The sequence below is a fragment of the Oreochromis aureus genome, linkage group 17, assembly GCF_013358895.1.
Source record: "Oreochromis aureus strain Israel breed Guangdong linkage group 17, ZZ_aureus, whole genome shotgun sequence".
Classification (NCBI taxonomy): Eukaryota; Metazoa; Chordata; class Actinopteri; order Cichliformes; family Cichlidae; genus Oreochromis; species Oreochromis aureus.
In genome coordinates, this window is record NC_052958.1 from 14,143,199 (window position 1) to 14,412,896 (window position 269,698).

Genomic DNA, 269,698 nt, shown 5'->3' on the forward strand with positions numbered 1-269,698 from the left:
TCGTTCTGCCCCTGCTGCGTTCAAACTATCCTACTCTAACAGTGTTAGGTTAATGCAGTGTTAAAGAGTCGGAGTTAACGTTTGGTAAAACTTTGTACTATGGTGCTCATTTTCTATTTGTTTATTACATAGTTGTCATACAATTATAATGCCCTACTAAGCATAATCATGTTGCATGCACACCCTCTGGGCCAGGGAATAAATAGAAACTTCACCATTGAGCCAGAAACAGTCAGAGACTGAAATTAGAGTTCTTAATGCTTGTAGTTTAGTTGCATAAAAATAGGCTGTGGGTTGTTGTTTTTTAAGCGCTATTAAAGGAAATATCTACTCTCAAGGTTCCTCCACCTTATAAGGCCCAGACGGAGCAAAGCATGGTAACACTGTATTCTATGAAGGAAAACTCTTATTTAATGGCCAAATAGAGTAAGCAATTAATATGGGATTGATAGTGAGTTTAATAAAGAATGAATATGCAACTAATAAGCAATGAGGTAATGGTGAATATGTTGATCTTAATATTTTAGATCAACATATTCAACATTATAAAAACAGTTTAAAACATAGCTCAGCGTTTGTGTCTTCTTCCATAACTTTTGACAAATGCTCACAGACCAAAGAACAACGTCAGTGTGTTTTGTTTGTTCATGGCAGTTTGCGTTTCGCATTTTTAAGCTACTGACAGTAATGAGCTTTAGACGTAGGCACAGGAAGTCTGATAATGAGGCGAGAAGAAAGATGTGTGCAAAGAAACTCACACCTGACACTTAGAAAGATTGAAACCTTTTCAGTCGGATACCTTTTATTATTGTGAGTATTTCAGCAGCTTTGACAGACAAAATACAACTTATTATTTTTTGTTTTGTTATTTATTTTTTGTTTTCCTTTTTTAAGATAGTTTTCCAAAAAAAAAAAAAAAAGGCTAGGAAAAATGGGCCAAAATAAAGCAGATGTAAAGTAAAACATTCCTCTTTATGAAGACATCTCTGTTAAAAATCTAATTTCAAGTCTGAATCGCTCATTCGTGGAAGCAACTAGCTTTGTTTCAGGAAACCAAACAAACCAAAACATTGTTTTAAATTAAAAAGAACAAAAAACATTCTGAAATGAAGTGGGCCAGGCTAGAGCACAGGCTACGATAAATGCACCTTTAGACCGATTTAATGTTCCGACTCCACAGACGCCAAGAACTATCCTTTTGTGCTGTGCCGAAGCATGTGCTGTTAGAAAAGTCACTCCCCCTAAAGTAGCCGCACAAGCATGAGGCATGGGCACATGAACAGATATAGTCTTTGTGCGTCCACGGAAAAAAAATAAAATAAAATTACATTAGATGGCAGATTAGAAAATTCACATAAAGACACACACACGCATACCTAAGTAATCAGGCAGCTTTAAGGTGCCCTAATTTTCCTCTTTTCTCAGAGTGGACGTTTATTTCCACTGTCTCTACTCGTCGGCTCAACTTTTCTCTCACAGTTCTGATTGTTGTATTTACATTGCCCCAGTTTTAAAAGTGCAGCACATGTTAAGGAGCTATTTACACATAATTAAAAAAAAAATAAAATAAATGGGAATGGGTGCGGGCGGGGAGGAACAGACTGGTGTCAAAGCCATGGAAATTCACACTTTACTTGTAAAGAAATGCTTGTTCTCACTGAGAGACACACTCATTCAACTGAATCACTGCAAAATCATTCAAAGTTCTGTAGAAAATAGTTATGTGTTCACATTCTTGTACAATATACACTGTACACGCTGTGAGGACGAGCAGGAACATGATTCGTCGCTCCCCTCTGAATATGAAAGCGCTGGATTACAAATCGAATTTCAGCGCAGTGCAAAGTAAGACATTCCTCTGAAGATACGACATTCAGCGGTTCCTCGTGCCTACAGGTCTGAGTGAAGCTCACTGAAGAAAAGCTGGGATGCTTGTTTTTAATTGAAACTTGAACAACAGAAGCAGGTTTCTGGGAATGGTTTTCTGTAGGCACGACCAAAGTTAGAAATCTCGTCCTCTTGCTGTCTCACAGAAACACACACACAGACACAAACACACACAGGTGCGCTTTTTATCCTTCTTAGCGCTGCAAACGTGTGAACTGTCCACAATCCAGAGTGGAAAACATAAAACAGACGACAAGTGTGTAAAAATGTGTTTTCTCAGGGTCTTCAAAGACTCAGGATTGTTTCATTTGTATAAGTCTGAAGTCACGCGGTGGCTCGTGAAAAGGGAGCCGCTGTAGTTTTAAAAAAACAAAACAAAACAAAAAAAAAAAAAACATCTTTTCCTTCTTATTTTGCGAGACTTGTAGGGTCTTAGAGAGTGGCGGTCTAGCTGGTGCTGACTTTGAGGTTCTTCAGTCGGTGAAGCAGCGAGTCCTTCTCCATCTGAGCCTCAGCCAGCGCCATCTTCGCCCGGGAAAGCTCCACCTTTAAACACTCATTCTCTTCGATCAGCATCTGAAAGAAGAAATAAACAAACATCACAATCTGCCCCACATACAGAATATGGAACATTTCATCCTTCATTGACCACCGACATTCTCAGCAGTTCAGTTGCTGTTAATCAGCCAGCTCCAACCGTTCCAGTCTCAGTTTCCCTACAGGTATGAAGTCATTCAGGTGTCTCGCGTGTCTCATCGGTAGGCTTAATATTATACCCCCCCAGGGAATGCTGCTTATATGAAGACTTAAGAGAAATACTACTTGTTTGGAAAGTTGGGCTGAACAGAAAACATAACGACTGCAGCAAGTTTTACCACAAAGAGGAAGAAGAACAAGCAACAGCTACAGTGAACAGTTTCAGGGGCTTTTCATGTCTGATTCCACTGAACTATAGTGTGGCTTTTGCACATAATGACTTCTGTCTTTTAGCCGTGACCAAAAAACCAGATGAGACAATAGGTCTTAGCTGCCTACAGTATGATGCAAAAGTCTTGAGTCATTCCTCATTTCTTTACATTTTGCTTGCAAAGAGACAGATTTTGTGGTAATATTTCAAAGCGGTCTTGAGCAATAGAAGCAATGCACAGAGACCATTTAAAATTGTACATTTAGACTCTTTGTTACTAGCATCTAGTTTCAAAAACACAATTTGTTCATAAACAGTAGTTTTGCACCTACAAGGTGATCCCCAGAGAGCTATTAGCTAAAAGCTCAGTGTATCTGAGCATAGTGTGCAGTGTGTCTTTAAAAAAATTTGAGGAACCTGAAAACGTGGAGGACAAAAGGGAAGAAAAAAAAAAAAGCTATCTATCTATATATGAAAGTCATCATCTCCTTAAGAAATAGGAAAATATCCAGTCAAGACCTGAAACAGGACCTGAGAGATGCATCTGACCCTTCAGCTGATCCATCTACTGTTCACTGAAGCTTCATCAGAAATGGTCTCACCATCCAATATCTGTATCTGGAAAGCACCTGATTGACAGTGGGTTCATTATGACAATGATCCCAAACACACAATAAAAGCATACCAGGACAGAAAAACACTATCATTCAGAGACTGGCCTCCCCAGAGCCTGGACCTCACCATTACTTAAGCAGTATGGGATCATCTTGACAAAGAACGAAACAAAAGGCAGCCAATATCCAAGGAAGAGCTTTGAATGTCCTTCAAGAATCCTGGAGAACTATTTGTGAAGACTACTTAAAGAAATTACAAGAAAGTTTGCTTAAGAGAGTTCAGGCTGTGCTGAAGAATAAAGGTGGTCAATAAATTGCTGCACCTAATTTACATTTTTCCAGCAAAATAAATGCAGAGAGGCTCAAGACTTTTAAAGAGTATTGTAATTCCAAACAGACCCTCACCGTGGGCTCAAGTTTAAAAGGTAATTTAGCTATTTTGGTGGCAATGACAATAAGTATTGAGTAGATTTTAGATCTGGCTGAAAATGCAAAGCTTTTCCTAAGTTTCTAAATATCACTCCCACTGTGAAAGAAACTGAAGCCAAACAGAACTGGAATAGCTTTACCAAAGCAAAACCTGGCACAACATGCTTCAGCCTCCAGAATGGTCAGAAAGAAACAACATTCTCATTTGGAGCTGTTTGTAGGAGAAAATGATGATGCAGAAGAAGAAGAACAAAAACATGAACATCAACACTGTTTGCACATGTGGTGTTTGTTTGGTTTTTTTTGCTTCTACGCTCTCTTTCCACTGTGTTTTGCTGTCTTTCTCACCATCTCCTTGTCAGATGGAGGGGGGCTGGTAGGCGGAGCTTGAGTCTGCGTCGCCTTTGAAACACCACAGATGCCGCCCACAGTCTCAGGGACTGGACTCAGAGAGCTGTCAGTCGCTGAGGCCGCTTTCTTGGGTTTGGCCTCTCCTGCTCTGTCCACTGTGAGGAGGAAGAGAGAGGGAAAAGGAGGGAGTTTGGATGTGTGGATGCAGCGAGCGTGGACTTTAAAAAGGCATTTAATAGGTCATCTTATATAACTGCAGTGAATCAGCACTAGAGTGGAGGTGGAAATATCTGGCAGATGAAAACGCGTGCACGTTTGGCACCTCCTATAGAGAAAGACCCATCGTCTCTTCTGTGTATGATGAGGCTGTCGATGTGCAGCGTGATGGGCGAGGGCTCTGAGTCGGGATTATCACGAGGGTCATCATCCTGTAGGAGACACAGCACATGTTGTTGGGATGGAGTGTACCAGAGAAAGAACGAGGGAGACGTTTAGTCCACATCCATTTTCTCAAATCAGTTCCACAGCAAGGCTCTTTGACCATGAAAGAACCAAACAGAGAGTAGAAAGGCCTTTTCTTTCTGTGTCATTAAACCTTTAGTTCAAATCCAAATGCCAATTAGGCCACAGTTCAAAATATTTAACTTGGTAACAAGAAGTTGCTTCAGTCTGCGGCAGTGAGTTATAGGCTCCATTAGTAGAACTGGATTTGAAGCAATGAGACAAATTTCTCTCTGAAACAGTTCTGTTAGTGTTCTGCAACAGTAACCTCGGGGTAAAACACAAACTTTGCAAAGTACGAAACTGAAATAAGTCTTTTCACCTTTAAATCAATGTGTGTGTCCCTGACGCTGATCTCCATGGGCAGCACTTGTGAGGCCGAGTCATCCTCCAGGAAAAGGGCAAGGTTGCGGAGCGAGGACATCATGAAGCTTGCCGTGTAATCGTGAAGCTGCAGCTGGAGGAAGCCGTTACGTTCAGCCAACGGGGAGTGGGCGGCGGCCCAGGGCCCGCTTTCCAGCCGAGCCCGGACCGCCGGACTGTGAAGGCCCTGGATGGATGCAGAGCTGGTCTCGCCGCCAGCTGGGAAGGAAGAGACATAAGCTGTTAACATCAATGTCACATTTGTGAAGCGTGGACAAGCGATAAGTCAGCTTAAATACACCCGACATTAAAATCCACCCAACATGAAATAAGGCTGGCGTGGCTTTTGAAAGTGCGCAGGAATCTGACAGGAAGCAAATCCCACTTCTTGTCTAATTCAAGATTTGGACCGTTTTAATCTCTCTGTGTAATCAGGTCAAACCATCAGCTGATATTAGCTGACTGCAAACTTTTATCTCGAGATGTTTTTGAACCAACTATGAACACTGGTCTCAAATTTATGTCAGAGAAAAAAAGTCAGATGGTGCCAAAATCTCTGTTTTTTCCTTTTTTATTCCCTTTTCTCAACATCAGTGTAGTCACTTTATTAGGTACACCTTTCTAGTACTTGGTTAGACCCACTTTTGGCTTCAGAAACAACTTAACTCTTCATGGCACAGATTCAACGAGGTGCAGGAAACATTCCTCTGAGATTTTGGTTCATACTGACATGACAGCATCAAACAGCTGCTGCGGATTTATCAAGTGGATGGAAGTAGGAGCTATTTGAGTAAAGGACACTCATTTTCATGCTCAAGAAACCAGTTTAAAATGAGTTTTGTGACATTGCATGTTGTCCTGCTGCAAGCAGTCATCAAACAGTCGGTACACTATGGGCAGACATAGTCGGCAACAACACTCAGGAAGGCTTTAGTGTTTAAATGATGCTCGGTTAATACTAAGGGGTCCAAAATGCACCAAGAAACTATTCCCCAAACAATTACTCTACCAGCAGCTGCTTGAACCGTTGATACAAGGCAGGATGGATCCATGCTTTCTTGCTGTTTATGCCAATTCTGACCCTGCCATCCAAATGCTGGAGCAGAAATCAAGAATCATCAGACTCTTTGGGTGCTACCATTCATGTGGATGTCACTTACCACCCACCAAAACACTACAGCTGACCAAGCACACCATGTCACAATGCAGAAAAAGAATGAGACAAAGAGCTTTGAGCACTGACCCTCAAATCTCCCTCAGTCAAATCTGAGCATCAGTGCTTTCCATGGAGGCGTCATCCCACAAACTACATCATGAAAAGGATCCACTGCTAACACCCACCAGGTGGGACTATACAATATTAGGCAGATTGTTTTAATGCTGTAGCTGAGCAGTGCGTTTAACACATTAATAAAGTTTAATATGCTTACATTGTTGTCACAGTGAAGTTTAAGGACGTTCCTTACTTCTTAAAATGTGTCAAAAACATCTCGAGGTCATCACAGTTACTTCTTCTAAATAAAGGGTGAATTTTAATATCAGGTTTACACAAGCTCAAAGTAAGAGGTGGGATGAATGAAAAGACAGAGGAAGAATAATATCAGAAAGAGGAGTGGGAGACAGAGTTGAACAAAAAGTTAAAAAGAAAGAAAGAAAAGAAGCCGGAAGGATTTAAGAAGAAGGTGGGCTGAAGGAGACCTTTTACAGTCCCATCGGCTCTTTGCAGCTGTAATGTTTAATTATTTCCAAAGACTGGGGACTCGAGGGTTTGGTGGAAAATCCAAGTAAAAGTTTTCATTTAGTAATTTTTTATTCTTTATATGAATAAGACACCCAGCAAATCTAAGCTCCAAGGAGCTGAAAAGAAAAAGGTTTGCTGGTGTACTAATGAAAAAAAAGAGTTTCACCCCTGAATGACTTGAATATGACTACAGGAACTATAAAATGTGACTGTAAGAATCCTATTTTTCTTTTTTTTTTTGCTGTTTTTTTTGAGAAACAGAAGTAAAGAAGACAAAAACAAATGAGAAGAGAGAGAAAGAAGACACACGTGAAGTGAGAAAAGTCTCAAGGAGTTGTTTTACGTTAACGTCAGCAAACAAAAGGGGGACGTTCACTGGGCAAGCGCACGAATACAGACAAGTTTTTGAACAGGTGAGAGAGTCGCAATAGGAACACTTAGCAAGGCATGAAAATGGCCACTTAAAGAAATCACTCTTTTTATTATGACAGCGAGAAGTGCGTCACTTCCCTTTCAAACGCTCTCTGAAGGACAGTCAGGAGAAGGTTAATACTGTAGGGCAACTGCACGCCTAGCAAAAACACTCAAAGACACACACATACGCCGAATTCTGTCAGCTTTTCCTCAGATAAAATTGCATATTCTCTCAATCCTGAGCAGCCAGGGTTGAGGCAAAGCGAGGGAAGATGGGAGTGGGTGAGGAGAGAGAGTGAGGGAGCCAGCAGCCAAGAACTGAATGACTGTGATAAGACAGGGAGGAGGGGGGGTGGCCTACAGAGGGAGAGAGATGAAGGAAAGGAAAGGTGAAGGAAAGGGAGGGGTGAATGACAGAGGATTAGTAGGAAGATGGAGTAGGACCTGGAGGGAAGAGTAAAAAGGAAGGTGGAGGGAAACAAAGAAGGAAGAGGGGAGGAGGAGGAGGTAGGATAGCTTTTGTGAGATAGGAGAAGGAGAGGAGGCGAGGGGTAAAGCTGGCATTTCTCTCATTGTCTGAATCACTGGACTGAAACTGCAAAGTCTGCTGCAGTGGAGAGATGAGGTAGTAGGAGGGAAAAAGAAAAAAAAAAAAACAGGGGAAGATGGAGAGAGAGAGGGCAAATTAGGTGGAAGAGGAAGGATGGGAGGATTTGGGGTTAAAGCTGTCGGCACAAAAAGTAGCTGTTACCCTAAATATGGCACGAATGTGTGTAGATTTGAAGGTTGCAGGCCTAATGTTGCAAATAATGGGACCACTCACTCCATTACGGTCACATTTAGCCTCTGTTAAGTGCCACACACCCACACACACATACACAATACCACATCAGCACCCCCTGCTGCTGCTAAAAAAAGGAGCAAACACACACTCCTCATGCGTTGCAACACACGCCGTCTGCATCTGCAGCGCATGCCACTGAGCAAGTCCTGCAAACCATAACACACACACACACAAACACACACACAAACACACACACAGATGGAAAAAGAGGCACCAATGCAAGCATGCACGCTAGGCTACAGATGGTGCATTAACACACAGCAGTTACCTTGGCTGCTTTGTGCAGGTATTGGTACTGAACACACCATACCTGTGGGGAGTTATGGAGGGTAAATGAAAAAGGTGAAGGGGGTGGTGGTAGTGGTGGGCTGTTAGTGTGCAAGTGTGTGTGTGCACTTGAGAAGATTAGTGGATTCAGACTCAGGCTGCATTCATCACCGATCATTTTTCTGTGTTCTCATTAATCGCTATATTGGGTCAAAAAGGGCGAGGGGGGGGCACATCGGGATATGCCATGAAATGTCTGGCTTTGTCCCAGAAACTCCACCAAGGATGGCAATTCATTCTCAAATCTGAGAAGCACTCAAAGCCTTAAATGATCAATAAATCACTGCTGTAACTGAGAACAAACGTCTTTTTCCCCCCCCACACTCTCTATATATCACCTTCCTGCTTTCACTGGCATCTGCTGAGAGAGAAACATGATGTCCTGATTCACCCCATCATTTCAAATGTGAACAACGTTATTTTTTTTTTTAATCTCAGGAGGTGTTGCCTCAGTATCCTGACGGTCTGTTCCAGGACCTTTATCACGTGTTCCTTCCTCTCTCTGTCCTAATGATTTCTCTTACTCTCTAATGTCAAACACTCCACCTCCTCAAAAAAAATGAAAAAATGGATAAAAAGCCACAAAAAAAAAAAAGCTGTAGCTGGATTGAGTCTAAATCCACTAACAAACACAGGTGCACACAATTTTATGTATTAGCACTGGTTTTGCTAATTATCAACTCTTAATGTGGCAATATTCATGTGATAGTTTGGCATTTGTAACATTTAAATAAAAAACACTCAAAAATAATTAGAGCTCACATGAAAAGCTGTTTGTCTCATGCTCATTCTCAGATAAAACTTTAAAACATGCGCGTAGCCGACTTGCATTTCTTACCCAGGCTGCGGTTGCTGAGGTACTGTCTGAGGCTGACATTTCCCAGCTGGCTGGGTGTGACCTGGCCCACCTCCAGAGCCACGGCTGTGCTCTCGCCCATGGCCTCCATGCCCACACACACCGACTGCACCTTCAACACCAGCACTGACACCTGGAGGTGAGGAATACATATTTAAAAAAATCGAATAAGCTGTGCAAGCTGGCTTTTAATTGTTCATCCCAAAACCACTCTCTGTTTCTTACTGTGTCTTTGGTGGGCTCGTCAATGCTCTGTGATGCTGCGCTGGCAGAGTCGGGGGACTCTCCTCCCTCGTGCTCCTGACCAGTCCGCGCCTCGATGGCGCTCTCTGCGGTGCTTTGTTCACTGATGACGTCTTTGAAGCCTGAGATGGACACGTCGTCTGCAAAGTACATAAAGGAATACAAATGTGACTCACACAGACAAGTAAACACATTTATGATCATGATAAAGAGAAACATACACCCTGTGTTCAACTCTAAGGTTTTACATAACACATAATAAAAAGGATCTGTTATAAACTAAGTGTATGTCATGATTCAATAGCTTGCAGAACCACCTACAAGAGCAATAACTTGAACTCACTTTTTCTGTCCAACTTAATCAGCGTCTCAAAGTCCTTAAGAAGGAATTTTGGCAACTCATTTTTAACAACACTGCTACTTTAGTTCCTTGAAGTTTGCAGGCATTTGTTAATGCACAGCTCAGTCAGGTTGAGGCCACTGCAGCACCTTTATTCTTTTCTTTTTCAGCAATTCTGTTGTAAATTAGCTACTTTGCCTGGAATCATCATCTTGTAGCATGACCCAAGCTTTAGCTGGACTCAATGACTGCAAAAGGTGCCCATGTCCTGTGGTTGCAAAACAAGCCCAAATCGTCACCCAGCAGTTGTGCTGATATGCTGTGTCAGGCTTTCTCCAAATATAGGGCGGTGAATCATGTCCAAACACCTCCACTCTGGTCTCATCTGTCCAAAGGACATTGTTGCAGAAGTCTTGTGCTTTGTTCAGATGCAACTTTTACAAACCTAAGCTGTGCTGCCATGTTCTTTTTAGAGAGAAGAGGCTTTGTCCTGACAACCTTTCCAAACAAGCCGTACTTGTTCAGTCTTTTTTCTAGCTGTGCTGTCATGAACTTTAAATTTTAAGACATGAACTGAGGCCTGTAGTGTCTGAGATGTAGCTCTTGGGTTTTTACAGTTATCTGAGCATTGCAGGGTCTGAACTTCTGGTGAATTTGTTACATCATCCACTCCTGGGAAGATTGGCAACTGTGTTGAATGTTTCCCACTTGTAAATAGTCACTCAGTGTAAGACGATGGACTTCAGACTGTGTGAAAAAATGCCCATAACCCTTCCCAGTTTGCCAAAACCTCTGCTTTTACAAGGGTGGTCACACTTACTGATGAGCAGTTAATCAAGTGCATCTGATTAGCAGCACCTGCCTACTATTTACCCTCTTAATTCCTATGGAAGCAGTAAGGCTGTAGTTATTTTTTCCACACGCAGCTTCTGCATTGTTGGCCTAAATTTTGTTGATGCAGTATAGTATATCATGTTTTGTATTCATTAGTGTAACTTTTTTCTTTCTCATGTAATCCAGTTCACCCAATGCACAACCAGCACAATGCTGCCACCTTATGGCCAAACAGCAAGCTGCAACTACATCTACACAAATCATTAAATCTTGATCCCTGCGGAGATATTCTCTACTCCATGAAGCACATAAGAAGTCCAAAGGTCAGGATAAAATGGTTGAGCTTAGTGCAACTAAACGATATTTTTACCTCTATCCAGCAGGCTGTAAGTGTCTCCATCCTCCATCAGGGAGCTATCTATGGAGATGTTGTCCAGGGACTGCAGAGAGGGGCTCTTCTTCATATTTTTATAGGACACAGAGAAACTGGACTGGGAGCGATCCCGCATCAAACGACCACTACAACACACACATACACGGGCGCATGAGGAAGTGTGACAGTAGTGACCATAATCACTCCGATCACTCTGTTTCTGCTTGAGGTATAATTTTAATGCATGCAATTAATTCTAAGTTATGACAGACTGAGTAACAATGACATAAAAAAGGAGTCCAGTGAAACTATTTCATCACATCTGATAGGAGTTTGTTTTATGCCGACACTAGCCGACACCACAGTGCTCTCTCTGAGCTGACAGAGCCTACTCGACAAGTCATGAATTAAATATCGCTTCATTCCTTTGTGTAGTGTTGTTTAAGGTCATGTAAGAACCAAGTGTGCTATCCTCGCCAGAGCGCCAGAAATAATCTCAAGGAAAATTCAGATCAGACAAAAAAATAAAGCTGCTCCCGACAGACTGAGAACACAAGGCTGGGGGGGGGGAGACTGTCACAAAGGAAGAGCTTCCCATTTCATCTCTACCATGAAGGGTTAACAAATAGACAGCAAACAGAGGGGCGAAAAAAAAATTAAGACATACAGACATGCTCTCATGCAAATGCATGCCCACAGGGATGCACATATACACATTTGCATTTGAACTCATCCACAGACTACAAGCACAAGGACACACACAGGGTACATGTACACCCTCATTAGCACAGCTAGTCACAGATCCAGTGGCTTACATGTTGGACATGGAATAAAGGGAGGTGGATCTGCTGGAGTTTGAGCAGCTGAGGAGATCAGAAACCACAGACAAACTTCCTTTCCTTGATAGAGAGAAAACACACACACATACGCACACCTCGCATGGGTCAAAGCAAAGGTCAAGAGGCAGAAAAGGGAGTGAATGAGTTAAGACACAGAACATCCAAATGTCGACAGACGGCAGATGAGAAAACACATGTAAGAAAAGACACAGCAGCTCGTGGCCGGCCAACATTCAGAGAGTGAGACAGGTGATGTGAGAAGACTGAACATTCAGACTGACGAGCACTCATGTGGGAATTCGACACACAGCTCTTGTGTTCAGGAATAGACGTGAAATTAGTGAGAAAGACTCATGTAGGTCAATGATAGCGAGGCACAGAGGGCTTTCTGAAAAAGCTGTCTGGGTCATTTAACAAAAGTCTGACAACTGTGACATGTGACAGCACCGCAACGCTTTTTAAACAGGGTGCAAATCATCTACTAGAAAATATGTTTGCTGGTTTACTTATAAAATCTAATAGATATTTGGTTTTTTGACATGATGTTTGCAGCTAAGGGTGCACTCAGCACTTAGTATAGTTGTCGTGTACTGTGCCTAAACACTCCTGCTCCCCATATTTTAATCCATTGCTCTTTTCTTTCTCTCTTATAAAAGGCATAACTAGTTTCATATGACGGTCACCTAAGTAACCATTTTAAACTTTTACATACATCTAAAATAAAGTTGAGCAAAAAAGGGATTGTGTAGCCTTTTTCCTACATAAATGACTTGATCAGTTCATTAATTAATAACCCTGCTGTCAATTAATTTTCTGTCACCTAAATCAAGTCATCAGCTGAACATTTCTGGACTACTTATTGAAGGCTGAACTAGTCTGGAAGTGGTTTAAGTGTTACATTTCAAGCTTTAAAGATCATATGGAAATTAAGATTTCAGCTTCAAACATTAAGATTGTTTGAGTTTGTTTTTCTCCCCCAATTACACATTTGATTACTCTTCCTCGTCTCACCCAAACTGATCAGTGCAGATAGCTGCCCATCCCTGAGCCTGGTTCTGCTGAAGGTTTCTTCCTGTTAAAAGGGAGTTTTTCCCTCCTACTGTCACCAAAGTGCTTACTCATGGGGGCCTTGAGGCAACTGCTGCTGTTATTTGGGCGTTGTATGAATAAAACTGAATCAAAACTTTTTAGAACTCCACCCATAAAAAACAAACATATCCCAATTTAAAGTTGCCTGTTGTCACTTTCAAGGGCCTCTTTTTGCGAGATGCTGCACTGCTTCTAGTCTCTCCGTTATATTTGGATTACTCCATGGAAGTCATGATCTGATCTACAAATGCATATTTGCAATTTCACCGTTTCCTCCCTGGTGACGAGAGCTCCGTTTCCAGCTACAAGCGCACTCTTCAGCACAAAAGAGAACCAAGTATCCAAACTGAAGGAAGCACTTCGAGACAGTAACACAACCGGGAGCATCCTTTTCTTAATAAAGAGTCCTGCTGTAACATCTTGACGCCTGAGAGAGAATGTCTTAAACTGTCCAGCCCTGTTCGTAACATTTGGCTCCCTGCAAAGTTACATTTAGGTTGCAGGGTCACTTTTAATAAATGAGAACCAGGGCAAATCTCAAATGCACATGAACGAGTAGTCAGGTCTACCAGGGAGTGATCCAAACGCAGCAGGAGTGATGAAAGTAATAGCACAAGGAGACAACCTTTCAGGGGATATGTTGTTTTGTTTTTGGTTTTTTTATGGGTGTGATTCAAGCGCTTGTATGGTATTAAATTTGGGCTTTAGACCTTGGTTGCATAAAACAAGCATCTGTACAACATTAGTTAGGATGCTGACATTGTAATGGCCACTTTAACAGGCTTTCCCGACAGGAAAGGATTCTACAAAGATTAACTGGTTAATCAAAAAAATCATCAGCAGACTAACATTATTAAAATTATGCTTTGTTGAATCCTTAATAATTTTTTTTTTGTTTATCTCTTGGTGTTCAGCACTGACTTAATATGCTTACACAGCCTGTACTGCGAGCATCTGATTCCTGGGAGAGCGATTCCTCTTCTGCAAATTTGTGATACTGAAGTGTATAAACAAAACTAATTACTGGCTTATCTCAGCGGAGTCTAAATGGTGAATCAGCACACTTCTGCCTTAACGTATCAGTAATGACTCTGTTGTAGAAACTAACAGCATTCGTGAGACAAACTGAATACCTGGATATTGACTGAGGCATCTTTGCAGCCTTGTCTTTGTCGCTCCAGTCTTTGCTGCTGAGTGGATCAGGCAGATGGTCACATGGTTGGCTTTTGGAGTCTAACCTAGATCCCATATCATCACCTCCAGACAGCCCATCCATCAGCACCTCGCCACCTTCATCTGAACTCCCCCTCCCAGTCCTTTTAGCTGGAGTCCTCTCCTCCGCTGAGGTTTTGTGGTTCAAGTCGGGATGTGTAGTTGAAGTGGAAGCGGGAACGAGAGGTGCAGGAACCTGCATGGGTCCTCCCTCTAAGCCATCGCCACAAAGCAGCTGGTCTACAGTGCAAGATTGCTTGGCTCCTCCACCTTCTGAGCCAGATCCTTCATTGCCTTTCTCTCCCCCGTCTCTCGCATCACTCGCAGGCTCCAGAGTTCCTCGGCTCTCTGAGGGCGACAGCTCCGAGCCTGGAGGAGATCCTGAACCCTCGGGCTGCGGAATGGGCTTCAGGAGCAGGGACACCTCTGCGCTTTTGAGCAGGAGGCCCAAGCAGACGGTGAACGGCTGGCGATCTGCCGGATGGTGGGAAGGATCCTTGCGGTCTCTCTTGGAGCTCATCTTCTCCAGATCCTGCTGTAGTGTCTGCTGCAGGGATTTGATGGTGCGCTGAAGCTGCATCAGAAACACATACTGCCGATGGCTCACCTAAACACATGCACAGAATAAAGGCGTTACTAAAGATGTATAAATGTGTTAATGCTGTGAAGCTTTTTTCGGGAGGTTGTTAACTATCAAAGGTTTATTGTTTAACTTCTTAACTTTCCTGTCTCTTTTCAGTCTGTGATGTTTATTCTTTTTATCCCTGAGCATGAACAGTCAGGTCAGATCAGAACTGTTACCATTACCAATTAAGTACAGATTTTCCTTCCTTTTTAGGTTTCAAACCAATCAAAGATATTGAATAAAAAAAGCAAATTAGATACGAAAGCCTTTATGAAAAAATACCTGAGCGCTCAGATGCTTCTGCACATGCACCAACACATGCACATCTGCATCCTTATCTGATGGCAAAGAGGAGGATGAGGAGGGCAGACTGTCTAGTGAGAGGGGTTTATGAAGGCCATTACTGGCTGGCAGTGCTGAATTGCTATTGTGAGATGATGATGTCGTTGCATCAGTGCTGTAATACTCCTTTAATAATCGCTTCCTCTGTAAACGTGCAACAGCCTCCGCTGACGAGCTTCTGGACAGTCCTGGTCCAGCAGCACTCCTCAGCTTCTCCTGATGCTGGACGAGCTTTGCTGGCTGACACGCCCACACAGTTAGAGGGAAGGAGTCCACAAAGGGCTGCGGCCGCCCTTTACCTCCGCGGGTTCCTTCATAGTCCACCCAAAACTGGGCAAAGTGCAGCGCCCAAAAGTCAGTGGCAGCAGGCATCTTGAGGGCGTCCGTGCCCATCGTGGGCACCACCAGGCCCCGATAAATGTCGTGCAACTTGGTGTCCTGTTCGTGAGCGTGGCGCTGGAAGACGGGATGGAGGATGGGTAAAGAGGATGAGGAGCGAGGGAAAGAGGAAAAAGATGAAGAGAAGAAGGGTTCCTCTTCAAAGGCCTGCAGAAGGGCCTCAAGGTGGGATCGCGTGCAGTTGGCTGGGTGTCGGGTATTAGTGGCTGCCATTTCTGAAGTCTGAATTGAGATGGAGCGAGGCAGGTCAGCAGGCGAAGAAGAGTCCTGATCAGTGGGAATCACGAGCTAGTGGAGAAATAATAATAATTTTTTTTTTTTTAAAAGGCATGAATCCAAGAAAATACAGTCCAAGCTTCAAACCAGGAAACGGCATATGTCTCTGCAGTCCTTCTTACCTTCAGCATGAGGCCGTCAACCCTGATGTCAACATGCTCGTCTGGTTTTTGAGAGTCAGTGAGCTTGTAGATCTCCATGAACTGCTCCAGACTCTGCATGAGGTCGAGGGCAAAGAGGTTGAGCCACACCAGGCTGCGAGGATCCAGGACCAGCTGCAGGGCATTGAGCTGAGCGTAAAGGTTTGGACACGGAACTGGAGGAGCAGAAACATGATGGAAAAGGTGGAAAGGTTACATAATATTTAGAAACACGTAGCAGAAAGTAATAAGACATTATACGTATTAAAAGAAGAAGAAGGAAGGAATGGTACTTAATTTGCTGAATGTTATTTTCTTGGCTGCACACTCAAAGTCAGAAAAGTAAAAAACCTTTAGTGGCTTTCATAATGTGTCCTAATAGAGCTTGTGAGAAATCCATAAATGAATTAATTGGGTGATCCCTCATCCAGAGCACTGAGTGTAATTCAGAAAAATCAATGTTCTCTCAGCCACACAGCAGTCAGTGACTAACCCCACAGCTCACTGATTGGACTAAATGGACTCGAAAGTGTGATGGGAGATAGAAAACCTCCCATGAAGCAGAGCCCCGGGTTTAGAAAAATTGTTATTTACACAGCGTATGATCAACTCATTTTTTGTGAGGTCAGAAAATAAATGTATCTTGAGTATTAAGGCACAAAAGTCTTACTAGGGTAGTCTTTTCCATCAGGAAAATAGTATTCTGTGAACTCTACATGGATGGCTGGCATCTCTGATGGAAGGTACAAGGACTTCTTATTACAGGAGATCATGGTCTTGGGGCTGGAGCGGCTCTGGTCTGCTGTTGAGACCTGAAAAATGAAAATTAAAGGTAGTTGAGAAAATGTATACAGCCTTAGTGACTTCCTGCAGAAAAAGTCTGCTACAGTACTGAACCTGATAGATGCTGAAGTCAGCCATCCTGAGAACAATTGAGCTGGACATGAGCTGAGTCTTGGGAGTCTGAGGTGCAGGAGGACTGAAGGAAGCGCTGGAAGACGTGTTTATCTTACCTGGAGGGAAAAGAAGAAGGTATGTGAAGGTAAAACGAGAGGAAATGACTAAAAACACAACAGCAGAGAGGGCGAACAGTGTCACCACTCAGTTCTCCAATGAGAAACTTCTGTGCCTAGACAAAGGTGTGTATCACCGCACCAAGCTGTGCGCAAACACACCGCGGTACCTGGCTCCAGGCACCAGCAGCACTGCGCTGGAGGCCGTGCGTGTGGGCTCCAATCTAGTAGTGAGGAGTGTGCCTCACTAAGCCCTACTGCTCCTCCTCCCGCTCCTTCCTGACTTCCTAGAGAGCCATACACATCGTCCCTAAGGGACACTGGAGGACAGAAAACCCACAGGGGTGATGTGCTGTGGGTACAACAAAAATGCACCTTACACCTGTGTGTGAGCGTGTGTGCTTTTACCATGCTTTGGGGAACTGTGCATGTGGCTCGGGCCTTGCTGGTCTCGAACTGTGCTCTTTAACATCTCCACGTTGGTCCTGAATTCATCCAGGAGGCTCCGTGCCCAGCTCTCTCTCGTTTTAGTGGCGTCGCTGTAGTGCATCCAGTGAGCGCAGCTGTCACCTATGAAGATCAAAACACAATAGATAAATTCTCCGTTTGTTTTAAGTAAACCATGTTTGGTTTGTTTGACATATTACTGATCTCAACAGCTGAATTCATACCTGCTCTGTGGAAAGGGTAGTAATCCAAAGTAATGGAGCTGAAGGAAAGCTGCATGGCTCCACCTGTTATCCTTTTATTGACAACTATACACCAGAAGGAAAAAACAAAAGAGACCTTAAGTTGAATACAATCATGCTTGTCATTTGTGTGCTTAATAAAGTAAATGCGTAAGGCTGCACATGCGTTACCTTTGTCCTTAGCATGGATATCGTCGCAGATGTGCAGGTCTAGGTGTGTGATCTGGAGATGGTGCGATGTCTCACACACATCATAGGCGCTGAACAGCTTGGCCATGGTTGCACTCTGGTCGGCGGCCGAGGACGCCTGTTGTGTGCGCACCTGTTGGGCTGAAGGGGGCGGCGATGACACCTGGAGAACACAGAACGTTTTAAGTGTTGACGCTTTGCCCATGTTATAAATGCTCTGATAGATCATCCTATTCTTGTCACTGATGAGGTTTTCAGTTCATTTCCTACAAGAGTGAGTCATGAAGATTGATGAGTCCAATAAAAAAGCGGTGAAGTACTCAGTATTTCCACCAGGTGGCATATAAGACCGATTTACAGGAAACCGATTCATTACTGTACAGTAAAGCTGCTGAGATATAGGAAGGTGTGAATTTGAGTGGGTGATGGCTGTCTGTACATTTTGTGTCTTTGTGTGTGTGTGTGTAGAAAGCAGGAAAGTAGGACACTGACTGAAAGATGCTAAAAAGCAACAGTGAAAGACATACTGTTGGCACAAATAGGGCATCAGATGTGATTTTGACAAGCACAAGGACTAAATATTACACCATGGCTCATTCACACAGGGCGCAATTAGAGCATGAACAGGAAGAGGAGGAGGAAATGGTAAAAATGGAAAAATGGGGAGGGAGAGATAATTATAATGGTTTATAAAGCACGGAAAAGAACGTAAGAAAATATGACAACCGTCCTCTATGTGTGGAAAAAGTCACCGACTGGTACCTGGTCTTCTGTGGCCATGCTTTTCCTCTGCTGTGCAGACTTCTCCATAGCCTCACTGAGGGACTTGGCATACTGCACCATAGCTTTGAGCTGAGAGTCTGTCAGCACCCACAGCAGGTCATCCAAGATCAGAATCAGCTTGGAAGCCACCACGTTACAGTCTTTGATCTGAATCACACAGAAGAGTTGCTATAAACAAGCAATATGCAGGTGGAGGTTCGCCAAGAGTTTCCAGGAATGTAACATGACACAAAAGCAAACACACCGAATTGACAAGAACATTTATCAGATTTTTTAAAAACCAAACAGAATACAGGTTTTGCAGTTTAAGGAGCATCTGTATCTTTGTTTTTGTCCAATAGGAATTCAGCAGGCCAATTACTTTTGCTCAGCACACTAAAATGCCCTTTGTGCTGAAGAAACTGCATACTGGTTGCCATTTTGGCTGAAATAAACACCAGCTGTTTAATGAAGCACTGCTATTGGCCCTGCAGCCTGTGAGGCCACACAGAGGGGTCATTGTTCGCAGTGGACAGGCCGATGTTGCTTAGAGTCTGGGTTTCAAGCCTGCGCCATCAAATGTCATAGCATGAATATCTGAAAGGGCACATGCGCGGTTTCTAACCCGTCTCTTGAGAGTGACTCGGATCTTGGACTGGTTGGTGATGAGGCGGATGGGGGCGCTCAACATCTCGTGCTCGGCGCTCTGGATGGCGTCGGCCTCGATTCGGATCATCTGCCAGCTGATCTCTTTAAATGTCAGAATCTGAGCGAAACAAAAAAGGGAGGTAAATGAGAACGTTGTGTGTCAAACTACCCTTATTTTGTTTAAAACTAACAAATACCGACCTCTCCTCTCTGGGGGTCCTGAATGCGAGTAAATCGCAAGTCACTGATACTCCAGCTGGTGTTGACGCTGTAAACCTGCAGCTGGGAGAGCTCAAAAGAGGCGTTAAAGGCCTTGGCACTGATCCGGATGATAATGGAGTTGATTGATAAGGATATGCCCTCTACCACCTTCTCAGCAAAACCATATTCACTGTAAGATGGACAGAAAGAGGGAGGGGGGAGCAATAGATCATTACTAGCCTGTCAGTCATCTGCATCTTTGTACAAACAAACACATTATCTAAATAACCCCCATGTTTTCTATTCATTAATTTTTAAAGATAAGCTTTATTGATCGCTCATAGCTGTACAACAGGCAAAGTAAATATTAGTCTTATCTCTGAACTTTGATTTGTGACTTTTATGATCAGAAATAAACTCCCATCCCATTGTTAACTTATAAAAATGACCCTTTTTTATACTAGAGGTTGAGTAATTAATATTTGCTAGAGAGGGAGGGTTCAGCTGCCCCTCAGAGTCATTTATGGTGGTGTATAGTGACACAACAGAACTGTTTTGAGTTAAAAAAATCATTTTAAAAATATCTATTTTTAATTAGTTTTGATACTTTTTTGGCATTACTGGTCAGCACTATGTGTATGGTACCTTCATTTACATTGAAAAGGCAAAAATAAAACAAAAACTGGACTGTTGAACAGTTTGAAAGCACTTCATTGCTGCCTACACTGCTCAGCCAACTCATCCCAATGAGCATAATAGAAAGAACCAAAGAGCCCACCTCTGTCCTGATGCTGTTGCAATGGGAGACGGGCCATTGGGTGGACGAGGCTCATCGCAGGTACTCATCTCCATCACCACTTTATCCAAGGTCTGAAAGAACAGGCAAGTCAAAGATGAGAATATCATAGACATAGTAGCTCATCTGGCTCATTATCAACCACAGTTCAGAAGTATATTGGTTGTCTTGTCACGTCTTATCACTAATTGGTTGTACTGCACAATCTAATGAGAATGAAAATCCATTGAGAAAGACATAAGACAAAATTGAGCATGTTTTGAGTGAAGACCATTAGGTGGTCGTTTATTTCAGTTTAGTTAAATTTTGAGCAGCACTATAGGCTGAGTGATTCTGTGATAAAGGTTTGGTAAGCTTAACCATGAGCCCAACAATCCTCTGGCTGCATGAGCTAAAATATGCAAAATAAGCAAACAGCCTTACTTTTATATAGTCTTTGTCAACGTATTAAAATTTGCCAACCAAACAAACATCAGGAAGCAGTGGTGTGTATTTTATCAGAACAGAGATGTGAATGAAGTGCTGTTTTCGTACTTTGATGCCAGACCTGAATGTGTTAAATCTCGCCCTTGACAAAAAACAAACATAGTATGATATGAAAAAGCTCAAATTAACACTAAAACTAATGAACCACGAAGAGGAAATGCACAATAGAAAACACAAAAATGTTTCCTAGAGACCGAAAAGGTCACAACGCCCAGAGCTGAAGGCGTCTAAAGGTTTTGTGTAGGCAGGTGTACTGTGTGTTCTTGTTGCTGGTTTTCAGCGGCCCGTGTTCTGGGAATTGAAGCTACCTGGAGACTGGGAGTCTATAAACCCGACACCTGTGGCCTGCTCATTGAGGCGGAGGTCAGAGAAACACTGGCAGCCAGTGGAACAGACATAAACGAGCTTTCGGAAAAGTTCAGCACCAACATGAAGGCCAATTAACCGCATACTGAAGATAAAACAGGCTCAAGACGGGAACTAGAGGCTCTCGTACGTCATATGTGCAAGTGCGTCAAAGGAAAGCTTCAGCAGTGCTTTAGGAAGCTTACTAACACATTTTGTTTGCCATTTCCTGCTCTTAACCTTCTAATAAAGTGTATCATATATCCTGGACATTCACTTATTGATTTTAATCACAACAAGATTGTGTAAAAAAAACAAAAGTGGCACATCAACTTACCAAAGAGATCGGGTGAGTCTTCAACTTGGTCCATGGTATCTGTGGGTGAAAGCAGAGCAGCGTGTCAGCTTTGCAGCATTGCATGCTACACAGAACTCTAATCTTTACGTCACTCATTCAGATTTTTGGTTCACTGAAATGAAAAATGCAATTTCAATCAACAGGATGTACAAATCCAATTAAATACAACTAAACTGAAGTTAAAACAGCGAGCAGAGTAGAAAGGACAAAAACGTAATCAATGAGTAGCATAGACTGACTGGCAGCTCATTCATCCATCTCCAGAGCGCCATTAATCCTCGACATGCAGCCTCCTGATTCAAGTCAAATTCAGTAAAAAGAGAAAAAGGAGCAAAATATAGCAAAAGAGATTAAATGCTTATGTTCGGTTTCAGGGTTTTGTTTTTTTTGTCACAGAGCGACTCCTTTTTGGGAGACGTCATAAATCAAGTAATGGGAAATGCTCGGGATTTGTGCCTCCAATTCAATTAAATCCATTTCATTTACCTTCCCTCTGGTTTTCACAAAGACATCAGGTGGTTATAGCTCATCTTTTAAGCCACTGAGGCAGAAACATCTACTACAGTATATGAAGTTACAAATGAGTCTTTGCCCATCTAGATATCGATTGTGTAACTTTACTCAACAGGACCATTCAATGAAGCAACCTATATTTACTCTAATTTGTGTATTGCGGCCTTTTAAAGGGAAGAGGTGAATGTGTGAGGCTTACTGTCTCCGTAACAGGAAGATGCAAAGAACAGATGGGGATCTAACAAGTGAGGAAGTGAGATATGAATCTGCTTTCTGTTTTATTTAAAAAGCCAGTTTAATAGCAAACGCAAAAATACCCAGTGAGCTACGTTAAGGCTGTAGTGAAGGTTTCAATTCACCAGCTCCATTGTTCACTCAGAAATCATATTCCCCTTACACTGACCGTAACTGACGTGGCTTTTAGTGTAAAGACAAGGGAACATCGGTACATTGCATTTACAGCTGATCAGACATCAAAGTGGCAACCTTAAAGCGAATCGAAACAAGAAAAAAAGGCTTGAAAAATTATGCTATGAGCTGAGGGTTCGGCTTTGTGAGGATAAGAGGAGAAGGTAGTCGGGTGGGGGAGGAAAGGCAGAGGTGGAAAATGGACCTTGGCCTGAATAAAAGTCCAGTCATGAAGAAAATTATACAGCTCCATTCACCGTTTCCAGGGTGTGTCAGAGGCTGCTCTCAGTCATGATACTTGGCTGATCACCATGACCAGAGTGTCAGACAGCTCCAGCAGAGAGTGCTTATGTAGTGCAAAGAGTCACTAGAGGTTACCAGTGTGCCTTCAACACTGGTATGACATGTTTTTAAGGCACACTGTTTGTATATACACAGAGTGTGTTTATGGAGTATTCTAGGTATCCTTGACTTGAGTGCAAAATCTGCTTTGCACATCTATTTAAATATGACTTATTAAAAAAGCACCACTGGAACCAGCATCATAACCCATGTCTCATTTTACAAATCAAATCTAATTTCCCCAAACCCAGTGTTCCCAGTCCTAATGTTCTCTATAAAAGCGTAAGGGTTGTTTCAATCTGAAGCCAAAGCTCTTCCCTAAAAGTCATCGTTTCCAGTAAATAGGTGACAAATTGAACAACCCTGAGTCTCACCCTGATGGCAGCCTTGTTGCATTCCACACGATTGATGGCCAGCCAGGTGGGCAGGTCCAGCAGGCTCTGGAGCACCTCCTCATCGAGCTCCAGGTTGGTGAGCTGGCCCTCCCCTTTCAGTGTGCTCAGGTTGATTTTGTCTGGCGACAGGTTCTTAGCAAACCTACGGGACGCAGAAGAGAAGAGTCCAGCTTTGAGTCCAGATATATTTATAGAAACAGGCTGTAAACAAACCGACAGGCCAGCCAAGCAAATCCCAAGAGTAGTGCTTACGGTGTATTGAATGTCGATTACAACACATAGACACAGACACAGACACACAAGCTTGTGGTTTTAAAAACAGTTTTAAATACAGAATAAATTATACTTAGAAACACTAAAAAAGCCCATAATTTAAGGTTGAGTTTAACATCCCAGGAACAGGAATGGAAAGATATATATCATAAAACCAAAGCTAGTGTCTGGAAAAGGTGTTTTCTACTTAACTGAAGCTGTATTTGTATTGCTTATACACTGCTCAATCTACTGATGATAAGCTCATAAACAGATGCTGAAAAAGAACAGGGGTCAGTCTAACACAGTAATATGTGTAATTAACACTGGACAAAGTGTACCCAGGCCTCACAGTCTCATACAATAAGGTGCACATTTATAAGTATTTGGCAGTGATTTTTATAACCTCTTTGCCATGCTGTATGCTGTATTGAATCAGTGAGTCCCTGTTTGCTTTTACACAAAGTAAAGACACTTAATCACACAAACTTGATGTCCATGACCTAAGTGTTTTCTGCTTCCATTCACAGTTTGAGTATTGGTTAATAGTTAGCAGAGTAGCCAAACACTGAGTGGATCATTGACGCAGGTATCTCCATAGACCAATTCAGTACAACCTCCTTTAAAAGCTACTGTGATTTTATTGATTTCACATTCTTTATTTTGGCGTCAAGAGCTTCATGGCCTTCCCTGTACATTCCCAATTTTGGTCTGCATCACGTTTGAAGAATGCAGTGAAACCATGATAAAGCCCCACAAAAGCATTAGATCCTGGTCTGAAATTCATTTGAAATGGTAAAAAAGAATAAATAAATGAAACCTGACTCATTGTTTTTAAACACATAAACAGGACATGAAGGTTTAATCTAGTTACTTCTCTAATCTCTTCTACTCCAGTGGGTCAGAGCTCAGATTTTCACAGCCAATACACACTGGTCGCCCTGCAATAACATGCCATTATCAAGGCTGCAACATCAGGAAAATGGAGATTTAGTGATTTACTATCCTGCTAACCAGCATGTAGACTGTGACGAAAGTGTGTAACTGCACTCATGACAAAAAACACATTTTCTATGCAAGACCGAAACAAAGGCAACAGTAGAGCTTAACAAATGCAATGAATGATACTTTTTTATTTGCCCTTCTAAAAAGCATACTCTAGATTTGCAAAGACTAAACCAAGGGAACCTTTAGTGGCTTCTAAAACAGTATCATATCCATAAAAGTGTCCGCCACAGTTTGGGGCGTCATAGCTAATACTATGAGGTCCAAAACTGGATCCCTGTGGAACACCTTTACTAATAGCATTATTATTAAACAGAAATTATTAAACAGAAACACCAGAAATAGATTTTCTTTCTGAGTTACAACAGAAAATAAATAAATAAATAAATAAATAAATAAATAGATAACTAAAAACCAAAAAACGTTTAACTGAGGGTAAACCAACTGAGCATAGATTCTACCAGAATGCCATGATCCACTGAATAGCACGATATTATCCTAACATTTGTATATCAACACTGTTCAGTGAAGATACGTGCAGACTTACTTATGTTATTGTGGTATGATCTAAATTGTAATTGGTGTGATTGTTCTTTGTATTTATTGTCAATTTCACAAACAAATATTAACACATTTTGTTTTGAATCACTGTCACTCAGACTCCTGTTAATAGTTATTTTATATAAATAATATTCCTGGTTGGGATCAGGTTAAAAAAGATTATTACTGAAACTGTTTAGCACTAGAATAATACATCTATTGCTTTTTCAGCCCACCATAGTGCTTACTTAGTGGTATTTTTCTAGTGAGGTCAGCAGAGGTGCCCGTCCTGAAATAACATTCGGTGTGGACGGCAAAGCTACCATTAAATCAGGTCAACACTAAACCCAACCAACACTGGAAACACTTGTTTTGATAGAGCCACCTCCTAATTCAAAGCAAGCTAATAAAATAACACAATCCATACGTCTATGCTCAAGACATAGATATGTGACATCATATGTGACTCTACGAAGAAGCACAGCAACACTTGAGGAAAGGTTGACTACAGCAGAAAGGGGTGGATTCACTTGTGAGTTGTAGATTGATATGTGAATACACGTAAAACACCCTTAACCTCTGGGCAACAGCTTTCAATCATGAGGCCACTGCACAGGTCGCCTGGTGAGAGGCGATCCTGTCTCCAAACGACCACGGTCCAACCTGGACTAACTGCAATCACTCTCAGGCAGATTGGTTTGGAAACCATTGCCATCTAAAATATAAATACAGATTTGCACGATGCTGGAATCAATCTGAGCGAGTCAGATTGGCAAACAAATGCCCGTTTCAAATCTATGAGGTTCTTGCTCTGAATGCAAGTAGTTAACGTGAAAATTTCTGTGCATGTAGATGCCAACAGATTTGCCATTTCCACGATTTTATTACAGTTTATCTTCGTATTATTGCAAATAGATTGCATGTAACTGCCAACTCAACCTCATTCAATTTCAAACTGTTAAAAGACTGATGGTAGAGTTGCTCCATGTTATTGCAGCTTTTTTGCCGTCGTCACACACCAAGGTACATTCAAAGATGGCAACTGGCTGAGTTTGTTCGCAGACCTTGTTGCCGTCCTTGTAGCATCAATTTCAAAGGTCGCTCGATTGCACATAGCTGCAATAATTTTGGTCATGTGCAGTCTTCAACTACTGTTTTCCATAGTGTGAGTTCGGCATCCGCAGGTAACTGATTGTTGAATCAGTTTTTCAAAACAATAGTAAATGCTGAAAAATATAACAAGAGACCAAAAATCAGGTTAGCCTAGCAAGAAGTATAAGAGTCAATTAAAAACCTGAAAGCAACTTCTTAAAGTCACAATGGTAAAGAAAGTCATGGAGAGCTCATGAGAGTCACGAAGAGCTCAAAAACTTGCACTCTCGGCTTTCCCAAAGTGATGCTGTATGATTATGCAACCATTAAGAAACTGGATAGTCATAAGAAGACAAAAGGTTTTTGTTTTTGTTCAGATGGTCTGTCTGGACCCAAACTATCAGGACACTCTGTCCAGTGATCACTGCTTTGTGATTCGGCAGCTCATGTTTGTGATGATTCAGTCAGTCAAAATCCAGTTCCTTTACACCCAACACCTTCTCCTGGCAGCACTGGATTCTTCTCGTATTCGCCATCCGTGTGAATTATTCAGCTGTGGAAGCACAAACTGAGCCTCGGCACAGCAGAATGAGTCCAAAAAATAAATGAATTAAAACTCTTACAAGCAAAACACAAACAATACAATGCACACATGGGCATACACATAGAAACAGTTTGTGTTTGAGAGATCGAGCGTCTTAGCCTTGTGACCAGTGAAATATTCATTTCTGCTGCTGATCAAGTATCAGCCAGCGAGCCAGCTAGTTTCCCCTCACTCTTTTGCACCTTATCTGGTATATCATCCTCAGTCGGGGCTTCCTCTTGCCTTCTTTCAACTCCATAAATAAATCATTACTGTGAGCAAATAAAATGCTGTTAATCAGCTGTCTAATATCAAGGCTACTAAAGCTAAATTAAGCAGGTAGATCCCAGTCAACAGCAAGAGGTAGAGGGTATTATGTTCACACACACTGTCATCTTTCCCTTTCATCTCTCCACACTAGAGTTCAGCCATTATTGCAGTCAGCAGGTTCCAGCTCACCAGACCAGATCCAGGCCCATAAAGAGATTAGAGCAGGCTAATGGCTGCAGGCGGGGGTATCTGCCTCTCGAAAGGACACAATTAACCACTCAGCACAGCGCTAATTCCTGCAAAACTTAACCAGTTTCACATGACCCATTTGAAACGATTAGTAGCTGTCATGCCAAAAGATACATAAAGACTGACGCCACTTTTAAAAGCCTTAAAGCATTTAAAATTAATATTTTTTTTAATATTAAAATGTGATCAAATGAAAGTGGCTGCACTACAGTGACTCTTGTACCATCTACCCCTCGGCTTTCCATTTGTAGTTTCTGCTCTCGTGCAGTCATGTTTGTCTCCCTCTCTCCTGCCATTCAGAATCTTACCCAAAGCTAATCTCACCTTCTGCTTCAAGGTTCACATTTAAGCAACATGCATCACTAAATTTTTCATCCTTCTTTTTCCATCTGCATGACTTTGTTGTTGTTCAGTAAACACCTGTTGCTAATAACTTCGCTATTTGAGTCATTTTGCTCAAACTCAGCTAATGATGTCTCCAACAGTACGCGGATCTTGCAACTTCCCCCACAACCACAAACCAAGAGCAGGCATTTGGCCCGCCACTCTGTATGCTTATGTCTGCGGATCTGGTCGATGGATACAGGTTTTTCCTACTCTCTGACGATGCATTTGAGGCGCACCCTGATGACATCAGTGCCAGAAAGAGAGGAGCTTGAGGGAAGATGGCCAGAATGACTCAGAGGACTACCAACTCTATTTTTGCTTTTGGTTTTTTTAGCAACAAAGACTGTGGTGACATAAAATGAGAAACAAAGAGACAAACAGAAAGAGGATAAAACAGGAAACAGAGGCGGCATCTTCAGGGCATTCCTGTGCAACCTAGAATTGCAGTTTACGGGAAGAGAAAGGGAAGTTCCTACATTTTTTGCTTGGCTCAACAAGAAAAATGGTGAACGTGAGCTTTAAATAGCCCTCTAAATCCTTCACTGGCCCATTCAGTGTAAACAGAAGAGCGGGTTGAGCCTGCTGGACTGATAACGCCTTTCATTAGGGTCAGTATTCCTCAACAGATAACCAGGCGCTGGATGTAATTAGAGCCCAATTAGGACAATAAGATGCTTCTGGTGAATGTGACTTGCTGGGATAATTTGACAAGTCACACATTAAATCACACTAAAGTGTTTCTCAAAGCCATCGGCTGGCACTATTAAAAGGAGGGCAGTAATCTGACTTAATTTAATGTAAAAGCTTCCCTAATATTGCATCAAGTATGAAAATATATTTTTAAAGCCATGCCAAAGATACGCTTTCAGGTCAGAGGAGTGCAGTGTGGGTTTGTGCAGCACACACAGGATCCTCTTCTTAATCAGTCGCTGTGGTCTCCAATCTTTACCCAATATTCACATTATATAGAGCCTTCCTGAGGATATTGCCTCTTACTGCCTGGCTTTAATAATTCGAGCTTGATTAAAGCTTGGAGTCATTAACGGTATCTGAAGGCTACAAGCCACGGTCTGTCGCATCTCATCGTCTTCTTTTATCTGTTCTGGGTCACAAAATTCTGATAGCAAAGGTTAACAGAAATGATTAAGCATTAGGCATCAGTCACTTGGCCTTAGCTAGCTGGATGACAACCTATATGATATGATAACCTGCAATTTACCGTATCAATATTTTTTAAAAACAAATGGCCCAAATTTGATTTACTAGAATACAAATAATTAATGACCTGATAATCAAAAGCTTTCGTTACAGTCCTGCATTTGGTTGTATTTGTTTTGGGGTGGCCTAACTAAGTATTAGGGATTGGATGAGGAGCTTCTACATCATGATGGATCTGATTGGAGCGTGAAAAGGAGGCAGATGAGGCGGTTTAAGCATCTAATCACAATGATTCTTTGGTGCATTCCTTTGTAGGTTTTCCAGCAGGGAGGGAGGAGACTCAAAGCTTACTGGAAAGACTGGCTTTCCAAGAGTGTCTCGGGATTCCCCAACAGGAACTGGAAATCATCTCTGGGGTGATGTTTGTGTGAAATACCCTGCTCAATCAGCTACACTGCAACTACAGAGGGATAATGATATTATTATCTAAAGGGGAAAATCTTTATCAATTCTTTACCAATTCTGTTTTCAAAGGCAGCTAGACTACAAGGTTTTAAGGATCACAGCATGTCTCATTATTGCAGTGTGCAAACATGACGCAGAGCGTAAAGCTGCACTGCTTTGAGTTTGACGTCAGTGTTTTGCAATGACCAACTGTCAAAAAGACATGCAAGTACTTAGAGAAGGAAGTGTTCAGCATGTTTCTCGATTCCCAATCGAAACCGCAACTTGACCTCAGTGAACGAAAATGGCTTAGTGAACGTAAATGTCTTGGCAAGAAAAAAGGCTAAAACAAAATAAGCATTTTCATTTGTTTTCACTCCTATTATATAAATCTTCAGAGATTTTGAAATCATTTGCAATATCTGATTAATATTTACACTTATCAAAAACTTTAGAATTCAACTCATTAACATCAACTAATCGCATGGTAGCAACTCACTGCACTTTGGCATGCAAAAGATCATGATGGCCTACTAAAATTCAAACAAGAGCTTCAGAATGGGGAATAAAGGTGATGTCAGTGACTTTGAACGTGGTGTGTTTGTTTGCGTCAGACAGGCTGGTCTTGGTGCAAATCAAACTGCAAAGTCAACCTGAGTATTGTTCCCTTTATGACTACATCACAAAGCACAGGTCATCTCAAACTGGTTTCATGAAAATGACAATGAGTTCACTGTACTCAAATGAGCTCCACAGTCCCCAGATCTCAAACCAAAAGAGCACCTTTGGAACAGATCATGGATGTACAGTCAAAAAAAAAAAAAATCAGCAACATTTGTGTGATGCGATCATGACAACATGGACCAAAATCTCTGAGGAATGTTTCCAGCACCTTGTTGACTCTATGCCACAAAGAATCAAGGCAGTTCTGAAGACAACACCTTGGGTCCTACCTATTACTAGCAAGTGTGCCTAAAAAAGTGGGTGATGAGTGTATGTTCCCAGTAAGGCTTCGAGCATGCTACCAGTTGGACTTTTATTGCACGCCTGGAATTTTTGCCTGCTCTTCCTTTTTGAATTTGACATCAGGAGGTAGACCCTTTAATCCCACATACACAAACTCCTACTAAACGCCTCCACGCAAACACAACACAATGAAGGCAACCTGAAAAAGTTAGGCGAGTTTGTGTTGGCACAGCACGGCTTTGTGGAATATTTACGGCCCCGTGGAGGCAGCGAAAAGGTTAGCGTGAAGGAGAAAACAATCCACCAGCCCAGTTACACGGCAGCAGAGGATGCCAAGGCCCGGAGGGACCCTGGCCAAATGTCGCTCTATTGCACTCGCTGCACAAACACAACCTACACACTAAGCACTTCACAGCTACACACTGATGAGACACCCAAAGCGAGGTACTTAGTCATGACTCAGGCCCTAATAGCCTTCCCACCAGCAGAGGGAATAGTGGAGTGCATCACTATGGTGCATTATTACACAGCTACAGCAGAGGATGGGAAGATACTCGTGGTGATAAACACAGCAGAAGAAATGAATCCATTTCTCCCACTGCAATAGGCACTAAAACTCCAATGTATACTAGCGCACACATTTGTAAACAGAAGTTATAATCCACTGAGTTCAATTTCAGCTACCTAAATAAACCATCTTCTCTTTCCTGATTGAAAATGTATTAGATCAGATTCTTGGGGAATCCAAGTCATGATTCTAGATTCTCCGGATGTAAATTTTGCTGCTTACAATAAGTGGTAATGCTATATGACAGCCCTATGACATTCATAAGCATCCATTTAACTCAGTGATAATGATGTTATGACAGGAAGAGGTCAAAACACAGCAAAAAATATATAAAAAGTTGTTAAATGTGTCAAATCATATGCTTCTTTGAGGAGGACTGAATTCAAGACATGGAAACAAAGAAATCACAGACATTTTTTGATAGCTGGACAGACAAAAACAAGCCATTCAAAAACAAAACCTTGAGTTCTGGTATATTCTTTTGCCTGTTTTTTTGCTATTCTTGGATATTTATTTGTATACTTAGTTAGGACAATAAACTAATAATGTCAAAGTCAGAATCAGATTAAGAGACTAAAGGTAGAAAATGGATAAAGAAAGTGAGGACATTTTTAAAAGGGTCACAAAAGGGTTAAAAGAATCAAATGTGCTAAGAAATGAAGAAGCACCAAAAGGAGGAAGACAAGAAATAAGGAAATGAACGCTCATTCATTAACTGGAACACCTGTAATTAAGCTCCTTTCCCAGCTCCATAATATTCCTTTATATGAGAATGTGACCTTTCACCTCACTGAGACAGCCTCTTTCAGGAGAAACATGGCGTCCCTACATCTGTATTTGTGTGTGTAACTGGATCTTGCCGCGTCTGGCTCTGAGCCAGTGTCGTGTCGATATCCAAAGCGCTCCGTAACGCAGACGAGCAAACACCTTGTTGTCAAATCACCCCCGGGGGCTACCTGAGTTCGACCTTCTGTGAAACACTTTATCGACTAAACACTTTCACATTAGGGCAAAACAGTGACGCCGGCAGCTCAGCCAGTGCTCTCTCAGCATTCACGAACTCATTCTTGGGCATGAAAAGTTAAACACAAAGCTTCTTCTAACAGATCGCATCGTGAAAACTGGGCTCTTTCAACTAGTTTAATATGTCATGCATGCCTCAGTGCACTTGTCCTGCCCAGAGGAGGAACGGTCACTGCAGACGTCTTGATCAGTGAACTGTGAAGATATGATGCTGGCTCACCGTGACAGTCCTAGTCACAGACAGTATTTGAGAGAGGAATGTCCTCTGCAACAGTTAAGCTGTTGACAACCACAACATAAACTGCAGCTTTAAGCACACAGATAATGATGGTGATAAAGCAGAGAGAGAGCCTATGCAAAATCACAGCCTGCTGTAGCCAAACTCGTGCAGTAGAGCATTTAGGGCCATCCTGCTCTGGTATTCTGACACCGGCACCTCGATCGTGACATCACCAAATTAAAAGATGCAGGACTGGTCGACTGTCTTCTTCCGCTCAGCAACAGACCAATCAGGCCAGGACAAAAAAAAAAAAAAAAAAAAAAAAAAGGATGGCAAGCCAAAAGACATATGACATCACGCCTCCTCCAGTCATTTCCTGTCAAAGTAGATGCTAATTTTTTGCTGACAGCATGCACAGTCATGTGTACATGCTCTTATCTCAACAACACCACGTATGAGGATGCTGAAGGACGTGCCACTAATAAGTAGTGTGCAGCAGATCATTTTAATTTTTAACTGCAGCACTGTGCAAGAACATCAAGGGCACAGCAATAACAAATGCTGATATAATCCACACTGTCACAAATTCATCAGAGTTTCAACAAAGGTTTCTATCAGTAAGGAAAATCACCTCACTGCTTTTTCTTTCTTTCCAAGAACCAGTCCACCTGCATGCTTATAGGGTTTTCATGACTTACTCATCAGTGATCTGGATTAGAAATGTGACAGCTGAACGCTACTACATCATTACTATTCCATGACGTTTGGAGAGGCATTAAAGGGCAACATAGATATAATATGGTGGGGTGTTTAACAGTGACGCAAAATGCTGTTAAATATATTGAATTAGGAGGCAGGATAATATATTTCACTTTCTAAATGACCTTATCTTGTGTAATAGGACGTTGAGGCTCCATGTACACGAAGTATGATGCCTGATGGGGAGCACAAAGGCGAAAAGTGCCAGATAAAAGGGGTTTAAACCCATGTAAACAAACCTGTACCCTGCACCTGTCTTCCCATTACTATACTGACTGTATGCCCACTAGCTACCTGCTAGGCAGTCGCTGAAGGTTAAGCTACCTTGAGGTGAACGCTGAGATTGTTGATTTTAACAATCTAACTCAACCACACGACTGGTTCAACCTGACTTAGCAAGTGTCTGGAGGATTAGCAGCTCGCGTGGTGCTAGCACACTTAGCTGGGTAGCCACGTCTCAGGTCCTGTGAGGGTTACCAACTCAAAAACGCACAGTGACAGTCAACGGAGGAACGTGTTAAATTACAGGACATCCTTCATCTATGTGCGGCAAGCGTAAACTAATTAAAGTGAGGTTTTTGTGGTTGCTAGCTAACGCCTGTGACAGCTTGATCCATCCGTCGTCGCTTTATTTCCACTCCCTGTCTGCTAGCGTTAACCTCGGCTCATCACTGACCTGGAGAGATGCTTCAGGATCTGCTTCTTGATGAGCCCCGCCATGGTTGCGCAAATCCGATATCCGAGCCTCCGCCGCCGGGTGTCACAGCTAGCTGGCTAGCCTAACCGCTAGCTTTTCCCACTCGAGGTTTAAACTCACAGCTCACAGCCTGATCCCTTCGTCCGTGTTCATGTTAGCGGCGTTCCCGCTTTATTCTCTGGGAGATGAGGGACGAGATGGGCGGAGAGACGGCATTTCGGACGTCCGAGTGACAGACGAGCTCGGAGACAAAGCATATCGCGTTAGGCCATTTCACGCAAGTATACCGACAGAGATCTGAAACGGTCCGGATCACTGCAATATCTCACACCGTACACCTGGACGGAGCGGCGTCTGTTGTCACGGCGTCTGGGCGGGGACTAATGCGGGGTTCACAGTCTGCTAGGAAATTACGCACAGCGGGTAAGTCCCAGTGTTACAAGTGTTAACGTTTTACAGTATATAAAAATGTCTTCTTTATGATTTTATAATTTGAATAATCTGAAATAGGGCTTGTTAAACTATATTAAAAGTATATGCTGATCAAGCCAACACTTCAATCTCGAACAATAAACGTTTTGGACGTACTTTCACTGTCATATCTACATTTTCTAAAATGTAACTTTATTCTGAAAATCTATTTTACGATAGTTTTTATAAAACAAACAAGTATTATCTATTTATTTTGTTGTTATTCTGTTTTATTCTGTTTTTTTCTTTCAGAATTTTTAAAGGCATGATCTATTTGTAAGGAAGATGTAATTTCAATTCATGTCTTTAAAATTAAAAATTCATTTTAATGAAAGTGGTTTATCCATTTATTTATTCAATTTCATTTTTTCAATTAACGTCGAAGATATAAATGAAGACATTTATCAAATTACTTTATTTTGATTACAAAACTAAACTAAAAACAGAACACAGAAAAAACAGGTTAAAGGGTGGAGAGCAGAGAAACGGCGGACAAGACGTAACAGGGGTGACATCACACTAGTGAGAGCTTTTCCATTCATTAGATGAAAAGAAGTCCTCCAACCTCATTTCCAGTTATCCATACTCCGTTTAAGACCATTATAATCCTGTTAAGGTGTAAAAATTTCTAATATAGATTAACTAAAAGTAGGCCTAATAACCATAACAATAACCACTAATAGTCATTTTAGAAATTGAATGTATAATCCAGGAGCTTTTTAACTTTTACATGGACACCTGTATTAACCTTTGGGTTTGGTAACAAGAGCATGCAAAACTTTTTAAATGAAATAAAGATTTTCGTGATAAATTAACCTTTTCCTCATTTTGCATAATTTATACCACGTTACATCTGTCCACTGTTTGAATTTAGCTATTTATATTCATATTTAAGAGACAGCTACAAAACTTATCAACCAGCTATAAAGGCACTATTGGGTCCTCTAGATGACGAAATATCATTTTCACTTTTATTAACTTTCTCTTTTTTTTAACTTTATAATTAAAAACGTCAGACCATTAAACAGCATTGCTTTTTAGTAGAAGTAGAGGACTGAAAGTGCCGAACTGGCCTGCCTGCAGTCCACAGCTTTAAATAGCTGAAAACATTTAAGCATCATGCAACAAAAAAAAAAAAAATGCAAAAAGAAGACAATGCAAATGTAAAAAGTGACACTGTGACTTGTTTTAACAGTCTTAATAGTCTAAACTTGTTGCACATTTGAGTTTAATACACAATTATTATTCAGTACAGTTTAAAGGAACAAATCAAGGTGTGAACTGGATCACTTCTAAGCTCTCCCTCTGGAATAAAACAGGGGAGTAACTCATTCCACTTTTTAAGTTTATAGTTTTTTTTCCACATATACATGTTAACATTTTTATCATCTTCTGCCTTAGTATTTCCCTTTTCCTTCCTTTTATTGGTAATTTTGTTGTACTTTTCTATATGCAAAATTGTTATGTTGCACATCTCTGCTGAATAAAACATTTAGGGAAACATAGACAGTTGCATTTAATGAAATTTAATTTAATTTAATACGAACGTCAATAATTTCATCAATCTTCTGTACGTGCAGTGCTCTCATGTATAGAACAATGCTTGTTTTCCTGTGTATCTGCTGCAAGTAATGAAGAAGGTGGTTTTGACAAGAGCGCCGCATCCAGCCAAGAAGATGCGCCGAAGAAAAGCCAAAAGAGCAGCCACAACGGAGCGAGTGCCCCCGGACCTCAGCGGTCGCCACGGTCAGGCAGCTGCCTGAGTCTTCTTGTGATCAATAATTTCATCAGTCTTCTGTACGTGCAGTGCTCTCATGTATAGAACAATGCTTGTTCTCCTGTGTATCTGCTGCAAGTAATGAAGAAGGTGGTTTTGACTTTAAACGCTCTCTTAGCGACATCTAGTGTTCAAACCGAGGATGTGACCATTTCGTCGTTTTTTACGTCTTTTTTAAAGAAAAGGGGCAGAAAAGGACTAATATTCTGTCTCAGAACGTTTTCTTTGTGTGGTTTAAAGAACAAAATACAGAAATAAAATAAAAGTCTATCAGTAAAGATGCAGATTAGAAAGCCCTAAAGAATAAAATGACAACATTATTAAAAATATATAATGAATGAATACTTAACGATGCCACAAAGATCACTAAGACCACTGAACTGTTGGCACTGAAATTAAACTTCAAACGTAATCTCCAGACTTAGCACACAATAGTGAGGGGATTTTGGTGCCACAACTGTGATTCATTCACCTTTATAATGCGTTTACTGACTGTGACAGTTGCACACGGACTCTGTGACTTTTCTGATGTCTCTCCTCTGCGTGAACGTGTACAGTACGTGATTTGCTGCCGTGCCAAAACTTCAGCTGCCACGTATGAAAGGAGGAGCAAACTGGAAGGGAAGAAAGTGCCCCTCCCTGCGCTGCTCTGCTTCACTGAGCTGTGTGCAGAAAGTTTGCATCAGCAGAAAGAAAGAAAGAAAAACAGCATTAGGGGAAATTTGTAAGAATAATAACAGAGACAAAAGTGTGTGGATGACACACAGACTGACACTTTGAAAAATCTTTTCTTCTTCTCTCCCCTTCACGTGATTAAAAAGTCACAGTTTTTCTGCAAATGATGAGAGTATGACACACCTATATAAATCTCTGTCACACCTGATGCAAAGATAAAAACATGCCAGATATAAACATCTACTGTAAGTGCAGCAGCCCACAGTAGTTAGCAATGCTTCCTAGTGTTTTATGTCACCGGACAAGACCCATTCAGAGCCTGGAGTTGGGCATGGGACAACCCCCATCCGCATACCTCAGCGCAAAAGCCCCCCGGGGAAAGACACGAAGCGCTCACTGATACGCTGCTGGTCCAGTCAGTGGGACTGGACTGAAAAGCCTCTCCATCCACGACTGCAAAACCAGCAGCCCTCTCTCTCTCACACACACACACGTCTCAAAGCTCCCGCTAACCATGACTGCGAAAAAGCCAAAGAATAGCGACAAGAGCGCCGCATCCAGCCAAGAAGATGCGCCGAAGAAAAGCCAAAAGAGCAGCCACAACGGAGCGAGTGCCCCCGGACCTCAGGGGTCGCCACGGTCAGGCAGCTGCCTGAGTCTTCTTGTGACCACGGTGTTTTATATGGCGTTAATAGGTGCTGCAGGATTCGCTGCTTTTCACGTACAACAAGTGCTGGATGAAGTCCGCCAGACGAACGCAAAACACGAGGAGAGCGCACGGCAAAGCGCAGAACTGAGCGGCAAAGTGGAAAGTGTCGTTCAACAGGTAGGTAGGAAAGAATACGAATCAATGGAAAGAAGCAGTAAACGCCACTTTTCATTGTTCCAGGTATTTTCCAGGACTGTAAAAGGAAGCATCACCTTATAATAAACCCGTATGCACTTATATAGACGTGGATAACGTGGTTGTACTTCATGTACTCTAGGAGTCTGTGTTTGTGAGCTCTAAAATGTGAGCGAGTGATAAAATTTCAGACCCACTCAATAATAATTATGAATAATTATGAATTTCTTTATCGCGGGTTTCTTTGAATGAGAACAAGTCGTTTCTGATTGCAAAGTTAGACAGGGCAGATTAGGATGGATTTACAAGGTCAGTCATCAATGCAGAGATTCAGCTTTCTCTTGCTTCACAAAGAACATGAGGTGGCACTATAAGCAGCGACATACAATATCTTTTCCAGAACTCAGCCCTGCTAAAAATTCAAATTCATACGTAGGCTGTTAAAAGTGGAGACTGAGACCCCTTTAAAGTCTTGTTTCATATATCATTTCTTCTTGTGCTTGATCTTAATGATACCAAAAAGAGAGAGGAGACAGGCTTCATCTCAGGCACTTAAAAGCAGTCCACTGCAAACCTTCTGTTTGCTAGGATTGATAAATCAGAAGCAAACTATGTAAAAAGGATGTGAGGCCTTTAGAAACGAGGGACTGCACTGAGCCCCAGTATAAGATTATTTTACACTGTGACGCTCTGATACAGTTCGGGAATAACAATACTGACAAACTGAAAAATTCAACCTTGTAGAGATTTCGTTTTTATACTTTGAATTTGAGCTTCATTTGCACTGTTGTAGACTGTGAAATCTAATAACATCTATATGCAAGAAAAGAGTTTGAGTACAATTTGTCTTTGTGTTTCCAATGTTCTTTGTAAAGGTGGAGTCTCTCAGGGGTGTTGTGGATGGGCTGGAGTCATCTCTGGGGATCACACGGGTGGAGCTGGAGGGGGCCATCAGTCGAATGAAGAGAGGCGAGGTGGAGACGAGGAGAGTGGAGGAGGCCCTTCAGAGGCTCCAGAATGATATACTCAGGGACCTTTCGGAGGGTATCAAGGAAGTGAAAGAGGCTCGAGAGAAAGACTTCTCCTCTCTGGAGAAGACTATTGAGGAGCGCCTGGCTGAGGCCAGTCAGTCCATTAAAGCCAGCGTGGCAGAGTTCACTGAAGCTCAGAGTGAGGCGCAGAGCCAGCTGGCTGATCTTAAAGCCCGCCTGGGTGACATCGAAGACCCCGCTCTCATCAAACAAGAGCTGTCGGCCATTGTTGATGCTGTAGCTGAAATTAAAACAGCCAAAGATGCAGCTGACTTGTCAGGTGATTCCCTCAGACAGCAGATCAGTGCAGTGAGGGAAGAGCTCCAGACTCGCAACCGAGAGGTGGCCTCAGTGTCTCAGGAAATTGAGACAGTGAGAAAAGTAATGCAAGACACCACTGGGAATCTGAGGGAGACTCTGTCTTCAACCGAGGCTTCGCTTCAGGCTCTGAAGGACAAGGCTGTGATGCTAGAGAGTGGCATGGAGCAGTTTGTCGGTTCTGTTCGTAATGTGGAGGAGCAAGTGAATGAAGCAGCTACGCAGGCCCTGCTGAGAACTGATGACCTTGCAGCCAGAGTCAAAGCATCGGAGGAGAACGTAGTCTCAATGTCTGCGTCAGTGTCAGACATCAACTCCAAAGTACAATCGCTGTTTGACAAACATGATGCACATGAGAGCAGTTTGGCTGCACAGGGGAAAGCTGTGGAGGACATTAAAAGTAATTTGGAGCAAGAACTGGAGGCAGTGAAGAGCAGTTTGGAGGATCTCCAGTCTAGTATAGCTGCTCTAGAAGGAGACAAGACAGAGTTACCTTCAGCAGACTCCAGCCTGGGTGAGCAGGTGGAGGACCTGGAGAAGAGGCTCACTGCGTTGGAGGACAACAGCAGCAGGATGAAGCCCGAGCAGCTGGAGAACTTAAGAGACATGGTAGCTGGATTGGAAAGCAAAGCAGCCAAGCTAGAAGGCCACGATCAGGCTATCGCTGCCCTGCAGGAAGCCCTGCAGAAGACCACAGAGTCACTGGCAGGCCTGTCTGAACAGCCCGACATCACGGAGGAGTAGTTAGCAATGTCCCATCGGGATGTCAGAACATCCAACAACAGGGTCAATAATGAATCCAAACGGGTGACAAGCTTTTCCTAGTTTTAAAAAGAAAGGTTTTTCAGAGTTGATGGTTGATGCCGTGAGGTTGCGCACTAGAAAAGAACAAACACGTGGACAGTTAGGGCAGGAGTGAGAGGGGCAGAGATGGACTGCTGATCTGTGAATCCACACTCATTCTGCACTGTACTTTTCTATTATTATTTTTTTTTCAAACTCACCGTTTTTGTGCCAGTTGGCTGTTTTTAATCTTTCTAGTGGATCAATAAGCCCGTTTTGAGCTCCCCGTTTTTATTCACTTTGTTTTTTGTTTTTTTAAGAATTAAAAAAAAAAACCTTGTTAACTCAAAACTGTGAAGAATTATTTCTGGGTGTGAACTTCATGATAAAATGATTTCTTACTTTGGTTCATTACATCATGGGTGATGTATTGACAGGAAGGGCGGGAATGAAAAAATAAGAGAGGTGATTTACCCAGTGGCTGATGGGGAGAGGGGAAAAATCATAATCCGTCTTCGCTACATTATTTATAACTTCAGCATCGTGTTATTAATAATATGTGACAAGGCTGTGGAGTCCAGGCAACGATTTTTCACCTCTTAATGAGTAAATACCAGATGCTCTTTATACAAGTGAAAAATAGTTTTGCCTCTTTACCAAGTGTTCCATAGAAAGGTGCTTCCTTCGGCAACAGCTAAAGCTGTGGTTGGGTGACCACTTCATTGGAATACTTCAAAGACATCTATGGACATCCATCCATCCATTCCCTTTTCCCTTTCAGGGTCACAGGGGGCACTGGAGCCTATCCCAGCTGTCATAGGGTGAGAGGCAGGGTACACCCTGGACAGGTCGTCAGTCTGTTCGCTCACATTCACACCTATGGGCAATTTTAGATTAATCAATTAACCTATCCCCACAAACTGCATGTCTTTGGATGGTGGGAGGAAGCCGGAGCACGCGGAGGGAACCCACGTAAACACGGGGAACATGAAAACAGGCAGCACGGCCGTTTTCAATGCTCCAAGCATTAAAAAAGGATCATATTTTTGTTTCATCGACTGCCAAACTAATCAGACACAACATTAAAACCATTGGCACTGAAGTACTGATCATCGCTTTATAAAATCTTTTTAATTTGGGAAACTTTTTTCTGGCATTCATGAGACACACTAGTAGTGCAGTACTCACACAAAATTCTTGTACATTGGGCTATCTAGATCACTTATACTACTACAGAATAAGCCATGAAAGTGGTTGATTAACAGTTCAATCCTCTCCTTATTTACTGGCTTTGCATCATGTCAATTAGAGTAGCTATTCCTTTAAACCTGATGTTGGTAGGTTAAAGGGAAAAAGAAAGGGATCTAAAATGTTTCAAAGGATGAACCGAGGGCGTGCGAAGCAAGTCCAAAATCACAATATGGCATTGGAAATGAGCATAACTGGTGCGCTTTGACTCTTAAAAGGTAGCTTTAACACTGGAAAACAATGAAAGAGCATGCTTAAACATGAACGCAAGTGGAGAAACATAATGGCACCATGAAAAAGGTAGAAAGAAAAAGGGAAAACAATCAATTGCTGCTTTTCTTTACATTTAGTTTCTACAGAAAATGTATGGTGTGCGTGATGTAGTAATGGTGTTTAGACTTGTAATTTAAGTGTTATATTAATGGGAGGCTGGACTGGAGAGGGTTAAAAACTGTAGCAATTATTAGTTGATTGACAGTTAAAACTATAAAGAGAAAGCGCAAATAAATGCATAGAGAAGAATGACACAGCTTCTAAGGCCTCCGATTTCCACAGAACTTTAACTGATCGAGCATCTGTGAGATAAACCGAACGAGCATCCTGCAGGTCACTGGAGCCAGAGGTCCCACAGAGGTCCTTTGTCTAGCTTTGACAAGTCAGAGCTTTTCTGGTTTGAAGAGGGGGATCTAAACAATATGTGGCAGGTGGTTTTATTGTCGTGGCTACTTGCAATCGGTGATTGTGCCAGGGCTGGTCAGAACCATAACTGGAGCTATAACTCAGTAATTCACATTTACCCTGCAGACATGAGAGAGATTCTGCAGAGCTCTGCTGGAACGCGAATAGGCACATTCCTCAAAATGTCAAGCTACTGTATCCCCTAAAGCTAGCATTGTGTGGCCCATACTGAATAATATCAGGGAGATTATATAAGGAGGAGGAGGAGGCGTCGCACATGGCATGAAACCCGATGGAAATGTGTGAGAGAACTGTGCAGGTAAAAAAGAGAGCTGTGAAAGGGAAACTTCTGGTGGGGCAAAGCCAGCAAACTTTTAACGCAGTTGTATTTGTTTTACTGGGGATTCTTGACCTGGTAAGTAATGAAACTGACATATTTAGATGGAGCCAGGCAAAGAAAAACAATAATGCAATCAAATCTTCATCCTCGAGGTCCAGATCATATTACCCCATTTAGAAAAGCTGACGGACTCGGATCATAGTAGGGCAATGTGCTTCAAGGATGTTCAGATGCTCACATTTATTTTATTCGTAATAAAAAACAGATTTATTTCGGTATTTGTTCTTGTTCTAAAACAGCAGTATGACAGGTAATCGGGCGAAACCGATGAACAGAAGCCGGTCTCGGTTTGTTTTTCATGTTGGCTTGTGTATCTCTCCAATATCTGTTATATCAGCTATCTCATTGACCTGTTTGCTTGTAACGCTCAAATCTCCCTCGACTGCAGTGAGGTTACTTAATGTCTGTCGAAGCTCAGCGATCTCTCTCTCTCTTTCCATGAGATCTTTTGCTAATCGTCCTATCCGAAGAATCAGGTCTGACACCTGGGGCTCAAACGCGCCAAAGTCTCTCCTAATATTAGCCACCTTTGGTTTAAGGTCGCTGGCGAAGGTCACCGTTCTTATCAGGCGAGCCCGGCCGCTCTCTAGCTCCACCAAGCGCTCCGAGATCTCCTTGTCGGTGTTGGCGAGTTCAGGGATGCGTCTGCGGAGCTGCTCTATGGCCTGAGAATTGCGTTCAGATGCGGATCGGAGGTTGGAAACTCGATCGATGCTGCTGGCCAGCACATCCCCGATGCGTTTCACCATGCTGTGCTCCACCTGAGCAGCCTGGTCTTCAAGCTCGCCCACCTGAGTCAGCAGAGACTCCACCTCAGAGTGCAGGCCATCCATCCTGCGCACATCTGTCCTCACTGACGACACCTAGATGGGAAAAAGAAATGTTTGAAACAGCACTAAGAAAGCTTTTTCTGTAAGGGCTTGGCAACAAAAAAGCATGTTCACCAATGCAAAAGGTTCTTTTTGCTTTTTGAAAGGTAACATAAAAACTAAAGACTAAATACTTACACAGTGCTGTGCGATAATGCAAATTTGGGTATCAACTGAACCAAAATAAATACACGTCCAGTACTGCGGATACCAATACTGCTACTTTTAACCTATAAAGGGACGCAACATATATCGGAGAGTGTGTTATCGTTTATGAGATAAATTATCATCAACCTGCAAATTCTGAAGACATTTTAATGATCACTAAATCACATTTTTACTTTCAACAATAAATAAATAGTACAGTAAAGCAAACCTATCAACTTTTCATCTATTTTTAAACTTAGAGACCTTGAATGTAAATGTGGTGTAGTTGAGGTATAGTTTTTCACCCCTCACCCCCCAAAAAAGTATTTAACTGAATTCAGTGGGCTACATACTGAACTACAATATTGATTGCTCTAGTATTAATCCGATACCAATACCAGAGTTGCTATCAATATGATTAATATCTACCCTACATACGCTTGTCCTGAGAATTAGCTTGCATTCTAGAAAAAGAAAAGGTGCGACATCAATAACATCATCAATAACCTTGCTGGTGAAGTCCTTTGTGATGGTCGATGTCCGTCCTTCGATCTGACCCACAGCTTCTCTCAGTGAAGTCAGGCTGCTCTGAAGCTGAGCCCTCTTCTCAGTCAAGCCAGTAGCCCACTCCTTAAGCCGAGCTACATCCTGCTCCAAACCCTCCAGCTGAGACTTCAGAGCCCCACGCTGACCCCCGAGACTCTCTAGCATCAGCTGCACGCTCTCACACTGAAACAGGAGGTACAGGACATGTTTTTTCCCCAATGAAAAAAACACCTCAGGACAGAAGACGATTCACCGAGAGGAAAAAACAAACAAATCAGACATTGTTCTGTAAAAAAAAAAAAGATTGTTTTATTAAATAAGCTTAGTGATACAACAGGTGACACCAGAACAAGATGGAAATGTGACATTCAAATATGTGGATTATCTTGATATTTGCAAAGCTTCTTCTGTTTAAAATCTAATCTAACACTTAGAAATGTTATTGACGCTGTTCATTATTGCTTGTTTCCAACTGATCAGGGAATCTTTTGCCGTTTAAACAACAAAAACACGCAAAGAAAATGGCCAACAATGACGTCCTTGCATCAAAGGTGGTGCTATGAAACTGCTTTGTTCTCAATCAAATCTTTAAAACCTAAAAAAAAATCCAGTTTACATTTGAATAAAATAGAGAAAAACTGAGAAGACTGAACAAAGACTGGCACATTTAATGCTGTAAAACTGTATCAGTGCATATGGATACCTTGAGAGTAGTCGGGCATATTTAATGAAATGGTGCACAAAGGTAAATGTATCCAACTTCTGTAATACAGTGCAGTGTTTTCATGAGCTCATGTTGACATCAGGCTAGTTTTCTGACATTAAAGTGAGGTACAAAGTTTACAGAGATAATACTAAACTCAACTTAAGGGGTTTACAGCGTACAGTTAAACAGGACATTCCTACTAATTTTTCCTAGTGGACAAAAAAAACAATGACATCATTCAGCGAGGTCATCAAGAAAAGGCTCGGTCAATTTATCCTCTTCATCTTTCTCCCACTCCTCCTCCTCCTCGTTCCATCCCACTTCCTCCAGAGCGTCAGAGTTCATTTGGCTGTCAACCCCACTTTCCCTCAACACCATGGTGAGTTCACGGACTGCCTCTTTAACCACGGACAACTCATTTTTCATCTTCATGATGCTGTTTTGAGCCTGCAGGGTATCCAGCTCCTGTCTGATCTCGAGGATTTCATTTGTTGCTTTCAGCATGCTGTCCTCAGTGCCGAACACCTGCAAAGTCACCTCCTCCAGCCTCTTCTCCATTCCGCTCAGATCTCCACCCAGTTTGAGGATGGAGCGCACCGCCTCCTCTACCTCTGGCAGATGCTCTTCGCAGGCCCTCGCACGGGGAATGTGCTCCTGGAGCTGAGAGCTCAGCTCGGCCTCTCTCTTGTTCAGGATGCCGATCTGCTCCTCCAGCTTGTGGATCTGCTTGGTGTTCCAGTCCAGCTGATCCTGCGCTCGCTTGACGTCATCCTCCTCCGTGCGCTCCAGAGCTCGGGCATTCCTCTTTGTGCTGTCCTTGAGCTCCTCCAGCCTCTCCGCCAGCGAACGGATTCTCCGGTCGGCTTCATTCACCCGCTCTGTGGCTCCAGCATGAGCGTCCCTGGACTCGGCCTTGAGGGAGGTGAGATCGGAGTTGATGGCTGCCAGACTCTCTTGCCACGTCTCGGTCACGTTGAGGAAGTGGGCGTTGACCTTCTCCAGATCACGGGAGGCAGAGCTTTCATCAGCCTGTATTGTAGTGACAGCAGCATGGAGGGTGGAGATGTCCTGCTGGAGTTTTGTCACCAGGGAGATGGTGGAGAGCGCATCCTGTAGGCCATCCTCAGAGGCGGCAAGCTGCAGCCGCAACACAAAACAGGAGTGCTGTTTCTGTGGGAGCTCTATGATCCTCAGTATTCACATAATACACAAAGTGCTGCAGTGATAACTCAACTTTAAAAGAACGAAATTCATGAAGTTTTTTTTCTCTCTTTCTGTAATTTAAAGGTACTTTTTTGTAATTATTCCTGTAGTTATCTAAATCTTTCAACACCAGGGGGCAGTATTTGACAGTGGGTGTAGTTCTATATTTTCAGAAGTGCCCATAATTGTAAATAACAAGTCACTCCTAATGCCTTGCTTTGGTAAATAAAGGCTTGCTGCACCATCTTGTGGTTCAAATCAGTATCACATGAGAATACAGGTCCTGACTCAAATTCAGGTGACATCTTTTAAACAAAGAAAAATCAAAGCAGTTGTTTCTGTTCTATCTGTCATTGACTTTGGGAAGGTTTTAAGGTGTTTTTAAAACATAGGAATTTACAAAAGGTATAGCAGGATCCTTTCTGACTTGATGCTTAAAGTGCGTTGCATATGTTTGAGGTGAGAAAAAATTCAGAATTTCTCAAGAAATGCAAACACTAAGCAAGTTTCACTCTACAAAAAATGTAACAGTAGTTTTTCCCCTCCCTTGAGGTTAAACAAAAAATATATACATATATATATATACATATGTACATACATACATACATACAATAAAATATAATAAGAAGACACTTTTTCCTTGCTAAACTTAAATTCAAATGGGCTGAAATGCAATAATCTCAAGTGGAATTTAGGTGAGCAGCCTAATACAATACAATCATTGTTAAGTTTATTTGTTTTGCCCAAAGAACTAAATTCTATGTTGAAATACAGAACATCTGGTACCCATAGAGTCCAGTTAAAAACAAGGTAATGTTTTATAATACAGCGTGCGGTTAAAATGCAGTTCCCCTCAAATAAAATCTATTTTATCCCAAATTATGATGTATTAATATTTACCTACAAATACCTACTAGATACAGTAGAATAAGGGGCAACAGTTCAAGTTTTTACAGGAGCCAAGAAATAATTACACTGTAACTAATTTTCAGTAATGCATAACTTCCTTAAACCTTAAAATTACTTAAAACTGAGTTATTATTTCCTGTAAAATACATGAAGTGCTGTCCTACTTAAACTTACCTACACATAGTACTTACAGTATAATAACTTCTTCTAATTACATCTTCTGTAAAATACATGTTAACATACAAGCTATAAACGAATTAAAATTACTTATGGGCTATTTAAAATTACTTTGACGCAACTTAAAATGACTTAAAACTGAATTATTTCTTCTTTCCTGTCAAATACCTGGAGTTAGCACTACTTAAAAGTAGTTACGCTGATACTTACAGTATAATTATTTCTTCTTGCCTAAAAAATATTAATTTTTACATCCTTATTCCACTGTATCTAGCAGTAAATATTTATAGATACATAATTACATTGTAATTTTAGATAAAATACACTTAAACTCAATTTCATTCTAGGGGAATTACACTCTTTGTCGTCGGCTTTATTGTAAAAACCGTAAATATTTAAAGATCGCGAAGTATTTGACATTCACACCCAACAAAATAAGCTTTTGCAGATTCATGGTCCAAACACGCTGAGGATCTGCTCCACAGTCAATCAAACGTACCTTTTTGGAAACTCTGACAATCTCCTCCTCCATGTCGAACAGACTGGAGGTTTTTCCGTGTAGAGATCTGTATTTTTCCTCAATCTGGGAAAACTTCTCATTCTGCTGCAGCACCAACCTGAAAGCCAGAAAAACTTCAGAGAGAAGTCCACTGAGGTTCTGAAGAAAGCGTTAATACTAATATGTGGACTTACCAGCTCAGAGCCCCACAAGCTGCGAGCGACAACAAGCACATTACACTTCTAATGTCCAGGCCCGAGGACGTTTTGCTCGCTCCTGTCTTGTCTCCTGCTTCAGTCTTCACTTTCTGCGTTTCTTCTTTCCCGTTTGAGCCTTCTGATGGTTCATCGCTTTGCTTCTGTGCCTGCGTCTTCCTCCTCTGCTTTAGTTCAGTAGGCATTTTAGCGCACTAATAAACCGCTGGTTATCTTTTTATAGCCTATTTAGAGAGTTAAACGGGATTACCAGAGCTTGTTACCTTGCACAGAAAAACAGGACTCCTGTTTTAGAGAGAAGTTCATAATGTAGAAATCAACTTCAAAAACGCAAAAATAACGGACTGAGTGTGCGTGTGTTACCGCTTTAAAAGGACTTTTTCTTTACCCCTGTTCCTTGGAAAAATGCGCCCTTCAAGGGCTGCCTCGTAAGCTCGTAAATATTAACACTGTAATGTTTAGCTAGTTAAGAGCACCAGAGCTTTTAGTTGTTTAAACGCTATAAACATAATTAAAGAGAAAACATTTTACTCCAGTACTTGATTATTTGTTCGTGACGAAACCTTTAAATTAAGCAACCTTTCGCCAGGTTTAGCAGTGTTGTTTGATTGTGCATCAAATTTCCGACAATGACCGCACGACTATCAACGCAACAACCGGCCACGTAAGCGGTTGCCAGGATTTGCTCGATTTGGAAGATAACTCTGATATAATTTTACATTTTCACTGATTATTTAAGATATTTATCAAACAGACGAGATCGCGTTTCTGCTTTTTAAAGCGAGAACTGCTGCTTTTATCTGGTTTATACTATTGACTTTTAATGAAGTGATATTTGCCCAATAAAACACGCAAAGGTCTTGAGCCACCCTTTATTCTTTTATATTTTTATAGAGAAAAATGGGAAATGGATGCATTAATTGCATGAATTGTCCTTAATATAAATATGTAAGAAAAATCGTGTATGTTTCTGTTCTGTGTCCTGTTTGTTTGTTTGTATATGTGTCTTTCTGGCTGCTGTTACAACCAAATTTCCCCTTGTGGGACAATTAAAGGATTATTCTATTCTATTCTATGAAACACTGAAATTTACAAAAGATACGAAAGTACAGTAGGTAAGGGAAAATTGAGTTTATATAATTCTGATGGCTTCAGTGAACAGTGGATGGGTCAATAGAAGGGCCAGATGCATCTCTCAGGTCCTCAAATTTTTTTAGGGCACACTGCACACTGTGATGAGAAAAGTTTTTGCCAATAGCTCTTTGGGAATCATCTTGTTAATGCAAAAATATTTTATTCTGTCAAACTGTGCTATTATTGGCATTTTCATAGATTCAGAACAAGAGGCTGGGTTTTTGGATGTTTAAGAGTTTTGCACAGTACTGTGAATAAGATGTCTTAAAAAGAAAAAAAAAAATCCCACTTAAATCTAAAAAAAAAAAAAAGAAGTTTGCAGGCACACGGACCACGGACACATTTGCACAAATAATGAAGACAGTAAAAGTTTAAGCACAAACCATTTATTTGGCATATTCCCAAAAATCTTACTTACATTTTGAGTGTCAAAAATGGTCAAAATCTATCTGTAGTTTTTTATTAATGAAAAAGCCCTATACAAGATTGTATGTAGCAGTTCACAGCAGACTATAGAGTTTTAATAAACAAGTTTCTTAATCCATCTCATATTCAAGATGTGTTGACATATTTATTTTGAGGGCTACAAGGGCCATGCAGCTTATACAAGCTTCTACATGTAACAATATAGAACAGCAGAGACACAATCTTACAGGACATATATGCCGACTTAGGGGCAAAAACTAGAGTGCAACCAAGCAAAAGCTGCCACACACAAATTTCCAACACATGTGCAAAAGATACCTAGACTGATCCAACAAGAAGGTGTGCAAATCAAAGATCTCCTGACTAAGGCATTTACTGATGGGAATTAAAAAAACAAAACCCAAAACCCAAAACAAGAAAAATATATTTGACCATTTAAGAATGCACAGCTTTGACTTCTTTTAATGTTTCATATTTGAACATGTCAAATCAAACTCCTGGGATGTTCCAGCTTCTCAGAAATTACTCTGTAATATTATGACGGCGTCCGGGCTTTAATTAGTCCCTTTGACTTTGCACAATGATAAAGGACAGAAAAAAGGTTAAAGCACAAGCTTTAGTCTGAACAGATATCAAATCTAACATCTCACTCAAGCACTACCTGTAGTCCTACTGTGTTTAGAAACAATAGCATATATAAAGTTAACACCTTTTATGATGGCAGTTAAAGTAACAGAAAAAAAAAAACAAGACGGTTTTAAAGGGATCATTCACACTGTTCTTTTAAAGTGGAAACAAGACCTGAAAGCTACATAAAAGGTCTCAGCACATCAAGAAATCCTTCAAGTCTTAGTACGGCCCTTGGATCGCCTCTCTAAGTGTACAATTTAGAGATTTACCAAGATGATTAGGCATTTATTTCAAGAACATAAAAAAACCCAAACAATAATCTAACAAAAATGACTTCTTAAAATGATGACTGAATTCTTCATAGCATCTAATTCTACGCAACTGGCGCTTTTATAAAGCTCATTTGTTGTTTTAAAGAAATATTTATATCTCATAATAATTGTTTTTTTAACTCCCTAAAACTTTGGCATATCACATTGCTTTTTTATAAGTATTTCTGCATGACTTCCAAAACAACAACAACAACAACAAAAAATTGCGACTCACAGGATAATGACACTTATGTGCTAGTGATGCATCAGTTTACATAACTTACAGTACACTTACTAAAAGTATATCTGTTGCCCCAAGGCCTCTGTTTTAAATCAGCTTTTGGTCCTGCCTTTGGAAGAGCAAATGTAAGTGCACTTTGGGGACAGAAAGGACACTTTCAACCCTGCATGAAGGGGCACAAAAAACCAAAAAGCACAAAAACAACACTACAAAGTGCACATGATGAGTGAGAGTGAGTTACTAAATTAAGTACTTCGAGAGGTAAAGGAATCGAACGGAAAGCCCTCCTAGCTTCTCAGACTGCTACATACAGCATTTCTATATATGTTAAACCCCAAAGCTCAAAGCAAACCTAACATAACGCAGACTGAATATTCTTCATAGCTGTATATACACAAATATCTTCCTTCAAGGTGTTTGCAGGGGGAAAATAATTCCACTGAAAAATATTGTGCTCTGCTCATCTTGATTTGATCCCAATGACTATGACTATGTATATACATCATCTAATAAAAAAACTAGATATAGATATACAATATACAAGTAAATTCTGCAGACTTGCTCATAGCATTGATTTATATTTTCCTCCCAACTCTCCCACGATGAGCACCCACTAGAAATGTCATCTAACTGTCAAACAGAAGATACCTATGGACGGTGAATCCGACATGTTCACTTAGGAACTGTAGTGATCCTGAAAAAAAGAAATAAAAAAAGCACCATGAGAAGTCGTCATTATTGATGAACTTGTATCATACGCTGGAATATATCTGACTGACCTGAATCGAGCTAACTACGCCGCTGGCCATGACTGAAAGTTTTCCTGCAACTGAGCGCACTCCGTGTTTGAGCTGTGACATGTCGGGAGCGCTGGGGAGTACGTTGCTCAGACGGTACGAACTCGCTGTGGACACGAGATAAAAAGTCAAGCAGACAGAGAGACAAAAAGCTCAAGGACTCATGGAGAAGCCACTCGTATCTACAGTCATGTGAAAAAGACAGTTTTCACAGGACTCTCTGCAGCCCTGTGTAAAACAAAGTACAGTAGCCTGCTGAGCACATTTAGCACCAATAACTCGAAGCAATAATTTCCTGTATGATCTTACAAGTTGTGGAGCAATTGTGGCCTGCTCGTTAAAGCAATGCTGTGATGTGATAGCCTCACATTCGACTCTACAATACTTTGGTATACAGAGGAGTTCATGGGGGTCTCAGTGACTGCCCAAACATCCCTACTTTGGGTTTTATCTGTCTGAAGGACATTGTTCCAAAAGTCTTGTGGTTTGTTCAGATGCAACTTTGCAATCCTAAGCTGGCAATCCTTCCAAACAAACTATACTTGTTCAGTCATGACCATTAACATTTAACATGCCAACATGCTGAGGCCCGTAGAGTCAGAGATACAGAAACTAAAAAAAAAAAAATGCTACAAGTCCTGAATGGTCTGACCTTCTAGTGACTTCCACTCCTGATAAGATCAGTAACCATCTTGAATGTTTTCCACTTGTGAATAATTGTCCTCACTGTAGAATGATGGACTTCAGATTGTTTGAAAATGGCCTTATAACCCTTCGTAGATTGATGGGCAGCAACAATTGCTGATGTCTTTCACCCTAAATGCTCCAGAGCAGGAAAACAAAGCATCTGCTTTCACAGAGGTGTTCACACTTGCTTAAAATAATTTAATCAAATGCATTTGATTAGCAGCACCTGGCGGCTACTTACTGCTTCCACAGGCAATAAAAAGGTAAGTGTGTATTTAATGTTTTGAGTCTTGTGAAACCTGCTTTTTCACATGATCATATGAAAGAATTTACAGTATTTAGGATATTTCCTCTTGGGTAGAAACAACAAGGGCTGAGACCAGTTCGACCAGTATGCACAGTTGGACTGGTTAATCACTCTGGAGCTAGTGCAAAACTTCAGTGTATCTGAGATAAATACTCACAATTTCAGCACAGCTTCACAATAAATTCAAAAGTCAGACTTGTTTTTATAATTTCAGGGGCATAATATTTTATATTACAACCTGTATCACAGTTCAATACTTATTATGTAATTATTCTAGCAGATGTTCAAGGGTCATCGGACAGGCTGCTTTTAGGTGGAAACCTTCATTCTACCCAACAGTCTAACACCAAGTAGGATAGGCCAAAATTCTCTTTTCAATGTGATCACCACCTAACTAAGCCTCGAACAAGCATCCAACATGTGCAGTTTCTCTCTTATGATACAGTTTTACCAGCCGCCATTAATCAGTGACCCGAAGTCCCCAATAAAATTAATAACAGCTTAATTTGTGGCGCGTTTGTCTACTGATTGCTGAAAAAATGACCCGAATTTTGGAAGATGTATCAGAAGAGTGCACAGTTAACAGATTGTTAAATCCAACTTTAAAGAATCACACAAGTGAGCATCTTATTAAAAAAACCCAAAACAATCATACTAAGATGTTCCTCCATGCGGCTCAACATATAAGTGCTAAGAAAAGAAGAGACAGTCATGTCTTACCAGTCTGCTTCTTTGGATCATCAAACAGGTCGGCTGAACTTATGGATGCACTCCCAGAAAATCTCTCCAGTCGGGTTTTGGCTTCATACTGAACAACAGAAAATTTTGAAAATTTCAACCAAGTTTTATGTCCATTTAAATTAAAAGACCTTCAGGAACTAATGTTCAGGCTTATCTCAAGTTTCATGGAACAAATACAAACAGTTTTTAAATGTGATTTCCCAGTCCAGTATTTACCAAATGAAATCAAAGAAAAAGCACAGTTTAGAATGTGTGTCCACATTGTGCTTGTATACCTCAGAGTTGTCTTGTTTTCCAAAGTACATATCAGACGAGATGGCTTTTACATCATCTCCAAACTTTTTCCGAGCTTCTCCCGTGTCCGAGAGTGCTGCTGCTTCTGGTTTCCTTCTGGTTGTGGGCCTGATAACAAGTACCAACAGAAAAAATAATAATATGACAACAGGAAGAAGTACTTTAAGCACAAATCGTGTATTTTAAAAGAACACGCTGAATTAAATTACACCAAACATATTTAAGACTGAAGAGTCTTAACTTTGTGTAAAAAGTATCTTAAGCTACAATTAAAAGACACTGGTGACCACCAGCACTACACATCAGCCAGCTAGCAGACGCACTTATGCTATTATTTTGAAAATCCTACTTTGTCTTGTTCTCGAGTTATCGCATTCACAAACTTGGGTGTCACCCCACCCCATCAGCTTTTTGCGGCTGAGGTGTAAAAAAAAATTGTGCCATTACTAAACTGCAATTATAATATTTCATAACTTGTTGTTGTTTTTACTTTTGTTGTTTATATTTTAATCATTTTAAGCAAACATTTAGAAAAACCTTCTGGTTCCAGGACTGTATGTTGTTTTTCTTCAACATACATGACCTTAAATTAAATTTTTTCAGGGTCTAGACTGTTTACAAAATAAACACATCACAACAGCTGCTAATGGATTGTAACTATATTACTTACTCATTTCTTTCTGTAAATTAGTAATTTTATTTGATAAAATAATCAGATTTATTCTAGAAAGCCCTTATCTTAACTTGTTGTTAATTTATTTGTTTTTTTTAATTAAAATTTGCTTTGAATCGTTAAACAGAACCATAAAAACATGTAGAAAGCTTCAGTTTTGTGTTTAAGCAACTAACCTGTCATCAAATGAAGTTATAGTGGAGGACAAGAAAAAGTCTGGCTCTGGTTTCTTGCTCTCTTTCATCCAGCCTCTTCCATCATCTCCATCGCCCCACCGTGAAGAGAAACTGTCTGAGGTTTCACTTTGGTCCTCAAAGCGAGTCAGAACCCTGAAGAAAGAAGCCAACGAGAACGATATAAGGTGGAAAAAAAGAGAGATAATGGACTTTACTAGTATGCTGATACTAAGATACCCAAATTCACACAGTCAGCACATTGTTAAGCATGCAAATGTTAGATTTATAGACTCCCATTCATCATGCTACAGTGTCAGGGAAGTAACTTGAAAATGACTCTGAACATAAAGAAATATTAGAAACAGAAAGAACAAAGAGCTCTGCAATACATAGTTCAATATCAACACAGTCTGAATCGAAAAAATGAACTCTGCCAATTTGTTCATAATAATTATTCATAATAATAATTAATTACTCCTATTTAAAAAGGCTACGGATGTTCACAACAAATGCTCACTTCAGGTTTCCCCAACTCTTAACCATTAAGAGCTACTACATTTTTCACATACCATATATATTTTTGTACCATACTCAGTTTTATTTATGTTACTATATGTTTTAATCAAACTGCAGCAATAATTTTGTAATTTTTTGAAGAAAAAAAACAAACATCTATCTGACCTATCACATCGACCCTCTGCATGTCCTCCTTCACTACATCTATAAACCTCTTTTTTGGTCTTCCTCTTTTTCTTCCTGCCTGGCAACTCCATAGTCAACACCCTTTGTCCAATATATCCACATGTTCAAATCATCTGAGCATTGCCTCTCTAACTGAACTGTCCCTGTGATGTACTCATTTCTAATCGTGTCCAACCTGCTCACTCCCAATGAAGACCTTGACATCTTCAGCTTGGCTTCCTGTCTTTTGTCAGTGCCAACATCTCCAAACCATACATCAAAGCAGGTCTCACTATCATTTGGTAAACCTTCCATTTCACACTTGGTGTCACAAATCATTACTGAGACTTATCTCCATCCACTCCACCCTGCCTGCACTCTCTTCTTCTTGTTATACCCGTCTCTGTCTTACTCACAAGGAAAAAACCCCTGTAATATTATTAACACAGTATCAAGATTTCATTTTGTTTATATATCATCAATATCAACTTTATCTGACCTAGAGCTGAAGGACCCTTCATCGTCATCTTCATCAATAAATCGCCGTCCTTTGGTGGTCTTTGTTCCAATTGGATTGTCCTGCTGGATGGTGTGCATGTCTGACATCACAGAGTGAGAAACTCCACTACAGAGAAGAGCCAAGAAAGAGTAAAAATGAGAATAAGACACATTAAAATGGTAAAAAAATATTCTTAAATCTACTAGAGGTTTGTCCCCCCTCACTCCCAATTTGTCTTACCTCCTCATGCCCAGACCCATGCCCAGTCTCTCAGCTTGTTCCTTCTTTTTCCCCTCTAGTCCTTTCAGCTTCTGCTCTTCGATTTTCCTCTGCTGCTCAAAATCTTTGTAGGCCAGCCGCATGGATGGAGCACTGAGGAGAAAAGTAGGTAAGTTTAGAAACAGATGAGCCAAATGTGGTCCATATTTTAAGTAATAATCATGATTTAGCCCCTTTCTCCTGAGGTAAAGAGAAGAAAGAGCCATGGATTTCATCTTGCCATAGAGGACACAAAGTTACAGTCTCTTTCTGATTAATTGATTACAACAAGAAAGATGGAATGAAAAAGAAATAAAAAGCTATTGGTATTCTTACATGGACTCCTCAGTTGTAACGTTCTTCTTGGCACCAGCAAAGCTCTCCTCTTTCTCTCTGATTTTGTCAGCAGCCTGCGCCTTCTTCTCGAGCTCTGAGAAGCTCTGGCTGCTAACCTTCTGAGCGCCCAGACCGCCCTTCTTTGAGGCCAGCTGCACACAAACATACACATTACAATGAATGCACAGTCACAACGTACCAAATAAAACAGATAACGGAGCTGTGGTAGAAGCTTATATTCTGAGATAACATTCAGAATCTCCAGGATTAAAAACATATTTTAAAAGAAGAAAATTTAGAAAACAAAAAACAACCTCTCATAACACTATACTATAACCTCTTATAAATGGGTCTGTGTGGCAGCAGGGCAGTGCAAACTGCAGGGACATGTGGGACGGGACCCTAATTCATTATTTAAAACAAACGTGTAAAGATCATTTATTTTATTGGCAGTAAATGGTGCCTACTGTTGTTGTGATTAACCTTATTTACCTGTTCTTGTGTCCCCTCAGGTCAATCATGTGATGTGTGTGTATGCAGTGACAGTGTTGGGTTTTGCGTAGTGCAGCAGTGAGGCAGTTACTGCTGCACTGCCTCACTCGGGTGTAAATGTGGCCCTCCCTATGTGGCTGAGGTGTGTAGTACGATCAGGCTGACCCAAGCTTGTAAAGTATAACAACGTGACTGCTTTTCTATTTGTCTTAAAATTGATCTCAGACACTACTTGAGTTTTTTCTCTGAATACTACCCTCCTCCCTTAAGCTAAGTAATTGTTTTATTGTACCCATTATGACACCAATATAAAACTTTATACATACTGTTTTCTTGGCACCTGCTGGCTTCTTCTTAAGAAGAGAAGAGGGCTCTGAGAAAACAACAGACAGACACAACAATATTTAGACAGACCTTTATGGGCATTTAGGTAGAGTTAACTAATCATGCACAGTATTGACTCAAACCTGGGTTTGCTTTAGGGGAAACACTGAGCATTTCCACACTGGGACCCTCCTCTGAGTTACCTGAAGTTTAAACATGTGATGAGCCACAAAACTATTTTAATATAAAACTGGAGTGAGTCAGTATAAATCAGATTATTAAGCAATGACACAAAGATACCATTACGGTCTTCATCTTTTTCTGGCTCTGAAAGCTTCTCTGATGCGGAGGAGCTCAGACTCATTTTGGCCATGTTCAGATTTTCAGGAACAGCCTGGCCAAGACACAGACACACGTAGTGAAATTAATAATCGCTGTGTCAAGCTGTGCAGCATATCTGTGAATAGTTGTGGACAAAATCCCACTTGAAGAAAGCACACACTCATACCTCTGTATGCAGACTGAAGAAATCCACCTGCTTGTCGCCTGGGGATGTTGGAGACAGAGGAGCCTGACTGTCCAGCCACAGCTGTGGAGAACAAGAGCAGTAAAATGATTCAATTATATGAGTGTTTATTATAAGTGTGATAAGCATATGGATGGTACCCAGGAAGCCAGTGTTTAATTAATTTAATCTCTCAGCCCCAGGTTGGTTTCTCCCCGCCCCCCTTGAGGAGAAACCTTGAGGTGTTTTCAGACTATAACCCAGCCTGTCAGTGTTACCTCAGTGCCATGGCGTCTGGTTGCTTGTGTGGCCAAAGTCTTTATCTTCTCTCTGTACAGCTGTGCAGCCCGGCTGTTGTACTTGGCATTGGCGGCATTGGCTCTGCAGCCATGTTGATTGAAAAATGCAATCTGACACCGAGAGGTCAAATTAGAAACAGGAAAGCAAACAGGTAAAATCACGTGTGTGTCACACACTGCTGGAGTTTTAACCTGATGATAGTGTGCTGGTATTTTACTTACTGCGCTGGCGTTGCCTCCGACTTGCATACATCTTAGCTGGAACCACGACCAATTAAAATCCAGCTCGGTGGACCTGTGTGGCAAAACAGGATCATGGTTTGAAGAATGTGTGTTTGAACAAAGAAAACGTACACCTGAGGTTACAAAATCATATCCACTCCCATGCATTCTCCTTACTTGAGCTGCCTTTGTTCCACTTATACTTCACTGTATCTGAAGTGTGTCTTTATTCTTTTTTATTTGTTTTGCATGCTTAAGTCTTTTATTTTTATCCAACATTACAATAAATCTCTTGAGAGAGCTTGTTATGTCGAATTAATGTACTGTATCCAGGATTACTGCTCATAGTTTACACATTTGCCCAACAAGTGAAAGATCCCTGGTTCGAGTCCAGGAGGAGAAATAAATCCCTTTGGGGTGGGGTCAGGAAGGGCATCCGGCATAAAAATCTGCCAAGTCAAATATGCGAAGCTACCTGCTGTGGTGAATGCTTGCAAATAAGGGAGCAGCCTACAGTACCTTTACTATTACATTACACACTTTTAGTGTAGTAATTTGAAATGACAGTTTAATTTTTTTTATAGTTTTTTTATTGCTTATCTTTTTTAAATTTTACTTTTATTACACAGGTAACACAGATCCTATGCCTTAACAATAAGAACACCAGTCATGCTTAGTTACCCTACAAAGGCCTGTTTTTGGCTGAGGATATACTTCTGAGCTGTTGAGGTCATATTGGACTACATCTTTGCAGTTTGGGTTATAAAAGGTAGAGTGAATTTGATCTTCAAAACACTGTGCATATCTTATCTTCTTTTCATTTCTATGACTGCTGTTGTCTTGTATTTTAAAAAAAGGGTTTAATACTATCCTAACGAGCTAATATTTTCACATCCTAATTTCTTTTACTGCAAAAAACAAAAACTTTTTATTAAACTCAATTTAATTAAAAAAAAAAAAAAAATCACAGCAACAGCTGAGTCAAGGACTTTTGTTTGCAAAAACCGAAAAATAATCATTCACACCCACTTTCACTTCAAAGAGGTGGCTACAGCGAATCATCTGCCTCCATCTCACCCTATCCCAGGGATCCTCTTATGTCACACCAACACCTTCTCTGTTTTCTTTCTCTTTTCCTCCCGTTGGGCAGCTTCATCTTCAGCATCCGCTGCATATCTTCAAACTATCTCAGCCTCGCCTCTCTAATTTTGTCTCCAAACCGCTCAGCCTGAACCATCCCTCTGATGTACTCTTTTCTAGTCTTGCATATCCTGATAACTCCCAATGAAAATCTGGAAGCTCTGCCCCCTGTCTTTTTGTTACTAACAAACACAACCCTCCCATTGAACACACTTCTGAACTGTTGTTTACTCTTGCTTTATTATTTTGTAAGGGGTGCTTGTGGTTCATAAGGAAGAGGAGGTTGTCCGCAAACTGGCTCCTCTAGTCTGCATGTTAAAGTAAACTTGAACCCCAAGATCCCGATGCTTCTATTGGAGTGTGTGATGTGCCTGATGTTAGATTAAAAGCACTTCTATATTTTCTACTGTATTTGAGAGCTTTCTTACAACAAGCCTCATTCAGGCATTTGCATAAGCACCAGTCCATTTACCTCCAACTCCAAGGAAAATATATAATTCCTGACTTACCTAATAAATGAAAGGTGCACTCCCAGAGACCTGTGAGTCCCAGAGCAATCTATACAGACAAAAACCCCATAGGTGATGCTAGCCCAGCTGGGGTTCTTAGCTGCGCAGTCAAAGCAAACCTGAGGGACAGAGAGCAAGAATAGAGGATTGTCTCATTATACAAACACACGAGATGTTCATCTCATTTCTATTTTAAGACCATAAATCCACAATCAACAAAAGAGACGGATCATTCTACAACTGGAGAAGACTATTTTTTAAAATATAGATAATTTAAAGATATTTTTATTTGCTGTAAGTAATAAAAACAAATAATAAACCATCACAAATATTGATATGTTCAGTTCAAGCATCAAAGGCGCACTTTTTATTTGTTGCATACTAAGTTTGATGCAACCTTGTAACCAATATGGCAGAAAAACAGAAAAAAATGATATTTTCAAAATAGTGTTTAATAAATTCTTGACTAAGTGAATGAACTCATATTGAATACTCAGTTTCAGATGAGAGTTAGTTTAATCACTTTAAACAACTTTACCCTGTACTACAAACTTTTTACAAAAGCAACAGATTAAACCCTTATGAATGAAAAAACAACAACAAAGCATTTATGATCATTTTAGTAAAAATTATATGGTAACCTGGTTAAAATAAGCGTAACAGGATTTTACAAGTTAACATGGCTGAAATATAGTACTTTTATTTGCAGTTATGACACAAATGTGACAAATACTCAGGACCACAGCAGTGTTGTTTAATAATATTTCATGATTTTGACATGTTTGTTTTATATGCATGTTAAACAGGTTGCAAATCATAGCTATTATTAGTGTTTTCCCAGAAAAATATGCTATCTAGGGATAAATGTAGTCATATAAATAAAGGATACTTTGAACCTTTGGTATTTAATATGAGTAACAGTGTTGTATTGGTTAGAGTGATGCACTCAATGCACTAGTCAGAAAAAAATTTGGAAAAAATACAAAATATGTCAGAGGACTGACCTTTGGTCTACCCATGGTGTTGGCACATGTAAAACATGACATGTCATCTTACTGTTTTATCTCTTCCTTTTCAAGGCGAATTAGGTCGTACATGTGTTGTTGGACACAATTTACAGAGCATAATGTTCTTTAAAATATGCTGATGTTAACTAAATGTTTAAAACACATGTGGATCTGGAAGAAGTGGATTTCTAAGCTGGAAATTTATTTATATTTAACATGCGATTTGCTTATAAGGAAATTATCAGGACGTGTTTTACAAAATATTTCATAACCACATTTTCAACTACTGGATTCACATTTTGTCTCAGGACAATATTTGGTATTGTAGTATTTTATGCATGGATTCTTTTCAAATTAACGCAGTTGTAGGATGGTCCTCAGGTGGAGGCCAAGAGCATGATGAGTGTCCGACTACACGAAGCAACAGCTGTGAGGATAAACAGGAGACTGTGCTACTGACTCAAACAGCTGTTGGTGAAGTGGCGTTAATTTCGCAATGAGATCAGCAGATAATAGCTACAGCAGCGAGTCGCAAACAGTTCTTTGTCCCTGAAGATGTCTGTTCTGTCTTCTTACACGATCCCGAGTCGAAAAAAGGCCTTAGAAACTGAGCTTTAAACAAACACGGCTGATGTGAACTGTCAAAATGTAGCTTGCTAGCTAGCTGTCACCCCTCTTGCTAACGTCACGTCACATCAGGTTACAGTTTCTAAGTTTTCTGATATTATGCTTCTGCACGTTTTAAAACACGTTTTTTTTTTTTAAACCCGACTTCTTCTAAATATGACACACGTCGGACAGCTGTTAAATTGGTCGCAAACTGAAGCCAGCTGTGGCGTTTCCATAAAGTGCGACGTGTCAGATATTTAGTTCAGCGGACTTCCTTGTACACCCGTCTTTCTGGTATTTATTTAAGTCTCACCTTATTCGTAGGGATGGAACGAAGTCGCTTGAAAATAGCAGAAATGTCCTGCTTGCTAGGTTCTGCCATTTTTCTACCTGTTGGTGTCTGGCGGTTAAAGGAACAGCATCAAAAGCAGACCCGTGTTTTTCCCCAATAATAACTGAACCCGACACGTCAGTAAGAGAACACCATGGGCGGACGCTGATTGGTTGGAAATGATCCGTGGTCGTGTTATTGTCGCAAAGGCTTCTGGGCAATGTAGTTTTAGATCATATAAGCGATAGCTTACGTATCTCCGCACATTTCTGTGTGACCGCAGCCAAAACATTAAACACAACCTTGAACAATATAGCTTTAATAACGTGTCTTGAAATAAAATACAATAAAACTAAATAAAAAATACTAATTAAAATAAAATATGATAAAATAGTTCAATAAGGTAAAAAAAAAAAAAATGCATGAAAGATGGATCATTTGAACCGAAAAAGAAATAAAGCTCAATAGATAAAATCTAATCTAATTATTGTTATTTTGGAATGTAGTAGGTTATTTCCTGTCTTTTGTGGCATCCGTTTTTATTATTATCATTATCACTAATGATAAGGAGAGAATGCTAGGAGTAAAGTGAAATGGAGACAGATTATCAGCTCTGGCAACCCCTACAGGGAACATCAAGGTGTATATATGTATGTGTATATCTATCTATCTGTGTATATATATATATATATATATATATATATATATATATATATATATATATATATATATATATATATATAGATAGAGATATATATATATATATATATATATATAGATAGAGATATATCTCTATCTATATCTCTCTCTATATATATCTATATATACAGATAGATGGATATTTTATCCATATCTCTATGTGTGTTAGATGTTTTATATTGATTCTTATGAGGGAATGCAATAACATTTTTTAGATTGTTATCGAGTTGCTCTGTGGTGCATTGCTTAAAAGGTTATATGTGAAAGGTCACATGTAACCCAGATTACTTGAGTTTCCCCAAGTGTGAGAAGAGACACCCAGACTCAGGGGGTCCCAAGCTAGTGTATTAGTACCTAGGTTTAGGACCCAATAGTCCTAAACCTAGAAAAATGGGAGGGTAGCCAGCTAAGTCCTGTGCCAAATGAGATATGTAGATCTATCTGCTGTGATGACAACTTGGGAAATAAGGGAGCAGCTCAAGTTACCTTTTACTTTATCTGATTTATTGTACAGACATTAAGTTTTCTTTAAAACCAAACTAAGCAATGCAGTGACTCGGGGCTATGTGGCTTTTTAAAAACAAACAAAAAACAAACACCCATTTCCCATTAAAACAATGTCCAATACTTTGAAAGTTTATAACATATCAACATGTGTGTGTCAAAAAAACATCTCTGAAAAGAGATGTGATCTGTGGATGCATGTTTATTGGAGACCCAAAATGATTATCATACCAGCTGAAACACCAGGGAATACACCAGTATCAAGACTATTTAATGGAGAGAAAAAAAAAAAAAAAAAAAAAAAACAGACTATAAATAGAAACCTGCAGTGTGTGGGAAAACTGCATCCAGTCTAGTTTGTCTTGGATGGATTTGATGTCAAACCTTAAAAACAAAACAGATTTATCACAGTATCCGACTGCATATTCCAGTTTGTTGGGATTTGTTCAACTTTGTTGTATTGTTTAAATTCTGTCTTGTAGAATAGCATAAGGCTACAACATAAAACTTATTTAACAGTCATACGGTGCCTAGTAAGGATATAGCCCCTCAAAGAAAAAAACTACATAAAAAATAAATTACAGCAACAGAATAAAGTTAGATGCAGCTCAAACTTTAACTTTATTTTAAATAAATAAAGTACAATATGGTCAAATCTGTAACTGTTTGTGTTACCTATTGAAACAGACTCAGTTCTGAGTGTCTTTAAATCCAATAAAGTTCAGTGACCTTCAGTGAAAATATAAGAAGAAAAATCTGTATATTTTCCCAGCAAATTCATTTATTGTGATGTTGGACAACAATTACAAACCTTTCTGTGCAAGTATAGCTGTTGCTGCATTTTGCTAGCAACACTCGAACATCTTTCCTCACTGATGTACAAAAAAAATTTCTTCCTCTTCTGCTGTAGCCTGAAGGCATCAAAAGTAATAGTTATTTAATTGGTGCACTTATGAATGTTCTTTATGAAAAATGTGCAGCTCATATTTGCAAACTGTGCATTAAGGCTGTAATAGCAATGTCATAGGTCCCAAAGAAAATTAATTTTTCACAAAGCATTTTGTGATTAAAGCAACTCATATGGCCCTCTGAAGGAAAAATATAAATCATATTTACAGATATAGCAGTAACGGTCGATGGATGTTTGCCATAAACATTCAGTTAATGTACAAACCGATTCTCCATCACAACATTTCGGCATCAGAACAACAAAAGCACTTGTAGCATCATAAATTAATAATTTCCTGCACATCATCCAATCAGAATGTTTGATTTGTTCTAATATTATTAATGTATATGCATGTATGCAATACGATACTCATTTGTGGTTTTATTGCTAGAACATGAAATCTCGCTTAAACAGTAATAAAATTCTCCCATAAGCTGGCATGTGACAAGAAGTGAGAACTGAACTTAGAATATTCAAGTGAGAAACTTTCAGTGTTGCATGAAAAATATCTACAATCATCAGAAAGGTGTGTGACAAAGGGAGCGGGGTCAGTGGATGCAGTAAAAGTGAACAATCCATGAGTGAAAACGAATACATTCAGCTGCAGTGACTAAAGGAAGTCTACCCATGAATAAAGGTGAACTGAGGATCTTTATCATTCCTTTGAAAAACTAAATATAATAACAACCACAACAACGGGAAAAATCAAAACCCTGAAAGAAATGAGAGAATATAAACGCTAATTTAAAATGAAGTTCATAAATTTCACAATTCAGGCCAAATAATAAAAAACACCTATGGACTGGATTCTTTCAGCAGAAATACAAGTACTGGTTATAAAAAAGGTTCAATTCCCTTGATGAATTAAAAACTGGCTTGCATATCAAGGCTGTGTTTCGCATGCAAGACTATTTGTCAGATCGTAATCCCAGTTATTTTTTTTTTAATGATCTAAATTCACACATTTTCAGTCTTATCTAATATGTACTTGAATAGCTATTTCTGTAACAGCATAAATGGGATTCTAAGTAACATCTTACACCAACAGCAAGTCTTCTCGGATCTTCCTGAAATCTTCTGGAGACTTTTAGTTAGTTTCCAACAGTGTCCACGCGTAAGAAGTGACTAAAGTGGTCCTCTAAGCTCTACAAACCCTTCTCTTCTGTCCTCCACCAACTCCAATCCAGTCATCACAAACAAGGAATAGAGGGATGGAAAAAAGAGCCTGTCAAGTTTCATAAAACACATTCTTCATTCTTCACATTTGTTTCATCAGTGGCGATTCATTACTGGATGTCTTCCACATAGTTAGCAGGATAGAGGCCTATTTTTCCATCCTTGAGCCTGCCTTTGCACCAGCCCTGATCATCTTCTTCACCTATTTTGGTAAATTCATCACCTGGAAATGGGGAGAGAGAAATCTTACTCTTCATTCATACAATAGAGAGATAGACCGACATCTCTCTCTCTAATTTGAAAGTTTAAAAAAAAAAAAAAAAAAAAGAAGAAGAAGAAAAAAAAATGAACAGTCCGTTTACAGCAGCAGCGTCAAATATGCAGCTCTAAAGTGTTTGAGCAGATCCAAAGTCACCAGAATGCAATCTAATAAAGGGGAAGCACCTTTAGGATGTGGTTAAAAAAAAAAAAAAAAAAAAAAAAAAAAAAAAAAAAAAAAAAAAAGTTGCATCATGGAAGTATGCATCTCCAGCAACTATATAAATATGGAACCAAATCTTTGAGGGCCGTTTCCAGCACCTTGTTGAATCAATGCCATGAAGAATTAAGTCAGCCCTGAAGACAAAGGGAGGTCAAACTCAGTACTAGTAAAATGTACCCTAATGAAGTGGTCATAGGTGTACATTACTGAAATCATAATCTCCTTGATAAATGATTGCTTGAGGCCAAACTGAGATGTACATGGCCCTTTTTAGTCATGTACCTGCTTTGAAGCTCAGTTCATCCTGCTCCTGTCCCTCATAGTCGTAGAGAGCTTTGACAGGCACCGATACAACAGGAGAGGCCGGCTCTTCCTCGAATGGATTACCCTCACCATTGGTGGAGAAAGGGTTACCAGCTGTGTCCTCATCCGACCAGTCTGGAGTCTTCTCCGTACTGCTTGCACTGGACAGACAGACCAACCACATAGTAAAAACCTGGCATTTTGCCTCACACGTCAAAGAAAAATCATCAAGGCAGGTGGAAAGAGTTTGGTTAGGGAAGAAAAAAAAAAAAGAAAAGAAAAAAAGAGGAAAATAAAACAAATACAGTACAGTGGAAACCCAAAAGCACAAAAATACAACTCCAAATCCAGAAAAGACTATCCTTTTGGGTCAGTCTAAACAGCTGCAAGACTAAAAAGCAAGCATTTGGTTGAGGCAGGATAAAGGATTTAAAATTTGCTTAGATGTCACTAGAACAAGAACTTGAAGTCTATGGAGAAAAGAGAAGAAAAAAAAAAAAAAAAAAAAAAAAAAAAGTGCACACAATTGAGGGCAAGGCAAACGAAAAAGAAACCATCAACATGACATGTAAGAAAAAAAACAAAAACCGAAGCACAACAAGATGAAGCAAGACAAATCACAGTTCTCAACGCATGATTGGAGTTTTAACTCTGACCAGGAGAGGGAGCCACCTAAACATCAGAAGGAACTTGGCAGGCAAAGCTGAAAAAACAAAACCAAGTCAACAAAAATAATTTACAGTCAGACCAGTTTATGGTTTCAAAGCTATTTTTGGATCCCTCCACCCATTAGGTACAACTGTTATTCACAAATGAATAAAAGTTGATACACAAAACTCTTACTCATTTTGTTTTAAAGAGCCTTTTAATTGTCAGCTGGCACAAAAAAAGAAAAAAAAAAAAAAAAAAAAGACCAATTTCAACCTAATATCCAGATCTGACTGTAAGAGAGAAACAATGCATTTCCACAGCAGAAGCATGCGCCTCCATGCGCATACACTTAATGTTCTGCAAGACATGAAACTGTTAGGGATGAAGAACAGACACAGGCTTTGTGTGCAATGCCATTCAATGACCATGCAGAGCCACAACAACATGACACCTGAGGAAGAAGAGAAGAAGTAGTGGGAAAAACAAAGTAACCAAGAAAAAGAAAAGGCATGAGACGCGACACCAACGACGCTCCACGTAGCAAAGATAGAAACAGAAAATGCCGCAGGTGAGTGTTTCCGGTTCACCAACGTTTTTATTTCCTCTTTATTCACAACGGTGTTGTTGACTGTGATCTCCTGCTCCACGGCAGTCTCCTCCACTTCATCGTCATCTTCTTCAAACGGGTTCGTGCCCGCAGGTGCAGCTTTTGGTACAGTCAGGCTGACAACATGGGACACAGTGAGAGATTGTTGTTGACAAGCATGCACACAGAATCACACCTGGGATTTAAAAAAAAGTTTTGCATAAAAGGAAGCAGAAGATTGGATCATCGACCCATTCGACATTTTGGTCCAAAAGGAAACTAAAGGGTTATTCCTGTGATGGACTGACAGCCTATCCATGGTGTACCGAGCTTCTTGCTCAGTGACAGCTGGGATGGGATTTAAGATAATAGGCAGCTAAGAAAATGGTTGGGCGAATGAACATGTGTCCAGTGAGGTAACAACTTCAAATTCATCAGTACATCACACAAGTTAAAATTGTCCTATCAGCCTTTCACTAAACCCCTCAACCCAACAGTGAGATCCAAACAAAACAAAGCTGCTCTTGCACAACATCATGGATTTCCCAGCAGGTTCCAGTAGTGTGCATGTAACTATAATGAGCTCTTACAGTCAGACTCCATAATCTTTTACGCCATTCTCTAGAATGAAATGAGTTTAGACATGAGCTTAAGTATCCAACCCCAAACAAGGCCAGACATAGTCACAGACCTTCTAGTGAAGTAAATATTCAAAATTATGTTAAACAAAAGTCTTTGCACAGTCTTCTGTACAACTCTTTGCTCCAAGTCCCTGCAACAATGTGGGCTTTTACTCTATTTTAAAAAAAGAAAAGATGCTTTGCAGTGTGGGAAAATACTGACAGCACTCAAGAAACTTTTTCTGCAAGACTTCCCATCACTGAATCGCGTTTTCCGCCACCTAAAAAAAGGACACGCCTGTGCACCTGCTTTTTCAGCAGGGCTGTCTGATCGGCACAGGTTTCCCGGTCATGGGCTACATTTTCTAAAGCCTGAAAATAGAGTGTAGAAGTCTACATGACACACAGGCAAGCTCGAAAGGTTATTTTAGAATTTAATCATGTCATAGAATTAGTCAGCTGAAGGTTAGAGATTTCTGCCTCCGTTTCACATTTAGCAACAGCAAGAGAGGTGGGGCTATAACTGAAGGTTTAAAAACAGCTGGAAGACCCAGTCATTTTTATATTTATTTAAAAGAGTGACATCAACAAAGCATGAAACTAAACAGACAGAAAAAGAGCATTCTAGTGCGACTTGTTTTCACTAATAAGTGCTGCATGTCATAATTATCACAAAGCTACCAAAAACATCAATGAGCCCCTCCCTGAGCCCTTAATTGCCAGCTGTGGGTTGTTTAGGTGTAAAAACCCTGTGAAGAAGTCACATGAGGGTTGTTTACTTCCTATGATTGTGATTGTGTTTCAAGGAGCAAAAAATCTGAATAAGGCCTTCACCTGTGTCAGGAAACAGGACTCCTACTCCCTGTTTGTAGAAACATTTACAGAAGCAGTTATCAGTTGGCCCCAAGTACAGAAATGTGAACGCCTTTGTTTGCATAGTCATGCTATGCTCTCCGAGTTAAGCCTGTGGCATTATTACAGCAAACACTTCTGCAGTGGGAGTCTGGTACAGTGTAACTTAGCTGACTGAAACCATCCAAAGTTGACCTCATAATCATGAATAAAAGACTTTTGACATTGCTCTAAGCAAGCTCTGAGTTTTAAAATCAGTTTGATTCATGTTTGACACTTCAAATCAAGGACAAAAAGAAAAAACAACAACACAGGGAAAGAATAGACAAATCTGACACTGACTCAAAAACAAGTTTCACCATTATCCAATTATCCAATTTGTGACTACAGATAGAGATCAGACTTGAAACACGTACCCATGCTCACTAATGTTCAAAAAGAACCAACAATAAGCAGCATATACAGTTCGGGGGAGTGGCAGCAAGTGCAATGGTAGTGGTCAGAGGTCAAATACTTTCCATGCTTGGCATTCCCTCAATCAGCTCCTCTACACACTCCTCCACAAGTTTTAAATGCACACATCTTCCTGCTTGTTAAGAGCAAACAACAGCAGGTGTTTGCACATTAAATTGAGAGATCATTACAAAGCTACAAAGGAATGTGAAGAGTTGAGGCCTCCCAAAACACACAGGCCCATAAAAATCAATCACACACACACACACACACACAAATCATTTAACCAAGTTTTTATAGAGCGTATCTAAATTAGCCTTTTGTCATCATTTCCATGACTTGTCAAGTCCACAGTACTGTTGCCACGACACCCTTAACAAATCTCTAAGGACAATTACATTCCCATCTTATCGCCTTCAAAAGATTACCTCATGTTATTAAAAACCGCCAATCAGACATTTAACTTTGATAGAAGCCTTAAATCCATTATGCATTTTATTAGATCAATGGAGGATTAACTCACTTACCACAAACTGAAAGATAAGAGGGTTTGGGTTGATATTTTGCTTAAATCTTAAAACCAGTCTGTTAATTACAGTATTAGTTGACATAACAGCTTAGCCCACTTGCTTTAAGTACAAATGTCTGACTAATCGGGCCTTTTTTTCCAACTTGTCACTACCAATATGAATGCCTATAAAGCATGTGCGTGTGTAATATTTCCACAGTACTTTTGGCATGCTTTCAGGTATGCACCAGCAGACTTCAGTCTCTTGAGGATAACTTTATCCCAACAATCTGTATCAAAATGTTTACGGTTGCCATGGGGACGGCTGCACAACTGAACATCATTCCTGGAGCTTCCCTCATGCAAAGTTTACAGGCATTCCTTAAGAGTAGGATGCCATGCACAGGGTGCAGCAGCATCTTTGATGTGGTGAGTTTGGATACATGTGTGTATTAAAACAGATGTTCTATTCTCTGCATGTTTGACAAAGACAGTGAATCAATGAGTTGTCAGACATCTACCTGTTGCTGGTTTTGGCAGGCTGAACAGGCTGGTCTGACCCAGCTGGACTGATGCCCGTCAATGTGATGCCCTCTGATGGCTTCTTCTTTTCTCGTCTGCTCAAGGTTCGGTTGAGGTCTACGGACCATTCCTGTTACACATTTAAAAATTACCTATTAAAAATTAACCATACAACTGTGCCAAACTTAGCCAAGTGAAAAGAGTGAATCAACAAGCCCATCAGCTGGTACAGAGAGAACATAAGCACAGCATCTTAAAACACACAGCCCCAGAGTCCCTGATCAGTTCAGCGTTTCTCAAGCTGACCCACTCATTCTCAATTTTAAAACTGTGCATACATGTCCGTTTATATTGGAGTGTGTAAAGAATACACAGATATGTACAGCATCCATATCCCGTTGAAAGAGAAACAGCACCAACAAATTTTCCCCTCAACCAAAGAGAGGAAGGTTAGTCACATTACATAATTTTATTGTCCCTTAGATGGATGCATAGATAACAGAGCAAGCATAACCTCAGACCTCCAATTGTTTCTCTGACCCCTCTGATTTATAACTTAAAACTTAAGTCTTTCAAGACACAGCATCATGTGACACTGCAGAGTTCAGAGTTCACATGAACTGCAGTAATGCCTCAGAGGCTGAAATGTGGGGTCAGAGTCCAAAAGTTAGAAAGATGAAAGATAAATTACAGCAATTCTGATATCGAGGAAAAGTAAATGTCAGGAAGCTTGAACCTTTGACTGGCACTGATAGTATTCATATATTGTCTGCATATACCACATGAAGTTTTGTCTCAATTAAAGTTTTACTAAGGCAACTTGAGTCAAAGGCACACACAGAATGAGAGAGGGTTAGTGGGAATAAATAGTCTCCCCATGGCTGCTGTGAGAGAGTAGCCCTCTCATGCAGAACTCACTACAATGGACCATCTCTTAGAGGGACGGGGACGAGGACGAGACCATTCCAAATTCTGTCAAATATGCGGAAAGGAAAGCAGGGGTACAACAGGTTTAATGCAGATAACACTATGCAACCCTGAATCATGTTGCTGAAATGGCTGCATAAGCAAAAAAAAAATAAAAAATTCCATCTTGCAGAGAAATGAAGACGGTGATGTTGTATTCAGTTTACTTAAATGTGCCATGGATAGCAGTTCTCAGTTGTGTGGGATTTAATCAGAGGGGAGATATGTTCCTCTTTACAAAAAAACCCCACTTCCAAAAATAGGGACTGTTCAGACATAAAAAGTGGAAGAAGTTGCCTTCACTGGAACAACTATCCCTTCAAGAGTATGCAAAAACACTATAAATTGTATCAGTGGAAGCGCATGCAGCGCTTTACGCGCCCATTTCTTATGTCACCTCCTATTGGCAAAAGAACATGAATTACATCCCTGATGAGGACCGATTTACTTCCACCTCTGGCGTCTCAATGGCAAGAGTGACAGAAGGCTATAACTCCTGCTTGGGCCAAACGCTTTACTGCCCTTGAAACTTTTTCATTCAGACGTTTTCCATTTCTGACCTGTGGTGCTTACAGCTGCACCTCAAGAGTACCCGCAGCTCTTAAGATACGCTTCCTAAAGTACTTTAATCCATTCTTAAATTACCCTACTGAATAATATATAACAGCTATTAGTGTATATCACCATCTCATCAAGTCTGCAACAACAACCCACTCTTCAGAGTGACAGGAGTCAAACAGAGCGCCCGGTTCGGATGTAAAAACTATTTGGAAACCTCTAGCCATTGCTCTCAGAGCTCAACCCTTCCCCTAGCCGATTTACACTCATGCATTAAGTAAGTGTGGTCTTTAGTACATTACCTCAAACTGGGGCCAGTTCATTGGCATTCCAGGACCATGATTGGACCGGAACCATTTTAGGTCCTCTTCAGGATCGGTGCCAGAGATTGTGTCTTCCAGTGTGTGGTAAACTCCCTGATATCTACAATGACAAAGGGCAAGGAATACACTTTAAGCGCAACTATTCAAAGCTCCAACTTCTCCCACATCTGTGTCTTTCTGAAAGGGATGTTGTGTCATTTCTGACCTGTGATTGGTTGAGAGGTCCAGGTGCTGCTTAACCTCCAGCAGCACCTCTTTGAAAAATTCAATGCGCTTCTCTTCAAACTGCTGGCACTGCTCGAACACTTGCTCCATGTTTTCCATGTACTGAGGGGTCAATTTGTCAAGCTCATCAATGGATTTGTCATAACGTTCTTTAGTCTGAAAGGTAAGACGGGAAAGAATGATAAATCACATTTAACAAACAAACAAACAAAAAAAAAAAACCCCAAACAAACAAAAACTGACATGGATTCCCACATTCAGCTAAGAAAGGAAAAGGGGGGGGGGGGGACAAAACAAAATGTCTTCCCAGTTACAAGCCTCCCTCTTAGTGTCTTGCCACAGGAAACTGTACCTTCTGGACCTCTTGCTGACACTTTTCCACCTTTTCCTGGAGTTTCTTTTGGGCTTCAGGGTTATTGTTGCTCTCGAGTTTGCTGTTAGTCTCCCTGCTGGCTGCAAGCTTCTCTTCTTTACAGGCAGTGTGGTAGGCCTTCTTCAAAGTCTCTACCTGCAGGTTTGATGGTTAAAGTAAAATTAAGGAAATGACACAAGTCATGTGTAACCAGGTAACTTCAAACAGTGTGAGGAAGTGTGGAAAGAGTTGTTAAGACTGGTATCTGAAGATATAACCACCTCTTTTCACACAAATTAAGGCTGGGTAAACTTTCAGTGAAGTATCTAAGCAAACAACATTTGTTATGCTTTCCAAAATGTTCAAGTGGCTGCCTTCACATTTATGTGAAACTGATGACCGTACTTGTTCACCGAAAAAGCAGAACTTTTTAATGTCATTTGTAATCATTACGCTAGATGGCTCAAAACAACAGGAGCCAACCCTGATTTTTAAGTTGCTATAACAGACATTTGTGTGTTTTGCCTTTTCTGAATAGAAAACAAAATATTTAATGTCCACAAAAACAAAACAAGGAGGCTCGGGCCTATGAATAAAATACTTCATAGTCAGTTTAGAAGGCAGGTCCGATACTGACACACTACCCACTTCACCCATGTCAGCTAGCCAGTTAATTACCCTCATTTTCTCTCTGCCATTCATCGCTTGTCCTTGCCCATCTGGTCAATCAATAAATCTCCATCACAAAACAGTTTTGCTCAATGACAGGCCAGGATGTCACCATCTCCTGTGACATCATACTCACAGGAAGTAGTGGGTGGGAGCCTGAAGGTTGCAACATGCCCTGTCATAAATATGCCCAGGAAGAAAGGAAGGGGAGGGGGGAAGGCAGGTTCCGACAAGTAAACAGACTGCTAAAATAAAAGCAGCAGTAGGAAATACATTGACCTCATTTTCAGCCAAAGGAGTCTCCCTCTGTGCCCTCGCCATTTCCTTTCCTATGCCTGGCAGTAACCTTCAAAATCAACACTAACCAGATACAAGTGTGCTTGTGCTCTGGTGTTGTTTAAGACATTGGTAGTCAAGGAAAGAAAGAGCAAACAATGAGTCAGTAAAATGTATTCATGAGAACTGAGGGGTAAAATTCATAGCTGTGATCAGCAAGATGATAAATGGCTTCCTTGTGCTTTAGATAAGATGGCAAACTGGAAAGCTTGCCAAGCACCAAACAGTTTATTAACATGTGCTAACTGTATCAGAATTGTGCAACCAAAGTCCTGAAGCAGACAAAAGTCACGGGGGGGGGGGGGACTCACTCGATTTAATCAACTGAATTTTAAGACAACGAAATCCACCTAGTGCATTTCATTGTGTGACCCACAGACCATAGAAAGTGAATGACATTATCAAATTAAAGTGGAAATGAGCAAAATAATAGCCATCACTTTCAGTTGAGAAATTTAACTCTGCCCTATCCCACTTCAAAGAAGCACAGTTGAAGAAACTACCAATGAGGGATACTGCTGAATGCCATATGAGTCATAAGAAAGACTGTCCTTCCTCAGCAACAAAGGTGTGTTGACACCCTGTTTTGATCATCTGACATGCAACCATGGTTGCATATAAAAACCAAAAAGTTACAAATGAACTTCACAAGAGAAATGACGTTCTATGACTGCTGAGATCATCTTGAGATAAATATAGCCGTTTTTAAAATTGAGTAATTAAGTACTTCCACCTCTTGAGATAGTCACCCTTAAAATTTCCTTTTTGTGACATTCCTTGTTTGGTAGCTTGTTAGCCTGTCTTTTCAGGCTACAAACCACACAACTAGAGGATGACATTTTAATGAGAACAAAGTAATGTGTGTGCCAGACTAAAATTTGTAGAGGGCCCAATTTTGATTTGCAGTCCTCAAGTGTGAGGCCTGACCTAAATGTTTAGTTCAAGAGTTCAGCTGACGCTGCTCATGATTTATTAAAGCTAAATTACACTTTTCCTAACTCACATCAAATGTCCTGAGCTCATGAGAAGTTTGAAATTCACACCTCTTTGAGTTTCTTGGCCCAGGGTTTTTGAGCCTTGCGGAAGCCATCTTCAGCCTCTTTAGTCTCTTTGAAGCCACCGATCATCTGTTTGTGGAAGGACTCTCTCTGCCAGTTCTTCAGCTTCTCATAGTCTTCTCCCATCAATGCTGCTTTCACCTCCATGTGAAGCTCGCTCACCTTCTCTGCCTCAGTACACAGAGCAGCCCACGCTCGCTCCAATGTACCATATTGAGGTCCTGACGGCAGAGTTATTAGTTAGTCTTGAGAAAATTCACGCTTAGATTCAACTTGAGCTCAAATTTCCCATTGTTGATGATGAATCAGCACATTGTTCTGGGTGATAAATACATTAGAAAGATTAAGACGCTACAATAAATGTAATTTATTGTAGGCTTTTCACCCAAAGAGCCTTAAGGCAACTGAACCGGCACTGTATAAACTACCCTCAATTTACCTAAGACAAAGCAAAATCTTTATGTATATATAAAAAAAAATTAACTATGTACAATTTAATCTTACCTTTCTCTACAAGTTGCCGCCAGCGCTTCCCCCATTCTGTGAGCTGCTGTGCATAGGCCTTTTCAATACGTGCCCGCTCATGAATGCAGTTCATGAGATCTGTGCAGAGCCGACTACCATCGTCTACCCGTTTCACGGTGCGCTTGTAGTTTCCAACCTGCAAACCAGAAAATAAAACTTGATGGATATACAGAAAAAAAAAAAAAAAAAAAAAAAAAAAACTACAGTGCTTGTTTTCTATTAAAGGGCATTCTTTTGGAGAGCAGTTACACCCCTCCCAAGAATGATTTAGAGCATCATTTTATTATAACTGATCCTCAATCGTTTGCTTGACTTGAGCCATTTAAAAAAAATAAAAAAAATAAAAAAAGTGTAAATAACCAAGTTACAAACTGTATAACAGAGGAAAGATTTAATGCATCTCACCTCCCAGAAGCTGTCACTGGAGACATCAATCATGGAGTCATCATAGGTGCCTGACATGGCTGCTGCCCAAAGCTACACTTATTGTGTAGGTCCTAGGGAAAACACATGCCAAAATTAAAAGTCAGAATATCCATGTTATGAGCACAAACCACACTCCATTTAAAAAAAGGTTCAAGGCTTTTTACAATCAGTCTAGTTCACATGTTATTACAGTAACCTTCTCTTTCACAAATGTGTTGGGGGAGACAAGCTGATGTTCATAAACAAAGGAGGAAGGGAAACATTTTAAACTCGATCTCAAATTTGTCTTCCCTCCTTGCATCACAAACCACCAGCTGAAAGAAAACAGCATGAAGTCAACATCACTGTTCTGTCACAAAATTCCAGAGACTACAGCTGTGTTCAGACGCAGATAAGACGGTGAAACATAAAAGGTTCAGAAGAGCAGTTCAGACAGATGCAGAGTGTGTGATCTGGTTTGATAATCTTGGCCAGCAGGTGGGTCCCCCACCAGCACATATGACAAGTTGAAACCACAGCGGCTACTCACAGAACACTGAGTCTCTATTATCGCAGAAAGAGAAACCATCAAGAGGCACACAGCGGGCAGCTTCCGTTTCCTCCAGACTAGTACGACAGTCTGTGCTCTGTTACTCCTTCAGTCCTCGCATCCAGCATTTCAAACTCAAAAGCCTCAAAAAACAGGCAGTTTATTCTTCCCTTCACTCCTCTCTGCTAAATTTCTCACTCCTCTCCTTCCTCTCATCCTCATCAGCTTGGAGGCCCTTTTCATTCTAGTATCTCATATACATTTTCAGATCAGAGTTTAATCTAACAGATGTCAGCTGACAGTTTGCAAGTATCAACAGGATGCAAATGCTTCTCAAAAGGGCACTTCAAAGTGTATTTGAACTTTCACCCAACACAGTCTGTGTTCAGTTGCACTGTGTAAGAGCAGAAGTAATTTGAAGTTTTTAATAATGCTCAGACGCTGCGGTAGTTTATATTCTCTAGATTACCCCGTAAAGTCAAATGTGGCTTCCAATGTGTGTCTGCAATAAAAACATAGCAAATTAAAGCTTTCGTTTTTTAAGATCTGTGTGTTTTAAAAAAACAAAACAAAAACACTTTTAGATGCATTCACACCCACATTGAGTTTAGGGGATTTATCAAAGTCTTGCAAAACTCCTCCAGTAGTCACTTTTACTTTTTTAAAACTTATAAATCTAACAATTCTCACCCCCAACTGAGAGCTGTCCACTTCCGACTGGATCACACAAGGTTCAGTTTAGTGCCAAGTATGAACACACTGGGCCCCTTTCAGCTGAGCGAGACAGTGAGAAGATGAGGCCCACTGCTCTGTGGGTCTGTTCATCAATGGTCAGTGGCCCATGGCCTTCAGGGCAGGACTTGGACAGAGGGTAGTATTGTGGTGTCCACAGGCCAGGGAGGCAAATGAACAATTTTCTCTTAAACTGTGAAGTTATGTCGGTCTAACAGCCAATACACACACTCAGAAGAAACCATTTATAGATTTATTTTTTTCCCCCTTTTAAAAAAAAAAAAAAAAAAAAAAAAAGCAGACCTTTAATTTTCTCATAAATGACAGCTTTAATAAGCTGTAGTTGTAGAGCATTTTGTCTGCATCAAAATGTTATAGTCCAGTTATAACACCACTCCTAACTCCATACATCAGTTTATTATTGTTAAAGGGGTTACTTCTCTAAATCAGAGCACCATTTCAATTTCTCCCTACTGTCATTTACACAGTTAAAAAGACTGATTGTTAATGTTAGCCATAAGTTCAAAATAATCGCATCAGTATATGTGCATGTAAGCTACACACACACACACACACACACACACACACACTAGCTAGAGAATCTGAGAAAACAAAAATATTGAGTTAAAAATGGGTGAAATAGATCCCTTTTAAGTTAACAAACAAACACCACACACCCTGTTCAGTCATCATACACTTTTGAACCAGTGATGGGTGGAGAAGGGGAAAGTAACCTTGAGCTCTAACATAACAGACTTGACTGATTAGATGTGAGCAACACATAGTACAAAATTCACAAGTTTTTTGTAGACCATCCTTCACAAGCAATCATGTAAGAGGTATAGATGATCAAAATCTCAAAAGAGACAAGCCAGAAGAGTCGTAAATGATGAGCATGTGATCATTAAACCTCAAACAGACACCTCTTCATAACAAAATTAATTAGAGCCAATTTCCAAGCATTAACGGGCATATGCAATCCTCTCGTCCTGTCCCTCCTACCAGCTGTTCCAAACAGTGGACTACACAACACAAGCTCCCGCAAAGCAGCCCCCCCGTGGCACACACGCGCGCGCACACACGGACACAGTGCCTGGTTCTGCAAAGTGAAGTCAATACACAAGTGCTATGAAAAACCACACTTACCTGCTTTCTTTCTAGTAGTGAAAAGACGTGTGCTTGTGTGGGTGACGGGAAGAGAAAAAACACAAAAACAAAACGCCCAAACAAAAACAAAGGTGATGTCACAGGGGCAAGGATATTTGAAACCAGCAAGAAAATTCAATAGAAACCTCCAATAACATCGTAATGACCTAATATGAGTAAACCAATAACAACCGTAGTAATACACATACACGTTTCTGTTTTGCTACTCGGGGGGGGGATGAAACTGAGAATATGACTTTGTCTTTACAAGATACATAAACATCAACACTTTGAGATATGCTCATGTGCTTGGGGATATGAAAACTCAGTTTTCAAAACTCAGCAGGTGATTGTTCTAGTAGCTACATTCAAAATGAACAACGATTAATAGAACAATCTGTTACACAGTTAAAAGAAACTTAAATCGCCACAAAGACTGAATTCCTATGAATTCCTTTATAGGAAAACCTCTGCACACCCTTGGATCTGAAGGACATTGTGTGGACTGTGTTAAACAATTGAACACAGCTTGAGCCAGAACTGTAAACAATGGTGTTGACTAAGCTGGGGTCTGAAGTCCACTCAGTCTGTCACTGTAGCAGAACGCTGGAAATTTCAACACTGTGCTGCTATGCACAAGCAAAAAACACTTAAATATGTGGAAACTAAAGTCCAGTGTTTATCGTTTAAGTTTGAATTGAATAAAAATGACATCAGTGTCTTTCTAAATGTATGATTTAATCAAGACTATAGACTGCCTTAGATTACAGGCTTAGAAATTGCATAATCACTGAAGTCTGATAAGTGTATGTACTAACCGCAGTGGAATTTAATTGCTGACAATAGCCTTAAGATAGAAGTGAACAAATACATTCCTCAGTGCCTGACTGAGCCATGGCATGTTAAGTAAATTCCCACACTGTCACTACTCGATCCCATTTCGCAAAAACACACCAGAGGGCTGTTCTACAAATTGAGTTCAACACAGCCAGGCTTTTTTCGAGTTAGCTGGACAGACAAAACCCAAAACCCCAGACAGACATAACAGTATCTTGATAGCAGTTATCAACTTTCTTTGCCAGCCATGGCTCTCCGGGTACCCACATGAAAGGGTGAGTTTGACACATCATTTCACTTTTTTGCCACATCAAAGACTCAAGTCCTACACCGCATGAGTGCTGCATACTTCCAAAGAAAGGGGCAAATATACCAACACAAAAGATCAATGCTACATAAAATCAAGAATCTTTGAATTAAAAAAAAATAATAATAAAAAAAATTCCAGGATCGTTTTTCCAGGTTCACAAAGAACCCTCTGGTGCGTGTTTATGTACACAAGTACATAACTAGGGCAATAAGTCTTTAACTTTGATTGAAGTCTATGCATTCTCTTTTTTGGGCTATTTGTTAAAGAAAATGTATTTTATGCTTAAGCAAAGGAAGTCCCATCATAATGAAAATATAATCCTATTGATTTAATTTTGCTTTCAGGAAAGACCAAAACCTTGCTTGAGGATGCATTGGGAGGGTTTGGTACCAACAGTTCTGTATGCAAGAAAAACCAGGCCAATGTGCTGTACAGTTTGCACTATGACAACTTTACAGTTTCCTTTGATGCTACAGTTTTGCAGGTTGGAGATCTTATATTAATAATCATAATTCTATAATAAGCTGCATGTTACTGAAGTCTGAGTCAGATAAAGTGGAAATTACAGCAGACTTTACACTGGAAAAGGTTATGTGGTCAGCATAAGTTGCTATGGCGCTCTTCCCAGGTTAAAACATAACCACCTTCATTACACTGAAAAACTTGACATCGCTTGCTAACCCATTAATCTTGCTTTGCAATACACTTGTCAGCCTGTCTGTTTGGAAAGTAGTATTAGTGGTTTCTTTTGTGAATGGTTTGAAAAGCGGACTACAAATAGGGTGAGCACAGCCCAATGACGCATAGTTTACTTCTGCTTAAGTGCTGAAACAAACAGTAAAACAGCACAGGTTGAGCATATGAAGGACAGATGTTATTCAAAATTACTGGATGCATTCACAGACCACCACATGAAGACGAGGCAGAAGACGAGACTTGTCTACCACTGTGTTCAGCATTTTTCCAGTCTTTATTGTAGCTGGATTTGTTTTCCAGCATGGTGCTTTCCATGATAATGTCATTAGTTTCCAGCTGTGCTGATTTATAATTTCTCCTCATTGGGCATAACAAAATGTAAAAATGTGACATTTTGTCATTATGTAAGACACAGGGATAACTGATAAATGCTGTGCACTCCCTCATAAAAACAGGACATCGACCAGTGCTGATGAATGGCAAAAGATGACCATTTTATTAAAAGCACATGAACACTGACTGTAGTATGCTGGCAAGAAGTGAGAAAGCCTGAGTCACGTCTGTAAAAAGACATGAGTTCCCAGTGACTTCTGCAAATGGTGGGAAAGATTCCTAAGCAAAACACACCCTTTACCAAGTGCATATTCCTTTCCATAAGCTACCAGCAGACTGACTTCTCATTGCATGTTTATGTTCCTCAGTGCCCTGCAGACTGTCACAGATACTAATGAGTGAAGCAGAAAAGCAGGAAACAACAGGACATACGCACCACAGCAATGAGCGCATATATACAGCTGACAGGCACACACATGCCTAAAGCAGTCTTTATATCAGTGGTTGAGAAATTTAATCAGAACACCAGATGATGCAAAGCAAGTGGTTTGATGAGGATTTGTGATACGATGGCCATTTTCCTTCTGTAAAACAACATTTAATAGTGAAACACATATTCATGTGACACAATCTCATTCTGCCTCCATCTAAATGCATTCAGTAACTGGAGGTATCCTGAGGGCTTCTGTGTCAGTTTTTGTTGCCTGATAAATACATGTTAGTTTGGATATCTGCCAGTGTAAGCAAGAACCCACAACTTATACGGGTTGCCTAAATAAAAAGGCACATCCACATTTGCTATATTTTTTCCTCAGATTATAAGATTTGCAAGAATTTTTGAATGGGTCAGTAATGACTTCAGGATTAATATTTAACTGCCTGCAAACCATAAGAGGTAAAAGAACCAGGAAACTGATTAGCTGTGAAGCTCTGATACTTATTTTTATCTTTAGACTAAATGTTTGAGTAACTTTAACCATTTTCATACATGACATACACAAAACAATGCAAATAATGAAATATATGCTGAAAGCTAATCACATGGAAGTTACTTATCAGAGCAGGGGTGATTTTTTTTTTTTTTTTTTTTTTTGCATGTGCATGTTTCCACTTCACTTTATTGTAGTACAAAGCAGCTGCAATCTCTGTGGTGGAGAGTGCAGCTAAGCTGATCTATCCCCTCAATATTGCACTTTCACTGCAGGGCATTGTTTAATACCAACTGTGCTAAAGGAGGAGGAAAAAAAAGAAAAAAAACAAAACTTGCGCACTCGTGCACACAGGAGCAGTAGTATCCACAAAAAAAAAAAAAAAAAAAAAATTTATCACAGGCCATGACCTTTAATATCTATCACTCTCAGTCAACTCTGCCCTCCTTTCCTCACATGAGCTCAACAGCTGCTCTTAAAGGAATATGGCCTTTCCAGAACCGCATCCGCAGCCCTTATAGAGATCACTGGTAGAACTTTAAACTATAGTTAAGAAGCCCCAGATCTCTAGACAATGAAACCGCTGGTCCGTCAACACCCTGTTAACTGTAGCCTCGACATCACTGATCAGTGCCCCTGTTGCTCCGTGGACAGGGAAAAACAATGGCATTTGTTCCACAATTTCAGGCACTTTCCACAGGGTATGCCAGCAGCATGCAGAGAAACATAATGGAGGGAAATCCAGTATTACATGAAAGGGAAAGAGGAGATTGTTACATCATCACCAGGCATGTTTTCCTGTGGAAGCCCCAGTCTTGCATTATGAGCAGTATGCAAAGTCTTCAGCAAGGACCCGCAAACAAGTAATCTACCAACTGTTACAAATCCATTTCTTATCCTTATTTTTTGTTTTTAAGTGCATTGGCATAAAAGAAGCAATACTTATTTTCTGTAATTTACATACTGTTATAATGGCAAATGCTCATGCAGTGGGTTGTTTTTCTTGCTTCTGGCTATACATCATGTCAGAGAGTGGATATCACTAATACAGTAGACTCAGGCACCACCCAGGTGTTCATAGAAGCCCCAAATCTTCTGTTTGCAAGGGGCAGCCAAAGAGAAGAAGGGTGGTATAAAGGGAGAGAGAAAGAACTTTTTTTTTTTTTTTTTTAAACTGTAATAAGAAGGCCCAATCTAAAATAAATAAGGATTATGTTGAACTGTGAATTAGGTGTGGGCGATTATTCCAATTTCAAACTCAATTATCTACCAGTTACGAACACAACATCCAAATTCACTGCTTGACTCAAGAGGACAAAAACAAAGCCTTCAGTCAAAAAACACCAATGTAAAAGTCCAGGTTTTGTCACTGAACTTGCTTGATTGACTTGTTTATCATTTGAATTACATTCAAAATAGAAACAGAATCTCTGGTAAAAAGACATGTTTTAAGTTCAGTATGTTGAAGCTGGTTAACTGTTAATTTACTTTGATTACAGTATTAGGCAAAAGAGAAACCTTACTATGAACAATGGGAGTCCAAGAATAAATGGAATGGAGCTGAAAATTAAAATTTAAAAAGGCCTACTTTAACTTGAATCTTTAGAAGCTTTAAAAGTTCCTGAAATTTACAATGACTACAATCATTTAGCAAGGTTTGTTTCTGGCTCAATATTTATCTTTCCAGGTTGGCTACAGACTTAAGTGTAACTGGCTTATGCGACAGTAATTCATAGACTACTAAGCAAGGTAACACAGATGTTAGGCCCAAGTAAATGCAAATGCTACTTAGAAAAAAAAAAAAGAAGTTACTTTTCTTTAACCAACCCTGGAAAGCCCAAATATCTTTGGTGGCCACCAAAACATCTTATTTAGATGGAAAACAGCTGCACAAAACACCCATCATGATTTCAAGGAACACAAGAGTAATTTAATCTGTAAGTTAGGGCAACTATCCTAAAAGCCAAATATAATAAGAGTTATAAAAATAAGAATATATTTATTGCAGCCTGTGAACTCTGGCCTTGTTGCTTCATAACTTCACTCTCTTGCAACTGTGAAAACAAGGGGGAGTTTGGTTATGAGATGAACTCAGTAGCATATAAAGAACAGTTTATTTTTTTTATTCTAGTTCTAGTAAAGATAGTCTCATCAAGTGTTGTAGGCCCATAGTCATTTAACTTCTTCGTGGGAATACACCAACAACAGTCCCTCAAAATGCAGTGCAGTGTCCTCAGCCTGAATTGGAACACCCATTCTAAGTTTAGCTTGGTTATGTGAGGGTCCAATCATTTTGGATGTCCCCCCTCCCCCCCATAAAAAAAGGAACCAGGTGCATTTTCACTACTGCTTTACCCTGACAACAAAACTACACATACAAAACACAAGGACCTCAAATCTCCGCCTTGGTATCTATCTCTAAATTCTCCTGCTACATGATGACTGATAACTTCCACTCATTCAAGGCAAATGTCATGACCACTAAGTGTTTTGTTATAGTCCGTCCCCAAAGCTCTGAGCAATATAGACACAGATTCTCGGGATATGTGCAGCACAGGAGTGAAGGAGAGCTGAACTTGGCAGCCAGATGACACTGCAGCAAACTGAGTAGAGCAGAGCAAGAGGGCATGTGTCAGAGCTCAGACAAACATACCAATCCATTAGTTTCCACGGAAAATGTTAAAATTATGTAATGCTGCGAGCGCAGTATGCAGAACGATACGACAAGCTAGGAGGTTATCTTTACTTGCGAAACCTGCCCCGCCCTTTACCACTTCAGCTCCAGACTCGCATTACAAAAACGTGAGAACAGTTGAGGTGAAACATCTTAAAGCAGCTGCCCGACTCTGCTTTATAACAATAACATCAAATCCCACATTAATCACGGTGACATTTAGTACATTACCACTTAACCGTGCTGGCTTAAGTCTTACTACAGGTCCCCGGAATATCCAAGTTAGTGCAACCGTGACAATAGTCAGTGGTGAACTAGTTCAACTTCACTTTTACACGCCATGGCACACCTGAAACCACTTCAGCGCTACCATTATCTGACCTTTCCCACGACTAAATACCGGTTCTCGGGTTTGTAAAGCCAACTTCCTTCCAGTGCGAAATAATAAAGTTAGCCTTCAGTTAGCTCCAACATTAGCGAATTAGCCACAGCCCCTTCACTTAAAAAGTTAGTAAAAGAGCACAACGTAAAAGTATCTATGTAAACTTACCTTAAACTGGTTTACTCCTCTTGAGGATTTATGTTCTAATGAAGAGTTACTGGTCCCAGTGGTGCCAATTTACAAATCTTTTCGCCGTTTTTCTGCTCAGCAGCGGCACCATGGATCGACTGATTGAAACAGCCGTGTCAGTTATAAGCAGACGACCCTGCACATCCGGTCAAGATTTTCACAATAAGACTGGGAGGACAGGCGATGACGTATATATAACGCCAAGCAAAGAGTCTGACAGAGATCATGGAGCTGAGGGAGACTTAATCCAGTGTGTTTCTACTTTATGCTTGAATTAAATTACAGACTTTATTAAGCAAACAGCTCATGTGAGATCTTTAAAACAATTAAATAATGAAATACATAACAAAAAAGTCCTTTTTTTGTTTTCCATAAATAATGTTTGAATTTACAGCTTTTGCTTGAAAATATTTGTGCTCATATGTTTGCAACTTTTAACAAAAACAAGGTATAAAGTCGGGGTTTTTTTTTTTTACCATGGCAAATAAAATAGGTATGTAAACAAATTTTATGGTTGTAGCATATTCAAAACAAAGTTGCTATACCATAAAATAACACCAAATGGTAAATGGCCTGTATTTATATAGCGCTTTACTAGTCCCTAAGAACCCCAAAGCGCTTTAGGCATCCAGTTATTCACACACAGGTGATGGCAAGCTACGTTGTAGCCACAACTGCCCTGGGGCGCACTGACAGAGGTGAGGCTGCCAGACACTGGCGCCACCGGGCCCTTTGACCACCACCAGTAGGCAACGGGTGAAGTGTCTTACCCAAGGACACAACGACCGAGACTGTCCAAGCCGGGATCGAACCGGCAACTTTCCGATTATAAGGCGAACTCCCAACTCTAGAGCCACGATCGCCCACAAAATGCAAATACATAATAATAAATATTAGATTTAAACAGCACACTATATCATGGTATTTACATAAAATAATGCAAGAGACTGTCATCCAACCACAGTTCCAGTGATCAGCCACTTTCAAAATCTTCATATAAAGTATGTCTTCAGATTAAAGAGAGTCACTGTAAGTAAATCATGGTCATGGTGGTAATGTATTCTATTTCTCTCTCTCTCTTTCTCATTATATATGTATATGCAGGATTTTTCATTTATGTATATATTTTTTTAATGATTTACTCCAAAAATATTTTTATACAGGTTTAAAATACATTTTAATGAATGAAATGGCAAAAAGAAAAAAAGAAAAAGAAAAGACACCTTACCTTAACTGTATGTTGTGAACCAATAGGACGAGTCAACCCTCAAAGGCTTATTTTAAGCCGGAAAAAAATTACTTGTGGCCTCATTATAGTATTGCACTTGTAATCTGAAGAAACTAATCTGGAAAAAAAATGTTTAGCACAGATGAACTCTGTTTAGGCAACATAAGTGGTGCATTTGTTTCTCGATAGTCTCGGTGTCACACACTTTATTTTGAAATCACATGACTTCCGATGTTGGACAAGGTAAGACAGATTTTCTTATGCAAACGAGCGAGACGTGCATTCTGACGTCACATTCCCCAGAAAACTTTTTTGGATTACTATTTATGAAAAATTAGTAGTTCCCACTGTGAGGTCTGTGGCGCTCCAGACCATGTCATATCTGAAAACAATAGATACTGAGGTACAAAGAGCCAATAATATAGCAAATCTACTGCTGTTTGGGGTAATATTTGGGGGGACTCTAATTAAATCTTACCAGATACGAGAAACTGGGTGCTGCTGGCCTCTGTTCCTATGTATCGCTGCTGACGATATCCGTGTTTTCTTTTTTAAATGAAAATGAATCAGCTACAGAATGGCACAAATTCGCCTCTAAAAATCTGAACGTACTCTGTGGAATCGGTGGAGGCATGTTTATTTCCCCCTCTTACAAATATTTATTCAGATAATGAATGCGTGAGAAAATATTGTCAATGAAAGATAATTTTAAAAAATAAACAACCACAGATGGCTTTTCAGAAATAGCAAGTTATAACCGCCTTGTGCTTCCACCAAAATAACTCACGTAAAGCCCATTGACTAATTCTGTAACTTAAGCTAAGATATGATTAACAGAGTTGCGCAATGGTTACTTTCCAATGAACAGTAATTTCTTTCACACCAGCTGATGACATATGATATGCAAATAAACTGACTGCTCTTATTGTTGAAGGGTCAATACACACAAATTGACAAACTGCAACCATAACTGTTTATCAGCGCATCAACAGTACGGATATTTTATTGAAATATAAAAGCAAAAAACAAAAAACATATAAAGGAAACCATAGAGAGTTTCTGTTCATGTATTGTTCACAAAAGTTTATAAAGGGGTTGAAGACAAGCAGCCATGGGAACCTAACCTTCCAGTAAATTTGGTTTCTAAATTTAAATTTGGTTTGTAAAAACAGAGCGTTTACTTTGGGGACTTCAGTCAGAAATCACAGACCACAGCATGTACAGCTTACACCACTTGACAACCTGCTGATAACCAAGAAACAGTACCATGCAGAGACCTGCTTTGCTGCTGTGGCAACAGTAAGAACATATAGGTCATAGGCTTTTTGAAGGCTTGACCTCTGATTATTCTCCAGACTACACATTTATTTTCAACAAAGACTACAACCCTCCCGCCCTAACAGTAACCCGACAGCTTTTTATTTAAACAGAATGAATTTAGTAAAGTAAAGAAAGCAGCACTTTGTTACACAGCTTGTTATTTCAAATCATGACTCGGCACACATAATGCAACTAAAATAAAGCAGCATTTAATTACACAGAAAACAGCACATTGGACACTGTGTCAGGGCAGAGCTGAATCATACTGTTTCAACCTTGTTTAATCGTAATTTGATTGCAAACATGTTTCTCTAAACCCTCTCCTGTCTTTTCATTGCTTTTTGGAGAAAATGACCATGGATAATACTCCTGATCGTTGACTTAGAAGTGGAAGTAGTCATAAATGACTTAAGCAGAACTTTTGAAAACCTTTTCAAGTAACAACTTCTGTAATTCATTTTAATACATCTTATGTCATTTCACAGGCAAAGTCATTAGTGAATTCATGGAAAAAGTAAAAAATTACATAAAAAAATGTTAGCAGCAGCCCAAAACAGAATCAGTAAGGTAAGAGGGAGTTTTGTAACTTTATTTTAAAAGACCAAGATTTATTTCTCAGCGTGTTGCCAATATCATTTAGCCAAAAATCCAGTTATCAGAAAGATGGACGATAACTCTTCATCAGTGTTTCTGTTTTTTAGTAGTTGAAGGAAATGAGCAGGCAATAAGAAAACACCTCAACACATATAATTAGCATTTAAATTTTCAGCAGATGAGACTTGAAATGAACGATGAGACATACTTTTTAAAGCACATGTAAAGAAATAAAGTGCAAGAGGAATACAATCATCAAAACCCCGCAAAACATACTGATAATCAACGTACAAAAATCATTAAACTCTGTTAACATTTAGTACTGCTAATTCTGCCTATCAACTGCCTTTTAATAAATTAAATCTTTAAATCACTTCTATTTGATAACTTTATACCACTTCATTACCATACAGTGTATGTTCTCATTAGCACCGGTGTGGAAGGTCAAGTTAAAGTGTCAGCAATCCGGTGTCATGCATAGTAATCCTTCATGTTCATCTCCGAAGATTTCATCAGCACTTGTCTTAAGTGTGGAAACCGCTGCTGTATGTGATATTTGACCTACTTGATTTGACCTCAAACCTGTCAGAGCACTGTCAGTTCCACTTATTTTGTTTTACATTCATATAAACAGTGACAAACACAAGCTTTTCAACCTTCTGAATATGAGCACATAGCTGATTTTTCTCCATTGAGCAGCAGTGCCGTTGCTCCCTGTGCCGCAGTCAGTGAAATGTGGACGGAGGGAGCATCTGTCCAATGTGCTAAAAAAAAGAAGTCCAAGTGGTTCCCCACAGAAGGTCCCTGGAGTGTTGTACAGGAAGTCAATTTGAGGGAAAAATTATCGCTTCACTTCCAGGTGGCGGCAGTGGGGCGAACGCCTGCACTCCCCTTGGTGCCCTTTGACCCCAGCGACTGACCCGAACGGCTCCGCAGGTCACGCTCAGCATTCTCGCTCTGCGCCTGCTCTTCGTCATACCTGATGACACAAAAACAGTGGATGTTCACTGAATGTGTAAGCAAAGGGATTTCCTGAAACAACACCCCCTATTGTGCTCAACAGCTGTATTTGAAACTCCATGCAGCATCCCTCTGGCAGCTCAGCTGGAAGAGCAGATAACTGTAGTGAGTGTTTAGTTAAAATCCATGTGTTCAAAACTGGTGTGATTACCTTCTTGACTTTGGTTTATTAGGTATTATTATGTTTGACAATCCCAGACATTGGTATTGTTTTTGTTTTTTTGTTGTTGTTTTTTACAGATAACTGCAGAGCAGAGAAGAGGGCAGAAAGTCAGACACAGCAACAGAATAAAGAAGCTGCTCAGTTTTCAAAATAAAAGACCCTGTACAGAGTAAACCCCCACTTCTAAAATGTTCTTGTGAAATTTGTAATGAAAAACGGAAAAGTGGAAGAAATTCAGACATATAGCTGGTGTTTTCCACCGGTTAACAGGAATTAATGGGAAGAAATTATTTTTTGAGTGGGCTTGATGCAGGGGCGGATCTAGAGAAATTTTCTTAGGGTGGCATGAGGGTGGCAAAGAAATCAAATGGGGTGGCAAATTCAAAGCCTTTTTTTCCCCCCAAACACATATGCAGGTGGTTACATATGGTTAAAATGATTCAAATGCAGTAAGTATACACGTTTTCATATAAATATAGTCTATAACTTAATTATTGTCTGTAGCCCACATAATTACACACTTTTTAGTTGCATAAAACATGTGAGTTTTGATGTTATGTACTGTATAGCCTGTATAATAAATAAATATGTAGCCCAATAAGTATGAAATCCAGAAAGCTACACAACATGGGGCGGTTCATTAACAAACACAAGTCTAACTTAAGTTTCACACTGTTTTTTGTTAGAAAACAATCACATTGTTACAGCTTAAATTACACAAAATGTCAGTAATCTGCACTGTCATGAACAAAATTTAAACCTAATTTTTCATGATTTGTTGGATTAACCCACTGAGGTCTGAAATACAACCGCCATTTTTGACTCCTTTTGAGTTTACGTTTGTATTTCACCCTCAAATTGTTTCATTTGATTTTTTTCCCCTTGCCTTGTTTGGTATCATTCTTTTCAGCTCAACTGAATTTAGCTGTTTTTTTCACTGACATACTGCATTAGTATTACTGATCTGAAATCACACAAAGAACTTAAAATCCTAGTAGTATTTTTTACTGTAAAAAAACCACAGACATGTTGAGTAAATTTTTATAACTTGAAATGCAAATATAAATTGTACTTTTTGTAAACATATACAACTATTTATCTAAAAATGCAGCCAATACACCTGCCGTTTTTTTTCATTTTGTACAACCATTTAAAAATATTACTAAAACTAAAATGAGAGAACACTCAGGTGTCGCAATAAGATGCCCCACAAATGATGTGTGCCATTAAAAAAAAAGTTTGTCCACCAAAAGACAGAGGAGAACAGCACAGGGATAAACCTGCAGGCCTGACAGCAGCAGGTGTATCACTCCGCTGGTTTTCTACTTAGTGACAGTGTTTACATTGCAAATGTGCCTTTGTGACGTTCATTAGTGGCCTCACTGACACACAAAACAAAACTACTACACAACAGAACAACTACACAAGACAACACAACACACTAAGTATACACTCCACACTAAACGTCACAAATCTCCCACATCTAAAAACTCTCTCTCTCTCTCTCTCTTTCTCACTCGCTCGCTCTGTCTTGCTGCTGTTACCGTCACTCCCAAAACTCTCCCTCTCCTAAACAACCAAATCCCACGTGTTGACTTTTTTTTTTTTTTAATTGGTCGACATGGTGCATTTTTCCACCGATAGCAAAGAGGTGGCTTTTTTTTTTTTTTTGTTTACTGTTTTCGCTGTCCTTAGAAAACGCTTAAAACCCACACACACAAAAAAACGTGGCGACAGTATTTAGTAAAAAGCATGGCTTATATATATTATCATAACTCTGGATTTACTGGCCTGTAATTAAAATTTAAAAACTTTGAACTCCGAACTTTCAATATGGGCTGAAACAGAGACTCAGCGTGGCTGCAGCTTGTTGCTATGTCAGCTTAAATCAGTCATGTGATTTGGAGGTGTAGCGTGTCCGTGGACCCCACAGGGTTAATAACACTCACCTTCCTTCCATTTCCAGAATGTAACATCCAACCAAATGTGTAAAATCCGAAATTCCCATGGTGTTGTTCAAAATGTGCTCTGGCACAATCATAAGCATCGCTTGCTACTGAAAACAAGAAAAAAGCCGGTCCTGCTATGGGCTGAACCATTTGTTAATGGTGGAGGGGGGGAACACTATGCAATATATTCAGTTTTAGCATTTATATTCACTGTTGACTGTAACTACGCTCAAACTGTTAATGCTATCTTATTTTAATAAACAACACTGTCATATGCAAAACTGGGGTGGCACTTGGGGTGGCAAGGGATCATTTTAGGGTGGCAGTTGCCACCCCATGCCACCCTTCTAGATCCGCCCCTGCTTGATGTCGTGGTGTGTCAGGAGTAGTAATCCTTAAATATTCCACTACAAAAGTATAAACTATAGGCTTATTGCAGTAAACAGTGTCTTGACTAGTTAATAATAAAAAAAAGGCTTCCTTCAAGCAAGACTTGAACCAGTTACGGAAGAATTTTCAAGTAGCCCACTAAAGTCCTGCATCAGGGCTCGCAAAATCGCTAGCCCGACGTCCCGGGGCTAGCGAATTTTCCAGTCGGGCTACCAAAATCTATCTCAGCCCTGCCCGTCGGGCTATCATAGGAAGGAAAAATATATGTCATTGCTTTTGCATTCTTTCGGAAATGTTACTGAGTAATTGTGTCATTGGCATCGGGAACCACTGTCAATATGTGACATATTGAAATCGAGTTTGAATTTGCGCTTGTTTTTTGCTTTCACTTTTCGATCACGCGAACTGTGTATAGAGAGCGGCAGTACTGATTGGTGAGTGACGATTAATTGCGCACCAATTCCTCTGACATCGTCTTATCACTCATTAGCTTACTATTCAAACCTGACAAGTGAACTCTCCCGCAGCAAGCTTAAACGTGAGAGGTTGATCGCGCAGAGAATCGCTGAGCGTTATGTGAGTGCGTGTGTAAAAGCAGCAGGATATATATTTTAGTTCTGCTGAGCCAAATAAGACAAGTCAGGGTGAAGAAGTGACAACCAAAGAAAAGCTTACCACAAAACACAAAAGTTATGACAAATCAGACTATGAGGGAAAAAGAAAGTGAAGCTTTATGGTTTCATGGACAAAAGAATTTCTGTGGCTGGAATATGACAAGCTAAATAACCAGAGGTGCACATAAGTGGTCCGCAGGTGCGCATTCGCTGTCAAAATAAAAAACGCGCACCAGATAAGAAGTTGCAACGCGCGTTTGCGTACATAAGATTTGAAAATCTTATCTACAGACATTTGTTTAGAACTCTTAAAGATGAAGAAGCAAGCTCCTTTAAGCAATTACTTTGGTGTTCCTCCACCTCCAAAGAAATGTCAGAAGGAGTCCGAACCGCAAAAGAAGCGCGTATTATCGGAAAAGTGGTTGCAGCAGGTGAGCTGGCTTCAGACAAATGATGAACGCACAGAGATGTGGTGCAGAATATGCCGTGAAAATCCCACTCTAGCGGACAAAAAACAGTGCCTTTTATATGTACGCAAACGCACGTAGCAACTTCTTATCTGGTGCGCGTCTTTTATTTTGACAGCAATGCGCACCAGCGGACCACTTATGTGCACCCCTGTAAATAACATAATGTTCTGCCGGGTGTGTTCTTGGTTTCCCTCGATTTCTGAGTCGACAAGCGCCTTTGTTACTGGGACCAGTAATTTTAAGAAAGACCCGCATTAGAACCCATGAGAAATGCAAGAAATGCATTATTGCTCAGTCTGCAATAGCTTTCCCAGAACAAACACCAATTGCAAATAACATACTAAAAATAAACCTGAAAAATCTGTTTAGAACAGCTTACTATGTTGCAAAGAGTGAACTACCATTGGCAAAATTTAGCAGTCTTTGCAAACTTAAAAAAATGTCCTAGATCTTGGTTCCACTTATCTCTTACCCGTGACTTCAGTGGAAATTTCAAATTCAGGATCTGACACAGACTGATTCATGTTCTACACAGTTCTTACAAGGTCATAGAAATTTCTGTTCAATTAGAACCAAGTATTTGAGTTGATGATTGTAATGTTGTAATTTGTGCTTCAACAATTTTTTGATTAATGTTTTGTTTCCGTTACAATATTATACTTTAATGTATAATATTGTAATGGAAACAAAAGAGGAAAAAAAAACATCAATCAAAAAATTGCTCTCTTTTTTTATTCGGGCTACTTAAATTTATTTTGGGCTACCACAAACTGAAGAGTGCCTGCCCGAAGGGCTACCAGGGATTTTGAAATTTTGCGAGCCCTGTGCATGATACCAACTGAGCTAACGAAGGCAAAGCCGGCGCTTTTGCAATGCCCCACTGAAGGAGTCGCACTACAGCAACATCTTAGCATGATTATATGATAAGCACGATTCCGCAAAAAGTTAAGTACATAAGTAGTTAAAAACACAGCAGTGGAACTGAAAAGAAGATTTCAGACCTTTGCTAACATCTTCCTTGGAGCTGGATTTGAACCAGCGACTAAGGATAGCCAAGGATACGCAGTCAACCTAATCCACTACCTAAGGTTATGACGTGGTATCCATGTTATGGTCCTCTGCTCTACCAAGTGAGCTATCGAAGGAAGACAGGAACAGTCCTTTAATGACTGATGATATCCATATCTGTATGACGTGGCATCCACTCTACAGTCCTCTGCTCTACGAGCTGAGCTATTGAAGGAAGCCGCGCACACACAGCTCATTAGGACGGCCTATTTTATCCACAAACACTGGTCATCAAACAAGTCGCTTAAAGATAATTTAGTCTTTTTATTACAAGTTCAGAAGATTACACTTTAGTTATTTATTTATTTACACTATTTATTACAGTTACATATATATATTTGTTGCAACAACACACGACAGTTAGTTACAACATAGATTAAAAGTAGTATTACTGGTATTTTCCTATATTTCAGCCTCTAATTAATATACTGAGCACCACACACTATTAAAAGTCTCTGGTTTGAGTCAGATATAAGCTTAAAACTCAAGTAAGAAAGTTACTTAGAAAGTAAAATCCAATGTAGATGGATATATATCAGAACCACTTTAGGAAATTATCTTATTCTTAGAGCCAGATTTGGACCAGCAACCTAAGGATGCCAGTATCCGCTTTCCACGCTACCAACTGAGCTACTGAAAGAACCCACACCTAACAGACCAACTGGACCAGTTCAACTACAACAACAAGGTATGCCATAACAATCACAGGAGAAATGCTCATGGATCCATTCTACCGGCTGAACCATCAAAAGTTATGACCAACATTCATAATTGACTACAAAGTCAGAAGACAACATATGTGTTAATTATATGTTTTAACTACACATAACAAGTAGTTAATGAGTATAAACTATGGGCTCAATGCAGCATACAGTATGTTGACTAGTTAAGCAGCACCAAACAGTTATTCCAGTGGAGTTTTGCTTATGTAATGGGATTCAAGGGTGCAAATACATTCTGTTAAATAAATATTTAACATCACAGAGTGAAATATGGAGTTAGCATACATATAAACATCTATGTAGATCTCCATCAGTTAAATAAACAGCCAGATTTAAACCAGTGACCCAAGGTTTCCCATGTTACCCTTTACAGTCCGGCGCTTTACCAAGTGAGCTATCGAAGGAAGACAGCCTGGAGCAGTTCCACTAGAGCAACATGTTTACATGATTATATGATCAGCACAATTCTCTAAAAAGGGCAGTAGTTAAAAGAGCTCTATTAAGCAGAAAATGAACTGATCAGTCCTCCGACAAAGAGGAGTTCACTAACGCCTCCCTTCAAGCTGGAGTTGAACCAGCGACTAAGGATAGCCACGGATACAACGCCAACCCAATCCTCTATCTAAGGTCATCATGACGTGGTATCCATGTTATGGTCCTCTGCTCTACCAGCTGAGCTATTGAAGGAAAGCACACACACGGAGCTCATTAGGACGACCTATTTTATCCACAAAACACTGGTTATCAAACTGGTCGCTTAAAAAAATTCAGTCTTTTATTACAAGTTCAGAAGATTATACTTCAGTTATGTATTTATTTACACTACAGTTATATATATATATATATATATCTATATCTATATATATATAGATATAGATATATATTGCAACCACACACGACAATTAGTTACAGCATAGTATTACTGGTATTTTCCTATATTTAGAAGTGGTCAGCCTTTAATTAATAAATTGAGCACCACACACTATTAGAAGCCTTTGGTTTGAGTCAGATATGAGCTAAAAACTTGAGTAAGAAAGTAGAATCCAATGTAGACGGACAGTCCTCTATGGAAAGAGAGGATTTCACTAACATCTTCCTTCAAGCTGGAGTTGAACCAGCGACTAAGGATAGCCACGGATACGTCGTCAACCTAATCCACTACCTAAGGTTATGACGCAGTACCCATGTTATGGTCCTCTGCTCTACCAACTGAGCTATCGAAGGAAGACAGGAACAGTCCTTTAATGACTGATGATATCCATATCTGTATGAAGTGGCATCCACTCTACAGTCCTCTGCTCTACCAGCTGAGCTATTGAAGGAAGCCACACACACAGCTCATTAGGACGGCCTATTTTATCCACAAAACACTGGTCATCAAACAAGTCGCTTAAAGATAATTTAGTCTTTTTATTACAAGTTCAGAAGATTATACTTTAGTTATTTATTTATTTACACTATTTATTACAGTTACATATATATATTTGTTGCAACAACACACGACAGTTAGTTACAACATAGATTAAAAGTAGTATTACTGGTTTTTCCTATATTTCAGCCTCTAATTAATATACTGAGCACCACACACTATTAAAAGTCTCTGGTTTGAGTCAGATATAAGCTTAAAACTCAAGTAAGAAAGTTACTTAGAAAGTAAAATCCAATGTAGATGGATATATATCAGAACCACTTTAGGAAATTATCTTATTCTTAGAGCCAGATTTGGACCAGCAACCTAAGGATGCCAGTATCCGTTTCCACGCTACCAACTGAGCTACTGAAAGAACCCGCACCTAACAGACCAACTGGACCAGTTCAACTACAACAACAAGGTATGCCATAACAATCACAGGAGAAATGCTCATGGATCCATTCTACCGGCTGAACCATCAAAAGTTATGACCAACATTCATAATTGACTACAAAGTCAGAAGACAACATATGTGTTAATTATATGTTTTAACTACACATAACAAGTAGTTAATGAGTATAAACTATGGGCTCAATGCAGCATACAGTATGTTGACTAGTTAAGCAGCACCAAACAGTTATTCCAGTGGAGTTTTGCTTATGTAATGGGATTCAAGGGTGCAAATACATTCTGTTAAATAAATATTTAACATCACAGAGTGAAATATGGAGTTAGCATACATATAAACATCTATGTAGATCTCCATCAGTTAAATAAACAGCCAGATTTAAACCAGTGACCCAAGGTTTCCCATGTTACCCTTTACAGTCCGGGCGCTTTACCAAGTGAGCTATCGAAGGAAGACAGCCTGGAGCAGTTCCACTAGAGCAACATCTTTAAATGATTATATGATCAGCACAATTCTGTAAAAGGGCAGTAGTTAAAAGAGCTCTATTAAGCAGAAAATGAACTGATAGTCCTCCAAGAAAGAGGATTTCACTAACACCTCCCTTCAAGCTGGAGTTGAACCAGCGACTAAGGATAGCCACGGATACGACGCCAACCCAATCCTCTATCTAAGGTCATCATGACGTGGTATCCATGTTATGGTCCTCTGCTCTACCAGCTGAGCTATTGAAGGAAGGCACACACACGGAGCTCATTAGGACGACCTATTTTATCCACAAAACACTGGTTATCAAACTGGTCGCTAAAAAAATTCAGTCTTTTTATTACAAGTTCAGAAGATTATACTTCAGTTATGTATTTATTTACACTACAGTTATATATATACATATATATCTATATCTATATATATAGAGATATAGATATATTGCAACTACACACGACAATTAGTTACAGCATAGTATTACTGGTATTTTCCTATATTTAGAAGTGGTCAGCCTTTAATTAATAAATTGAGCACCACACACTATTAGAAGCCTTTGGTTTGAGTCAGATGTGAGCTAAAAACTTGAGTAAGAAAGTAGAATCCAATGTAGACAGACAGTCCTCTATGGAAAGAGAGGATTTCACTAACATCTTCCTTCAAGCTGGAGTTGAACCAGCGACTAAGGATAGCCACGGATACGTCGTCAACCTAATCCACTACCTAAGGTTATGACGCAGTACCCATGTTATGGTCCTCTGCTCTACCAACTGAGCTATCGAAGGAAGACAGGAACAGTCCTTTAATGACTGATGATATCCATATCTGTATGACGTGGCATCCACTCTACAGTCCTCTGCTCTACCAGCTGAGCTATTGAAGGAAGCCGCACACACACAGCTCATTAGGACGGCCTATTTTATCCACAAACACTGGTCATCAAACAAGTCGCTTAAAGATAATTTAGTCTTTTTATTACAAGTTCAGAAGATTACACTTTAGTTATTTATTTATTTACACTATTTATTACAGTTACATATATATATTTGTTGCAACAACACACGACAGTTAGTTACAACATAGATTAAAAGTAGTATTACTGGTTTTTTCCTATATTTCAGCCTCTAATTAATATACTGAGCACCACACACTATTAAAAGTCTCTGGTTTGAGTCAGATATAAGCTTAAAACTCAAGAAAGTTACTTAGAAAGTAAAATCCAATGTAGATGGATATATATCAGAACCACTTTAGGAAATTATCTTATTCTTAGAGCCAGATTTGGACCAGCAACCTAAGGATGCCAGTATCCGTTTCCACGCTACCAACTGAGCTACTGAAAGAACCCACACCTAACAGACCAACTGGACCAGTTCAACTACAACAACAAGGTATGCCATAACAATCACAGGAGAAATGCTCATGGATCCATTCTACCGGCTGAACCATCAAAAGTTATGACCAACATTCATAATTGACTACAAAGTCAGAAGACAACATATGTGTTAATTATATGTTTTAACTACACATAACAAGTAGTTAATGAGTATAAACTATGGGCTCAATGCAGCATACAGTATGTTGACTAGTTAAGCAGCACCAAACAGTTATTCCAGTGGAGTTTTGCTTATGTAATGGGATTCAAGGGGTGCAAATACATTCTGTTAAATAAATATTTAACATCACAGAGTGAAATATGGAGTAAGCATACATATAAACATCTATGTAGATCTCCATCAGTTAAATAAACAGCCAGATTTAAACCAGTGACCCAAGGTTTCCCATGTTACCCTTTATAGTCCGGCGCTTTACCAAGTGAGCTATCGAAGGAAGACAGCCTGGAGCAGTTCCACTAGAGCAACATCTTTACATGATTATATGATCAGCACAATTCTCTAAAAAGGGCAGTAGTTAAAAGAGCTCTATTAAGCAGAAAATGAACTGATCAGTCCTCCGACAAAGAGGATTTCACTAACGCCTCCCTTCAAGCTGGAGTTGAACCAGCGACTAAGGATAGCCACGGATACGACGCCAACCCAATCCTCTATCTAAGGTTATCATGACGTGGTATCCATGTTATGGTCCTCTGCTCTACCAGCTGAGCTATTGAAGGAAAGCACACACACGGAGCTCATTAGGACGACCTATTTTATCCACAAAACACTGGTTATCAAACTGGTCGCTTAAAAAAAATTCAGTCTTTTTATTACAAGTTCAGAAGATTATACTTCAGTTATGTATTTATTTACACTACAGTTATATATATACATATATATCTATATGTATATATATATAGATATAGATATATATTGCAACTACACACGACAATTAGTTACAGCATAGTATTACTGGTATTTTCCTATATTTAGAAGTGGTCAGCCTTTAATTAATAAATTGAGCACCACACACTATTAGAAGCCTTTGGTTTGAGTCAGATGTGAGCTAAAAACTTGAGCAAGAAAGTAGAATCCAATGTAGACGGACAGTCCTCTATGGAAAGAGAGGATTTCACTAACATCTTCCTTCAAGCTGGAGTTGAACCAGCGACTAAGGATAGCCACGGATACGTCGTCAACCTAATCCACTACCTAAGGTTATGACGCAGTACCCATGTTATGGTCCTCTGCTCTACCAACTGAGCTATCGAAGGAAGACAGGAACAGTCCTTTAATGACTGATGATATCCATATCTGTATGAAGTGGCATCCACTCTACAGTCCTCTGCTCTACCAGCTGAGCTATTGAAGGAAGGCGCACACACACAGCTCATTAGGACGGCCTATTTTATCCACAAAACACTGGTCATCAAACAAGTCGCTTAAAGATAATTTAGTCTTTTTATTACAAGTTCAGAAGATTATACTTTAGTTATTTATTTATTTACACTATTTATTACAGTTACATATATATATTTGTTGCAACAACACACGACAGTTAGTTACAACATAGATTAAAAGTAGTATTACTGGTTTTTTCCTATATTTCAGCCTCTAATTAATATACTGAGCACCACACACTATTAAAAGTCTCTGGTTTGAGTCAGATATAAGCTTAAAACTCAAGTAAGAAAGTTACTTAGAAAGTAAAATCCAATGTAGATGGATATATATCAGAACCACTTTAGGAAATTATCTTATTCTTAGAGCCAGATTTGGACCAGCAACCTAAGGATGCCAGTATCCGTTTCCACGTTACCAACTGAGCTACTGAAAGAACCCGCACCTAACAGACCAACTGGACCAGTTCAACTACAACAACAAGGTATGCCATAACAATCACAGGAGAAATGCTCATGGATCCATTCTACCGGCTGAACCATCAAAAGTTATGACCAACATTTATTTTATTTTATTTAACCTTTATTTAACCAGGAATGTCCCATTGAGATTAAAAACCTCTTTTTCAAGGGAGTCCTGGCCAAGAGGCAGCAAATTTCCAAACAAATACATACAAACAAACAAGATTAAAAATTACACAAAACAATTACACATTATTGAGGCAGTCTGTAGGGCTTTGAGTTTAGTTTTAAAACATTTAAAGACAACAGTTCAGTCAGTTTCAGTCTTTCTGTAACAGGTTCCACGAAAAAGGCGCAGAGTGGACAAAGGCTTTCTTACCCAACTCTGTGCGGACAAGGGGAACAGACAGCAGCAGCTGATCATTTGAACGCAAGGAGTAAGAACCACTATTTTTCCTTGTGACCAAAGTACAAATATAAGGAGGCAGCAATCCAAGCATAGCTTTGTAAATAAAAGTGTACCAATGCCCCTGTCTTCTAATGGCCAAAGAAGGCCAATTTACTCTTAAGTACAAGTCACAATGATGGGTCAAATATCTACAATTGGTGATAAACCTCAAGGAAGCATGATACACCGTGTCCAACATTAGAAGGCATGAAGAAGAAGCGTTCATATACAGAATGTCACCATAATCTAACACAGATAAAAAGGTTGCAGTGACAAGACGTTTTTACTGCAAAAGAAAAACACTGTTTATTACGGAAAAAGAAACGAAGTTTCAGCCTCAGTTTCTTTACAAGTCTCTATATGTGGTTTAAAGGTAAAGGAGTCATCTATCCAGACACCAAGGTATTTATATTCATGAACTATCTCTATGACATTTCCTTCAAGGGTGGACACCACTGGAATAGGCTCTGGGACCTTCTTTGCCTTAGAAAACAACATTAGCTTAGTCTTATCAGCATTGAGAACTAATTTTAGCTGGATAAGTGAATGCTGGAAAGCAACAAAGGCTTTCTGTAAGGTTTCAATGGCCTGAGTAAGAGATGAACCATAACAGTAAATAACTGTATCGTCAGCATAAAATGCAAATTTGTGTCTGAGACATTTTGACCCAAGTCATTGATATATAAAAAGAAACAGAAGGGGACCCAAAACTGAGCCCTGTGGCACCCCTTGTGGACAGCAACAAATTCAGAACAAAGACCTTCAAGTTTAATGCACTGGGTTCTATTATTCAGATAATTTGAGAACCACGCTATTGCATGTTCTGACAATCCAAGGCTGAGCAGTCTGTTTTTAGGACAGCATGATCAACAGTGTCAAAAGCTTTTGAGAGGTCAATAAAGAGTGACGCACAGTACAATTTCTTATCAAGTGCCATAATAATATCATTTATCACTTTCATAGTGGCAGTGTTAGTACTGTGTTTTTCCTGAAGCCTGACTGAAATTTAGAAACAATATCATTAGAGTACAAAACTCCTTCAACTGGTCACAAACTAGAGATTCCATGATTTTGGATAAAACACACAAATTTGATATTGGCCTATAATTAGTCAACACTGATGGATCACCTCCTTTCAACAAAGGCAAGACAAAAGCTGATTTCCAAACCGATGGAATTTCTTTGGTTTTAATTGAAAATTAAATAGAATTGAAAGTGGTTCTGCAATATAATCCGCTGCCAACTTCAGAAAATAAGGTTCCATCAAGTCTGGACCAGGAGGTTTTCTGTGATCCAAAGCCTTTAAAGCTTTATGCACTTCATAAACACTAAAAGGTACAAAGTTAAAACGGTCTCCAGAAAACATAGAGAATTCTGGGCAAGAATTTGTTAAAAAGTTTCTGCAGAATCAAACAAGGAACCCACTGATAAAAAGTGCTCATTAAAGCAATTCAAAATTTCAGTTTTATCATTAATTGAGACTGAATCTTTTACAACAAATTTAGGAAAGGTTTGAGTCATTTTGTTGGCAGAAAAGACTTGATTACTTTCCAAAATTTCTGTGGATCGTTGAGATTCTCAGTGGTGACAGACAAAAGTATTCGGATTTGGCCTTTTTAATAAGAGAAGTGCATTTATTTCTAAGCTGTTTGAAAACAGACCAATCAGTGGTAGTATCTGTTTGCCTCGCCTTGTCCCATGCTCTATTACGCTTGTGTATGTTATCTGCGAGTGTCTGCGAGAACCAGGGATTTTCTCGGCCTTTAATTCTAACTTTCCGTGGGGGGCATGTTTATTAACAATTTCCATAAAACTTTCCTTAAAATATGTCCAGGCTAACTCTACATCTGGTAATAGTCCGATTTTTTCCCAGTTAACTACTGACAAATCATGATGAAAAGCCTGTTCATTGAATTGTTTAAGATTCCTTTACACACTATCGCGACTTACATTTTGGAATTTTAGCATTTCTACAAACAGCAACAACACAGTGATCACTTAGGTCATTACAGAAGACACCAAGCGAAGAGAATTTATGAGGTACATTTGTTAAAACCAAATCAATTAATGTGGACTTTTCAGGGCATTTAAGATTTGGCCTGGTAGGAAGATAGACTAGCTGGGTAAGATTAATTGAATCGCAAAATTCTTTAAATTCACCAGAAGTTGCATTTAGCCAGTCCCAGTTCAAATCTCCAGCCATTAGTAGTTCAGTGTAATTTAATTTAGCCAAAAGATGCTTTAGTGAAGATAATGCCTCTTTTGAAGCAGATGGGGGCCTGTAACACCCAACAATGGTTATCGAAAGAGTATTAGCAATATCTACATTCAAAGCCAAAAACTCCATTTGTTTGCATATCGATTGGGACAGAACAATCGAGGCATTAAATCTTGATTTGACATAAATAGCTACACCGCCTCCTTTTTTTGGCCTATCAGTACGATATACATTGTATCCATATATGTTAATGTCTTCATTGGTAATAGATTTAGTTAACCAAGTTTCAGAAATTATAACAACATCTGCATCTGTAGATGCAGATGCAGATGTAGTCAATTCATAATTGACTACAAAGTCAGAAGACAACATATGTGTTAATTATATGTTTTAACTACACATAACAAGTAGTTAATGAGTATAAACTATGGGCTCAATGCAGCATACAGTATGTTGACTAGTTAAGCAGCACCAAACAGTTATTCCAGTGGAGTTTTGCTTATGTAATGGGATTCAAGGGGTGCAAATACATTCTGTTAAATAAATATTTAACATCACAGAGTGAAATATGGAGTTAGCATACATATAAACATCTATGTAGATCTCCATCAGTTAAATAAACAGCCAGATTTAAACCAGTGACCCAAGGTTTCCCATGTTACCCTTTACAGTCCGGCGCTTTACCAAGTGAGCTATCGAAGGAAGACAGCCTGGAGCAGTTCCACTAGAGCAACATCTTTAAATGATTATATGATCAGCACAATTCTGTAAAAAGGGCAGTAGTTAAAAGAGCTCTATTAAGCAGAAAATGAACTGATAGTCCTCCAAGAAAGAGGATTTCACTAACACCTCCCTTCAAGCTGGAGTTGAACCAGCGACTAAGGATAGCCACGGATACGACGCCAACCCAATCCTCTATCTAAGGTCATCATGACGTGGTATCCATGTTATGGTCCTCTGCTCTACCAGCTGAGCTATTGAAGGAAGGCTCACACACAGAGCTCATTAGGACGACCTATTTTATCCACAAAACACTGGTTATCAAACTGGTCGCTTAAAAAAAATTCAGTCTTTTTATTACAAGTTCAGAAGATTATACTTCAGTTATGTATTTATTTACACTACAGTTATATATATACATATATATCTATATCTATATATATATAGATATAGATATATATTGCAACTACACACGACAATTAGTTACAGCATAGTATTACTGGTATTTTCCTATATTTAGAAGTGGTCAGCCTTTAATTAATAAATTGAGCACCACACACTATTAGAAGCCTTTGGTTTGAGTCAGATGTGAGCTAAAAACTTGAGCAAGAAAGTAGAATCCAATGTGAGCGGACAGTCCTCTATGGAAAGAGAGGATTTCACTAACATCTTCCTTCAAGCTGGAGTTGAACCAGCGACTAAGGATAGCCACGGATACGTCGTCAACCTAATCCACTACCTAAGGTTATGACGCAGTACCCATGTTATGGTCCTCTGCTCTACCAACTGAGCTATCGAAGGAAGACAGGAACAGTCCTTTAATGACTGATGATATCCATATCTGTATGAAGTGGCATCCACTCTACAGTCCTCTGCTCTACCAGCTGAGCTATTGAAGGAAGCCACACACACACAGCTCATTAGGACGGCCTATTTTATCCACAAAACACTGGTCATCAAACAAGTCGCTTAAAGATAATTTAGTCTTTTTATTACAAGTTCAGAAGATTATACTTTAGTTATTTATTTATTTACACTATTTATTACAGTTACATATATATATTTGTTGCAACAACACACGACAGTTAGTTACAACATAGATTAAAAGTAGTATTACTGGTTTTTCCTATATTTCAGCCTCTAATTAATATACTGAGCACCACACACTATTAAAAGTCTCTGGTTTGAGTCAGATATAAGCTTAAAACTCAAGTAAGAAAGTTACTTAGAAAGTAAAATCCAATGTAGATGGATATATATCAGAACCACTTTAGGAAATTATCTTATTCTTAGAGCCAGATTTGGACCAGCAACCTAAGGATGCCAGTATCCGCTTTCCACGTTACCAACTGAGCTACTGAAAGAACCCGCACCTAACAGACCAACTGGACCAGTTCAACTACAACAACAAGGTATGCCATAACAATCACAGGAGAAATGCTCATGGATCCATTCTACCGGCTGAACCATCAAAAGTTATGACCAACATTCATAATTGACTACAAAGTCAGAAGACAACATATGTGTTAATTATATGTTTTAACTACACATAACAAGTAGTTAATGAGTATAAACTATGGGCTCAATGCAGCATACAGTATGTTGACTAGTTAAGCAGCACCAAACAGTTATTCCAGTGGAGTTTTGCTTATGTAATGGGATTCAAGGGGTGCAAATACATTCTGTTAAATAAATATTTAACATCACAGAGTGAAATATGGAGTTAGCATACATATAAACATCTATGTAGATCTCCATCAGTTAAATAAACAGCCAGATTTAAACCAGTGACCCAAGGTTTCCCATGTTACCCTTTACAGTCCGGGCGCTTTACCAAGTGAGCTATCGAAGGAAGACAGCCTGGAGCAGTTCCACTAGAGCAACATCTTTAAATGATTATATGATCAGCACAATTCTGTAAAAGGGCAGTAGTTAAAAGAGCTCTATTAAGCAGAAAATGAACTGATAGTCCTCCAAGAAAGAGGATTTCACTAACACCTCCCTTCAAGCTGGAGTTGAACCAGCGACTAAGGATAGCCACGGATACGACGCCAACCCAATCCTCTATCTAAGGTCATCATGACGTGGTATCCATGTTATGGTCCTCTGCTCTACCAGCTGAGCTATTGAAGGAAGGCACACACACAGAGCTCATTAGGACGACCTATTTTATCCACAAAACACTGGTTATCAAACTGGTCGCTTAAAAAAAATTCAGTCTTTTTATTACAAGTTCAGAAGATTATACTTCAGTTATGTATTTATTTACACTACAGTTATATATATATATATAGATATATATACATATATATCTATATATCTATATATATATAGATATAGATATATATTGCAACTACACACGACAATTAGTTACAGCATAGTATTACTGGTATTTTCCTATATTTAGAAGTGGTCAGCCTTTAATTAATAAATTGAGCACCACACACTATTAGAAGGCTTTGGTTTGAGTCAGATGTGAGCTAAAAACTTGAGTAAGAAAGTAGAATCCAATGTACACGGACAGTCCTCTATGGAAAGAGAGGATTTCACTAACATCTTCCTTCAAGCTGGAGTTGAACCAGCGACTAAGGATAGCCACGGATACGTCGTCAACCTAATCCACTAGCTAAGGTTATGACGCAGTATCCATGTTATGGTCCTCTGCTCTACCAACTGAGCTATCGAAGGAAGACGGGAACAGCCCTTTAATGACTGATGATATCCATATCTGTATGAAGTGGCATCCACTCTACAGTCCTCTGCTCTACGAGCTGAGCTATTGAAGGAAGCCGCACACACAGCTCATTAGGACGGCCTATTTTATCCACAAACACTGGTCATCAAACAAGTCGCTTAAAGATAATTTAGTCTTTTTATTACAAGTTCAGAAGATTATACTTCAGTTATGTATTTATTTACACTATAGTTATATATATATACATATATCTATATATGTATATATATATACTGTAGATATATATTGCAACTACAGACGACTAGAGATGGGTACCGGTGTCCGGTGCGTTCTGACATAAACGGTAGTAACCAGACCGAAAAGCAGCGCACATTTCGGTGCTTTATTTCGGTGCTTTTTTTTCCTGAGCCAATTCTAGCCAATCATTTTACGTTTCCGAGGATAGTAGGCGGGGACAGGTACGTACGTTGTTTTAGAGCAGAGCTACAGATTAAAAACGCCCAAGGCGAAGCGATCAAAAGTCTGGCTGTACTTCACAGCAAAAGATCCAAACCCAGCAGCATGCAACAAGTGCTTTAAGCTGATACTGTGATACTGTCAAAGGAGGTAACACCTCAAATCCGATGAAACACCTGGCGACGCATAGCGGGGGGTTTTTAAGCCGAGAAATGCGCCGTGTTTGATAGCTTGCTGCGAGACCTCACACCGTGCACATCTACTGCGGGCGTGGTGCCTGTTATCGGACCCAGAGTTAGCAACATCCCCCAAGAACCCGAAGAGTAGAATCCTGGCCCCTAGCCCTGTCAGCGTAGCAGAAATGATGACGGATGATGATGGCAGCAGCAGCCGTTCTTCTCTGCGTGAGTAGCTTCATGTTGTTCGTGTGTAATTAGGCTAACCACATTATTACATTAATGCATGTAAGGTGAACTAGCAAACACCGTTGTAGTTACATGCGGCTGTCTTCTTGTTTGATGGCAGATACTCCCTTCACCCTGGCCAAAAAGGCTAAAATGACCAAAGGAAAATTGGAAAACCGTTAAACATGAGAGGTTTTTGGACAAAGTTTGTGTTTTTTCCATTGTTTAAGCACTTCTTCCAGACAAGAGTGAGACCATATATGCCCTATAGCTGCAGAAAAGGCTAACATTGTTATCTTTTTACAAAAAAAAAACAGCTGAACATGAGAGGTTTTTGGACAAAGTGTGTGTTCTTCATTCTTTAAGCACCGGTTTGAGCACCGTTTAAGCACCGGCACCGTTTCAAAAGTACCGGTTTGGCACCGGTATCGGATAAAACCTAAACGATACCAATCCCTACACACGACAATTAGTTACAGCATAGTATTACTGGTATTTTCCTATATTTAGAAGTGGTCAGCCTTTAATTAATAAATTGAGCACCACACACTATTAGAAGCCTTTGGTTTGAGTCAGATGTGAGCTAAAAACTTGAGTAATAAAGTAGAATCCAATGTAGACAGACAGTCCTCTATGGAAAGAGAGGATTTCACTAACATCTTCCTTCAAGCTGGAGTTGAACCAGCGACTAAGGATAGCCACGGATACGTCGTCAACCTAATCCACTACCTAAGGTTATGACGCAGTATCCATGTTATGGTCCTCTGCTCTACCAACTGAGCTATCGAAGGAAGACAGGAACAGTCCTTTAATGACTGATGATATCCATATCTGTATGACGTGGCATCCACTCTACAGTCCTCTGCTCTACCAGCTGAGCTATTGAAGGAAGGCACACACACGGAGCTCATTAGGACGACCTATTTTATCCACAAAACACTGGTCATCAAACAAGTCGCTTAAAGATAATTTAGTCTTTTTATTACAAGTTCAGAAGATTATACTTTAGTTATTTATTTACACTATTTATTACAGTTACATATATATATTTGTTGCAACAACACACGACAGTTAGTTACAACATAGATTAAAAGTAGTATTACTGGTTTTTTTCCTATATTTCAGCCTCTAATTAATATACTGAGCACCACACACTATTAAAAGTCTCTGGTTTGAGTCAGATATAAGCTTAAAACTCAAGTAAGAAAGTTACTTAGAAAGTAAAATCCAATGTAGATGGATATATATCAGAACCACTTTAGGAAATTATCTTATTCTTAGAGCCAGATTTGGACCAGCAACCTAAGGATGCCAGTATCCGTTTCCACGTTACCAACTGAGCTACTGAAAGAACCCACACCTAACAGACCAACTGGACCAGTTCAACTACAACAACAAGGTATGCCATAACAATCACAGGAGAAATGCTCATGGATCCATTCTACCGGCTGAACCATCAAAAGTTATGACCAACATTCATAATTGACTACAAAGTCAGAAGACAACATATGTGTTAATTATATGTTTTAACTACACATAACAAGTAGTTAATGAGTATAAACTATGGGCTCAATGCAGCATACAGTATGTTGACTAGTTAAGCAGCACCAAACAGTTATTCCAGTGGAGTTTTGCTTATGTAATGGGATTCAAGGGGTGCAAATACATTCTGTTAAATAAATATTTAACATCACAGAGTGAAATATGGAGTTAGCATACATATAAACATCTATGTAGATCTCCATCAGTTAAATAAACAGCCAGATTTAAACCAGTGACCCAAGGTTTCCCATGTTACCCTTTACAGTCCGGCGCTTTACGAAGTGAGCTATCGAAGGAAGACAGCCTGGAGCAGTTCCACTAGAGCAACATCTTTACATGATTATATGATCAGCACAATTCTCTAAAAAGGGCAGTAGTTAAAAGAGCTCTATTAAGCAGAAAATGAACTGCTCAGTCCTCCGACAAAGAGGATTTCACTAAAGCCTCCCTTCAAGCTGGAGTTGAACCAGCGACTAAGGATAGCCACGGATACAACGCCAACCCAATCCACTAGCTAAGGTTATGACGCAGTATCCATGTTATGGTCCTCTGCTCTACCAACTGAGCTATTGAAGGAAGACAGGAACAGGCCTTTAATGACTGATGATATCCATATCTGTATGACGTGGCATCCACTCTACAGTCCTCTGCTCTACGAGCTGAGCTATTGAAGGAAGGCACACAGACAGAGCTCATTAGGACGACCTATTTTATCCACAAAACACTGGTCATCAAACAAGTTGCTTGAAAAAAAATCAGTCTTTTTATTACAAGTTCAGAAGATTATACTTCAGTTATGTATTTATTTACACTATAGTTATATATATATTTGTTGCAACTACACACAACAATTAGTTACAGCAACTGGTATTTTCCTATATTTAGAAGTGGTCAGCCTTTAATTAATATACTGAGCACCACACACTATTAAAAGCCTCTTGTTTGAGTCAGATATGAGCTAAAAACTCAAGTAAGACAGTTACTTAGAAAGTGAAAGTAGGATCCAATGTAGACGGACAGTCCTCTATGGAAAGAGAGGATTTCACTAACATCTTCCTTCAAGCTGGAGTTGAACCAGCGACTAAGGATAGCCACGGATACGTCGTCAACCTAATCCACTACCTAAGGTTATGACGTGGTATCCACGTTATGGTCCTCTGCTCTACCAACTGAGCTATTGAAGGAAGACAGGAACAGCCCTTTCATAACTGATGATATCGATCTCTGTATAGCCTGAATAAAAAGAATTGCAAGTTGGACTGATATATCTGCTGACTTTCAGATTTTCTGTGAAGTAAAATAAAATATACTCAAACAACAACAACCCCTGTGTTTACAAAAATATTAGCATTAGTTTAGCATACTAAATTAGTAACAATTAACATATTGGCATACTGGCAATAGCAGAGCAGCGGTCAATGAAGGCATAATGTTACTGCTTCTCATTAAAAGACAAAGACAGCAGCCATACCACATGCACATCAAACAAGTGACGTGCGGAAAAGTGTGGAAATATAAAGGCTCTACTGTAGGCTGGATGTGAACCAGAGACCTAAAGATTCCAGTGTTTACCACTACCGTCCTTTGCTCTACCAACTGAGCTATCAAAGGAAGGCAACTCACCCCGGAATGACTGATCACATCCTCTGTGTACAGCATGTTGAACTATGCTTTGTAGTTAGGTTTACTGGGCCATCTTCGACTGTTAACCTGGGTTGGGGGGGTCTGCTCTGACGTTTCAGGTTGATGATTGTAGTTAACAGAGCTGTCCCAAATGAAAATTCTGACTGAGAACTAGGAAATTGTGACTAGAGTACACTGTTACAGTGCAATGTATTTACTGTTCAACATGTAATGTCACACACTATTCCTTCTCATATCAAAAGCTTATAATTACAGCTGAATAAGCGGCAGCGACCTAAGAATTGAGGCATTTTCCACTACGGTTTGCATGTTAGGATGCCAACATAATAACTTAATTAAATCACAAAGGGAATTCTCTTACAGAATTTCCGCTTAAGGAACCTGCAGTGTCACCTTAAGGTGAGGAGCCTTAATTTTGACTTTCTTTTTATTCTATATATCTTGAGATATTTTAAGTTGAAATTTCAGCTCAGTGAAGCACTTTAAGCACATGAACGTTTTCAGTACCGTATTTTTCGGACTATATGGCGCACCTATAATCCTTTCATTTCCTCAAAAGCGTGCCTTATGTATGAATTCTGGTTGTGCTTACTGACCACAAACTGATTTTATGTGGTACACAGCGCCAACTATTTTAGTACAACTTTGGTAAGCTACGAAGCCACACCGCTTGATGGATTGTTGGAGCATTACGGCTACTGTAGTCAGGAGCCTCGCAGTAATACGTACTGTGCTTCAGCAAAATATTACCATATTGCGTGTGTATATCGACCCCAAAATGGCCCCTGTTAAAAGTCATGCTTACGAAGCGGATTTCAAACTCTATCAGTCACGCAGTAGAACATGGGAATAGAGAAGCTGTGATTCAACATCAATGAATCAATGGTACAGAAGTGGAGGAAGCAAGCAGAATGAGTTGAGTAAAGTTTGACTTATATGACTGTTTTGTTTTGCTTAATGTGCCTTAAAATCCGGTGCGCCTTATGGTCCAAAAAATACGGTAACTTATCTTTCTTGTAGAAATGTGCTCCAAATAAAGAACTTTGTGTTGACAAGATTGTTAGTTAATCATTTACAAATCAATATTATCTGTATGGACGGCAATTAAAAAAAAAGTGAGGATGTAAAGCTGCGGTGTTAAGCGATGAGGTTGAAAAATTTGGGTGCATCTAACTTTTGTGCTGGTGCACCTAAGAAAAAAAGTTAGGCACACCAGTGCAACCGTTGCAAAAAGTTAGTCTAGAGGCCTGCACTATGCTGATAAGTTCAAATTCAAACTGTTTTTCAATTAAATGCTAATTTTTATTTCTGACAATAATAATGCATTTAAAAATACAGTTTAGTTAATTAAATGTAGTCAGACAGCTAGAACTTGATGATGAGGATGAGTGTTTAAACATGTGATTGATGAGCACAGTATATAATCTCTGCTGCAGACATGTCAAACAGAAACCAGTGAGTAGATTTTGAACCAGCAACCTAAGGATATCTCTGTTTTACCTCTATATAATCTGAGTTGAAAGAGCACATAAAAATACAAATGGGAAATGGGAGGTTACAACTTTGTTACAGTAAAACAATAACAGCAGGTGTGTTTATTGTTTAACTGTCAGACCACGTACTAAAAGCTTCTCCTTGGAGCCGGATTTGAACAAGCGACCTAAGGACTTCTGCGCTCTCCACTACAGTCCTCCACTCTACCAACTGAGCTATCGAAGGTCTCAGATACAAAGAAAAATAGTTTGAAGGCCAGATATTCTGTACAGACAAACCATAACTGGTGGCCATTAGTCTACATCCCTGCTGTCTTTCTTTGACACATTTTAATACACTCTGAGAATGCAGAGCTTAAAAATAAAATTAGTTTTCATACAATTTTGGTCTTTAAGGCCTGAATATGACTGACAGGTTCACTCACAGGACTTGATAGTTGCCCAGGGCCTCTCGAGGCGGGCTCCGATTCCAGCGGCAGTCTGGAATGTCCCCATTGGGTGTAACAATGTTGAGGGTGTCATTGATGAGGTTGTACTTAAGGATGCGGTCGTTGGCTGTGCTGGATGTCAACGAGGGAGAGGCGTTGACCTGAGGATCACACCAAGAAAACCACATTTACATTTAAAAGGGGGGTTTGCACCATACGCAAATGGATCTGCTTTTGCTCCAAATGGGCAGTGCTTAATAATACCCCAGGGATCCAAACAGGTATGAGCAGATTGTTTTCATTTCTTCCTGTCTTTACAGAGAAGCTCTTATCAGGAAGGAAATGCAGCTGCTACATTAGAACATTAGATACATGGTGGAAAATTTACATGAGTGCGGAGAGTGAGATGAAGCAGTTACTCTATCATCAATGTGAAAGGCAGCAACACAAAGACCTACTTTAGCTCCTCGTAGCGTAACAGGAAACTGCAAGATTAATGAACAACAGAGTGTGGTCTTGAGTAGGTTTGTGGCACAAGTTGCTCACTGAGGAGCCTTTACGCCCTTCAACCAACTTTCTTTTGCCCAAAATAGAGCAGAATGGTGTCTGTGAACAGAAATAGCTCAGACCTAGCCTCAAAACCTAGCAACACATTGTACAGCTGTCAAAATATGACAGTCTTATACCATGACAACAAAAGAATGTATTGCATGGCAATTCTCAGTTTCCTCTCCTTTGAGCAGTGCTTGTCAGCAGCACTGCATGGGTTAAAAGCAGACCTTCAGCACACATTTGAATACACATCTAAACATACCTCAAGGGCATTCAAATTTACTCCACAATCTAAGGAAAGGAACATGGTGTTACTGTGCAACCACGATAAGTAATCAAGGACTCAAATATGCCCAAAAAAGAAAGAAAGAAAGAAAGAAAAATAAGTAAAGAAAAACACTTTTTTAAATTGTTAATGCCTTTTTTAAACATCTTACCTCAATAAGCCATGGCTTCAACTTGTCATCAATAATGATGTCATACCCGTAACACTCAAAACAGTGCTTGTCATTGTTCATCACAGGCTGTGAGACAGAAAAGCAAAGAGTGATTTAGCATTTGGGATCTTCTCAAGAGTGATTCTTTTATGTAGAAACTTGATTGATGCAACACAGAGCGATTCATCAATGAAGGATGTTAGCAAATAATCAGTCATAACTATAGGCACACAAAGTGGCCCGGGTATGGAGGCTTTAGACAGGAAGCAAGTCCAGTTACTTAGCAGAAAGAGGAAGTGTGCATTAGGTTGATTGTGCTGTTGTTCTAAAAACAAAAAAGCCATCACCACATCCAGGTGGCTTGCAGCAGTGTGTTTCAAAATGTTTGAACTTAAGCAGTTACAAATCAGACATTAACTTTACACAGAGTGAACGCTGTGGCTTGAAAACAGCTTCTGTCAGATGTTTAAATTAGGAACCGTTAGCTAACAACATCTAAGGGTTATGATAAACTACGTGAGAACTGTCACCCTCCAAGTTGCCAAAAAGTTACTGCAGAGCGAAATTAAAGAACTAAATTCATATGCATCATATTCTTATAACATACACTGGTGAAAATGTACAGACAATATGTTTACTTTAGCAGCACTCTCCACAATTAACTGTTACTTTATGTGAAAACTGTAATAAGAAAAAAAACCCCATTAAACTTCCTGGTGTTGCCTGAAAACTGAAAAAGGGGCTGCAGAATATATGGTGGTAGGTAACAATACATTCACAGGCCATTTTATTAGGTGCAGCTGTTCGGATTTTTGTGTTAACTCAAATCAGCAACTCAATGCATTTAGGCATAAACGCAGGGTCAAGATGATCTGCTGAAGTTCAAACTGAGCATTAACATGAGGAAGAAAGGTGACTTAAGTGCCTTTGAACATGGCATGGTTGTTGGTTTGATCTGCAGGAACAGTGTGTTGCTAGAATGTCAATATGTAGCAAAATCTCAAGATCTGTTTCCAACAGCTTGACAAATCTATGCCACAAAGAATTAAGGAAGTTCTTAAGGCAAAAGGGGGCCCAACCTGACCTTATCAAGGTTTACCTAATAGAGTCACCTATGAGTGAAACATCATATGGATTAGGAAGACACTTTCTTAATATATTATTTAAAAAGAACAACTAACATCACATCAACTTACAGCTACAGCCTTCAGTGACTGCACCACGATCCAGTGGATCTGGTCAAACAATCTGTTTGTCACCTCCTTTCCTCTGGTGCTCTCTAAGTACAAACGGAGGTTACTGACCGTCCACTTCCCTCCATGGACATGGTTGTAGTCATCCTGCATCAAAGGTAAATAGTCTAAGTAGAAATTAATCATGATTGTATCAATTTATATTACAAAATATGCACATATCACTTTTTAGACTTGAAAATGTTCAGTGAGTGTTCCTATAAATAAGAAGTTATACATATAAATATATAGTTATTCAGCACAGTAAAAGGCGTTAACAGATCAGAGACTATTAATAGGTGCCTCATTCCCTCTTCCCTTTTTCTTATGAGTCAGAATCCAGCCACCCTTCTGAGGCAGGATTAGAGGTCAGAATACAACCACTGTGCCACTGAGGGCTAGGGGCAGGCAAAGTCTGGAGCTGCACAAATGTCAGAGGTGTTATGTTTTTGTGTTAAGTTATGCAAAATGTTTCTTATCTTGAGTATCAGGAACTTGCTCTGCAACAGGAAGCTGCTGTCACAAACCCAGACTAGCTGAGGGTACTTGGTCAATCGGGGAATCGGTAAAAGCAAAGTATTTAGGACAAGTGTACAACTGACACTGTTTATGCTGCAAGTGCTGACGGTCACTCAACTATTAACTCTGTTTATGACATAAAGGTTGGACATAGAAATACAGAAAGTGAAGGTTGATCGTGATGATTGTGGTAACTTGAGTTACAAATTACCACATTACAAGAATCACAAATATCTGTAACCAGGGACTATTTCATAAAGTTATGTTAAATCATTCTCGATCAGATCTCATCACTGAGTTTTCTCACTCAGTTTTGGCAAGAGTACACTTTCAACTATTCTGTGCAAACAGGAAGTTTATTTAAAGCGGAGGTGTCAAACATAAGGCCCGGGGGCCTGAACTAGCTTACACGAACTCCAATTCGGCCCACTGGACAGCTTTGGAAAATATGAAGGAAGGCATAAATGTTGTTTTATTTTCATGAGTTTTACTGCTTTTCCTAGTTTTATGGTCTTTTATGGTCATTTATTCTACACTAAAGTAATTGAGATAAACAATTAAATGACAGAGTTCCTCTTTCACTATAGAAAGTCCTGTTTTTTATGATGGATCCACAGTAAGAAAAAAAAATTCTGTGAATTAACAAAAGTTTTTTGTTTCATATCTACAGGATAGTATGGGCAGTGAGCTACCAGAACTTTTTCTGAAACTTTGACATGTATTTCTTACAATTTAGGCTCTAAGAATTGTGCTGACATTTACTACAGCAATATTTCTTATCTTGTAGAAAAACTGAGATGTCCTGCTGACATTGCACATCTTTTTCTTAAAGAGTTTCCTGAGTTTAAAGAGGCCTGTGCTGAATCCCTCCAACAGAATGTGATACAGCAGTAACTGTTTGAGCTCCAGCTCCCAGAAAGCTAAAAGTGGCCTGAGTCTGTGCCATGTTAGGGACTGCCTGTAATATGGTGAGGCAGGTGCATAGATGTGCTATATGTGCAGAATTCAGACTATTCTCAACAATGGGCAAGCTACCAATTTTCCAAGTAGTGACATTTCCTGAAAGTGTTGAAACTTTGCATTTTTAAACAGAAACCCTGTGTTACAAACCGTGACTGTGGATTTGGATAAAATGTGAACATTTACAAGTCAATGAGGATCTAGCAAGAGATGGAGAAACAGAAAGTCCACTGTTGCTAACACAAAAGCTTTATACTACTTCCTGTGAACCCCATCAGACCTACCCCATGTTTCTGGATGGCCACGTTAGTGAGGTGCACAAACATGTTGTCCAGTTCGCTGGTGCTGGGTGTGTACTTCACTGTGCAGAACCGGCAGAAGCCCAGCTTGTACCTGAAAGTCGAACGACAGAGAGAAAGATCATTAAACAACAGTTTTTTGTGTGCACGTTTGAGAATAACCTCTAACAAAACAGGAGGAATCCAGTGACTAACCTCTTAACATCTCCTATATACTGATGTTTTCGACATGATCAAAAAACACATCAACAGTATCACAGGCTTACATGTAGCATTTCAGGGGTCGATATGTGGTCACCAGGACATAAAGACGCAGGTCAAACTTCTTCCCCCCTATCAGCAGAGGGTTGTCAATGTACAGAGAGATGACATAAGCTTCCTTGCCACTAGATGCTGCTACAAACCTGGGGCACAGAAACAGCCAGGCATCAGCACACGACAGCCTGTGACCAAACAATTTTAGATTTACCAGGAAATAAAATGTCTATAAAACAGATTTTGCATGTGTTCAAATCCAGAAAGAACTTTTGTAGCTTTCTTAGATGAGACTATCTGACAAAACAAGAGGGGAACAGTTACAAAGAGCTGTTTTGTAATGTGAAATTTAGAGATATGGGACCAAGCTAATTTCTCACAATATTTCTTGCTGTGTCTGTCTGTATAGGTCACACGATAACCTACGTTGAGGTGCGGCTGTCTCTCGACCACTTTTTAATCTGGGACAGCTTGTTAATGAGGAAGATGCCTTTCCCCTGGGCCTTCCCGCAGGGCTTCATTATCCAGGTGCTGGACGGATTCTTACGAAACTCCTCCACAAAGAGGTTATAATCAGCAGGAAGCATGAACGTCACCGGGACGAAATCTGCACAAAGAGAAAAAGCAGTTTCATTGAAGAAAACAGCGTGCCTCTTTGAGTTTTGTGAGGCGAAATAAGAGCAAGTCATGTACCCAGATAAATGTATTTTCCATTCTCGTCTTTCTCCGCTAGCGGACTGCTTTCCTTCTCCAGCTCCTTGCGGTAGCGTTTGATGTTCTTGATCATCAGGTCCTTCCTTGTCAGCTCATAATGGTTGGGAAAGTGGTTAACCATCTGGTCATCTGACAGGCGGTAACCGGTGTCCACGCTGAACACATTCCTGATGGTCTGGATGCTCATCCTGCATGTGGGTACAAATAACCTGCTCAAAATACACTTGGTAAATTGAGTATCACACTAATAAATATACGAATTGATATTTTCACACTGAATATGCATCTAATTTGCCAACCTAGATCCTAAATTTCAGTTTTTCAGTCTTACAAACAAAACTGTCTAGTTGAGGATCCATGTTATTTAATTAAACAAATCATATACTGTCCTAAGTGTCCGTAACCAGCTAAGTTATAAGAAGGCAACATCTTCTTCAGCAGCCATAAAGATGATCCATTTCTTTCACTTTTAGACCTTCAGACCTTAGCAAGAAAGTCATCCTTTCCATCATAAAGATTTCCCTCCCTTTAAGACTCAGAAGATCAGGTTTATACCAGTTCTTTGTGACAGCTTTATAAAAACAGTTACACATCCTCTTAATCATCTCACAGTCCTTCAGATTCTTCTTTTAACTTCAGAGACACATGCACCAGTCTCATTACACTGGCTCTCTGGAGATATGAGGGCAGATTTTAAAATCTCACCATTAACTTTATTATATAGTAATAGTTGATGCAGGTGAGGAGGTCCAGGGTGACACTATGACCTCTTGTCTGGTTATACGTCTGACTTCTTAGTAGCCCATGAGCCTACACGTCGACTGACCCTCCCAACCTTTGGAACGATCTCCCTGAAGAAAACCGGCCACTGGCCTCTTAAATGTCTTCTGGGAACATACAGTTATCAAAGAGCCTCTCCTGATTTTTTTCTTACTGATCCTCTGCTATTTCATATATTTCTCAGTTATAGTATATTATTTTATACTTTATTCTTTATATTTTTAAGATTACTATACTTTTTATTAACCCTACATAACCCTACCCTACCCTTTTAATGCAGGACTTTTACTTGTAATTGCATCATATAAGCAGGAAGAACTTATGTGCCTGTGTATGTGCCAATTGCATGTATTTATCCAAGCAGGACAGGTGCAGGTGTGCTGTAGATATAAAACCTACCAGTAGAAATTCCAGTCGTCGTTTTCTGTAACTTGAATCCATTCCCTTTTCTCAAAGTTGTTGATAAGCACTGATTTCTCAATATCTGTCACCCACTTAACCTTACCGGCCATGGTGCCTCCCACTAGGGTGGAGTACAAAAAACAACAACAGGTAAACACATAGAAAAGCACCGCAGACAGACAGGACCAATGCATAGACATATATTTGAAAAACTGCATTCTTTTACAAGACACTAAAACATTTAGCATCAGTGAACTACCTGAAAGTCAATGCCAGGAAACAGCCAGTCATCAGCATCAGCTAGCCGGGCTGGCTCTGTTAGCAAGCTGCTGAATCCTCCCCGGGCTGCTGATGCTGCCGCAGAGGCTGGGCGGACATCATCCGGTCAGTGATGCAATCTCCACAAACTGTCCCTGAGCTAAACTCACAGCGAAACACACCATCAGCAGAAGCACCTAGCGACTGAAAGCTACCTCCATGCTAGCTGTTTTTATCGCCAACAAGCTGCTTTTTAATGATCCCGGCGACGTGAAGCTGGACAGAGACGAAAACGCCCAGCACAGTCAAACTCCTCTTCACAATAAAAGTCTTTGTTATGTAAATGTAATTACATGTACACAGATTAGTTAAACTACGTTAAAAAATTTTAGCGACACGTTTAAAGAAGGAAAGGTCTCAAAACCACTAAAGGACAAGAGGACGTCGTTACGGGCTTGGTCCTTCCGGAAGAATTACCTAGCAACCGAGGACGCAGTGATGTCATTGTGTGGCGTGCTACAAGACAGCACCAGCAGAGGTCAGTGTTGGACTGTGGGTGGCAACAATGCATCGAGTCCTTCCAAAAAAAATGAAACATCAGTTATTTACTACCTTGTATGTATTCGTGAATAGTAAGCATTAGTTTGTTTCTTCATTCAAGATAATAAAGTCCGAGCTAACAGACAAGCACCGCATCGTGGTCATTGTAAAACAATCTCCCTAAAGCCACTTCATTAGGTATACTTTGCTAGTACAGAGTTGGCCACTTATCACTTTCAGAGCTTCTTTATGACATAAATTCAATAAGGTGTTGGAAACTTTCTTGATATAGTAGCATCATTGCCTGAAGATGTGTCGGTTGCACAACCCAAAGGTGTACTACCGGCTTGAAATCTTGTGACTGTGGAGGCCAGTTTGAGATTATCTGAGTTTTGGTAACATGGTGCGTTATCCTGCTGGAAGCAACCATCAGAAGATGGGTACACTTCGGTCATAAAGGGATGGACATGGTCAGCAACAGTAAACAGGTAGGTTGTGGTTTTAAATGATAATCAGTTAGGGCCCCAAAGAGTGCCAAGAAAACATCCCCAACAACATTACACCACAGCAGCCTGAAGCATTGATACAAAGCATATTGATTGATTACACCAAATTCAAATTCCATATGAAGTTGATCTGCGTCATGAAGTTCACACAGGTTTCATTTGTATTAATCAAATACAAATAATTGTTTATTTCACATATGAATACTCTCCAAATGATGATATACTTTAACACATATTCATTTAGCAATACCAGTTTTTAGATGCTACGTGTTCAATGCGTTTCAGGTTTTATGTACAAAAAGATGACAAAAAGTTATGCTAATAATCATAATAATATTGTAATAACATTATTTATAGTAATACCGCAAAAAGTTATAGTAATATTGATATTTGACTTATATACTAGGCAGTTGGTTGTTACAGGATTGTGAAATGAGTTTTGTGTAGCAGGTTGTAATGTCACTAACATTAATTGGCTTATATGAACTATAACAGCTCAACCATTTTGTTGTGTTTGACTCAATTACATGTCCGATTTAAAAATTCAGTACTTCAAAACTACTGATATTCATTCAGCAATCAGCTGCTTACTTGTTTTCAGCAAAAAGTTGAATCAGTGGCTCCGTTCATAGATTATAAATCGTTTTCTACAAATCGCGATCGCCACAAAATTTCCCACCCCATTTCAGAGATGATAAAGTTGCATATAACAGACCTAACTTTATGTCAACAATTCACAGCTTTTGCCTGTTTAACTGTGGCTCACCAGACAAGCAACACAAGCATGCTATTACTGTAACGTATGAGAAAGTGTAGGTTTAGTATTATGCAACCTGCTACACAAGACACGAAAGAAAAAAATAAGAAAATAAATGAAACTGTATGACTAATAACATCACACTTGTAGCTTGAATTAGTGTAACAATAGCATTAAATTAATTTAAAATAAATAAATTAAAATAATTTAATTTGTTTTAAAACGAAAGAAAAGGGGTTATGGCTGGAATGTGGATTTCCAGGTAGATGCCTGTAGGACAGGCTCAGTGCAGTCATCCAGTTTAAGCTTCGTGTTTGTCTGCTTGAACTTCACCTGTCCTACCTCGCTAACGTCACCTTGTCCTCTTTCCTAGAAGTTGCTCCTCTGTGAGCTTGGTTTCCATTCCGGACTTCAGAAACCCTCTTGGACCTGTAAATAACCCAGCATGGAGGCTACCCAGCCCAACCGCGCACCTCGCAGAGTAATTTTAAATTGTGGTTATTAATAATAACCCTGCAAACATTACCAGAAAGCATCTTACAGGTGGCCCCCTGGTGTTCACTGTCGGCGGAAGCCCCGGCGGTGACAGATAAAGGTGTGTCCTGTCATTAGCGGCAGCAGTTACCTGAGAGCGTCGAGATTAAAGGACGCTGCTGTAAGTAGAGGAAGAAAACACTTCGAAATGATGCTTTTATTCAGTATTTTCCATCAATTTTTAACATTACAATGTTTATTTTTAATTTGTTTGCTTTTATCACAGGGCGGCGTCCACTTAATCTACATAAAAAGGTAGTTTTTAATTTCCTTTTGTGTGTGTGTGTGTGTGTGTGTGTGTGAGAGAGAGAGAGAGAGAGAGAGAGTGCACCTGTTTACTTGTCAGGGTTGGGATATTCATACTCGACTAATATCTAATATTATACTGCTCAAACATGATACAATATACTAATTTAAGTCCTTAAATGGTTTAATACCTGTTTATTGTTTATCTAATTCAATATATGTGATCTTCAAAACGACCTTTGTTTGCTGAGAGCAATGACTCCGCACTTTGTTGTGACAATATGGCTTCTACCTGATGGCTGCCTGTCGTTTTAATGGTGGTGTTTATGTTTCCACGTTTAAGGCTTCAGTTTGCTGGTGTTTTGCCATAAATCTTGACAAACCAAGAACTGGTTTCCCCTGGATTTATCAAGATTTATAATATTTAAAGCCTATGATCTGATTCTTCTGACCCGGTGGTGTTTTTCTATCCTTCTCTGTGAGACTAAAATGGCAGTTTGGTTAATTTGAGTTATGGAAATACAGCATTTGCATTAAATGGCAGGATTGCAGGTGCAGCAGGAACTGATCTCAAGACAGGTGTACGAAAGAGATTATAAGCTGGACTGTAAGACAAAAACAGAAAATTCAGCGAGAAAGGCAAATTGAAAGGAAAGTGTGAAGTCTTGAGTCATCTGATGTCACAAGTTGGTCGTAAACATGAAAGCATTGCAATGCATTTTTGCTGCAGTTTAAAAAGAAAGTACAGCACAAAGGTTGGACTTGAGCCAAGAGATGATGTTATCTCTGGAGCTGTTTTTTTCTTTCAGCCTAGTAACCCAGTCCACACCTATCCTGGTCACATGAGCCAGTATTTACACAGCCTGTTATTGACCGTTGGGAGCCTGAGCAAAGATAACACACAGACACTTTCAGGCTGTGGAGCCATTGTCTGTCCTGTTGATGTTCTTAGTAGTCTGCTGCACGATATGAACAGTTTGCATATATGTTCTCAGAAAACAAAATGGTGGAACAAACAAGACGCCCAAGTCATGTCATTGCCCTCCAGGCTGGACCTAGTGAGGTGGACCCTGGCACCCTGAGGTACTGTATAGTCCCGCCCCTGCCCCAGTTTGACTATTAATACCAAAAACAAACACACAGCTCGAGCAGCTTGTGGCTCAGGCAAAAACAACTTTATAAAAAAGAGATTTTTATTGAGTCTCCTATATTTATGATGGATTCTAAACACACCTGCCTTTTCCTCCCTCAGGATCAGTGATAGGGTTGTACGGACCTGTGGCCGCCAGTTGGCTTTAATCGGTGACCAGCTAGACCGAGAGTATGCCAGCAGAATGCCAAACCAGCTTCCGACTCCCTTAAACTTCCTGAGACCTGCCCAGGCACTGACCCGGACCATCTATAGGTAAAAAATTTTTTTTTTTTCCCTTATTTTATTTCACTTATCAAACAATTACCTTTGTGTGATTGGTTCTTACTTCTCACTGCTTCCTCACAGGGATATTCACAGTCAGTTAGCAACTTTTCGGGGTTTGTCTGCTGCAGTGAAGACCTGGTTAGTGAGCACTGCACCTGGGCAGGGGATCCTCAGAGTTGAGGCCTTGACAGCTTGGGTAACTCTTCTCTTTAACCCATCTCTGCATTATACATGCACAAAGGTCCATTGCTCTTGGTGTTTGCATTAAGGCTTTGTATTCCAAGGAAAAGGGATATCTTTCGGTTTACAGCAGCAGGTTTATCCAATGACTCCAAAGTGTAGAGGTTTACACATGTGCCAAACAAGCAAAGCTTCCTGGTTTAATTCCTTTGGAGGTTGTGTCAGCAAAGTCGTCCAGTGTTAAAAAAATCTGCCAAATCAAATATGTGAAGCAAGTAGCTTGCAGCAGATTTATCCCTAACATCATTATCCCACTTATACCTGATATTAACTGATAACCTGCCCTGTTTTCCACACGTGGTTTATCCAGATTAAAATACAGACAGTCATGTATTGATTTCCTGTTTTAAAATGTGTCAACAGATGCATAACCTGCAAAAACTTAGACTAATTGGCAGACAGTTTAATAAAGAACCAAAGATTTTAAAGTGAATCCCATTTGGGAACTACTTTCCCAATTTGAACACTAATATAAATACAATTTTTAGATAAGAACCTATACATAAAACAAGGATAAACTCAATTTAAACATAACAAAATAAAAATAATAGAGCCAAAATAGTCATTTGAACAGTTCAACTCATAAAACTTATTTTACTGAAAAATGATTAATTAATTAGGAGCTACTTTTCAACTTATAATTTAAATTAATTCAGCTATTTTAACATCATATAATAAACACTAGTGCAAAAATCATAGGTAAAATGTAGGTACAGGCATAAAACGACACTTAAGCTATTGTGTGTGTGCACTTGCTGGTATGGTGGCACGTAAAATCACATGATCAGCACTCAGCCAATGAAATGCCAGACTATGGTTCTAACTCCTGTCATTTTTTTGTTGTTTTCTCAAACTACTTTCAAATAACCCGAGTTACATAAAATCTGGTCAGATTACAGAACCATCAAAATAATCCAACCATCCATTTTCTCAAGTGGTTATCAAATTGAGGGTCTACGGGCTGCCATAGAGTGAGAGGTGCAGTACAGCTTGGACAAGTCTCCAGTTTATCATAGGGCTAACAGAGAACTATTCACACTCCCAGCCAGTTTACATTTACAATCACCAATTAACTTAACATGCATGTGTTTGGACTTGCACATGTTAGTTTGCATATGGTCATGCAAACTAACATTACAGAGAGAACATAGCGTTCCGGTGGATTTGAGCCGTCTTGCTTTGTTGCATTCTTGACTGTTGTGTGGTAGTCTTATATTAAATATAATTTGGTACATCTATCCAAAACAGCCCACTTTTTCTCACCATGTCTCATTTTACAGGCATCCAACTTAAACCCAGTAACCTGCACTGGCTGGAACAGAGGAGCACTTGTTATTGTGACACTGGTGGCCATGGTGACCATTTTCAGTGCACTATGGACGGAGCAGAAAGCCTAAGGGGGCCACGAGCAGGTCTTCTCAGCCATGTTTGTCAAAATATGTTTGCTATCGAGTGAGAATTACTGCTAACTGTTTTCTCTTGCTGTTTACTTTGACTTTTCCTTTTTTTAATAACTGTTTTTATTGAGCGGTATTGAAGTTGAAAGTGAAGACGACAACCTTTTTGGCAACGCAGAAGAAAAGAGAAGGAAAAAAAAAAAAAAGAGTATAATGTAAAATTAGTTGGGAGTAAATTGTTTAAAGGAAATCTAGCGTTGCCTAAGGAGTTGGCCAGTTTATTGTAGCAGTGGCATGTTGATTCATGTCAGAAAACATGTTGACTGGACTGTTGCTGGCTTGCAGTCTTTTGTATCCAGATTTGTTTCTTACTGGTTTAAGAGGCCAAATTTTTTCAAATGGTATGTAGCATTGCTTAGTGTACAATGAAGGGAGCTGGACTTTCTGTTCAAGATTTGAAACTGCTTTTTCATGTGACGCCAAATAAACTTAAAATAAACTCTTAATGACAAAAATGTGACAACATTGTCAATTTCAATTTTTTTTTTACAAAAATCTTTAATTACACACTTGTATAAAGACAAGAAGCAACCACAGGAGCTTTATCAGTCTTCATATGTGGTGACTTCCACGTGGGCGTACGTTTGGTATGCCTTCCTGTTGCACTTCTGAAGCGTGGCGCCCAGCTGCCTTCCGGGTCCGACCTCGTAGGTGTGTGGGAAATGCTGTCCTTGCGTCCTCTCGTAGATCTCGTGCAGGGTCTGCTCCCATTTCACGGGTGACACCAGCTGCTTAACCAGCTGCCTGCGCACGTGGCTCTCGTTCATGTAACGTTTTCCATCTACGTTGGAGTAGACACTGATCTCAGGACGTCGTACCTGGATGGGAAGGGGACAAAAAGGAAATGGAACTTGTGGTTAGGAGGCTCAAAAATGATTTAAACACATGTCATACTACATCAAATAAGTTTTTGACTTTATCAGTCCCTCACAAGGCCAAATCTTCTTTACAGTGTTGGTTACTTTGGCTTATTTTTTGATTGAATAAATGACATTGTGTTATATGCTGTTTTGCAGCTCATATGTGCTTGTATTTACTTAATTTTAAGACCTGCTAAGAACCAGATGTAAAACATTGGGTGTACTTTCCATTTAACTTTTCGAGTCAGGCTGAATAGGATGGGTTATCTTAAAAAAATGAGGGCTGGTGTAGCTTTACAAAGTAATTGAATGTATGTTTCAGAAAATATGTTAATCTCTTTTGGATAAAGTGGCTGACTGACCTCCACCTGCCGGAGCACCTCTCTGAGGGGTTCTGTAGCCGATGCCATCAGCTCAGTGTGGAACGCCCCACTGACTGGGAGAGGTTTGGTCCGCATGAACTTTAGGCGCCGAGAGTTTTCCTGTAGGAAATCCAGAGCCTGGGAAGACAAAAGAAGACAGCAGAAATGACAAGAGCAGCTCTAACAACTTTTTTGATGGCTGAGAGAAGACAGAAAAGAGGACACAATAGATTCACGGTATATTAAAGGAGCAAGAATATATTAAGGTATTACCTGCTGGTGCCCTGCAATAACCCTGCCATCTGGAAACAGGTAGTTGGCCACAGAGCACACAGGATTCTCCATCCCCAGACTCTTGCAGTGCTCTTTTGCCTGCAGACAAACATAATTATACTGAGCCTGAGGTCTACCAATGACTGACAGCATCCCACTGGGAACCAGCTCTGAGGCCTTCTGCATAGTCTCCGCTCGCACCTTCACTGCATACAAAGCTAGAAGATGCATAAAGAGTAAATACAGAATATTAACCAAAGTTGTGATTAAAACACTTTTTACAGAGGCACAAAAAAAGAAAAAAAAAAAGAAATCTTTCTACCTTCTGCAAAGTTCATCGCCCCAGAAAAGACAAGAGCAGCAAATTCTCCGACACTGAAACCTGCAGCAGCGACACACATCTCAATGGCCTGTGTACAGAAGCAAACAAGTAAAAGAAAAAATAATTAACAGTCTCCCATTCATGACCGATATATCATTTACATCACTGATACGTCCTTAACTAAAATTAACCCAGAACAATTTGTTTATTTTTTAAAAGGTCATTCTGAATCACAAGATTATTTACGGTGATGTTTTTGGTGGGATTGAAACAACAATCTACTCATAAAAACAATAAAAAGAAGATGTGATAATAAGAAATAATCATTGTTGGAAGTTTACTCTATCACCTTAATCAGGTGAAGTAATTAAAGTTAAAATGAGAAACTTTTCATTTGAAGGATGCTCTTCTACTGAGCACTCAAAATGCAGTCTTACAACAAGCATCATTCATCCACACCTTCATACATAATGTCCGCACATTTTAAATATATATTAATATTACTGCAGTAGTATTTTTTTAAAGATAAAATGGCCACATTTAAAAAGGCAGGACCAGCAGTTATTGTCCTTTTTCCAGATATTTATCTTGCACTTACTTTGGGGTTCTCTTGGTTGAGTCTCTCCACAGCAGCCAGGGAGGTGACAAACACCGCCGGCTGACAGTGAACCGTTTTCTGCAGCTCCTCCTCGGGGCCCTCCAGACACAGAGACAGCAGGTCGTAACCCAGGATCTTCTGGGCTACGGTGAACATTTCTTTAACGTTGGGGTATTTCAAAAGTCCTCTGCCCATGCCCACAAACTGGCTGCCCTGACCGGGGAAGAGGAGCACGGAGCAGCCGCTGGGGTCTTTTTTGGGTCTCCGCTGAGGCGCCGCGGCTGGCTCGCTGTTCGGGGGAGAAGCGGGGGCTTCAGGCGGAGGAGGGTAACCTCCAGCCGTGGAGCCGGGTTTGTTGGTGGACAGCGTCCTACTCAGAGAGACCAGCGACCTGACCTTCCCTCTGGAAGATGCTGCCATCCTGACTGCCACCGATGCCAACATGAGCTGTTCCTCATCCAACGACGTGTCTGCGGATGAAATAAGACGCACAGCCCGCCCGGACAAACTGTAATGAACGAAAGAGTCAACTTTGGTTGAACTCAACTCTGATATCTGCTCGGCATGACACCTCACAGGGAGACGCCATGTTGTTTATACGGAGTTTATTCTTGTCTTCTTCCGGTTGACGTTCAGGCTCTTTCACACTGCAGCGCCACCTCAGGTCAAACTATGTCATGCTCTAAGGTATCGTGTTTTTCTTTTCTGTGCTTTAATTTTTTGGTTTTAAAATGTTGTTTCGACATCTTAAACCAACGAGATTTTGCATCTACAAAGTGCAAATAACTATAAGAGCTATTAAGTATACACAGACATGTGCTTCTTAAATTTAGCTTAACTAGCTCCAGAGGTAGGAATTAAAAAAGTAAAAAAAAACAAACAAAAAACTTCCTTGCTGTACTTAAAATTTTTTTTACTCCCTACATTTTTAAACAAATATCTGTACTTTCCACTCCGTATATTTTTCAAAACAAGCTCGTTACTTTGGGTTTAACGTATTTGGGGGAAGTTAATATCACGTCACTGCAGGCCTTCAAACAATCAAAACAGTGACGCATGAAAGACAGTCGCGTTTTAATCAGTAGAAGATGTCGCATAAAAAGAAATAAAAGAGCAAACCATGTACCATAGTTTTGATTTTTTTTTTTTTTTAGCACAACACCAGAACAACCCCAGGTGCCCATAATTTGCGGCCGCAGAAGTACGCGAAGTACCGGTACTTCAGAATCTAGCTAGCCTTACAAAAAAAGGAGTGAACATAAAAGGAAGTAACATGTTGTGTCAGGTAATTTCAAATGCAGCATTTCTATCACCGAACAAACATCAGCAAACACTATGTCACAGTGTGTTGCTAGCTAAAGCTCCACTTGCTGTATTTCACAGGGAGAGAAAAGAACGAGAGCTAACTTCACTCAGAGATGTAGAAAAAAGAGAAAGAAGCCAGGCTGTATTTAAAGGTAAGGACTGCTTAGTGATATTTGATAAAATGTAATTGTATTTTAACCGGGACATAAAGTGCTTGTCTTACTCCCTTCTAGCTCGAAATTACTCGCCAAGTGGTAAGGACCATTCATGGTCACACGGTGAGAACATTGGGGGATGTTGACTATGAAGTGATATGGTCAGACAGGGGAGGGGCCAGTCAGATTTATCACCTCAACCTCAACCTTAAAGCATAGAGAGGCTGAAACCAATCTCTGGTGAGCCCGGTTAAAGAAAGAGATGAGCTGGTGCCTGAGATGCCAAATTCCAACATCCTCATTCATCCTGCCATTGTGATAAAGCCCAGGCCACAGGTCCAGAGAGCGGATGTTGCTGCATTGCAAGAGTATTTTGCAGATGTGTTCTTTTCATTTTGAAATGCAGCCTGGTGTGACGGTGCAATCGCTGCCCTACAGGTTGCATGAACATAAGTGACAAAGTGTTCAGAAAGAATTGGTGAAATGCTGATAATGGGACCGATAGAAGACACACAGCACTCGGTGTAGCCCCATAGTTCTGGCCGTGAGCTCTGCCTGCCAACCTGAAGAAGTGTGCAGTTGGACGGAGGGAGGTACAGTATTGTGAGTGCCTCTTGGGATACAGACAGGTGTGTCCACAGGTGGAGAAGACGGCCACCATTGCACCCTGCACGCCTCCCCTAGACCAAAAAGCAGGTGAGGTGGTTCCTGGGTCTGGCTGGGTGCTATCACCGGTTCGTGCCTGGGTCCGCAGACCTGACCACCCCCTTGACTGATTTCACCCAGAACCATGTCCCAGATCTGGTCCAGTGGATGGAGGGGTGGCCAGGCAGCGTTTGTGCAGGTAAAAAAACTCTCTGTGAGGAGCCGCTATTACACCGCTACTACAAACACCTATCTTTTTCCTCCCTTTCATCCTGCAGGCAGACGCCTCAAAGAGATGGCTGCCATTTTGTCCCAGCAGGTAAGGGCGGTAGGTTCGGCTGGATGCGGCTCTGGCCTCGACCTCAGTCGGGCGTTGGGGATGTGTGGCAGGGTTGTGGTCTCTGGCTCTGCTGCAGTGGAGGGGTGTTGCAGTGGGCTCAAGAGTTGTGCCAGGAAGGCTGATGGGGCAGGTGGAGAAGACTGTGTTAATGAGGTCTCCTTCCTGGTGACGCGGGGGACCTGCTTCAAGTATCTCGGTGTCCACATCTTCTCAGACCTGACATGGTCTGCCCACATTCAGATACAGTCCAAAAAGGCTAGGCAGCGCCTGTACCACCTACGACAACTGAGGAAGTTCAGGGTCTCGCCAGTGATCCTCAGGACTTTCTATGCAGGCGCTGTGGAGAGCATCCTCACACAGAACATCTCATCCTGGTTTGTTAACAGCTGTGTTAAGGACCAAAAAGTTCTTCAGAGAGTGATCCGTACAGCAAAACGCTGCTGCAGGACTGCTCTCCCCTCCCTACAGGACATTCACACCAGGAGATGCTGGCCCAGAGCAGCTCAGATATTGAAGGACCCATTCCACTCCAGCAATAAACTGTTTCAATTTCTGGAATCAGGCAGGTTGCGCAAGAACAGATAGGCTCACGAGGAGCTTCTACCCTCATGCCATCCGTGTATTTGTAAAGTTGTTGTTCAGAGATGAACAACTGTTTTCTACACATAACAGAACACTTTACTGGGAGCTTGTGACAAAACATCATTTGTTGCCATTTCTTTTCTTGAATTGATGAAAAATGCTAAAGATTAAACAGTTCAAGAGCAAAAAAAATTTAGTATTTTTACACCAGCAAGGTGATTCCCAAAGAGCTATTAGCTGAAAACCTGCCATATCTTGGCAAAGGTCCAATGTGTCCCTTAAATTATCAGGAAAAGTGTGGGCTACAGGAAAAAGAAAATTTTGCAGTAAATCATGGTGATCGCTTGGATCACTGGAATTATCACCTTCAGCTCTCTTGTCCTTCTTTCGTTCCAGATGTCTTGAAAACAAGTTTTAACAAAGTCCTGGAGACGTGCCCAATGCTGGAGGACCTCCTGCTTTACCCCTGGCTCAGATAAACTCATCTCTGACACACACACACACACACACACACACACGCTGAATTCACATCTTGCCATTAAATGTGATAGAGTAACCAACTTTCTTTCTTTCAGAAAAAAAGAAAATTGAGAGATTCACAGTTCTGTTTGCATCAGTCTATCAGATGAATCCCCTCCAAGTCCAATATTTACATCAGTTACAGTGATAATGCTTGGTGTATACTTTCAGCCACAGCAGTAGAAAGTCAGGAATGAATCTCACTGAAATTGTAGCTGCATTTGCTATTTAATTTAATTGGAATAAATACAGTTAACAACTCCTTTATAAAAATCTGTTATATTTGATCTCACATAGCCAGTACACACACTCTGTTTTTATCCCTTTATCTTTCACTGGTCTGTCGTTTGATATAACAAGAAAGTTAATATCATGGCTGCTCTGGCAGATGTGTGGAGTGAAGAGAGATAGGAGCCAAATGCAGAGGCTGACGAGGACTTAAACTAAAAATGTGCCTTTTATCGAGGCAGCACAAAACTACAAACAAAAATGCAGGAATATAAAGACTAAAGTAAGAAAAACTAAACGGGGAGGGAACTAGAAACAAATATAAAGAAACTAAAGATCTGAGACGTGGAACACAACAAATGATAACCTGGAACATGGGACATGTCATGGATGATACACAGACAACCCAGCAGCAAACAGAGGAAGACAATGGGCTTAAATACACAGAGGGATAAATGAGGGAATAAGACACAGGAGGAGAGCACAGCTGGGAGAAATCACAAACAACGAGACCAGTGGGAGGAAAACTGAAAACACTAACATAGCATACGAAACTATCAAAGTAAAACAGCAAACAAGAGACATTTACAAAGACACAGAGTTGAAACTGAGACATGACTGACTGGGGAGAAATGGGGAACATGGAAACAAGAGTGACTAGACATGACACGTGGGACACGGGCAAGGCAAAGTAACAGAAACCTAAATAGAATAGAATAGAATAGAATTCAACTTTATTGTCATTGCACATGTCACAGGTACAGGGCAACGAAATGCAGTTTGCATCCATCCAGAAGTGCTTTAGCCATGATATAGATATATTACAATATATATATTAGCAATAATATAGATATGTAAGTATATTACAGAAATGGGTCTATTATGGTATAATGTACACGGTACGAAGTATGTTATGAATATGCTATAACTATAAGTATGTACAGGCTGTAGTGAGTACAAGCTATGTACAGGCTATGAACAGGATATAAATATGAAAAAAACTATACAGAATATGAAATAAAAAACTATACAGAAATATGAGATATACAGTTATACAGAAATGTGAACTATGCAAGTTATAAACAGTTGTAGGATTAAAAATTATTGTAAGTACAGAATGATTATTTACACAGAACTATACAGTAGTGCAGTTAAGATAAGTGAGATATGTGGATAATTTCTACAGAGGCTATATAAAGTGCTAGTGGTTGTGAGTGGTGGTTCAGTCCATGTTATTATTGTGTGTTTGAGGGTACAGTTGTCCATTGTGTGTGGGTGTGTGTATGTTCAGTCCATGAGTTTAACGTGGGTCAGATGTCAGGAGGCAGAGTTCAGGAGTCTGACAGCCTAAGAATATAACACAAGAAGAAAACAATAAAGAGAACTAAAAACATGCGTAAGAATAATCAATGAATATAAATTAACAAACACAAAACACTGGATCACAGACTCAGTACCATGACAGTTAAATGTACAATAATAAAGACTTTAAATCAGATGACAATGTAGCTGACACTGTGCTTATTAGTGTGTGGTCAACCAGAAATCTTCATAGTGTCATCCATACATGAGGTCTTTATACAAATGATGAAAAGACAATGAAAGAAACTGTTTAATTGATATGAAATGATTGAATTATATGAAATATTATGGCTTTGTCTGCCAGATTGTTTTTCTGTAAACTACTTTGAACTACTGACAGTCAGTGATGTCACCTAAAGGCAAGATTCTATGTTGTGTTGCCGTAGTTTCCAGAGTTTACTTATAAAGCTCACTTACAGAACTCAGTTAGAAACGTCAAGCATTTGAAGGACGCTCATTTGAAGGAATATTAACTCAATATCAACTCATTACGGTGACATTTTCGATTTTAAAGTTCTCCAAAATTACAATGACAAAGGAAACAAGAAAAATTACCACTCCAGCAGATAAAGATTCAGGAGATCAAGGTAAGTAAAATTATAAAATAAAATCCTGGTAAAATCCAAATAACAGAATGTACAATCCTAAAAATGTCGACACTGTGTGAATCATTTTTAGAGCATTTGAATCATATGTTTGATTGAAAATAGCTTTATTACAAGATGTCTAATCAAAGAAAGGTTATCGGTCGTTTGGTAAAATAATGTAATAAGTTTATTCTTGGACTCAACAGTAAAAACAGACCAACAAGTGTCATCAAGATCTAAGACTTAGTAAACCTAGTATCAATTCGCACTGGTCAGTTTTTTATCTCAAGAACAAACTTGTGATAATTTAAGCAATAGCAATTTCAAATTCTTTGCCATCAAAATGCTTCCAGGCCTGATGTCGGGGACTCTTTTTCACCACTGTGTTGGTGTCGTTTATAGATTGTAAGACCAGGACTGCTAAAAGAAAGGCCAGTCCTGAAAAGAAGACCCCAATAAAAAGGAGGAGGGTCGCTGAGCAGGCTGGTCCTTCCACCAGCTCAGATGTGGTCAAAGGAGTGAAGCGCAAGGTTGTGCAAGATGGAGAGGGCACAACAAACCAACCAAAGAAGGCTAAACTGCTTGACCATATGAGCGGTGACAAGGAACAAGCATCTTCCTCACTGGACACTGGTAAGGTTAGGCTAATTAGTTGAGTGAGGGGGCAGACTAAGGGTGGTTGCTATGTTTAAGATATTGGTGTTTAGTGTTTGTGAGATATTTGTGTCCATCATCCAGTGAGCTGATGTGCTTTTGGTGTTTTCCACATCTGCAGACTTGAACAACAAAACAGTGTGTGCGAAAAATGGCAAAAGAAAGGCTGCGGGAGACAACAGAGAGTCACCCAAGAAAAAGAAAAGGAATGTGGACCAGGACAAAAAATCAGTGGCTGACCAAAAACGTAAGTAGCAAGCAGCCTGGGTTTTATATTCAGGGGAAGAGCAAAAGGAACATTTAGGCTACAGAGGAGAGTAATTTGTGTCACAGCTGTAGTAAAACAAGATTTATGTTTGTCTGTTTAGGTGACTTCGAAGCCAGATACGTGGAGGAGCACCAGCTCGGAGAAGGAGGCTGTGGAGCAGTGTTTGCTGGCTACCGGATAGAAGATCGTTTTCCAGTAAGTGTTCAGATGATGGGAGCAAGACAGGCAGTAACGCAGATAATGTATAATATCGTAAACTGAGACGTGTGCTGTGTTTCCACCTTTCATTATGTCGTACTGAGGAAATGCTCACCAATGCTCTGTGTCTTTTAGGTTGCCATCAAACACATTCCAAAAATAAAATCTACTGCAAAGTGGCGGTAAGTGTCCAACACTTGAATCAATTTTACATTACTGGATTGAATGCGGCGTTCCTCATCATTCACTTTGTTGTAATATTTCAGGATGAAAACGGGAAGAGGCTCTCTGTGGAAGTGGCCATTATGCTGAAACTTGCAGGTGAAGCAGAAGGGTCAGTGGGAACATCAGCACCTGTGTCCTTGCTGGAGTGGTTCGACCTTGGCAAAGAACTGATCCTGGTGCTGGAGAGACCTGTCCCCGCTGTGGACCTGCAAAAATACAAAGCAGAAAATGGAAGAACTTTACCAGAGGACAAGGCCAAGGTAGGTTGACTGGAAGAACCTCAGACTGTACAGCATTCAATCAAGGCGCAGAGTATTAGAAAAGCATTAACTCATTATTGTCTTTTTCATCTTTTCCAGGTCATTCTGAAGCAACTAGTTGATGCTGCAAAGGAACTTGAGGATAAAAACATCTTTCATCGGGACATCAAGGGAGAAAACATTCTGATTGAGACCGGCTCAGATGTGCCTCGTGTTCGCATCATTGACTTTGGACTGAGCTGCTTTGTTAAGCAGCGATCTCTGTATCGCGTCTTCTATGGTAACATATTCTGCTCCTGCTTTTCACAGATGTAACAATTTGTGTCTTTTGTTTTAGCAGAAATTGCAATTGTGTCTATTTGTTAGGTACTCCTCTTCACACCCTCCCGAGTGGTACAGGAGGAGCTGCTACAGGTGTGGACCCACCACGGTGTGGCAAATGGGAGTGGTGCTGTATGAAGCGGTTCATGCACGGGACTTTGATACCGAGAGGTTCCTCAGCAAGAAACTGAGCATCAAAAAGCGTCTGTCCACAAGTAAGAAAACTTCACACTTCCAGATTCACGGATGCCTTGAATAACTGGGACTATCATCTTCATCTTTTTTATCTTTTCTTTCTGTCCAGAATGCCGGAATTTCTTGGAAGCATGCTTAACTAAAGTCCCGGAGAAGCGCCCAACACTGGAGGAGCTCCAGCATCACCCCTAGCTAAGATAACACACACAAACACACAAATCACACAATTCACATCTTATCATGCAAGTGTGATACATTGTAGTAACTTGCTTTCTGTTTTCTGTTGGACAGGAATAGATAGAATGGGACAATTAAAAACAAAATCAAAATTTTGCTTTCTTGGAGTTCCTGTAACCCCCAGCCATCCCAGGAAAGGGATCTCTTTGAATGGGCTTTCCCGAGGTTTCTTCCCATCAATCTGGCCCCTGGGGAGTTTTCCTCGTCTTCATAGAGAGCTTGGGCTGGGTCAGGAGCTCCCTCAAAACTTTCTTTGTTTGATGACATCAAATAAAGATGTTTTACTTAAAGTAAAATTTGATCAAAATAAAACTTGTTTAATTCATCTTTGCTGAGGATTCTCTTTCATTACTATTTCAAAGATTGTGTTTGTTTGTTTTTACCCATGGTGCATTTTGACAAATAAGAAAACTGAATCAGGTTAAAGTGTGCACGAAGACAGTCACACTGCAAATGCTCTGAAGACTTGTATCTGTTGCTCTAACCCCAACCAGTTTGGACAGATTTCCTGGTTGTGCCAGAGGTTTTTCCTTCAAGAAGGGAGTTTTCCTTCCCACTGTTGCTGAGTGTTTGCTCATAGTGAGCTGTCTGATTGTAAAAGTAAAAAAGTTAATAAGAGGCATTCATAGCAGAGTTATCACAAAGGGAACTAAATAGCTTAAATGTACAATTTCTACAGGACCGAATATAACTTCATTATGTATAAAAGGTCCTGTGGATAATTACTCTATTTGTAACTTTACACAAGAGAAAGTTTGCTGCCACACTGTTTATAACAGGTTGGGTTTTGTCCTCTGAGTTGGGCCTTTGATTGCAGTTTATTGAAGAATTTCCTCTGAAGTAGCTGTTGATGAAAATTTAAAGTCCTGCTTATTCACAGAAATGTGCTTTAGTTCATGTTTCTGACATGTCTGCCTCAGTGGATCAATAGAAGATCTGGCACAGGAAACTAGATGATTAAAGACGTGTAGGAGTGTATATACACTACCAGTCAAAGGTTGTGGTAGTCATGCTAGTTCAGTGTGATTCAATTTTGCATAAATCCCCAACAGTGTCCCCAGCAAAGCACTCGACACCATCCATTCACCCTTTCTGTGTCGCACAAATACACGGCAGGCGGACCCAAAGATCTCAAGTTTGGACTCATCAGACCAAAGCACAGATTTCCACTGGTCTAATGTTCATTCCTTGCGTTTCGTGGCCCAAACAAATCTCTTCTGTTTGTTGCTTTTCCTTAGTGGTGGTTTCTTTGCAGCTATTTGACCATAAATGCCCGAGTCGCAGAGTCTCCTCTGAACAGTTGATGTAGAGATGTGTCTGCTACTCGAACTCTGTGTGGCTAACTTTTAAATCTCAATAAAAGTTAAAATGAGGGTTCCTGATGGTTAAGGACAAATGGAATTGCATGGCAGGAAAAAGATGCTGTAAACAGACCAAACTTCAGTCAGGAGAATTTCTTATGTCATCCCTTAACAACCAGATTGCAGTGTTGCAGAGAGATTGCGTTTTCTTCAAAAAATCTTTGACTTGGCTCATTAGCGATAGATGAATTTCTCAGTATTACTTAATGATTTTGGCCTTATAATATAAAGCACATTGAATCCAATCTAACAAATAGATATAGTTTAAAGAAAAATAAATACAAAAAATAATATTCTTGCACATGAGCTTCCTCATAGATCCCAGACCAGATGTGGAGATTATTTCTGAGACTGGTAGAAATTAATTTTCATTTAACTTATTTTTGCTGGGTTGTTACTTCTTCAGACCTCTGTTTGAATTGTGAGAACGTTAGGTTACGACTTAATATTTTAATTTTTTCTTTACATTTCTTTAAACTTATATGTTGCAAAAGTCTCGAGGGACCCATAATTTCTCTCTATTTTGCCAGACCTTTTCTTTTTTAAGTACTCTGCCGGCTTTATGAAGGTGTTTCAAAGCTGTTCTTTTGACACTGACTGCTTTTTAAATCATTTTCAGTTATGCCCTCGAATGTTGTTTCAAGCTAAATTATAGTGTATGGTTTGACGAGCTCAGTGACCTCATGGACCGTTTAGGCACTGCTCAATTTTTCACAGCGCTGTATTTAACCAGGGCTTCCCTTGTCAGCCAATTTGTCACACTTCTGTTCAGCTTCTTCGAGCCCCCGCCACTTTTTGTGCCTCATGCACCAGGTGTCCTTAAGCTGCATTTGCTGCCGCCTATCTGGATGATGTGATCATCCACAGTGACACCTGGGTGGAGCATCTACAGCAGGTGGCCGCGGTCCTGGAGACCCAGAGGCAAGTGGGGCTCACGGCCAACCTGAAGAAGTGTGCAGTTGGATGGAGGGAGGTACAGTATTTGGGGTACCACTTGGGAGGCGGGCAGGTGCGTCCAAGGGGCGGAGAAGGCGGCCGCCATCGCATCCTACCCACTTCCCAAGACAAAAAAAAGAGATGAGGTAATTCCTGGGGCTGCCTGGGTACTATCGCCAGTTCCTGTCTGGGTTCGCAGACCTGACCAGCTCTGCAGACGGACGCCTCAAAAAGAGGGCTGCTCTTTTGTCCCAGCAGGTAAGAGTGGTCGACCGCCCGATTGTGTACATCTGCTCAGACCGCAAGGGGGGGTAGGTTTGGTCGAATGCGACCCCAGCCTCAGTCGGGCGGTGGGGATGTGTGGCAGGGGTGTTGCAGTGGGCTCAAGGGGCTGTGCCAGGAAGGCTATGATGATGGCTATGAGATGATTGTGTTTACAAGGTCTCCTTCCTTTTAGTGACCCTGGACCTGAGACAAGAGAGTGTGGAGTAATCTGGAAAGCTGGCTGCCAGGAAAAGACCACAGTTCTAGACCACAAAGGAACATTTCTGTGCTCTAAATAAAAGAAACCAGATAGTCACACGAACACTCTGTGGGTTCCTGATCTTTCACATCAGTTAAGCCACTTAACACTGACCTGTGAATCATTCGAGCATAAAAACAGCACCTAACACAAGAGATGAACAACTGTTTTTTAAACTTAACAGAAAATTTTACTGGGAGCTTGTGACAAAACATCATTTGTTGCCATTTCTTTTCTTGAATTGATGAAAAATACTAAAGATTAAAAAGTTCAAGAGCAAAAAAAATAGTATTTTTACACCAGCAAGGTGATTCCCAAAGGGCTATTAGCTGAAAACCTGCCATAACTTGGCAAAGGTCCAATGTGTCCCTTAAATTATCAGGAAAAGTGTGGGCTACAGGAAAAAGAAAATTTTGCAGTAAATCATGGTGATCGCTTGGATCACTGGAATTATCACCTTCATCTCTCTTGTCCTTCGTTCATTCCAGATGTCTTGAAAACAAGTTTTAACAAAGTCCTGGAGACGTGCCCAATGCTGGAGGACCTCCTGCTTTACCCCTGACTCAGATAAACTCATCTCTGACACACACACACACACACACACACACACACACACACACACACACACACACACACACACACACACACACACACACACACACACACACACACACACACACACACACACACACGCTGAATTCACATCTTGCCATTAAATGTGATACAGTAACCAACTTTTTCTTTCAGAAAAAATGAAAATTGAGAGATTCACAGTTCTGTTTGCATCAGTCTATCAGATGAATCCCCTCCAAGTCCAATATTTACATCAGTTACAGTGATAATGCTTGGTGTATACTTTCAGCCACAGCAGTAGAAAGTCAGGAATGAATCTCATTGAAATTGTAGCTGCATTTGCTATTTAATTTAATTGGAATAAATACAGTTAACAACTCCTTTATAAAAATCTGTTATATTTGATCTCACATAGCCAGTACACACACTCTGTTTTTATCCCTTTATCTTTCACTGGTCTGTCGTTTGATATAACAAGAAAGTTAATATCATGGCTGCTCTGGCAGATGTGTGGAGTGAAGAGAGATAGGAGCCAAATGCAGAGGCTGACGAGGACTTAAACTAAAAATGTGCCTTTTATCGAGGCAGCACAAAACTACAAACAAAAATGCAGGAATATAAAGACTAAAGTAACAAAAACTAAACGGGGAGGGAACTAGAAACAAATATAAAGAAACTAAAGAGCTGAGACGTGGAACACAACAAATGATAACCTGGAACAAGAGACACGTCATGGATGATACACAGACAACCCAGCAGCAAACAGAGGAAGACAATGGGCTTAAATACACAGAGGGATAAATGAGGGAATAAGACACAGGAGGAGAGCACAGCTGGGAGAAATCACAAACAACGAGACCAGTGGGAGGAAAACTGAAAACACTAACATAGCACAAGAGACTATCAAAGTAAAACGGCAAACAAGAGACAACATTTACAAAGACACAGAGTTGACATTGATACTTGACTGACTGGGAAGAAATGGGGAACATGGAAACAAGAGTGACTAGACATGACATGTGGGACACAGGGGCAAAGCAAAGTAACAGAAACCTAAAGCCTAAGAATATAACACAAGAAGAAAACAAAGAGAACCAAAAGAATAATCAATGCATATAAATTAAACAAACAAAAAAACACTGGATCACAGACTCAATACCATGACAGTTGAATGTACAATAATAAAGACTTTAAATCAGATGACAATGTAGCTGACACTGTGCTTATTAGTGTGTGGTCAACCAGAAATCTTCATAGTGTCATCCATACATGAGGTCTTTATACAAATGATGAAAAGACAATGAAAGAAACTGTTTAATTGATATGAAATGATTGAATTATATGAAATATTATGGCTTTGTCTGCCAGATTGTTTTCTGTAAACTACTTTGAACTACTGGCAGTCAGTGATGTCACCTAAAGGCAAGATTCTATGTTGTGTTGCCGTAGTTTCCAGAGTTTACTTATAAAGCTCACTTACAGAACTCAGAAACGTCAAGCATTTGAAGGACGCACATTTGAAGGAATATTAACTCAATATCAACTCATTACGGTGACATTTTCGATTTTAAAGTTCTCCAAAATTACAATGACAAAGGAAACAAGAAAAATTACCACTCCAGCAGATAAAGATTCAGGAGATCAAGGTAAGTAAAATTATAAAATAAAATCCTGGTAAAATCCAAATAACAGAATGTACAATCCTAAAAATGTCGACACTGTGTGAATCATTTTTAGAGCATTTGAATCATATGTTTGATTGAAAATAGCTTTATTACAAGATGTCTAATCAAAGAAAGGTTATCGGTCGTTTGGTAAAATAATGTAATAAGTTTATTCTTGGACTCAACAGTAAAAACAGACCAACAAGTGTCATCAAGATCTAAGACTTAGTGAACCTAGTATCAATTCGCACTGGTCAGTTTTTTATCTCAAGAACAAACTTGTGATAATTTAAGCAATAGCAATTTCAAATTCTTTGCCATCAAAATGCTTCCAGTCCTGATGTCGGGGACTCTTTTTCACCACTGTGTTGGTGTCGTTTATAGATTGTAAGACCAGGACTGCTAAAAGAAAGGCCAGTCCTGAAAAGAAGACCCCAATAAAAAGGAGGAGGGTCGCTGAGCAGGCTGGTCCTTCCACCAGCTCAGATGTGGTCAAAGGAGTGAAGCGCAAGGTTGAGCAAGATGGAGAGGGCACAACAACCCAACCAAAGAAGGCTAAACTGCTTGACCATATGAGCGGTGACAAGGAACAAGCATCTTCCTCGTTGGACACTGGTAAAGGTAGGCTAATTAGTTGAGTGAGGGGGCAGACTAAGGGTGGTTGCTAGGTTTAAGATATTGGTGTTTAGTGTTTGTGAGATATTTGTGTCCATCATCCAGTGAGCTGGTGTGCTTTTGGTGTTTTCCACATCTGCAGACTTGAACAACAAAACAGTGTGTGCGAAAAATGGCAAAAGAAAGGCTGCGGGAGACAACAGAGAGTCACCCAAGAAAAAGAAAAGGAATGTGGACCAGGACAAAAAATCAGTGGCTGACCAAAAACGTAAGTAGCAAGCAGCCTGGGTTTTATATTCAGGGGAAGAGCAAAAGGAACATTTAGGCTACAGAGGAGAGTAATTTGTGTCACAGCTGTAGTAAAACAAGATTTATGTTTGTCTGTTTAGGTGAATTCGAAGCCAGATACGTGGAGGAGCACCAGCTCGGAGAAGGAGGCTGCGGAGCAGTGTTTGCTGGCTACGGATAGAAGATCGTTTTCAGTAAGTGTTCAGATGATGGGAGCAAGACAGGCAGTAACGCAGATAATGGATAATATCGTAAACTGAGACGTGTGCTGTGTTTCCACCTTTCATTATGTCGTACTGAGGAAATGCTCACCAATGCTCTGTGTCTTTTAGGTTGCCATCAAACACATTCCAAAAAATAAAATCTACTGCAAAGTGGCGGTAAGTGTCCAACACTTGAATCAGTTTTACATTACTGGATTGAATGCGGCGTTCCTCATCATTCACTTTGTTGTAATATTTCAGGATGAAAATGGGAAGAAGCTCTCTGTGGAAGTGGCCATTATGCTGAAACTTGCAGGTGAAGCAGAAGGGTCAGTGGGGAACATCAGCACCTGTGTCCTTGCTGGAGTGGTTCGACCTTGGCAAAGAACTGATCCTGGTGCTGGAGAGACCTGTCCCGCTGTGGACCTGCAAAAAAATACAAAGCAGAAAATGGAAGAACTTTACCAGAGGACAAGGCCAAGGTAGGTTGACTGGAAGAACCTCAGACTGTACAGCATTCAATCAAGGCGCAGAGTAATAGAGAAGCATTAACTCATTATTGTCTTTTTCATCTTTTCCAGGTCATTCTGAAGCAACTAGTTGATGCTGCAAAGGAACTTGAGGATAAAAACATCTTTCATCGGGACATCAAGGGAGAAAACATTCTGATTGAGACCGGCTCAGATGTGCCTCGTGTTCGCATCATTGACTTTGGACTGAGCTGCTTTGTTAAGCAGCGATCTTTGTATCGCGTCTTCTATGGTAACATATTCTGCTCCTGCTTTTCACAGATGTAACAATTTGTGTCTTTTGTTTTAGCAGAAATTGCAATTGTGTCTATTTGTTAGGTACTCCTCTTCACACCCCTCCCGAGTGGTACAGGAGGAGCTGCTACAGGTGTGGACCCACCACGGTGTGGCAAATGGGAGTGGTGCTGTATGAAGCGGTTCATGCACGGGACTTTGATACCGAGAGGTTCCTCAGCAAGAAACTGAGCATCAAAAAGCGTCTGTCCACAAGTAAGAAAACTTCACACTTCCAGATTCACGGATGCCTTGAATAACTGGGACTATCATCTTCATCTTTTTTATCTTTTCTTTCTGTCCAGAATGCCGGAATTTCTTGGAAGCATGCTTAACTAAAGTCCCGGAGAAGCGCCCAACACTGGAGGAGCTCCAGCATCACCCCTGGCTAAGATAACACACACAAACACACAAATCACACAAGTGTGATACATTGTAGTAACTTGCTTTCTGTTTTCTGTTGGACAGGAATAGATAGAATGGGACAATTAAAAACAAAATCAAAATTTTTCTTTCTTGGAGTTCCTGTAACCACCCCAGCCATCCCAGGAAAGGGGATCTCTCTTTGAATGGGCTTTCCCGAGGTTTCTTCCCATCAATCTGGCCCCTGGGGAGTTTTCCTCGTCTTCATAGAGAGCTTGGGCTGGGTCAGGAGCTCCTCAAAACTTTCTTTATTTGATGACATCAAATAAAGATGTTTTACTAAAGTAAAATTTGATCAAAATAAAACTTGTTTAATTCATCTTTGCTGAGGATTCTCTTTCATTACTATTTCAAAGATTGTGTTTGTTTGTTTTTTACCCATGGTGCATTTTGACAAATAAGAAAACTGAATCAGGTTAAAGTGTGCACGAAGACAGTCACACTGCAAATGCTCTGAAGACTTGTATCTGTTGCTCTAACCCCAACCAGTTTGGACAGATTTCCTGGTTCTGCCAGAGGTTTTTCCTTCAAGAAGGAGTTTTCCTTCCCACTGTTGCTGAGTGTTTGCTCATAGTGAGCTGTCTGATTGTAAAAGTAAAAAAGTTAATAAGAGGCATTCATAGCAGAGTTATCACAAAGGGAACTAAATAGCTTAAATGTACAATTTCTACAGGACCGAATATAACTTCATTATGTATAAAAGGTCCTGTGGATAATTACTCCTATTTGTAACTTTACACAAGAGAAAGTTTGATGTCACACTGTTTATAAAGGGTTGGGTTTTGCCCTCTGAGTTGGGCCTTTGATTGCAGTTTATTGAAGAATTTCCTCTGAAGTAGCTGTTGATGAAAATTTAAAGTCCTGCTTATTCACAGAAATGTGCTTTAGTTCATGTTTCTGACATGTCTGCCTCAGTGGATCAATAGAAGATCTGGCACAGGAAACTAGATGATTAAAGACGTGTAGGAGTGTATATACACTACCAGTCAAAGGTTGTGGTAGTCATGCTAGTTCAGTGTGATTCAATTTTGCATAAATCCCCAACAGTGTCCCCAGCAAAGCACTCGACACCATCCATTCACCCTTTCTGTGTCGCACAAATACACGGCAGGCGGACCCAAAGATCTCAAGTTTGGACTCATCAGACCAAAGCACAGATTTCCACTGGTCTAATGTTCATTCCTTGTGTTTCGTGGCCCAAACAAATCTCTTCTGTTTGTTGCTTTTCCTTAGTGGTGGTTTCTTTGCAGCTATTTGACCATAAATGCCCGAGTCGCAGAGTCTCCTCTGAACAGTTGATGTAGAGATGTGTCTGCTACTCGAACTCTGTGTGGCTAACTTTTTAAATCTCAATAAAAGTTAAAATGAGGGTTCCTGATGGTTAAGGACAAATGGAATTGCATGGCAGGAAAAAGATGCTGTAAACAGACCAAACTTCAGTCAGGAGAATTTCTTATGTCATCCCTTAACAACCAGATTGCAGTGTTGCAGAGAGATTGCGTTTTCTTCAAAAAAATCTTTGACTTGGCTCATTAGCGATAGATGAATTTCTCAGTATTACTTAATGATTTTGGCCTTATAATATAAAGCACATTGAATCCAATCTAACAAATAGATATAGTTTAAAAGAAAAATAAATACAAAAAAATAATATTCTTGCACATGAGCTTCCTCATAGATCCCAAACCAGATGTGGAGATTATTTCTGAGACTGGTAGAAATTAATTTTTCATTTAACTTATTTTTTGCTGGGTTGTTACTTCTTCAGACCTCTGTTTGAATTGTGAGAACGTTAGGTTACGACTTAATATTTTAATTTTTTCTTTACATTTCTTTAAACTTATATGTTGCAAAAGTCTCGAGGGACCCATAATTTCTCTCTATTTTGCCAGACCTTTTCTTTTTAAGTACTCTGCCGGCTTTATGAAGGTGTTTCAAAGCTGTTCTTTTGACACTGACTGCTTTTTAAATCATTTTCAGTTATGCCCTCGAATGTTGTTTCAAGCTAAATTATAGTGTATGGTTTGACGAGCTCAATGACCTCATGGACCGTTTAGGCACTGCTCAGTTTTTCACAGCGCTGTATTTAACCAGGGGCTTCCTTGTCAGCCAATTTGTCACACTTCTGTTCAGCTTCTTCGGAGCCCCGCCACTTTTTCGTGCCTCATGCACCAGGTGTCCTTAAGCTGCATTTGCTGCCGCCTATCTGGATGATGTGATCATCCACAGTGACACCTGGGTGGAGCATCTACAGCAGGTGGCCGCGGTCCTGGAGACCCAGAGGCAAGTGGGGCTCACGGCCAACCTGAAGAAGTGTGCAGTTGGATGGAGGGAGGTACAGTATTTGGGGTACCACTTGGGAGACGGGCAGGTGCGTCCAAGGGCGGAGAAGACGGCCGCCATCGCATCCTACCCACTTCCCAAGACAAAAAAGGAGATGAGGTAATTCCTGGGGCTGCCTGGGTACTATCGCCAGTTCCTGTCTGGGTTCGCAGACCTGACCAGCTCTGCAGACGGACGCCTCAAAAGAGGGCTGCTCTTTTGTCCCAGCAGGTAAGAGTGGTCGACCGCCCGATTGTGTACATCTGCTCAGACCGCAAGAGGGGTAGGTTTGGCGAATGCGACCCCAGCCTCAGTTGGGCGGTGGGGATGTGTGGCAGGGCTGTTGCAGTGGGCTCAAGGGCTGTGCCAGGAAGGCTATGATGATGGCTATGAGATGATTGTGTTTACAAGGTCTCCTTCCTTTTAGTGACCCTGGACCTGAGACAAGAGAGTGTGGAGTAATCTGGAAAGCTGGCTGCCAGGAAAGACCACAGTTCTAGACCACAAAGGAACATTTCTGTGCTCTAAATAAAAGAAACCAGATAGTCACACGAACACTCTGTGGGTTCCTGATCTTTCACATCAGTTAAGCCACTTAACACTGACCTGTGAATCATTCGAGCATAAAAACAGCACCTAACACAAGAGATGAACAACTGTTTTTATACTTAACAGAAAATTTTACTGGGAGCTTGTGACAAAACATCATTTGTTGCCATTTCTTTTCTTGAATTGATGAAAATACTAAAGATTAAAAAGTTCAAGAGCAAAAAAAAATAGTACTTTTACACCAGCAAGGTGATTCCCAAAGGGCTATTAGCTGAAAACCTGCCATAACTTGGCAAAGGTCCAATGTGTCCCTTAAATTATCAGGAAAAGTGTGGGCTACGGGAAAAAGAAAATTTTGCAGTAAATCATGGTGATCGCTTGGATCACTGGAATTATCACCTTCATCTCTCTTGTCCTTCGTTCATTCCAGATGTCTTGAAAACAAGTTTTAACAAAGTCCTGGAGACGTGCCCAATGCTGGAGGACCTCCTGCTTTACCCCTGACTCAGATAAACTCATCTCTGACACACACACACACACACACACACACACACACACACACACACACACACACACACACACACACACACACACACACACACACACACACACACACACACACACACACACACGCTGAATTCACATCTTGCCATTAAATGTGATACAGTAACCAACTTTTCTTTCAGAAAAAAAGAAAATTGAGAGATTCACAGTTCTGTTTGCATCAGTCTATCAGATGAATCCTCAAGTCCAATATTTACATCAGTTACAGTGATAATGCTTGGTGTATACTTTCAGCCACAGCAGTAGAAAGTCAGGAATGAATCTCACTGAAATTGTAGCTGCATTTGCTATTTAATTTAATTGGAATAAATACAGTTAACAACTCCTTTAAAAAATCTGTTATATTTGATCTCAGATAGTCAGTACACACACTCTGTTTTTATCCCTTTATCTTTCACTGGTCTGTCGTTTGATATAACAAGAAAGTTAATATCATGGCTGCTCTGGCAGATGTGTGGAGTGAAGAGAGATAGGAGCCAAATGCAGAGGCTGACGAGGACTTAAACTAAAAATGTGCCTTTTATTGAGGCAGCACAAAACTACAAACAAAAATGCAGGAATATGAAGACTAAAGTAAGAAAAACTAAACGGGGAGGGAACTAGAAACAAATATAAAGAAACTAAAGATCTGAGACGTGGAACACAACAAATGATAACCTGGAACAAGAGACATGTCATGGATGATACACAGACAACCCAGCAGCAAACAGAGGAAGACAATGGGCTTAAATACACAGAGAGATAAATGAGGGAATAAGACACAGGAGGAGAGCACAGCTGGGAGAAATCACAAACAACGAGACCAGTGGGAGGAAAACTGAAAACACTAACATAGCACAAGAGACTATCAAAGTAAAACAGCAAACAAGAGACGACATTTACAAAGACACAGAGTTGACATTGATACTTGACTGACTGGGGAGAAATGGGGAACATGGAAACAAGAGTGACTAGACATGACATGTGGGACACAGGGGCAAAGCAAAGTAACAGAAACCTAAAGCCTAAGAATATAACACAAGAAGAAAACAAAGAGAACCAAAAGAATAATCAATGCATATAAATTAAACAAACAAAAAAACACTGGATCACAGACTCAATACCATGACAGTTAAATGTACAATAATAAAGACTTTAAATCAGATGACAATGTAGCTGACACTGTGCTTATTAGTGTGTGGTCAACCAGAAATCTTCATAGTGTCATCCATACATGAGGTCTTTATACAAATGAGGAAAAGACAATGAAAGAAACTGTTTAATTGATATGAAATGATTGAATTATATGAAATATTATGGCTTTGTCTGCCAGATTGTTTTCTGTAAACTACTTTGAACTACTGGCAGTCAGTGATGTCACCTAAAGGCAAGATTCTATGTTGTGTTGCCGTAGTTTCCAGAGTTTACTTATAAAGCTCACTTACAGAACTCAGTTAGAAACGTCAAGCATTTGAAGGACGCACATTTGAAGGAATATTAACTCAATATCAACTCATTACGGTGACATTTTCGATTTTAAAGTTCTCCAAAATTACAATGACAAAGGAAACAGAAAAATTACCACTCCAGCAGATAAAGATTCAGGAGATCAAGGTAAGTAAAATTATAAAATAAAATCCTGGTAAAATCCAAATAACAGAATGTACAATCCTAAAAATGTCGACACTGTGTGAATCATTTTAGAGCATTTGAATCATATGTTTGATTGAAAATAGCTTTATTACAAGATGTCTAATCAAAGAAAGGTTATTGGTCGTTTGGTAAAATAATATAATAAGTTTATTCTTGGACTCAACAGTAAAACAGACCAACAAGTGTCATCAAGATCTAAGACTTAGTAAACCTAGTATCAATTCGCACTGGTCAGTTTTTATCTCAAGAACAAACTTGTGATAATTTAAGCAATAGCAATTTCAAATTCTTTGCCATCAAAATGCTTCCAGGCCTGATGTCGGGGACTCTTTTTCACCACTGTGTTGGTGTCGTTTATAGATTGTAAGACCAGGACTGCTAAAAGAAAGGCCAGTCCTGAAAAGAAGACCCCAATAAAAGGAGGAGGGTCGCTGAGCAGGCTGGTCCTTCCACCAGCTCAGATGTGGTCAAAGGAGTGAAGCGCAAGGTTGTGCAAGATGGAGAGGGCACAACAAACCAACCAAAGAAGGCTAAACTGCTTGACCATATGAGCGGTGACAAGGAACAAGCATCTTCCTCACTGGACACTGGTAAGGTTAGGCTAATTAGTTGAGTGAGGGGCAGACTAAGGGTGGTTGCTATGTTTAAGATATTGGTGTTTAGTGTTTGTGAGATATTTGTGTCCATCATCCAGTGAGCTGATGTGCTTTTGGTGTTTTCCACATCTGCAGACTTGAACAACAAAACAGTGTGTGCGAAAAATGGCAAAAGAAAGGCTGCGGGGAGACAACAGAGAGTCACCCAAGAAAAAGAAAAGGAATGTGGACCAGGACAAAAAAATCAGTGGCTGACCAAAAACGTAAGTAGCAAGCAGCCTGGGTTTTATATTCAGGGAAGAGCAAAAGGAACATTTAGGCTACAGAGGAGAGTAATTTGTGTCACAGCTGTAGTAAAACAAGATTTATGTTTGTCTGTTTAGGTGACTTCGAAGCCAGATACGTGGAGGAGCACCAGCTCGGAGAAGGAGGCTGTGGAGCAGTGTTTGCTGGCTACCGGATAGAAGATCGTTTTCCAGTAAGTGTTCAGATGATGGGAGCAAGACAGGCAGTAACGCAGAATAATGTATAATATCGTAAACTGAGACGTGTGCTGTGTTTCCACCTTTCATTATGTCGTACTGAGGAAATGCTCACCAATGCTCTGTGTCTTTTAGGTTGCCATCAAACACATTCCAAAAATAAAATCTACTGCAAAGTGGCGGTAAGTGTCCAACACTTGAATCAATTTTACATTACTGGATTGAATGCGGCGTTCCTCATCATTCACTTTGTTGTAATATTTCAGGATGAAAACGGGAAGAGGCTCTCTGTGGAAGTGGCCATTATGCTGAAACTTGCAGGTGAAGCAGAAGGGTCAGGGGAACATCAGCACCTGTGTCCTTGCTGGAGTGGTTCGACCTTGGCAAAGAACTGATCCTGGTGCTGGAGAGACCTGTCCCGCTGTGGACCTGCAAAAATACAAAGCAGAAAATGGAAGAACTTTACCAGAGGACAAGGCCAAGGTAGGTTGACTGGAAGAACATCAGACTGTACAGCATTCAATCAAGGCGCAGAGTATTAGAAAAGCATTAACTCATTATTGTCTTTTTTCATCTTTTCCAGGTCATTCTGAAGCAACTAGTTGATGCTGCAAAGGAACTTGAGGATAAAAACATCTTTCATCGGGACATCAAGGGAGAAAACATTCTGATTGAGACCGGCTCAGATGTGCCTCGTGTTCGCATCATTGACTTTGGACTGAGCTGCTTTGTTAAGCAGCGATCTCTGTATCGCGTCTTCTATGGTAACATATTCTGCTCCTGCTTTTCACAGATGTAACAATTTGTGTCTTTTGTTTTAGCAGAAATTGCAATTGTGTCTATTTGTTAGGTACTCCTCTTCACACCCTCCCGAGTGGTACAGGAGGAGCTGCTACAGGTGTGGACCCACCACGGTGTGGCAAATGGGAGTGGTGCTGTATGAAGCGGTTCATGCACGGACTTTGATACCGAGAGGTTCCTCAGCAAGAAACTGAGCATCAAAAAGCGTCTGTCCACAAGTAAGAAAACTTCACACTTCCAGATTCACGGATGCCTTGGATCACTAGAACTATCATCTTCATCTTTTTTATCTTTTCTTTCTGTCCAGAATGCCGAATTTCTTGGAAGCATGCTTAACTAAAGTCCCGGAGAAGCGCCCAACACTGGAGGAGCTCCAGCATCACCCTGGCTAAGATAACACACACAAACACACAAATCACACAATTCACATCTTATCATGCAAGTGTGATACATTGTAGTAACTTGCTTTCTGTTTTCTGTTGGACAGGAATAGATAGAATGGGACAATTAAAACAAAATCAAAATTTTCTTTCTTGGAGTTCCTGTAACCCTCCAGCCATCCCAGGAAAGGATCTCTCTTTGAATGGGCTTTCCCGAGGTTTCTTCCCATCAATCTGGCCCCTGGGGAGTTTTTCCTCGTCTTCATAGAGAGCTTGGGCTGGGTCAGGAGCTCCTCAAAACTTTCTTTATTTGATGACATCAAATAAAGATGTTTTACTAAAGTAAAATTTGATCAAAATAAAACTTGTTTAATTCATCTTTGCTGAGGATTCTCTTTCATTACTATTTCAAAGATTGTGTTTGTTTGTTTTTACCCATGGTGCATTTTGACAAATAAGAAAACTGAATCAGGTTAAAGTGTGCACGAAGACAGTCACACTGCAAATGCTCTGAAGACTTGTATCTGTTGCTCTAACCCCAACCAGTTTGGACAGATTTCCTGGTTGTGCCAGAGGTTTTTTCCTTCAAGAAGGAGTTTTCCTTCCCACTGTTGCTGAGTGTTTGCTCATAGTGAGCTGTCTGATTGTAAAAGTAAAAAAGTTAATAAGAGGCATTCATAGCAGAGTTATCACAAAGGGAACTAAATAGCTTAAATGTACAATTTCTACAGGACCGAATATAACTTCATTATGTATAAAAGGTCCTGTGGATAATTACTCCTATTTGTAACTTTACACAAGAGAAAGTTTGCTGCCACACTGTTTATAAAGGGTTGGGTTTTGTCCTCTGAGTTGGGCCTTTGATTGCAGTTTATTGAAGAATTTCCTCTGAAGTAGCTGTTGATGAAAATTTAAAGTCCTGCTTATTCACAGAAATGTGCTTTAGTTCATGTTTCTGACATGTCTGCCTCAGTGGATCAATAGAAGATCTGGCACAGGAAACTAGATGATTAAAGACGTGTAGGAGTGTATATACACTACCAGTCAAAGGTTGTGGTAGTCATGCTAGTTCAGTGTGATTCAATTTTGCATAAATCCCCAACAGTGTCCCCAGCAAAGCACTCGACACCATCCATTCACCCTTTCTGTGTCGCACAAATACACGGCAGGCGGACCCAAAGATCTCAAGTTTGGACTCATCAGACCAAAGCACAGATTTCCACTGGTCTAATGTTCATTCCTTGTGTTTCGTGGCCCAAACAAATCTCTTCTGTTTGTTGCTTTTCCTTAGTGGTGGTTTCTTTGCAGCTATTTGACCATAAATGCCAGTCGCAGAGTCTCCTCTGAACAGTTGATGTAGAGATGTGTCTGCTACTCGAACTCTGTGTGGCTAACTTTTAAATCTCAATAAAAGTTAAAATGAGGGTTCCTGATGGTTAAGGACAAATGGAATTGCATGGCAGGAAAAAGATGCTGTAAACAGACCAAACTTCAGTCAGGAGAATTTCTTATGTCATCCCTTAACAACCAGATTGCAGTGTTGCAGAGAGATTATGTTTTCTTCAAAAAAATCTTTGACTTGGCTCATTAGCGATAGATGAATTTCTCAGTATTACTTAATGATTTTGGCCTTATAATATAAAGCACATTGAATCCAATCTAACAAATAGATATAGTTTAAAAGAAAAATAAATACAAAAAAATAATATTCTTGCACATGAGCTTCCTCATAGATCCCAGACCAGATGTGGAGATTATTTCTGAGACTGGTAGAAATTAATTTTTCATTTAACTTATTTTTTGCTGGGTTGTTACTTCTTCAGACCTCTGTTTGAATTGTGAGAACGTTAGGTTACGACTTAATATTTTAATTTTTTCTTTACATTTCTTTAAACTTATATGTTGCAAAAGTCTCGAGGGACCCATAATTTCTCTCTATTTTGCCAGACCTTTTCTTTTTTAAGTACTCTGCCGGCTTTATGAAGGTGTTTCAAAGCTGTTCTTTTGACCCTGACTGCTTTTTAAATCATTTTCAGTTATGCCCTCGAATGTTGTTTCAAGCTAAATTATAGTGTATGGTTTGACCAGCTCAATGACCTCATGGACCGTTTAGGCACTGCTCAATTTTTCACAGCGCTGTATTTAACCAGGGGCTTCCCTTGTCAGCCAATTTGTCACACTTCTGTTCAGCTTCTTCGGAGCCCCCGCCACTTTTTCGTGCCTCATGCACCAGGTGTCCTTAAGCTGCATTTGCTGCCGCCTATCTGGATGATGTGATCATCCACAGTGACACCTGGGTGGAGCATCTACAGCAGGTGGCCGCGGTCCTGGAGACCCAGAGGCAAGTGGGGCTCACGGCCAACCTGAAGAAGTGTGCAGTTGGATGGAGGGAGGTACAGTATTTGGGGTACCACTTGGGAGGCGGGCAGGTGCGTCCAAGGGGCGGAGAAGACGGCCGCCATCGCATCCTACCCACTTCCCAAGACAAAAAAGGAGATGAGGTAATTCCTGGGGCTGCCTGGGTACTATCGCCAGTTCCTGTCTGGGTTCGCAGACCTGACCAGCTCTGCAGACGGACGCCTCAAAAAGAGGGCTGCTCTTTTGTCCCAGCAGGTAAGAGTGGTCGACCGCCCGATTGTGTACATCTGCTCAGACCGCAAGGGGGGGTAGGTTTGGCCGAATGCGACCCCAGCCTCAGTCGGGCGGTGGGGATGTGTGGCAGGGGTGTTGCAGTGGGCTCAAGGGGCTGTGCCAGGAAGGCTATGATGATGGCTATGAGATGATTGTGTTTACAAGGTCTCCTTCCTTTTAGTGACCCTGGACCTGAGACAAGAGAGTGTGGAGTGTGGAGTAATCTGGAAAGCTGGCTGCCAGGAAAAGACCACAGTTCTAGACCACAAAGGAACATTTCTGTGCTCTAAATAAAAGAAACCAGATAGTCACACGAACACTCTGTGGGTTCCTGATCTTTCACATCAGTTAAGCCACTTAACACTGACCTGTGAATCATTCGAGCATAAAAACAGCACCTAACACAAGAGATGAACAACTGTTTTTTATACTTAACAGAAAATTTTACTGGGAGCTTGTGACAAAACATCATTTGTTGCCATTTCTTTTCTTGAATTGATGAAAAATACTAAAGATTAAAAAGTTCAAGAGCAAAAAAAATAGTACTTTTACACCAGCAAGGTGATTCCCAAAGGGCTATTAGCTGAAAACCTGCCATAACTTGGCAAAGGTCCAATGTGTCCCTTAAATTATCAGGAAAAGTGTGGGCTACGGGAAAAAGAAAATTTTGCAGTAAATCATGGTGATCGCTTGGATCACTGGAATTATCACCTTCATCTCTCTTGTCCTTCGTTCATTCCAGATGTCTTGAAAACAAGTTTTAACAAAGTCCTGGAGACGTGCCCAATGCTGGAGGACCTCCTGCTTTACCCCTGACTCAGATAAACTCATCTCTGACACACACACACACACACACACACACACACACACACACACACACACACACACACACACACACACACGCTGAATTCACATCTTGCCATTAAATGTGATACAGTAACCAACTTTTCTTTCAGAAAAATGAAAATTGAGAGATTCACAGTTCTGTTTGCATCAGTCTATCAGATGAATCCCCTCCAAGTCCAATATTTACATCAGTTACAGTGATAATGCTTGGTGTATACTTTCAGCCACAGCAGTAGAAAGTCAGGAATGAATCTCACTGAAATTGTAGCTGCATTTGCTATTTAATTTAATTGGAATAAATACAGTTAACAACTCCTTTATAAAAATCTGTTATATTTGATCTCACATAGCCAGTACACACACTCTGTTTTTATCCCTTTATCTTTCACTGGTCTGTCGTTTGATATAACAAGAAAGTTAATATCATGGCTGCTCTGGCAGATGTGTGGAGTGAAGAGAGATAGGAGCCAAATGCAGAGGCTGACGAGGACTTAAACTAAAAATGTGCCTTTTATTGAGGCAGCACAAAACTACAAACAAAAATGCAGGAATATAAAGACTAAAGTAAGAAAAACTAAACGGGGAGGGAACTAGAAACAAATATAAAGAAACTAAAGATCTGAGACGTGGAACACAACAAATGATAACCTGGAACAAGAGACATGTCATGGATGATACACAGACAACCCAGCAGCAAACAGAGGAAGACAATGGGCTTAAATACACAGAGGGATAAATGAGGGAATAAGACACAGGAGGAGAGCACAGCTGGGAGAAATCACAAACAACGAGACCAGTGGGAGGAAAACTGAAAACACTAACATAGCACAAGAGACTATCAAAGTAAAACAGCAAACAAGAGACGACATTTACAAAGACACAGAGTTGACATTGATACTTGACTGACTGGGAAGAAATGGGGAACATGGAAACAAGAGTGACTAGACATGACATGTGGGACACAGGGGCAAAGCAAAGTAACAGAAACCTAAAGCCTAAGAATATAACACAAGAAGAAAACAAAGAGAACCAAAAGAATAATCAATGCATATAAATTAAACAAACACAAAACACTGGATCACAGACTCAGTACCATGACAGTTAAATGTACAATAATAAAGACTTTAAATCAGATGACAATGTAGCTGACACTGTGCTTATTAGTGTGTGGTCAACCAGTAATCTTCATAGTGTCATCCATACATGAGATCTTTATACAAATGATGAAAAGACAATGAAAGAAACTGTTTAATTGATATGAAATGATTGAATTATATGAAATATTATGGCTTTGTCTGCCAGATTGTTTTTCTGTAAACTACTTTGAACTACTGGCAGTCAGTGATGTCACCTAAAGGCAAGATTCTATGTTGTGTTGCCGTAGTTTCCAGAGTTTACTTATAAAGCTCACTTACAGAACTCAGTTAGAAACGTCAAGCATTTGAAGGACGCTCATTTGAAGGAATATTAACTCAATATCAACTCATTACGGTGACATTTTCGATTTTAAAGTTCTCCAAAATTACAATGACAAAGGAAACAAGAAAAATTACCACTCCAGCAGATAAAGATTCAGGAGATCAAGGTAAGTAAAATTATAAAATAAAATCCTGGTAAAATCCAAATAACAGAATGTACAATCCTAAAAATGTCGACACTGTGTGAATCATTTTTAGAGCATTTGAATCATATGTTTGATTGAAAATAGCTTTATTACAAGATGTGTAATCAAAGAAAGGTTATCGGTCGTTTGGTAAAATAATGTAATAAGTTTATTCTTGGACTCAACAGTAAAAACAGACCAACAAGTGTCATCAAGATCTAAGACTTAGTAGACCTAGTATCAATTCGCACTGGTCAGTTTTTTATCTCAAGAACAAACTTGTGATAATTTAAGCAATAGCAATTTCAAATTCTTTGCCATCAAAATGCTTCCAGTCCTGATGTCGGGGACTCTTTTTCACCACTGTGTTGGTGTCGTTTATAGATTGTAAGAGCAGGACTGCTAAAAGAAAGGCCAGTCCTGAAAAGAAGACCCCAATAAAAAGGAGGAGGGTCGCTGAGCAGGCTGGTCCTTCCACCAGCTCAGATGTGGTCAAAGGAGTAAAGCGCAAGGTTGAGCAAGATGGAGAGGGCACAACAAACCAACCAAAGAAGGCTAAACTGCTTGACCATATGAGCGGTGACAAGGAACAAGCATCTTCCTCGTTGGACACTGGTAAAGGTAGGCTAATTAGTTGAATGAGGGGTCAGACTAAGGGTGGTTGCTATGTTTAAGATATTGGTGTTTAGTGTTTGTGAGATATTTGTGTCCATCATCCAGTGAGCTGATGTGCTTTTGGTGTTTTCCACATCTGCAGACTTGAACAACAAAACAGTGTGTGCGAAAAATGGCAAAAGAAAGGCTGCGGGAGACAACAGAGAGTCACCCAAGAAAAGAAAAGGAATGTGGACCAGGACAAAAATCAGTGGCTGACCAAAAACGTAAGTAGCAAGCAGCCTGGGTTTTATATTCAGGGAAGAGCAAAAGGAACATTTAGGCTACAGAGGAGAGTAATTTGTGTCACAGCTGTAGTAAAACAAGATTTATGTTTGTCTGTTTAGGTGAATTCGAAGCCAGATACGTGGAGGAGCACCAGCTCGGAGAAGGAGGCTGCGGAGCAGTGTTTGCTGGCTACCGGATAGAAGATCGTTTTCCAGTAAGTGTTCAGATGATGGGAGCAAGACAGGCAGTAACGCAGATAATGGATAATATCGTAAGCTGAGAGGTGTGCTGTGTTTCCACCTTTCATTATGTCGTACTGAGGAAATGCTCACCAATGCTCTGTGTCTTTTAGGTTGCCATCAAACACATTCCAAAAAATAAAGTCTACTGCAAAGTGGCGGTAAGTGTCCAACACTTGAATCAATTTTACATTACTGGATTGAATGCGGCGTTCCTCATCATTCACTTTGTTGTAATATTTCAGGATGAAAACGGAAGAAGCTCTCTGTGGAAGTGGCCATTATGCTGAAACTTGCAGGTGAAGCAGAAGGGTCAGTGGGGAACATCAGCACCTGTGTCCTTGCTGGAGTGGTTCGACCTTGGCAAAGAACTGATCCTGGTGCTGGAGAGACCTGTCCCGCTGTGGACCTGCAAAAATACAAAGCAGAAAATGGAAGAACTTTACCAGAGGACAAGGCCAAGGTAGGTTGACTGGAAGAACCTCAGACTGTACAGCATTCAATCAAGGCGCAGAGTATTAGAAAAGCATTAACTCATTATTGTCTTTTTCATCTTTTCCAGGTCATTCTGAAGCAACTAGTTGATGCTGCAAAGGAACTTGAGGATAAAAACATCTTTCATCGGGACATCAAGGGAGAAAACATTCTGATTGAGACCGGCTCAGATGTGCCTCGTGTTCGCATCATTGACTTTGGACTGAGCTGCTTTGTTAAGCAGCGATCTCTGTATCAGCGTCTTCTATGGTAACATATTCTGCTCCTGCTTTTCACAGATGTAACAAGTTGTGTCTTTTGTTTTAGCAGAAATTGCAATTGTGTCTATTTGTTAGGTACTCCTCTTCACACCCCTCCCGAGTGGTACAGGAGGAGCTGCTACAGGTGTGGACCCACCACGGTGTGGCAAATGGGAGTGGTGCTGTATGAAGCGGTTCATGCACGGGACTTTGATACCGAGAGGTTCCTCAGCAAGAAACTGAGCATCAAAAAGCGTCTGTCCACAAGTAAGAAAACTTCACACTTCCAGATTCACGGATGCCTTGAATAACTGGGACTATCATCTTCATCTTTTTATCTTTTCTTTCTGTCCAGAATGCCGAATTTCTTGGAAGCATGCTTAACTAAAGTCCCGGAGAAGCGCCCAACACTGGAGGAGCTCCAGCATCACCCCTGGCTAAGATAACACACACAAACACACAAATCACACAATTCACATCTTATCATGCAAGTGTGATACATTGTAGTAACTTGCTTTCTGTTTTCTGTTGGACAGGAATAGATAGAATGGGACAATTAAAAATAAAATCAAAATTTTGCTTTCTTGGAGTTCCTGTAACCCCCAGCCATCCCAGGAAAGGGATCTCTCTTTGAATGGGCTTTCCCGAGGTTTCTTCCCATCAATCTGGCCCCTGGGGAGTTTTTCCTCGTCTTCATAGAGAGCTTGGGCTGGGTCAGGTGCTCCTCAAAACTGTCTTTATTTGATGACATCAAATAAAGATGTTTTACTAAAAGTAAAATTTGATCAAAATAAAACTTGTTTAATTTATCTTTGCTGAGGATTCTCTTTCATTACTATTTCAAAGATTGTGTTTGTTTTTTTTTTTTACCCATGGTGCATTTTGACAAATAAGAAAACTGAATCAGGTTAAAGTGTGCACGAAGACAGTCACACTGCAAATGCTCTGAAGACTTGTATCTGTTGCTCTAACCCCCAACCAGTTTGGACAGATTTCCTGGTTCTGCCAGAGGTTTTTTCCTTCAAGAAGGGAGTTTTTCCTTCCCACTGTTGCTGAGTGTTTGCTCATAGTGAGCTGTCTGATTGTAAAAGTAAAAAAGTTAATAAGAGGCATTCATAGCAGACTTATCACAAAGGGAACTAAATAGCTTAAATGTACAATTTCTACAGGACCGAATATAACTTCATTATGTATAAAAGGTCCTGTGGATAATTACTCCTATTTGTAACTTTACACAAGAGAAAGTTTGATGTCACACTGTTTATAACAGGTTGGGTTTTGCCCTCTGAGTTGGGCCTTTGATTGCAGTTTATTGAAGAATTTCCTCTGAAGTAGCTGTTGATGAAAATTTAAAGTCCTGCTTATTCACAGAAATGTGCTTTAGTTCATGTTTCTGACATGTCTGCCTCAGTGGATCAATAGAAGATCTGGCACAGGAAACTAGATGATTAAAGACGTGTAGGAGTGTATATACACTACCAGTCAAAGGTTGTGGTAGTCATGCTAGTTCAGTGTGATTCAATTTTGCATAAATCCCCAACAGTGTCCCCAGCAAAGCACTCGACACCATCCATTCACCCTTTCTGTGTCGCAGAAATACACGGCAGGCGGACCCAAAGATCTCAAGTTTGGACTCATCAGACCAAAGCACAGATTTCCACTGGTCTAATGTTCATTCCTTGTGTTTCGTGGCCCAAACAAATCTCTTCTGTTTGTTGCTTTTCCTTAGTGGTGGTTTCTTTGCAGCTATTTGACCATAAATGCCCGAGTCGCAGAGTCTCCTCTGAACAGTTGATGTAGAGATGTGTCTGCTACTCGAACTCTGTGTGGCTAACTTTTTAAATCTCAATAAAAGTTAAAATGAGGGTTCCTGATGGTTAAGGACAAATGGAATTGCATGGCAGGAAAAAGATGCTGTAAACAGACCAAACTTCAGTCAGGAGAATTTCTTATGTCATCCCTTAACAACCAGATTGCAGTGTTGCAGAGAGATTGCGTTTTCTTCAAAAAAATCTTTGACTTGGCTCATTAGCGATAGATGAATTTCTCAGTATTACTTAATGATTTTGGCCTTATAATATAAAGCACATTGAATCCAATCTAACAAATAGATATAGTTTAAAAGAAAATAAATACAAAAAAATAATATTCTTGCACATGAGCTTCCTCATAGATCCCAGACCAGATGTGGAGATTATTTCTGAGACTGGTAGAAATTAATTTTCATTTAACTTATTTTTGCTGGGTTGTTACTTCTTCAGACCTCTGTTTGAATTGTGAGAACGTTAGGTTACGACTTAATATTTTAATTTTTTCTTTACATTTCTTTAAACTTATATGTTGCAAAAGTCTCGAGGGACCCATAATTTCTCTCTATTTTGCCAGACCTTTTCTTTTTTAAGTACTCTGCCGGCTTTATGAAGGTGTTTCAAAGCTGTTCTTTTGACACTGACTGCTTTTTAAATCATTTTCAGTTATGCCCTCGAATGTTGTTTCAAGCTAAATTATAGTGTATGGTTTGACGAGCTCAGTGACCTCATGGACCGTTTAGGCACTGCTCAATTTTTCACAGCGCTGTATTTAACCAGGGGCTTCCTTTGTCAGCCAATTTGTCACACTTCTGTTCAGCTTCTTCGGAGCCCCCGCCACTTTTTTGTGCCTCATGCACCAGGTGTCCTTAAGCTGCATTTGCTGCCGCCTATCTGGATGATGTGATCATCCACAGTGACACCTGGGTGGAGCATCTACAGCAGGTGGCCGCGGTCCTGGAGACCGAGAGGGCAGTGGGGCTCACGGCCAACCTGAAGAAGTGTGCAGTTGGATGGAGGGAGGTACAGTATTTGGGGTACCACTTGGGAGACGGGCAGGTGCGTCCAAGGGCGGAGAAGACGGCCGCCATCGCATCCTACCCACTTCCCAAGACAAAAAAGGAGATGAGGTAATTCCTGGGGCTGCCTGGGTACTATCGCCAGTTCCTGTCTGGGTTCGCAGACCTGACCAGCTCTGCAGACGGACGCCTCAAGAAGAGGGCTGCTCTTTTGTCCCAGCAGGTAAGAGTGGTCGACCGCCCGATTGTGTACATCTGCTCAGACCGCAAGGGGGGGTAGGTTTGGCCGAATGCGACCCCAGCCTCAGTCGGGCGGTGGGGATGTGTGGCAGGGGTGTTGCAGTGGGCTCAAGGGGCTGTGCCAGGAAGGCTATGATGATGGCTATGAGATGATTGTGTTTACAAGGTCTCCTTCCTTTTCGTGACCCTGGACCTGAGACAAGAGAGTGTGGAGTGTGGAGTAATCTGGAAAGCTGGCTGCCAGGAAAAGACCACGGTTCTAGACCACAAAGGAACATTTCTGTGCTCTAAATAAAAGAAACCAGATAGTCACACGAACACTCTGTGGGTTCCTGATCTTTCACATCAGTTAAGCCACTTAACACTGACCTGTGAATCATTCGAGCATAAAAACAGCACCTAACACAAGAGATGAACAACTGTTTTTTATACTTAACAGAAAATTTTACTGGGAGCTTGTGACAAAACATCATTTGTTGCCATTTCTTTTCTTGAATTGATGAAAAATACTAAAGATTAAAAAGTTCAAGAGCAAAAAAATAGTATTTTTACACCAGCAAGGTGATTCCCAAAGGGCTATTAGCTGAAAACCTGCCATAACTTGGCAAAGGTCCAATGTGTCCCTTAAATTATCAGGAAAAGTGTGGGCTACGGGAAAAAGAAAATTTTGCAGTAAATCATGGTGATCGCTTGGATCACTGGAATTATCACCTTCATCTCTCTTGTCCTTCGTTCATTCCAGACGTCTTGAAAACAAGTTTTAACAAAGTCCTGGAGACGTGCCCAATGCTGGAGGACCCCCTGCTTTACCCCTGGCTCAGATAAACTCATCTCTGACACACACACACACACACACACACACACACACACACACACACACACGCTGAATTCACATCTTGCCATTAAATGTGATACAGTAACCAACTTTCTTTCTTTCAGAAAAAATGAAAATTGAGAGATTCACAGTTCTGTTTGCATCAGTCTATCAGATGAATCCCCTCCAAGTCCAATATTTACATCAGTTACAGTGATAATGCTTGGTGTATACTTTCAGCCACAGCAGTAGAAAGTCAGGAATGAATCTCACTGAAATTGTAGCTGCATTTGCTATTTAATTTAATTGGAATAAATACAGTTTACAGATCCTTTAAAAAATCTGTTATATTTGATCTCAGATAGCCAGTACACACACACTGTTTTTATCCCTTTATCTTTCACTGGTCTGTCGTTTGATATAACAAGAAAGTTAATATCATGGCTGCTCTGGCAGATGTGTGGAGTGAAGAGAGATAGGAGCCAAATGCAGAGGCTGACGAGGACTTAAACTAAAAATGTGCCTTTTATTGAGGCAGCACAAAACTACAAACAAAAATGCAGGAATATAAAGACTAAAGTAACAAAAACTAAACGGGGAGGGAAGGCAAGGCAAGGCAAGTTTATTTATATAGCACAATTCAACAACAAGGTGATTCAAAGTGCTTTACAGAGACATTAAAAACAACAAAACAAATAAAAGCATGATTTAAATTTGATTAAGACAAGCAAACAAACAAACAAACAAACAAAACAGTATATAAAATCAAATATCAAAACAGTAGATAAAATCAGAACAGTAGATAAAATCAGTAGTTAAAAAGTAGGTTTTGAAATTTAAACTTAAGTTTGGATTTGGTGCTTTGTTCAAATGCAGCTGAGAACAGGTGAGTCTTCAACCTGGATTTAAATAAACTGAGTGTTTCAGCTGATCTGAGGCTTTCTGGGAGTTTGTTCCAGATATAAGGAGCATAAAAGCTGAATGCAGCTTCTCCGTGTCTGGTTCTGACTCTGGGGACTGATAACAGACCGGATCCAGATGACCTGAGGGATCTGGAAGGTTCATACTGGGTCACGAGGTCACTGATGTATTTCGGTCCTAAACCATTTAGAGCTTTATAGACCAGCATCAGAACTTTAAAGTCTATCCTCTGACGGACAGGCAGCCAGTGTAAAGACCTCAGAGCTGGACTGATGTGGTCCACTTTTTTGGTCTTAGTGAGGACTCTAGCAGCAGAGTTCTGAATGAGCTGTAGTTGTCTGAATGATTTTTAGGTAGACCTGTAAAGATGCTGTTACAGTAATCAAGCCTACTAAAGATGAATGCATGGACTAGTTTTTCCAGGTCCTGTTGAGACATCAGATCTTTTATCCTTGAAATATTCTTGAGGTGATAGTAAGCTGATTTTGTTATTGTCTTAATGTGTTTTTCTAAGTTTAGGTCTGCATCCATCACTACACCCAAATTTCTCGCCTGGTTTGTGGTTTTAGGTGTATAGATTGAAGTTCTCTGGTGACCTGTAATCGTTTTTCTTTTGCACCAAAGACTATTACCTCAGTTTTATTTTTCTTTAGCTGGAGAAAATTGTGGCACAACCAGTCATTAATTTCCTCAATGCATTTACCAAGAGCCTGTACAGGGCCTCGGTCTCCTGGTGACATTGTGATATATATCTGTGTGTCATCTGCATAGCTATGATGGGAAGTAGAAACAAATATAAAGAAACTAAAGATCTGAGACGTGGAACACAACAAATGATAACCTGGAACAAGAGACATGTCATGGATGATACACAGACAACCCAGCAGCAAACAGAGGAAGACAATGGGCTTAAAGAGGGATAAATGAGGGAATAAGACACAGGAGGAGAGCACAGCTGGGAGAAATCGCAAACAACGAGACCAGTGGGAGGAAAACTGAAAACACTAACATAGCACAAGAGACTATCAAAGTAAAACAGCAAACAAGAGACGACATTTACAAAGACACAGAGTTGACATTGATACTTGACTGACTGGGAAGAAATGGGGAACATGGAAACAAGAGTGACTAGACATGACATGTGGGACACAGGGGCAAAGCAAAGTAACAGAAACCTAAAGCCTAAGAATATAACACAAGAAGAAAACAAAGAGAACCAAAAGAATAATCAATGCATATAAATTAAACAAACAAAAAACACTGGATCACAGACTCAGTACCATGACAGTTGAATGTACAATAATAAAGACTTTAAATCAGATGACAATGTAGCTGACACTGTGCTTATTAGTGTGTGGTCAACCAGAAATCTTCATAGTGTCATCCATACATGAGATCTTTATACAAATGATGAAAAGACAATGAAAGAAACTGTTTAATTGATATGAAATGATTGAATTATATGAAATATTATGGCTTTGTCTGCCAGATTGTTTTCTGTAAACTACTTTGAACTACTGGCAGTCAGTGATGTCACCTAAAGGCAAGATTCTATGTTGTGTTGCCGTAGTTTCCAGAGTTTACTTATAAAGCTCACTTACAGAACTCAGTTAGAAACGTCAAGCATTTGAAGGACGCTCATTTGAAGGAATATTAACTCAATATCAACTCATTACGGTGACATTTTCGATTTTAAAGTTCTCCAAAATTACAATGACAAAGGAAACAAGAAAATTACCACTCCAGCAGATAAAGATTCAGGAGATCAAGGTAAGTAAAATTATAAAATAAAATCCTGGTAAAATCCAAATAACAGAATGTACAATCCTAAAAATGTCGACACTGTGTGAATCATTTTTAGAGCATTTGAATCATATGTTTGATTGAAAATAGCTTTATTACAAGATGTCTAATCAAAGAAAGGTTATCGGTCGTTTGGTAAAATAATGTAATAAGTTTATTCTTGGACTCAACAGTAAAAACAGACCAACAAGTGTCATCAAGATCTAAGACTTAGTAAACCTAGTATCAATTCGCACTGGTCAGTTTTTTTTATCTCAAGAACAAACTTGTAATAATTTAAGCAATAGCAATTTCAAATTCTTTGCCATCAAAATGCTTCCAGGCCTGATGTCGGGGACTCTTTTTCACCACTGTGTTGGTGTCGTTTATAGATTGTAAGACCAGGACTGCTAAAAGAAAGGCCAGTCCTGAAAAGAAGACCCCAATAAAAAGGAGGAGGGTCGCTGAGCAGGCTGGTCCTTCCACCAGCTCAGATGTGGTCAAAGGAGTAAAGCGCAAGGTTGTGCAAGATGGAGAGGGCACAACAAACCAACCAAAGAAGGCTAAACTGCTTGACCATATGAGCGGTGACAAGGAACAAGCATCTTCCTCACTGGACACTGGTAAAGGTAGGCTAATTAGTTGAGTGAGGGGGCAGACTAAGGGTGGTTGCTATGTTTAAGATATTGGTGTTTAGTGTTTGTGAGATATTTGTGTCCATCATCCAGTGAGCTGATGTGCTTTTGGTGTTTTCCACATCTGCAGACTTGAACAACAAAACAGTGTGTGCGAAAAATGGCAAAAGAAAGGCCGCGGAGACAACAGAGAGTCACCCAAGAAAAAGAAAAGGAATGTGGACCAGGACAAAAATCAGTGGCTGACCAAAAACGTAAGTAGCAAGCAGCCTGGGTTTTATATTCAGGGAAGAGCAAAAGGAACATTTAGGCTACAGAGGAGAGTAATTTGTGTCACAGCTGTAGTAAAACAAGATTTATGTTTGTCTGTTTAGGTGACTTCGAAGCCAGATACGTGGAGGAGCACCAGCTCGGAGAAGGAGGCTGCGGAGCAGTGTTTGCTGGCTACCGGATAGAAGATCGTTTTCCAGTAAGTGTTCAGATGATGGGAGCAAGACAGGCAGTAACGCAGATAATGTATAATATCGTAAACTGAGACGTGTGCTGTGTTTCCACCTTTCATTATGTCGTACTGAGGAAATGCTCACCAATGCTCTGTGTCTTTTAGGTTGCCATCAAACACATTCCAAAAAATAAAATCTACTGCAAAGTGGCGGTAAGTGTCCAACACTTGAATCAATTTTACATTACTGGATTGAATGCGGCGTTCCTCATCATTCACTTTGTTGTAATATTTCAGGATGAAAACGGGAAGAGGCTCTCTGTGGAAGTGGCCATTATGCTGAAACTTGCAGGTGAAGCAGAAGGGTCAGTGGGAACATCAGCACCTGTGTCCTTGCTGGAGTGGTTCGACCTTGGCAAAGAACTGATCCTGGTGCTGGAGAGACCTGTCCCGCTGTGGACCTGCAAAAATACAAAGCAGAAAATGGAAGAACTTTACCAGAGGACAAGGCCAAGGTAGGTTGACTGGAAGAACCTCAGACTGTACAGCATTCAATCAAGGCGCAGAGTATTAGAAAAGCATTAACTCATTATTGTCTTTTTCATCTTTTCCAGGTCATTCTGAAGCAACTAGTTGATGCTGCAAAGGAACTTGAGGATAAAAACATCTTTCATCGGGACATCAAGGGAGAAAACATTCTGATTGAGACCGGCTCAGATGTGCCTCGTGTTCGCATCATTGACTTTGGACTGAGCTGCTTTGTTAAGCAGCGATCTCTGTATCGCGTCTTCTATGGTAACATATTCTGCTCCTGCTTTTCACAGATGTAACAATTTGTGTCTTTTGTTTTAGCAGAAATTGCAATTGTGTCTATTTGTTAGGTACTCCTCTTCACACCCCTCCCGAGTGGTACAGGAGGAGCTGCTACAGGTGTGGACCCACCACGGTGTGGCAAATGGGAGTGGTGCTGTATGAAGCGGTTCATGCACGGGACTTTGATACCGAGAGGTTCCTCAGCAAGAAACTGAGCATCAAAAAGCGTCTGTCCACAAGTAAGAAAACTTCACACTTCCAGATTCACGGATGCCTTGGATCACTAGAACTATCATCTTCATCTTTTTTATCTTTTCTTTCTGTCCAGAATGCCGGAATTTCTTGGAAGCATGCTTAACTAAAGTCCCGGAGAAGCGCCCAACACTGGAGGAGCTCCAGCATCACCCCTGGCTAAGATAACACACACAAACACACAAATCACACAATTCACATCTTATCATGCAAGTGTGATACATTGTAGTAACTTGCTTTCTGTTTTCTGTTGGACAGGAATAGATAGAATGGGACAATTAAAAACAAAATCAAAATTTTGCTTTCTTGGAGTTCCTGTAACCCCCCCAGCCATCCCAGGAAAGGGGATCTCTCTTTGAATGGGCTTTCCCGAGGTTTCTTCCCATCAATCTGGCCCCCTGGGGAGTTTTTCCTCGTCTTCATAGAGAGCTTGGGCTGGGTCAGGTGCTCCCTCAAAACTTTCTTTATTTGATGACATCAAATAAAGATGTTTTACTTAAAGTAAAATTTGATCAAAATAAAACTTGTTTAATTCATCTTTGCTGAGGATTCTCTTTCATTACTATTTCAAAGATTGTGTTTGTTTGTTTTTTACCCGTGGTGCATTTTGACAAATAAGAAAACTGAATCAGGTTAAAGTGTGCACGAAGACAGTCACACTGCAAATGCTCTGAAGACTTGTATCTGTTGCTCTAACCCCCAACCAGTTTGGACAGATTTCCTGGTTGTGCCAGAGGTTTTTTCCTTCAAGAAGGGAGTTTTTCCTTCCCACTGTTGCTGAGTGTTTGCTCATAGTGAGCTGTCTGATTGTAAAAGTAAAAAAGTTAATAAGAGGCATTCATAGCAGACTTATCACAAAGGGAACTAAATAGCTTAAATGTACAATTTCTACAGGACCGAATATAACTTCATTATGTATAAAAGGTCCTGTGGATAATTACTCCTATTTGTAACTTTACACAAGAGAAAGTTTGCTGCCACACTGTTTATAACAGGTTGGGTTTTGTCCTCTGAGTTGGGCCTTTGATTGCAGTTTATTGAAGAATTTCCTCTGAAGTAGCTGTTGATGAAAATTTAAAGTCCTGCTTATTCACAGAAATGTGCTTTAGTTCATGTTTCTGACATGTCTGCCTCAGTGGATCAATAGAAGATCTGGCACAGGAAACTAGATGATTAAAGACGTGTAGGAGTGTATATACACTACCAGTCAAAGGTTGTGGTAGTCATGCTAGTTCAGTGTGATTCAATTTTGCATAAATCCCCAACAGTGTCCCCAGCAAAGCACTCGACACCATCCATTCACCCTTTCTGTGTCGCAGAAATACACGGCAAGCGGACCCAAAGATCTCAAGTTTGGACTCATCAGACCAAAGCACAGATTTCCACTGGTCTAATGTTCATTCCTTGTGTTTCGTGGCCCAAACAAATCTCTTCTGTTTGTTGCTTTTCCTTAGTGGTGGTTTCTTTGCAGCTATTTGACCATAAATGCCCGAGTCGCAGAGTCTCCTCTGAACAGTTGACGAGAGATGTGTCTGCTACTCGAACTCTGTGTGGCTAACTTTTTAAATCTCAATAAAAGTTAAAATGAGGGTTCCTGATGGTTAAGGACAAATGGAATTGCATGGCAGGAAAAAGATGCTGTAAACAGACCAAACTTCAGTCAGGAGAATTTCTTATGTCATCCCTTAACAACCAGATTGCAGTGTTGCAGAGAGATTGCGTTTTTCTTCAAAAAAATCTTTGACTTGGCTCATTAGCGATAGATGAATTTCTCAGTATTACTTAATGATTTTGGCCTTATAATATAAAGCACATTGAATCCAATCTAACAAATAGATATAGTTTAAAAGAAAAATAAATACAAAAAATAATATTCTTGCACATGAGCTTCCTCATAGATCCCAGACCAGATGTGGAGATTATTTCTGAGACTGGTAGAAATTAATTTTCATTTAACTTATTTTTTGCTGGGTTGTTACTTCTTCAGACCTCTGTTTGAATTGTGAGAACGTTAGGTTACGACTTAATATTTTAATTTTTCTTTACATTTCTTTAAACTTATATGTTGCAAAAGTCTCGAGGGACCCATAATTTCTCTCTATTTTGCCAGACCTTTTCTTTTTAAGTACTCTGCCGGCTTTATGAAGGTGTTTCAAAGCTGTTCTTTTGACACTGACTGCTTTTTAAATCATTTTCAGTTATGCCCTCGAATGTTGTTTCAAGCTAAATTATAGTGTATGGTTTGACGAGCTCAGTGACCTCATGGACCGTTTAGGCACTGCTCAATTTTTCACAGCGCTGTATTTAACCAGGGCTTCCTTGTCAGCCAATTTGTCACACTTCTGTTCAGCTTCTTCGGAGCCCCGCCACTTTTTGTGCCTCATGCACCAGGTGTCCTTAAGCTGCATTTGCTGCCGCCTATCTGGATGATGTGATCATCCACAGTGACACCTGGGTGGAGCATCTACAGCAGGTGGCCGCGGTCCTGGAGACCCAGAGGCAAGTGGGGCTCACGGCCAACCTGAAGAAGTGTGCAGTTGGATGGAGGGAGGTACAGTATTTGGGGTACCACTTGGGAGACGGGCAGGTGCGTCCAAGGGGGAGGAGAAGACGGCCGCCATCGCATCCTACCCACTTCCCAAGACAAAAAGGAGATGAGGTAATTCCTGGGGCTGCCTGGGTACTATCGCCAGTTCCTGTCTGGGTTCGCAGACCTGACCAGCTCTGCAGAAGGACGCCTCAAAAGAGGGCTGCTCTTTTGTCCCAGCAGGTAAGAGTGGTCGACCGCCCGATTGTGTACATCTGCTCAGACCGCAAGGGGGGTAGGTTTGGCGAATGCGACCCCAGCCTCAGTTGGGCGGTGGGGATGTGTGGCAGGGCTGTTGCAGTGGGCTCAAGGGGCTGTGCCAGGAAGGCTATGATGATGGCTATGAGATGATTGTGTTTACAAGGTCTCCTTCCTTTTAGTGACCCTGGACCTGAGACAAGAGAGTGTGGAGTAATCTGGAAAGCTGGCTGCCAGGAAAGACCACAGTTCTAGACCACAAAGGAACATTTCTGTGCTCTAAATAAAAGAAACCAGATAGTCACACGAACACTCTGTGGGTTCCTGATCTTTCACATCAGTTAAGCCACTTAACACTGACCTGTGAATCATTCGAGCATAAAAACAGCACCTAACACAAGAGATGAACAACTGTTTTTATACTTAACAGAAAATTTTACTGGGAGCTTGTGACAAAACATCATTTGTTGCCATTTCTTTTCTTGAATTGATGAAAATACTAAAGATTAAAAAGTTCAAGAGCAAAAAAATAGTACTTTTACACCAGCAAGGTGATTCCCAAAGGGCTATTAGCTGAAAACCTGCCATAACTTGGCAAAGGTCCAATGTGTCCCTTAAATTATCAGGAAAATTGTGGGCTACAGGAAAAATAAAATTTTGCAGTAAATCATGGTGATCGCTTGGATCACTGGAATTATCACCTTCATCTCTCTTGTCCTTCGTTCATTCCAGATGTCTTGAAAACAAGTTTTAACAAAGTCCTGGAGACGTGCCCAATGCTGGAGGACCTCCTGCTTTACCCCTGACTCAGATAAACTCATCTCTGACACACACACACACACACACACACACACACACACACACACACACACACACACACACACACACACACACACACACACACACACACACACACACACACGCTGAATTCACATCTTGCCATTAAATGTGATACAGTAACCAACTTTTTCTTTCAGAAAAATGAAAATTGAGAGATTCACAGTTCTGTTTGCATCAGTCTATCAGATGAATCCCCTCCAAGTCCAATATTTACATCAGTTACAGTGATAATGCTTGGTGTATACTTTCAGCCACAGCAGTAGAAAGTCAGGAATGAATCTCACTGAAATTGTAGCTGCATTTGCTATTTAATTTAATTGGAATAAATACAGTTTACAGATCCTTTAAAAAATCTGTTATATTTGATCTCACATAGCCAGTACACACACTCTGTTTTTATCCCTTTATCTTTCACTGGTCTGTCGTTTGATATAACAAGAAAGTTAATATCATGGCTGCTCTGGCAGATGTGTGGAGTGAAGAGAGATAGGAGCCAAATGCAGAGGCTGACGAGGACTTAAACTAAAAATGTGCCTTTTATTGAGGCAGCACAAAACTACAAACAAAAATGCAGGAATATAAAGACTAAAGTAAGAAAAACTAAACGGGGAGGGAAGGCAAGGCAAGGCAAGTTTATTTATATAGCACAATTCAACAACAAGGTGATTCAAAGTGCTTTACAGAGACATTAAAAACAAAAACAAATAAAAAGCATGATTTAAATTTGATTAAGACAAGCAAACAAACAAACAAACAAACAAAACAGTATATAAAATCAAATATCAAAACAGTAGATAAAATCAGAACAGTAGATAAAATCAGTAGTTAAAAAGTAGGTTTTGAAATTTAAACTTAAGTTTGGATTTGGTGCTTTGTTCAAATGCAGCTGAGAACAGGTGAGTCTTCAACCTGGATTTAAATAAACTGAGTGTTTCAGCTGATCTGAGGCTTTCTGGGAGTTTGTTCCAGATATAAGGAGCATAAAAGCTGAATGCAGCTTCTCCGTGTCTGGTTCTGACTCTGGGGACTGATAACAGACCGGATCCAGATGACCTGAGGGATCTGGAAGGTTCATACTGGGTCACGAGGTCACTGATGTATTTCGGTCCTAAACCATTTAGAGCTTTATAGACCAGCATCAGAACTTTAAAGTCTATCCTCTGACGGACAGGCAGCCAGTGTAAAGACCTCAGAGCTGGACTGATGTGGTCCACTTTTTTGGTCTTAGTGAGGACTCTAGCAGCAGAGTTCTGAATGAGCTGTAGTTGTCTGACTGATTTTTTAGGTAGACCTGTAAAGATGCTGTTACAGTAATCAAGCCTACTAAAGATGAATGCATGGACTAGTTTTTCCAGGTCCTGTTGAGACATCAGATCTTTTATCCTTGAAATATTCTTGAGGTGATAGTAAGCTGATTTTGTTATTGTCTTAATGTGTTTTTCTAAGTTTAGGTCTGCATCCATCACTACACCCAAATTTCTCGCCTGGTTTGTGGTTTTAGGTGTATAGATTGAAGTTCTCTGGTGACCTGTAATCGTTTTTCTTTTGCACCAAAGACTATTACCTCAGTTTTATTTTTCTTTAGCTGGAGAAAATTGTGGCACAACCAGTCATTAATTTCCTCAATGCATTTACCAAGAGCCTGTACAGGGCCTCGGTCTCCTGGTGACATTGTGATATATATCTGTGTGTCATCTGCATAGCTATGATGGGAAGTAGAAACAAATATAAAGAAACTAAAGATCTGAGACGTGGAACACAACAAATGATAACCTGGAACAAGAGACATGTCATGGATGATACACAGACAACCCAGCAGCAAACAGAGGAAGACAATGGGCTTAAAGAGGGATAAATGAGGGAATAAGACACAGGAGGAGAGCACAGCTGGGAGAAATCACAAACAACGAGACCAGTGGGAGGAAAACTGAAAACACTAACATAGCACAAGAGACTATCAAAGTAAAACAGCAAACAAGAGACGACATTTACAAAGACACAGAGTTGACATTGATACTTGACTGACTGGGAAGAAATGGGGAACATGGAAACAAGAGTGACTAGACATGACATGTGGGACACAGGGGCAAAGCAAAGTAACAGAAACCTAAAGCCTAAGAATATAACACAAGAAGAAAACAAAGAGAACCAAAAGAATAATCAATGCATATAAATTAAACAAACAAAAAAAACACTGGATCACAGACTCAGTACCATGACAGTTGAATGTACAATAATAAAGACTTTAAATCAGATGACAATGTAGCTGACACTGTGCTTATTAGTGTGTGGTCAACCAGAAATCTTCATAGTGTCATCCATACATGAGATCTTTATACAAATGATGAAAAGACAATGAAAGAAACTGTTTAATTGATATGAAATGATTGAATTATATGAAATATTATGGCTTTGTCTGCCAGATTGTTTTCTGTAAACTACTTTGAACTACTGGCAGTCAGTGATGTCACCTAAAGGCAAGATTCTATGTTGTGTTGCCGTAGTTTCCAGAGTTTACTTATAAAGCTCACTTACAGAACTCAGTTAGAAACGTCAAGCATTTGAAGGACGCACATTTGAAGGAATATTAACTCAATATCAACTCATTACGGTGACATTTTCGATTTTAAAGTTCTCCAAAATTACAATGACAAAGGAAACAAGAAAAATTACCACTCCAGCAGATAAAGATTCAGGAGATCAAGGTAAGTAAAATTATAAAATAAAATCCTGGTAAAATCCAAATAACAGAATGTACAATCCTAAAATGTCGACACTGTGTGAATCATTTTTTAGAGCATTTGAATCATATGTTTGATTGAAAATAGCTTTATTACAAGATGTCTAATCAAAGAAAGGTTATCGGTCGTTTGGTAAAATAATGTAATAAGTTTATTCTTGGACTCAACAGTAAAAACAGACCAACAAGTGTCATCAAGATCTAAGACTTAGTGAACCTAGTATCAATTCGCACTGGTCAGTTTTTTTTATCTCAAGAACAAACTTGTGATAATTTAAGCAATAGCAATTTCAAATTCTTTGCCATCAAAATGCTTCCAGGCCTGATGTCGGGGACTCTTTTTCACCACTGTGTTGGTGTCGTTTATAGATTGTAAGAGCAGGACTGCTAAAAGAAAGGCCAGTCCTGAAAAGAAGACCCCAATAAAAAGGAGGAGGGTCGCTGAGCAGGCTGGTCCTTCCACCAGCTCAGATGTGGTCAAAGGAGTAAAGCGCAAGGTTGAGCAAGATGGAGAGGGCACAACAACCCAACCAAAGAAGGCTAAACTGCTTGACCATATGAGCGGTGACAAGGAACAAGCATCTTCCTCGTTGGACACTGGTAAAGGTAGGCTAATTAGTTGAATGAGGGGTCAGACTAAGGGTGGTTGCTATGTTTAAGATATTGGTGTTTAGTGTTTGTGAGATATTTGTGTCCATCATCCAGTGAGCTGATGTGCTTTTGGTGTTTTCCACATCTGCAGACTTGAACAACAAAACAGTGTGTGCGAAAAATGGCAAAAGAAAGGCCATGGGAGACAACAGAGAGTCACCCAAGAAAAGAAAAGGAATGTGGACCAGGACAAAAAAATCAGTGGCTGACCAAAAACGTAAGTAGCAAGCAGCCTGGGTTTTATATTCAGGGAAGGGCAAAAGAACATTTGGGCTACAGAGGAGAGTAATTTGTGTCACAGCTGTAGTAAAACAAGATTTATGTTTGTCTGTTTAGGTGAATTCGAAGCCAGATACGTGGAGGAGCACCAGCTCGGAGAAGGAGGCTGCGGAGCAGTGTTTGCTGGCTACCGGATAGAAGATCGCTTTTCAGTAAGTGTTCAGATGATGGGAGCAAGACAGGCAGTAACGCAGATAATGTATAATATCGTAAGCTGAGACGTGTGCTGTGTTTCCACCTTTCATTATGTCGTACTGAGGAAATGCTCACCAATGCTCTGTGTCTTTTAGGTTGCCATCAAACACATTCCAAAAAATAAAGTCTACTGCAAAGTGGCGGTAAGTGTCCAACACTTGAATCAATTTTACATTACTGGATTGAATGCGGCGTTCCTCATCATCCACTTTGTTGTAATATTTCAGGATGAAAACGGGAAGAGGCTCTCTGTGGAAGTGGCCATTATGCTGAAACTTGCAGGTGAAGCAGAAGGGTCAGTGGGAACATCAGCACCTGTGTCCTTGCTGGAGTGGTTCGACCTTGGCAAAGAACTGATCCTGGTGCTGGAGAGACCTGTCCCCGCTGTGGACCTGCAAAAATACAAAGCAGAAAATGGAAGAACTTTACCAGAGGACAAGGCCAAGGTAGGTTGACTGGAAGAACCTCAGACTGTACAGCATTCAATCAAGGCGCAGAGTATTAGAAAAGCATTAACTCATTATTGTCTTTTTCATCTTTTCCAGGTCATTCTGAAGCAACTAGTTGATGCTGCAAAGGAACTTGAGGATAAACACATCTTTCATCGGGACATCAAGGGAGAAAACATTCTGATTGAGACCGGCTCAGATGTGCCTCGTGTTCGCATCATTGACTTTGGACTGAGCTGCTTTGTTAAGCAGCGATCTCTGTATCGCGTCTTCTATGGTAACATATTCTGCTCCTGCTTTTCACAGATGTAACAATTTGTGTCTTTTGTTTTAGCAGAAATTGCAATTGTGTCTATTTGTTAGGTACTCCTCTTCACACCCCCCCCGAGTGGTACAGGAGGAGCTGCTACAGGTGTGGACCCACCACGGTGTGGCAAATGGGAGTGGTGCTGTATGAAGCGGTTCATGCACGGGACTTTGATACCGAGAGGTTCCTCAGCAAGAAACTGAGCATCAAAAAGCGTCTGTCCACAAGTAAGAAAACTTCACACTTCCAGATTCACGGATGCCTTGGATCACTAGAACTATCATCTTCATCTTTTTATCTTTTCTTTCTGTCCAGAATGCCGGAATTTCTTGGAAGCATGCTTAACTAAAGTCCCGGAGAAGCGCCAACACTGGAGGAGCTCCAGCATCACCCCTGGCTAAGATAACACACACAAACACACAAATCACACAATTCACATCTTATCATGCAAGTGTGATACATTGTAGTAACTTGCTTTCTGTTTTCTGTTGGACAGGAATAGATAGAATGGGACAATTAAAAACAAAATCAAAATTTTGCTTTCTTGGAGTTCCTGTAACCCCCAGCCATCCCAGGAAAGGGATCTCTCTTTGAATGGGCTTTCCCGAGGTTTCTTCCCATCAATCTGGCCCCCTGGGGAGTTTTTCCTCGTCTTCATAGAGCGCTTGGGCTGGGTCAGGTGCTCCCTCAAAACTGTCTTTATTTGATGACATCAAATAAAGATGTTTTACTTAAAGTAAAATTTGATAACAATAAAACTTGTTTAATTCATCTTTGCTGAGGATTCTCTTTCATTACTATTTCAAAGATTGTGTTTTTTTTTTTTTACCCATGGTGCATTTTGACAAATAAGAAAACTGAATCAGGTTAAAGTGTGCACGAAGACAGTCACACTGCAAATGCTCTGAAGACTTGTATCTGTTGCTCTAACCCCCAACCAGTTTGGACAGATTTCCTGGTTGTGCCAGAGGTTTTTTCCTTCAAGAAGGGAGTTTTTCCTTCCCACTGTTGCTGAGTGTTTGCTCATAGTGAGCTGTCTGATTGTAAAAGTAAAAAAAGTTAATAAGAGGCATTCATAGCAGAGTTATCACAAAGGGAACTAAATAGCTTAAATGTACAATTTCTACAGGACCGAATATAACTTCATTATGTATAAAAGGTCCTGTGGATAATTACTCTATTTGGAACTTTACACAAGAGAAAGTTTGCTGCCACACTGTTTATAACAGGTTGGGTTTTGTCCTCTGAGTTGGGCCTTTGATTGCAGTTTATTGAAGAATTTCCTCTGAAGTAGCTGTTGATGAAAATTTAAAGTCCTGCTTATTCACAGAAATGTGCTTTAGTTCATGTTTCTGACATGTCTGCCTCAGTGGATCAATAGAAGATCTGGCACAGGAAACTAGATGATTAAAGACGTGTAGGAGTGTATATACACTACCAGTCAAAGGTTGTGGTAGTCATGCTAGTTCAGTGTGATTCAATTTTGCATAAATCCCCAACAGTGTCCCCAGCAAAGCACTCGACACCATCCATTCACCCTTTCTGTGTCGCACAAATACACGGCAGGCGGACCCAAAGATCTCAAGTTTGGACTCATCAGACCAAAGCACAGATTTCCACTGGTCTAATGTTCATTCCTTGTGTTTCGTGGCCCAAACAAATCTCTTCTGTTTGTTGCTTTTCCTTAGTGGTGGTTTCTTTGCAGCTATTTGACCATAAATGCCCGAGTCGCAGAGTCTCCTCTGAACAGTTGATGTAGAGATGTGTCTGCTACTCGAACTCTGTGTGGCTAACTTTTAAATCTCAATAAAAGTTAAAATGAGGGTTCCTGATGGTTAAGGACAAATGGAATTGCATGGCAGGAAAAAGATGCTGTAAACAGACCAAACTTCAGTCAGGAGAATTTCTTATGTCATCCCTTAACAACCAGATTGCAGTGTTGCAGAGAGATTGCGTTTTCTTCAAAAAAATCTTTGACTTGGCTCATTAGCGATAGATGAATTTCTCAGTATTACTTAATGCTTTTGGCCTTATAATATAAAGCACATTGAATCCAATCTAACAAATAGATATAGTTTAAAAGAAAAATAAATACAAAAAAATAATGTTCTTGCACATGAGCTTCCTCATAGATCCCAGACCAGATGTGGAGATTATTTCTGAGACTGGTAGAAATTAATTTTCATTTAACTTATTTTTGCTGGGTTGTTACTTCTTCAGACCTCTGTTTGAATTGTGAGAACGTTAGGTTACGACTTAATATTTTAATTTTTTCTTTACATTTCTTTAAACTTATATGTTGCAAAAGTCTCGAGGGACCCATAATTTCTCTCTATTTTGCCAGACCTTTTCTTTTTAAGTACTCTGCCGGCTTTATGAAGGTGTTTCAAAGCTGTTCTTTTGACACTGACTGCTTTTTAAATCATTTTCAGTTATGCCCTCGAATGTTGTTTCAAGCTAAATTATAGTGTATGGTTTGACGAGCTCAGTGACCTCATGGACCGTTTAGGCACTGCTCAATTTTTCACAGCGCTGTATTTAACCAGGGGCTTCCCTTGTCAGCCAATTTGTCACACTTCTGTTCAGCTTCTTCGGAGCCCCCGCCACTTTTTCGTGCCTCATGCACCAGGTGTCCTTAAGCTGCATTTGCTGCCGCCTATCTGGATGATGTGATCATCCACAGTGACACCTGGGTGGAGCATCTACAGCAGGTGGCCGCGGTCCTGGAGACCCAGAGGCAAGTGGGGCTCACGGCCAACCTGAAGAAGTGTGCAGTTGGATGGAGGGAGGTACAGTATTTGGGGTACCACTTGGGAGACGGGCAGGTGCGTCCAAGGGCGGAGAAGACGGCCGCCATCGCATCCTACCCACTTCCCAAGACAAAAAAGGAGATGAGGTAATTCCTGGGGCTGCCTGGGTACTATCGCCAGTTCCTGTCTGGGTTCGCAGACCTGACCAGCTCTGCAGACGGACGCCTCAAAAGAGGGCTGCTCTTTTGTCCCAGCAGGTAAGAGTGGTCGACCGCCCGATTGTGTACATCTGCTCAGACCGCAAGGGGGGGTAGGTTTGGCCGAATGCGACCCCAGCCTCAGTTGGGCGGTGGGGATGTGTGGCAGGGCTGTTGCAGTGGGCTCAAGGGGCTGTGCCAGGAAGGCTATGATGATGGCTATGAGATGATTGTGTTTACAAGGTCTCCTTCCTTTTAGTGACCCTGGACCTGAGACAAGAGAGTGTGGAGTAATCTGGAAAGCTGGCTGCCAGGAAAAGACCACAGTTCTAGACCACAAAGGAACATTTCTGTGCTCTAAATAAAAGAAACCAGATAGTCACACGAACACTCTGTGGGTTCCTGATCTTTCACATCAGTTAAGCCACTTAACACTGACCTGTGAATCATTCGAGCATAAAAACAGCACCTAACACAAGAGATGAACAACTGTTTTTATACTTAACAGAAAATTTTACTGGGAGCTTGTGACAAAACATCATTTGTTGCCATTTCTTTTCTTGAATTGATGAAAATACTAAAGATTAAAAAGTTCAAGAGCAAAAAAATAGTATTTTCACACCAGCAAGGTGATTCCCAAAGGGCTATTAGCTGAAAACCTGCCATAACTTGGCAAAGGTCCAATGTGTCCCTTAAATTATCAGGAAAAGTGTGGGCTACGGGAAAAAGAAAATTTTGCAGTAAATCATGGTGATCGCTTGGATCACTGGAATTATCACCTTCATCTCTCTTGTCCTTCGTTCATTCCAGATGTCTTGAAAACAAGTTTTAACAAAGTCCTGGAGACGTGCCCAATGCTGGAGGACCTCCTGCTTTACCCCTGACTCAGATAAACTCATCTCTGACACACACACACACACACACACACACACACACACACACACACACACACACACACACACACACGCTGAATTCACATCTTGCCATTAAATGTGATACAGTAACCAACTTTTTCTTTCAGAAAAATGAAAATTGAGAGATTCACAGTTCTGTTTGCATCAGTCTATCAGATGAATCCTCCAAGTCCAATATTTACATCAGTTACAGTGATAATGCTTGGTGTATACTTTCAGCCACAGCAGTAGAAAGTCAGGAATGAATCTCACTGAAATTGTAGCTGCATTTGCTATTTAATTTAATTGGAATAAATACAGTTAACAACTCCTTTATAAAAATCTGTTATATTTGATCTCAGATAGTCAGTACACACACTGTTTTTATCCCTTTATCTTTCACTGGTCTGTCGTTTGATATAACAAGAAAGTTAATATCATGGCTGCTCTGGCAGATGTGTGGAGTGAAGAGAGATAGGAGCCAAATGCAGAGGCTGACGAGAACTTAAACTAAAAATGTGCCTTTTATTGAGGCAGCACAAAACTACAAACAAAAATGCAGGAATATAAAGACTAAAGTAAGAAAAACTAAACGGGGAGGGAACTAGAAACAAATATAAAGAAACTAAAGATCTGAGACGTGGAACACAACAAATGATAACCTGGAACAAGAGACATGTCATGGATGATACACAGACAACCCAGCAGCAAACAGAGGAAGACAATGGGCTTAAATACACAGAGGGATAAATGAGGAATAAGACACAGGAGGAGAGCACAGCTGGGAGAAATCACAAACAACGAGACCAGTGGGAGGAAAACTGAAAACACTAACATAGCACAAGAGACTATCAAAGTAAAACAGCAAACAAGAGACGACATTTACAAAGACACAGAGTTGACATTGATACTTGACTGACTGGGAAGAAATGGGAACATGGAAACAAGAGTGACTAGACATGACATGTGGGACACAGGGGCAAAGCAAAGTAACAGAAACCTAAAGCCTAAGAATATAACACAAGAAGAAAACAAAGAGAACCAAAAGAATAATCAATGCATATAAATTAAACAAACAAAAAAACACTGGATCACAGACTCAATACCATGACAGTTAAATGTACAATAATAAAGACTTTAAATCAGATGACAATGTAGCTGACACTGTGCTTATTAGTGTGTGGTCAACCAGAAATCTTCATAGTGTCATCCATACATGAGATCTTTATACAAATGATGAAAAGACAATGAAAGAAACTGTTTAATTGATATGAAATGATTGAATTATATGAAATATTATGGCTTTGTCTGCCAGATTGTTTTTCTGTAAACTACTTTGAACTACTGGCAGTCAGTGATGTCACCTAAAGGCAAGATTCTATGTTGTGTTGCCGTAGTTTCCAGAGTTTACTTATAAAGCTCACTTACAGAACTCAGTTAGAAACGTCAAGCATTTGAAGGACGCTCATTTGAAGGAATATTAACTCAATATCAACTCATTACGGTGACATTTTCGATTTTAAAGTTCTCCAAAATTACAATGACAAAGGAAACAAGAAAAATTACCACTCCAGCAGATAAAGATTCAGGAGATCAAGGTAAGTAAAATTATAAAATAAAATCCTGGTAAAATCCAAATAACAGAATGTACAATCCTAAAAATGTCGACACTGTGTGAATCATTTTTAGAGCATTTGAATCATATGTTTGATTGAAAATAGCTTTATTACAAGATGTCTAATCAAAGAAAGGTTATTGGTCGTTTGGTAAAATAATATAATAAGTTTATTCTTGGACTCAACAGTAAAACAGACCAACAAGTGTCATCAAGATCTAAGACTTAGTAAACCTAGTATCAATTCGCACTGGTCAGTTTTTATCTCAAGAACAAACTTGTGATAATTTAAGCAATAGCAATTTCAAATTCTTTGCCATCAAAATGCTTCCAGGCCTGATGTCGGGGACTCTTTTTCACCACTGTGTTGGTGTCGTTTATAGATTGTAAGACCAGGACTGCTAAAAGAAAGGCCAGTCCTGAAAAGAAGACCCCAATAAAAGGAGAGGAGGGTCGCTGAGCAGGCTGGTCCTTCCACCAGCTCAGATGTGGTCAAAGGAGTGAAGCGCAAGGTTGTGCAAGATGGAGAGGGCACAACAAACCAACCAAAGAAGGCTAAACTGCTTGACCATATGAGCGGTGACAAGGAACAAGCATCTTCCTCGTTGGACACTGGTAAAGGTAGGCTAATTAGTTGAATGAGGGGTCAGACTAAGGGTGGTTGCTAGGTTTAAGATATTGGTGTTTAGTGTTTGTGAGATATTTGTGTCCATCATCCAGTGAGCTGATGTGCTTTTGGTGTTTTCCACATCTGCAGACTTGAACAACAAAACAGTGTGTGCGAAAAATGGCAAAAGAAAGGCCGCGGGGAGACAACAGAGAGTCACCCAAGAAAAGAAAAGGAATGTGGACCAGGACAAAAAATCAGTGGCTGACCAAAACGTAAGTAGCAAGCAGCCTGGGTTTTATATTCAGGGAAGAGCAAAAGGAACATTTAGGCTACAGAGGAGAGTAATTTGTGTCACAGCTGTAGTAAAACAAGATTTATGTTTGTCTGTTTAGGTGAATTCGAAGCCAGATACGTGGAGGAGCACCAGCTCGGAGAAGGAGGCTGCGGAGCAGTGTTTGCTGGCTACCGGATAGAAGATCGTTTTCAGTAAGTGTTCAGATGATGGGAGCAAGACAGGCAGTAACGCAGATAATGTATAATATCGTAAGCTGAGACGTGTGCTGTGTTTCCACCTTTCATTATGTCGTACTGAGGAAATGCTCACCAATGCTCTGTGTCTTTTAGGTTGCCATCAAACACATTCCAAAAATAAAATCTACTGCAAAGTGGCGGTAAGTGTCCAACACTTGAATCAATTTTACATTACTGGATTGAATGCGGCGTTCCTCATCATTCACTTTGTTGTAATATTTCAGGATGAAAACGGGAAGAAGCTCTCTGTGGAAGTGGCCATTATGCTGAAACTTGCAGGTGAAGCAGAAGGGTCAGTGGGAACATCAGCACCTGTGTCCTTGCTGGAGTGGTTCGACCTTGGCAAAGAACTGATCCTGGTGCTGGAGAGACCTGTCCCGCTGTGGACCTGCAAAAATACAAAGCAGAAAATGGAAGAACTTTACCAGAGGACAAGGCCAAGGTAGGTTGACTGGAAGAACCTCAGACTGTACAGCATTCAATCAAGGCGCAGAGTATTAGAAAAGCATTAACTCATTATTGTCTTTTTCATCTTTTCCAGGTCATTCTGAAGCAACTAGTTGATGCTGCAAAGGAACTTGAGGATAAAAACATCTTTCATCGGGACATCAAGGGAGAAAACATTCTGATTGAGACCGGCTCAGATGTGCCTCGTGTTCGCATCATTGACTTTGGACTGAGCTGCTTTGTTAAGCAGCGATCTCTGTATCGCGTCTTCTATGGTAACATATTCTGCTCCTGCTTTTCACAGATGTAACAAGTTGTGTCTTTTGTTTTAGCAGAAATTGCAATTGTGTCTATTTGTTAGGTACTCCTCTTCACACCCCTCCCGAGTGGTACAGGAGGAGCTGCTACAGGTGTGGACCCACCACGGTGTGGCAAATGGGAGTGGTGCTGTATGAAGCGGTTCATGCACGGGACTTTGATACCGAGAGGTTCCTCAGCAAGAAACTGAGCATCAAAAAGCGTCTGTCCACAAGTAAGAAAACTTCACACTTCCAGATTCACGGATGCCTTGGATCACTAGAACTATCATCTTCATCTTTTTTATCTTTTCTTTCTGTCCAGAATGCCGGAATTTCTTGGAAGCATGCTTAACTAAAGTCCCGGAGAAGCGCCCAACACTGGAGGAGCTCCAGCATCACCCCTGGCTAAGATAACACACACACAAACACACAAATCACACAATTCACATCTTATCATGCAAGTGTGATACATTGTAGTAACTTGCTTTCTGTTTTCTGTTGGACAGGAATAGATAGAATGGGACAATTAAAAACAAAATCAAAATTTTTCTTTCTTGGAGTTCCTGTAACCCCTCCAGCCATCCCAGGAAAGGGGATCTCTCTTTGAATGGGCTTTCCCGAGGTTTCTTCCCATCAATCTGGCCCCCTGGGGAGTTTTTCCTCGTCTTCATAGAGAGCTTGGGCTGGGTCAGGTGCTCCCTCAAAACTGTCTTTATTTGATGACATCAAATAAAGATGTTTTACTTAAAGTAAAATTTGATCAAAATAAAACTTGTTTAATTTATCTTTGCTGAGGATTCTCTTTCATTACTATTTCAAAGATTGTGTTTGTTTGTTTTTTACCCATGGTGCATTTTGACAAATAAGAAAACTGAATCAGGTTAAAGTGTGCACGAAGACAGTCACACTGCAAATGCTCTGAAGACTTGTATCTGTTGCTCTAACCCCAACCAGTTTGGACAGATTTCCTGGTTGTGCCAGAGGTTTTTCCTTCAAGAAGGGAGTTTTTCCTTCCCACTGTTGCTGAGTGTTTGCTCATAGTGAGCTGTCTGATTGTAAAAGTAAAAAAGTTAATAAGAGGCATTCATAGCAGACTTATCACAAAGGGAACTAAATAGCTTAAATGTACAATTTCTACAGGACCGAATATAACTTCATTATGTATAAAAGGTCCTGTGGATAATTACTCTATTTGGAACTTTACACAAGAGAAAGTTTGCTGCCACACTGTTTATAACAGGTTGGGTTTTGTCCTCTGAGTTGGGCCTTTGATTGCAGTTTATTGAAGAATTTCCTCTGAAGTAGCTGTTGATGAAAATTTAAAGTCCTGCTTATACACAGAAATGTGCTTTAGTTCATGTTTCTGACATGTCTGCCTCAGTGGATCAATAGAAGATCTGGCACAGGAAACTAGATGATTAAAGAAGGGTAGGAATATATATATATATATATATATATATATATATATATATATATATATATATATATATATATATATATATATATATATATATAGGTTGCAACGTAATATTTTTACTTTTTCTTAACATTCCTTTAAACTCTTTGTGCAAAAGTGTGCGGCGACCCATAATTTCTCTGTATTTTCATATATTATAAAGCTTTTAAACCATTAAACCAGCTTTTAAACCATTATAAAGGTTTAAACGCTGTTCTTTAGACATTGACTGCTTTTCAAATTATTTTCAGTCCTGTCCTCGAACGTTGTCTCAAGCTAAATTATAGTGTATTCCACCAGTGACAACTTGATAGATGTGCGTGTGTGTGTGTGTGTAACTTTGGGCTGAGTCTTTGGGAATGTCAGCAATTAAACAGAGGCTATTCAGATTGAGAGGTGGTAGGATAATGATGAAGCTCAGATTGCATAATCCCAAGAAACAATATAGAAAATGTGTAAATTTGGTGTCAGCTAATAATCTCCTGATTTACATAGTTGAAAGATATTGTATTCTGTGGAGGCAGGGAGTGCAGTTTGCACAGGTGCTCATTAAGACCAGGTTGAACACTATTAACCTACCTGTAAGCACATGGAGATTTTCCACCGATAACTAAGTAAAGTGTCCCTTTCACAGCGCAAATTATTTTAACAAGAGTATTAAAATACATCGCAAAGGTACCACTGTGACTGTTAATTTATTTGGAAAATGTAAATGGTGAAAATTACCAATAGCACAGTCCCAGAGCCTCCTAATTAACTAATTTTTCCGGGAAACCATAGAATGCAAGCATCACTTTTTATTTTCTTCTGTATCTTGCTTGTTTAGTGTGCACAACCTCTGTTGTTATATTTATGTAACCCTGATTAGTGCAAAAACATGCATTGATTTATGTGTAGAAAGTTAATGAACTTCCATTAGCGCTATGCCCACTGGTGGATGCACAAGGCACCACTGGTTTTCATAAATTCTGCTTTGGGGCATCAATCAGTCGGGAATCCACCAGGTATCCGTCAGGAACGAGGCAGCCCTTTTAAGTGGCTGTATCTATATCTTTCTTCATACATTGATTTGCTCAGGTAGTATCTACAAGAAGGTGTGTCCAAACTTTTGACTGGTAGTGTATAAACCATTCAACCCAGGAAATGAATGTAACTATTCATATTCTGCTGGTGGTTTCTTCCTGTTAAAGGGGAGTTTTTCCTTCCCACTGTCACTTGGTCATGAGTAAGTGCTTGCTCATATAGAGGTCATAATGATTGTTGGGGTTTTCTTTCTTTCTTTTGATTTATTGTTGGGTCTTTACCGTACAATATGAAGTGCCTTGAGGCAACCATTGTTGTGGTTTTGCCACTATATGAATAAAACTGAATTGAAATTGATTTGAATAAGGGTAAGAAGACACAGCTGAGCTCAATCTAAATAATGGAAGACATGGAAATTAAACTAAAGGCAACTAAAATATCAAATTCTAAAGATGCTTAATTCTTCCCCTCACTCCCAACTGGTCATGGCAGATGGCTGCCCCTCTCTGACCCTGGTTCTGCCCAAGGTTTCTTCCTGTTACAAGGGAGTTTTTCCTTCCCGCTGTCGCCAAGTGCTTGCTGCTAGGGGATAGTTTGATTGTTAGGATTTTGTCGCTCATACTGTAGGGTCATTACCTTAAAATCACCTTAAAATATAAAGTACCTAAAGGAGACTGATGGTGTGATTTGCTGCTATTTCAATCAATCTTCGCTGATACTAATTCATCAACAACAAAGAAATTGATTCCAAAGAATTCCTATTATAACCCTGTGATCTTGCAACTCCAACAGAGAAATATTGTCATGAATGCAACTGGCTGCATATACAGCACTTAAAAACTACGTGCATATACACACATGGCTGTCGTCAGAGTGAGGTTAGGTCAGGTGTAACACAGATAAATTTGAAGTTGAGCTGATGATGCTGAGATTCATTCACAGAATTTCACCTTCATACCAACTGTATAGTGTCCAATATAAAGATCGCACAAACAATGTACTGTCAGTGAAGAGAATGGAAATCAGCCAGGACAGCTCATGAAATATCTGCTGATATCTTGTCAAATTCAGTTGTGTAAATTCAGAAAGAGCAGCAGGTCAGCTGATTATAGCCTATACACTGAGAAAATCCAGTGAAGCTCTCATTAGAAATTATTGTGAGTTGATCCTTTTCCCCACACGGAGCCACTACAACTGATTTTAGGGTCGCCCACCTGCTGAATCCCACTTTAACCCCTTCGCTACTCATTTTCCTGTTCAGAGGCAAAGTCACCCTCTACAATGTCTGCTCATTTTCTACTTAAGAGATTCCAGCAGGGTAATTTATTATAATTAAAACTTAAGAATATTAATTTTATTATCTATTATTATTATTTATCTAAAATATTATTTAATTATCACAAGGTTCAGTGAGCTTTGCACAAAAACAGCCCGTAGAAATGTTCTCCAAAGAGTTCACTTTCTTCAGGGCGATCGTGGCTCAAGAGTTGGCAGTTCGTCTTGTAATCGGAAGGTTGCCGGTTCGAGTCCCGGCTCGGACAGTCTCGATCGTTGTATCTTTGGGCAAGACACGTCACCTGTTGCCTACTGGTGGTGGTCAGAGGGCCCGGTGGCGCCAGTGTCCGGCAGCCTCACCTCTGTCAGTGCGCCCCAGGGCAGCTGTGGCTACAATGTAGCTTGCCATCACCAGTGTGTGAATGGGTGGATGACTGGTTGTGTAAAGCGCTTTGGGGTCCTTAGGGACTAGTAAGGTGCTATACAAATACAGGCCATTTACTTTAAGAGCCTGTATTTTTTTCACTTTTACTTGAGTAAACTTCAACTTTTACTAGAGTAGTTTTTAAAACTAGTATCTGTACTTATACTTAAGTACAGAATATCTGTACCTTTGCTACCTCTGTCTGAAAACACATTACTATTTACCTACACTTGGATCAAATTGTATTTGTAAATTTGTAAATTGTAATTTCAGCCCTATCAAAGACCTTCAAACCCCAAAATAACAAGAAAGAAAGAAAGAAAAACAGCAGCTTTTACACTTCCTTCAAAAGTCCTCGTTAGCGGATGTGAACAAGTACACACATACACACACACAAAACAAAATATAAAGATATACAAAATAAGGTTCTGCAAAAAAGGGGGCTTCATCCTGGAGGTGACTCGGGAGACGCTGGAGAGATTTTAACTCTCATCTGGCCTGGAAACGCCTTGAAGTTCCCATATATAAGCTATAAAAGGTGGCTAGTGAGAGGGAGGCCTGGGCTGCTCTGCTTAGATGACTTCACCCAGGGTAAGCGAAAGAAAATGGATGGATGGATGGTCAAAATAAAAAAAATAAATCAGTCACAGAATACCTACATTTGTGTGTAAAGAAATGTTACATATATACTAAAAACAGTTGGAAAAAAACCCCCTACAAATTTGGAAAGGAATTTATTCATGTTCTTACTCATAGATGGAGTACATGGTTTAAAAAACACTGAGGAAACAGATAACAGTATAAAAACATTAATACAGTTAAAATGAATAAAAAGTTGCAGGCTTTAACTTATTTCTCTATAGTTTGTACAATTAATCCATGTAACAATAGGTTCTCTCTTAATGTAGTAGTTAATTAAAATATTTTTACATAAAAATACATTTTTAAGTACTCTCCGGTGGAAGTCTGTTGTGACTTATGTTTCTAAATGACGCACCCATAAAGCAACCCACAGAATATACAAATATGTCTTTGATAAGTGAATGTTGGCTCCCACAATGGCCTGTTAGGTTATTGCAAAAATAATTTACTGCATAATATGTTAGATTAAAACATGTTATAAGCACAAAATTGAAGTGAAAACAATAAAAACAAAAATAAAAAAAAATGCTAAATTAAGTTAAAGGATATTTCTTACTATACTATATAATTGTATAATGTTGGGTTTGATTGCAAAGGAAACCCACCAAGAAAAAAAGAAAGAAAGAAAAAGATCAAGAATAGAGTTTAATTTATTCAAAATACATTCTGGTCTTTTATTTAAGCTGTAGCGAGATTCAGATGGACAAAGGAAAAGGAAAAATATTACAAATTTGTTTTATTAATCATGAATAAACTTTATTATACAAAACTCTAAATTTCAGTTGGTCTTAGTCAGATGTGTTTTTAATTAAATCCTGCAACACTGTGCTCGCTGCCATCACTTTATATCTTAGTGTGCAATTCAAATATATACTTATTACAAAATTTTTCCCCCTTAACTCTCAACTCGCGTTTTTAAATTGTCTGTGATCATATTTGTCCGTTGACTTCTGTCTGGGCCTCGAACGATTCATCAGACAGGTTGGCAGCCTCCAACTGATGCTCCAGACTTTCATTATCGCCTCTGTTCTGATCAACTCTTATCTTAAACTTAGTGATGAACTCATTACTAGCCAGCGCTCCCTCCTTTTTAGGGCATGTGCGCTTTGATAATAGGCGGCTTTCCAGGCGCTCTGCAAAGAAAATTCGCAAAACATTTCTTATTTGGTAAGCTTGTTAACAAATTTTAGTTCAGTTTTGCTGAAAGTTATAGCATGCATCAGGTAAGAAGCAATTGGTTTTTATAAAGTACACCCAAAAACATTTTTATTATGTGCATTTTGGAGAATAAAAGATTGTACACAATTTCCCTTTTTAAAGTAAAAAGATTATTCAAGTCTAATTCTTACTTATTCAGTAGATTAAAGTATTGAAACATCATTATTCATAAAATATGCACACTACAAAATTAAAGAGTTATTCAAAAATTACTCAAGTACTTACTCCAGTACTCACATTATTCAAGTAAATTTCATTTTTGCCAATATAATGTCACATAAAATCTTGATCTGAATAAGGGATTTGAACCCCACACAGATGAGAGCTTAGCAGTGAAGCTCTTTCTTAAAATTTGAGTTATAAAGTCAGAAGTTATCACTGACAGAGATCCATGTTCTCTTATCATAAGAAAGAATATTTGCTGAAATTGACATTAATCCAAGCCCTTAAAATGCCATTTTGGATTAAGCATTTCCTTTTAGATAAGTCTTCAATGAGCAGGAAGCTCCAGTGCTGAAAAAAGAAGCCAACATCAGCTGCTAAACGTGCTAAAAGCAAGTAAGTCCCCATAGACTCCTATCCAAGACACATACAGTATAAAAGTTACAGATCTGAAAAGTAAAACAAATGTCAAAGTGCAAAAAGACTTCCCATAGAAGTCTATGGAAACACCCATTTGCCTGGAATTAGGTGAACACCTTCGTGACAAATTTAATGGCTCATTTGTTTCATGTCATATTTAATAAAAGACTGACACAGTGGTTGAATTGTCCATTTTGCACATATTTGGTCACTCTAAGCGTCAGAAGGGGAAAGATCATTCTGGGAATGCTTACTGGCGAAGGATGTGTGACTGACAAGTCCAGTGTGTGAAGTTTAACTACAGTCTAAGGAGCTTGGAAAGAAAAGCACCTGGACTTCTTTACGTTTCTTGAAGATGTTTCACCTCTCATCTGAGAAGCCTCTTCAGCTCAGAACTTCTTCAGAGAACTGAAGAAGCTTCTCGAATGAGAGGTGAAACGCTCTTCAAGAAACTTAAAGAAGTCCAGACGCTTTTCTTTCCAAGCTCCTTAGACTACGATGACCTGGATGACTGAGAACCTTAACAGACAGTTTAACTACAGTTCTTCCCTTCATTCATCATATCTGATTTCAAAACACCAAGATGGCAGCCGTGAAAACACTCATCTTGAGTCTTCATGGGACTACGGTGAGGTCCCTTATGCCTCTTATGATGCTGTCCCAGACTTCAGAGCAGTATAAAACATGTTTGCAGCCTGTAACAACTGTGCATGCGGTTATTTTTTATTTTAAGATTTACATGTTTAAATCATATTAAGATTTAGTTTTAATTTTAATTAACTTGAGGTGAGTCAGATTCTTTCATTCGAGTCACTGAACTGGATCTCTTGACATGTTTGGGGTAGGTTCCTTTTGTAGCATTTTAATGCAATTATCTGACAGATTATATGATCTACGCTGTTATTAACTGTACTAACACTCTGTTCCAGAAGTCTGTGCTGCAAAGAGGCAAAGCGAATACCGCACCTGCAGGAGTAATGGGGGTCATCAGTCGGTTCAGCTGGATGTTCCAGTGCCGTACATGTTGACTGGCATTCCTCAGCCTCTCCTGAACCTCCTGGAAACAAAAATCATGCAGCATCCTCATCAGTGTTGTTTTAGAAGAGCATTAAATAAGATGCTGCTCACAAAGCCAGTCAAAACAAACTTGTTCACCTCCAGACGCTGGTGGCTTCTTTGGCGAGATGCCTGCAGATCCTGGAGCTCCTGAGAGGCAGAGTTTAGCGCTGAGGGGGTGTCCTCATCGGGACTGCCATCTGACAGCTCCTGTATGGGGCTGAGGTTTTGCATTGTACGTTGCTGCTCCTGGAGGAGCTGGAAATGTTTCCTCTTTTCATCTTCAGCCTGCAGCAACCTGAATGAGGGGAGAAAGGGAAGAAGCAACTGAAAATGTTAATACTTCTCATGGATATCTCAGATGTCCATCACAAATAAAATAATAAAAGGCCATAATAGGAGTTAGAAATCCATTGTTACTGCTCAAGCTCCAGTCTGGCCCTCTCCTCTTCCAGCCGAGCCTGGATCTCCATATTAAGGGCAGCTTCTAGTTGCAGCTGTGTCAGCTCCAGCTCCCTGATCCTCTTCTTGTGTTGCTCAGCCTCCTTTTCCTTCTCCTGCATCTCAGCCTGCATGCTGTCTTTTATCTATGCACACACACACAGCTACATAAACAGATGCACCAACAGAGCGGTATAAACTGACCTATTCCTGAATCACCTTTTCCTGGAATGTCATAACCATTTTTCCAAATCATTAAAGACTAGGTGTGAATTTTATAATGATAGTCAACATTTTGCTGCAGTTCTCAAAGATCGAAGTCAAGGAGAAAAGACTCTGTACATAAATGGTGTCAAGTGGAAAACTTTTTTTTTACCATCTCAGCCTCTTTCAGCTGTCTTTCCAGTTCCATCTGCACCTCCCTCTGTTTCCTCCTCTCTCTCTCCTCTGCCTCCCTTCGGCGAGTTTCCAGTTCCCGTGCATGCTGTGAAACACAGATGAAAAAGCCATTATTTGGTGGTGTTTTCATCCAGCAGGTGAAAACACTTCTCTGTATTTACCTTAAACATGAGCGCATGAAGACTTAACATGCAAACGCCTCTAAATCCTTTTGCGTGTTTTTAGTTACGCTTCTATATTAATTCCTTGTGTTCTTTTTTTCCCCAGAAACATCAAAGTCCATCACTTTGGACAAGATGTAGGAAACAATTGCAGAATCACAAAAGGTGCAGCTAGAAACATTACAAATGATGAAAGCAGGAAAATGAAACAACAAACAAACTGGTAAACAGTAACCACACAGTACAACCACATGCACTGACACAGAATAAGACTGTATGTGGTTGTACAACTTATTGATAAAGAGTAACAGAATAAACTATAAACAGAAGGCATAGAATATAACTACAACATACACTGTGCTCACCATAAATATGAAATTAATATTCAACAGGATGATGTATTAAAAGAAATAACCAAAAAATAAATACCTATTGGTGACCTTATTAATGCCTAGTAAGTTAAAACAAAAAGTAGTGCGTGGAGATGGCAAACATAATGACGATAGCTTGAATTAACTGATAAATGTGCCCCGAACTCTTTGAAAGTCACATGACCTTATTTGATTGGTGATGCTGTGGACATAGCAGCTTTTGCTAACAGCGAAATGGCATTACATTTTGAGGTTTCTGCCAACAAACTGTGTTTTCTCTTGTAACTAAGGTGGCCTTTGAAGTCTTCATATGTATGTAGGTGTGGAAAGTACAGCGCCTACAACTGGAGCTAATAACAGGGCCTACGTGGATGCAGGTGAACTTTTGAGAATTGATTGTTTTTTGATTGTAGTTACTAGTAAGATGAATTGCTACACTCACCACCAGTCACTTCATTAGGTTAACTTTGCTAAGCTAACTTTGGTTTGACCCCCTTTTGCCCTCAGCGCTACCTTAATTCTTCATGACATAGATTTAACAAGTTTGAGTTGCCCATATTGACAGGATAGCATCACACATTAGCTACACATCCATGATGTGATTCCACCATCCCAAAAATGCTCTTCTGGATTGAGAAGTGGTAACTGTGGAGGCCATTTGAGTACAGTGAGCTTGTAATCATGTTCATGGTCTAGAACTTTAGAGTCATCAAAACAGGCGATGCTTCTCCAGTCTTCTGTTATCCAATTGTGGTCAGCCTGTGTAAACTGTGTTTCCTGTTCTTAGCTGACAGTCGTGACACCTGGTTTTGTCTTCACTGTTGTAGGCCATCAGCTTCGAGGTTCGACGTATTGTGCTTTCAGCGGTGCTCTTCTGGATAACTTCATGTTGCTTTCCTTACAGCTGTAAGTAATCTGCTCATTCCGCTTTTGATCTTTGGCACCAACAAGAGATTTTTTCCCACAGAAGTGCTGCTCACTGGAGATTTCCTCCATTTCAGACCATTTACTATAAACCCGTTAGATGGTTGTACAGTTTCTGAAATACTCAGACAAGCCTGTCCGACACAAACAACAATGCATGTTCAAAGTCATTTAAATCCCCTTTGACCTTTGACCTTCAGCAGGTCGTCTTAGCAATGTATACATGCCTAAATGCATTGAGCTGCTGCCATGTGATAGGCTGATTAGGTATTTGACCTAATGAGCAGCTCAACAGGTGTATCTAACAAAAATGTGGCCAGTGATTGTGAATGGTACTTTTTAAATGGACAAAATGAACTGAACTGGCAGCTGCCCAGTGCCACTATGAATTAGTTAAATAATCACTACCACAGATAGTTTGGTGCATGACGTAATTAAATAAATATTTAAAAAGAAAAAAGAAAAAAAAAAAAGATTCTTTTAGCCCTCACTTACCTTGATAATGTTTTCAATCTCTAAGTCCTGTTTGTCTTTTTCTTTTTCTGTCTTCTCCGTCTCATGGATAGTCAAGTCATCAGATTGGCTGCCCCTGCTGCTGCAGCTGCTGCGGGCGCTCCGGCTGCGTTCCCGCTGACTGTTTTCCCGCTGGATCCGTCTCTTCAGTTTGAGTTCATGGTGAAGGGAAGACTTTCCCTCACTCTGAAGACGGAGGGCTGTTTGAATGGCTGGATGGTGAAAAAATACATAAAAATAGTAATGTAGGTTCGTTGGCTTGCTATAGAAAATAATTAAAAAACAATAAATTCCTTTATAGCTTCCCTCAGAAAAGACTTCTTTCTTTGAGTTGCATCTTAGCAAACCCTCATCATCACCTTCATTGTCACCTGGATCAGCTGCCACACTATCATTAATCTTTACAGACATTTGCTGCTATAAATAGAATGAACAGCCTACAAACAAAGCAAAGATACCAACTATATGTACACTTTGTTTTTACATGAGAAAGCCATGGCAACATTTTTTCATGAAAAAAAAAAAAAGACTGACGCGTCTCAGTGTTACAAGACAGAGCTGTAAAAAAAATAGTTATGGCCACTTTAACCCAAACTTTGTACTTCTGTCTTTTTTTGTAGAAGAGGTGTTTTGTGCCTCTCTGTTTGTGACCTCTTTTCGAATTACCAAGATGTTTGAACCTATTATTCATGAAATGTGGCTCCTTATCTCAGTCACAATCATAGGCAAACAATTTGTTATTACAGGAAGCAGTAAATGAGCTCTCGATTTCACTAACCAGTTAAATATCATTTACAATCAACAACCTCCATCACACCTTTTCTTGCAGCTGCTTATCAGACTTGCAGAAAACTGTAAACATAACCCAAAATCATGATGCTCCCTGCATCACGCTTAACAGTGTTGTGCAGTGTTTTTGGTCATTGCTTCTTTTTTTTCAACTCTTAAAACTCCTTCTGATAAAAAGAAAAACTCCTGGATTTTCTCCATTTGTAGACAGCTGCATTCTATAATGCTTCTTTTAAGCCCTTGTGGAAGTTAATGGCACTGAGTCATGGCTGAAAGCAGTTTTTATATAGTTACCAGACTTTTAGAGTTAGGTCCAAAATTTGTTGGACAGAGACCATTTTTGTGCTTTATCTTTGTCCAACACCACAGTAGATTTTAAATTAAACAATCAAGACGTGACTGAAGTACAGACTTTCACCATTAATTCAAAGGTTTTTGAAAAAATAATGCATTAACTCTTTAGGAATTACAGCCATTTTTATACACAGTCCTCCATTTTCAAATGCTCAAAAACAACAATTGGCTAAAAAGCAGTTTCAGTGAGTCCCCTTGTTATTTTATGACAAATGAAGCAGACATAATATCTGTAATTTTAAAGACGAGACCCAAAGAGATATCAGTGCAAATGAAGGAGGCCATCATTAGGCTGAAAACCTAAAATACACCTAACAGAGTATAGGTAGAGATATCACTGTTAAAGTCTATAATCAAGAGGTGCCTTCATGAATGGAAATACAGAGAGCTTACAACAAGGTCCAAAGCACTGGTTACGCTCAAGAACTGGAAGGTCAGGTTAAACATTACCAAGAATCTAAAAGAGCCTGCACCGTTCTGAAAAATATTGTAAAGATGAAATTGAGTTTAATTTGGAGATGTAGAAAAACACCCAAGAGCTGAATGATACAACATCCTCCGTAAAACATGGTGGAGACAAAGAACTGAGTCACTAGTGTTTATTGAAGGTGTGACTGCTGATAGAAGAGGCAAGATGAATTGTGGCGTTTACAGGACTCTGCTCAGACTCACCCCAATGTTGCAGAACTGATTAGACAGCACTTCACAGTGCAAATGGATAATGACCCAAAACATACAGGTTCTACTGAGGGAAAACTATTTTAGCATTATTGAGTCTGGCTGTAACTGTGACTTAGTCAACATTTTATAAGCTCCAGCTGACTTCTGAAAGTTTTCTGAATCATTGGCAAAACAAACACAAATAATTAGCAACCAATAAAACAGATTGTTTGACAAGTGGCCTCAATATTCCTGAAAGATCCTGGAATTATTTATATACACTATGATAAGCTTCAGTACATTTCAACCACACTAAACCAATGAGCACACACATAAGTTACACACCTTGAGTCCACTCCACTTTCTGTTTCTGGTCAGGTGCGCTCATCTCGTAGGTTTTACTGTGGGTTTTCACACAGAACAGACAGCGCTTCCCCTCCCTGTCTGGAATAGACTGAAACAGAAAAATGTGTGTAAGTCACAGCGTTGGTTGATAAAGAGTTAAACATGCTGAGTTTTCCTCACCAACCTCTATGACACAGTTCTGATCCAGCTGGATATCCCCTCTCTTGTCTTTTAAGTCCTCGCTGACATAGTAGGCCATGGAGGAGGGCTTCAGCACAAACCAGCGCTCAGTCCAATTCCTACGCACATGCCCCTTTTTCCACATGTAACCCTGCAAAACAAGGGATCAATTGAAGAAGAAAGAAAGACAAAAATGTCAAGGGAGCAGTCAAATTGGCTCCAGTGACACAGCATAACTCACTCTCTTGAGAACGCTGTGATAGATCTCCAGGAACACCTCATCTAAAGCCAGGCTGAAGGCCTCAGCGCTGGTGACCCTCAGCAACCGGCCTGCACTCATATCCTCCAGGAAGGTCCACACGGACATTCCCTCTTCCCACACTGTTGCATCCTGGGATAGTAAGTCCTCCATGGGCTTCCCATCCCACTCCTCGCTCATCGCAGTGGAGATTTTCTTGAGGAGATACTCCACCTAGAAGCATTCAAATATTTGTATACGAAAGTTTTTGCACATCACGAAAAGAAGATATTAATGGCAACGACAATGCAAATACAGACTCAACACAGATTGTATTCTGTGGTTTTGTGATATCACTTTTCATGAGGAGCTCACTGAGTGACTTCTACAGAAGCCGTTTATTTTTATCTCTGTCGACAGGAAACCAAAAGCATTATGGAGGAAGTGCAGGAAGGAAGAGCCTCATTAACTAACTTACTTGCACTTGTATTTTCCTACTAAGAAAATCTTTAAACTGTCCTAACTCTGTCATTACACACGAATTATATTTCTTTTTGGGTATTTGGGTATAGCAGTGTCTAAAAACTACAAGCGTTGCTGGTGTTTGTTCCTCTAACTCTCTTAAATTGTTTTTTTATTGGCCGGGTTTCTTTTAAATCAAAAGTGAATTGTTTAACTTGTTGTACAATGCGTGTCCATTTTTGCATTTATAGCATATTAATGACATAAAATATAATTACTGTGGATTTGAGCATTTTCAAGAAAACTCTAATGAACACATTTCACTCTCCTTACTCTTTATAACTGTTACCTCCTCTGGTATCATCACCAGTGGGTATCGGTCCTCTGACAGAAGGTTGAATAAACAGAAGAGCTTAAAGCAGTCCCTTTCCGATAGCAGTGTCCCCTGTGGCACCCTTCTGAAGTTCTTCTTCATGGTCATTGTCCAGCACAGGTCGTCAAATTTCTCCTTATCAAACATCCCCTCTTTGACCTGGAAATGCAAAACTGGAAATGCTCTGAACTGAAACTAAAAGTGCACTTTTTAAAACAGTTTTACATAAGATTATTAGTTTCCTGAGGGGTGTGTTACGAAGGAAGTTCAACACTGCCTGGCTTTCTTATCATGACACTGGTTATCATCTTTCTCGATTAACTCACGCTTTCTGCTTCAATCTCTGTGCACGCTTATATAAAATGGGACTCGACTGAACACTCCGTACTGCAGTCGGAAGAAACAGGTTACAAAGATCTCTAAAGTTTATATAAATATAAGAGTTAAACACAACACTGCTGCTGCAAATAAGACTGATTGCTTCAGAAGATCATTAAGTTACAATAACTCAGTTGTTCTGGTAGCTACAACTCTTAACAGTGTCAAAAAGACTTCAGCAGCATTGGCATCAACATAAAAATATCACCAGCTGAGTGCATGGAAAATCCTGTGACAATGTGACACACATTTCCACTGCTATGTTGCTAGTGAGGTACACTCATTTAGTTAGATACACCTGTTTGGCTTCTCATTAACACAAATATTTAATCAGCCAGTCACATAAATAGATAAATAAATAAAATTTATATAGCACCTTTCTAGACAGAGTCACAAAGTGCTGCACATAAGATAACAAATAACATGGCAGCAGATCAATGCATTTAGGTGTATAGATACGATTAAGTCAAGACGACCTACTGAAGTGCAAATTGAGCATCAGAATGGGGAAGAAAGTTGATTTTAGTGACTTTGAATTGTTGGTGCCAGATAGTCTGAGTATGTCAAAAAACTGCTGATCTGCGGGGATTTCCCCGCACAGCATTCTCTGGGGTTTACAGAGAATGGTCAGAAAAAGAGAAAACATCGAGTGGTAAAAAATCCCTTGACTGCTTCAACCTGATAGGAAGTCAACAGTGATTAAAATAACTACTCATTACAACTAAGGTATGGAGAAGAGCATCTCTGGATGTACGAAACAGTCAAACCTTGAAATAGATGGGCTATGGCAGCAGAAGGCCACACTTCTATCAGATCACACAGGCTCACCAAAACAGGACAAAACATAATTGGGAAAATGTTTTCTGGTCTGAGGAGTTTTGATTTCTGCTGTGACATGTATTTTTTGTTGATGCAATAGTGGTGGGAATACTTTCTCGGCACACTTTTGCCCCTTAGTACCAACTAAGAATAACTGAAATATTGCGGCCTACCTGAGAGTCACTGTAAAAAGAACCCAGCTGCGCTATAGAAATTGAAAAAGTCCTGGTGATTTTCTGCCAGTACATTTTCTGTTTTTTGATAGAGGTTTTCATAAAGTGTAAATAGTCTAATTCCACGTGCAATTAAAAAATTCCAGACTTTTTTGTTTGTTTGTTTTTTTCCCTGACCATATCCACCCCTTTATGACCACAGTGTACACATCCTCTGATGGCTGCTTCCACGCTCCATGTCACGAAGCTCAAATAATCTCAAATTGGTTTCTGTAACATGGTAAAGAGTTCGCTGTACTTAAGTGGCCTCCACAGCCACCAGATCTCCATCCAATCGAGCACCTTTGTGATCTGGTGGAATGGGAGATGTGGAGCAACTGTGTGATGCTATCATGTCACCATAATCTCTGAGGAATGTTTCCAGCATCTTGTTGAATCTGTGCCGAAGGTTTAAGGCAGCTCTGAAGCACAGTGTGACTATTAGGCTACCTAACACGTATTCCTTCAGCAGAGAATGTTGGGCTTTCAGTCAGTTCAAAACTGAAACTCTGAACATAAACTGCCCGACCACGTCACGGTCTCAGCATAATGTCAAAAGAGAGTCGACCTTTGTGTCGCTGGAATCTCTGACTTTAAGATCACGATAGCCTGCTAACTAATCTCGCTTTGTAATCTTCATTTCTGGTTCTAAGAAATGTAACAATAGTTACAAACAAAGAAAAACCTGACAAAACAAAACCCAGGAGGTTTGACTGAACTGTTAATAAAGTACTAACTGGAAGTATTCAGGTACAGCTAGGTTAAATTAAAGGGAAAATGTAAAATAGATATAAGGGCTATATTTTCCTCCTCTCAGTAAATCTCTTAACAAGTCCAAAACCAACAACTAGTCACTTCTGAATTTCTTTTTAAGTTAGCCGGGTACTGTAGGTTTTTGCAAGTGTTACTCAAAACTGAGTAAATACTGCATGAAATGGGAATGTCTTTCAACTGCAGACTGGCACACAGTGCTGCACGATCAGCTGGCAAGCAGTGTAAACATACTCTTAAGTTAATGATCATGGTAATGAAGGAGCATGAGATCGAGGGTGAAGGTACTGCTCAGTGATGTGTTCGTAAGAGTTTTGAACAACATAAATACGAGTATAACTGCAGCTGAAGGAAAACCCTTTGCTTAGATCGTATTTTTTACATTACCTTATCCAGTATGTACTTGCTGAGGTAGGGCATGTAGCCATGATTAGACACTGGTCCATCATCATCGTCCTGGAAATGCTGCTCCAGAGCAACGGGATCATGTGGGATGTTTAACACTGTATACAAGTTGTGGGACAGCACCTGGGGAATTAAAACAGACATACAGCATAAGTGGATGGATAAAACTCAGCACATCTCCCGCACACTCCCTTGTTTCTTCACATATCAGCAAACAAACGCTCACAAGCACAGGCAGCTAGTCACCAGTGAGTAAGCATGTCAGGGCAGCTTTCTGCTATTTCCCTGGATTCTTCTAACCAAAGGGGGGGTCAGTCAGGCATGCAGGGAGTGGAGGGAAAGCAAGTTAACAGGCAAAATAAAACCTAATGAGGGGAAAAGAAGGCAAAACGTAATGTTCGTCTTTTATTTAAAAACCCTGACAATTTTGTGTGGTATCAAGGCCACAAGATAAGGTTGGACTTTCACCTCCACTTTGAACAGGCTAAACGCCTGTTAATGTCTGAAAAGATCTGGATTTGAGTGCGAGCTTTTTAATGTGTCTGCGTGGCTCATGTTCCTCTGATTACAACACGAATTCACGCACAGTATGCCACCACACGAACACACCACTACGTTTGAGTTCTGACTTTAGACAGAGTCGAAGTGATGACCAAAGTAAAACTGCGAGAATATAAAGCGTTTATGTCTCTGTGCTCTCTCCAGCGGACGCCCCTCGGTCTCAGTTTCCTGATCTTAAAAACGTCTCGCACTAAAATTCTCCTTACCTTTAACTGCGACTTGGAAACTTTCCCGCACTTCTCCACGTCCAACGACGTGAAAGCGTACCAGATGGACTTCAGGAGTTCGGATTTTAGGTCCATTTTTTGGAGACCGCCGGGAACGCGCAAAACTACATTTCCGAAGCGGTGCGCAGCGGCTTTTTACGCAGCCACGGGTGAGCGCCCGTGTGGTGAGAACAGCCAAGCCAAGCAAAATGTGGAGCAGAGCACTCACTGCGGTGCAAACGACAAAGGACCAAACTTTCAGATGTGGTGCAGACTTAAAGAGGCGGAGAGCCGAAACAAAACCTGGAGCACCACACGGTCCTCCTCCCTTCTCATAATTCAACAAAACGATTTAAAGTAGTGGGGAAAAAAACAGACAAGGTAGGATCTCAACAGTGTGAATACATTTACGTGATAATCTCACACAACAACATGTATTTATAGAACTGTATCTAAGGTATTTCTCCTGAGAGGGTGGGCTCCTGAATTCCTCAAAGCACTGCCAGCCAAAAGCCAAAACCGAAGAGGTGGGATCCTGTTGTTATCAGATTCAGGAGACTTGCGAAAGGACACACCCATCTTGGTATAGAGCCGAAGGCCACATTTATTTGAGTAGGTTAAAAATCTTAAAGGTTTAGGGGTGCCACAAATATGTAGCCTGTGGCAAGACTTAAGCACTTGAGCTTAATATTAGTAGGAGCAGTAAATGTTTTATTATTTAACTCAATGACTACGGATTATTTTCCCACTTTTCATGTGTGTTTATGTGCATAACTTGCAGATATTTTTGTACTTGGTGAGCCTTTGATTTCATGCAATGGCGTTAAAAAAAATCATGTATGGTGGGTTCAGACCTTTGATTCAATTCAAATGGATTAGAAATAGAGCATAAAAAGTTTGCCGTTTGTCTGAATTCAGGTGTCCAAATCTCTTTCAGAGCTCCTCTTTGGTTTGATGAAACTGGAGGTGGAGGCATGGCCTAACCTCAGGCAAAATAGGATAAAACAAGCACGGCCTAATCAGACAGAAACCTTATTAGAGCACAATGTAGGCTAATCAATAGCATAATTAGGTCATGAAAATGGTTGTCATTGTTCAGAGGTCATAGCCTAAAGTCTCTCTACATCTAACAGTCATAGATGTTGGTTTTAAGGTAAATGTGGGGGTCAAGTATGAAAGACCTGATCACAATTTCCATTTCCATAATTTATTATTTTGTGTTCCACGGACCAATCAATGCTGGCTCAGGCTGCTCTGTTTCATCGCCCTCAGCTGTGCATATGCTGCATATGCTGCACTCTGTTATCTCCCTTCAAGGGCAGATCTAATCACCATCGTCTCAGGTGCACAGCAGAAATGAGATGTCACTCAGTTAGCCATAATTCAGATTTGCGTGGCCAGAGGTCCCAGTGATGATCTACTTCTCAATGCAATGAGAATTTACTGCTTTGGCACACCTCCAGCATGACCTTCCCAACGAAATAAAGACATAGAGCTGCTTCTATAGCTCTTTAAAATGCATGCACGAGGTTCCCACATTAAGGATGAAGGCGATTAATCTACATTAAAGCGAAAGAAAAACACATTAGAACCCCAAAGAGCTTCACAACATGTTTATTATGCATGAATTCTTCATTACCAGAATTTACACATTTAACATTATTGAGGGTAGAAGACCATGGCAATCGACTTATATCTCATATTGAGGCAAATGTTTTCTTTGTTTATTGTTTACATAAATAGTTTACAGTGTAGGTCATGCTTGCTTGCACAGCTGGTAATCATATACCAGTTATACATTATTAAACAGGGAACATTTATCATATATTACATTAATAAGAACAATAAAAAGGAAGGAATGAGGAGATGCACCATAATGACAAGGCTGAAAGGTTTTTATATAACTTCAGTGCATAGTAATACTAAAACATGTACAATAAAACACATTCACATTCATCTTATTGAAATACTTTCTTTATAACTTTGCATATGTCTCACAAGTATAATGCTAAGCTAAAAAGCTAAGAAGAAGAGCAAGAAAAATGCTTATATAACCCAACTTTTTGCTGTTGCTTGTTGTTTCATGCCAGTAGTGTATGTTTCTGCTCATACCTTTCAATGATGTGCTTTGGAACAACACAGTGACATCTGGAAGAAACTGTTCGAAAGCAGTCATAATTTAACAAACTCTCTAACCAACGCACTTGACACAGTGGAAATTAGTACGCACTACTGGGTGTAAAAACAACACAAAATACCAGACAGTAATATTAAAACCAGCACCAAAACCAGTGCAGGGTGATCTCTGAGATGGGAAAACTAAATGAAGTAGATACAAACATCTGTGAGCGCAGCCAGACTAAACGATCAAAGTGGAAAACAGCTGGTGAACATTCCTGTGCATTTAGGACTGAGGTGTGCCAGAAGTGAAAAGGTCCAAGGATCAAATATGTAATACTGTACACAGAGAGGTATATTATTTCATGCCATCATTTAAATATTTCTTAATTAATTCATACAGCAAAAGGAGAAAATGTCCCACTGTACTGCCACCAGGTGAGATCTGAAGTCTGTTACGCAAAGTTGTTCCTATGCTGTTGCATGTAGCACAAAAAACATATCATGAGAAGACAACCTCCATTATTCATGCTGAGGCCAGTGAGGGTAATACAGCTGCAAAGGGAAAAGTGACGCACAAAAGTAGTAATTTGACTGAAACCACTGAAGGATAATATAAGAAGAACATTATAGTTGCAATATGCATTTTTTTCCTGTAATACTTCATTTTAAAGTAAATGTTAACTACACAATGATCAGTTTGGTAATCTATAGAATCTTCAGCCCCAAGGTATTAAATTTTTCAGGAAAATGCTATCTGTAGCTTCCCTCATCTAGCTGTAAAGAAGGACAGTGAAGGAATTTAAGAGATGTGCTGGATTTCTGAGCACAAGTTTGGACCTTCGACTGTTTTGTCAAAGAATCATGTGTCATATGTTTGAGTTACTTTTAGTGCTATGTAAGTCCTACAAATTCCTGGGGGTTTTCAAACTTCCCAACTCTATTAAACTCAAATGGCCAATCCACCAGCTAGCCTTATTAATTAGATAGAGTATTAATGTGCTACTACACGTCCATGCTGTCTCGGTGCCAGTTTATTGGCTAACAGACAAGCCAGGGCAATGCCTCCAATCTGTGTGAAGGCTAACCCCAGCACAGTAGCAGCAATATGGAAGACATTGTCATTGACCAAGCTGAAAACTTTGCGGAAGCAGCCATGCGGATGGATCCCCGCGGCAGTCACGCCGTCACCATCATCTGCCAGAAGAGGCCGATTCTTGCAACCCTTTCGCCTCACGCAGCAGCTGTCGGGCAAGGACACCGAGGTGCCGTTCTCAATGGGCAGGAAGTTCATATGCTGGATAGCCCAGTCAGACACAAGCCAGTCGCGCCAACCATCAGCTCCACAACACTTCAGAGCCCTCTGCAGGCTGTCTAGAGCGTCGGCACGGCCTTCATCCTCTGTGTAGCCCGCCACTGCTCGCTGTAAACCGCTGCGAAATCCACCGGCAATTTCTTCACGGTAAAAGAGGCCCGAGAGTCCTGCTGCCAAACCGGCTACAAGTGCAGCAAGCTGAAAGAAGCCGTAAGCCCTTAGCACGCAAGGCAGGTTTGCAGCCACCCCCAGGCAACCCAGGAAGCCCCATGCTGTGATGGCCGCACCTGTGGACAGAAGGATGAGCGGGGCATTGGGGTAGCGGTTGGCGGAGAGCATCATGTAGTCTGCCAGGGAAATTTGAGCCCACACACCCAGTGTGAAGATAGCCAGTCCAGCTGCCCAGAAGAGGCAGCTGAAGGCTAGGAGACCCAGACGCAAGAGGTGCATGACTCCCACGGAATGGCAGCAGGGTGGGCCAGCACCCACAGGTGGAGGAGCAGGGGGCGCCAGGGAGGCTTCTGAGCACACGGACAAGGAGAGACGCTGCTGTTGCTGCTGCTGCAGGCTGAGCTGCTCCTCCTGACCTTGGTATGGAGGCAGCAGGTAGCCAGGGATAGCAGAGGGTCGACGAGGAAGAGGAGGCGGAGTCAGCAGGTCAAGACTCCGTGAAGACAGTCGTCGCACAGCTAGCTGCTCACGCTCCCAGTCCAAAGCTTGTCTGCTGGGACTCGGCCGAGCCGACAGCGAGTCGTAAGGCAGTGCACTCATGATCCTGGCTTTATCTACTCACTTCTCTCTCCGTTACACTCTCCCTCTCTCCTCCTTTTTCTTCTATCAGTGCCTTCACCCTCGTCGTCCTGCAACACACACAGCCGTTCTCCCAAAGCTTTATGACTGTTTATTAATCCGCCACCAGCAAAACCATTGCCAACTGGACTGTAAATCACACTGATGGGTGCGCGTTGAGTCGTTATCTGCATCCGCAGCTGCCTTGTTTCCACCTTATTTATCTGTTTGTTCTGAAGGTTCTTTCCACCTGCTTGGTCACCAGTCCTCCAAAGTCCTCCGCTGACAGTCACATCCCGACATCTGCCTGCTCGCTGCTGCCCTGATCAAGAGAAGAGGTGATTGCAGGGGGAAATGACTGAGAATCAACCAATGCACACCCTCTCTCGGTGTGGAGGAGCCATCCCTTTGACTTTTACAGTTTTCCATTTGTAGAATAAATGATTCTAGGATAAGTGCAGTAAAAGGTTATTTTTAAAATCTTAAAACACCCTTAGGTACTACATATTAGGAGCTAAACACAAAAAAATACAAACAAGTCTATTCTGCTTCATCAGGACTGCATTAGTGTTATTATGGAACCCCAAACACTGATATTTATGTATTTTAATGGTGTTCAATAGAATAAAAAACCCATAAAAATATAAAGTGAGTAAAAGGCAGGTTAAAAATAGAAACCCACTACCTCACCTTATTCTGCTTCAGTTAGTCTCCCATTAATATGACAGGGACATTTTTATTCTGGTGACTCCTGCTTGGCATGCCCTCTCCACCAATCACCTACCTGCCTAGTCAGAGCTAATGAAAACATCTCGGTTAATTAACCACATTCAACTGCCTCTTTTTATAAGGATAACCATAATACTGACATGATGACAGAGAGGGAATACCCAGAAAAAGTGGCAGGAGAAGACTGATCTCATTTTGTGGCAGTTTGGGATCTAAGCCAGTTTTGCTTTTTTTTTTTTTTTTTTAAACACATCATCTTAAACTTTCCTGTTGATGGCACTTTTACATAATACAGGCTTATTTTTTTTTAATTCTTTAAATCTTAGAGAAATTGTTTTGGTGTTTGAAATACTTTTACCAAAGTGTAAAAAATTACAAAAGCAGTGGATTACGTCAAAAAAAAAAGCTGTATTGTGGACATCTAGAATGAAAGGTTTGTATGTTGTTCCACTTTCACCAAATTTTAGTGGGACTGAGATAAAGTGAGACTGACTGGTGACTTCAAACATTTTGTAATTTATAGGATGTAAAAAATGACTAAAAATCTACACACCACTTACTTCTTATAAAATATAAATCTTTTCATGTTTTCGACCATCATGCCAAGTGGCCATCTGCACGCAGAGAGCAACATAACACAGCCAATCTCAGATCTCCTGGGATCTGTGGTGAGCGCAGCAATGTGACAAAAAAGTCTTGTCATGGTATGGGTGCGCAAATTGTGTGGAGTGAGGATGAGGACCGAAAATTTGACTCCCAAATGCAGACAAACAGAGGCTTGAAACTGAATCTTAACAAAAGGTAAGCTGAGACTAGAGCAACTAACTTCAACTGGGTGAAATTAAACACTAAGGGTGTGGTACATAAGGAACATAGAAAAACCTAAAACCTGGAACATAGAAGGAGCCAGACAGACAAAGCACTAAAGGACAAAGGAAAACTGACACTATATATTCACATGAGGGTGATTAGGGAAGTGGAAACACAGGGGAATAAACACAGGGCAAGGGACTAACACGATAAAACAGAAAACACACTGAGAAGAAGACTAAGACACACATGCTTCACACTGGGGCAGGGAGAGAAACAGATATAAGAACAAAACAGGAGAAAAGTAGGACCAAACGAGATAAAACATGAAGACATGAGTGTCTAAATGTGAAGCGCGGAACACAGGGGAGGTATGGCAACAGAAACCTAAAGACTGCAAAATGTACATTGCTAACATTAACTAAGTTGGCTAATCAAGTTGTTTCACAAATTCATCTACATGAGGCATTTTGTAGAGCGTATAGCACCCATGGCAGTTGTTTGACTTAGAACATCAGGTTTAATCTCCACGTTTGGACTTTTTTCTCAAAAGACTTTAAACCATATTCTCAGAATGAACAAAAATGGAGTGCTATAATATCAGCTAATGCTAGCAATCTTCAGCGGTGCGAGGCACAGACACACATACTGCTAAGTAGTGCTAGAATTTCACTCATCACCACTAGTGAAGCTTTTTGGATGGTCTGGACCACAAAGTAAGCATTATATATGCCATTGCTAAAGGACGACAACACCACATACAAGGAAGAAAGTTCCAGGTCAGTCACTATAATCATACAGGTGAAGCCTAGCCAGTGCTGATTGGAGTAGCCTCACCCCAACTTCAGTATTAAATAACCTCTCTTAGAGTGTTACGTAAACAATTTCTAAATTTAGTTTATTTAGAATCACTTATACAAAGTTAATTATGATCACTTTTATAACCTTATAATGTGACTCTGCTTGATCAATGGACATGACAATTTGCATTTTAATGATAAAGGAACTGACCTCACAGACCATTGTTCACTGAGTGGGCTAGGTTGAGTTATTGTGTAAGCGTCCTGTTTCTAAGATTGGGGAAACCTGCAGTCAGCTGAGACTGAAGAAGTTTCTCCCACTGAAAACGCTACATCCAGATGAATAGAATGATCCTTTTGGGATTTACTTACCTGGATGGTTGAGCATGCATCAAGACGTGGGAAAAGAGAGAAAGGAAAAAAGAAGAAGAAAAGAATCAAAACCAAAAAAGAGTCAAATAAAAAAAATCAAAAGAAAGATAAATGGTACTAATATAGTAATATCATATCATGTAATAAAGTACAGTTCTCCTTTTGAACATGCTTTTTCTCCCCACGAAGGGAGGGAGTATGTAGTCAGTTCAGTTTGTTTGTCTGTCTGTCTGTTCACAGTCGAACATCAACAGTTTTCAAGATATCATTGTCAAATTTTGTGTGACGGTAGATACGACACTGATTTAATTTTGGGAAAATTGGTCAAAGGTCAAGGTCAAAATCAATAAAAACTTTATATTACCCAAATTTTTTGTATGGACCATCTTCTGTGTCACAATAATATACTAGGCCTCGGGGGACATGAGTACCTAGGTAGACTAAGCGTTTGACTTTAACCTTCATTGTGAGCACCAGATTTGACCTTGAAACCATATTGAGTAATCTGTCATGGGCTGGCTGTCTAGTCGGTAGGCAATGGACCCAAAAGAAAGTACTGAAGAGACTAAACTAGAGACTAAACATGAACTTAACAGCATCTTAATTTCTATAATTTAGGGAACAAAACCCAAAACTTAGATCAGGCAGAAACTAGGAAACAACTGGGCAGCTGGGAAGAAACACAGAACAAACAGCACACAGCTAGAGGGAGAACACAACAAAGAGCGAGGGAAGTCTCAGACAATATATACACCGAGGGTAACGAGGGAACGGGAAGGAATAAAGCTTACACTAATTACAGACTAAAGAGACAGGGGAAGCAAAATGGAACACGGTGCACATAGGCCTATCAAAATAAAACAGGAAGACACTAATATTGAGACCAGCACTAACATATGCAAACTTGACACAAAGACAGAAGTTAAGACAGACAGAGACAAGACTAAAAAAATAGAAGAGGAATACCAAAAGGTATTCCTATCAACTATCAGCACAGAAAACAGGATTCATCATAAGCCCAGGAAAATAAATATAACACTATAACCAGAAGACTTAATAATACACAATATAGAGGCAAAAATACTAAACCAGGAAACCCCAAATATCCCAGAAGCTCAAAAACAGGGACCATGACAATGTCATTATCCACTTATTGCATTGATATGACAGCATAGTTTTTTCTTGGTGCACCGGAGGACCAATCAGATTTATGGGAGGGATCAGGTTTTTGCCACGCTACTTAATTTGTGGCAACCTCTGCAGCTGTATATGGAGCAACCCACCCATTACACCCACAGCAACAAAGAGGCTACATGCATGGAGGCGGTTCACAGTCTGAGATTATCGTGTTCTTAAGAGTTCTTCTGGACTGCATTGATGCAGAGAACATCCTCACAAACTTCACAACAGCCTGGTACCATAGCAGAAAATTCACATGAAATTATGGAGAATTTTCCAATGTTTTAAAATAGACACAGAACACCATTAGTTCTCAGTTAGTGTATGAGGAACTCTACCAGAAAATGAAGGGGACAGACTGTTTTTTACCACAGACAGCTGGAGCTGTGTGAAGGAAATTAGGTTATGTTTATCACCTTTGTAACACCATAACCATCAGATCAGTGAGTCATTTGGTTTTTATGTGAACTGCTGACAGAAATAAAGAAGACACATCACCTGACATGCAGAATAATTTTTCAAGGTCACCTCAGCAGCTCCAAATGTCAAGCAAGTTTTCGAAAGAAAAAAAAGTTGGAGAGGGTGCATTTATGATCAGTGGTGCAAAATGAAATATGAAACAAAAACTGAGACACAAAAAGGTAAAGAGATTAAAAAAACAATCAAAATGATACGCAAAGATCCAACATAGGATAAAACATGACTGTAATGAGACAAAATGTTGTAGAACATCAGTAAAATATCTATTTGGTGAGACAAAACTACCAAAACTGCATGGTTTTCAGCTTCTCTGTGGGATGAGTGGACGTTTACATACAGGTGCCCAGAGACCCTAAACTTTCATAATCCGTCTATGCATTTTGCAGGTTGTGTATGTTCAGGTGTTTTATCGTCTTAAATTATTAAGGCCTAAATGGAAGAAACTTACCACAACAAAGTGCTAAGACTTACTAAAGAGCAGAATTATCACTACAGATGAAGGCAATGGCGGTGACAGAAAACCTGTTTCTGTACAGTTATTATAAATAGTCCTGAGGGGAGGATGTGCATGTCTGACCACATTTCACAATAATGCATTCAGTAGCTGCAGAGATATCAACCTCTGATTTCCTGTCATTGTTACTCATCACAAGACTGAACTCTGTAACCCTTTGAAGTCGCCTGGTTTGGCCTTAAAGTTGAATGCAATCCAACATACAACACTTTCTCAGCAAAAAAAGAAACATTACACACATCATAAAAGGAGCATTTATTGCATGATGCTCATTTTAAAGTATGATGACAGAGTTCTCCAAGAAGTCTAGAAATTGGATCTAGAAAATCATGTTTTTCCTTTGTTTACTACCTGCTGGTAGTATCTTTGTTTTCATTTATAGGTGGGCAATAGTGCAATGCACTATTGCAATGCACAGAGAAGGAAAAAGACAGTACACGCAGTGAAAAAGTCCACTACAGGAGCAGTTTTTGTTCATCTTCCATTTGAGAGTATTTTGAATATGATTTCCTTGTTGTGAAGTGAAAAGAGTAAAACTGCCAATATAAAAAGCGGAAACTATTTAAAAAAAAAAATCAAATTTACTGACAAGCTGAGGGCCTGTTTCGCTCCTGATCTGCATAACATATATTTTCTCCAATTATATAAATCTAAACATCTAAACAAAATATTCCTTCTTTTTCCCCACCCTACTTATTTAACCTCTGAGAGTTTCTGTTACAAGTTTCATTCCTTGGTCTCTACAGACTGCACTGTGTCTCCTTCGTCCCTATGTGTCTCCATGTGTTTTTTCAGTTTGGCCTTAGAAGCGAATGTCATCATGCACCGCTCGCAGCGCGGCTTCACCCGCTTTAAGCCAGAATGGCTGCGTTTGTGTCGTGCCAGCTCGGACGAGCTCTTGAACTTCAGCTCGCATGTGTCGCAGGGATACGGGCGTTCCCCCGTGTGGATTCTCTGATGCAACTGAGCCTCGCTGAGGGTGAGGAAGGACTTCTCACAGTGTCCACAGGGGAATGGCCTCTCTCCTGTGTGGATCAGGTTGTGTCTGGTGAGGGCGTAGGGTTTGGTGAAGCCCTTCCCGCAGTAAGTGCAGGGGTAGGGGCGGGCCCCGGTGTGCGAGACGATGTGCTCTTGCTGTGTTTTCTTGCTCTTAAAGCGCTTCCCGCACTGAGGGCAGGAGTACGGCCTGTCGTCCACGTGTGACCTGTGATGTTTTGAGAGCTCGCCCTGTGACAAAAAGCCTTTCCCGCACTGAGAACAGAGGAAGGGTTTCTCCCCGGTGTGCATCCTCTCATGTCTGGCCAGCACAGACACCAGGGTGAACCTCTTTGGGCAGTGGGAGCACTGGAAAGGGCGCTCACCCGTGTGAACACGGAGGTGTTTGATGAGCATGAAGCGCAGCGAGAACCGTTTGCTGCACTGGTTGCACTGGTAGGGTCGCTCCCCAGTGTGGGTGGCCAGATGCCTCTTAACGTCAGACCTCCGAGTGTACGTCTTCTCACAATGTGGACATTTAAACTGACGCTTCACCTGATGCATCTGCCTGTGCTGAGAGCGTGCGAGCAGGGTGTCGAAGCCTTCGCCGCACTGCTGGCAGATGTAGCGTTTAGCAGTGACGTGGGACTTCCTGTGCTCCAGCAGCTCAGATGAAGTAGGGAAACTCTGACTGCAGATGGAGCACATTTGAGGCAGCTGGCTCTCCTGCGAGTGAGACTTTTTATGGTGGACAGTCAACGCCCTCAAGTTGGCGAAGGAGCTCCTGCATACCTGGCAGGTGAAGGAGATGGCTACGCCATGATGTTTGCTCTCGTGCTTCGCCAGATCCCACGAGTGCTGGAAGGTTCGGTCACACTGCGAGCAGTGAAACGGTCTCTCTCCCGTGTGAGTGAGCTGGTGTCTCCTGACATCCGACGTCCGGGTGAACGTCTTACCGCACGTTTCGCATGTGAGCGATCTCTGACGGCCGTGCAACTGAGAAACACTCTCTCTGCTTTGCTCTCGCTGCTCTGCTTTTCTCTCCCCAGAGCTTCCTCTGGGAAAAAGTTTAATAGATGTAAATATTTCATCTGTGCTGGAGGGGGATGGTGTAAATTTAACTCCCGACAGAGTCCTGTATGCTTCTTTGCGAACGCTCTGCATGTGGAAGTGTGGAGGACTGTTTTCATCCGAGTTATGGAAAGGACACTGCGAGCAGGTGAAGATGATAGATGTCATCTCGTCTGCATCTCCTGCATTAAAATAAAGGAACAGATACATGAGTGGATTTATTTAAGAAGTTCAACATTGTTTTCTTCTTGACATCACATCACCTTTGTCAGATCCTTTGATGGCTATCACAGATGGGGCAGCTGATCCCTCAGCAGTGCTTCTGGAGAAATCAAAACACTGTGTCACAATATTTAAAGGGAACTCTCTCTGACTTTTCACATTTTTGTGATATGAACAAGTAGAAGAAAGTGTAGCAGGAAACCATAAATGTTTAATCAAAATGCTTAAATACATAAAGTACATAGTACACAAAAATCCCTACAAAGTATTAGTCTGTCATCTTGTCCTGGAATACAGCTGTGGTCAGTTTATATGCACTCATAATAGGGATTAATATCATGGTAATTTTGAGCTTTTAAAGAATTGGGTGCACAAGTACACCAAATTCTTGCTTTTTATCTGTATAGTAAATATGCTCCAGTCAGCACAAAGACGTTAAAACCAAGCAATCGTTCAGCCTATAACATGTTCATTAGTGAGCTTTAGCAGTGTTGACGGGCAGATTTTTGTATTTTTATTTTTTTTACATTTGCACTGATTCAGAGCAAGTGCTCAAGGATGCTGGCTGTAGCTTCACATTTACCAACCAGACATGACAGTAATGACCTGTTTTCTTCTATTATTTTAATCATATTCCTTATTCCTATTCCTGCATCAATTAAAAAGTGCATCTTTAGATTATAATAGTTATACCCAAGATCAACATAACCAAATTAATCTGAAATTTTTTGTTATTCTAATAAGGTGTACATTTCTAGTAAATATATTTGGAATAAAAATAATGCTTTTGTACATGTTTGGTTCTTCAGGATTTTCTCTTGCTGTCCTTTTTATTTTACACGTCTCGTTCCAACTCGGCGAAGTCTTTAGTTGCAGACGTGTGGATCTGCGCATGCTTACTGACGTGTCAGACTCCTGCGCTTCCGACATTTCAGTCTGGATTTCTGCCATTTCTTGAGCAGAAAATGAATTATCTTTCGGGTCTGCGCATATATTTCTCTCTATGCCTCCAAGCTGGAACTCATCTGTCACTTCTTCTGCAATGACTTCCCTTTTCCCTTTAGTCACTTGGTCACTTATTTCATGCCCTTCATGGCTTTTTCCTTCATCTGTTCCCTTTCCTGATTCAAGATCGTCATTTATGGATGACTGGTTGTTCTTTTCTGTAAGTACGTCTTGCCCCCTTAATGCAAAGGTTCTCGTCAAAGTCTCCAAAGCTTTCGCTACATCCACAGTCTCACTCGTTTCTTCAGCCCTCACAGCAGGAGCCTCTTCGTCGCCAGCGCTATCAGCACTTACAGCCACTATCTCCTCTTCATAGAAATCCGTCTGAACTTGAACTGCAGCCGACTCCATCATTTGCTCATCCACCTCAGCTGCTCCGACTTCCACTTCAGTGTAAACGGTGACCACGCTGTACTGGTCGGTTCCCACTAAAGTGACGGGGTTCAATACATTAGCGTAGTTATGGATGGAGTCCAGTCCAACTGATACGTTTGTCTTTTGTGAGGGAGGGATTGATAATGCAGACATGATGGAGTTACCAGCAGTGGAAGAAGGACCGTCTGTAAAAAAGAGAGAGACAGAAGTACTTCATGACATATGTGAACAAAATCTCTCTCAATTCATTTTTTATTTATATAGCACCAAATAACTACAATAGATGCTTCAAGGTGCTTTATACTGTAAAGTAAAGACACTACAATAATATAGCCAAGGTTCCAGCAATTAGGCAACACCCTATGAGCAAACAAGCAAACATGTGGCAACAGTGGGAAGTGGGAAGGAAAAACTCCCTTTTAAAAAGAAGAAACCTCCATCAGAAACAGGCTCAGGTACCAGGAAGTAAGAGTATAAAGTGTATACTAATAATAGTACACACACATACACATGTCTATAATACAAAAAAATTTATTTAGGTGTGATGAACACATCAACATCTATTATATCTGTTATTAAACATTTAGTTGACCTGTTACAAATATGTGGGAATCACAGTAGGTTAAAGCCTGGTTACACTATCATTTTGTGGTATCAGTCTAAAACATAAATATATACAATAGAATATGGAATGACTGAGTTCATTTATATGTGAAGTAATATTTTTGATTGCATTTCCAAGCCAATTCAACCTTTTCTCTCAAACCTTCTCTTCAAAACATTGAACCTGAGAGGTCACCTAGGTATAATCTCAGGAACTGTAATTTAAAGTTTGCTAATAAAAGCATTAGGAAGTCACAAGCACCTCTATATTTTGGTGTCAAAATTATGTTAACATACTGTAATACACAATTCACTTAAACATGGCAAACAAAAAGAGGATTAAATAAATGTAGTTTTGTTTATACAAATTGCGTTTTTTTTTTCCTTTCTTTTGGCATAAAAAAATATTAAAATAAAATTAAATAAGATTAAAAATATAATTTATTATATTAGGAAATGTCACTAAAATAGCTTTGTCACTTAACAGCCATCAGGTCACCCGTATCCCACTTTGAGTTAAGGTTGAGTTAATATTCACCTCTCTTCGTGGAATTTTCCCTGTTTGGAAAAACCAAATGGAAAATCCCATCAATGAATAACTGCAAGGCCAAAATGTACGAAGGAGACTTCATTTGAAAAATAACAAATTCCAGTTTCTGGAAATTTGCTTGTTTAGCATGTGAGTGAAACATCACCTAACCCCAAATGGTTTGCTGGAGATTTGGTGGGTGTTTAGAGGTTAGATAATTCAATTCAATTTTATTCATATAACGCCAATTCAGTCGCCTCAAGGTGCTTTATATTGTGATTGAAAAACCCTCCAATATTAGAAAGAAAACTGACAATCACGAAACCACCTATGAGGACTTTGGAAGAAAAAAAAATGTGTTTAACAAGATGAAAATCCCGCAGAACCAGGCTGAGGGAGGTGCTGTCACTGCTGTCACAGTTGGGGGTGAATGGAGGAAAGCAGGACAGAAAGCAAACCAGTCTAAGCCTATTGCATCACAATCAGTCCACTAGGGTCTATTTGACATAATCTGGTCATCAAATAGTGATCCTGAGGGTCACATGGAGATGTCTGCATGCCTGCCTAGTTTTTGGGAGTGTGCTGACTTTTCTGCGGGAAATTACATTGAAATGCACCAACTGTGCATGCATACCAGGTGGACTTCAAGTGGGCTTTTAATAAGTAAAACAGGAATGACTGCTCGGCTGTTGGTGCTTTAGCTGTTCCTGTCCATAACAGAGTAAAATCAAGGCCTAAGGGAGGATTCAGAGTCACCTGATCCAGCTCTAACTATAAGTTTTATCAAAAAGTAAAGTTTTAGGCCTAATCTTAAAAGAAGAGGGGGTGTCTGTCTCCAGAATCCAAACCGGGAGCTGGTTCCACAGAAGAGGGGCTTAATAGCCGAAGGTTCTACCTCCTGTTCTACCTCTAAAAACTCTAGGAACCATAAGTAAGCCCGCAGAGAGAGGGAAAAAACCTCATTAGGTTAATATGATACTATTAGGTCTTTAATATATCACAGGGCCTGATTAAGATAAGCATTATATCTCAGAAAGTTCTGATAAAGTGTATTACTATGACACTACAAACCTGTTGCTATGAATTTTTCCACTGATCTTGAAATATTAAGAAGTGAGAACTAATTATGCAACTTTAAATCTGACTTTTTAACCCAACTATAATGATGCAACATCTTGCTTCATAGTTTTGTTGATTGTGAAAACTGCTGCAGCTCTACTTACATGCCATTTTCAGTAGTCCTGAACTTTTGTAGTGCTGGTAGATAAAGCTCAGATCTTCAGTTGACAGCTGAATGCATTCCTCCAAAACAGAAGGAGCTGAGTCCAGCCAGGCTACAGTCTGTAATCACAGCACGGTGTTAATATAACCTGCTGAAAATCACCTGAAACACTTATGTTATCTGACTGAATACCTGCTTTAGGTCTGGTACTGGAAGCAACTTTTCCAGCTTGGAGAGCAGATCCCATAATAACATATTTAGTGCTGAGTCATACTGTGGACCGTATTCCACTGGAAACACTTCCTGTAAGATAATTAGATGTTATTTTTATTCTGAGCATTTTCAAGCAAAGATATGAAATACTAAAATATGTCCTACCTGAAAAAAATATGCCCTCTCAATTGGATCTTTCAGCAGACTTTGAACCAGAGCGACAAAAGTAGACTCTGTTGTTTTCACCTCTGCATCTCTATACTGCAACAAATTAAAGTGATATGTTGAAAAAGGTACTGGGCACACTTTATTTTATCCGCTTCTCTTTAACGTACTTACATCTGTGTTTTCAGAGGTTACTGGTAGTCTGTCCAAATGGCTCTGGATTGCTTGAGAATCAACAGAACCACGTGTCGAGCCTTTGCAAAGCTCCAGTATCAACTGAAATATCAATAAACTGAGTTTTTACAGAAGCAATGCAGCAAAATAAACATACATGGATGGCATGCCAGCCAGACTACCTCCTCACCCTCGCTCTGAGTCCGAGGATGAGCTGGGCTCTCTGCCTGTGGCTGATCAGACCGGGAATCGCCTCTGTCACTGTGAACACGAACTCCTGCAGCTTCTGGTAGCTCATCACATCTTTCTGCTTCACCAGCTGCCACATGGAGGCAGACAGAAGCTGCAGAGGTGGCACCAGGAGTTGGAGGGATGAGAGAGACAGGCTTGGATCTAAAACATAAAGGTGTAATGTAACAAATGGTCTTTAGAGGGCAGCAATCAGCTTTAAACTCCAGAACTCACATTATAACAATACATATATGTTATTCATTTAATTCAGTGCTGCTCATATATTACTAAGACAATAATTTTCTCAGGTAAAGCAATGACACATATGTATTTTTTGCCCTGTATTTAAACAGCCACAAGCTTGGGAACCCGAATAACTGCTGGACAACCCTTAATAAAAGGAGTTTTAAATTTCGATTCTTCAAATATATCATCAGCTATGGTTTAGATAATACATTAAGCATAATACTTGACAGAATAATAAAAAAATCAGAAAATAATTGATTGATTTTTTTATGCTAAAGCTTAAGTTTGACAGCGTGTGCATATCACGATTCCTTTAAATAGACGGCACCCGCTAACTGTGTAACTGGCATAGACAAAGCTTACTTTATATCGCAGCTGGTTCAGATTGCCACTGTACCCACCGCTTGTTTTCTCTGCAGAGTCGAGAACCTCCATGGGTGCACTGCGCCTCTCGTGGCGTCGAAAATTAGGTGTTGAGATGTATTGTTTTAGTTAGCAGCTAACATGCGCTGTTCTTACGCAAGCACCGTTTCCTCAACGCTTACACTCCGCTTCCGCTTTTCAAAATAAAAGTAACAAAGTTGACAGGCGACTTGTCTCGCTGACATTAATTTCTTACAGTTTTGTTTTTAGTTGGAAGACAAGATAGGACAGACTTTCCTAATCCTAAAAATCCTAAAAATTTTGTGTTTCCATTGTTACATCAATTAAAATTAAGTCCCTCTCAAAGTAAACATTGCATCTGCATATTTTTCCCAGCATGGAGCTCATAGGGGAGCTATACTGCTGCTTACTGATCATCACCTCTCTTCTTAACCTAGCTTGAAGAATTCCTTCTCATAGCGTCACGGTTTGGCACATCAGCCTTATCCCTCAGTAATTACACACATCACCCTTGTTCTTGGCAATCAGTACCACGATATTCATGTCCATGTAAAAAACAACAGTAGATTGTAATAAAGTAAATATATCTCCTATCCAACAAAGCAAGATTTAAAGAATTAAAATTAGCAACAATATAACTCCAAGTATTCTTTTAACTGAGTTTTTTTTAAATTTAAAAAGCATGAACATTATTTGATAATGAAGACCTCATTGTTTGAGTTCATTGTTTTGCTTGCCTCCTATCATCTGTTCATTATTTTTGTTTTCAAAAACCTATAAATAAATAAATAAATAAATAAATAAATGCAAATGATATACAACAATAGTATTTTTATGGCTAAATTACAAGTAGCACCGAATGGAGCAAGAGTTCAACTTTTACTTTGAAGTAACACCCAACCCACCACCCCCTCTTAACTTTATTTAAACACAAACAATTTACAGAAAAATACAAACATGGCGGTTGAAGTCATATAATAGTGCATATAATTCAGATAAAGCGGGGTACAAGAAAAAATACAGGGTTAAAAAAAATACAGGCTCGAGGGTTTTTGAAGCACGACTTCGAAATAAAAGGCAGCCTTGTGCTACGCAGTTGGTGACGTCAGGACGTGATCACGCAGCCCAGAGTCACGTGAACCGTTTCACATATGCAAATGTTTTAATAACCCGTTTTCGGTCGTTTTTGCGGTGAAATTTCTTGCTGCTGAATTTGAAAGTGCACTTTAATCTTCAGCGATCCAACATGGACGAGGACGGGCTGCCCATCGTGGGCTCTGGAGTCGACCTTACCAAGGTTGGCGTTGACTAGTTAGCTAACATAGCTATTTGAGTAGCTGGTGAGGAAATGAAAGCAGGCACAAGCAGAGCTGCTTGACATATGTTTTGTTTAAAAAGTAAGATAACACAAAGGCTGTTTATCGGTGATAGAAGCCTATAGCTTGTAAGTCATTAACAGATATGACTGTCACAAGCTCTTGTAGTTCAATTTCCCTGATAAATGTGTGATTTTGTTTTGAAGTGAATAGATGTTGTTTCTACACTTGATCTTCCAGGGTAACAGATTTAACCTTTGCAAAGAGATATACTTACGCTAATCTTTTTAAAACAGTTTTGTTTAAAATAAATCTACGAAGTGAAAATGTCTGTCATCTGTATAAGTAACTGTTTTTCGGGAAGGGATGCTTTTTATTTTATTAACCGTTCTGGGTAATATTAGCTAATCTAAAATGCTATTTTCCTCTTGTGAAATGTAAGTGGTATATTTTGCATTCAGCATTTGAAGTTGCCTGTGAATGACTGTCAGCATGTTAAACTTGTTCTAATTATATTTTTTTCACAAGAATAATAAAAAAATATTTTTGCATCACATTTAAAAGCAAGATGCTTTACCAAAAAACTGGTTAAAAGGTCATAAAAGACAGAAAATGAGAACATAAAAAGAAAGCAAAACATAACAATAAAATATGAAATGGCATATATATCGTTTGGAGACAGCACTACTAAAGTTGTTAAAAAGATGAAGATGTTCAGATTTTCATTGGGAGTGATCAGGGTGGACCTGGAGACAAGGCGGACATGGTTTGGATGTGCAGAGGAGGGATATATTGGACAAAGGGTGTTAAACATGGAGCTGCCAGGCAGGAGGAAAAGGGGAAAGACCACAGAGGAGGTTCATGGATGAAGTGAAGGAGGGTGATTTTCAGGGCAGGGTGAAGTGGAGGTGAATGATCTGCTGTGCCGACACCTAAAAGGAGTAGGGGAAACGTATGCAGCCTAGGGAGGAGAAGTTGCTTTAAGGGGAGATTGGACTGGGAGTTGTTTCATTTCCTTGTTATATTACACTTATGATCCTTCTACCTTAAATTCCTTTTCCTGTGTTTCCTTCAGGTTCCTGCGATCCAACAGAGAAAAATTGTTGCCTATCTCAATCAGTTTGTTGCACACACAGTCCGCTTCCTTAACCGCTTTTCCACAGTGTGTGAAGAGGTTTGTTTATCTTTGTTTCTTCTGCTCTCGTCATGAAACAAAAAAATCTCTGTAACACTTAAATCCTGAACTGTTGTATAACGTCTTCCCACAGAAACTTGCAAACATATCTCTTCGCATACAGCAGATAGAAACCAGCCTGTGCATTTTGGAGGCCAAGGTGAGTTCTGAAGCCTCTGAAGGCTGCAGTGCAACATTATCTTAATTTCATGCCAATTTGCTTGATATTTATGGAGCAATATTGTGCTCTGTGTAGTTGTCTTCCATTCCTGGACTGGAGGACGTCACCATCGAAGGACTCGGTCAGCAGCAGACTGCACAGGCCAATGGACCCATCATACCCAATCAGAGCCAAATCGATGGTCCAGTAGCAGCGCCTCAAGGAGAGGTACATACACAAACTCGTACACATGGAAACATAGCTCCATCAAGCTTCGCTGAACTGCAAAGTCGAGGATTTTTTTTTTGACAGTTTTAAAAATAAACCTGTGAGCAGACAAACGTTTCAAAGCACCCCCAAGACCACCTAATTAGAACTTAATATCTGACCTGTTTAGTCCATTTTCAACTTGACAACCCCACATTGAAAGAGGCTTCTCTAATGTATTTTTGACATGATGGGAGCCAGAGCAGCTTTTCTCTTGACTCTCAGGGTAACTCAGTCTTTTGTATTTGTTGTACAGACGTTCAAGTAAAGTTTTCCACTGTTTTGACTACAGTGTGATGATGTCCCACCACATGTGTTTTTATTTTTCTTCCTCTAGATGAAGAAAGGGAATATTTCCATGGAGCTTTATCTGGCTGAAGTTCAGCTGTTTCCAGAGTAGTTCTTTTAATGCAAGAGAGCCAGTAAAGAGAAAAAACTGAAGTAGTTGGAATTGTTGAAGACAAGTGAAACTTTGTTGTTCTTTCTTTTTGGGAATCTAATTTGTCAAATGTTAGTGGTTTTGATGATCTCCACCTCTGTTACTGAAGTGAAAATGAAAGAACTTCAAAGCAGGAATCTCCCACTTGTATGATTTATATCTACCAGTGAAGCACCTTTAAAAAAGAGCCACATGAAAATAGTTTAGGGTAAATGAGATGATGAAAAGAGAATAAATGTTATTTGAAAGATCCCTTGCAAAGAGGACCTCAAACAGAAAACTTTTACAGGCTTTCATTTCTCTTATTGTGAAGCATTTGCAGAAACATGTTTTGGAAAAGTCAAACTTTTTTTATTTAAAGACAAAACATTCATCTTTTTACAGTTAACACTTCATGTGTTATTCTACACAAAAGAGAATAGATGAGACAGAGAGGGCAACAAATCTCTGGAAAAGGGGAAAAAGGACCTGTTTAAGTAGAGAAAGGTGTGATGAATGACTGAATGCCAAAGGAGATGGTCTGACAGGGGAAGATTTATTTAAACTAAATATCATCACTGAAATCCTGTACTATGAGGTGCCACAGGGCTCCATATTAGGACTGTTGCTGTTTAGTGTATTCATCAATGATTTTTCCATTTGTGTATGATGGTGTTGCTGGGAATGTTGTATGTACATTGTAATGTCTTTGAGCAAGTTGCTGTTAAGTTAGCATTCACCATTCAAAAAGTTATCAAGTGCTCTGAGCAAATTTGCAGAGCGATCGGGTCCACCACAAGGGGGCACTGTAGCATGCTTGAGCAAGGCACCGCTTTTTTACAGTCTACCTTCTCTTACAGAGCAAATAAAGCTTGGAATTTGCTTCCAAAGGATTTGCAGATTTGCACAGAATCTCCTCTCATGATTTGGATAAAAAAAGGATTTTGAGCGTTAATTTCATTATAATTTTCTTTTTGTTTTTGCAGAATTTAATTTTTTTTATGTGGAATATTTTTATACTGTGTTTATTTTGTATTATGTGTGTGTCTATGCACATATTTATTGGGTATTTCATCGTGTGCGGATGTGTCATTTGGATATTTCACTGGTTTTTAATTACCCAGGGCCTGCAGATGGACACTAGTAGCTTAATCTAATACAAAGCATCTTTTCCTTTAATGTGATTAATATACTTAGTACGTGGTCCCTGTAAGAAATAAACACATAGCACTACGCCCCTAAACAAAGTGATGAAATTTGTATGTTTCCAGGTACTTCCAAAATTGTATCACCTGATTTAAAAACATATCTTAAACTATGAAAATGTAAAACCTGTCAGGATATCTGCTGTCATCTAAACCACTGCACTCTGCCTTCGTTTCTGTGCATGTCTCATGTTGCAGCCTGCTCAGACCACACCAGAAGCTTCAGCGACGCAAAAAGCAGAAGTGGCTGCAGAGAACGTCATGACGGTGGCCAAAGACCCACGCTATGCCCGATACCTGAAAATGGTTCAAGTGGTGAGTTGTTATTACTGCTGCTGTGGTTACCTGCGTCCCGGTTTAGTTCTGTGCCTCAGTGTGATGTTTAATGTGCCACAGGGGGTTCCGGTGATGGCCATACGGACTAAAATGGTCATGGAGGGTTTGGATCCCAACCTGCTTGAGTGAGTGTTTTTTAAAATACTGTTCTGGTTATTACCAGTTTTCTAATAAACTGACAAACAATATGTGACTTGTTCTCTGTTGACCACAGCACACCTGATGCCCCCGTGCCCGACGGAGGAACGAAGACCTCGGAGGACCAAGACGCTGCCGGCAGCAGCTCTGATAGCGAATCATCTTTTAGTGACTGAGATTGCTCATTTGTGCTCAACACTGCAAAGTTTCCTCATCCATCGCCGTCTGCGCTGCTTTAGGCCCGTAGCGAGGAAGTATGAGGTACCTCTTAAGGGCTACGAAGGAGGTGGTGTGAATGCAGGTGCCTGAAACAGGAAATCCAAATTGAGTGACTGTAGATTCAGTTTAAAAGAGCTGAACTGGTTCTCCTGTTTGGTCAGTCAGTGACCTTTATTTTTGAAAAATAATGATTTTTTTTTTCCTCATAAATTACTTTTCAAGTGGAGGAAATCATTTTTTTCTCTTAATCATATAAGCAGCAGTCAGAAGATGACAGTAGCAAGTGTTTTAACAAAACCAAACCATATCACATAGAGGTCTTCTGTGGTTGTTGCACCACTGACTAATCACTAATGTCTAATCTCTGAAATGTTGTGTTCACACCAACTGCAAAGAATACAGCTCAAGTTACAGTCCATTAATTTAGAACTTAACATAATGTCCAAAAAATGTACTCATGTTTATCTAAACCTTCTCCTTTTTCCTGTCTCTGTTTCAAAGCAAAGTTCAACTATACGGCTCGAGATTACCTCAAGTTTGTCTTTTATTTCTTATTGGCACTGAGGAGAATCTGAGGTCATGTAGCATGAAGTGAACTTTTTGGTAAAGTTGAAATATTTTAACTACTCCCCTCAGCTCACATCAATTCTATGGAAGCTTGTTACTGCCACTGATTTTTTTTTTTTTTTTTCCATTGATAACTCGGACTTGTGAAATTTAAAAAAGGTTTTTTTTTGAGTGGCAAAAACGAGCTTCCATAGAATTCACCTCCGCATGAACTTATGTCATTTGCATTTGGTGTGGATGCACAATAAACCAGTACACCATCATAGTTTTGCATTTTTCTTGCAGATTTCAGGTAAAATAGAAAGAAAACGTATGTTGGTATTTTGAATGTTGGATATGTTCATTTGCATTCAGGGGTAAATTAAATCTTGGATCTTGAAATGCTTTTCTCTCTATTTTAAAAAAATTGTACTGTTGTTTAATTATTTTTAAATTAGACAGAAGTAAATGCGTAACAGTTCTAAAACAAAGACTATATAACATTTACATCCTATACTATATACAGCATAGTCTTCACCATGCCTGGTGAAATGTAATAATAAAGGAGAGTCCAGTGTAGCAACTGAACTTGGATATACATCACAGTAGTGACATGGTGTATTTTTTTTTTTTTCATTATCAAAGAGATCAGACCTGTGGCAAAACAAAAAGAAAAAACTTCTCCTGGTTTTGTTATTTATCCACTCTAAATAAAAGCAGAAGTATGAACTGATCTGATCTGTGGTTTAAATGGGGAAAATTAACTCTTCTTAAACGTGTTATACTATAAATGCTTTTTGTTTTCACTCTAAAGTGCTTAACCCTCTGACCTAAGGTTTGTATTACACTCCTGAATATGACTTCCTGATTGTACCAGGTGATGCGTTCATCAGCCAGCTGTCAGCTCTTGTGTGCTTGCCTTTCGAGCTGCCCTCAGGTCTGTGTTTACACAGCCATTACAGGCAGAGCCAGCAACATGTCGTACTTGGAGGAGGACAGAGGCTCAGTGAGAAACCTATGACTGATCTGCATTCATGGAGCCTGTCATATCTGCATCAACACACAAAGGAAAAGTTGCTCTGCAGCTGCTAATCAGGCTCACGTATTACAAATAATTTCCTAATTCTGTATAAGGTATAGGTATGATTTTTATTTTGTATTTTTTTTTAAATAGATGGAGGTAAAAAGATGATTATCCATTACATAAATTAAATGTAGTATAGCGCCTTCTTTCGGAGACGTCACAATATAAACACTTGCTAATTATGAGCAAAAGTAGCTAATATTTGCCATATTATTCAGAAATGATTTATTCACCATTAGTGGTAAGACTTGGGCAGTAATCTTTTTGATCATATGGGACCTGGTGTCACTTGATACTGAAAGATCCTCGTGATGATTGTGTAACCTTGATGGAAAAACAGGATGCTGTTCAGACTAAAATATTCTTTATCAAGACTTTAAATCCGTATCTGCAGCACTGCCTAGTGCACTTTTAACCATTTAGTTCAATCTAATAATTTCTTTTTTGTTATTTGTTGCAAATTCTTTGAAAAATGTTCATTTCCCAAAGCTGCTTAAGTTTTTATGTTTGATACAGAGAAATGAATAACTATTAAGACACTGAATACTAATAAATTCTATAGCCAGTCAGTCCAATGACATGCCTCTTGATCTTCATCTGGTTTTGTAGAGTCATGCTCTAACTCTGCAGGTGATGTGTGAACTTTACTCTTGTTTGTGGTGATTGTTGTTGGTGGGAAGTGAGACTCTTCGTCATTATGTGACTCAAAACTTGTGGGTACAAGCCTGAGAATGCTTGTACCCTGAGAAAGAGGGGCTATCATGTCATCGCGGTCAGGGATAAGATGTCCTTCAACGGACGCTAAATTGTAGTGAGATAAGTGTGGAGTTGTACTTAACTGAAAAAGCACCCTGCTGGATCTGTGATTCTGTCTTTAATAAACACTCGTACACTTTGTTTTCTTTTCTTTTTTCAAATATGTGCTTTTATTTTTCAGCTCAGCTGTGCATTGCAATCTGTGCTGTACATCATTTTATAAGCAAAAGTACAAAAGTAGTTCAGAAAAAAAAACACAAAAATAAAAAGTTTCCCTTTTATAAAAACAGTGCCTGTAGTGAAATGGTTACAACCTGCATACATCACTGCGCAGGATCCTTTTCTTCAATGTACAGTACGTTTATTGAAGCTGTCGAGAGCAGTTCAGCAGAAGTATGTGCCTGCTGCTCTGCTTAAACTTGACCACTTTTCTCAGCTCGCATGTCTTGCATGTATCTCTCTGTCTGAGAGATTAAAGGTAATGAAACTTTCAAGTAGCCTTCCAGTTTGTTAATATCTTCCCTTGTTCCTTTTATGTAGCAATCTCTAAATCCCACATTTTTCTCAGAGTTTTACAGCCCTTTTCTAGTCTCCCAGTCATTTTACTTTGCTGATTTTTGGCTAAAACGGTGGTTCTCAATTTTGGGGTCCATCTTCTCTAAACATCTAAAAGTGAATAAATAAATTACGCCAGATTACACTAGCCTCAATGCCACAAACGTCTCACCCCACCCATCTGCTAAAATCAGTTTTTTGAAGATGGGTGTAGTCCAACACCCTTTATGTGTGGGGTGTCAAACATAAGGCCTGGGGCCAGAATCGGCCTGGCAAAGACTCCAATTTGCCACTCTGCAGGTCTGGAAAATGTGATGGAGTGCATAGACTTTGTACTTTTAACTGTATTCTGATATGTTTTTGAGCTTGTCAGACCTACTACGCCAAAGTAATTAATAGATGACAGCAAGTTCCTGTTTTTTCACTGTCGTCTATATAAATTTAAGCTTTTGACAGCGGACTGGACAAAGACTGTCTGGGTAATAAATTACCAAAAGCTTTTCTATGATTTTACATATTTATCTTTTATAATTTCACTGGTCCAGCTCATTTAAGATCAAAGTTGTCTAAAGTTTGACATCCTTACTTTAAAGTCAGCCTGCTCACCTATAATGATCCATGACTCTTACTTTACACACTTGACAAAATATCTTTTTCTTACTAGGTACAAGATCCATACTTGGTACCAGAAACTTCTGCCTAGATTAAAACCATACGATGTAAGGTTACAAGTGAAAAACCAGCCAGAAGCCCTATTGAATGAACCTCCAGAATTCCAGCTTTACTTTCGGTTCATATTGTATAATTACTACTAAAAAGTAGCATAATTTCCATTGCCTGTATGAAAATCTACATTTGTAGCTGCACCGCAGATGATATCGGAGTGTCAGCTAGTACGACTGAGAATGTGAACAGTATACAGTAACTCATGTCAGTCAGAAACACCATGTTGGACTTTTCATGAGTCAACAATGTGGAGTGGACAGATTCAAATACCGAAACCAAAACTGAATCTGAGCATCCACAGCAGGAGTTTTTCCTCCTTAATTTGATGTTGCAATAATGTGGTCATCCAGTAAAACTGGGAATTCATAAACCTCTGCACAAAACCAACAACTAGTACACATTTACTGTCAGTCAAAGACAGGTCAGACTGCCAAGTAGCCACAGACATACTGAGTGGTCTGAGTGGTATTGTCATTTAGCCCCGAGTGCACCGATCATGTGCTTACTGTGTGATGAACTTCTCCTATGTAAAGTCGGAGCTCTCACAGAATGCGTCATGCTGGTGTGGCAACACCAAAGTGCAAAGTAAACAGGCAACATTAAGTACACTTGAAAATAGTTTGTGTAAAAACAACATAATGATAAGTATTTGCATAGTTTTTCCATCTGTCACAACTGACAGACAGCCGGTTGTACCAAAATGCATAAATACATATATTTTTAAGTATCTACTGTATACTACCAAAATTTCAGCCAGGGGAAATTGGACGGGAATAGAGATACATACATAAAATGTAAGTACTTATATTTATCTTAATGTTTCTGGCCCAAAATGTTCGAAGACTAATCCTCAAGTTCTGCTTTCACCCGTAAGGTAAAGAACTGTAGGAGAATAAAAAGAGAGAAGGATTTTAGAAAAATCATGAATAAAAAAAGAATAAATATATATTAAAAAAAACTATATACTGTGTTTGATAGTGAGATACTGACCTTGAAATCATGAATGTATGTGAAGAAGAAGAAGACAAAGGTAAAGGCAACAATCCACTCGCATACTGCACTGGCTACATGGAAGGGATAGTCCTGCACGATGGAAAGAGACGCTTAAATCAGCAAATTCTATGCATCTAATAATAATTATTATAATTTTTGGTCTATAAATGTTGGAATGTTCCTGACCAGTGATGTCAAATATACTTCCACTAGTTTACTGTTAGATTTCTTTTTTTGCACAACTTCTCACATTTAGACAGCACAGATGAACAATGGACAATGGCAACAGTAAACAGTTCTCACGTGTTATCTGATATCGGTGTTTGAACATTATTTGCATCACCATTTGTTTTTCTCTGCTGCTTCTTTTCAGACTCACTTAACTTCCACAAAAGGTTTCTGCTTCTTTTAGCTGACTCATGGCAGTGAGAGGTTTGTGTTATGCACACACTTCCATTTAATTCCGATAGTAAATTTAACAAAAATCATCACTGACATGTTGGGGAATGTTTGTTGGATCTATCTATTAACCCCCCAAAAAAAACATTCCCCACATATTGACACTTTATGCTATAACTTTTGTTCCTGATCTGTCCTGTGATCTGATGCAATGTGCTGACACACTGTGGCCTACCTCGTCATGCTTTTGTCTGTGCAGCTCCGTTTGTTTCACGTAAAATGCACAGATGACAGCTGAGTTATCCATTAAGGAAAATAGTCGATACAGGCAATGACACAAATCATAATATTCTGCAGGTCGTACATGTACATATTGACATATAGCCAAGAGAAAAATAAAGTTAAAAAAAGGGTTTATATATCAGTTTGTAATAAAAGGTCCTCAGCAGGGGTTAAAATTATGTAAATACAGCTTGACTTTGCTTTTATTACTTCTTATTTAGATTACTGACACTCTTTATATGTTGGCTCTGATCAGTCTTTACTTTATCGCCTGCAAGCTTTTCGAAATGCAGCTGCTCGCCTTTTGACGGGAAAGAAACGACGTGAACACATTACACCCACACTTGCCCTACTTAGACTGGTTTCCACTCCATTTCAGTATAATGTTTAAAATTCTCTTACTTGGTTTTAAGTCTCAAGGGTTTGGTGCCACACTTTTAAAACCCTACAATCCTACCAGAGCACTGAGGCCTATGAACCAGCTGCTCTTAAATAAGTCCTAATCCAGGCTTAAAAGCACAGGGGATAGACTCTGTTCAGTGGTGGCTCTTAATCGTTATAACAACTTGCTGTTTCACATAACAGCTGCCCAGTCTCTCAATCATTTTTAAACCCTTGGCTGTTATTTATAATGCATATTATGTACAACTAAGGTTGTACATAATGGTAAGTAGCAGCCAGGTGCTAATATCAAACGTTAATGAATAACTGGTCATCGGCAGGTGTGAGTGCCTCTACAAAAGCAGACGTGTTGGCGTTTTTCTAGTCTTGAGCATTCAGGTGTGTTAACACAATGTGACAATCTGTAACAATGATACAGATTGTCACATTGAATATCAGCAAAGCATGTCAGTACAAACACCTCGTACCAACTGTCAAGCACAGTGGTGGAGAGGTGATGATTTGGCTAGTTTTGTAGACGCAGACCTGGGCACTTGGGCAAACTCAGTCATTTTGTTCTGTACGCAGGCCTGAAACATGACAGAAACCAGTTCAGAAAAGCGCTTCAAGGGTTACTCCAAGTAGGCTTTTAAGGGATAAAGAGTTAAGAGAGCTGTCCATTAATGAATGCTCACATTTTCAAATGCATTGAAGCAATGTGGTAAAGAAGAGCGAGCCAAAATTCCTCCACAACGATGTGAGGGACTAGTAAAAAAGTTTCAGTACTACACTGCTTCTGCATTTCAGCTTAGTTTTTGTTGAAATAAATAATGACAGTATAATATGTCACATATTATTGTTCATCTAAACTTGTACTTAAATAATTTTCAAACCTAAAAAGGACCAGATGGCTTATTTTTCTATGTCCTGATATATAAAATCTTCATCATCGTTATCATCATCACAAAGTTAAATCACACAGACATTTGAACACTCATAAAGGATACTGGGTATAAATGCCACAGCAGCAAGGGAGGCGATGGCGACCCGCGCACAAAACACATTCTTGGAGGACCCATATGGATAGGCTCGAAATGATATAACACACTGGAGGATAATGTACACAATGCCACCGACAAAAAACAGTATTGCTCCAATATCATGGACTATTTGCAGTACTGTTTCCTGCAATCAAGAAAAAAGAAAGGAAAAGGCACCACTTGTAATTACACTGAATTAGTTGTGATGTGTTAAATGTGATTTTAATGTGAGTACATACTTGGAAAGTAGCAACAATGCACATGCCAAAACATGAGATCACACCAAGCCAAAGCGTTGCTTTGTTGAGGCTTGCGCTCACATTAGTGGCGTCCTCCCTCAGCAATTCCACGTGCTTGTATCTGGCATAAATTGTGCCCACACCTAGGCAAAAAACACAGAGAGTCACCAGAGTGTGCAAACCTACACATTTACCCTAGTCCATGAATTATACTTTCATTTTCTTAATAAAGGGGAAATGTGAGAAGCATCTTTGGAAAGCATGCTTCCTCCTTAGGGAAAGCCCAGAGTTGCCTAAAAAGAGTCAGTTCACAGAGATGACACTGCAGATGTTCACACTGGAATTTCAAATACCTGCACATGCAGAAATAAAAGTCATCAGACCAAAAATGCAGCTTTCTGGGGGGCTGACACCCGTGTCGCTGGAAAGAAAAGAAAAAGAATAAAGACTCGTGCAGATTTTCAGTCCAGACTTCGGGTTATACGAGACAACGTGGGTTGTGTGTCTGTGTTTTGTACAATATCAAACATTTAGTTGCCTCTTCTTAAAATAAAAGTCTTCTATTGAAAGCGAAGTGAAAGAACTGATTTGCGCTAGTCTCCTAAAATAAACAGATGTGCAGGCTACACACAGCTGGAGTTTGTGATCGCGGAAGAAACCGAAACTAAGACGTTTTCTCATGAAACTTTTTCCACGGCTCCGAATCAGGTTGAGTGCGAAAGAAAGGCTGCTTTGTGTGAGCTCTTCAAATAAACTTACCTTATGTATGGGAAGATTACGTCGACGTCGTGCCTGTAAATCGCGATGATATAACAAATAATGAAAGTGGCGGAGGACCAGACGACCAGGAATGCTGGCAGGGCGCACAGACCTTGTTTGAACCAATACATCTCCAGTTTTTGCGCTCAGCTTCAGATTTTCTCTCACGTATATATGCGCAGAGTAAACAGAGCCATGCGATAAGAAACGCTGGTGTAGGAGCAGGGGTGTCAGCTGCCGTCTGTGGTCTGCGAACGACAGTCACACGCAGCGGTGTGTGAGCAACAATGAACTTGGCCTTTGCCAGTAAGCAGCATATACAGTGTACAGTAACCTCTAGCCCAGAGCTACTCCCCCGTGGGGCCGACGAGTAAGCGATCAAGAGCTTCCTTCTTCCTTTTTATCTTTGTCAAAACACACACACACACGCACGCACGCACACACGCACAACAAAATACCAAACTAATGAAGTGCCTTTTAACTTGACTTCAACCGGAGGTGATACTCAGAGTTTCCACAGCAGAGTGAGCAGCAGTTCTACATTTATATGAACAGATTTGACTTTACAGAGTGAAAAATCTGCATAGCTGCCTGCGTTTATGAAGTAAAAATAACTGTATTTGAATTATACATTATGACTTGTTATGCGTTTTTTATTTTACAGCTGTGCAAAAATCTTGAACCGCCCCTCATTTCTTTGTATTTTTCCTTCTGGACATGTCTCTAAGTTTTTTTCCTACACTCATTTTCAGTCCAGTCTACCTACCTGAACATTTTCAGGGGGGATATTTCTTACTTTGTTTGTTTTGTTTTTTTGTTAGGTCACTGAACACTGACGTATGAACGATTCAAGCATAAAAAAGATACCTAATTCAAAAGATGGGCCAGTGTTTCATCTGCTCATAACAGACAACTTAGCAAAGAACCAAATTTAAATTGTATCTTAAGGTACTTTGTTATAAAACACATGATTTGTTCCCATTTCTTTAGCCAAATCTATCAAAAATGCCAAAGATAAAAATGTGGACCTGAGAGATGCATCCGGCCCTTCAGTTCCGGCCCTACTGCTGAAGCCTCATCGAGTACTGTCATTTTCTGATCCACCACTCAATAACATTTTGAAAGCACTGTCAGCATGGCGGTGAGCCCAAACACACAGATTGGCCTCCTCAGAGCCTGAACTTCAATGCTCTACATTATTGAAGCAGTGTGGGATCATCTCGACAGAGAACAGAAGAAAAGGCAGAAACACCCAAAGAAGAGCTTTGTAGGTCCTTCAAGAGGCCTGGAGAACTATTCCTGAAGATTACTTCAAGAAATTACACCAAAGCTTGTGTTGAAGAATACAGATGGTCATATCAAACATTGACTTTCAAGCTAATTTTTTTGTATACCGTATTTTCGTGTATGTTTGGATGTTTCAATAAATCCCTGCACATATTTCCCATTTTCATAACAAAATATAAAGAAAAGAGTGGTGGCTGGGGACTTCTTGACACTTATGTAGTTTTGTGGAAGTACTTGTCATGATCCTTACGTCCTGTCAGGTTGCGTTCTTTCTATCTCTCTGTTGTGTACATGCATGTGTGGGCTTGTTCAAGATGTAACTGTACTTACCTTATACAAGTAGTAATTGTAACTGCCAGATTCCAGATTCCACACACAACTGATATTAATCTACAGTTCCAACAGTTCTCCTCCCCTTTCCTTGCTGGATCATTAGACTGCTGATCTTATCTTTGTGTGCCCGCCTGCCTCTCCATTCTGGGGAAACATCGCTGTCCACTCTACACACAAAGAAATACTTACCAGCTCCCTGGCCTTCAAAAAAAAAGAGTACCCAATGCAGCTATGCCTGTGAAAACCGAGAAGACTCACCTCCAACCTTTCCTGTAAAAGCAATTACTGCTTAACTGAATCAACAACCCATGAGAACAGAACAGTTGTGAATCGCACGGTTCCAGTAAATTTCTGAACAACTGCAAATAGTGCAAAAAACCTTCAGTTAAATGTTTAAATCTACATTTGAATCTTTTCACAATCCGTGACACAAAGGAATGAAAAGCACTTAAAATGCCTCCTTCTATGTGTGCCGAAGAACTGGATTTAGTTTCTAGTTCTTTCCCAGGTATACTCGGTGTTTCTATGGGAAACCACGTTGTCTTCATGACAACATTTACAGCATAAATGACAGCAGTGTAAAGCAAGTTAGGTCTGGTAGGTCTGGTATTTCGTGCTTCCTCATATTTTCTTTATATTTTATATTTTTTACTCCCTACATTGAGCAGCCAAACACATCTAGATACAAATTTAACTACTGTGTTATATAACACAGTAGTTATATAAGTAATTAACATATTTTAAGGTTTCTTTGCAGTAATTCTATTTTTAATTCTTTGTGGGAATTATCCTACGTGCATGGCGCATATTTCTTTTGTTTGTTTTCTTCTTGGAGCGTTCAGCCTTGGTGCACAGGTCTCTCCAAAGATGCTCTGTTGGACTCAGGTCTGGACCTGATTTTTTCTAGACTCTGGGTTTCACTCACAGTAACCACCAACTTCTTGGTTACCTGCTTGTCCAAGGTCTTTTGTCCTCTGTTACTCAGTTAGGCTGGGAGGCTAAATGTATGCATTCATATGTTCCCAGGGAAACATGGTTTACTGGAACATTTGCAGCACCTGGATCTAGCATGACACCTACAGGTGAGGTGAAAAAAGGGCACCTGCGTAACCTCCATGCTAGTAGTCAGATAATTTCAAGTGTACTAATATTACATTTAGATCTGATACATTCCTTTAGTGCAATTTTAATAATAATATGAGGCTGACACCAAATTTAAAGGGACACATGTGGGAACCACTGTAACTTTTTACATTTCTCAGTAGCTACTCCTGCAACAACCTGTGATGTGCTGTGTCCCTGCCATGAAGACCATCATTTGACCATGATGAAAACTGCCTCGCTTTGCATCGTCCTTACTCGTCACGGGACTCTGGAGAATTCTCTTGACCACATGCGGTTTCCACAATTCATTTCCTTCTAACCCGTAACTGTCAGTAAACTTTGCAAAAAATCCCTACTTCCTGTCTCACGTTTGTAGTGTTGTTCTCAAACTCCAGCCTCTGCCTTTGTTACATTGTTTTACATTACAGTGGAATCTTGTATTATGGCAATAATAATGATGATGATGATGATGTGGTTTAACTTTTGTCAGGATGAATATAGGAAAGGGAGAAATGACTGAAACGCAGCAGAGATTTCACCAAGGAAGCTGACATTCTGGTTTCAGGAGTTGCACAATACAGTGTTATGAAGAAACTTTTATTTTCATTTTTACTGTAAGTGGTAGCATGAACAGCAATACAGTCATGAGGCTTTTCAATCATATGACAGTATGACATAATAAACAATAATAAAATGACATTATTCAGTTGTTCAGTGATGATGATCAAGGACAAACTGATTTTATTTGAACAACTGAAAATCACGAAAAACTTAATTCTAGTGCATTTTGGTAAAAAAAAAGATAAGCTTTCAGGTATTCTGTATTTGGTGGATGTTAAGTTAAATCATTTGAGGATTTTTAAGCTTTAATTTGAATAATTACGGCATAAAAAATACATCCAATATTTCTATTAGATTATTAGGGTATTTTATGAGGTCAAAAAAGAACTACAGAAATGTCCAACTTCTGTAAGTACTGTATGTTCATTTCACACCGTACTTGGTTTGGGCTCCTTTACCATGAATTAGAGCACCCTAAGCTGGAGGTGATCAGGTTGTAGTACTGCTAATGTATTACTGATAACCAGATTGGGTTTTTTTCTAATTGTCTCTTTTGGGCTTTCTAGTCTTTGTTAGACAGATCAGTGAAGAAGAGACAAGAAAACGCACAGCGAAGACCCTCAGGTCAGAGTCCAACCTGGGCAGCTGCTAGAGTTGGATGTCTCAAGACCGGTCTTGGTCTCGAGACCACTTTTACATGGTCTTGGTCTTGTCTTGGTCTCGATGGGCTTTGGTCTTGGTCTTGTCTTGGTCTCGGATCCCTCGGTCTTGTCTTGGTCTCGCTGTCTCGGTCTTGCTGTCTCAGATCGACATAGTGGTCGGGAGATTTGGAGTCAACAGTATCCATGACACACAACGTAACGTTCAATAATGTGTCATGCGCAAAAGCATCAGCTCTAAGAGCCGTGCTTAGAGAGTGCTTTGTAGTGAATCAGAAGAGTCGACTCCCATTGAACGAGAGCCGGCTCCTCACTTAATGTCCTTTCGCTGCTCAGCTCTCACACAGTGGCTCAGCTATGCTCCAATCCCTCCATATTGTGGCCAATCACATGCGAGGATATAGGATAATATCATTATGTGAAAAACAGAGAGGGTGAGAGACGCAACAGTCAAGTGGAGTCGTCTGTCCTCTCAGTAAGTGAGTGAGACAGTAGACAGCGGTGAGGAGGGCGTCGCAAAAACACATAAATATGCCTGACACCCGTAAACGAAGCAGCATCTGGCTGCAGTTTAAAGACTTTTTTGTCTCGGTCTCAGTCTTGGTCTTGGTCTCATCTCGACTTTGTCTTGGTCTTGACTAGGTCTGTCAGGGGTTTGTGTCGTGGAGGCGTGGATGAGGGAAGGAGGACCCAAACGCTGGACTCACAGGTAGGTAGGTGAAGGTGGGTGTTTATTGTCGATGGAGTGAACAAACAGAACAGAAGCAGGAAACGGCTGGCTGGCTGGACGACTGACTGAATGAACGAATGAAGGACTGACTGACGGACTGAATGGCTGGCTGACTGAATGCAGGCGGAACTGACAACATAACATCAACATCAGTGACACGACAGTGAATGAGTGGAAACAGAGGACTTAAATACACAGACTGATGAGGATGATAATGAGAGACCGGTGAGTACACAGCTGAACATAATCTGGCTAATGACACGAGACGAGCTGACACAGGAAAAGCAGGAAGTGAGAACATGGAAGTGGCAAAATAAACTGAACATGAACAAAACTGAAAGCACTGGGTCAACGACCCCGGAACCCTGACATGGTCTTGGTCTTGTCTTGGTCTTGGTTTAGGCAGTCTTGACTTCAAGTCTAGCAGCTGCATATCTTCGTTGGCTTGGTCACTGAGCCAAACTGGTAACCGCCTTCAGCTCTTTTGGGTCGAGTGTTTCTAATCTTCCTCGTGATGATTCCTCATATTCTGAGATTCTCTGTGGTGTTCAGATCAGGTGAGTTGGCTGGTCAAGCACAACAATAACGTGGCCAGGAAATCATTTGGTTGTAGCTTTGGCACTGTGGGCAGGTGTTAAAGAAATCAGCTCCAAAATCTCTTGGTAGAAGCTAAGTTGACTTTGGACTAACCACCACAAACACCAGCAGATGCCATGCACCCAGAAACTTCTCACACCTTGAAGTCTGTGTCCCTCCACTCCTCCATCAGCCTCCAGGACCTTGAGTTCCAAATGAAATGCAAAATTGACCTTTATTTTTAAAGTTTGTATTTCTCTCTTCAGTCCAGGTAAGACTCTTCTGACACTGTATCTGGTTCAGGAGTGCTTGTACTAGGACGCAACAGTTGGTAGTTACTAATGCTCTGACACCAGCCTTAGTCCACTCCCCGTGAAGCCTTGAGTAATTCTCAAATTGACTGTTGTCTCAGGAAAGTTGATTTGAGCCTCTCTAGCCAGTGGATATCGCTGCTGCTTTTGCCTTCCAGTCAGCTTTCCACTAATATGCGTTGTTAGAGCACTCCGTGAACAGCCGGCCTTTCCATCAACTACCTGCTGTGGCTCACTTGGCCCCCCTTGTGGAGGGTGTTGATTATCGTTGTCTGGACGATTGTGATTGTGGATGAGTGTACTGAACAAAGGACATGCTGTATTTATGCTTTTTGAACCCCAATCCACTCACACTGAAAATTAATTGATAAAGGAAATAATGTGATTATTAATTAATGTTAATTAATTAATAATAACTGAATAAGTGAACTACTGTATTTCTGGTTTTCATAAGCTATAAGCCATAATCACCAAAATTAAAAGAACAAAATGCTTATAACATTTCACTTTATGTGTAATTAATATAGATTATATGGAAATTTACCTGTTTGAAGGACATTTAAATTTTTTTTACCAGACTACTGTCGTTTAACACTATGTCAACAGTTACATGCAGGGTAAAGTTTGATTACGTGGCACAGTGTGGGACATGGTAATGATGACATCTAACTTTAAAAAGAAGCACACAAACTATTCAGTTTAAAGGTTTGTATCATGTGTTTGGTGAGCACAATTTTGCCAGTCACCACAGCCAGTGATCTGTTTTGGGATCGTGTGTTTCGGCAGATGGAGGGTGTTCACAGTATTTATTTACTACTTTTATTCTTACAAATAAAATCATAGGAACACAGGACTTTTATTTAGATTGAATTTACAGAATGCTGGAGAGCTTTGCTGCATTACAGTATGTTAAATGAACACAGAGACATTCCCACAGTAGAAATATACAAATTACCACATTTTAAAAAATGACCTTAAGGCAAGAATCTGGGAATTTGATCTTCCAAATTTCTTGGAGGAGAACCCTCAGACCCATTTTTATCCATTTTTTATACATTGACGAAGTGGTGAGATATTGGATAACTTGTATTTACACACAATTATTTGAACAGATGATCTTGGACTGCAGTTGTTCAGAAATGTCCCACTAAGCTCCTGAAATGACATTTCCAAAGCCCCAGACTCAAGCCTACTGAAAATTTGAGGACTATGCTTAAAAGCCAGGTTTGTGCCAGAAATCCAACCAATGTAAATGAACTCTTGTGAATGTTTCAAGGAAGAAATATTGGAATACTACAATATAATTTATATAATAGTATAATATACCCCTGTTGTACACTAAAAGTAAAAAAACCTACTATTTTTAGAATACAGCATGAATAAAAAATAAATAATAAAAAGCTTAAACTGGAAAGCAGTCCTTGGTAAGTTGAAATTTGAACATGAACTGCTCATGGCATATTTTAGATAAAAACTACCATGCACTTTTCATTATAGGATAAAAGGTGCACTTTCAGCATTAGTTCATTGATTTTGAATTCCTGTGCTTTCTATACACTTATTTTAATAATTAGACCACCATATGATACATTTCTGTACTCCAGGAAACTGCTTCCGGTCCATTTTAGGAAGAATACAAGTTATAGTCCAAGGAAGATGCCTACTTATAAATACATATATTATTATTATTTGTGTGTACACAGACTCAGTGGTGAAGACAACAGGTGAAAATGTAAAATGAAGTGAAGTAAATGTAAAATGAACTTTTTGGAGTGAAAATAAAGAAACAACAGTTCTGATGCTGTTCCACTGATGAAAGGCACTTTTATTTAAGTGAAACTCAACATTCATGCTTTTTATAGTCAGTAATTCATAAAAAACAGTTGGCTGTAGGGATGTATATTATCCACAATGTAATATAATATAATATAATATAATATAATATAATATAATATAATAGTCATGGTTGGGCTGTGTGGCAGGCAGGCACAAGTGGTGGACCCAAAATGCAGGACTCTTGGAGACGGGATTTAAACTGAAAACGCAGCTTTATTGCTGGACAAACTCCTTATAAAATAAAACTCACAAAAGCAAGGCAAAAACAAGACGCTGAACAGAAGTGCTGGAGGACCGGACATAACAAACACACAGCAAGTTGAGGGCACGACGCGACAGAGAGCACAGGAAAACACAGGGCTTATATACACAGGGGCATAATCAGGGAATGGGCAACAGGAGGGAGACACAGCTGGAAGAAATTAGGCTAACGAGACAGGGGAGAGGTAAAACTGAACACACTGACATGAGACATGAACTTTCAAAGTAAAACAGGAAATAAGAAATAATTCACAAAAACGCAAACTTGACACTGAGAGAGACAGGAAGAATATGACACAAAACAGAGAAGACAGTGACTTAAACTAAAGGCCAGAACACCAAATAAAGTAAAGAGAACAAAACCAAGAATAACCCTTGATACAAAATCAAACCAGCACAACTCAAAACCCCAAACAAATCATAATTTAGAAAAACAAAACAGAAATAGAAAAAGCTGGGTCACAATGACCCAGAATCGTGACAATAATATAATATAATATAATATAATATAATATAATATAATATAATATAATATAATATAATATAATATAATATAATATAATATAATATAATATAATATAATACATTTGATTGTATAAAATGTTTTAGGGATATGACAATCTTGAAATTTGAGATTTGAGATACCGCGAGTTACTCAGTGAGAGAAGGCCGTGAAGGCACCATGCATTCTGCTCCTCGCCGCCAGAGGGCAACAATGAGCTCAAGCGATGGTGGTGGCAGCCGTGCGTGTGCTGCTTCATCAGCGCTGAGGAAGAGTGACAAGCCCGGTTGTCATGTGTCTTGCTGTGTGGCAGGCGGTCAGCTGACAAATCCGGCTCCTGTGTGATGTTTACTTTCTGTTTTCAGCGCGTTTATCTGCGTTTTTCTGAATGAATGCAGCGCTATGCTTCTCCCAGGAGGACAATGGCAGTCGTGAACTCGGTGCTGAAGCTGGTGCAGAGGCAGACGTACACCTGTCTGTCCCACCGATACGGGCTGTACCTCTGCTTCGGGGGGATCGTGCTCATGATTGTTTCCGCCTTTCAGTTTGGGGAGGTGAGGTTTCTTCTCTTGTTTCAGCTCCTGTCTCATAGACACAGCCGCTTCTGCTGTCGGTTTAGCTAGCGTTTACTTTCTCCTAACAGCTGTTTTCAGCACAGCACCTTCCCACCAGAGTCCACAAAAAAATCGCTTGTTTAAGCAGATCTTCCTGAAAGTAAACAGAAATGTATTGCAGGTCTTTAAACGGCACGTCTCTCCAGACTGCCTCTGTTGTGTGTGTATTCTGCATTAAAACCACTACTGTAGCTCTAATTAAATAAACCGCCTGCCCCCTTTTTTCAGATGTAGTTCAATTTAGTTACACCAACTGCTACTTGATTTACATTGAATATCAGATACTAAATCTTCCAGAATGATTCAGCACTGTAGTGTGCGTGTGATTTAAAATCGTGAAATACACGGCGTATTCTTCTGTCCATGCAGGTGGTGGTGGAGTGGAGTAGGGACCAGTATCATGTGCTGTTTGACTCCTACAGAGACAACGTGGGTGGGAAATCATTCCAAAGCAGGTAAAAGAAAACAGCCTTGAGCTCATTTCATAGATAAACTTTGTGTCTTAGAGCAAATCTATCTTGTAGGGCATTAGAAACTAAAAAATCATAAAAATCTCAAAGCACATTGCACATTTTCTAATCCTGATAGAAGACAAGAAATGTGAAAGAACCAGACAGGGTGTAGCCATGCATGGATAAAAGTTAATTTACAGAGAAGTGTGTGCTGGGGAGGAAAACGGGGTTGTGGATTTGCAGTTTAAGCGCTGTCTGTTGAATTATATGAGTGTGTGTTTGATTTATTATTTATTTTGGGGTTGAGCTTTTTTGTTTTTTGCAGGCTTTGTCTGCCCATGCCTATTGATGTGGTGTACACATGGGTGAACGGCACAGACACAGCGCTGCTGAGGGAATTGAAGGCAGTCAAAGAGCAACTGGAGGAAGAACAAAAAGCTCAGAGGTAGCTTCCTCTCCTAAAATCCAAATACAGTAAAACTCAGCATCAAGGTCAGAGCGTCATCAGCTGACATTGATTGGCTTGCTAATGAATGAAAAAAGGGAATCGTGTGATTTTTATCCACCTCTGAAATGTCATCTAGTGTTAAAATAGACTGCAACAGCCCAATAAAATATAAATACACTGTTCACACAGGGAACGCCTGGGGAGAAACACAAGCGAGACAACTGAAGTGCCAAAAGACAGGTGAGTGTGATGATGGTGTACACAGTGGGTGTGTGATCTTTGTGCTTCATGAAGTTAAATAAGATGAAGTCTTATTTGTTTAGCAGTTCGTTATTTTGAGTATATATTTAGGGCGTGTGTGTGTGTCTATCTGTGTGTGTGTAACAATCATGTGGCGACACAGTAGTGCGGGGGTTGGGACTGTTTCCTCACAGCACCTCCAGTTGTGCATGTTAGGTTAACTATTTATTCTAAATTGACTGCTGAATGTGAGTGTGATTGGGTGTCTGTGTAAAAATAACATGTAAGTTCGGGATTTACATAAAGTGCTTGTGCTCAGTGTTTGTTGCAACACCGTCCACAAGAGTCTAATGCAATGAGAGATATGGAGAAGAAAATCTGGGAAGCTGGTGGCTGTTTTTGTGGACTTTGCCCTGTGTCCCCCACCTCGGAGGAAAATCTAAGTTTTTAGTTTGTTTTGTGAACTTCTGGTGCAGCTAATGAATATTGAAGCCTAGACTTCCTCTTCTGTGTGCCGCTCTGTGATTACAAAGAAAAATAAATAAAAAACCGAAGTCGTCAGACAGCAACTGACAGTTTTGCCATGTTTTCTTGCTCATCCTCTTTACACGGACTACACAACTTAAGAGACCTGCTGTTATGCTGGTTCTACACTATATTACCAAAAGTGTTCTCTTGTCTCCTGTTTACACAGATTGAGTGACAGCCCATTCTTAATCCATAGGGTTTAATATGATCTCAGCCCACTCTTTGCAGCTATAACAGCTTCAGCTCTTTAGGGAAGGCTTTCCACAAGGTTTAGGAGTGTGTTTATGGGAATTTTGGACCATTTCTCTAGAGGTGCATCTGTGAGTCAGACACTGATGTTGGACGGGAGGCTGTCTGCACTCCAATTCATCCCAAAAGTGTTCTGTCAGGTTGAAGTCAGGACAGATCTATGTCTATGGCTTTGTGCACTGGTCTGCAGTCATGTTGGAGCATGAAGGGGCCATCCCCAAACTGTTCTCACAAAGGTCGGAGCATGAAATTGTCCAAAATGTCTTGGTGTGCCGAAACATTAATTTTCTCCTTCACTGGAACTAAGGGGTGGAGCCCAACTCCTGAAAAAAAAAACCCCACACCATAATCCCCCTCTACCAAACTTTACTTTTGGCACAGTGCTTTTGTGTTTATCTGTGCAATCTAATGCAGCTAAGTACCACAGTTCTGCATCATTCTGCTCGTTTGTTAACTTGCAGAGAGGTTCAAGACAGGTTGCGTCAGTGTGGGTACATGGTGTGTTGAGTTTATTCTCAGACTTGTAGGTGTTGTGAAAAACCTGCTAAATGACTGTTAAAGTCGCAATGCAGCGGCATTGTGTGAACACCGAGGCTGATGTTGAAACAGGAAGCTGGGGTGGGTTGCACCATACGGAGGGTGTCAACTGATGGGATATCAGAGAAAAGCAGTTATTATTTTATTAACCAGAATGTTTACCATTGTTCACCATTTAAAGTTTATCATTGTTTTAGTTAGCGCCGTGATAATTGGCTTTGTTTGGTATTTATTTAAGAAAAGGGGTGGTACAAATTTTTTTTAAATCTTTTTTTTGATAAAAAAGTAAATGCATAATGATAATAATATATAAGTGTACATGGAGTTTTTGAAGAAACAGTATTTTATTATTTTATGTTTTCCTTTTGCTTAAATTATATCAGTGCACTGAGAATCTCTTTAGATATTTCCTGTGTGCTCACCGCTAAAATGTTGGTCTGAAAAAAAAACAGCCCCTCTCTTTATTTTCTCCTTCCTCCTTATTGTTGCCCTTTAACCGCAGATACACGAGGTGCTCAGTGCAACATTTTCATGTTTGCTAAATGTGTGAACTTCATCGATTTTATGCATATGTTTTAAACCACAGTGCAAAGGAAGTAGCTCTCTGAGTGAGTGCACAGGTGTAGATGTGCTTATTAAATCATTATTTGTTTATTTTTATCCCTTTTTCTGGCCATTTGTTCGCAGTGTTAAGCCTGAATGCCTGCTGTCCCATTGCATCATAGCGCCCATGCTGGCCCTGGATCCCGCTCTGCCGGCCAACATTACGCTCAAAGAGCTCCCGTCCCTCTCTCCCTCCTTCTCCGCTGCCAAAGAGCTGCTGCTCATGAACAAACCCTTCCACCAGCCTACCAGCTTCTCCGTGGTCGTCTTTAACTCGCAAGCTGAAGGTAAAGAAACAAAGAGGATCAGAAAAGGATGCTCTTCGAATGATTTCATTCAGCCGACTGCGTGTGGAAGTGTAGTAACTGAGCCCAGCGGGCAGTTCGTCACTACAAAACATGTTATTTTTAACTAACGGCGTCAGTGATCAATACAGCCGCTGCAGGTGCCAGCAGCAGTTTGATCTGCAAAGATAACAGTGGCCAGGATTGAATTATTCATATTCATGCAAGAGCGTTGACGTCCACCCTCTGTGGACAGTGCTAATAGTGTGACACACCGTACAGCATGAAGAGAGACAACTCCAGTGGGAGAGCCTAGTTCACAAATTAGGCTCTCCCATAAATACACTGTTCGTTTAAACCAGTGTAAGTGGAGGTGGACGGATTAAGAGATTTTCCTGATTCTATTTTAGTTTGTCTTTTTTATGTTTTACTAGCTCTCCCGACTCATTCAGGCTGTTTTTACCTTACATAGTTCATCGCACCCTTCTGGATCACTGTAGGCACTTACACACACACACACACATTCATTTCAAAGGGGGCGGAGCTATAATTGTGAACGTTTGTGCCTTTGAAGACATGAAACTATAGCAGGAGATTAAATTTAATGATAGTGGTAACAATAGTGCAGAAGCAAGATTAAATAATCAAGATCATTGTGCACTGGCATAACACTTGTATTCAGTGCAGTTTCTAACACTAAGACCAGAATTTTGCATTCAGCTTTTGAGGAAACAACTGTGACATAATTCATCTCTAAAATGATGACGTTCATCAGTTTTTGTAAAATAATTCAGGGTTTCATTTGCTGACAGGAAAATATTCAGGCACAGCATTTAAGAAGTTTCTTGGTTTGTGGTCCACTTAAACCCAGCAGTGCTCTGCAGGAGGGGAACGAATGGGAAATGCCAAATCCTTCTTGACACTGGAGTTTACAGGGGAGCATGGATGTGAGAACGCAAGTGTCCAACTCATTGGACGTTAAAAAGGTCTTTACTGTGCCAGCTACTTAACAGGTAGCTCATAGCCAGTGAGTGGACTCCATGTCTCCTGTCTCCTTGATATTTGATCATTCTGCACAGTAACCTTAAACAATCTGAGTGTTTCCAGCAGTGAGAGGATGATCTGAATCCTCTGACAGTGCTCAGAATTCATACGTGAAAGGCATAAGTCTGATATTGCTCACTTGCTCCTGTTTTTATCTTTGTTTCCATCTTTTTTCGTTATTTTGATTTGACGATTGGAGTTTGTGTCAAAGATCGAAATATGGACACATGAAGGTGTGTGTCTGCTGCTCACCATTTGTTCATTGCTCCCTGCAGCCATTAAAGCGTATACAGATGTGTCTAAAGAAGATCAGAAATTCTCTGTGTCCAGATGTTACCTGGTAAGTTTACATCTGTTTTAGCACTTTCTCTGTGCATGTAATTAACTCTGTTATCTTTTCCATTTATAAGAGAAGGCAATAAAACATCAAAAGGCTTTTATTTTTAACCTTTGTTGTTGTGTGTCACGCAGACAACGGATAAAGAGGCCCCGGGTCTGACCCGCATGCAGACTCTGGCATATCTGAGTGGCTTCCCTGCGTCCTTCAAGGAGACGGAGAGGTTGCGAGCCAAACTTCCATCTATCATAACCAGCAAGATCAAACAGGTAGTAAAAGTCATTCCTTCTACTCATTAAATAAGAAATCTTCTACACCACCTTCCAAGTTCAAATCCATTAAAACTTGTACTATGAGCATGAAAATAAGGATGGTTTAAAGTTGGTTTTAAAACAGCAGATGGCAGAGTTGCACTTTGGTGAACGTGCAGCAGACGCTGTCACTTTATGTAATTGTATTTCTTACTTTCAAACACTATATTATTTCCTCCCAGTTCCTTGCATTAATTCTTCTTCATATTATCCCTTATTTTAAATAGTAACATCAGAGTGATGCTGAAGGATGTTTGTATATCACTATCTCAATTACACCAGAGTACAGAACTATAAGATACTGTCTCATCTTTTTATAAAGCATAGCACCAAATTCTAAGAATAGTCTAATCACAGAAGTCAGATCCTCCTTGAAGAGGAGTTTGCACCTTCCTGCTAAACCTAAGTTTGGCTATTTTAATCGGTGACGTTGTGTTGTGGATAAAGGGCCTCTGTTTAGCTCAACGGCCGGTGGCTTGTGTATCTAATAATTTTCTCTAATCAGAACTCTGCTTTATATTTTGAGACAGAGGAATGCCACTAACAGGTTGGGATTACTCAGAAATAACCAAGGAAAACAAACCAGGCCAGGGCTGAGTGACCCTGTAGCTCCAGCCGACAGGCCGCAGGACAGGCCTGAGTCTTCTGATAATGCCCTCATGTGGCTGATGAGAGCTAATGGGTGATGCATTAGATAAGGTCTTTCATAACTGCCTTTGTTTTTCATAGGGATTCAAAACAAATGTGTTATCAGAAAGTCTTAGAGGGCATTAAAGCAAACCGATAACTTCCAAAAATCCTTAGTATAGAAATGTGTATTTTTAATTGAATTAGTTAAATAAATCAAATGAATATTTTTTTTTTCAATATAGTTCACAATAACAAAATTTAAAATGTAATGTTGAAAAAGCATTTATTGGAGATGTAGGGCTGCCGTGCTCTGAGAATCTTTCCTCTTCTTCTTTTGTTTTATTTTACATTTACAATGACAATAATAATCTATTCTATTTTGAATAGTGTATATATATATCAAAAAGAATTTTATTTTCCAAAATTGCATTATTAATTAGTTTTGGGAATTTCTTTTTTAACCCCAATCGACCTGTTGCTATCTCCATATACTTCTTTATAGTCCAGCTGAACATCAAATATGTAATCAACCAATCAAATGGCAGCATCTCGATGTATTTAGGCATATTCATGGGTCCGTCCCTTTATGACCACAGGGTACCCATCTTCTGATGATCACAAAGCTCAAATCATCCCAAACTGGTTTCTTGAATGTGACGGTATGCTCACTGTACTCAAATAGGCACCTTAGTCACACCTTTGAGATGTGGTAGAACGGGACAAGTGGGTCCGTCTGGTATTAGACAGGTACCTGATAAGGACTACACTAATAATGATCTATAACATGTAGGTTAACTGCATTTAATCTAACTCATCATTATCCAACCCAGCTGTCCTGTCATTCTTCCATTTGTCTCCAAGTCTGCCTCTGTCTTGCCTGGCAGGTCATGTGATAATAACTAGTGGTATTTAGGCTGTAACCTTAGCTGTCCATGCAGGGGTTAACAGGGGAGCAACTGTTTTCAGTGGCGCATTGCCAGCCAGAACGCCAAAATGTCACCAGGATTTTTCTGACCTTATCTGCACTCTTAAACACATCGTTGCATCTCAGACCTTTAAACCAACCGTTACCTGTTTGGGCTCCAGTTTTCAGGATTTATCAGTGGAACAAACTGAAGGAGGGGTGCAGGATGTGAAAAGAAGATCGGAGCTGGCATTTGTGAAGCCACACAGGAAAGATGATGGAAAGAGTGTGTGTGATTGGTGTTTAGCGGTGGAGGGATTCTAGGTACACAGGCCACCACACAATGCTCAGTTTGGATTTCAGCATGTTTCCGGGTGCTTCTTGGCCAGTTCTGTGAAAGAGGGATGATGTGCATAGTGTGGAGGGAGTGGCTGAGCGCTGAGAGGTGGCTGGTATTTATAGCTGGTGTTAGACCGACGACTATAGTGATGAAAGCTGGACCACAGCCCCGATCATCTGCCTGTGCTGTTGCCTGTCAGGTCCTGCCCACTGTGTTTGTGTACAAGTCTGCTGATGTGATTGTATTAGCGTGCGTTTTGATATGTTTAAGAAGCGTGTGATTGTCCACGTGATGTACTGTCTGCTCCATGAAGTGAGGTTGTATACAGTATGTTCACAGAAATACAGAGCAAATAAGACAGTCACAAAAATGTTGAATTTCTAAGGCAAAGCAAACCGTTTGTACATGCTTGGCCAGGACATCCTTGTAAAAGAGATTTTCTGATCTTGATGGATATTTTTTTTCCTGGTTAAATACTTATGAAATTAATATACAGATGTACAATATATCACCCAACTGTCATCTGAATGGGATAGAAAGTTTGAGCGGCGTTTGCTTTTATTACCAAGCAGTCTGACTAGGATTTAAACAACTATAAACACAGGAAAATGCCTTCAGTCACTCACGCTAAATCAGTTTTAACAACTTCCTTGTTTCATTGACAGAAAGAATTCAGAACCCAGAACTTGAACTATAGAAAATTTCAAAGTAAAAGTTGTGCCTCAGCACTGTAGCCAACATGTTGTAAAAGGTGACCTTTTACTTTGAAAGCAAAGGGATGTCAGATTTTTCACAGGTTTCCTGAAGCTTGGACAGTGTTTGTAGACTAAGTCCATCACTTCAATTCAAACTACGACAACAGAAATATGCTAGTGACCGATACAATGACAGTGTAGGTTTCCTTGGCGACAGCTGGTTGCCAGGTGCCCAGTCTAAAGACCTGGTGTAACCAATCTTTTTCCCAGCAACTGTCGTCAGTCTCCAACAATCACTCATAGCCACTTGCAAAATACAAATTTTGACCATGGTTGCCAGATGGTTGCAGACCAGTCTCTAGGCCTGTCTGTCTTGGGTCTAGGCCTGTCAGTTTGAACCACAGTTGTCATATGGCTGAAATGGTGGACAAGTTCGTGGTTAGCATTCACGTGTCTGGAAAACCAATAAAGAGTGAGATTAAGCACCAGTAGCCATAGTTTGTGGACTGGATTTGCGATGCCAATGTAGCGGTCATCTTTTAGAGCTAAGACTGACTATGATATGTACTTGGAACAAAGGGTTGAATGCTAGCAACCCTTATAGATTCTTGACACAGAGACTGGCAGATAGATGCTAACTGGTATTTCTATAGCAAATCACAAAAACAGTCACCTCATGGTGCTTTATCTTGTAAGATAGAGACCCTATAATAATACAGAAAAAATCCCAACAATCAAACGACCTCCTTTAAGGAAGCACTTGGCGAGAGTGGGAAGGAAAAACTCCCTTTTAACAGGAAGAAGCCTCCGGCAGAAGCAGGCTCATACTTGTGTGCTTCAGTGACCCACAAAGAGAAGGACGACGCAGCTGGAGTTCAGATCGAGCTGCATGCTGCTGCAACATCCCAGTCCATCTGCTTGAAAAGATCACTCGGCGCTGGGTTAATTACTTTATCCACATTGTCAACTTATTTTTCTAGACTAATTACGTTGTCCCCAGTCACTGCAGTGACACACGGGCCACAGTGATGAGGGTTTATTATGTGTTGAAAGTAAAATACACACGGGACATGTTAATACTGTGGTGTGGAATAACTCGCGCAGCCGCCTGGAGCCCGGGGCAGATGAGCTGATGAAATCCGGATTGTTTGGTGATTCAAAATTAAATTTCACGACAACCATTCCCCCTCTACTTCAAAACAAGAAAACCTATCCATATATTCAGTGCTGCTTTTTTTGTTTTGTTGACAGTCTGTGTTTTCCCAAAACTAAGATAGGAAGTGGTCACATGCAATGACAGGAAAATTGAGGATTTGTCCACCTCTGGGTCAGCCGTTGGTAGCTGTGGAACCAGTTTGGTTTCATGTGTCAAGCACGCTGCAGTAAGCGGACGCTGCTGAACATAGCTCGACTGTTTATGATGATAAATGTTAAAGCAAGACTAAGCAGTTATTGTATGGGATGGCGCTTAATCCTGAAACCCAGTAACAGTAGCACAAGAAGTCATTAAGTCACTGAACTGATATTAAAGAAGGATTATGATGTAATATGTTTTGTGTTTGCTTACATTAGTCTTTGTTTTTTCAGCTTTATTGACAGATACAGTGAAATGAAAAAATATGAAAATTTCCAACAGTCCTTAAACCAAATGTCCTCATAACCAAATATTGTTAGTCATAATTTACTTAAATTAAAAAGGAATGTACAAAATGTTCTTATGACAAGTATCTATAGGTCAAATTACCTAAGTTTGGTTATTTGTTATGTTGATTATGATGCATTAGATAAAAAGGTTTCTTCGGAAAGCGTGCGTCTGTGTAAAGCCGCCACACACCTCTGCTTTGTGTGTATGTGCCAGTTCATTTTTGGGACTATAAAGAGTGCAACCTGATCCGTGCCTTGTTGTCTCCGGGCTGCGTCCCGCTGGGTTTATAAGTCCCAGCTAATCCGCCTCACCTAAAAACAGGAGCAGAGGAAAAAAGCAGACGAGTGGAAGGAGAACACGAGCTCATGTGAAGCGACTCAAGAAGTTTTTCCTGTAAAGTAAAAGTACTAACTCCATCCTTCAATACAAAAAGTGTTCTGCATTAATATTTTTAGACAACTAGAAGTGTGCAAGTATGTAAAAAGGAGGAAATACTCAATTAATTGCTGTTAGTAGTTGTTAGCAATATTTTACTATTGCAGCTCATTTTGACTATTATACAGTGCTTAACGAATTTATTAGACCACCTCTCAGAAACACAAGAAAATACAAATATTTTGGATATTTGTCACTTACTTGTGTAAGACAAAAAAAGTGTTGTAATTTATTAGATAAATAAGAAAACTTAATAAGTTTGACCTGGCACATTGGACTTCTCTAAAAAGTCAGAAATTAACCAAACAAAACATTTAAACCCTAAAACAAATGGTTTTTGTTCAGGAATGCAAACAGTTTTTGAGTAAAGTACTTGTGGGCACTGGTGGATTTACCATTGCAGAACCATAAAAGAAACATTTTGGTAAATACCAGCACTGTTAATCTTAGGGAGCTGTCGCATAAACCTTCCACTGTATCTTGGTCTAATAAATTTATTAAGCATTGCATATGTATATCTCGAGGTTTTTACAGTATTTTCATATGCAGTTTGTTTGTATATAAAGATCCTAACCCTGTAATGCCTGTGCCATGAAATAATTAACAGAAAACTTAAAAACTCAAAGTATGTAAAAAAAAAAAACAGACAAATTAAAAAAAAAGAAAGAAACTCTTTATTTGCATAAGAAAGTTTTAATTTGTATCATTTTTGTTAAATCCAGGATTATTGAGAATTTATTGCTCACAGTTTGTTTATCTTAAGCAAACATATACAGTGGTAAAAAATCACTAAAAAGCGTTAAAGGATTAAGAATATTGTTCTTTAATGGCTAAAGTGGTCAGAAAATGACGCAGAGTGAAAAAAGTGCAATATTTCACTTAAAAAGAAATGAAGCAGCAGAAAGTTTTTTGCTGTTCATGTTATGGAGGCGGTCTTTAATGTTTAAGAGAGTAGACAAAAGGTTTTTAATATCCAAGGCTGGGGGTGTGTCTCACACACACACACACACACACACACACACACACACACACACACACACACACACACACACACACACACACACACATACATACATAACTCCTCTGAGATCAGACAGCCATCTCCATGTGACCCCTGCTGGAGAAGATGACATCACAGAACTTTCTGAACCCTCACCTCTTTAAGCGCGCGCGCACACACACACACACACACACACACATGCACATACACACACTTGTGTATCTATGACTTCAGAGGACCGTGACTAGCTTATCTCTCTATCAGCTAACTTTAACTGTAACTACTGCTTGCCTAACCTTTTGAGGAACTGCTTTTGTCTCCATGGAAAGACTTAGTCAGCTGGTTTTTCCAGTCAGTTTTTTCAGCTTCATTTATTGCCATCTTTCAGAATTTTCCCTCTCCTAGTCTCTGCTATAAGCTGCTTTAAATTTAAATTTTTCTCACTGTTGCATATGGAGAGTTTTGCTTTTCAGCTTTAAAGGGAACCTTTTAAGTTGGTAACTCTGTCCAACTAAAGTTTAGTGCTTTTAGATTTTAGAAGGAGAATTAAGACTTATGTAAAAGATAGGCTTGTTTTTACTTTTTGTGGATTAATAAAATAATAATAAGCCTATAAAAATGTCAACAGCTCTGTGAATTACAGCTTCAGTCCACTGAGTAATATTTTATGAAAGTTTACCATCATTATCAGCTCTGTCTTTAGTGCTTTAAATCTGTAGGTTTAGCATGCTTATCAGCACTAAACAGAAGCTACAGCTGAAGATGATGAACAGGTATTTAGTCCAAAAGTGTAATTTCAACTTGATAACTGACATTTGAATAGTTAAAAATGGCAAAGTCGATAGACGATGTGTACCAAATGTGACAGCAGATTTGTATTTAAACACCAAAAAATGTAGCCTTCTGGTGGCCGTAAGAAAGAACAAAATTAAAAGGTGTTGTGTGAATTGCAGGATCAAAAGTAGAGCCTAAACATTAGGATATCTTTATCCTTTATCCTCTTACAGTGTTATCCTATTAACACTGTAATTGAAATGTGTTTATTTGTCCCTCAGTTTGAGTTGTACTCAGAAGCCAGCATCGCCCTGCTCCACCTCAACACGCAACAGGATTTCACTGACTTGACTCAGCAGGCCAAGAAGAACCTTACACTGGATGGGAAAGAGTTAACCATCAGTCCTGCATACTTGTTCTGGGACCTCACTGCTATTTCACAGGTAGAGTCTTCTTTTTTTATCCTTTAATAATTGGCATTTGGTTTATTTTATTTTTTTCTACACAGTATTGCAAAATGTGTGCAGTAGGCACTATATATAAGATATATAAGATGTAAAGAAAGAAGTGTTGTGTGTTTGCCCTCCAGTCTAAGCAGGATGAAGATGTATCAGCCAGTCGATTCGAGGACAACGAGGAGCTTCGCTATTCGCTGCGCTCCATCGAGAGACACGCCCCCTGGGTGCGACACATCTTCATCGTCACCAATGGGCAAATTCCCTCCTGGCTCAACTTGGATAATCCCAGAGTTTCAGTTATTACACATCAGGTAAAACTTGAGCCTCAACTTCTACAATAATAAAGGTCCGCCTGGAAGAGAGAAGCTATGCTTTCATTCATACTTTATTGTGTAAATTAGCTAACTGCTCCTTTTGGATTTCCAGGATATCTTCTTGAACAACAGCCACCTTCCCACTTTCAGCTCTCCTGCTATAGAGACCCACATCCATCGTATTCCTGGGCTCTCCCAGAAGTTTATTTACCTCAATGATGATGTGATGTTTGGCAAAGATGTGTGGCCCGATGACTTCTACAGCCACTCGAAAGGACAGAAGGTGCGAACACAACATGAAAAGTGCTCACAGTGAAGTTCGCCCTGAAATATGAGCCACTGTTTCATGTTTTAAATACTGAAAACTAGCTTTATTTTCCTCTATTCCCTGCAGGTATACCTCACCTGGCCGGTTCCTAACTGTGCAGAAGGCTGCCCAGGATCCTGGATCAAAGACGGGTACTGTGACAAGGCCTGCAACAACTCAGCTTGTGACTGGGATGGAGGAGACTGCCTGGGTAAAGATATCAACACCGTTGCGTCTTTTTTATAAATAGGCGTGTTTGTGCTGTGTATATTAAATTTTTTAATCCTTCTCTAACAGGTGCAGCAGGGAACAGTCGATTCCCTGGTGGGGTCGGTCCCGGTGGGGCCGGAGGGGCCGGGGGACAGGTGTGGCAGTTTGCAGGTGGTCTAGGAGGCATAGCGGGGACATCCTACTGCAATCAAGGCTGTGCCAACTCCTGGCTGGCTGACAAGTTCTGTGACCAGGCCTGTAATGTACTGTCCTGTGGCTTTGATGTGGGAGACTGTGGCCAAGGTATGTTTTAAGCAATACATGTAATAGTGGTTTTTGTTTGTTTTGTGGTGTTTCTTTTGGTTTTTACTATTTTTATAATATAACCCTCAAAGGTAATCAGGTCTTTCTGTTGTATTCTTTTAGGTTCAATACCTGCAAAAGGATTAATAAATTGGTTATAGGTACAAATATAACTGCTAATAATATGTAATAAAATATGGTGACAAAAATCCTTTAAAAACGTAATTTTTTTAAAAATGATAATAGGTAAAATAGCAGACTGTGGTAAATTATGTTTTAAAGAATAAAAGATTTATTTTATTAACCTACTCACTTAGTTACTTTCTCATTTTATTATTTATTTACTTACTCATATACTTACTTGTTTATTTTATTGATATAGACTTTAAATTACTCTGTTGCAGATGCAGCACAAAGAATAAAAGTAAAAGCAGTATAGTCTGCACTAAAAACAAAAGACTTTGTTATACTTGGAACAGCCATATTGTCAAAATTGTCATATGCAACATGGATAAATGAAGATAACAAAAAAAAATACATAATAAAAACTATCCCCAAAATTCAAAAATTACTGCAATTAAAGCCCCAAAAATGACATGAATATACAGTAGCTTAGAAACTATTACAGTGAGCACAGCTAAATAGAAAATGTAGAAAATATTTTTTTATAAAAGTGAAGAAGTTTTTCAGTTAATTAAATTTTAAATGGGAAGCAATCAGGAGCAGAAATCTAGAATGAACGTACGTGCTGTGGTATGAACTAGCAAAGACTGTGCGAATCTTTCCTTATACAGCAAAGCTGTAAGACATGTTATACAGTGTGTTTAACTGCATGTCCAGCAAATGGTGCAGAGACTGGTCAGGATCCTGACAGAGGAAGCCAAGCAGTGTGGTGAGTCAGTCAGGAACAGTATTGACGAATTTCCTCAGTGAGTAATATGGACGCATTCCAACAGCCGGCAGTTCGATAATCAGGTGACAGAAATGCTCCTTCATATCTAGGATTATGCCACTTTTCACTCACTTCTTCTTACTGCTCAGATGAATGTGTCTGTGTGCTTGAGAAGTCCCACAGTTAGACCACACTGTGGTCTTGGAAGTTTGAGTGTAACAAACAGTAATTAGATTTTTTTTGTTTATTATTGTTTATTAGTTTATTATTGAATATGTTTATAATGCTAAGATATGTTTTATCCCCCCCCCCCAAACTGGGAAAATCCTCTGTTACAGCAGCCAAATAATGATAACAAAAACCGCGACATATAAAAAAAATAAAAACATATTATATTGAAATGACAAATCAAAATAAAGGAAATTATCTTAATAAGAGAAAATCTAAAAAAAAAAAAAATACATATACCAAATCTGTCTGTGTGTTTGTTTCTTTGTCCACCATCTCCTCCTAGACCTTTAGGAGCTGAACAACCAAACTTGGCACAAAGGTGCATCGTAGGCCGCTGAATGCTCTGATCTCTATCAGACACCACAATGTTATCATATTGCCCTCCACCCACCTAACAACAGGCTGAAATGACTTGCTTTTTGACCTTTTGCAACTATAACATCTTATGAAAGCTAAGCTATACATTATATATTATAACGTCATTATGTTGCCTAGCAAGCACCCTTTTGCATTTATGCACCCACGACACTTTATAAAAGCTTTGTAGCACAGCCAGCAGCACAGACGATACTGTAGCCAAACATGTATTAATAATATTACTAAGTATCCTATAAGAACTTAGAAGAATTGACTTGTTTTTATGTTCCGACACCATAGTCCTTGGATACACAGTCTAAATGTGCAGCGTAATTTGCGTATTAACAATAAACACGTTTATATTCTTATTTAAAGTGAACATTTTTGTTGCTACGAGCACCCTAAACATATTCTTTTGTCATTGGGGGAAAAAAAGGCATTCGAAGTGTGTCCTTTGGGGAAGTGAGAACGTTTTGAAAGAACTCTTTTCTTTTTTAGAACACTTTGACGAGCTGCATCATGTGACCCTACTGAGGAACCAGAGCCACTACACGCTCCCTGTGGGTGAAGTCAGGCCGTATTTCAGCTTTGAGAAACTTGCTCGCAGAGTCTCCGAAGCCCACATCAGCGAGAACCCCGTGGTGCGTCACACCTCTGTCGCAAATAAGTGGAAGACCATTCACCTGCTGCTCCACCCTGGTTACAACGCGACCCAGATCCACTATAACCTCACTTTTCAGAGAGATGACGACACAGAGTTTGCCATGAGCTTCAGTGTGGCTGTCGACACCCGTGAGGTTTCTCAAACTAACGCGTCCCCGACTTCAAGCAAAGATGCAGGAAAAGAGCCAAACGTGACCCCGACCCCGGAGCCAGTGTTCCCTTTCTCTGATATTCCTGAAGACAAACGAGGGCCTAAGATCAAGAACGGGCAGCCTGGAGATCCTCAGACTATCATAGAGGTTCCTTCTTTAAATGTGTCACTTTTACCAGCTGCTCTGCGCAAAGAGCTTCAAAAGCTGGAGGAAAAGCTTCTGATCGGTGACATTACTATGAAGGGTTACAATCTCACAAAAGCCGAACTTTTAAAGCCTTACAAGAACCTGGCTGAAAAGCATTTGATCCCTGATTCACAGCTAGGCAAAGATGATGCCTTGGAGGGAGAGGATTTGAAAGGAAAAGATGAAACTGGAAATAAAGAAGAAATCTCTAAGAAAGATGCCGCTGTGAAAGACAAACCTGTTACTCCTCTTGTACCAGTCCACATTGATGATAAACTTCTAAAAGATTTAATAACTGAAAGACCTTTCCCTCTGAAAACTGCGATTGAGAGGCCCATGACTTCAAAGCTTTTAAACCGACTTTCCCCCCAAAAAAGCGCGGAGAGTCAGGCTGAGCCAGATAAGGCTGCTCCAGTGGGGAGAAGGCTCCAGCACTTCATCTCCTCAGACCGAGGCTTCCTGCCGTGGGAGAGGAGAAAGTATTTCCAAGCTTTACTTGAGGTTTGTACACCCCTCAGTCTTCAATTTAAAGCTCCACTCAAAAAACTTGATTAAAAAAAAACTTCTTTGTGTTTACTCCACAGGAAGAAGAGCGTCTTGAGAGTGAGATGGCGTATGAGACCGATGGCACCGCTACCAGGCGAAAGCTTCAGGACACTTTTGCTGACTCGTTGCGCTACGTCAACAAGCTGCTCAACGGCCAGTTTGGCTTCACGTCTCGCAAAGTCCCCGCACACATGCCGCACATGATCGATCGTCTCATCATGCAGGAGCTGCAGGACACGTAAGTGATATTCTGTCTTATCAAATCAGATTTATAAAGAGCTCACATGTTTAGAAACAGCTCATCTGTTTCTAAACAGTCATTATTTATATAAACCACTCTGCTTGGTCTTCTTCAGATTCCCGCAAGAGTTTGACAAAACATCGGGTCACCGCGTTCGTCACTCTGAGGACATGCAGTTTGCCTTTTCATACTTTTACTTCCTGATGAGCGCTCAGGATCAGCTCAACGTGTCCGAAGTGTTTGATGACATCGACACCGATCACTCGGGTATTCTGTCTGATCGTGAGATTCGAACTCTCGCTACAAGGATCCACGAGCTTCCCCTAAGCCTTCAAGTTAGTCAAAAAGTCTTTCCCAGTGTACATGTCGGTAAGTAATTTCCAGCAGTTCCAGTTTTGAATTTTGTTTTTATTCTATGTGCCGTTTTTAGGACCTGACGGGTTTGGAGCAGATGCTGATAAACTGCTCCAAGACGCTCCCAACTAACCTGACCCAGCTTCACCTGGTCAACCCCACTCAAGAAGCCTACTATGATCCTAGCATGGTGAGATGTACAGCTGGCTTGACTGGGTAATATTCGTTCAGTGTTGAATTATTTGGCTGATTTTCTGTTTTCCTAATCTGCAGCCTCCTGTCACAAAAGGCCTCATCCTCCACTGCAAGCCAATCACCGAACGTATTCACAAAGCCTTCAGAGACCAGAATAAATACAAGTGAGATTTGTTTATTTCGATGTGTATGAGTAGTTTTGTATACTAAGCTGACAGAGTGTTTTTGATGGACAGGTTTGAGATCATGGGGGAGGAGGAGATAGCTTTCAAGATGGTGCGGACCAATGTGTCCCACGTGGTCGGCCAGTTAGATGACATTAGGAAAAATCCCAGGTGAGGAGAACTTGATATTCCTTAGAAGCAGATGCTTTTTCATTGTTTTACCTTAATGTGGTGCAATCAAAGTTTACATCTCTGCCATCCTTGTTGTTGACCTGAGTTATTTTCTTTGATTTCACCAAAAGGAAGTTCATCTGTCTGAACGATAACATCGACCACAGTCATAAGGACGCTGCCACAGTGAAAGCTGTGCTGAGAGATTTCTATGAATCAATGTTCCCGCTGCCGTCCCAGTTTGAACTGCCCAGAGAGTACCGCAACAGGTTCCTGCATATGGAAGAACTCCAGGAATGGTATGTTTTGAAGTGTAAAAGTTAAAAATAAAGGCTAAAAATATCCACTGAATTATTTCTTACTGTCTTAACTGTAGACTGTATAGAAAAGAGGAAAGGTCACCCACTGTTTTGAAGATTACTGTATTCAGATTTGGACCATTTTTGGATATAAGAGGTGAATAGCCAAGTCTTTAGCTTGATATTTAGCAAGTTATATCCATTAACTGCCTTCTAATAAGTGCTAACTTCTAAATAAAATAATATCAGAGTTTAAGTTGATAGAGATCTGTCGATAGAGTTACACAGGAAGAAAGTTGGTATAAAGTTGTTAATAAAAATGCTAAAATATCCACCAATCAAGCAGAAACAGAACCAAGAGATTCAGTTCAGTGGTTTGAAGTAGCAGAAATGATGCTTCACAAACAGTTAGCAACTTCTAGCCACCTGTTACAGCACATATACAGCCTTTACCATACCTCTACCTTTGTCATGGATTACTTTTAAGCCTTAATTAAAAGGGTGAGTTATTTAAAAATTTGCGTCTGTAAAGTTGGTCTGAAGAGGACCACAATAATTTTATGTATGAGGCTGTAAACAAGCTTATTTTTGCTAGTTTGGCATTTTAACGTGCAAAAGTATGGCGGTGGACTCACTTTTGGAGTGCGCATCAAGTGGTCATTCAAGGAACTGCAGTTTTCAGCCCCAGAGGTCGCTGCTGGGCTAAAAAACATTTAGATTAGACTCCTGAAAATATCGAAGAATTCAAATTTTTCATCTCTCTGATTCAGTGAACACAGATTTGTGGAAGCTGATCTCCCCTGTAACATTGAAATTTATGGATGAACTGCCTTTAGGGTACATTTAAAATGTAAGCTTTGTCAACTGCAGTGAGGAGTAGGTCACCAGAACAGTAGTGAATATTTTTAATGGTTTTTAATGGTATATTTGAAAGCTTTGTCTATTAAATATCCATAAATAACAGGAAAATGTGTAGTTTTTTGTCAAATATGGCAACACCTTTTGGCAACAAGAACTGAGATGCTTTAAACTAAGGCATGCACACAAGTATAACTTTAAGCTCTGAGTCCTTCCCACACAGTCGAGCTTTTTTCCCCATTCATACTAAGGTATGAATTTGTGTCTGTCACCACGTAGGACAGAGTGTTGCCAGGTTGGACCAGTGGGAATCCCTCTGGAGAGTTACAGGGCTCTTTGTCAGGGATCCTGCTCCTGCATTCAGGGCGCTTCACCAATGCAAGCCTCACATAGAGGCTTTATAATTAGACCGAGCTGCTTCAGATGAATCACTAGTTTTAAGATGCTTGTAAGATCATTAAATGGCTGAGACTCTCAACTCCACCCCTTCCTTTCCACATCTATTTTCCATGTCTGTTTATAAGCTTGACAGGCAGATGGTGTTGGGTGATGTCACCTTGTCATTCCATTGCCTGGCTGTCCTCCGCGTACTGCATGCTTCCCCCTTGTTACATCACACCTTATCATCCCCTGACCTGCCACTGCGAATGTTTATCTAATGCAGAACAATCATTTGACGCCTGCGTCTGTACCTGTTGGAGTTGAAGTTTTCTGTTAACTGATTGAAATGTGTTGTTTCTCAGGCGGGTGTATCGGGACAAGCTGAAGTTCTGGACCCACTGTGTCCTCGTGACACTCGTCATCTTCACTGTCATATCCTTCTTCGCCGAACAGGTCAGTGTTCACCATGAACCACGCTCGGCTCATTTAGACATTCAAAGAAAGATACACAGAATTTGCTTGCACACCTCTCCATTTCCATGATTCACGCTTGAGTTATGATAACAGCCTTCGCTACTGAAATTCCTCTCCGAGGAGCGTCCATCTCATGTGTCGAGCTAGTATGACCAGCTATGTCGTGACCTGCCTTTATCGAGATGGAAGACCCCAGCAGCCTTTTATGGAAGGCAAGACTTGACTGTCTTTGTTAACTTGGATCAGACAATTCCTCCTATATACTGAACTTTCAGAAAAGTTGAATTTCAAGCTGGAATAATATACAGAAAGGACTTAAAATCATTTTAAAAGCAGGAAAATATTATTGGACACATTTCAAATTCTTCCTCTTTGGTGTTGGAAACGGTTTAAAACAAATGCCACGAGTTGTTTAACAAATACTAGTCGACTGTTCTGAGGCAGCTTCCTAATCCAGAGGTTTCCGGTTTCTCCTCAGCGAACTAAAAGAAAGGTTAATAGTTGCAGTGACCTTAGGAGAATTTCCTTCACAGAAACCCACGGGACCAGTGTGTCACACTTGTCCTGTGTCGTTGTCACTATACACAGACTGACTTTTGATGTCTTTCTGGCACTATCCGAATCTGGCTGCCCTTCTGTTTATGTCAGAGTTTAGATTAGAGAGATCAAATGTGTCTTCACTCCTCAGAGGGAGGTGATTTTACTCGGCTGCTCTATGTCTAAGATTATCTTTGCTTTCTTGGGTTACAGACATCTGAGGGGACTCTGGTGTCAAAGCCTTGATTGGTGAAATTAATAGTTTGACATTTTGGGAAATATACTTGCAGTCTGGGCACAGTTACATGAGAACATTGATGCCACTTATAACCATTTGCTGTTGCTAAAAACCAAATGAAAAATGGTGCCAGTGAGGAGGTCGAGACGTGGAGTCAAACTGCCGACCTTCTGATTTATAAACCTTTGCTTTACCACACACACAGTGTATCCTTTTGACAGTTGTGGAAAATGAAATGACTGCAATTTCCTGTACCATGATTTAAAAGTCGTGTTTTCCTATTTTTAATAAAGAAAAATATTATTTTAGATACAAAAGAGCTGCATTTGGCAGCAATAACTTGAGCTAGATATTTTCTGTATGACTTTCTCAGTCTCACACATATTGCTGAGGAATCAGCATTAATTCATGCACAGCTCTCTTAAGGTCTCTGCACAGCATTTAAACCAGGTTGAGGTTCATTCTTCCCTTTTTCAGCCTTTCTGCTGTAGATTTACTGCTGTTCCTGACCCAGTTTGGGCCAGGCTTTAACTTTAGGCCTCACACTTGACTCTAGATTACTTTGGTATACAGAGGAGTTCATGGTTGGCTCAATGCCTCCAAGGTGCCCAGGTTCTGTGGTCACAAAACAAGCACAAATGACTACCCCTCCGCCACCATACTGACAATTGGCATTAGGTGTTTGTGCTGTGTTTGGTTTTCTACTGACACGGTGCTGTGCGTTATAGCCAAATATCTATACTTTGTGGTTTGTTCAACTTTGCAAACCTAAGCTGTGCTGTCATGTTCTTTAAGACTGAATAACAAGCCATACTTATTCAGTCTTTTTCTAATTGTGCTGTGATGAACTTTAACATTTAACATGCTAACTGATGCCTGTAGAGTCTAAGATGTAGATTTCGGGGGTTTTGCAGTCTCTCCGTGAGTCACATGGTCTGATCTTGGAGTGAATTTGCTGGGACAACCACTCCTGGGAAGATTGATTCACACCTGAATTTGCCAGACCTGCGAACTGCCTTGACCTTTTCTTTGCTTTTATAGAGCTGCTCGCATTTGCCGATGATCATTTAATTAGGTGCATTATAGATTGGATAGATAGATCTCTCTCTCCTCCATGTCTGTTCAGAAGGAAGTTAATGACCTTTATTGCCACCCCTTTCATATTATATCAATCGTTCTGCTGTTTTAGTAGTGACATTCCCTCTTTCCCTGTTCCTGCAGCTCATCCTGCTGAAGCGAAAGCTGTTCCCTAGACGCAGGATGAACCGAGAAAGCAACCCGGAAAGGGTGTGAAAGCGGAAGACTTCCCTCTCTTCATTTTATTGAACTTCAGCCTCCGCGCCTCCTCTCCACCTCCACAGTGAGCACAGGAGAAGGATGCAAGCCAGCTGGAAAAAGCAGTCCAAGATCCTCGGCGCAGAATTGCATCACCGTGGATTTGAGGAGAGACTCGTGTGAAATGTCGATGAAACATTTTTCAGAAGATGATAGACAGGGCTGGCCGGTGAGGAGAATAGCAGCCAGACAGGAGGAGCTCATAAATCTTCTTCTCTTCCACTGGGGGCATCCGAGACTTTTTACACACCACAAACAAGCAACACTCCTTCCACCCTGCACCACCCTCCTCATGTCCTGCCCTCAGCATGCCACTGATTAGTATTCTATTAAAGTGGGAAACACTTGATATCAGCATGTCAGTGTCTGTCAAGACAGATTTAAAGGGTTTTTTTTGTTCAGTTGGTTAGTCAGTTAAATCTGGTGGTAAAAGTCTCTTTACTGTTTTTTATCTGTTTTATATTACTGTAAGTTTTTGGAGTTTTTTTCTTTGTATTTGAGGACGCTGCCTTTGCTGCTGGGATACTGACAGACACATAGAGTCAGCAGATCAAATGATAATCAACACAGTCATTACTTGTAGTTCTTTTTGTTTATGTTATAGTTAATTTTAAAAAGATTGAGAATCAAATTTATACATATAAGACAAATAGAAATAGGTGATTAAAGTGTTGGACGCCATATCTTCGGCTGCCGTATTTGAAACGAAAACTTTTAGTGCCTTCGTTGTTCATTCCTGCTTGTCTAAATGTTTTGTTAATCTCCCTTTGGGATTTTAAAAGGTCTTCTTGTAAATGTTAATGATATCGCACTCTAATCTTGTGGTTTACAGTAAGAATGAATGGGATGCAGGATAATATGAATATCATTCTCTGCGTGGTACAAATCTAAGTGATTGGTGGAGCTATATTAGAAGTAATACTACAGCTTTCAAAGCTGCCTGTACGTGTGTCCCTGTGGGACTCTGCAGGCTCGCTGCTGTCTGAAATTCAGACCTCCTCAGCATGTTCTCTAACTTATTTTGATTGTATTGTTGTGACAGTGAGCCCCGTGACTGACACAGCCAATTTGAGTTCTAGAATGTAAACGATACGCAAGTGTTTTCCTTTGAATGCCAGTTTTATAGTGTTTCTTATTATAGTGACAAAAATGGAAATGAGCACTAGCAGCTGTCAGCATTTTGCCACTGTGCTCTTGGTTCATAGGATGTGTGTCAGCAGATGAGACGCTGAGAGCCATATTTGGAAGATGAATTTACTCTAATTGCACCAGTTTCATTGGTTTAACAGAAATAAATGTGATTTGGTTCGGTCAGCTTGGTGGTGTTTTTGTCAGTACTGTTCACATTACTCTTTCCACACTTACTACAATTTTATTTCTCAAATCCTCACCTCAGACTAATGATCAGGGCTTGTCACATTTCAGACGTTAGTCAATAAATTTACTTTTACAGGCATGTTTAAGGGACTTTCAACATGGCATGGTTGTTGGCTGTATATCTGTGATGTCAATCTCCCATTCTGCCAAACCCCTTAGTGTGTTACTTGATTGAGATATGACAGTGGAGGCCGTTTGAGTACTGTGTTTCTCATTGTCATGTTCAAGAAACTGTTGAAATAATCTAAAATTTGTGACATGGTGTGTATTCCTGCTGGAAGCTGTCATCAGAAGATGGCTACAGTGTGGTCATGAAGGGTGGACATGGTCAGCAACAATACACAGGTAGGCTGTGGTATTTAAACAATGCTCAGGGACCCATAGTGTGCCAAGAAAACATCCCTACCTTTACACAGCAGGATGGATCCATGCTAAATTCTGACCCATTTTTGTATTGTGTCATCTGGGTGAACTTGTGCAAATTTTATCCTGAATTTCCTGTTCTTAGCTGACAGGCTGGCATCCGTGTTACCGGGTCTTCTTTGTATCTTGGTTGTAACAAGTGGTTAATTATGTTTCTGTTGCCCTCACATCAGGTCAAAGCAGACTGGCTGTTCTTCTCTGACATCAACAAGGCATACGTTTTATTTTTTGCAGACCGTTCTCTGGAAACTCAAGATGGCTTTGTGAGAAAATCCTCTTTAGATCTGACCAGCTCATCTGGGAAACCAAAAACTATGCTGTGTTCAAAGTCTCTTAAATCAAGGTGCACCTGACAAACTGACAGATGAGTGGGTTTAAAAAAAAAAAAAATTATATATATATGTATATGTATATATGTATGTCACGCAATAACAGATCGAGTCATGTTGCAGTATTTTTACATGGTAGTATTGCAGTACTTTTTTTTCCACAAATGACAGGAACAATCAAAATGGATGAAAAATATTTTCTTTATTACAATCTTTTCCACTCATGTCTGTTAGTAGAAAGGAGTTTCACTGCATTACTGAACAGTGCAACAAAGTGATTTTGAACCATGGTTGTACCTTTGAAATGCATAGCTCCAAAGTCCATCCATAAATAAGCTTCTCGATACAGGAGTATAGTGTCAGAATCTAAGGGGACGACGATGACAATTTTCAAAATAAAATAAAAAATACCCGCCCTCAAATCTTTTACCGGCGCTACAGAAATGTCCCTTTTTACCCAAATGCTCCTGAATGATGTTTCATTCTGATTACAACCCTTCATTGAGATTCATTACACAATTACTAATAATCCAACAAAACTTCATTAACAAAAGAATCCGGTCACATATACATAACAATTATGCATAAATGAACATGAGTGAACAGTTAAAAAAAACCCCGAAAAACTTCCAGTATAGCGTTCTATTATTATTGTATCTGGTGTGATACTGAGTGAAAATAAAATAAAAAAAAATGTACAAAGCTGCTTTAAATATTCACAAGTTAAACAGTAATTACAACAAAAATATTTAAGGCATCTTCAGTTCAATTCTGTACAATCACACAAAATCATTAGCCCTTCAGGGAGAAGAACAGAGAAAGCAGAACAAGCCGAGTGTTGACGCTTCATCAGTCGACGGTGCTCCAGAGGCCGGAAAAGATGGTTTTAAGGATTGTTTTCCACGACTGCAGGATGAGATGAGTCAAAACAAAACAAAAAAAACTGCAGTGGGGTTTGTGAGATCGGCCTAACTTTAGACACGTCATCATTTTCAGCATTAACACACGATCGTTACCCTTCGATGCAGCTCGCTGACAACCTGCCGGTCCAAATTGGAAACCTCATTGGAAATTATTTTAAGGTCTAAAAGTTTATTTAAAAAAAAGTTTTTTAAAGCCCTAATTTGTATCAGATTCAGTCTTATTTCATTTAACAAATTAAAACAAGTCATTAAGAAAACTCTTAACAGGTATTTTGATTCAGATTCAGCAGATATCAAAGAAATTTAACTTAAATTGTCACTCGTGATTGTCATATTTATGTGTTTAGTCAATTGTACAACAATCCATGAGGAACATTTATCCATATTTAAAGCTCACTTAAATGCTTTGATATTTGCCCAAACTAAAAAATACCTATTAAAAGAATTTTTTTTTGGTATTTTGTGTTGAATAAGCTGGAAGTGCCAAATGATGTTCAAAAAATTAAATCTAACAACATGCATTTACCTTGAAATTAAAATCTGAAAGACTTCATCAGGCAACTGGGTTTTCAAGGGAAACTTGGGTTAATTTTTCATTCAACAGATCCATGCTTGGTTGTTTTTTTTTTTCTTTTTTTGTATCAAGGTGGTTTTATCTTTCCTTTTAGTAGGTGTGAGTTTTAATCTGAAGTGGTTACTTTGTCGAGGCTGCAGTGGCTCGAGGTCGAGGGTTTCTCCTCGTCATCGCGGTCGCTGTCTGCTTTCAGGAGCGGGAAGAGATCTGCGTCTCCTCCCGCCTCCTCCCGCCGGGCAAACCGTCAGTCGCGGTGCGACTGGCTCGGCGTTGTGATGCTAAAGACGTGGATGCGCAGGTGCGAGGCGATCTGGATGCACACCCCCGTGCAGTAGCGTATCAAATCCACAGTGGAGAGGACCTGGAGCAAAAATATAAAGACTTATTATGTTGATATACTAAGTGATATACTAATTTGAGATGCAATACAGGCCCCCATCTGTTTTTGTATCACCACAAAGGATGATACAAGAACAGCCACTGGATACAGCAAGGAAGTAATTTACATGGAAATCTTTAGTTTTGTAGCAATTTCCTTTCCTCCATTTAAAAAGTAAAGCAGTTCACTGCCAAGGACCCCTAGACACGCACGAGCTTCTGGTTGGTGAGGGCTGAAGGACTGACACACACTTTCCCACAGTGTCTCTCTAATTTGTCAAAACTAAGTAACCAACTTCCTGCTTCCTGTTTATGCAATCACACATTTTCTTGTTGTCATGGATTGCTATTATTTATGAAATGATCTAACACACATGTTTAGATGGACAATAAGTATTGCTATATAAGGAAAACCAGTAAGCCAGAACCTGTAATACCGGGATGTGATTGCTGATATTAGTAACACTGTTGCCCTCCCTACTGTGACATGTCAGTGTCAAATGAGGAAAACGTGTTTGCACACCAACGCTGGCTCCAAATTCAAATGGTGGTTTCCCATCAGCTATTAATATATTTGTTGACTTGATCTGTTAGTGAATATCAGCGCACCATCTCGGCCGTCACACTGACGAGAGATTACAATTTATAGTAGAAAACATGGCTTTAAAGTTCTTTTAACGTTTTTAAACCTTATTTATCCTTTCAAAGCTGATCAGCTGGAAACCCTGCGGGGGTTTGAAACAGCGTGTGAGATACAACACGAGTCATGGATGTCAAAGGAAGGTTTATCACAAGTCATCTCAATTGCATTGTAGAAACTGTGTGCTCTTTGAACCACAACTATAATGATTAAATGGTAACTAGCAGAGATAAGAGTCCCACAGACAGAAATGAAAGTCGCTGTGCTTATGAGAAGTTGATTTAACTGTGTGCGTATTAGTCATCAACGCTGACGTGTCCTGCAAGTATTTTAAGGCACTCCAATCTTATTTCTCTATTGTCATCATTATAATGAAAAGCGCTCAACTGAATAAAGTATGCAAGGAAAATAATTTAAGGCATTAACTGTATACACAAAAAGGTAAAAGAGCAAAGAATGTGGCTACTTAGAGGTGACAAAAAGGGTGGGGCTGCATTTTAAACAAAGAGTGCAGTACTAACCATGGCGATCCAGAGGACTATGTGTTCGTCAATGAAGCTGTTAAAGTACTGGTTGAGGAAAAGGAGGCCAGGCCCAATAAAGGCTGGGTCTGGGAGGTATAACTCACTCTTGGTCATGTGTGCCATCTACAGAGAAGATTCAAGAAAGAAAGAAAACACAGGTTAAACACTGGGTTAAACGATGGGTTAAAACAGACAAAAGAAGATATGTGACAGTTCATTCAGGCGATTAAGAGAAAACCAACGTACCACCAGCTTGTTGGAAATCTTGGCGATAACCATGCCAAAGGTGAGCAGGTACAAACAGGGGTGGTGCTCAAACAGGTGGCTGGATGACTTCTTGAAAATGATGAAGGCCAGTGTAAGGATGAGGCCAATGTGCAAACCGGGACTCAGCACACTGGTGTCCTGAAGAGCAAAAACGTTGATTAGTTTTTGTGCTTTACACATTTTTGTTAGTATTAAAATAATGCTGTATTTAGAACTTACAGCCACAGTGGAGCCATTTTTGCCAACCCCTCCATTCAAAATGACATAGAAATAGTTGTAACAGGAGTACAGGGCTCCCCCGATGATGCCCATGACGGGGAAGGCATACAGCTTCACTCCAATGATGGGCAACTATGGGAACACATTGAGGTCAAAATAAAGAGAAACAAGAAGCATTCTCCTTATAAAATAGAAAAGTGCTTATATGAAAGCTGCAGCATGCTGAGCATGATGGGAGGGCAAAGCAAATAAATAAATAAATATATCCAAATAAAACACAAACAAATGCGGGCGACATCATCAGCTTTTTGAGCCAGATCATGTCCAGTAGATGACCTGTTGCCATGGCGTTAGCTACCCATATTTACCTTCTCACTTCTCTCATGTGATGTTAAGTCAAGCCTCCAAAGGCAGCACAGAGTAAAAGTAAAACACAAATTCTATTTAAAGACTAGCAGGACAACTAAAGCCTAAGAAGTGATTCAGTTAGTTTGTCTGGTGTAAAAACTAAGGAGAAAAAGGTTTGACTATACACTTGAGGTGAAATGGAAGTGTCCTTGTGTGTACACTATTTGTGCAGGCGAGTGTGAAGAAATGGATTCTCAGTTACCGTGTACTGCCAAAGGCTCACGCCTCCGAAAGCTGACATCACATACATGATTACGATGGCGACTTGCACCTCTGTGACATCAACCCTGTGCAGAACATGAGGGAAGTGTGACATAAGTGACAGTGTGAAGGTTTAACAACAGCATCGGTACTGCAGCATTTTCCAAATGCCAATGTGTGACCGGATCCTACAATGAGATGTTCTCATAAAACAAGGCGTTCAATACGGGGCTGTGGTTCTTTTCTCATCTTCCAGGGGAACACAAACACCTCATACCAACTGTCAGGCATGGTGGTGTGAGGGTGTTGGTTTGGGCTGGTTTGTAGCCACAGGACCTGTGATCACTGAGTGAGCCATGAACTCCTCTGTATGCCAAAAGCATTAAATACAAGACCATCTGTCTGACAGCTAAAGCTTAGGCCAAACTGGGTCATGCAACAGGACAAATATCCCAGGCACAGCAGCAAATCTACAACAGAATGATTGATAAATAAGAGTATAAAATGTTCAAATGGCCAAGTCAAAGTCCAGACCTCAATCTAATTGAAATGCTGTGGTGGGACCTGAAGAGAGATAAACCAGTGCCCACAAATCTCAATGAACTACAGCAACATTGTAAAGAAGAGTGGGCCATAATAATGTGAGAGACTGCTGAAGTCACACAGAATAAAAGCAGGTGGCAAAATAAGCTAAAAGTGGTTATACAAGCTACTGAATCATGGAGTATACTCAATTTTTCAAAGGACTGCTTAGAGCCCTAGAAACTTTCTTTTTTCCCCCACGTGACTATATGAGTTGGTGGTAAATGCACTGAAGGATTATTTAGGCAACTGGAACCTGGACTGTTCACTAGCAACCAACTATCACATGCAAAGCAATGCATGACAAGTTAAACACTTTACATGTGGACGGGGCTTGAAAGGTCTTCGTTGGGGTTGATCTGCCAGTGCAAGTGGCTTGCCAGGCAAATTAGCTTACTGTCTTCAAGTTATTTTATCATTCAGTGTTGCAAACTAATAACGATGCCCATTTTCTTATATTAAGAGAAAAATACATTTAAAATGAATATTTGACTTACAGGCCAAAGCGGAGCGTCCCGGACACATAGGTCTGCCAGTGGGCGCAGAAAAACATAAACATCCCAATAAAACCACAGAAGAAAATCCAGTTTGGATATTGTCCTATTCCACATGAAATGCAAGTTCCCACAGCAACAAAGACTGGAAGAGAATCACCGAGGTAAGCACATTAAAGTCATGTTAATGAAATTAAAGCCAAAGCTTTGTTTACTAACATGCTACAGTCAGTTTATTATAATCAAACACAGCAGACTTCGGGGTTTAGGAGATTACCTGTAGAGACTGCATCACAGCCATGGTCGAAGAGCTCACCAAGGGCTGAGCTGCTGTTTGTCCTCCTGGCCTGTTTCCCATCAATAGCATCCAGAGACTGGTAGATGAAGAGCCCCAGAGCAGACAGGATGAAAGCCCATGATGGAGCCTGAAGCCAGGGAAGGGATGACAGAGGGAGACTGAAAGTTACACACCCATTCTTACAACACAGATAATCACCTAATTAGTCAAATCTATTTAAGCTACTTAAAATACAGATAGTTGTAGAGCGAAAGAAAATGGTGGGTAACTGGTGAAAGGCCAAATTTTAATCTGTGGGTGCCATCCCCCTGCAAAACCACAGGGACCAAGGGACCACTTTAGATCCACCCCACTTCCTTTGAAACCTAGAAACATATAATACTTAAAAATTGCAGTTGCAGTTGTTGACCAGATTGCAAGATGGTCTCTACTTTAATCATATCTGTATTTCACAACTTTAATTATTATTCATATGAGGGGGGAGGGGAGGGTTGTGTAACTTGTTGAGGTATTGGATTTTCAGAAGTTGTTTGTTTTGGATTTAATGGAACTTTTGAATTCATACATGTGTGCACTGTTGGATTTAAATAATACTTATGTGTCATATCTGCTACATCTCTCTGAAGTGTGTAGTAGGAGGGAATCCAGCTGACTAGACCAGTTCAGCTCCTCTTTACTAGGTTGGAGGTTATGGACCATCTGGACAGCAATGCTGGCCAACATAGCATGTTTGCAAAACTACAATGTGTGTGTACGTGTGTGTGTGTGTGTGTGTGTGTGTGTGTGTGTGAGAGCATTTGTGTAAGCCTGTGACTGAGAGAGAGAAAACCACACACAAAGACAGAGTGTGTTTCAACAGAGATGAAGCACATGTCCCAAAAGCCTTGTTTAAGTTTATCACAGCAGTGACTTGAGGGAAAACTCTGACCTATTTCCATAGGCTCTGATGAATTCCTGTGAATGTGTGTTTGTTTGCACAGCGATGGGACTTAACTCTTAACTCTCCATAAATAAAAGCGTACACTGTATGCCTCAATCAATGCAGAATAACAGTAGAGGAAACTTGTGGAGTCAGTGGGAGTGCATGGACTTTGACTCAGGTGCAAGGTTGTCATAGTTAGAACGAACAAAGGTGCAAGTCTGATAAACTCACCAACCTGTGCATGAGCAGCTGGACCCACTGCTGCAGGGACAGACAGGTTTACTGTGCCCTAGGTCAACTTGCTACCTGCATGGCACACTTTCTATAGTATTCTTAGATTACAGAATAATATAGAGGCGTTTCAAAATCAGCTTACTCATTTAAATAAGTATATTTTTGTCTGGTTAAGGGCTAGACACTCCCCGCCCCCTTTTATATTTTAATTCTTAATTACTAATAAATGGCTGCTAAATGATTAGCCTCTTCTCTGATAGATAGTGGCCTGAAGTGAAACAATGAAACAAATTGTTGTTTTGACACCAACAGCACTGCGTCACATGAGGCCTTTGAACTTTCAACTTTCTAATGTCACATGACCGCCGATATATCTGTTCTCAAAACAGTTATTCTTGTCCACGTCGTCCCTAATACGATTAAAACCCATTTTAAAGCTTCTCGGCTTGCTTGTGGCCATGCTTGGGTTTTAAAAAAAGAGAGAAAACAGTTTTCCTGAAACACCTGGAGACGGACTCCAAGCTTACTTCAGCTTACACTAAAAAATTTAAATTTAGCTGTTTGACACAACAGAACAGTCCCCAAAATACAGCCCCTGTGGCGTTAGCTAGTACCACGGCCCCATCTATAAGGTAGATATGACGTTAAAATACAAGCAGCTGTGAAGCTCAAATGTTTGCCGAATTAGTAAGTATCCCCAATGGACTCAGTAAATATAATCAATCCTATTTGTTGAGCTATCTGGGCCTTACAGGTTGCCGTGTATCTTTAGCCTACGCATTTTCTAAATGGAGGACGGTCTTTTCATAGCAGAGATGGGTAGACGTTTGAAACTTTAGCCCCAGTCGCTATACTCACCTCTTCTGTTGCCGTGGGACAATAATACACAAGCACCAACGTGGAGAGGACATTAACCAGCAGTCCAACAATAGTCAGTGTGTTTGGTGCGATCCATGTCGGTATCTGCTGGACGAGCCAGTTCCAGTAGATCTGACACGGCGGCTCAAATAGGGATCTACCGGAGGCGCTGTATTTATGCTCCTCCAGCCGCTTCAGTTGAGCGGGTGACAACGGCTCTGGCCACAGGAAATGTGGCATTATTTTTCTGCCTCGTCACTCCTCTGAGTACCGCAAAAACTCCCCGATATTCCCGGGTGGTGTTTCAGACAGGGTTGGCCGACTCCAGGAGACAGCAACAGCTCATCTGGTATGTCTAGGTAGACGAGCAGCAGAGGCCATTTCCACAGCGGAACCAAGCGCTGTGGATGTCTATACGTTTCTGATCGAGGTGCGTCTCGGCAGGAAGCGAAGGTCCGGAAGGGATAACGTGGCTATCTACCGGGAAATTTAAATGCACATAGCCTGCGCCTAAGAGTGTATAACACTGTGATATAACCATCTGGTTGGCTTATAAACTTGCTAAAATACAAGCAAACGTAAGCACACATTGTATGACTGACAGATGTATTAGGCCCATAATTACCTCATTCATGTAGGTTAAACCTTATAATTTAAAAACTATGATTCTTAAAAGTGTAGGTGGTATCATCAACATATAGAAAGCACCACACAAACATCTACAATATCATATCATATTTGACCTGCCTTAGTGTAGCTGTTCTCCTTGTGCTTCTTGTTCACTTTGTTAGTTAAACTAAAAACTAAACTTAGATTAAAAAAAATGTTAATTTTAGTTAATTTAATTAATAGTTAATTTTAGAAGAAAAAACCCCACCTGGAATAATGCTGTGTTCTTTTAAAGATTAACTAATATAAATTTAAAAGAAAAAATAAGGTAAACATGAGTTGTGTTTTTGCAAAGCTTTGAAAAGTGTGGATTTGTAAATGGATCGCACATCAAATGATAAAAATAATCCGAAATATTAGCCTACTTTCTGTAGGTCTGTTTAGGATACTTGGGCTAATAATCATAGTTTCTAAGTTAAAGGGTTTAATTTGCTGCATTAGAGGGATTTGATTCTTTATGTTCACAGAGATTGGATTGTTTACATGACTACAACTGAGGTAGGGCTGCTCGATTATGGCAAAAATGATAATCACGATTATTTTCACTGAAATTGAGATCTTGATTATTTGACGATATTTATTTAACAATAACAATGTATTGAATAATGGCTTTAAAGATTGTCAAAAAATAATATAAAATAGTGTGCAAATACTGATTACAGTGCAAATGTTTGCAATATAAAAAATAAATGAAAAATGTAAACATCTATGTTTAGTGAACTTCAAAATACTGCACAATATTTGATCCACGTCTGACTCCGCAAATATGAAATATTTGAGGGAACATTGGTGGAAATTTCCACCAATGTTCCCTCAAATATTTCATGTGTCTGAGCGAACACACAAACTTCCTGAGCGGTCCCTTGGACCACTGTGAGCGACATCAGACGTGTGCACTGTGGTCACGCCAGCATCAAATCCATCCAAGTTACATGGTTTATTAAAATAATCAAATTACAGCATTTACATTTCTGTTAGACTACTTTTAATTAACTGCTTTAGCCCACTTACAGTGAAAATGTAAAAAAAATCTTGTTCATGACCTGTGTAGTATGTTAACACTATTGGAAGTAAAAATAACTTAAACTCCAATTTTGAAAACACAACTTTCTTTCTTTTCTTTTTTTTTTCATAAAGCTCTGACTTGTATTATGAGTCTGTGGTCTGGGAGAGAGTCCTGTAACTCTCTGTCTGCAAAATACAGTATATAATGACCAATGTTGGGCAATTAATTATATAGTTACTACTTCAAAAAAGTAACTCAGTTTGGCAAACAACAAAGTTTTTTGCAGCTATTTATTTTTTTAATGCAGCCAAGGCGTTTTTTTTTTTTTTTAAATAAACATTTCAAACTATTTACAGAACATTCAGTTGTTCTGCATCAAATCTGATGCCACACAAATTATTTGTGCCACTCCAAAAATAATTTCTGTCCACTATGAGATAAAGGAGAACAACAGCCTGATACCTGCAGGCCTGACAACAGGAGATGTATCACTCCTGTAACACCTGTAACATTCAGCAGCCGCCTCATTGTTCTGACACACACAACAAAACTATTGACTACACACACTAACTACACAAGATTTGCACTAAACGTCTCAAATCTCTCACATCTCAAAGCACCGCCGTCACTCCTAAAACTTCCCCCCGTTTCTTAACAACTAGATGCCACTTGCCATATCATTTTTTGATTGGTCGACACGGTACTTTTTTCAACCAATAGGAAAGGGTGGGGGGTTTTTTGGTTTTGTTTTTGCTCACAAGCGGAGAGTCCTTTCTAGCGTTTTCCGTTTTTACCGTTTCTTCCCGCAGTAAATATAAACAACGATAGTATTCAGGAAGAAAACCAAACATTGCATATATTTTTATCATAACTCTGGTTTTACCTGGCCTATCAACACAATTTAAAAACTGGTCCACACTTTTTCCGTCAATTGTTCCGTCTGTCCTGCTCACATCTCCAATGGTTGTACACATTGTCATTAATGTGGCTTCACTGCACATCAGCCACGCCGCTTTCCTAGCTAAAACACCGGTGTCGGCACATAAGGACGCTGTCATAGCCTGTCAACGACGTTGATTAGCTGCGTATATACGAATGTGAATCGCATTATTGGTTGGACTATAGGATAAGGTGGCATCGTTCTAATCCCATACAGGAGCAGCCAGTCACTTAGTGACTAACACTGCAAAACAGAATTGTTAAAGTTTTAATTTTAATTTCAATTCAGGTTAGATTTTTTTGTGCGCAACGCAGATTTTCTGTGCGCAGGGACCGTGCCAGCAGTGCGCAATTGCGCACGTGCGCAGCTTACAGGGAACATTGGTTTCCACACCACTGAAGTCGTTTTATCTCTCTTTTCAACCAACGGCATTCGTTCTTCAGCAGCCATTATCCTCTCCTCTCCAAATAACTTCTGCTTAGCTTTCCGAGCTTCCCTCGGGTCCTCTTAATTGCTGTGACGCGTGTTCGAAACGCAGAGAGGTGCGCTCGATTTGTCACACGGAGCAGCGCGAGAGTAAAGCACGAGGGAGGTGCTAATAATCGGCTCAGTCATTTTTAATGATCGTTGAAAACCCAGATCGTAATCGAGATTAAAATTCGATTAATTGAGCAGCCCTAAACTGAGGTGTTGTATTGTAATACCTGTGTCATACCTATACTCTTAATTTGAAGAATACCCCCTGTAACTGTTTATAATATGTTTGGGTTCACAATAAATGAATCTCCTAATAAATTTCTCTAGCATTTGGTTATTGGATCTAAGATTATTTATTAAAATTAAATAAGTATATTTTTGTCTGGTTAATTAAACTCTCTCTCTCTCTCTGCTGATATATATATATATATATATATATATATATATATATATATATATATATATATATATATATATATATATATATATGAATTTTTTTCTTTAAGGCAGAACCCGGAGTCTGAGAAAAAATTAGAGAAACATTAGGTGTAATTAGGGTAACTGGCAGCAGGTGAGTGAACATGACTGGATATAAAAAGAGCACCTTACAAAGTGAGATGAAAGTAAGTAGAGTGTGTCAGAAGTAAAGATGGAGGTTTACCAATATGCAAAACACTCTGTACAAAGTTTCATAATAATGTTCCTCATCATAAAGACTTTGTGAAGACTTTAATAACTCATCATCTACAGTACATAATATTATCAAAAGTGTCAGGGTCCCTGGGCCGTGGACCCAGGAGGATTTATTTCTCTAGGGGTTTTTGTCCATGTCCATGTCTGTCTACACTTGTACACTCTCTGTTCTCTGTCTCTGAGGTTGTCTGATCTGTTGTGTCAAGTGAGCCTTGTCTTCCCAGTTAGTCATACCTCGGCATTTGTTTACCTTTTCCCTGTGTCAAGGTCACATGTCTTAGTCTGGGTCTTCATTACTTCCTGTTTTTATTTTACTTCTACTCCCTTGTCTCATATGCATTATGGCGAGTTTGCTTTCCCTCGTTTCATTAGTTAGATTCTAATCAGCTGTGTTCCCCAGGTGTCTCCACTGGGGAATACAGCAGTCTCTGACGGTATGGGAATTGGCAGCTTGCACATCTGGAAAGGCTGAAATGCTGATGCTGAAAGGTATATACAGGTTTTAGAACAACATGTGCTCCCATCCAGACAGTTTTTTTTTTCAGAAAAGGTCTTGCATTTTCAGCAAGACAATGCTAAACCACATACTGCATCTAAGACAATAGCAGGGCTTTGTAGTAGAAGAGAGCAGGTGCTGAACCGGCCTACAGACATTTGGAGCATAATGAAATGAAAAATACAACAGAAAAGACCCAGGCCTGCCTTTATCAGACATGAATGGGAAAAAAAATCCTCTCCCAAAAGTCCAGTAACTGTTTTCTTCAGTGTACAGACTGTCCCGACCTTTTAAGATTTGT

At 40.1% G+C, this 269,698-nt stretch overlaps 16 protein-coding genes, 3 long non-coding RNA genes and 13 other non-coding genes across 38 annotated transcripts; 9 read left to right on the forward strand and 23 right to left on the reverse strand.

The window, feature by feature from the left end:
• Positions 1-771: 771 nt before the first annotated feature.
• Positions 772-33,678, reverse strand: uhrf1bp1l (UHRF1 binding protein 1-like). Of its 2 annotated transcripts, XM_031758524.2 has the most exons (23): positions 33,284-33,678; positions 23,071-23,233; positions 21,413-21,451; positions 20,227-20,318; positions 19,449-19,638; positions 19,225-19,365; positions 18,600-18,767; positions 17,820-18,000; positions 17,631-17,714; positions 17,368-17,529; positions 16,844-16,959; positions 16,617-16,758; positions 15,929-16,122; positions 15,072-15,818; positions 14,086-14,771; positions 11,022-11,170; positions 9,460-9,617; positions 9,217-9,367; positions 8,320-8,361; positions 5,012-5,271; positions 4,511-4,616; positions 4,186-4,343; positions 772-2,463 (listed from the first exon to the last, which is right to left on the reverse strand). In XM_031758524.2, the coding sequence occupies exons 1-23, from the start codon at positions 33,325-33,327 to the stop codon at positions 2,335-2,337; spliced, it is 4,302 nt and encodes a 1,433-aa protein (XP_031614384.1). In that variant the 5' UTR covers positions 33,328-33,678; the 3' UTR covers positions 772-2,334. The 2 variants fall into 2 exon arrangements, with proteins under 2 accessions (XP_031614384.1, XP_031614391.1); XM_031758531.2 differs by lacking the exon at positions 8,320-8,361.
• A 2,927-nt stretch (positions 33,679-36,605) lies between these two features.
• On the forward strand, positions 36,606-39,554 carry ckap4 (cytoskeleton associated protein 4). The gene is made up of 2 exons (XM_031757764.2): positions 36,606-37,053; positions 37,947-39,554. Exons 1-2 carry the CDS (start codon positions 36,742-36,744, stop codon positions 39,162-39,164), a joined length of 1,530 nt encoding a protein of 509 aa, XP_031613624.1. The 5' UTR covers positions 36,606-36,741; the 3' UTR covers positions 39,165-39,554.
• Positions 39,555-40,316: 762 nt separating this feature from the next.
• Positions 40,317-47,201, reverse strand: LOC116334945 (IKBKB interacting protein). 2 transcript variants are annotated; one of them, XM_031758512.2, is made up of 4 exons: positions 46,780-47,201; positions 46,586-46,703; positions 43,053-43,274; positions 40,317-42,392 (listed from the first exon to the last, which is right to left on the reverse strand). In XM_031758512.2, exons 1-4 carry the CDS (start codon positions 46,983-46,985, stop codon positions 41,826-41,828), a joined length of 1,113 nt encoding a protein of 370 aa, XP_031614372.1. In that variant the 5' UTR covers positions 46,986-47,201; the 3' UTR covers positions 40,317-41,825. The 2 variants fall into 2 exon arrangements, with proteins under 2 accessions (XP_031614372.1, XP_031614364.1); XM_031758504.2 differs by lacking the exons at positions 40,317-42,392; positions 43,053-43,274 and adding an exon at positions 43,379-44,934.
• A 1,099-nt stretch (positions 47,202-48,300) lies between these two features.
• Positions 48,301-60,567, reverse strand: arfgap3 (ADP-ribosylation factor GTPase activating protein 3). The gene is made up of 16 exons (XM_031758494.1): positions 60,412-60,567; positions 58,483-58,601; positions 56,834-56,906; positions 56,591-56,722; positions 56,316-56,396; positions 56,108-56,201; positions 55,951-56,010; positions 55,810-55,856; positions 54,992-55,143; positions 54,638-54,769; positions 54,398-54,523; positions 53,218-53,370; positions 52,350-52,476; positions 52,054-52,141; positions 50,322-50,446; positions 48,301-50,236 (listed from the first exon to the last, which is right to left on the reverse strand). The coding sequence occupies exons 1-16, from the start codon at positions 60,478-60,480 to the stop codon at positions 50,219-50,221; spliced, it is 1,596 nt and encodes a 531-aa protein (XP_031614354.1). The 5' UTR covers positions 60,481-60,567; the 3' UTR covers positions 48,301-50,218.
• Positions 60,568-61,816: 1,249 nt separating this feature from the next.
• Positions 61,817-83,063, reverse strand: pacsin2 (protein kinase C and casein kinase substrate in neurons 2). Of its 2 annotated transcripts, XM_031758475.2 has the most exons (11): positions 82,908-83,063; positions 74,151-74,242; positions 73,725-73,881; positions 73,206-73,441; positions 71,158-71,313; positions 70,786-70,961; positions 70,560-70,680; positions 68,733-68,863; positions 65,784-65,915; positions 64,521-64,702; positions 61,817-63,980 (listed from the first exon to the last, which is right to left on the reverse strand). In XM_031758475.2, the coding sequence occupies exons 2-11, from the start codon at positions 74,205-74,207 to the stop codon at positions 63,868-63,870; spliced, it is 1,461 nt and encodes a 486-aa protein (XP_031614335.1). In that variant the 5' UTR covers positions 74,208-74,242; positions 82,908-83,063; the 3' UTR covers positions 61,817-63,867. The 2 variants fall into 2 exon arrangements, with proteins under 2 accessions (XP_031614335.1, XP_031614340.1); XM_031758480.2 differs by lacking the exon at positions 65,784-65,915.
• Positions 83,064-85,141: 2,078 nt separating this feature from the next.
• On the reverse strand, positions 85,142-116,916 carry ttll1 (tubulin tyrosine ligase-like family, member 1). 2 transcript variants are annotated; one of them, XM_031758462.2, is made up of 10 exons: positions 116,462-116,916; positions 116,200-116,323; positions 115,000-115,208; positions 114,733-114,913; positions 114,318-114,455; positions 114,037-114,145; positions 112,238-112,381; positions 111,042-111,128; positions 110,050-110,213; positions 85,142-87,049 (listed from the first exon to the last, which is right to left on the reverse strand). In XM_031758462.2, exons 2-10 carry the CDS (start codon positions 116,310-116,312, stop codon positions 86,920-86,922), a joined length of 1,275 nt encoding a protein of 424 aa, XP_031614322.1. In that variant the 5' UTR covers positions 116,313-116,323; positions 116,462-116,916; the 3' UTR covers positions 85,142-86,919. The 2 variants fall into 2 exon arrangements, with proteins under 2 accessions (XP_031614322.1, XP_039456515.1); XM_039600581.1 differs by lacking the exon at positions 85,142-87,049 and adding an exon at positions 106,978-107,151.
• trnay-aua lies at positions 93,021-93,153 on the reverse strand. The gene is made up of 2 exons: positions 93,117-93,153; positions 93,021-93,055 (listed from the first exon to the last, which is right to left on the reverse strand). It is a non-coding gene; the product is annotated as a tRNA-Tyr (tRNA).
• Positions 93,561-93,690, reverse strand: trnay-aua. The gene is made up of 2 exons: positions 93,654-93,690; positions 93,561-93,595 (listed from the first exon to the last, which is right to left on the reverse strand). It is a non-coding gene; the product is annotated as a tRNA-Tyr (tRNA).
• trnay-aua lies at positions 94,886-95,018 on the reverse strand. Its single transcript has 2 exons — positions 94,982-95,018; positions 94,886-94,920 (listed from the first exon to the last, which is right to left on the reverse strand). It is a non-coding gene; the product is annotated as a tRNA-Tyr (tRNA).
• trnay-aua lies at positions 95,422-95,551 on the reverse strand. The gene is made up of 2 exons: positions 95,515-95,551; positions 95,422-95,456 (listed from the first exon to the last, which is right to left on the reverse strand). It is a non-coding gene; the product is annotated as a tRNA-Tyr (tRNA).
• trnay-aua lies at positions 96,747-96,879 on the reverse strand. Its single transcript has 2 exons — positions 96,843-96,879; positions 96,747-96,781 (listed from the first exon to the last, which is right to left on the reverse strand). It is a non-coding gene; the product is annotated as a tRNA-Tyr (tRNA).
• trnay-aua lies at positions 97,287-97,416 on the reverse strand. The gene is made up of 2 exons: positions 97,380-97,416; positions 97,287-97,321 (listed from the first exon to the last, which is right to left on the reverse strand). It is a non-coding gene; the product is annotated as a tRNA-Tyr (tRNA).
• trnay-aua lies at positions 101,522-101,654 on the reverse strand. The gene is made up of 2 exons: positions 101,618-101,654; positions 101,522-101,556 (listed from the first exon to the last, which is right to left on the reverse strand). It is a non-coding gene; the product is annotated as a tRNA-Tyr (tRNA).
• Positions 102,062-102,191, reverse strand: trnay-aua. Its single transcript has 2 exons — positions 102,155-102,191; positions 102,062-102,096 (listed from the first exon to the last, which is right to left on the reverse strand). It is a non-coding gene; the product is annotated as a tRNA-Tyr (tRNA).
• On the reverse strand, positions 103,391-103,523 carry trnay-aua. Its single transcript has 2 exons — positions 103,487-103,523; positions 103,391-103,425 (listed from the first exon to the last, which is right to left on the reverse strand). It is a non-coding gene; the product is annotated as a tRNA-Tyr (tRNA).
• Positions 103,949-104,078, reverse strand: trnay-aua. The gene is made up of 2 exons: positions 104,042-104,078; positions 103,949-103,983 (listed from the first exon to the last, which is right to left on the reverse strand). It is a non-coding gene; the product is annotated as a tRNA-Tyr (tRNA).
• Positions 105,607-105,736, reverse strand: trnay-aua. The gene is made up of 2 exons: positions 105,700-105,736; positions 105,607-105,641 (listed from the first exon to the last, which is right to left on the reverse strand). It is a non-coding gene; the product is annotated as a tRNA-Tyr (tRNA).
• trnay-aua lies at positions 106,934-107,063 on the reverse strand. The gene is made up of 2 exons: positions 107,027-107,063; positions 106,934-106,968 (listed from the first exon to the last, which is right to left on the reverse strand). It is a non-coding gene; the product is annotated as a tRNA-Tyr (tRNA).
• Positions 107,542-107,671, reverse strand: trnay-aua. Its single transcript has 2 exons — positions 107,635-107,671; positions 107,542-107,576 (listed from the first exon to the last, which is right to left on the reverse strand). It is a non-coding gene; the product is annotated as a tRNA-Tyr (tRNA).
• Positions 116,917-118,760: 1,844 nt separating the features above from the next.
• Positions 118,761-122,617, forward strand: bik (BCL2 interacting killer). The gene is made up of 6 exons (XM_039601418.1): positions 118,761-118,918; positions 119,024-119,052; positions 120,039-120,126; positions 120,296-120,448; positions 120,542-120,656; positions 121,981-122,617. The coding sequence occupies exons 3-6, from the start codon at positions 120,047-120,049 to the stop codon at positions 122,095-122,097; spliced, it is 465 nt and encodes a 154-aa protein (XP_039457352.1). The 5' UTR covers positions 118,761-118,918; positions 119,024-119,052; positions 120,039-120,046; the 3' UTR covers positions 122,098-122,617.
• Positions 122,618-122,666: 49 nt separating this feature from the next.
• mcat (malonyl CoA:ACP acyltransferase (mitochondrial)) lies at positions 122,667-125,164 on the reverse strand. 2 transcript variants are annotated; one of them, XM_031757754.2, is made up of 6 exons: positions 124,573-125,164; positions 123,975-124,062; positions 123,854-123,870; positions 123,653-123,751; positions 123,380-123,517; positions 122,667-122,975 (listed from the first exon to the last, which is right to left on the reverse strand). In XM_031757754.2, the coding sequence occupies exons 1-6, from the start codon at positions 125,014-125,016 to the stop codon at positions 122,703-122,705; spliced, it is 1,059 nt and encodes a 352-aa protein (XP_031613614.2). In that variant the 5' UTR covers positions 125,017-125,164; the 3' UTR covers positions 122,667-122,702. The 2 variants fall into 2 exon arrangements, with proteins under 2 accessions (XP_031613614.2, XP_031613609.2); XM_031757749.2 differs by having other exon boundaries at positions 123,653-123,870.
• A 38-nt stretch (positions 125,165-125,202) lies between these two features.
• On the forward strand, positions 125,203-129,166 carry LOC120434035. Its single transcript, XR_005608896.1, has 4 exons — positions 125,203-125,259; positions 125,727-125,857; positions 125,956-126,029; positions 127,996-129,166. It is a non-coding gene; the product is annotated as an uncharacterized LOC120434035 (long non-coding RNA).
• Positions 129,167-145,023: 15,857 nt separating this feature from the next.
• On the forward strand, positions 145,024-163,566 carry LOC116334334 (serine/threonine-protein kinase pim-1-like). Its single transcript, XM_039601181.1, has 9 exons — positions 145,024-145,070; positions 145,470-145,699; positions 145,841-145,968; positions 153,450-153,544; positions 153,683-153,730; positions 162,262-162,479; positions 162,579-162,759; positions 162,846-163,016; positions 163,106-163,566. Exons 3-7 carry the CDS (start codon positions 145,929-145,931, stop codon positions 162,586-162,588), a joined length of 411 nt encoding a protein of 136 aa, XP_039457115.1. The 5' UTR covers positions 145,024-145,070; positions 145,470-145,699; positions 145,841-145,928; the 3' UTR covers positions 162,589-162,759; positions 162,846-163,016; positions 163,106-163,566.
• On the forward strand, positions 146,578-147,141 carry LOC120433966. The gene is made up of 3 exons (XR_005608866.1): positions 146,578-146,670; positions 146,771-146,951; positions 147,038-147,141. It is a non-coding gene; the product is annotated as an uncharacterized LOC120433966 (long non-coding RNA).
• Positions 161,714-171,834, forward strand: LOC120433963 (serine/threonine-protein kinase pim-2-like). Its single transcript, XM_039601180.1, has 7 exons — positions 161,714-161,776; positions 161,897-161,991; positions 170,615-170,662; positions 170,747-170,965; positions 171,065-171,245; positions 171,332-171,502; positions 171,591-171,834. The coding sequence occupies exons 4-7, from the start codon at positions 170,786-170,788 to the stop codon at positions 171,674-171,676; spliced, it is 618 nt and encodes a 205-aa protein (XP_039457114.1). The 5' UTR covers positions 161,714-161,776; positions 161,897-161,991; positions 170,615-170,662; positions 170,747-170,785; the 3' UTR covers positions 171,677-171,834.
• Positions 171,835-177,983: 6,149 nt separating this feature from the next.
• LOC120433964 lies at positions 177,984-179,401 on the forward strand. Its single transcript, XR_005608865.1, has 5 exons — positions 177,984-178,011; positions 178,096-178,313; positions 178,413-178,593; positions 178,680-178,850; positions 178,940-179,401. It is a non-coding gene; the product is annotated as an uncharacterized LOC120433964 (long non-coding RNA).
• Positions 179,402-183,512: 4,111 nt separating this feature from the next.
• Positions 183,513-196,367, reverse strand: def6c (DEF6 guanine nucleotide exchange factor c). Its single transcript, XM_031758314.2, has 12 exons — positions 195,856-196,367; positions 195,071-195,211; positions 192,480-192,662; positions 191,672-191,902; positions 191,435-191,581; positions 191,251-191,359; positions 189,085-189,314; positions 187,111-187,218; positions 186,714-186,880; positions 186,393-186,591; positions 186,204-186,294; positions 183,513-184,570 (listed from the first exon to the last, which is right to left on the reverse strand). The coding sequence occupies exons 1-12, from the start codon at positions 195,949-195,951 to the stop codon at positions 184,368-184,370; spliced, it is 1,905 nt and encodes a 634-aa protein (XP_031614174.2). The 5' UTR covers positions 195,952-196,367; the 3' UTR covers positions 183,513-184,367.
• An 8,833-nt stretch (positions 196,368-205,200) lies between these two features.
• On the reverse strand, positions 205,201-212,528 carry LOC116334767 (zinc finger protein 184-like). 2 transcript variants are annotated; one of them, XM_031758303.2, is made up of 9 exons: positions 212,394-212,528; positions 211,706-211,908; positions 211,516-211,617; positions 211,342-211,437; positions 211,156-211,266; positions 210,965-211,082; positions 208,023-208,794; positions 207,271-207,329; positions 205,201-207,189 (listed from the first exon to the last, which is right to left on the reverse strand). In XM_031758303.2, exons 1-9 carry the CDS (start codon positions 212,425-212,427, stop codon positions 205,688-205,690), a joined length of 2,997 nt encoding a protein of 998 aa, XP_031614163.1. In that variant the 5' UTR covers positions 212,428-212,528; the 3' UTR covers positions 205,201-205,687. The 2 variants fall into 2 exon arrangements, with proteins under 2 accessions (XP_031614163.1, XP_039457106.1); XM_039601172.1 differs by having other exon boundaries at positions 212,356-212,525.
• An 861-nt stretch (positions 212,529-213,389) lies between these two features.
• washc3 (WASH complex subunit 3) lies at positions 213,390-219,680 on the forward strand. The gene is made up of 7 exons (XM_031758431.2): positions 213,390-213,673; positions 214,768-214,866; positions 214,961-215,026; positions 215,123-215,254; positions 217,115-217,231; positions 217,313-217,377; positions 217,467-219,680. The coding sequence occupies exons 1-7, from the start codon at positions 213,623-213,625 to the stop codon at positions 217,564-217,566; spliced, it is 630 nt and encodes a 209-aa protein (XP_031614291.1). The 5' UTR covers positions 213,390-213,622; the 3' UTR covers positions 217,567-219,680.
• On the reverse strand, positions 218,284-225,748 carry dram1 (DNA-damage regulated autophagy modulator 1). The gene is made up of 7 exons (XM_031758411.2): positions 225,370-225,748; positions 224,964-225,031; positions 224,611-224,753; positions 224,339-224,516; positions 222,904-222,962; positions 222,267-222,359; positions 218,284-222,158 (listed from the first exon to the last, which is right to left on the reverse strand). The coding sequence occupies exons 1-7, from the start codon at positions 225,498-225,500 to the stop codon at positions 222,120-222,122; spliced, it is 711 nt and encodes a 236-aa protein (XP_031614271.1). The 5' UTR covers positions 225,501-225,748; the 3' UTR covers positions 218,284-222,119.
• Positions 225,749-233,737: 7,989 nt separating this feature from the next.
• On the forward strand, positions 233,738-256,779 carry gnptab (N-acetylglucosamine-1-phosphate transferase subunits alpha and beta). The gene is made up of 21 exons (XM_031758261.2): positions 233,738-234,083; positions 234,513-234,598; positions 234,921-235,040; positions 235,233-235,283; positions 237,285-237,487; positions 238,804-238,868; positions 239,000-239,134; positions 245,881-246,042; positions 246,189-246,368; positions 246,484-246,654; positions 246,766-246,889; positions 246,976-247,191; positions 249,170-250,173; positions 250,257-250,456; positions 250,575-250,794; positions 250,890-251,003; positions 251,087-251,172; positions 251,245-251,343; positions 251,475-251,642; positions 253,244-253,334; positions 255,352-256,779. Exons 1-21 carry the CDS (start codon positions 233,922-233,924, stop codon positions 255,421-255,423), a joined length of 3,729 nt encoding a protein of 1,242 aa, XP_031614121.1. The 5' UTR covers positions 233,738-233,921; the 3' UTR covers positions 255,424-256,779.
• A 997-nt stretch (positions 256,780-257,776) lies between these two features.
• chpt1 (choline phosphotransferase 1) lies at positions 257,777-265,562 on the reverse strand. Its single transcript, XM_031758336.2, has 8 exons — positions 265,117-265,562; positions 263,082-263,229; positions 262,808-262,949; positions 261,730-261,814; positions 261,120-261,251; positions 260,880-261,038; positions 260,631-260,756; positions 257,777-259,452 (listed from the first exon to the last, which is right to left on the reverse strand). Exons 1-8 carry the CDS (start codon positions 265,354-265,356, stop codon positions 259,336-259,338), a joined length of 1,149 nt encoding a protein of 382 aa, XP_031614196.1. The 5' UTR covers positions 265,357-265,562; the 3' UTR covers positions 257,777-259,335.
• Between the last annotated feature and the right edge of the window lie 4,136 nt (positions 265,563-269,698).

Excerpts from the sequence above, each read along its gene's own strand:
- uhrf1bp1l (XM_031758524.2), bottom strand. The coding sequence starts at position 33,327 with ATGGCGGGGCTCATCAAGAAGCAGATCCTGAAGCATCTCTCCAG. Across the intron at positions 18,768-19,224 it reads GAGTCACTCTCAAGAGACGG|ATCAAAGACTGTAACGTGGT; the intron begins GTTAGAAACCGC and ends TGTGTGATTCAG. Across the intron at positions 15,819-15,928 it reads TTGACGGCCTCATGCTGAAG|CTCGTGATTCCCACTGATCA; the intron begins GTAAGAAGGACT and ends TTTCTCCACTAG.
- ckap4 (XM_031757764.2), top strand. The coding sequence starts at position 36,742 with ATGACTGCGAAAAAGCCAAAGAATAGCGACAAGAGCGCCGCATCCAGC. Across the intron at positions 37,054-37,946 it reads TGGAAAGTGTCGTTCAACAG|GTGGAGTCTCTCAGGGGTGT; the intron begins GTAGGTAGGAAA and ends TTCTTTGTAAAG.
- LOC116334945 (XM_031758504.2), bottom strand. The coding sequence starts at position 46,985 with ATGCCTACTGAACTAAAGCAGAGGAGGAAGACGCAGGCACAGAAGCAA. Across the intron at positions 46,704-46,779 it reads GCTTGTGGGGCTCTGAGCTG|GTTGGTGCTGCAGCAGAATG; the intron begins GTAAGTCCACAT and ends TCTGGCTTTCAG. Across the intron at positions 44,935-46,585 it reads TTGTCAGAGTTTCCAAAAAG|CTTGCCGCCTCTGAGGATGG; the intron begins GTACGTTTGATT and ends TTGCGGCTGCAG.
- arfgap3 (XM_031758494.1), bottom strand. The coding sequence starts at position 60,480 with ATGGCAGAACCTAGCAAGCAGGACATTTCTGCTATTTTCAAGCGACTT. Across the intron at positions 56,397-56,590 it reads CCAGACGCCATGGCACTGAG|CTGTGGCTGGACAGTCAGGC; the intron begins GTAACACTGACA and ends TGTTCTCCACAG. Across the intron at positions 53,371-54,397 it reads GAAGGGTCCTTCAGCTCTAG|GGTTCTGACTCGCTTTGAGG; the intron begins GTCAGATAAAGT and ends TTCTTTCTTCAG.
- pacsin2 (XM_031758475.2), bottom strand. The coding sequence starts at position 74,207 with ATGTCAGGCACCTATGATGACTCCATGATTGATGTCTCCAGTGACAGC. Across the intron at positions 73,882-74,150 it reads CCAGTGACAGCTTCTGGGAG|GTTGGAAACTACAAGCGCAC; the intron begins GTGAGATGCATT and ends TCTGGTTTGCAG. Across the intron at positions 73,442-73,724 it reads GCGGCAACTTGTAGAGAAAG|GACCTCAATATGGTACATTG; the intron begins GTAAGATTAAAT and ends CTCTGCCGTCAG.
- ttll1 (XM_039600581.1), bottom strand. The coding sequence starts at position 116,312 with ATGGCCGGTAAGGTTAAGTGGGTGACAGATATTGAGAAATCAGTGCTT. Across the intron at positions 114,914-114,999 it reads TGGAAAATACATTTATCTGG|ATTTCGTCCCGGTGACGTTC; the intron begins GTACATGACTTG and ends CTCTTTGTGCAG. Across the intron at positions 107,152-110,049 it reads CTGGGCAACTATCAAGTCCT|CTCAGCTCGTAGAGCAGAGG; the intron begins GTGAGTGAACCT and ends TTCCTTCAATAG.
- bik (XM_039601418.1), top strand. The coding sequence starts at position 120,047 with ATGGTGGAACAAACAAGACGCCCAAGTCATGTCATTGCCCTCCAGGCT. Across the intron at positions 120,127-120,295 it reads GTGGACCCTGGCACCCTGAG|GATCAGTGATAGGGTTGTAC; the intron begins GTACTGTATAGT and ends TTCCTCCCTCAG. Across the intron at positions 120,449-120,541 it reads CTGACCCGGACCATCTATAG|GGATATTCACAGTCAGTTAG; the intron begins GTAAAAAATTTT and ends GCTTCCTCACAG.
- mcat (XM_031757749.2), bottom strand. The coding sequence starts at position 125,016 with ATGTTGGCATCGGTGGCAGTCAGGATGGCAGCATCTTCCAGAGGGAAG. Across the intron at positions 124,063-124,572 it reads TCAACCAAGAGAACCCCAAA|GCCATTGAGATGTGTGTCGC; the intron begins GTAAGTGCAAGA and ends TTCTGTACACAG. Across the intron at positions 123,518-123,652 it reads TTATTGCAGGGCACCAGCAG|GCTCTGGATTTCCTACAGGA; the intron begins GTAATACCTTAA and ends TTGTCTTCCCAG.
- LOC116334334 (XM_039601181.1), top strand. The coding sequence starts at position 145,929 with ATGTGGACCAGGACAAAAAAATCAGTGGCTGACCAAAAAC. Across the intron at positions 153,545-153,682 it reads GGATAGAAGATCGTTTTCCA|GTTGCCATCAAACACATTCC; the intron begins GTAAGTGTTCAG and ends TGTGTCTTTTAG. Across the intron at positions 153,731-162,261 it reads AAGTCTACTGCAAAGTGGCG|GATGAAAACGGGAAGAGGCT; the intron begins GTAAGTGTCCAA and ends GTAATATTTCAG.
- LOC120433963 (XM_039601180.1), top strand. The coding sequence starts at position 170,786 with ATGCTGAAACTTGCAGGTGAAGCAGAAGGGTCAGTGGGAACATCAGCA. Across the intron at positions 170,966-171,064 it reads TACCAGAGGACAAGGCCAAG|GTCATTCTGAAGCAACTAGT; the intron begins GTAGGTTGACTG and ends CATCTTTTCCAG. Across the intron at positions 171,246-171,331 it reads TCTGTATCGCGTCTTCTATG|GTACTCCTCTTCACACCCCC; the intron begins GTAACATATTCT and ends TCTATTTGTTAG.
- def6c (XM_031758314.2), bottom strand. The coding sequence starts at position 195,951 with ATGGACCTAAAATCCGAACTCCTGAAGTCCATCTGGTACGCTTTCACG. Across the intron at positions 195,212-195,855 it reads TTTCCAAGTCGCAGTTAAAG|GTGCTGTCCCACAACTTGTA; the intron begins GTAAGGAGAATT and ends TTAATTCCCCAG. Across the intron at positions 189,315-191,250 it reads GAAAGTGGAGTGGACTCAAG|CCATTCAAACAGCCCTCCGT; the intron begins GTGTGTAACTTA and ends TTCACCATCCAG.
- LOC116334767 (XM_031758303.2), bottom strand. The coding sequence starts at position 212,427 with ATGGAGGTTCTCGACTCTGCAGAGAAAACAAGCG. Across the intron at positions 211,267-211,341 it reads AGAGGGCATATTTTTTTCAG|GAAGTGTTTCCAGTGGAATA; the intron begins GTAGGACATATT and ends ATTATCTTACAG. Across the intron at positions 207,330-208,022 it reads AATCCTGAAGAACCAAACAT|AAGCACTGCTGAGGGATCAG; the intron begins GTACAAAAGCAT and ends TGATTTCTCCAG.
- washc3 (XM_031758431.2), top strand. The coding sequence starts at position 213,623 with ATGGACGAGGACGGGCTGCCCATCGTGGGCTCTGGAGTCGACCTTACC. Across the intron at positions 215,027-215,122 it reads TGTGCATTTTGGAGGCCAAG|TTGTCTTCCATTCCTGGACT; the intron begins GTGAGTTCTGAA and ends TGCTCTGTGTAG. Across the intron at positions 217,378-217,466 it reads TTGGATCCCAACCTGCTTGA|CACACCTGATGCCCCCGTGC; the intron begins GTGAGTGTTTTT and ends TGTTGACCACAG.
- dram1 (XM_031758411.2), bottom strand. The coding sequence starts at position 225,500 with ATGTATTGGTTCAAACAAGGTCTGTGCGCCCTGCCAGCATTCCTGGTC. Across the intron at positions 224,754-224,963 it reads TTTTATTTCTGCATGTGCAG|GTGTGGGCACAATTTATGCC; the intron begins GTATTTGAAATT and ends TTTTTTGCCTAG. Across the intron at positions 224,517-224,610 it reads GCATTGTTGCTACTTTCCAA|GAAACAGTACTGCAAATAGT; the intron begins GTATGTACTCAC and ends TCTTGATTGCAG.
- gnptab (XM_031758261.2), top strand. The coding sequence starts at position 233,922 with ATGCAGCGCTATGCTTCTCCCAGGAGGACAATGGCAGTCGTGAACTCG. Across the intron at positions 246,369-246,483 it reads TTTCAGTTATTACACATCAG|GATATCTTCTTGAACAACAG; the intron begins GTAAAACTTGAG and ends TTGGATTTCCAG. Across the intron at positions 250,457-250,574 it reads ATGCAGGAGCTGCAGGACAC|ATTCCCGCAAGAGTTTGACA; the intron begins GTAAGTGATATT and ends GGTCTTCTTCAG.
- chpt1 (XM_031758336.2), bottom strand. The coding sequence starts at position 265,356 with ATGCCACATTTCCTGTGGCCAGAGCCGTTGTCACCCGCTCAACTGAAG. Across the intron at positions 262,950-263,081 it reads CTGTGATGCAGTCTCTACAG|TCTTTGTTGCTGTGGGAACT; the intron begins GTAATCTCCTAA and ends ATTCTCTTCCAG. Across the intron at positions 260,757-260,879 it reads AGATTTCCAACAAGCTGGTG|ATGGCACACATGACCAAGAG; the intron begins GTACGTTGGTTT and ends TCTTCTCTGTAG.